The 288,358-nt window shown below is 42.6% G+C and overlaps 4 protein-coding genes and 4 long non-coding RNA genes across 21 annotated transcripts; 3 read left to right on the top strand and 5 right to left on the bottom strand.

The window, feature by feature from the left end:
- The first annotated feature begins 11,463 nt into the window (after positions 1 to 11,463).
- ADGRF1 (adhesion G protein-coupled receptor F1) lies at positions 11,464 to 54,695 on the top strand. 6 transcript variants are annotated; one of them, XM_045071182.1, is made up of 16 exons: positions 11,464 to 11,670; positions 20,566 to 20,623; positions 28,590 to 28,720; positions 30,026 to 30,083; positions 32,365 to 32,514; positions 33,726 to 33,899; positions 35,540 to 35,640; positions 36,498 to 36,556; positions 40,000 to 40,160; positions 41,308 to 41,471; positions 43,089 to 43,277; positions 44,969 to 46,342; positions 48,241 to 48,282; positions 49,315 to 49,374; positions 52,963 to 53,029; positions 54,475 to 54,695. In XM_045071182.1, the coding sequence occupies exons 3-16, from the start codon at positions 28,646 to 28,648 to the stop codon at positions 54,546 to 54,548; spliced, it is 2,748 nt and encodes a 915-aa protein (XP_044927117.1). In that variant the 5' UTR covers positions 11,464 to 11,670; positions 20,566 to 20,623; positions 28,590 to 28,645; the 3' UTR covers positions 54,549 to 54,695. The 6 variants fall into 6 exon arrangements, with proteins under 6 accessions (XP_044927117.1, XP_004739791.2, XP_012917025.2 ...); XM_004739734.3 differs by having other exon boundaries at positions 20,561 to 20,623; XM_013061563.2 differs by having other exon boundaries at positions 11,465 to 11,670; positions 28,564 to 28,720.
- A 10,252-nt stretch (positions 54,696 to 64,947) lies between these two features.
- Positions 64,948 to 71,495, bottom strand: LOC123389525. Its single transcript, XR_006604134.1, has 4 exons — positions 71,452 to 71,495; positions 71,007 to 71,132; positions 67,115 to 67,343; positions 64,948 to 65,322 (listed from the first exon to the last, which is right to left on the bottom strand). It is a non-coding gene; the product is annotated as an uncharacterized LOC123389525 (long non-coding RNA).
- A 30,293-nt stretch (positions 71,496 to 101,788) lies between these two features.
- ADGRF5 (adhesion G protein-coupled receptor F5) lies at positions 101,789 to 196,104 on the top strand. Of its 7 annotated transcripts, none has more exons than XM_013061609.2 (23): positions 129,658 to 130,040; positions 145,335 to 145,460; positions 152,014 to 152,068; positions 162,272 to 162,442; positions 164,425 to 164,601; positions 164,741 to 164,850; positions 166,122 to 166,180; positions 167,074 to 167,216; positions 170,421 to 170,642; positions 172,061 to 172,264; positions 175,653 to 175,823; positions 177,689 to 177,808; positions 177,962 to 178,171; positions 180,718 to 180,930; positions 182,737 to 182,892; positions 184,751 to 184,959; positions 187,211 to 187,390; positions 189,385 to 190,779; positions 192,016 to 192,057; positions 192,147 to 192,206; positions 192,850 to 192,934; positions 194,730 to 194,796; positions 195,446 to 196,104. In XM_013061609.2, the coding sequence occupies exons 2-22, from the start codon at positions 145,359 to 145,361 to the stop codon at positions 194,792 to 194,794; spliced, it is 4,149 nt and encodes a 1,382-aa protein (XP_012917063.1). In that variant the 5' UTR covers positions 129,658 to 130,040; positions 145,335 to 145,358; the 3' UTR covers positions 194,795 to 194,796; positions 195,446 to 196,104. The 7 variants fall into 7 exon arrangements, with proteins under 7 accessions (XP_012917054.1, XP_012917063.1, XP_012917048.1 ...); XM_013061594.2 differs by lacking the exon at positions 194,730 to 194,796 and adding an exon at positions 139,257 to 139,344; XM_013061600.2 differs by lacking the exons at positions 129,658 to 130,040; positions 194,730 to 194,796 and adding an exon at positions 101,789 to 102,010.
- Positions 180,465 to 186,413, bottom strand: LOC123389516. The gene is made up of 3 exons (XR_006604116.1): positions 185,859 to 186,413; positions 181,051 to 181,183; positions 180,465 to 180,972 (listed from the first exon to the last, which is right to left on the bottom strand). It is a non-coding gene; the product is annotated as an uncharacterized LOC123389516 (long non-coding RNA).
- A 4,655-nt stretch (positions 196,105 to 200,759) lies between the features above and the next one.
- LOC101671870 lies at positions 200,760 to 203,830 on the bottom strand. Its single transcript, XR_198530.3, has 2 exons — positions 203,665 to 203,830; positions 200,760 to 201,815 (listed from the first exon to the last, which is right to left on the bottom strand). It is a non-coding gene; the product is annotated as an uncharacterized LOC101671870 (long non-coding RNA).
- On the top strand, positions 203,147 to 209,718 carry LOC123389517. Its single transcript, XR_006604117.1, has 3 exons — positions 203,147 to 203,347; positions 205,042 to 205,191; positions 209,431 to 209,718. It is a non-coding gene; the product is annotated as an uncharacterized LOC123389517 (long non-coding RNA).
- A 1,776-nt stretch (positions 209,719 to 211,494) lies between these two features.
- MEP1A (meprin A subunit alpha) lies at positions 211,495 to 245,237 on the bottom strand. The gene is made up of 14 exons (XM_004739747.3): positions 245,153 to 245,237; positions 245,042 to 245,066; positions 244,905 to 244,955; positions 242,937 to 242,977; positions 242,350 to 242,425; positions 235,003 to 235,120; positions 231,087 to 231,262; positions 226,230 to 226,451; positions 224,896 to 225,045; positions 221,969 to 222,184; positions 217,249 to 217,722; positions 216,227 to 216,400; positions 215,424 to 215,724; positions 211,495 to 212,101 (listed from the first exon to the last, which is right to left on the bottom strand). The coding sequence occupies exons 1-14, from the start codon at positions 245,219 to 245,221 to the stop codon at positions 211,945 to 211,947; spliced, it is 2,250 nt and encodes a 749-aa protein (XP_004739804.1). The 5' UTR covers positions 245,222 to 245,237; the 3' UTR covers positions 211,495 to 211,944.
- A 24,918-nt stretch (positions 245,238 to 270,155) lies between these two features.
- ANKRD66 (ankyrin repeat domain 66) lies at positions 270,156 to 287,227 on the bottom strand. 3 transcript variants are annotated; one of them, XM_045071185.1, is made up of 5 exons: positions 287,045 to 287,227; positions 283,059 to 283,233; positions 280,995 to 281,168; positions 278,989 to 279,217; positions 270,156 to 274,595 (listed from the first exon to the last, which is right to left on the bottom strand). In XM_045071185.1, the coding sequence occupies exons 3-5, from the start codon at positions 281,155 to 281,157 to the stop codon at positions 274,394 to 274,396; spliced, it is 594 nt and encodes a 197-aa protein (XP_044927120.1). In that variant the 5' UTR covers positions 281,158 to 281,168; positions 283,059 to 283,233; positions 287,045 to 287,227; the 3' UTR covers positions 270,156 to 274,393. The 3 variants fall into 3 exon arrangements, with proteins under 3 accessions (XP_044927120.1, XP_004739805.1, XP_044927121.1); XM_004739748.3 differs by lacking the exon at positions 283,059 to 283,233 and having other exon boundaries at positions 287,045 to 287,209; XM_045071186.1 differs by lacking the exons at positions 283,059 to 283,233; positions 287,045 to 287,227 and adding an exon at positions 281,265 to 281,585.
- Positions 287,228 to 288,358: the final 1,131 nt, after the last annotated feature.

Here is a 288,358-nt window from a genome sequence, read left to right as displayed (position 1 = left end):
TGGTTTGTTTTTTTTTTTTTTTTTTTTTTTTTTTGCCACCCTGTCTTCTTTCCTCTCCCCAGCCACCCTTTCTCTATGAAAGAAATTTCTTTCTAAAGGTGTATCTTTTTTTTTTTTTCACCTGTTTCTCCCAGTAGCTCCTCTTTGCACTTTCATAGTAAACTGGCAATGGAACATTATTCTGAGTGAAATTATTTCTCAACATCACGTTAATTTTGTTTTGTATTTAAATGATACATGTGAGCATATGCATGTACTTCACAAGCCTTGGATGTAGTTCTCTTGTGTTCTTTAGTAAACTTGGAAAATTTCTTCATATTGATCTTGTATATTTGTTGGAATCATTCCTTACTATTTTATTTGAACAAATAGAAAATCAAGCAATATTCTTAATTATGGGAGCTTGGCATTCAAAAGACATTAATTATGGGGCGCCTGGGTGGTTCAGTGGGTTAAGCCACTGCTTTCTGCTCAGGTCATGATCTCAGGGTCCTGGGATCGAGTCCCACATCGGACTCTCTGCTCAGCGGGGAGCCTGCTTCCCTCCCTCCCTCTCTCTCTCTGCCTGCCTCTCTGCCTACTTGTGATCTCTCTCTGTCAAATAAATAAATAAAATCTTAAAAAAAGATATTAATTATGCTCAAGTTTAACTATACATTTAATATGATCTCAATAAATATATTAATAGATTTGGGGGGCACCTGGGTATCTCAGTCAGTTAAGTGTCTGCCTTTGGCTCAGGTCAGGATCTCAGGGTCCTGGAATAGAGCACTGCATCAGGCTCCCTGCTGAGAGGGGAGTCTGCATCTCCCTCTCCCTCTGTCCCTCCCCCTGCTCATGATCAATCTCTCTCAAATAAATAAATATGTAAAATCTTTAAAATAAATAGATTTTGAAGGAGGTAGTATCTGTTGAAGGGAGGGACTCACAAGCTGATTTTAAAGCCTAAATGGAAAATTATTCCAAAATTTCTATAAAAATTATTTAAAAATACAAAGAAAAAAATTGAAAAGGAAGAATGATAAGGGAGAACTATTATATTGGATACAAAAATGTATCATGAAGCTACAGGAAAGTTGAGCTTGCTCTTGAGTAAACACAGATGAATGAAAAGAACAACAAAGTCCATAAATAGACCCAAGACACATAAGAATTTCATATTTAATGAAACTGACATCTCAAGACAATGAGGAAAAGATGGATTTTTCAAACCAGCAGTATTGGAACAAGTAGCAAGATAACTGGGGAAAAAAAACAAAACAGTTATTAGCATGATTTAGCTGCTACTGGCCCTCTTAGACTACATAGCCCAAGAAAACAATGATGAGTTCTCAAGCAGGAGTAAAACGGAGAAAAAATAAGAACAAAAATTCCAGACAGAAGGTGCAACTAATTCCCACCTCTAACTAGTAAAATATACAACTGAGATAGACTTTTAGTGATTAGGACCAATTACAGCTAAACCTCCTGACAAGGAGCAAGTCACCATATGGCCATCAAACCTGGTTGCTTAAACAACTAATTAAGGTTTTAAGTAAATCCTTTCAGTTATAAAAATTGCTCAGGGAAAAGAGGAGACCAAAGGTGTGGCTGTCCCCATGGAGCCTGAGTCCCTCAAGGTATCTTTTGGAGAAGAATGGGGGGCATAACTATTGACACTAAGAGTTCTGTATCCAGTTCCCATGCATGTTGGGGGGGATGGGTTCCCCCACATGTCCAAGCAGTTTTTGGACACTAGCTGGGTGACCTACAATTTAACTCAATTCTGACATTGTCTATCTGGAGACAGCATCAGATTCTGTAGGTTAAGAGCTAGTCCCACAAGACTGTCCCCACACCCCTCACTTCAGATGCCAGTTGTATAACTCCAGGTTGTTATCTGTACTTATAAAAGACTGGCTATAAATCAGAGGTTCCCACCATGACCTTCTTGGGGTTGTGCAATTTGCTAGAGTGGCTCATAGAACTCAGAGAAACATTTTATTTACTAGATTACCAATTTATTATAAAAGGATATTACTCAGGAACTGCCAGCTGGAACTGATACATAAAGCGAGGTTTGGGAGAGAGCTGGAGCCCTCTCCTGGTGTGCCACTGTCCCCAAATCGCCACATGTTTGCCAACCTGGAAGCTCTCTGAAACCTGTCTTTTTGGATTTTTATGTAGGTTTCATTACACAGGCATGGTTGATAAAATCAATTGGCCACTGATTCAACCTCCTGCACCTTATCCCTTCCAAGGAGGGGTGGGGTAAAACCTTCTAATCTTTCAATCACTCAGTTAGTTCTCCTGGCACCCAGTGCTCCCATCCTTGGGTGCTAAAAAAAATTATCTCCTTAACATAAGACAGTTTTACTGCATTCATTACTTAGGAAATTCAAAGGGTTTTAGGAGCTCTGTGCCAGAAACAGGGACAATGTTTCTTATTAGTCACAGTATCAGAGGCACATAGAGCTAATTGGAATAAAACAGATTAAAAGCCAACTATGTTTTTAAGAGAGCTGTACTGTCAGGAGAGCCTCTGTTATACTAGAAGGGATTCTAGCTTCATTGCCTAAAGACACAAGCTTGGTTAGCACCTCATCTGCCATCCAACTTCACACAAATGTTTCACTGTATCCCATCAACCACCTCTGTTCTTTTCCAATAAGTTTCCTTGTTTCCCATTTGCCAGACCAGAAGTAAATGCTACAGACTTTCAGATTTCTCTTAAGAAAGACTCTGTCCCACTCTTGGTACCTTTTTCTGTATTAACTTAAGCTAATTTACACTGTACTAACAATTTCAGGATTTCAATTACTTAAAACAAAGAAAAAAGTTTATATTTTGGACACATAGCATATTTTAAGCAAATATTATCCACCACATCTACCGATGGACTTTAAAAAAAAAAAAAGATTTTATTTATTTATTTGAGAGAGAGAGAGAGATCACAAGGAGGCAGAGAGGCAGGCAGAGAGAGAGGAGGATGCAGGCTCCCCGCCGAGGAGAGAGCCAGCACAGGGCTTTATCCCAGGATTCTGAGACCAGGACCTGAGCAGAAGAGAGATGCTTAACCCACAAGCCATCCAGGCACTTTAATTCTTCCCTGGATATATTTGTATAGATATTGTATTTGTATAGATATTGTACTTGAAAAATATATTTGTATCACTTGGCACACCAGCAAGCATATTTGTAGGTTATATTTCTAGAAAGACAGGCATACGTTGGAGACTGACAGTTTAGTTCCTTCCCACCACAATAAGGTGAATAGAGCAATAAAGCAAGTCAAATGAAATGAAATGAAAATTTTGGTTTCCCAGTGCATGTAAATTTATGTTTACACCACAGTCTACTAAGCATGCAATAACATTATGTCTAAAAATACAAGGTACATTCCTTAATTAAAAGTACTTTATTGCTAAAAATTGCTAACCATCATCTGAGTTTTCAGCCAGTTGTAACTACTGATCACATATCACCATAACAAATACAATGGAAAAGTCTGAAATACTGTGAGAATTACCAAAATGTGACACAGAGACAAGAAATGAGCAAATGTTGCTGGAAAAATTGGCACTGATAGATTTCCTTGATTCCTTGATTCAGAGTTGCCCTAAACCTTCAACTTGTAAAACATGCATTATCTGTGGAGCACAACAAAGGGAAGTGCAATAGAAGGATGGATACCTGTAGAATGGCTTGGCCAAAGGTTACATGCATTTTAAAATTTGATACAGAATTACTAGATTATAGGGGCGCCTGGGTGGCTCAGTGGGTTAAAGCCTCTGCCTTCGGCTCAGGTCATGATCCCTGGGTCCTGGGATCGAGCCCCACGTGGGGTTCTCTGCTCAGCGGAAGCCTGCTTCCCTTCCTCTCTCTCTCTCTGTCTGCCTCTCTGCCTACTTGTGATCTCTGCCTGTCAAATAAATACATAAAATCTTAAAAAAAATACTAGATTATACACCCATTAGCTGTATAGGAGACTCTCTGTTTCCCCCCTAACTACAAAAATATTATCAATTCTTTTGATTTTTTCTCATCTGAGGGGTAAAAACTAACTTTTCCCCATTTTTATATATCTTAGAACTATTCATATCCTTTTTTGGTTTATTCCTGTTTGCCCATTTGATTCTCTGGTTGCGTTCTCTTTCTTACTGATTTATAAGAACTAATTACACACTCAAGAGTCATTTATGATATAAATCAAGGATATTTTTCCTATTACTTACTTATATTTGGATGCTGTTCACTGTATGTTTTGCCATGAAGAATTTTCCCCCCTTTTTAGGTAGTCAAATACCAACCTGTGTGTGATGTCCAAGTGATGGTCTTTCTTTACAAAAGGTCTTTTTCATAAATGAACATATTATTTAAAGTATACAGTGGAAACAACTTTTTTTCTTCTAGTATTTGTAGTTTCATATGTTGTTTTAAAATTTGTAATACAGTTAAAATTAATTTTGGGGTAAGGGAGGGATACATTCAATCTCTAACTGGTAATAATATTGAGGGTCTTTGTAGGTGATGATTTGGTGGTGGTGCAGCAAGGCATAGTGGAACCCAATTTTCCAATGAATATATTCTTGTAATTCTGACTTTTGCATCCCGTTTATATGAAATTTACTAAAATTTCACTGAAATAAGTAAATTCATTGTTGTTAGGAAAAAAGGAACAGGGAGGTAAAGAGCCCCTACTCCAGCTTCAAGAACTCCAGTCAAATATCACCCTAGAGGGATATGGAAACAATGTTGTCAGATCTTCTGATTTTTCAAAAGAAGCTGAAATCTGGATTTCCCTGTGAAATCCCTGATGTTTAAATGTTAGCAACCAATTCAGAGTTTTAAAAACACTGCATGGGCCAAGCAAAACACATGTGCAGGCCAGATGGGACGCACAGGGTGCCAGTTTGAGACCTGTGGTTTAGAGATTCTCACCCTTGGGGATACATTTAATTGCCTTTTCGATGGGCCACTACAATATAGAGTGGTCAGCTCTTATCACATGTATTTTAGCTGATTTTTGCTAGCCTAGTCTTTCTAGTAAGCTACAAGATCCTTGAAGGCACTATATACAGATTTTTGAGGTCCCCATGGCCTAGGAGCATCTTGTACCTAGTTGATATTTAACATGGGTTGTTTGTTGAATGAATAAATGGAGAAATGTTTGAACTCCACTGCACGCGGACTCCCTGCCAAGCATCTAAACAAAGTGACTCAGGGTCTCAGAGGTTACCTGATTCAGACCATTCCTTCTTTTTCCTCCCTTCTCACCTAAATTCACCCTCATGGCAACTAAACCTCTGTACCCTACAGGGATTTTGTAAACAGGTGGCCTTGTCCACGGATGCGAGTCTTGGCCACTAGGTGTCTCCCTTTGCCTAAAGCACGATCTGAAGCCCTGGGGTCAATTGGCGGTTTGCTAAACAGAAACACTTACGCAAAAAAGAATGTCTTAATCTTAGGCCACATCTTCAGATATTTGAACTCAGGAGGAAGTTGAGCACAGCCACAATGTCAAAGCAAAAATGCCCAGGCATAGGATCAGATTTATTTTGTTCTGGGAGAGCTTCTCACGCACAGGAATTCTCCCCTGGAGGACTGAGTGACAATCTGTTGGGTTTCAGCCTCTAATTCTGCAGACCCTACGCTGGTCTTCTGGAGCCCCCTTTGGATTTTTCTGCTGTTATCGGCCAACGGAGAAGTGCGTCTTACTGTTAAGGGTCTGGGGTTCTACAACTTGCATTGTAAAAGCAGGATTCTTCTCAACTGTGTCAGATCAAGCTTCACTGAGGCTGCCCTGATGCGCATGCGCATTTTCCCACCTCTCCTGGCTGCAGGGGCACGTGTTCCCTTGCCTGCAGCAGTGCCTTCCTTGCAGCCCCAGGAAGGTACCCCCAGCTTAGACAGGAGGAGGCTTGATACTGTGTAATTCTCATCTTAAAGACAGGTAGACGGAAGAAAAAAAAAAAAAGCAAAATTAATTGCTTTTATTGTCTATGGCTTTCTCGGTGTTAGCTCTGGCATTCAGATACCCTACGCTCTGAACTGATGAAAGGCAATATTGCAATTTTGCCTCGTGCTGCTAAATTTGCCAGGCCTTGGATTTTAGTGACACTGGAAGCTTCCTTGTTGGACGAAATGGAGAGGTGGAATCTCTAGGGCTTTGGTGGCTCTGCAATTTACTATGCAAGGTTCAGATAAGAATGGTTGTCTCATTGGCACCTAAAACATAATGTCACTTTTGCCTTTTCTTTGGTTATTTTGCATGGGTTGGATACTCCTGTTTGCATTTCTCATCTGTATTTGAGAAGTAGCAGAGTACAGAATTTAATATATCACAGACTTTGAAGGTGGGCTGGCTTGGTACCCTGGCCCATCATTTGCTTAGCCTCTCTTATACCTCCATTTTCTCACCTGTGAAATGCAGTGATCGTTGTAGTGCCTCACAGGTTGCTGGGAGTATAAAAGCACATGGACACTGATCAGAACAGTTCTTGGAACATAGTAAGTGCTTAGTAAATGAGAGCTGTTACTAGGGGCTTGATCATTGATCCCTTCTCTGGTTTTCTGTCCAGGCCAGAGTTCATGTCTATAGATTGTTACACTCGTCTCTGATACCAATGGGAAAAGTTTTCCTACAGTTTTGTGAATTTTCCCTCTGTTTATTTGAATGTACTTTATTTTAAGGCTAAGTAGCATTTACAATTATTATTAAATACCACCTCCCCCAAACAGTTTCTCATAAGTCCCTTCGACTAAGCTTTATCCTCAAATAGCTCAATAATTCCCTGTCCACCTCTTTTTATTTTAGTCCTAGTTCTGAGTGTTAAAAGACTATATCTTGCGGTGCCTGGGTGGCTCAGTCATTAACATCTGCCTTCAGCTCAGCTCATGATCCCAGAGTTCTGGGATTGATCCCCGTATTGGACTCCCTTCTCCACAGGGGACCTGCTTCTTTCTCTCCCACTTCTTCTGGTGTCTTCCTTCTCTGGCTGTGTCTCTCTCTGTCAAATAAATAAATAAAATCTTAAAAAAAAAAAACCTAAATCTATTATGATAAAATCTTATCATATTAGTTAAGAAAACTTTCTTGCTATAATTTACATTTTATATTCAATTCTTTTTATATTCAATTCTTCTTCTTTTTACGGTTCCTTTTAGGGTTTAAAAATATATATACCTGAAATATTTTCCTTTCCTTTCCTCTTTCTTTCTCTCTCTCTTTCTTTTTTTCTTTCTTTCTCTCTCTCTCTCTTTTTAGAGAAAGAGAGAGTAAGAATGAGTGGGGGAAGGAGCAGAGGGAGAGGGAGAGACACTCTTTTTTTTGTTTTATTGTTCTTAAAAGGGAGAGAGACTCTTAAGCAGGCTCCACACCCAGTGTGGAGCCCAATGCAGGGCTTGACTTCACAACACTGAGATCATGACATGAACCAAAATCAGGAGCTGGATGCTTAACAGACTGAGCTACCGGGCGCCCCATACCTGAAATATATTTTTTAAGATTTTATTTATTTATTTATTATTATTTTTTAAGATTTTATTTATTGATTTGAGAGGGAGCACCAGAGAGAGAGCAAGCGCAGGTGGAGGGAGGAGCAGAGGGAGATGGAGAAGCAGGCTCTCTGAGGAACAGGGAGCCCAATGCAGGGCTTAATTTCAGGGACCCTTGAGCTAAAGACAGACACTTAACCGACTGAGCCAATCAGGGGTCCCTAAATTTTTTTTTTTAATTTTTATCTATTTAATTACATATTTGAGACAGAGAGAGTGAATGTGAGCCGGAGCAGGAGGGGGGAAGAGCAGAGGAGAGGGACAAGCAGACTTGGCACTGAGCACAGAGCCTGATGTGGGGCTCCATCTCCTGATCTCCTGATCCCGAGATCCTGACCTGAGCCGAAATCAAGAATCGGATGCTCAACCAACTGAACCACCCAGGCACCCCTCAGATACTTCTTACTGCACTGAATAATTTCATAATATGGAATGAAACACCTGAAACAGCTCAGGGCCCGTCTCATCTTGAGTCACCATATCATTCAAGGTGACCAACTGTGTCTGCAGCCCCGGCTTAGACTGAGGCAGATAGAGGGATAGAGACTGCTGCTGGCTCCAGTCCCTTTGCATCCCTGGCTCCCCTTTGCTCCTGCTAAGGCCATGAAAAGACCCAATAGCCGTCCCCTTCGGTTAGGATAAGATAACAAGTCATAGCTCCTGCTGAGACAAGAGAAAAAGACCAGAAGCCTATCTGTTTGAATAAGAAAAGAAAAAGAAACGGTCCCCTGGGGTGATTTAGCACTCTCCTGAGACCCCTCCGCAGAGATTATACTGCCACAGGAAGGGGCCTTTTGGCCTTGGGAGACCCTGAAAACTTTCCATTACCATCCCCCATCACCCATAACGATAAAAACTCACTCCTAACCCTGTCGGGTGCTCAGCTTTTGGGAGGGGATCCCACTGAGCCCGCTGGTGATAATAAAGCTTAAGCTTTCCCTGCTTTCCTGGGTGCCCCTTGAGTTTCCTCGGTCACTTCAGATTTTCCGCAACAAGATCTCTGAGACCAAGGGCACAGAATGCCTAGCATCTCCGATGGATATACACTGTTGTCCAGAATCCTCTTCGGGTTCACCTGCTGACCTCATTCAGATAGCACCTCCACCCAGTGATAAGATGAGATGAAATTTAGGAAATGAGTTCTAATACTATGATTCTGTTTGCCAGTTCCTTTCTTCAGGGTCTCAGGTTTGTTGCTGTTTATTCCTGTAACTCTTCTCTTTTGCTGGGAAACCAAGCGGTCGGACTGTTCGGGAAACCAACAGAAACAAACAGATGACATGGCAGGTCTTAACATGCTCCTGCAGCCTCTGGTTTTCCTCCTTGTTCTCTTGGGCATCTACAGGATGCCAGGCCCTGCCTAATCAAGGAAGCTCTGTGGTCAGGATTACCAGGGAAGAGATGTAAAGTAGACCAGATGGACCAAAACACATTTATTTACCTGCTTTTGTATGCTCAGGTTAATACCTTTTTCCAGGTGAGCGTGTGTGAGATTTCTTAGCAGAATTATACCAGAGGAGCAAGCCTTCCTCAACTCTGCCGTCACGGAAGGTCAGCTCTTCTTGGGCACAGAACAATATGTCGCAATAATGCCACAGTGCTCAAAATCCATGTTGCTTTCTTTTGGTCTCTGTCTTCTGCAGGGAAGGGAGAGCCCCATAACCTGACCAGGAAGTATAGAGGAATTCAGCATCTCATATGTTAGTAGGTTATTAGGAGGAAACTAGAAGGGGATACGTGGCTTACTGGTGAGTCATCAGTAATTCAAAAGCACACCTTAAACATTGGGCATACACTATGATCTTCTTCCATTAAATATGGAATCAACAAGCAATTAAATATATTCATTTCTTTGGATTCAGCTCTTCCCCCCAAATCAATGTGCTCAAGAAATTATTAACGTCTATTGGTTGCCTAATTTTCTACTATCTGCTAAAACGTTTTTGATCTAATAAGACACTGTAGGGATCCCTTTGTTTCCTTGGGCCATAGACCAGCCCTTAGGAAGTTACTGGGCTTTAGAATACAATGAACTGGAGGTCAGTAACAGACCTTCTACTTGAGGTTCAAGGTTTCCCCACTTGAAACTCCACAGTGACTGGCCATTTTGTCTGCCTTACTCCTTCCCTTTATCCTTGTCCAGTTCCACAGTCACTTTCCTCCCTAAGTCATTGGTAGATTATTAGTCCCATTTTATAAACACACTGATACTAAGGTATCAGTCAGTGACTTCTGTGCTCCTACAGGCACTTAACGATTTTATATAGTTAATAGAAAAAGGCCAGCACTGAACTGAAAAGACAGCATCTAATCCTAGGACTTCAGACACTGGATCAACTGAGCGAAGTTCTTCCGGAAGCTCTCCATTCTCTGTGTTTGGTCTCCACATATAACTGGTGGATCAGGAAAGAGGCAAAATCCTACAGAAAGAGCACAGAGGAGAAAGGAATTAACTTGATTAACTTATGAGATCAGCTTTATTCTACCCAGGTTGGTGGGAGACAAAGGCTGTTGATGCCTTTGAACAGTTAGGGATGGTCATGTAGGCCTTGTTCTCCTGATAGCTTTTTCCTGGATTCCGACATGAGCATGAAAAACAGTGCTAAAAACCAAGTGGCTCAGCTGGAAACAAGAGGGTCACGTTGTGTTTGGGCCCTCTTAGCACAAAAGGTCTTCAACATGAAATTATGGGCTCCAATCTTATTTGGAGTATTGTTCACTCTATAAAAGATTTCTATTCCAGTTTAGTGCTCTGAAGATCATTTTCTCCTTCCTAAGAAGATGAATGTTTCCTCTTTTGTGATAAGAACAATATACCTGATTAGCTTCCCTTTCTCTTTGAATGCTAGGAAGCTCTGTCCCTGAAGGGAAGTTTCACATTTATAAAATAGTGTAGATACCTCATATTCGCATTATTTTTCTTAATTGATGCTCTACTTTTATAGACTTTTAAAAATAGTTTGTGTAGTTTATATAGAAATTTTGTAGTTTGTGTTTCCTTATTTCTATTCTTTTTTTTAAGGATTTTATTTATTTATTTGACAGAGAGAGAGAAGAAGAGAGAGAGAGAGAGAAAAGCAGGAGGAGGGACAGAGACAAAGGGAGAAGCAGGCTCCAGAATGAGCAGGGGGTAGGTGGGGGACTAGATCCCAGTACTCTGGAATCTTGACCTGAGCCTAAGGCGGACTCTTAAAGGACTGAGCCCCCCAAGTGCCCTCCCTATTTCTATTCTAATATAATTTTTTTTAGTGCACTGGCATTGTGAGCCATCCTAAGTCATTTGCAAAACAGGGAGTGGCTTAAGGCCACTTCAAGTCATTTGTAATACACACAGTGTTAGTTTTCATACCAGATGGGTACTTAGGTAGGAAAGAAACATTTATTGAAAAGTTGAATATACAGAAAGCATTCACCTTCAGCATCTACACTGCTACTCTGTTTCGACAGTCCCGGTTCCATGTTATCCCACCAGCGGGTCTGAGCTTCCTTTGTCTGGGAAAGAACCAAGTTGGGGTTCTTCAGCTTTGAGAGCAAAAGCCAGAAAAGGAATAATAATATGGACCTCTCCTTTCACTCCACTGGTATTGCCCACCTCCCCCAACTGGAATGATACATGAAGGTCACATTCCTTCTGCTTTATGCAGGTGACGGGGTGGGGGGGTTAGAGGGGTGGGGGGTGGTGTCCTGAGGCTGGACTCAAAAGCTTGACAGAGCAGCATTTTGCAGCAGACAGATTTAGGACAGAAGTGTTCCGCATTCCCCTAGAGCATTTTTCTCCCATTTTCCTTTTGTGGTTTCTGAAATCTGTTTGTGTCAGCGGCAAGAATCATTAGGTCTTGGGCTCAGAGCTCCTTCCTCTTACCGGCCTGGTATTGACTCCACGTGGGAGGGAGAGTCAGCAGAAAGGTATTTCTCTTTTCCTTCTGGAAGGGGGTGTGTCCTAGGTTTGTCTGCCTTCAAGGGCAGCCACAGGAACCAAGAGTGGCTTAGGTGTCAGTGGATCTGCAGGAGAGCCCAGGAGCAGCTGTTCAGATGTTAATTAGCGATGTCTTTCGGAACATCATTAAGAAGTGATTGAACCCCAAGTACAGTGGAGGAAGGGCTTCCAGAGGCTGTGAGGAGAGGAGTCACCAGGTAAGCCCGACAGCTGTGATTTGATGCCTTAGAATGTGTATGACTATCACCAGTATTATCTGTTACTTTGAGATACCCTTCCCCCCGCCCCCGCCCCAGGTAAAACTCTCATTTCAAGATCCCATTTCCGGAGGAAGGTTGAATAAAGGAATAGGGAAGGAGAAAGCAATGAGAAGAGAGACAAAAGAGTTCATCCTCGTGGTCACTGTATTAACTGAGGTGATTTGCTGGTTCTGACTACAGGTTTTCTGACTCAAAGCACACAGTTCTCTCTATGCCTTAGAACGGAGGACCTCCTGTTCCTCAGGTGTGTGAGGTAGATCTACTGGAATAAAGAAGGAGCCACCAAGGATACTTGTTAAAAACATCAATTTCACGACTGCTGCTGGTCAGTAATACATTAGCTTTAGCAAACTCTTAAAATAAAAATATGCTGGAGCAGATTCAGTTTATTTTTACTTTAGATGAATTCATAAAGCTTTGCTGAACCAGTATAAATTTGAGAAGTACTTTCCAACTTAGCTCCTACCTTGGACTCAGAAAAATCCCCAAATCGGCCCTTATAATCATTTCTCCTGTTCCTTCCCAGTAATAAATACAAAGTGATACCCTGTATTTTCTGACAGGCCTTGAAAATTGGCAGTTTTTCCTTTTCCTTTTCTTTCCTTTTCTTAAAGAAAAATCCATTTGTGTAAACCCAATATCCTAGATGTTGGGAAATTACTGAAGAAAGTACACAAAGAAGATCAAAGTGGAAGAGATGCGGAGAAATGATGCCTGTGGCTTTTCCACAATGATATCCACTAAATGAATTCTGATAATAACACAGATAGGTGGGAAATTACAGATAGAAAAGAAATAATAAAAATAGATAAACATATATTTTATAATTGATTCAAATATTAGCACAGCCTTTTATGTTCTTTCCCTGTAATAGAACCACTGCTAATTATCCAGTCATAACCAAAATTCAAAACAGTATTACAAAATGGCTACAGAAATAACACTTTATTCAACTATTAGCAAGTAGAATGGTAGAACGTAGAATGTAGAATGTAGAATGGTGGCAATAAGCATCGAGATTTAAAGTAAGATCTAAATTAAGATTTGAAATGTGTGTATGCATACTGATGCTTCTCTGGCTGTCTTGCAGACCCTTCTATTTTGTGCACAGCCACACATTGATGGGAATTATTCTCTAAAAAGGGAGTAAATTTAATTTCTTTCTCAAGTAGGGATAGGGTTACCATTATAGGATTTATCTCTTATTGTGCTGAAGGTAAGGGGGAACACCAGACTTGCACCCATACGCCCTCTGATGTCATAATTAAATGAATGCAACTGTTCTCCTAGAAAAAAATAAATGAGCGCATTCATTTAAACTAGGGTATAAGCAACTAATTTTAGTACTTTGGTTGGGAGTGAAAGCAAGCTGGAAGCAGCAAGAGGGTCCAGGTTATTGAAGGTGAAATGCCCAAATTCCGAGACCCCCCCCAAAGACGACCACCAGAGTCCAGAGTCAAAGCCAAACAGCAAGGGTCGTTTATTACAAGTTCGAACCCGGACCTCCACGCACTCGTTACCGGTGACGCTAAGAGGTCCCGAGATCGGGATCACAACACCTTTTATACATTATTTTTGGGGAGGCAGGGACTTAGCATACATCATAGTATCTTGTAACAAATCGCCACATACCGCGGGAAAATCATAAAGCAACTCTATAATATGACTGGCGCGCTACACAGCGGGAAAAGGCTGGGAACAGATTATTGGTTAGGTCAAAGGGCTGTCATTCTTCGAACTGCTTGGTTGGCGCTGCTAGGGTATGTGTCACCTCAGGATTGGTCGGGGTCTCCCTGTCAAGCCAGGGGGCGCCAGATGGTTATTATCTCTTGCACCCAGAGCCAGGTGGGGGGTCCGGGAGCAGTCATGCTGTCATTTCCAATTCTGGGTGGGGGTTTCTCTGGTACCAGATGGCTTGTTATCTCTCAGCCCAGAGCCGGGTGGGGGTCCGGGATTGGCCATTCTGTCAGGTTCAGTTCTGGGCAGGGGATGTGTGGTTACAGAGTGTCTATAGAAAGTCTGCTGGTATTTTTCCATCTCCTCATGGGTTAGCAAGCGAAGGTATAAAAGCAGAAATAGTGGTAATGGTCATGATTTTATTCCCTAAGCTTCTCAAAGGGTGTCACCAGTGGTAGGGGTGTGTCACGAGGGTGAAGAGCTCAGAAGATGGACAAGTGGCATCCTTGGGACAGTTTCGCTGAATTCTCAGTTTTGCTGAATGCCACTCCTTATGAAACCATGTTCCACCCAATCCAAACATGTATTTGCAGCTTTAACAATATTCTACCTTGTTCTCTTTCTAAAGTTCTTTGGCAGGAACTACCCATAGCTCCAGAAAAGGGGAAACCCTGTTCCCAAACATGGCAGAGTTTGAGTTGTGTGCGAGCAGGGAAGTGCTCACGGGATGTCCAGGTCTCCATGTTCAGTCTGAGACAAGCTAGAAACCTGATCTTAATAGTTGTGAAAATAATCTAGAAACTTGGGGGGATGGTGCAAAGGTCTATAGCATCATGGACTGACACATCATCTCTCACACGCCCCGCTGGTTCCAGCCTTGCTGAAATCTACAACCACAGTGTCCAAACCCATGGAAAAGGGAAGTTTTCCTCCCACACCCCTCCCCAGCAAGCCACAGAGAGTGTCAGAGGCTCCTGTCTGATAGCAAGTGGAAACCTGGAATTCTGCAATGTTGAGAATGAAAAGCCATGAGAATTAATAAGTGGGAAAGTGCCCTGGCATTTCCTGGAGTTGAAGTAAATTCCCCGTGCACAGTTGGTTGGGTAAATGGTATGTAAAGAGGAAAACAATGGTGAGGTATGCAGCCCTCAGACTGTGCACACTGGAATTAAATCTTGTTGATTGGGCTTCTCAGGCCCCCGTGAGGTCTCCAGATCCTCAGTTCTAATGTCCAGTTTTGATCTCTGTGGCCTACAAACCTTGGAAACTCTAGTTTTTTCATTTTGTTTTAAATAAAGCCCTTTAAAATGAAGACTTTAAAGTCCAAGATAATTTCCTTGTTTGCTTTTTTCATCCTAAGATAACATTTAAAAAAGCTGATTGTAGAAGTTCCTTGATTGTTTAGGGATAAGCAGGCATTACTATAAATTAGCGGAGTTAGGTAACTTGTCACAATGGAACAGATCCACACCTGCAAAATTTTGGGTAAAGAGACTTTGTATTAAGCAGATTATATTTTCCATGAAAACCCTGCATACTTGTGTTTGTAGTTTTGCTCAATTTTGCTTAAAGACTTCCCTGTGCTTAATGTCTTAGAAAATCAGGCTAATTGTTTCTCATAAGAAACTTAAGGATATAGTTCTTAATCATATAACATTGTATGATGTTGTTGACCAAGGTACTAATTAAGTAAATAGGAGAAAAAAAAGACACAGCAGTAGAATTTATACATATTGAAGTCAGAACTTTATTATACAATGAAGGTGGCCTTTAAAACTGATAAAGAATTATCAAGTTATCTTGTTAAAGAATGGTTTAGTCAAGAAACGTAGTTGGGATAATTGGTTGTTTATTTGGAGGAAAATCAAAGTAAACACTTATTTCATACCAAAACCTAAAGTAACTCCAGGAGGATTAAAAGTTTAAATGTATTTTAAAGTTAAAGAAGGTTTAAAAGAAAATATATGTATATTTTTACAGTCCTTTTATAAAAAAAATTTTTGAGCATGATCCCTAGTTTAAAATACATAATGGAAAGGAGTGACAGATGTGATTTCATGAGCTCTTGTGCAGAACACAGGAAGTTAAAAAATTTTTTAACAGAATTTATAATGGAAGTGACAAAGAGCTAATATCCATGTTATATAAAAGTTCCAAAGAAGCAGTTCTTAAGAAAAAGGAAACATTCCAATAGAAAAACTTAGAATAGTGACTTAAAAAGTCAAGCCAGAAAAAAACAAAAAGCAAAAACAACAAATGACTAATAAACATCTGAAAAAAAAATGGCATACTCTTTGAGATAATCAGAGACATGGAAATTAAAACAATTAGACAAAAAGTTTGTCTTTTTGTCGGCAAACATTAAAAAAGGTACTGGGGACAGTGTGATGACATTGGCATTTCTACGCCTCCCTGGAGTGTGTAGCTGGGTACAAATGGGAGGGCATTTGGCCATGCTGATCAAAATTTAAAAATGTGTGGACCTTTTGAAGCAGCACTTTACTCAAACCTGGAAAAAAATCCCAGGTTGCCCAGAATTAAGAACCCACAAGAAGAAGCTTAACAGGAGGAACATTTGAGGGCAGATTATAGGAGTCCAAATAACGAACCTGCCACCATAATGCGTGTGCTCTTTATCTGAACATAGTGTGGAGCCTGGAAAGCTTTGGAGTATGGACTGACATAATATTTGCAGGATAGATGGAATGCTAGGAAACTGGTTCTTTGTCTAGTAGAATAATTTAGGGAATATGATTGGGAAACTTAGTTTTATTCATTAGGAAGCTATGATGAAAATACTGTTAATAGGCTTAGGGAAACAAAGAAAGAGTGTCTTTTAGTATACTTGAAATAGTTGAGATTTATCGGTCTAAGCCTTGAATGAAAGTTGGATATCAGTTTTACTCTTGTTTAGAAAGGTACCCAAGAGGAGCCTGTAGCATCTTCAATCTGACAATTAACATAGAAGATGCCACAAACGCTATTCTCTGTTCTTTCCAATAGGCCTGATAAAGTGTGTTTTCATCCTTAGACACTGACGACACACATTTGCTAGGAGGATAGATTTGAAATGTATATTCTTCTTTTTCCTGAACAAAGAAGTTTTGTAAGGAACTCGGATGGACATTAGATGAACAATCAGGACCTTATTAAAAATCATATCCCAAACAACAAAAGGCACTGGCTCAGAGTCCAAGAGAAATATTAGATTCTTCGGGGAGAGAAATTTGAAGAAATAGTTGATAAATTCTTTTTATTTAGAATTTAAAGTCTACCCTTCTCATTTTCGGCAAGCGTGAAATGGAAATAATCCCCACTTTATTTACAAGATTGCCAAAATAACCAAAGGGATACATATACGAACATTTAGTGAATTACAAAGAATTTTTCTTGTTTCTTATTATGTAACCTAACCATCACCTCCCTCAAGAGCGATTCAAGTACTTTTTCAAGGGAACAATCTAAGAGGAAGTTCAAATTCCATGGGTTTTTACCTGTTCTAAGTAAGCAGAGTCATGTGGGGAAGATGGGAAAGAAACCTGACCTGGGGATTCCCGGTAGGCTGGGTCCCTACTGCTAAGCGGAAGGATTGGCTGGAAGAAACAACTGGCACGTTCTCTGGAATGCCATTAATCGTCCTTTAAGAGCTTGGTACTAATGTTGGCTCTACTGAACCATGAATGACAGGAGAATATCTTCAGTTATAAGGGGTTGGAAAAGAGCCAGCCCCTGAGGCTGGCAGTCAGGCTCTTACAAAGGGATTGAGCTGAACTTGGCTGTGGGAAATGAACTCTACCAGCACATGGGAAGAAGTGTTGGGTGATGAGCTAAGAACAATAGATCATCCTGTATCTTTGCTGAGATATAAAGTACAGAACCTTTGTTAGTGGGGAGCACACAGCCATGCCAGGCTGACAGCACCAGCAATAGGAGAAAGTTTTGTAACCAAAGTTCCCACGAGTGAGAAAGGACACACAGACTTGTAAAAAATATTTCTCAATTTGGGGATCGAAGGGGATCCGGTGAAGATGTAGGGTCACACAATGACTCTGAAGGGAGATCCATTCAAGGAAATACTGCAGGGTTTAAAATAGGGAACGGGGTGCCTGGGTGGCTTAGTGGGTTAAGCCTCTGCCTTCAGCTCAGGTCATGATATCGGAGTCTTGGGATCGAACCCCACATCGGGCACTCTGCTCCGCGGGGAGTCGCTTCCTCCTCTCTCTCTGCCTACTTGTGATCTCTCTCTCTCTCTTTATGAAATAAAATCTTTTAAAAATAAAATAAAATAGGGAACAAAGAGACCCCAGCCACCCAGCGGATGTCTTCAGAAGTGGGTCTGGAGAACAGCTTTTGGAGTTTCCCTTACTGGGTGGAGCTAGCGTGTGTGAACTGCCCGTGCTGTGAACGCCCCCACGTCTGGCATAGTGCCTGGGAAATTGGAGGCGCTCAATATCCAAATTAGAGTTTAGCAGATTGGTAAAATTAGAATTTAGCATCCTGGGGAAGGAATGACAAGCTAGGTCATTCCTTTTGTCTCATCCAGCCTTATGATTCTAAGATTTTTAAAAACCACACCTCTCTTCTCAACTCAAGGACTTTATTCTTAGTAGGTGCTCAGCGTATCTCAACAGATAGTGCAGAATTATAATAACCAGTTTGAGGAGGAAACAGGTATAAACCCCAGGAAAACATATTACCCTTTCCCAGCTTAGATGTAATGGCTGACAGACACTAAAGAAAAGAATAATTAAATAATTAATACCCAAAGAGAAACTGGGAAATGGGCATAGAATCTGAATGTGAGTAGATCTGAGCTCAGCTTATACTATTGCTTATTTTATAGAAGAGAAAACTGAGTTCCAACATTTTTTTTTTTCCCTTTAACTTTCATAAGTTCTGACCCATGGGAGACAAACCTGGGGCTAGGTTCTAATTCATCTAGCTCTTTTCTGTTACGTTGCTACAACAGAAGAACACTAAAAACATGCTAAAATATAAAACATGTGCTTTAAATTGTACTACACACTCATATTTATATAGATACTCACAGATTTTCGGTAACTAAATTGTAGTTCTTCCAAAAGAAGGGTGTCTAACTGAAGATTCACCAAACCTCCCAATATTTTTCCAGATGTGAATTGGTTGTCTTTTCTGTCCCCACCTACCTTTTCACCTGACTTCTACTAGATCTGTCCACTTAAAGGAGCATAAAGAAACTCTTCTCAAAGACAAAAGGCCCAAGGATTCCTCCACAAAGACAGAACCCAATGAAAGTGTTACCAAAACGTTATAAAATAAAACGTGAAATAAAACCAAGCTTTTATAGGTCCTCTGTTGGTAAAAACAATCGGTTCTATTTGAGTCATGATGTCCTTCAGATCCTAATTGGAGATCTGCTATTTCCATGACTGTGTACATGCAGACGCTCGCATGTGTGTGTGTTATGCCCCTGTAAGTCCAAGACAGAGAGGAGGGAGACAACTATATTGGGAATTCTATTTATAGAGGAAGAAACAGTCCCATAAATATTAGTGCCAGGAAAGCGGCCCAAGTGTGCAACAGGGTCTAAGATTAGAATGTTGCTGCAAATGCTGGGAAGTGTAGGTGTGAGCAGTTCCAACTCAGCACCACTGTTGATAAGGTGACAACTGTTGACATGAATAAATAATATTTGGAGCCCATAAATACGTAACTGGAAGAATGGAGAGACAATGGACAGCCTTCTCTAGAGGCGTAGTAGCAAATCCTAATGATTGTTCTCTGCAAACTGAAGGACAGGGATTATCAAGAATGAATTCACTTGAATGAATTCAAGGAAGTGAGGGGGGGGTTTTACTGTGGCCAAGCCTTCCCACTGCAGCTGGTGCCAACACAGCTGTGGGTCAGGCATCATCGGCCCCCAGCTGCCACAGGGCGAGTGATATAAACACAGGTACTCTGATGTCAACAACAACTCCTCGTCTGCGGCAGGGGCACACAGATTCTGAGAAGGTTTTTAATAATCAGGACACTTTCCGCTTGGAAGGAAGTGCTGAAATACCCTGAGGATTGCCTCTAGTAAAGTCAAAGTTAGGTAGAATTTAAGATTACCCTAGGCACACACACACACAGACACACACACACACACACACACACACACACATTTCTTGATATCCACACTGTCCAGGACTCTCTTTTGAGTCAGATAATTCAGTTACTATAACAATGTATTTTTATTACCTTGTAACTGGGGTCCATCTTTTCATTTATATCGTGTTGGCCATTGACCTGGAAGCACCTTTTATTTGGTGAGCTAATTTGATTCACAACTGAAGTCAAATTCTGCACAATTCAATAAGTAATTATAAATAATAGTGATGAATTTAAAATTTAGTACTGCTAGTATGAATCGCTAACCATAATTGAGGCTTACCACCTACGAGACATTGTTTTAGGTATTGTACATGCAATAATGCATTCAAATCTCTGAATTAATACCATTTCCTCCATAAGACAGATTAGTAAACTGAGGTATGGAAAGCCTGAGAAAATGTCAGGGGACGCCCACTTGATCAATGTCAAAGCTGGTACCTGAGCCCTGGGCAATCCAGTCACAGTGCTTGGGTCCCATTCGTCTTGAAACACTATTTTCCCACCTTTGACTAGTTGTCAAATAGAGGATGCCCGTTTACAAGTTAAATTTGAATTTCAGAAATACGACAGATAATTCTGAGCAATGAATATGGTCTCAAATATTGTGTGGCACATACTGAACACTAAAAAAAATTAGTCATTTACCTGAAATTGAGTCTTCCCACCTTACCCCAGAAGGAGGTGCATGTACCAAGGAAGCAAAGAAAACATTTTGATTAGTTTGAGCTTTGGTTCCAAACGCCACAGTAGAATCCAAATCACAGGCTTGGCCTTGGAGCTGAACTCCTGTTTTCTATCCCAGAACCAGTCTAGAGTAACGATTCTTAAACTTGCCTAGAGGTCAGCATCCCTCGGTTGCTTTAATTATGCACCTGGCTGGGCCTGGCCCGTCTAAGGTTTAGGGTGGAATGGGGGCACCTGTATTTTCTAATGAGCTTCCAAATATTTTCTTTTCTCTCCCTCCTCTTTCTTCCCCACACTCTCCCCACGCCCCCTTCCTCCTCCTCCTTTTTTATAGTCCAGCTATTCATGATTGGCCTAGAGAGCAGTGACCGGGAATCACTGGTCTGAAACCCTGACCGTAAGTAACAATTTGTCATTTCTAGCAAGTCCAAGGAGACCGCCCAGAATTCACCCTCCACATGGGAGGCAGAGGGGATAAACAAACCAAGAGTATGAGAGAGCGTTTCCTCAGTGCCCAGGCTGCCATCCAGGCCTCCTTGAGATGGGTTTACTGTCTCAAGCCTAGACAACATGAGGGAGAAAGAAGGTTTTTCAGAGAGAGAGGGACTGAGAGAAATGATTGAGAGAAAGAACCGTAAAAGGGCCAGGCCTCTCATTGGGAAGCCTCCCTTCTCCTCCTCGGCATGAGGAGAAGATAGGTCACACCCACATGCATGGGTGGGCTCCAGCACTAAAGACCATGGTCTAAACAGTGCTCAGTGTCAGGAACTTACATTAAAACGTTTTCCCTGAAGTAGAGAAAAAGTGAGAATGATATTTTTTAAATAATTAATTAAGCAATCATGCAAAGATTTTATTTATTTATTTATTTATTTATTTGACAGAGAAAGATCACAAGTAGGCAGAGCAGCAGGCAGAGAGAGGAAGGGAAGCAGGCTTCCCAATGAGCAGAGAACCTGATGCGGGACTGGATCCCAGGACCCTGAGATCATGACCTGAGTTGAAGGCAGAGCCTTAACCCGCTGAGCCACCCAGGCACCCCTAAATTTATTTATTTTTATTATCTATGTTAGTCACTGTATAGTACATCATTAATTTTTGATGTAGCGTTCCGTGATTCATTGGTTTGCATTTAACACCCAGTGCTCCTTACAATCTGTGCCCTCCTTAATACACATCACCAGGCTAATACATCCCCCCACTCCTCTTCCTCTAAAACCCTCAGATTGTTTCTCAGAGTCTGTAATCTCTCATGGTTCCTCTCCCCCTCTGATTACCTCCCCTTCATTTTTCCCTTCCTTCTCCTAATGTCTTCCGTGCTATTCCTTACATAAATAAGTGAAACCATATGATAATTGATTTTCTCTGCTTGACTTATTCCACTCAGGATAATCTCTCCAGTCCTATCAATGTTGATGTAAAAGCTGGGTATTCATCCTTTCTGATGGCTGAGTAATATTCCATTGTATATATGGACCATATGTTATCCATTCTTCTTATGGATAAGATGAATGGATAAGAAGGGAACACTCTTCAATTTCATAAAATCCATTCTCAAATTTCATAAAATTCATTTGCTGAAGGGCATCTTGGCTCCTACCACAGTTTTGCTATTATGGACATTGGTGCTATGAACACTGGGGTACATATGACCCTTTTCCTCACTACATCTGTACCTTTGTAGTAAATATCTAGTAGTACAACTGCTGGGTCATAGGGAAGTTCTATTTTTAATTTTTTGAGACACCTTCACACTGTTTTCTAAAGTGGCTGCACCAAGTTGCATTCCCACCAACAGTGCAAGAGGTTTCCCCTTTCTCCACATCCTCTCCAACATTTGTTGTTTCTTGCCTTGTCAATTTTTGCCATTCTAACTGGTGTATGGTGGTATCTCAATGTGGTTTTGATTTGAATTTCCCTGATGGCTAATGATGATGAACATTTTCTCATGTGTCTGTTAGCCATTTGTATGTCTTCTTTGGAGAAGTGTCTGCTCATGTCTTTTGCCCATTTTTTGACTTGATTATTTATTTTTGGGGTGTTGAGTTTGAGGAGTTTTTTATAGATCTTGAATATCAGCCCTTTGTCTATAGTGTCATTTGTAAATATCTTCTCCCATTCCGTGGGTTGCCTCTTTGTTTTGTTGACTATTTCCTTTGCTGTGCAGAAGCTTTTTAAGTTCATTTAAGTTCATTTTATTTAAGTTCATTTTAAATGAACTTTAAGTTCATTTTTGCTTTTGTTTCCCTTGCCTTTGGAGACATGTCTTGAAAGAAGTTGCTGTGGCCGATGTTGAAGAGGTTATTGACTATGTTCTCCTCTAGGTTTTTGATGGATTTGAGGTCTTTCATCCATTTTGAGTTTATATTTGTGTATGATCCAGTTTCATTCTTCTGAATATAGCTGTCCGATTTTCCCAGCACCATCTATTAAAGAGGTTGTCTTTTTTCCACTGGATATTTTTTCCTTCTTTGTCGAAGATTATCTGACCATAGAGTTGAGTGTCCATATCTGGGTTCACTATTCTATTCCATTGATCTATGTGTCTGTTTTTGTGCCCGTACCATGCTGTCTTGGTGATCGCAGCTTTTAATATAGCTTGAAATCAGGTAACATGATACCCCCAGCTTTGTTTTCTTTTTCAACATTTCCTTGGTGATTTGGGATCTTTTCTGGTTCCATACAAAATTTAGGATTGTTTGTTCCAAAACTTTGAAAAATGCTGATCGTATTTTGATTGGGATGGCATTGAAAGTATAGATTGCTCTGGGCAGCATAGGCATTTTAACAATGTTTATTCTTCCAGTCCAAGAGCATTGAAGGTTTTTCCATCTTTTTGTGTCTTCTTTGATTTCTTTCATGAGTGTTCTGTAGTTTCTAGAGTTTAGATCCTTTACCTCTTTGGTTAGGTTTATTTCAAGATCTTATGGCTTTTGGTGTTATTGTAAGTGAAATCGATTCTCTGATTTTTCTTTCTATAGTTACATTGTTAGTATATAAGAAAGCAACTGATTTCTGTGTATTGATTTTGTATCCTGCCACATTACTGAATTGCTGTATGAGTTCTAGTACTTTGGGGGTGGAGGCTTTTGGGTTTTCCACATTAAGGATCATGTCGTCTATGAAGAGAGAGAGTTTGACTTCTTTGCCAATTTGAATATATTTTATTTCTTTTTGTTGACTGATTGCTGTTGCTGAGACTTCTAGTACTATGTTGAACAATAGTGGTGAGGGTGGGCATCCTTGTCGTGTTCCTGATCTTAAGGGAAAGGCTCTCAGCTTTTCCCCATTGAGAATGATATTTGCTGTGGGCTTTTCATGTATGGATTTTATGAAATTGGAGAATGTTCCCTCTATCACTATACTCTGAAGAGTTTTAATCAGTAAAAGAGGCTGTATTTTGTCAATTGCTTTTTCTGCATCAATTGAGAGAACCATGCAGTTCTTGTCTCTTCTCTTACTTATGTGTTCTATCACATTGACTGATTTGCAAATGTTGAACCACCGTTGCATCCCCCAGGGATAAATCCTTACCTGGTTGTGGTGGATAATCCTTTTAGTGTACTATTGGATCCTATTAGCTAGGATCTTGTTGGGAATTTTGGCATCCATGATCATCAGGGATATCGAATGAATGAAATTCTCATTTTTGATGGGGTCTTTGCCTAGTTTGGGGATCAAGGTAATGCTAGTTTAATAATCTGGAAGTTTCTTTCTGCTTTGATTTTTTGAAACAGCTTGAGGAGAATAGGTATTATTTCTCTTTTGAATGTTTGGTAGAATTACCCAGGAAATCTATTAGGTCCTGGATTCTGTTTTTGAGAGGTTTTTGATCACTGTTTCTATCTCATTACTGGTTATTGGTCTATTCAGGTTGTCAATGTCTTCCTGTTTCAGTCTTGGTAGTTTATAGGTTTCCAGGAATGCATCCATTTCTTCTAGGTTGCTTAACTTACTGGCAATAGCTGTTGATAATAATTTCTGGTAATTTGTGTTAGTCATGATCTCTCCCTTTTCATTCATAATTTTATTAATTTGGGTCCTTTCTCTTTTCTTTTGGGTAAGTCTTACAATGGTTTATTGATCTTATTAATTCTTTCAAAGAAGCAGCTTCTAGTTTCATTGATGTGTTCTACTGTATGTCTGGTTTCTAATTCATTGATCGCTGCTCTAATTTTAATTATTTCCCTTCTTGTGCATGAGTTAGGCTTAATTTGTTGTTGATTCTCTAGTTCTTGAAGTTGTAAAAAATAGTTTGTGCATTTGGGATTTTTCTATTTTTTTGAATGAGGCTTGGATGACCATGTATTTCTCCCTTAGGACCGCCTTTGCCATATCCAATAGGTTTCGGACTGATGTGTTTTCATTCTCATTGATTTCCATGAATTGTTTAAGTTCTTCTTTGATTTCCTGGTTAACCCAAACATTCTTGAGCAGGATGGTCTTTAGCTTCCATGTGTTTGAATTTCTTCAAAACTTTTTCTTGTTTCAAAAAACAAAACAAAATAAAACAAAAACAAAACTCTTCTTGAATTCCAGTTTCAAAACATTGTGGTCTGAGGATATGTAGGGAATAATCTCATTATTTGGTATGGGTTGAGACCGATTTGTGAACTCGATATGGTCTATTGAGGAGAAAGTTCCATGTGTGTTCAAGAAAAATGAGTATTCTGTTGTTTTAGGGTGGAATGCTCTCTCTCTCTCTCTCTCTCTCTCTCTATATATATATATATATATATATGAGGTCCATCTGGTCCAATGTGTCATTCAAAGTTCTGTTTCTTTGTTGATTTTCTGCTTAGATGATCTATTGCTGAGAATAGAGTGTTAAGGTCTCCTACAATTAATGTATTATTATCAATGTGTTTCTTTATTTTGGTAATAGTTGGCATCTGTGGTTGGCTGCTCCCATGCTGGGGGCATAGATATTTACAATTGTTAGATCTAGTTCTTGGATATACCTTTAAGAATGATATAGTGTCCTTCTGTATCTCTAACTACAGTCTTTAGCTTAAAATCTAATTTATCTGATATGCAAATTGCTACCACAGCTTTCTTTTGAGGTCCGTTGACATGAAAGATAGTTCTCCATCCCTTCAATTTCAATCTGGGTGTAACTTTAGGTTCAAAATGAGTCTCTTGTAGACAGCATATGGATGGGTCCCATCTTTTTATCTGATCTGCAACCCTGTGACGTTTTATGGTAGCACTTAGGCTATTCATGTTGAGAGTGATTATTGAAACATATGATTTTATGGTCATCGTGTTGCCTGTGAGGTCGTTGTTTCTATAGATTGTCTCTGTAAATTTCTGTTCTATATCACTCTTGGGGTCTTTCTCCTTTTATAGAATCTCCCTTAATATTTCTTGTGGGGCTGACTTAGTGGTCATATATTCTTTAAGTTTTTGCCAGTCTTGGAAGCTCTTTATCTCTTCATCCATTCTAAATGACAGCCTTGTCAGACAAAGTATTCTTGGCTGCATGTTCTTTTCATTTAATACCCTGAATATGTCTAGCGAGTCCTTTCTGGCTTGCCGGGTCTCTGAATTTTTCCTGTGTTGAGGGTTCCTCTTCTTAGTCATTCTATTGAGGGGTGGTTGAGAGAATATATAGAGTCCAAGTTATTGACCACAAACCAAGCAAGATGTGCCTGTTTTAAAGGGACCTTAGGGTTGTTCTTCTTGTTCTTCTAGCTTGTCTTCTGGGGGAGGGGCCTGCCACACTATTACTCAGGCAATGCTATTTGGGCAGAGTTGACCTGCCCCCTTTTGGGGTGGGCAGTGAAAACTGGTTTGGGCTCAGTGAAAACTGCTTTGCGGGGGCTTTTGTTCTCGGTGACTTTCTTTGGTAGCTTTCTGACTCTCTTCCAAAAGTCAGAGCAGAAGTAACTGAGAGACCTCAGCCTGTTCTTCAGTAAGCACTGTAGGCCACACTGACTTCATTTTTGTCTATACTGCTAAAAAACCACAGTGTACTAGCTTGTGTGCCCTACAGCCACACTCCCAGCCTTCATTTCCAGGCTCAGGCACGTCTCTGCCCTTTGTGCTTCTAAAACTGCCAGCCACCCCCAGTTCACATGTGTGCCCCACAGATCTAGGTTTCATTCTGGGGGGCTGCCCCAAAGTCTGCAGGCAGTTCCCAGTGTGAGAGGATTTTGCCCTCTGGTGCAAGATCCCAGAGGATCCCTCCCCCTTCCATTTATCTTCTGATATCTGCCTGCAGAATCCTCCCTCAATAGAATTTCAGGGTAACAGTTATGCAGACAATGGCTATGTTGGAGAAAACCACTAGTGGAAAAATAGATTCTCTAAGGGCAGAAAAGAGAACTTATCTGGCAGAACTTAAAAATGCTATCAGTGAGATCCAATCTAATCTAGATACTCTAACAGCTAGGGTAAACGAAGCAGAAGAATGAATTAGTGATCTAGAAGTTACTGTACCCAAACCTCTGTCTCAGAACAGAGAGTGATGTTCACCTAAGGGGAGATGGGAAACATAAAAGTTGTATGTGTTTCATTGCTTGCTTTTCATGCTTCCCTAGAAAGCCCTGGAAAGGCTCTCTGCTGACATGTATGCCATTTCTGTGGTATTCTTTATCCTGTCTCTATCATCTTTTTTATTTTCTTGTAGATCAGAGAGCAAAGTGTGGGGTAGTACTTTCAGGCATGGCAGGGTTTTATGAGGGTTAAGGTATACCTGAGAAACAAGGGAAAGGCTGGAATGGAGGGTCCACCTTTGCATTTTCTGTGCTGCTAATCAAGGACACTTATTCTCGTGGTGGGTTAGTGAGTTTGGGAATTAGAGATTTTCATTTTTTCCCATGGAGATGTAAAAGAACATGGAGAGGCCATAAGGATGCATTCCTTCATTTCTGTCAGTGCTGTCCAGTACAACTTTTCAAAATGGTATTAAAATGCCACATAACACAAATGTACCATCTTAACCATTTTTAAGTGTGCAGTGTCAGTAGTGTGAAGTATATTCATGTTGGGCATGATATCTCTGGAACTTTTTCACCTGATAACATTAAATAACAAGTCCCTGTTTTCCCCTCCTCCAAGCCCTTGGCAACAGCCATTCTACTTTCTATTTCTATGAGCTTGACTTCTTTAGATACTTCATAGAAGTGGAATCATACAGGATTTGTCTTTTTCCGATTGGTTTCTTTTTTAAATCTAATGCCCTTGAGGTTTATCCATGTTGTATCATGTGACAGGATTTCCTTCTATTTTAAGGCTAAATACTATTCCGTGACTAATACAACTTTGGGCAATAATGGAAGTGTTTTGGAGTGCCTGGGTGGTTCAGTCAGTTGACGTCTTGATTTCAGCTCAAGTCATGATCTCAGGGTCGTGGGATCAATCCCTGTGTCCCGATCTCCACTCAGTGTGGAGTCTGCTTGAGATTCTCTCCTCTCCCTCTGCCCCTCCCTTTGCCCTCCCCCTGTGCATGTCTTTCTCTCTCTCTAAATAGTCTATAAATAATCAATCAATCTTTAAAAAAAATAAAAATAATAAAAATATAAAATATTTAAAAATTTAAAAATAAAAAATATCTTAAAAAATAGTGGAAGTGTTATGTGTCTACACTGCCTGACATTGGTGGCCACTAGCTACATGGCCACTAGCTATTGAGCCCTTGAAATGTGGACATTGTGACTGAGAAATTTCATTTCATTTTGTTGTAATTAAAATTAAAATTTAGATTGTCATATGTAACTGTAGGCTAGCATATTAGACAGAACAGTTCTAACTTACCATGATTTTAAATTTTTGTTGACACCAAATAACCTGGGTATATGCAGTTAATTTTGTGACCATAACTATGTGTTGAATTTTGTCCAAATTATTCTGATAGAAGCATAAACAAGGATAATTTGTTTATAATTACATCAACTATAAAGAAAGAAATTTGCTGGATTTGTTCATTATTATTTTTATGCTTAAGCACTCTGATTCTATCCTTATATTCATGGTTCTAAGGATCTTTGGTTATTTTAATGCTTGTTTTTCCTGAGATGAAAAGAAAACCTTGAAATATAAAAAGGCTGGATGTCAAATGCATTTGGTTGCAAAGTTAAGCAAGTCATGATTTTAAAATAGCCTGTGTTTAGTCAAATGTGATCTTCGAGAAGAGAGCTCTTGAGCAATTTTCTAGGCAGTTTGTAAAGATGGAAATTTACGACTTCTGCTACTGGAGTGGAAGTAATGGTCTCTCAGGCTACATACTTGAAGTAGAAAAATCATCAATCACTCAGGGCTTCTGATACACTCAGTTAGGCCCTACCACTGTACATTTTTAAGTTTTGGCTTGAATTACTTGTTTTTGTGCCTCAGCCTTGCATGGTACATCCGTTTTCTAGCCACAGACTGTGGCCCCAGTTGTTTATGCTGAGTCCAGGAGAAGGAGGGAGGCCAAATGAAGATGCAAGTCCACGTGCTCTGGTTCATCTCTTTCTTCATCCTCATTGAAGGCCAAGATGGCTTCCTGGGGGTGAGTTGGCATATGCCCTGTTTTCCCTCTCTACCACCTCTTCTTCTCCTCCTCTGTACTTTGAAAACCCATCAGGCTCTAGGCCACTGGAACTACATAATTTAATAGACTTGGCATCAGAAGCCTGGGTTCTTGTCTCAATGTGATCCACATTAGCTGCGTGTAACCTTAGATAAGAAGTTTCATCTCTCAGAATTTAGAGGACCTAACTACAAAATAAGGCACTCAGACTGAGCCATCTAGAGAACTCCACTAGCTCAGCACATTTCTTCCTATTGTTTATTTGACCAAGGAAAGACATAGAGATTGACATGGCCAATCCTTGGACTCTCTTTCCTAACTACACTCACATTATTGACACTTTTATCTAGGATCATGGTTTTAATGTTCTTTATACCTTGATGGCGCCCAAATTTACATCTGCATCTCAACCTTCTCCCCTGAACTCTACACCCATGTATCTACTATCTCTGTGGTATCTCTAATTGGGTGTCCAAATGGCCCCTTAACTGAAGATGTCCAAAATTAAATTCTTAATTTATTTTTCTCCACCAAACCTGCTTCTCCTTTCCCATCTCAGCAAGTGGTATCATTGTCCTTCTGGATGGTTGGGCAAAAAAAATGATTTTCATGTTTGACTCTTTCCATAATCCATATCTAAACCATTGGCTCTTGTTTCATTTTGCTTTGCTTTATCTTTAAAATACACCAATAATTCAAACATTTCTCACTCCCTCTATGGCTACCATCTTGATCCACACTTTCAGTATCTCTCACATGTGTTTTTCAATAACTCCTGAGATGCTCTCTCATTGCTTCTGTGCTTGTCTATTCTTAACATGGCTACAGGATTGAGCCTTCCAAAAAGTAAAGTAGAGCACTCTCACCTGTGTTCAGAACTTTCTGGTGGGTTCCTATCTCATTCAAATAAAAGCTAAACCATTGCCCTATAAAAAAATCTACACAGCCTACCTCCTTGGAGATACTCTCTGACCTCACTTCCTGCCTCTCTCCTCTTACCCACTTCACAGAGCTACTCTGACCTCCTCACTCAGTCTTCAAATGCCAGGCATATTCTTACACCAGGGCCATTGCTGTTGCCTCTTCCAGGAAAGTTCTTTTTCTAGGGCTCCTCAATTCCCCACCTCCTTGAGAATTGTGCTCAAAAATTGTCTCAGGGAGGCCTTTCCTAGCCACCTCCCCATCATCTCTACCTTGGATTTTAGATCCATAATTTCCATTCATCCAGGAGATCCAACAAGGCCTTAGGAAGCCCTGCCGTAATTACTCTTTTCTTTTAAACAGAGAAATGAAGGCATCAACACAAGAAGAGGACTCATTGTTGATAAGAAAAAGCATCCAGGTGAGCCTCCCTTAGAGAGTGTGGTACAGTAGACCCTAATGCCAAGGGACCAGGGTTTCAACCTTAGAGGTGTTTCTGACTGGTTGTATGATTTTTTTTTTTTAATTTTATTTATTTGACAGAGAGAGAGAGAGAGATCACAAGTAGGCAGAGAGGCAGACAGAGAGAGAAGGGGAAGCAGGCTCCATGCTGAGCAGAGAGCCTGATGCGGGGCTCAAGCCCAGGATTCTAAGATCACGACCTGAGCTGAAAGCAGAGGCTTAACCCACTAAGCCACCCGATCCCCTGGTCGTATGATCTTTAACACACTATGAAACACCTCAAATCTGGGAAATGAGACAATCCCTACTAGCAAAATATTTGTGAAGATTAAATAATACATAAAGGCATGGTATCCTGCTCCATACCTGGCAAGTAGCTATTCCATACCCTTCCTTTCCTTCCTTATCTCAATCCTAACCATGTAATTAGTGGATACAACCCTCAGTGTACTAATAGGTTGTGTTCCTAATTTAATTTGTTTTTCTGATGTTTCAATCACTGAATGTATTTCTTCATGGAAAGAATGATGCAGACAGATGGTTGTTAGATTCCTGGGTCAGTTCACAAAAGCCTTTCTCCAGGGCAGGGATCTGTCATACGACAGTGTGCAAATAGTGTCATTGAACTTACCACCACACAAGGCTGCAGTTCTCCAGAAAATGAAATTAAAAATTCAATTTGGAATGCCATGAAAACATTTTCTCTGACAGTAAAAATATAGTTGGCATTTAGTGAGCTCTTCCTAGGTGCCAGGCACTATTTTAAGTGCATTAGGTGGATTAAATCCTTACAATGACCCTCTGATTTAGGCACAATGGTCATCTTTATTTTACAGATGGTGAAATTAAGACACAGAGCTAAGGAATTGGAGGAATAATTCAATTCTGGACAGTCTGGCTCCAGGACCAGGGCCATGCACCTCTGACACTGACCATTTCCCCACTTCTTACCTGCTTGGGCAGTGGGAGCAAGAGTCCCGTTAGCTTTCTCTACTTGGTGTGGCTCCCAAGACCTGGGACAGGTTCCAGCCTGCAAGCAGAGGGGAGAGGAAAAGAGGGGCTGAGATTCCATGAAGTGAGATGGTAGAAGTTATGGCAGACAGAAAGCTCTTGTCCATGTTATGAGACATGTCAGACTCAACCAACTTCCTGCGGCCCTCTTGACTGCCTTCTAAAAAGTCTAGGAACTGATCCATTAATTTCCTTCTCTATAAATTTCCCTTCTGCCTGGCTCCCTGGATCCTTAAGAACAGGGATGGTCTCAGAGAAGCTCCCCATCTCATTTGTCCCTGCAGAAAGCTTGGATGTCTTGAGAAGTCTGAGACTTCTAAGAGATTTCACCAGTGGCAGTCAAAGGAGACCCAGGATAAAAGGATGTTCACCTTTTCCCCCTTTTTCTCTGAAGTCCTTACATTCCTAATCTGAAGTGCATAGATATGTTTGGGATGATCTGGAAATGCCATGAAATCTCACATTGTGTTTCATGCAAATGTGCCTAAATGAGTTCTGGGAGGGAGAATACTACTAGAATTCATGGTCTCCTGAGCCTAGAACACATAACAACAAAAAGTGCTGTTAGGGAAACAAAAGGTGCTGTTCAGGAGTGATAAGACTGAGAAGGGGGTGCATAAAGTCTCAAGTAAGGTTTGGTTTGGTTTTGCTTTTGCATTTCATGAAAGGTACTCAAAGTTGGCTAATTACTGAAACCTCTTTACAGTAGAAAAAAGTGGCTCTTTGGAGAGGAAATTGTGAGACTGGAGGTTTTTTGTTTTTGTTTTTGTTTTTTTGGTTTGTGTTTTTGTTTTGTTTTGTTTTGTTTTGTTTTTTAACATCCTTCAAGGAGGCTGGAGCTGGGAGAGCAAGAGGCAAGAGTGACTAGGATTTTCTCACCTCTTCTCCCTTGGGTCTTGATGCCTGAATCTTGACCTTGGATACATCCTGAGGAGCTATGTAAGGTCAGGAGGGTGATTGATGCCAGGATGGGTCAGGGAGAGTGGGAGCCCCTGGCCTGTCAAATTGGGAGAATAAACATAGATCAGACACATATGAGGCTATCTGCAAGTTTTCCTCCAGATGCTCATTTTTACTTAATGATTGGCAGAGCAGAAGTCAGTAACAAGCACCATGGCAAAGCCCATGACCCCCAGATGACATGTGATGAACACTTCCTGGTGGCTTCCTTGGCAATATTTCTCTTCCAGACTGAAAAAGGAGGCTCTTGACTATCTTCCTCTCTTTAGGCCCAGTCCAGGAGTATGAGCTGCTGCTTCAGGTGGCCTATAGAGATTCCAAGGAGAAGAGAGACATGAAGAATTTTCTGAAGCTTCTGAAGCCTCCATCATTATGGTTACAGAAACAAGTGAAGATTATTAGAGCAAAGGCCACTACATGTAAATCTCCCCTCTGGGGACTGGGAGTGGAAGGGGGAAGGTGGGTAGTAAGGATAGGTTAGGTTATGCTATGGAGACAGTCATCCCCAGAATATCTGTGACTTGAAAGAACACGTTTTATTTCTTCTTCACGCTCTATCTTTATTAAACTTTGGCAGTGGGGTTTTGTTGGTGTGGTCACTTGGGAATCCAGGCTAATGAATCACACGCTATCTCAAATATACCCAGTTGGAGTCAAGAAAGAATAGAACACGCACGGGTTTCACACTAGCAGTTGAATTCTCTAACTCAGAATTGACACACATTAATTCTGCTCACAACTTATTGACCCATGTTGGTTTCATGGCCCCACTCAACATCAGGGGGCCAGGATATGTAATCCTACTATGTGCCCAGAAAAGAGCAAGAAGTAATTGACAAACAGCACTAATAATTAGAACACTCGGTTTCAGAGACGTTGAAAGATTGTCTAAAGCAGTAGTTCTCAATGTGTGGTGCCCTGATTAACAGCAGTAGTATCAGGGACCTTAATGGAAATGCAAATCCTTAGCCCCATCCCAGACTTACTGAATTAGAAATTTTGGGATGAAACCCTCCAGGTGATTCCCACACATGACAAAGCTTGAGAATCATTCACTATATATCATAATGCATATTTTTGCAAAAATGTCTGATGGCTTTGTCCCAATTTTTTTTTTTTTTTTGTCCATTATAAAGGAAAGCCTTTGGATGGGTGTTTTAGGTCATTCAGTGGGAATGAGCATACAGATTTGACTGATGGAATTTTTCATCATCTCCTCAGTTTTGCCATCTTGCTTATGGGATCTACCTGAGAATGGTGGTAGGTGGGTAGGAGGAGCCTCCAATAAAATAGTGGAAAAATAATTTCTAGATCTCTCTTAAATAACTTTCAGGTTAGCACACCCTCTTCTGCTTCTCTTTCCCATTCCAAGAACTATCTACTGGTCATCCATCCTTCTTTTGGATGCTAGACCCAGCCACTTGATTTTATGTTTGGTATCAGGCTCAGAATCTATTAGGTTGGACATATCCTTACCTTAAACATACTGCCACCATAGTTTTATCCTTCTAGCTCTTGGTGAGACACACTTGGTTTAGATTCTAAGTCAAAGCCAAGGATGAGAACTCAGCGTGGGTCAGTTTATAAACAAGATCCTGTGAGACCAAGTTCCGTTTTTTTTTTGGTGCAGACTGTGGCAACCAGAATGGGGTTTTGCAGTGTGCCTGTGAGGATGGCTACACCTGGTTTCCACCCTCATGCCTTGATCCCCAGAAATGCTACCTTCACACAGCTGGAGGGCTCCAGAGCTGTCACTGTCATCTCAACAACCTCACCCACAGCATCAATTTCTGTGAAAGAACAAGTAAGGTTGGAAGGGTGCCAGGAGGAGAGCTCTGGTGTGGGGGAAGGAGGGGGGTGGTTCTCAGGCCCAACATGCCACAGGGAGGGAACTCTAGCTTCTCACCCACGTGTTAACTCTTTGTCTCCCTGAGCAGAGCTAGTGTTTGCAGGGTCACCAAAGGGCAATAACAATATACCTCACTAGGCTTAGCAGGACACAGCAAGAAGTTCACAAGTATAGAAAATTCAGAAATGCGAATTGACATTTGGGCATCAGTTCAACCTTCATCCAGCTCAGCTCTGCAATTCTATGATTTTATTGAGATGGAGGGGGATTCACAGAAATCTCAAGTAGGAGAAATGCTTGAATAAATACAATTTTTTCCCTGCCTTCTTTGCATTGCTTTTGCCAATATCGATTTCTAGAAAAGGAAAGTCTAGAGGTGTGAGAGCAGAGAGGAGCACATAATTATTATACTGAAATATATGTTCTAGATGGACAACAAGTATGTGTACTGAATGCATTACCAAAACAAAACAGAAGGTAAAGGTCTAGCTTAGGAAACCAGTGGAAGCTGAGGGAGCTAAGTCTCCTTCAGTTTATGTTCAGTGGATGAAAAAGTGAGCCAAATGACATGGGCTCCAGGGCTTGAAGGACTTTAGGAAGTTTCCTCGGGGACTACATCAGTTTTCTTGAAACTCTGAATTTTGGTAGAGCTGTGCAAAGAGAGGGAGAATGTGAAATAACTCAGATTTCCTGGGCATTCCTGGTTCCCCTTCCCAGGACCATGCCAGTTCATGAAGGCCACACATATTTATTAGATGCCATCTTTACACCCAGATCTGAGGCAAATTATGGGAGGACACAATGAAGCATTTCTCTCTCCCTGTCTGAATTAGCAGCCCAGTTGGCGAGGATAGGCTATAATACAAAAAAGAAGACAGTGTAATTTCTTCAATAAATTTGAATGAAAGTCTACCTTTTGAAAGGTCTGTGTCTGATGCACCTTGAAGAAATAAAAAGATGGATCAGACAAGGATCACACTGTCTCCCCAAAGTGGAGTGGGTTCTTATAAACATGAGAAATGCTCATAAACAGGTATGTTGGTACAAGGGGTTGTAAAGAGGATATGAAAAGAGTACTGTAGGAATTTAGAGGTGGGAAGGAATCTTTGCATTTGGGGAACAGGAGAAGTCTTGCAGAGGAGGTCCATTTGCCTAGATCCTGAATGCAGGATAAACAGGGTTTGTCTATATGAAAATGAGCTACAATCGGTCCCAGCACAGAAAAACACCAGCAATGGGAAAGCAAGGGGTATGTTGGAGTTAGCAAGTAGTGTTTACTGCTTTCAATGCCTAGATGGGTGCACATTTCAGTGTTAAGTAACTGCCTTTCTTAACCACATGTGGTTGACCACACATTTACCTACTTAAAAGGTTGCCTTGATCACCAGCACCTTCTCATTATATTCCAAATCCACAATTTAAAAGTCTAGTTTTGTGTACACTTCCTATACTATTTTAGGTGAACATTCATTACAAGAAGAAATTGAAATACTGCTGTTGAATAGACGGGCTTCAAATGTCCTGCTATAATTTTATGCTGTGATAAATTCAAGTAACTAATTTTTATATCTGTAAACCTTTTTTATTTCCCATAGAGGTTTGGGGCACTTTCAAAATTAATGAAAGATTTGCCAAAGACCTTTTGAATTCATCTTCTCCTTCATACTCCAAATATGCCACTGGAATTGAAATTCAAGTAAGCACTTTCTACTTTCTACATAGGAAATTGTTGGCTAAACATGAGTTCAGATGTTTTCAATTCAGCATGTTTATTTAATACATATTCTTAATTATTCACGTTCATTGAGTTATTACAGAGCAGTTAATCACATTGCCCACAACTTACGTATGTTGAACATTTTCTTTCTGGGAGAGTTTTAGCCGTTGACTTCTTTCCATTTCTCTTGTGTTCACTTTTGCTCATTTATGTGAGTCATATTCTAGCAAGACTTCTTGGTTATTTTCTGTTTTTTATTTGTCAAAAGGAAATTTTTCATGCTCTAGGCTCAATTGTCAGCATTTTGGATTTGTTCCATAAAGCAGCCTTGCTTGTTAGGGGCTAAACAGAGTTACTGAACAGAATTCTGGACTATGTAATGAAGTCACAGAAAAACTAAATCACTGTCTTTCTATCTATAATGCTGATTCAGGTGTCATTTTCACTAAAGATATACACAAATACTTTCTAGATATTCAGCTTAAATTCATATGGAAATGTAGGGCTTATGTTTTTGAAGGAGAAAACAGATTTTGGAAAAATTTATATTATCTGGCACCCAATCCCTTATTCTAAGCAATTGATTCTTCAATTCTAAGCAGTTGGTTAGCATCTTTATTAGTCAACTCAAAAATAAATGACATGTGTGTATGTATACAATTGTCAACTGTCATTTGAACTGTGTTTGTATAATATGCCTTTACCTCCTGTGGTAGCTCTTTCTTTTCTTCAGTAGTTCTGTTGGTTTATTTATTGTCTGCATCAATTTTTTTGCTAAAATATCTTCCTTGTATGGGGACAAAAATCAACATATTGCCCCTTTTTCTCTTTATAAGCTTAAAGAAACATTCAAAAGAATTCAAGATTTTGAGTCAGTTCATGTCACCCAATTTCGGTAAGTAACACAATGGCCTTAGAAGGACATCCCCAGAGGGGTGCCTGAGTGGCTTAGTCAGTTGAACACCTGCTTCTTGATTTCAGCTCAGGTCATGATCTCAGGGTCCTGAAATGGAGCCCTCTGTTGGGCTCCGAGCTCAGCAGGAAGTCTGCTTGAGATTCTCTCTCTCTCTCCTTCTGCCCTTCTTCTTGTGCACTCTCTCTCTCTCTCTTTCAAATAAACAAATAAATCTTAAAAAAGAGAATGGCATCTCCAGAATTGTGCAGCCATCTTACAGAATGCCAGTCCTATTCCCAAATCACCTTGACAAACAAAAAAACAGGGAAGAACAGGTCTTTCTAGTAGGATTCTTACTAAAATTGGACAAAGTCTGTGATGCTTCTCAAAATCAGAAGAGGAAACTTAAATACTGAATGGCATTCTCCAAAGTATAGATCAGAGGCTGGAACTGCAACCCCATAGTTGCAGAACTTGGGATGAAGCAGATCATGGTATGCATATATGGGAATGGACGAGGGCTGGAGGTAAGGGCTGTGGGTGCAGAGGGGTGGTTCTTCTCTGTCCACAAGCACAGCGGGGTATGATACAAAGATACAAAGTTGTATAATTGGGAGCCAAGAGGGAAGCCTGGGGGAAGCTATCATATTTTTGTATAGATACCATGTATGCACCATAGCTCAAAACCCAGTAGGCATTGTCTACAGCAAATAAAGAGATATTTAGTAAATTATCCTTTTGTTTATGCTTTCATTCCAAAAGTTATTTGGTTAGTTAGCCATGTGTGCATTGATACTATGAATAGTCTGCTTGATAGAGGAAGTGGCTTAGAGGTCAGAGAACTTGACTTCTTGTGTATATATATTTTTTCACGGTTAACTTATGGAACAGCTATAGGAAATTTTCAGCAGCATTGCTATAAATATACCGTCCTGGATATTAGCCTTCTCATGTTCTTATATAAAGGCCCATGTGTATAATTTTCTTTATATTTCAATGCTAGGAAAGACACTGCTGCTTTTTTCTTATACCAAGTTCTATTTAATGAATTATATTTTCCTTTCTGACCTTGCAGTCGCTGAATGCATAGACACACTTGAAACTCACAGTAATTTTTATTCAATATTCATATTTTTCTTTACATTGGCCCTGGCTTCCTACTTATATTTCTAACACATATTTCATTTCCTATATCTTATGAGCTGACTCCAATATTTGTAAATAAAATTATAAAGTAGGCATAAATCTATGAAATGCAATTATTTAGGTTTTACTCTTTATGTTTATGATTTAAAGTAAATCTTAATCTCTTAGTGTCTCAATTTGCTTCTCTGACCCAAATATCCAACTGCCTCCACCGGATTTTCTGGTAGGCATGTCAAACATAATGTGTCCAAAACAGAGGTCATCCCACTTTTCTCCTCAAACCTTTTTGTCCCCCCTCAAAACCATCAAGCTACTTCTCCCACTGCTTCATCCATCCCAGTTACAGGGACACCTAGTGTCACCCAGAGTGAGTGTTGCACACACTCAGACCTGGAGTCATCCTCTATCATCCTCTGTCATCATTTTTTATTGAGGTATAACTGACATACGGCATACGGCAATAGCTCAGGCCTTATGCATACAGTTTCATAAGCTTTGACAGATGTTTTTACTAGCCGCCTTTTAAGGATACAGAACATTTTCATCACCCGAAAAGTTCCCTTGTGTTCCTCTCCAGCCAATTCTATGCCCACCCCTACCTCCCACCAGAAATCACCACTGCTTTTATTCGTATCATCGTAGGTCAGTTTTGTCTACCTAGAACTTCACATAAATGGAATCGCCCAGTGTGTCGTTTTTGTGTATGTCTGGCTTCTTTCCCTTAGCATGTCTCTGAGCGTCATCCTTGTTTTTCGGAGTGTCAGGGGTTCTTTCCTTTTGCTATGGTTGTTTTTTAAGATTTATTTATTTTAGAGAGGGAGAAGGAGAGAGGGAGGGAGAGAGCGGGGGGCAGGGGGAGAAGGAGAGAGAGTCTTAAGCAGACTGCACAGTGAATGGGGAGCCCATCTTGGGACTCAATCTCATAATCCTTAGATCACGACCTGAGCTGAAACCAAGAGTCAACACTCAACCACCTGAACCACCCAGGTGCCCCTGGGGAGGGGGACAGGGGCTCCTTCCTTTTTATTGCCCAGTGCTATTCCTTTGTATGAATACACTGCAATTTGTTTTTCTATCCCTTACAGTCTTTTCTTGACTGGTTCCTTTCTCCATGCCCAGCATCCTTCACAATTCCTGTGGCTCAGTCTTCAAGTACAGCTTGACCACTTCTCCCCACGGGTACTGCCCCCAAATTCAAGTCACCATCACTTCTTTCCTGGTGGGTCCTCCTATTTCCCTGCTTGCCCCCTTCAGCCCATTATGCAGCAGCCAGAGTGACACTCTTAAGCAGTAAACATGAGCATGCCTCTGACTTTTCCTAAAGAAAGAAACCTTTTAATAAAAATAAAATTCAAACTCTAACGCCTTATCTGATCCACCTCCTGGCCACTTACCTAATATCATACCCTACCATTTCTCTCCTGCTCACTGAAACTTAGTTATGCTAAAATGAATTAATCAATTTTTGTCTTCTAACTAAAACTGATTTTATTGAATTCAATAAACTGAATTCAATTTATTCTCCCTAGGAAAATTCAAACCCACTCTGAAGCCTTTCTGCATTGAGAAACTCTGGTTCTTGACCTGGCAGCAGGTCTTCAAATTTGTTTAACTCACAGGCATTTTCCTGCCTCAGGACCTTCACACATGCTGGCAAACTACATTGATGTTCTTTGTAACTGTAGCCTTTTCTTCGCATTGTTTAGGCCTCAGCTTTCACCCTCTGACCAGCTTTATTTAAAGCGGGCCAACAAAAAAAAAAGTCACTCTGTAAAGGGGGCCTCATCCGGACACCTGGGTTTCTCAGTTGGTTACGCATCAGACTCTTGCTATTGGCTCAGGACATGAGCTCATGCATCTTGAGATGAAGTCCTGCCTCAGTTTTCCCAGTCATCTGGGAGTCTGCCAGAGATTCTCTCCCACTGCCCCCCTCCCACTCATGCATGTGCATGCTCTCCCTTTCTCTCTCTCTCTCTCTCTCTCAAATAAATAAATAAATAAATAAATCTTTTAAAAAGTGGGCCCCATCTCCACCTGCTATTCTATTCTTATCACCACATCTGTCTCGCGTAATACTTAACTAAACACATAGATATATTTTTTATATACAATTATATAATTACTTACATATGATAATTACTGGTTTCTTGCTTGCCTTGTCTTCTCTGCTAGAGTGTAAGCTCTATGAAGGCAAGGACAATACCAGTTTGATGTCCTCCCATGGCCCCAGTGACATGCATACACACGGCAGGCCCCGAGTGACCGACTGAATGAATCTCATTTTTTTTTTCACACAGTCATTCCAATGATGGAAGCATCATTGTCGGGTTTGAAGTTGTGGGTTCCAGCAGCACATCTGAGCTGCTGTCAGCCATTGAACAAGTGGCCAAGAAGGTGAAGGCAGGACTTTACAAGCTGTTCCTGCTTGAAGATGGCTCTTTCAGAGTATTTGGAAAAGGTAATTCTGAATTCCCATCCCCCGCTTAGGTTATAGGAGTCCTCTACTTAGTAGCTCATTTGTGTCTTCAGGAAGTAGACTGGAAATCTTTATGATACAGAATTGTTCTAAGACTGACTGAGACATAGGCAGCGATTTTCTCCCCACACCATGATGAAACTCCATTTCAGTCTCTGATTTCAGATCCTTGCTGACCAGCGATGTGTTCTCCAGCTCCCAGGGTAACACTGTGGAGCACTGAGCTCTCTGCAGGCCCTGATGGAACTCACTCAGCAATAGTCTACTGCAACACATGCTCCAAGAGCCCTGGGGCTGACATATTCCTAAATCATAATCCAAGGAACCAAAGAAAGAATGCATTTGTCTAGATCTTTAACACACACACACACACACACACACTCTCCACAGACACACACAGACACATGACACTCTACTACTTTTCTTCAGATTTTTCCCTTTCTTTTTTACATTCAATCTTAAGCCTTGTGCACCTGGATATGAGCCACTTTCAATAACATTTATTCAACAGTATTTACAAACTGTCTAGGCACTTAGGATGCAGTACTGGGAAAAACAAGCATACCTCAGAATCCTGGAGGATCTTCCCTGCACAGTTTCCTTCTCCTGGTCCCAATCACAGTCAGAATATACAACCGAGGGTCAGCTGTGGGCGTAACTAGTGGCTGGTCACAACGTGAAAAGCTTTAACAAAGGGCAAAAAGTTGGGTATGTCACTCTAAAATGGCAGCTGTCCAATTTGTTACCATATCATTACTGCTATGTTCCATAGCTTCTTGCAGATTTTCTGATTTTCTGACATTTCCTTACAGAATGAAGCTCTTTCCCAAGAGTGATCACACCCTGTCTTTTTTTCACCTGGTGCTTATTAGTTTATGGCTCACTAAAAGCAAGGCTGTTGCCACAGTTCAGACAACTGGAGGGCAAGGGGCCGGCCTTGGGGAGGGCATCAGAAAGGAGAAAGGGTGTTGAGAGGGATGAAGCTGAGCATCAAGGACCAATTTCTACTCCTGAATTTTGTATGGGTTTTGTCTCTGGAAACATGAATTCTACAGCACTGCCATATGCTTTGTACAAAGTGCCAGGATATTGACACATTTTTTCTTTTTGTTTCCATTTTTCCTCCCAGCCCAGTGTAACAGCATTGTCTTTGGATTTGGGTCCATGAATGATGAGTATATTCTTCCCTGTAGCAGTGGCTACACTGGGAACATTACAGCCAGGTGCCAGCCTTCTGGGTGGCGGATCCTCAGGGAGACGTGTGTGCATTCTCAGCTGGAGGAACTGAAGAAGGTAAAGCATCTGCGTCTTGTGTTCTTAGTTTCACCGTGGGCATCTCCCAGTGAGCATGGCTAGGTGGAGAATAATATATCAGTTTGTCTCATTGGTCAGTGCACAGAAGTCAAGGCTATTATCAGACCTGGTAATCATAGGCACTGTTGGAATGAGTAGCAGGGTCTAGGTAGAAGCCAAGAGAGACAGAAAAAGTCAGAGTTGATGGTTCCATTGGGGAGGGAGCTATAGAGGAATGAATCAGTGCCGAAGATGTCTATGATAGATGGTAAGACAGCAATTAAGCTGGTCTTAGAAGTCCAGAAAGCCTGGAAAACAAAGATCCAAGTAGAGATGTGAGTCAGCTCAGTACGAGTGAGGATGTACATATGTCAGAAATTTGGGCCGGGAGTGGCTCAGACAGAGGTGTACCAAATACAATGACAGAACTACAATGGATTTTAAGGGTCATCTGGCTTATCAACCTGTTTTTATAGATCAGGAAATGAAAGACTAAGAGGCTGATGGTCCCTCTGGTAACAGTAGTGTTGAACTAGAAACATGGTCACTTGATTTCCAGTCCAGAACTAGGAATTCCACATGACATTTTTCTTAGGAAGGTTCAAGTTCTTAAGGCAAGGCAGATATAAGGAAGGAAGGAAATGGTGAGGAATTCGAACTCAAGTCATGGAAAAGAGGGACTCTTGAGACTGTCTTGCAAATAGATGTCCATATTGAGCAGAACTCCTCTCCCAGCCAGGGACCCCACTATTGCAGATGAAACTCAGAATGGTATTTCCCAAGGGACTATAGAATGTTTACTGCTTCATTCTGAGGTTTTTCCTCTGTAAACTGGGTGGGGGAGATTGGACCAGATGGCTTCTGGAGTCTATCCTTGTTCTTGCTTTCTTTGTGACGGTTCTAGACATGGACCATAGCTGGGACTTGTCCAACCCAGGGTGTGAAGGCAGGCAAGTCCCAGCTCAAAGTAGAGAACACAACAGTGAGCTGAGAAGAGCAAAAAGAAATACAGATGAGGGTTGCCTGTTTGGCTCAGTTGGTTAAGTGTTCAACTCTTGATTTTTGTTCAGGTCATGATCTCAGGGGTGTGAGTCTGAGCTCCTGTCAGGCTCTGCACTGAGCCTGGACCCTGCTTTAGACCCTCTCTCTCTGCCCCTCTTTGTCCCACTCATGCTCACACTCATGCTCTCAAAAACAAACAAACAACCCCCCCAAAAAAACAAAAAACAAAAAACCAGATGGGATCTGGTTCTTGGGTTGACTTGTTTTGAATGGAAAAGACTGTCCCTTTTTTGGTGGCCTTCCAAGATAACTTAGTGTAGTGGAAACAGAGCGGAGCCTCAGAGAAGAAGCAAAACTCCAAGCCAATGACAAAGTGTAGTCAGATTTCCATGCATGTCCCTCTATCTTCTCATCCTACAAGGATTTCTCAGCATAGCATAGTTGATAAAACAGAATTTAGTACCAGGAGACACTAACTTTCCACTTCCTCGCTGGGTACTGTTTGGAAAGTCACTGAATCTCACTGAATATATATTTCTGTATAATTAGGATAATAATTTATATGAAAAGCAAACATCCCATTGTTCTCTAGAACTTAACCATTTTTATTCCTAGAATTTCAGTGTGATCACAGGCAATGCTACCGAGACAGCCGTGTCATCCTTGGTGCGAAATCTTTCTGTTGTGATTCAGCAAAACCCATCAACCACAGCCGGCAATCTGGCTTCAGTGGTGTCAATTCTGGACAACGTCTTGTCTCTGTCACTGGCGAGCCATTTCAAAGTGTCCAGTTCAACAATGGAGGTATGTTCTGTCTGCCTGTGTTTATAGGACTTGCTTTAGAGGCTCAGTCTTTCAGGAGGAATGACAAAAACCCGAGCTGAAATCTCACTAATGGAAAAGAGGCAAGGGGTCATAGGTCAATTGTTGTATGAGACTTATTGTGTCCTCCACAGTGTACCAAAAATTCTTGGGATTAGTTATGTGAGTTCAAAGCAAGAGGGGGCTACCTCTAGGCAGGCTTAGAGGAAGGTGTGAGAATCTGCACCATATGCACTGTGTGACACCATATGATACCATATGACAACATATGACACGTGTTCACTGTTTAATGTCTTTGCAGTTGTCTTTCTTGTGGCTAAGAGCTCTGACTTCAGTAGTGTGTATTTTAAGAATACCCTCTTTTTGACTGGGGTATTCATGATTTAGTCTGGTATTTAAAAATTAGCTTAAATTTTATGCAAATAAAACTTGCTTACTAAGAAATGCAAATAGACCAAAAAAAAAAAAAAAAGATATGTAATCTGGTCACCCTAGAATAGCTACTGCTTGCATTTTAGGTATCACCTCCAGTGCCTAGAAAATGAAAAGTAGTACATAGCAGGTACTCAATAAATACTGTTAAATGAATGTCCTTCCAAACATTTTGGATGTGTGCATTCTATATGTTAAAGTATATTATATTTTTGAAAAATTATATTATCGAATTGTATGGTTACATATCACACGATTATACTTTAGCTATATAAGGTGACATTATGTCAGAGATGACATTAAATATAAATAAGTTAAAACTCTGTGAACCAAAGAGAAGATGATCAAGTTTTTTTTTAAGCCTGACTTTGTGTTGTTTACAAGAGACCAACTAAAACAAAATGACACAGAGAGTCTAAAAATAAAATGAAGGGCACAAACAGAGCAGGCAAACAAACCAAAAGAAGACAGAGGTTAGAGGGCAGTAGAAGAAGCATGCTATGGGACTCAGGGCCAAAAGCTGCAGAGGGCTCATTTAGAATAAGACTCTGTCAGAGTGATGATGACTCTGAGGAAGAATGCCTGGGAACCAGAGCCATAAGCCAGAGACAGGGTCCTGCTGGGGAAAGTGGCAGCTTTCAAGGTCTTGTTTGGAAAAGGAATCTCTTCAGCTGAGACTGACCCTTAAAACCCACAACAGTTCGATGCTTCTCAGTCACTTGTCCAGTGTTTGAGGATTTTTGCTTTTGTATTCTCTTTTGCTTTATATTCTCTCCTATTAATTCATAAATTCAACTTGGATGTCCATGACATGAATTTAGAACTTCTGATGTTAGCAAAACAAACATAATGTTGGAAAGGAGTTCAATTTAATGTCTCACTCTCTGAGCCTCAGCTGGAGCAGTAAGGCAACCATGTTTGTCATCACTGTGGAAGGAAGTGAGCCTGATAGAGCACACACCACAGGATTCTTTCTCAGCCTTGCTAGAACCCCAGTGTGCATACAAATGTCCTGGGGAGATCACTCTGGAACTTATGTGATTCTGCTGACCCTAGTTTCTTAACCCAAAACTTTCACTGCACAGTGACTAAACTGATTTTCACTGATACATTTGCTATGGTCTTCAACTGGGCCAACTCTTTGGGCAATTGTGCTATCCTTAATACTAATGACTCTCCCCTCCTAGTCCTCTTGAGCTGCTTATTCAAAACACAAACTGATTTTCATCCTTGTATTTCAGGATGTCATCAGTATAGCTGACCACATCCTGAATTCATCATCAGTAACCAACTGGACGGTGTTACTACAGGAAGAACAGCATGCCAGCTCGCGGTTACTGAAGACACTGGAAAACATCAGCAGCCTTGTACCTCCAACAGCTCTGCCTCTGAATTTTTCTCGGGAATTCATTAACTGGAAAGGGAGTCCAGTGTCCCCAAGCCAACTCAAGATGGGTTACAACTATCAGACTGAAATGTTCCCTCCAAATGCCTCCATTCCCATAAGAGGCCGTGTGTTAATTGAGTCAGACCAATTCCAGCGATCCCTTCCAGAAACCATCATCAGCATGGCCTCGTTGACCCTGGGGACTATCCTATCTGTTACCAAAAATGGAAATGCTCAGGTCAATGGCCCCGTGATATCCACGATTATTCAAAACTATTCCATAAATGAGGTTTTCCTGATTTTTTCCAAGATAGAGTCGAATCTGAGCCAGCCTCATTGTGTGTTTTGGGATTTCGGTCTTTTGCAATGGAACAATGCAGGCTGTCACCTGGTGAACGAAACTCCAGACATGGTGATGTGCCGATGTACTCACCTGACCTCCTTCTCGGTACTGATGTCCCCCTTTGTCCCCTCTGCCATCATCCCTGTAGTTAAATGGATCACCTTTGTGGGACTAGGTATCTCCATCGGAAGTCTCACCTTATGCCTGATCATTGAAGCTCTGTTTTGGAAGCAGGTCAAGAAAAACCAGACCTCTTACACCCGTCATGTTTGCATGGTGAACATAGCCCTGTGCCTCCTGATTGCTGATGTTTGGTTCCTTGTCGCTGCCACTGGAGACTCCCCCGTAAACCTTTCCAGAGTCTGTGTAGCTGCTGTGTTCTTCATGCACTTTTTCTACCTCTCCTTGTTCTTTTGGATGCTCACACTTGGCATCCTGCTGGCCTATCGGATCCTCCTCGTATTCCATCACATGGCCATGCCTTCGATGATAGCCATCGGCTTCTGCCTGGGCTACGGGTGCCCTCTCATCATATGTGCCATCACGATTGCTGTCACGCAGCCAAGCAATGGCTACACAAGGAAAGACGTGTGTTGGCTTAACTGGTCCGATAGGAGCAAACCCCTCTTAGCCTTTGCTGTTCCTGCACTGACTATTGTGGCTGTGAACTTGGTGGTGGTGCTATTGGTTCTCAGGAAGCTCTGGAGGCCCACTGTTGGAGAAAGACCCGGTCAGGAGAACAAGGCCACTATTGTCCGCATGGGGAAGAGCCTTCTCATCCTGACCCCTCTGCTGGGGCTCACCTGGGGCTTTGGCATAGGAACAATAGTAGACAACCAGAATCTGGCTTGGCATGTTGTTTTTGCATTACTCAATGCATTCCAGGTGAGAACAATAAGAATAACTTCTTCTTCTTCTTCTTCTTCTTCTTCTTCTTTTTTAAGAATAACCTCTTACATCATCAGGTGACTAGGGGTAATTATAGAGAACTGAGGTTGGTAACACCACTCTGGATGCTAACTCATCTCCCATTGCCTGCAGCAGGTCTGTGAGCAACACTGCCAGGCAGCAGTGAATCCAAGAGAAATAAACAAATAACAGAATCTGTATTTTCCAGCAGGTATTACTGAAGCAGAGTATTAGACTTGTTCAGGAATCCATCCCAGGATTTTAGATGTTTGGGTTTATAAACCTAATGTTAACCCTTTTTGCTGCCAGCTCAGCCCTCTTTCTCCTGGGCAGACCTCTGCAAAAGCACACAAGGAAAGGAAAAGGACTCAAAACCACTTGTTGACTCTGAATGGTTCACAGGATGTCTCCAGAGCACAACAGAGCAGGAGCTGACAAACTGTAACCAGCGCTGTTTTTGTCAATAAAGTTTTTTTTTTCCTTTTTTTTTTTTTTTTTTTTTTTTTGACAGGCAGAGATCACAAGTAGGCAGAGACGCAGGCAGAGAGAGGAGGAAGCAGGCTCTCCGCAGAGCAGAGAGCCCGATGTGGGGCTCGATCCCAGGACCCTGGGATCATGACCTGGGCTGAAGGCAGAGGCTTTAACCCACTGAGCCACCCAGGCACCCCTGTCAATAAAGTTTTATTGGAGCACTGCCATGCCCATTTGTGTAGATATGGTCTGTGGCTGCTTTCTTTACCTTGGCAAAGTTGAACAGTTGCAACTGTACCTCCTGAGAAGCCTAAAACACGTCCTATCTGGCTCTTTGCAGAAGTTTGCCTACACCTGCTGAAGAGCATGGGTTTTACATTTCACAATCGAAGAGTGTTCAGAGAGTAGGCAGAAAAAGTAATCTTTTGGTTTCTGTGAGTCTGGAAGAGAGTCTTTGATCTTGGTTCAATGAATGTTTGCTCGTCACTTCTGCATGATGTCTCAAGGAAGGGGTGGTTAAAGGCTTGAGCTGTGGGGTTAAATAGGTCTGGGCTCAAATATGGCACATTGTCAACTGTGACCTCTGAGAAATATTTAATCTCTCTTTCAGTTCTCTCATCTGTTAGAGAGGGATAATATTATTACCTATATCATAAAATAATTTACATGACATAATTTAGCTCTCAGCACTGTGCCTGGCATGTAGGAAGTGCTAATCCATCTTCTAAAAGCAACTGGTTCTCCACCTACTTTTAGCACACCAGCGAACGTTTCATTGGTAAGCGCAAATGGCGAACCTTGAGAGCATATGCCTAATGGTGGCAGGTGTAGGGAGCTTTTGCCGAGAGCAGCTCCATGGTGAAATGCTGTAGGAATAGGCACCCACTGGGGGTGCTCTGACTGGGAGAAGGATCTCATAGTCCAAGAAAGCCTTGGCCAAGGGTTCCACAAGGACTGGACTTGATAGCAAGGGTGCAGATAGAATAACCCTCTGCTGAGGGTTGGACCTCAGTGCCTGCAGTTGTCACAGATTCACGTTCACTCCATCAATGTTGATTTAATGCCCACTCTAAAGGAAGACTAAGCTATAGAATATATTTGTTTGGTGTTTAGGATGACACAAAAGGGAAAAGAATGTTCCATATACACTTAAAACCTTATTCACTCATTTATTTGTTTGTACCTTCAAGAAAAACATTTTTTTTTTTTTGAGTGCTTTGTGTTATACCAGGCATGGTGGAATCAGCCAGTGTCCTTGCCTCTGATGAGTCCACAGACTAGGAGAGAGACCAGCAAGAAAATAATGTTGGGTGATAGAATAGAATTACACAGCCATGTTTTCTTCTTTGGCGGAGAAAAGACCACACAGGTGATTTCTTTCTTTCTTTTTTTTTTCTTTTAAGGGTTTTTTCATCTTATGTTTTGGAATGCTCTTGGACAGTAAGGTAGGTGTATTCATTTCTCTCTTCATCTCTTTATTCTAATGCACGCATTAGAATCCTTCAGTTCTAGGCTCTTATTCACATATAAGAGGTGAGACCATGAGTACTCTTGTCATCAAATTCTATAATTTTATAAAAGTCAGTGAAAACACTCACTGTTGATAAGAAAATATATAGAACTAATCACCACATATAGAATGTGCTGATAAGAAAACAATATAGAACCAATCACAACGTATAATGTGAACATTATAGAAAAAAAGGGAAATTGTTCTTACTTTTCATTTTGCTACTTTAATCTATGGTTTGGCAATCATCAAAGAGCAAAAAGTACATCCTGCTGGGGTGATTCTCTTTTCCTCCTTTATTAAATGTAGCATTTACATAGAATATGCTGAAGGATGTATCTACTTCTACATTCCTATGGTAAATATAAATAACTTTTAACATTAAATAAAATCCCTAAGGAAGGATGGCCAATGTAGGGAAAATTATGGAAAAAAAAGTCTACATAAACTTGTTTCATTATTTTTCCCAAGGGTCGAGGAACTCTATTGAGAGAGGCAAAGAGAGAAAGTAAGCTAAGCGACAGAGACTTTGTTTTTAATAAGAAGATAAGAAGATTTTATAATTAGCACAATTGTAGCACGTACACAAAATCCCTGTTTACAAAGAAGCAATTTGCTGTTCTTGGTTGGACTAAATAATTCTCTCAATAGCCCCATTCACATGGTTAGGAAACTCTTTACTTCAGAGATAAATTTTAATTTAGCAATTATTGCCAATTACTATTGTCTAGAATCTGAATTATTATGGTTTTTGGTATTGTTGTTCTTTGTTTAATCCTAGGTCTGTTTATAGGTAAAGCAAACAAATAAAAGAAATCTTTTCATCAGATAGCCATGCTGATGGTCTATTAAGGGCTTCCAGGAAATACCTCTATTAAGTAACAGTTCCAGTCTGCAATTTTGTTCTGCATTTGTCTAGTATGATTGTGTATGTGCCTCTTCTCAGTATTTCTTTGTTGCCTTCTAGCTGCGACAATTGCTGTTCAGCAAATTGTCTCCTTTAAGCTCTTGGAAGCAAGCATCCAAGGTAATTATCTCCTGCTGCCACAGGTCCAACGCATGAAGTTCCGGTTTCGCACTTTTCTCTGTATGCAGTCGCACGGCGAGCCCACTTTTGTGTCATCCCCCTGAGCCTCTGTCGCCATTTTATTTCTGCTTCCTGGCATGGTGCCCAGCACAGGGTCACTACTCATAACGTTGAATGAGTGAGAAAAAGAACAAGGGAATGAGTGAACGAGAAGCCACGGAAAAGTACAAAGATGCTCAGGCACTGAGGTCTGTGGGTGCTGTGGTGGGCAAACAACCTTTGGATGGTGTCATCTTCTTTAGTCAGACTTGCCTTTCAACATCTAGAGTCAGTGAGACCCTTTTCTCTGGCTGACTTTTGGGACCTCCTATAGATCATTTTGCCTTTGCAAAAGGAAAGTATGAAATCTTGGTCAACTTTTTTTTTTTTTTAAAGATTTTATTTATTTATTTGAGAGAGAGAGAATAAGAGAGAGTGAGCATGAGAGGGGGAAGGTCAGAGGGAGAAGCAGACCCCCTGCTGAGTAGGGGACCCTTTCACCCCCACCCCCCAGTGTGGGACTCAATCCTGGGACTCCAGGATCATGAACTGAGCTGAACGCAGTCGCTCAAGCAACTGAGCTACCCAGGTGCCTGGAATTCTGGTCGACTTCTAATCTGTGAGATGTTCTCTGAGTTTTCCCTCTTCAGCTGGCATGGCATAACTGACTCAATCCCTTGCAACTTGAGCACTTAAATCTACCAACTGAGACATTTGGATGGAGGCAGAGGATTCCTGGTTTGTTCTTTCTCATGAAAGTCCAGTCCATAGAAGGAGTGTAGAGTTAACAACAGACGCCCTTATGTTCAGATTTTGTATTTTTGAAGTTGGTTTAGATTTCTGCCCTTCGGCAAAACACTGAAGGCCTTTCAGAAGGAGCTCTAAGGCAAAGATTTCTGTGTCTGATAAAAAATCAGCTGACTTAAGTGCCTGAAGAGCTACGTGGGTGTTTAGAGATTTTTACAAGGGGCACTATAATCTTTTGAAATAGTAATTTTTAAAAATTGAGGAAATTAACCTTTGACCTTAAAAATTTTTCCAGGGTCTGCGTTTCCTCATATGGGCCTGTGCTGTGAATTAGGCAGCATGGACCCCCTCGCCAGTTGACTTGCCCTGTTATTTCTGACTCAGTCAATGATTGGCTGAGTGATCTTAGGGAAGTCACACGGTACTGTTCAGTTTGGGGTTTTTTCCCAACTGTGGACATTAACTGTTGGACTCGTTAATTCAAAGCAGAGGTTCTGACTTTCTGTAATTTTGAATTTATGTCTTGAAGAACTAAAATCTCTTGAACAGAGAATATGAAACTAATAAATCAGTCACTGTGCTTAAGAAAAGAAAGGAGCTACAGTCTATGTGTCTGCAGTATAGAAAAACCTGACCCTGATGGTGAGACAGGACACCCCCTGCCCTGCCAGGAAGTGAGCATTTTTCTCCTTTGAAAACCAAAGAAAGAAAAACACCCCAAAGTAAATTAAAATGAGAACAAAAGTAAGGATGCCCAGCAGTGTTTTTTCTCCGTTTCTAATGTCAAGTGTTAACACGTTCCTTTGCATCTTCTAGATTTGTACTCCCTTCCCCATGTCATTTTTAAATCAGATGATAAAAGTGGGACTTTGTTTTCAGGTTAGGTGGCTCATTTGGGTTAAAATAAATGCATATTTGGCAGGAGAGAAGATGGGTATTTGTAATTTTCTGAGGGAGTTTGAGTGTAAAACAGGAACCCAGATTATAGCAGTTGAGGAGAGAGAAGGCAAAGAAAAGATACCTCAGTAGGAATGTTCCTGTCAAGAGACTCGTGAGAGAAAAGAGAATGAGGGTGGAAACCAGACACAGACTCGGGACCAGCAGCGATGGTAGAGCTGAGTCACGAGGATGTGCAAAAGTCCATATGGTGGGAGGGATGAGCCAGCAAAGAGAGTCTTAGAGAGTCTGAAGACAACTGGGGGTGGGGGTGGCTGAAGGAAGAGGATTCCTGGAAAGGCAGATGAAGTGAGTAGACTGAAGATGGAGGGATCAGCCTCTTCCCCGGACACAGGAAGCTTCAGTCTGATGCAGATGGGGCAACATGGGCAGATTGGGTCACGGTGTGAGAGAATTCAGACCTGGACACCTTTTTTGTTTTGTTTTGTTTTTAAAGTAGAGGAGAAAAGGCTATGCACTAAGAGATGGGAAATGGATGGTAAAACAGGAGTCTTAAAAGCAGTGAAAATTTGAGTTGTTGGCTGAAAGGAATGAAAGAAGCCAATGATGTTCCCCGTAAGGACCATCCCTCAAGGCACCGTGACACTGTATGGACCCACAGTGTGGTTTCTCTCAAAATCCTCTCCCTGTTGGGGGCGCCAGACCCCTTCCTAGCCCTTCCATTGTCCCCGGCTAAGTTCTCTGTGACTCTTCTCTGAAAGATAGACACTGGTGACCCCTACAGATTCTCTCTCCAGAGAGAAGAGGTTTATTTGTTAATGGTTCCAATGACTTGGGTCCTGTTATTTGACCAACAGCTTAGCCCCATGTCTGAAGATGCTGCTTTTCCCCAGACTGTGTAGAGTCCCTGGGTGTCTTGTAATCTAAGATTGTTCTCTCCAAATGGGATGAGATTCAGTTTTAAATGCAATGATGATGACTATAGAATTTGTCTTTAGGACTACAGTATTATATATTTACTGAGTCCAAACTTACAGAAAATCAATTACTTTGCTTTAGAATTTTTAGACATTTCTCATTCCTGTCTCTGTGGTAATTCCCCCCACCACCCCAGGGCTCAATGTGGGATAGCCATTTATATATTTCAGTGAAAATTAGGAGTTATCATCAGGCTGCCCACTGCATATAATGAGAACTTATTTCTCCCATCTTGATTTAGCTTCCTTATGACATGGACTGTGGCAGGAAATGGAAGCTCATTCTTTCCAATATTCCTAGTGTCTAGCACATGGTGGAACTCAATAGGAGACATTAAATTAATGAATAAATCAATTATCGAATAGACAAAGACACAATTTTCTTAAACTTCCACCTTTCCCCAAAAGTATGATTTTTATTTAAATATTTTATTTCCATTAGAAAATTCAGTTTTCAAAATTTTGAACTCCGTTTAGCCTCTGCTCCAGTTACTAAAGGATTATTCACAAAGGGATTTGAATGCTAAGATGAGTGAAAATAAGGCAATTTATTTGAGACCATTTTTATAGAACTATTGTTTTTTCTCCATGGGTTCCTCTTCTAGAGATAAATGTGTAAACCAAATAAATTTAAGCATGGACGTACAAAAAGATAATGCCTTCCTTAAAACTATTTTCTAGTTTGTTGTTAAAAGTTGTGAGAATAAACAGGAACAAAAGATTCACTTAGAAATATGTTCTTAAGCATTTTAAATAGATTAAAGCCAGAGAAGGGGTAAGAAAGGAGTACTCTAATTTCTTGAAAAGAGAACAGGGCACCACATAAGTGAAGTAAAGAATCACTAATGACATTAAGATGTCAGGAAATGCAGAGCGTGACTCAAAGAATACTATTAATGTACAAATGACTTGTTTTTCTTTGATGCAGCAAGACTCATCAGATGTGTCTGCCAAACCCAAATTCCCAAAAACTTTCAACCCATTGCAGCACAAAGGTGAGTTAACAGTAAGCCAAAGGTTAACAAAAAATAGAAGAGTGTGAATATATCATAGGAGGAAAACTGAAGGGCTACCTTTAAATTTATTTTTATTTATTTTTTATTATTTGAGAGAGTGTGTGAGAGAGAGAACAATGGGGGGAGGTAGGGCAGAAGGAGAGGGAGAAGCAGACTCCTCGCTGAGCAGGGAGCCCAATATGGGGCTCAACCCCAGGACTCTGAGATCATAACCTGAGCTGAAGGCAGACACGTTAAGTGAGCCAACTGAGCCACCCAGGCACCCCTGAAGGGCTACTTTTAACAGCCTCATGGGAGAAGTGCAGGTGTATCTGCTGGTCACGTTTCTGGAGCTCATCGGGATGGTGCTCAGGGCTAACAGAACATGGTGGGGAAGTTGATGCTCATGGAGACCACTATTGTCCCTTTTAATTTCATCACTTCCATTCCGTCACTTAGACATTCTATAAATCGGTGACATTGATCGTCGAGGTCATGGGGTGCGGGAGTGTGGTCAAATACCAATTGTGTCACTGGAGAGTGACCCTTCTTGTGCCACCTGCTGAGCAGTAGGCATGGGCTATGTGTTTGTGCTCCATCAAATGTACTCTCCTGCCTAAAATGTCCCCAAGTTCACCAAGGGGAAGCCATCACCTGCTATGGGTGAGAAAGCACTGTCCCCTCCACCTGGGACATGCATTGCTTTTATACTCACATATTGGATATTGCTAAAGTCAATGATATTCAGCTCCTGGAAGACTGTTATGTATGTAAGCATTGCAGATTGTTGTCCTATGCCTGGAGGAGAAGAGTGGAGCATGGGGGTGAGGAAAAGTCACTGCATGACAAGTCAAGCTGAAGTCATCTTTTAGTGCCTGAGTTCCATTTCCTGTTAAATTATGTTAATATCTTTATTAAAGCAGGGAAATGGGCCATTCATTTTAGATTGTAAGCAAAATTATTTGACTTCCAAAATAAAGTTCAAGGTTCTGAACTTGAAACAGCACTTCCCTCCCCAAATGTTCAGCATGCTCACCCAGAAGACTTGGGTCCCATTATCACTGTCACCAACCAGTCTGAGTGCTTTTTACAAACATCTTAACCTTTTGGATGCATGTCCCTCATCAGTAAAATGAAAAACGAAGAGATCATGAAGTTTCCTTCTAGCAATAACATTTTATGATCTCACATCTACTTTATCTCATTTTCCACAGCATCTGAAAGATGTGATGCTTCTCTTCTCAAATGAGAGATGTCTGACAAATGCACGTCTCTTTGGCATTAATGAAATACTGCCTGTCAACCAATTGCCTTCTGTAGCTTTCCTTGCCATCTTCCTGGAACTGGCCAGACTTGCAAGGATTTGCACAGGCTTATTTTCATTTTGGTCTCATGCTTGATTCCGACGTAGAAACGTAACTCTTATCCTCTTTTTCCTCTCATAGGCATTTATGCACTTTCTCATGCTGGAGAATCCTCAAACGACATCATGCTAACTCAGTTTTTATCAACTGAATAAGGCTGCGAACCATAAACTCAAGAAAAATTTTTGGGTGCAACTTGACATTTAGAGCTAAATGTCAGTGAAAAAATTAGCTCAATCTTAAATGGAATTTTTTGGTTTAGGAGTCTGGAATAAAATAAGAAGCTTTCAGCAGCTTCATCACTGCTCTTTGTATCTTCAGTTAAATGGAACGATTTATTTCCATGTGGTTTGATTCAAAGGAATTGCATCATAAATGTAGAAAGTAGGTTTTATTGGAAATCACGTCAGTGGTACCAACTTTTCACTGCCTCAACCTATGATTTCCTTTCTTATAAAATAGCATTATTCAAGTGACCTTTCCAGTTATCTGAATTGGAGTAAGAAAACTTCACGAAATCACCTTGGATAAACTGATGGGCCATGTGCACTTTCTATCAAAGAGTCATTGGTGCAAATTTCCTAGAGAAAGGGCATTTACCTCCCCAATTTTTCAGTTGAATTATATGCTTATTTTTGCCTTTTAGGTATAGTTACTTAATTTTGAAATGTAATCAGAAATCAAATGAAAAATTCTATTTCAGACAGCCTTGTAGGAGTTAGTTGGGAAGTACAGTAATATTTCATAAGTAATACAACCTTTTTCAGTCTACAAGGTGCTTTCATCTGGTCCCCAGTCCAGTGAAGTGAAGTGTTCAGGCTGATCTAGAGCAGGGATGAGGAAACAGATGTTCAGACCAGCAGAGTGACATGTGAAGGCTGGGAAGCCAGTAAACGGGCCCTGGGACTTTTAAGACCTGGGGTCCCTAGTCCAGTTCTATAGCCCATAACAGTTTTTGGAAATCACTTGCAACACTAACAATTTATAAGGTCAGATATTAGATTCAATACTGCCATAATTCTCTCTGTGTAAGAGGAAAACTGAAGGAGATTTTGGTTGTCTATGGAGCTACCCTAATACATCCCGGTTTTCATTGTATTTTGGGATTCCTTGAATCTATAGCCAATGCCACTGTTGGTTGAAATATAATACAGCAGGCAGAGAGACACTATATGAAACAACATTTCCTTTCCACACTTTCACCCCTTGGGCTCACATGAGTTTCAACCCTGATTGCTGGACCAGAAGAAAGGAGCCTTTTAATTCAATCCTGTTTCCAGAAATCTTAGAAATCCTAGAAATCTGCACAGGTAGTGTTTCAAGTAAGTGTCCACTATTCTAAGTGCCTTGCCTATAGTAATTCATTTAATCTTTATAATAAGTTTGTGAATAGAGAACATGAGTGTCCCTGTTTGACAGCTGCAGAAAAAGAAGCCACGAATAGGTTAAAGACTGTGAGCAGGGCAGCATGGATGGTGCCAGCACAGTAGCAGTGGATGTTGAATTATAATGGGAAGCAGGTTGTATAAGTCAGACTAGAAGGAAATGGCATTGTTTATGTACTTGTAACTAGGATCCTACACTCTTTGGTCTGTAGAATCCTCTAGTGGTCTTGCATCATCTAGTTACTATTTTTTGTGTTGCCCTGATAGCCTGAACATTACAAGATGAAGTCATGTTCACTTTTAATGGCTCTCTACAGTAGTATATTAACTCAGACCACTGTAACAAAATACCACCAACTGGGTGGTTTAATCAACAGAAATTCTTTTTCTCACAGTTCTGGAGGTTAGGACATCCATGATCAAGCTGTCTTTAGGGTTATTTTCTGATGAGACCACTCTTCCTCATAGACTGCCACCTTCTTGGTGGGTCATCACATGGTCTCTGTCCTCATAGAGGACAGAGGTTTCTGGTGTCTCTTCTTCTTATAAGAGCACCAACCCTATCAGATGAGGACCCCACCCTGATCACCTCATTGAACCTTAAATGCCTCCTAAATCGCCTTATCTCCAAATACAGGCACATTGGAGATTAGGGCTTCAACTTATGAACTTTGCGGAAACACAGTTTGGTCCATAATATTATCTAGAGTTCTTATTTGTCTCTTTAATTGAAATTAGGATTTTTCAACACGTCCTCCTAGTCATTTCTTAAAGTCTCCAAGGGAATGATGAAGGACAACCTGACAGTTTCATCACACAGGGCTTCACAGGCTGTGTAGTGAAGAGGGTGCCCCTCTCCTGCCTGCACTATTAATGGTGCTACCGTAAGTGGTCTAGGCCATAATCTGCACGGTCATTTGTGATAAACCTGACTAGGCCCACCCAGCTTTGCCTCCCTTTCTTGTTCTGCCTTTCATACATTCACAGTTGCGGCTTACAGAATCTCTTTGGTGAAACCTCAGCCCCATATCTCTCTCTCTCATGGACATTCCAATGTCCCTCCCAAGAGTTCTGATCCTAGATGTCTCTAAGGCTCCTGATGCTCATGGTGTCAGAGTGACTCAGGGTAGCTTCCTCCCCATCTCTGCCTCAGTTTGCCTGGGTATATCCCCAGGCAGCAGTTCTGTCTTTCAGGCTAGAGAGGTCAGATGTGAGTACCAGCACTTAGTCAAGAGCAAACCCATAAAGGTCAAACTCCAGAGTGGACAGTCTCTCCCCACATTCTTTCACTCTTCTCCTCCTGACAAGAGACGAGATGTAGATGCATTTTCATGGTGCCCATTTGGAGTCACTGTTGGAGGACGGCAACAGAGTATGTGAATTTGTGCCAAACATTTGGTACTCAGGCCAGGCTCTTTATCAAAACATGTCCTACTCAGGGCAGTGCATCTTGAATTCAGTCCCATGGACACATTGAACATTCAGTAGGCATGTTCAAGTAGGGCAGAGAACAGATTTCTGAATGGGTCATTTTAAGAGTTATAAAGTCTGAAGTATCTGTTAGTCTCCCGACACGAGTAGCCTTCATCATATTCAAATGGAAAGGAAGGAGGGATTTCTAGTTAATGGTCGTGGATGAAATAGGCATACATACAGCAAGCGAAAATGTAAGGTTCCCCGTGGCACCAAGATGCAGCACACGTGAAATGCTAAAATGAGATAGGAAATGATGGGGGAACCAGTAGATGGTTTCATACTCTACAGAGATGAACAAATCAAAAGAAAAAAAAAATTTTGAGAATTTCCTCGGAGAAAGCTGCTCCACGAACCTTCTCGTCTACTCCAGAAGGTGAGAGAAGAAGAGATGCTTGTCCCTTGACAAACTTAATGAAAGATTTCTCTGCCCTCCCTTAGATCACATGGCTGACTGGGAGGAGAAAAGGAGGGTTCTGATGCTTGCCTGGAACCGGGGCCATAGCTCTTAGCAGTGGGATCCTGAATGGTCTCTGCATTGAAACCAGCCTCCGCGCCTAGGCTTTGGCAGGTGAAGCGTGTCTGTGTGCTTCCCCTACATGTGGTGCATGGTGAGACCAGCAAGTAAGAGAGACAATATGGGTTTGGCTTGAGTACTGTGTGACACAGGGCCACTCAAAGTGGTGGAGCAGCAAGAAGGTAGAGATGAAGCCAGATTAGGGGACAAGGAAGGAGTCCTAAGTGAGCACACAGAATACAGATGAATTTGCATGAGTTGAAGGAATTACATGTGAGAGAGGTCAGGGATCCGAAATTTCTGAAGAGCTCCCAAATGCACCTTATTATCCAGAGAAACCTGACACTGTGTGAAGGCAGCCCAGTCTTATAACAAGTCTTTCCTGAACTTGAGAGAAAGGAGGTCAGAAGCCTCAGTGCCCAAGATGGGCATAAGAAAATCTAAGCAAAAATGTCCATCAGCAAAGCTGTGCCAGTGCAAACAGTCAACCCAAAGCAGGACTCTGTTGGGGGAGAAGAGAAATTTAACACAACATTATTTGTATTTATTACTATTACATGAGATTGGACATGCTCATCACCAAACTGAGAGCATGTTAGCTATTGAAAGTGACCACAGTGCTGCGTTGGGCAGAACACGTTGGAGTGATAACTGGAACGTACCGGGTGGGAAGCAAAAGCTTTACCCACTCAATTAATTTTATAAGGATGATTTTTTTTAAAAAGTGTGTTTGATCACATCATATGTCGTGTTTCTCTAACCCATTGATTACACACAATATTCACCTCAGCTCCTTCCCCAAATGCTACTAAAAACAAAGAGTCCGAAAGAGTAAGACATTGCAATCGTTGCTATTGTGGAATTTAAAAATTGCTACAAGCTTACAAGCTTGAAACAACACATGTTTATTATCGCACAGGTTCAATGGACCAGGAGTCCAGGTGCAGCTAACTGGGTCCTCTGCTCAGGGTCTCACAGGACTGTAATCAGGGCTGCATTTTCAGCTGGAGGCTTGACTGGGAAACTCCAGCTCCATCAAGTGGTTGATATAATTCATTTGCTTGTAGTTGTGGGGATGAGAACCTTGAATTTTTGCTGACTGTTGCCCAGAGGACACCCTGAGACCCTAGAGGTCCTCTCTACTTCCCTGCCACATGGGATTCTCCTACATGGCTACTTATACCCTTATGCCTGCAAGAAGAGTCTCTTACTCCTGTCTGCTTTTAAAACAGAATATGGCATGAGGTAATCAAGGGAGTGACAGCACATACTTCTACCACATTCTATTGCTCAAAGTAAGTCACAGGTCCTGGCCACACTCAAGGAGTTGATAAGTGAAAATAGACCCAGGGTCTCTCAAGCGTTTGTGTCCCTCCAAATTCAAGTATTAATACCTAACCCCCCAGCTGATAGTAGTAAGAAGTGGGGCCTTTGGGAAGGATTTGGATCATGGTGGTGGAGACTTTGAAATGGGATTAGCACTCTTTTTAAAAAATATCTTATTTATTTGAGAGAGAGAGAGAAGGAGAGAGCACAAGCAGGAGGAGGGTTAGCAGACTTCCCACTGAGCAGGGAGCCTGACACAGGGCTTGATCCCAGGACCCTGGGATCATGATCTGAGCTGAAGGCAGACACTTAACCAACTGAGCCACCCAGGTGCCCTGGTACTAGTGCTCTTATGAAAGACTCCACAGAGATCCCTAGCCCCTTCCATCAAATGTGGACAAAACCCAAAGTTGGCAGTCTGCATCTCAGAAGAGGGCCTTTGCCAGACCTGACAATACTGGCATCCTGATCCTGGACTTAAAGCCTTCAGAACTATGGGGAATAAATATTGTTTATGAGGCACTCAATCTACGGTAATATCAGCCTGAACCAACTAAGACAACACCACTGTGAAATTTCAGGTCACAGAAGAGAAAAAGAAGACCCAAAGATTTTCATTGGGAAAAAAAAAAAAGGTTTTGTGTGAAAGATCAAAATCAGAATATTATCGAACTCTTCACAGTTCTATTGTGAGCTAAATAACAATGGAGAATGGTTTCAAAATATTGAGAAAAAATTATTGCAACCCAGAAGCAAGTAAGTGCAAGGAAGAAATAAGATCTCTTCAGACACAGAAATTCTCCCTAAATTCTCCTGCAATTCTTCCTTTCCCAAAAGCTGTTGGGAAATAGACTATACCAAATGTGGCAATAAATCCAGAAAGAAAAAGATTGGGACTGCAGAAATGAAAGATGTAAAGATGTGTTAGAAGAGAGAGCAGAGAGCCTCCAGGGTGGGGATAAAATGACTTGCTACCTGGACAACCACCTGGGGCAGATCCAGGTTGGATCTGCAGGAAGATCACTCAAGAAGATGAAAATAATAGGACACCTAATAGATCCAAGTGTTATTTAGAAGAGATTTACACACCTGGGGGGGTGTTGGGATTAATTTTTGATGAGAATACAGAAATCCAAACAAATGGGGAAAAAAGTGTTACATCTTACAGAATCAAAATGTGCAGAAAAAAAAATTAAACATATCATCTAGCTCAGCTATGAATAGAATATACAGAATACCAATCACGTAAAGTGATTTGTTTTAACCAACATAATAACAATATAAGTATTTGGGAATAGGATGTCTAGCTGGGAAGATGGCAGAAGAGATCTAAATCTTCTTTCTTTGTGTTTGGAAATCAATTAAACTGAGAAAACAAGATATAACACTATAATCATGAAACTTAGAAATATGGAAATAACTATCACAAGAATAAGATAAAATAATTAACAGATTTTCCCTGAGAAGCAGGAAATCACAGTTTTTTGAGTCCTGAAACCATATCCATGTAGCCATGGTTAAATATAAATAAATGTGGTGTTTGTGTGTGTGTGTGTCTAAATTGGAGAAGGCATGAGTTATCTTAACGTTGGAAGTCCCCTTGATTCATTTCCTTGATCTCAGAGGCCCCAGGGCTGTCCAAACTCATGCTGGCCAGCTGCTTCAGGTCTTTGAGATGCCTACAAGACCTCCAATTTGAGATGTCAAGGTGGCTGCTGGGTTCACTAGTCTATTGGGCTAAAGATAGTGCTTAAAGCTATAGGACCCAATGAAATCACCTAGTGAGTACAGGGCAGAAGTGAGGAAGTTCAAGAACTGAGCCCGGGCATCATCATCTAGACATAAAGAGAGGAGGAAAATCCAGGAAAGGCAAATGAGAAGGAGCAGCTTGTGAAGTAGAAAGGAAATCAGGAGAACGGGGCTTCCAATCAATTTGAGAGAGATTTCAAAGATGCAAGAGTCAAGGAAGATAAAGACCTCGACATGCTCATTCCAATCTTGTGTCAGGATATAAGAATATAACAGGCATGCAGAATAAGAAATCCCACTGTTGGAAGGTTTCACACTTAATATAGAATGGAATCGTGTTTAGACTTTGCCTGGTCGAATATTGGATTAGCTCTTCCAGATCTGTAACTAGAAATTTTGTAAAGATAAATTTTCTCCAAGTTGCTCTGTCTCTTTCAGAACAAATAAAGGGGCTGAGGAAGCACCTAGAAGGTCTCTCAGACTGATGCAGATTTTAGCAAGATTCCTAAATCTGTGTCCTTTCAAGCGATTCCGTAGTGGAAAGAGAGTTTGTCTTTTATTGAGAAGGTAGTGGGCTGTGCTGTACTTACCTTTCTCAAACTTCAGGGGGCGGACTCTGACCAAGAAATAATCCTGGACAAATTGCTCAAAGCTTCCATACACCAGACATGCACTCTGGAATCTAGGGGGAATAAAAGGTGTTTTAATCCAACTACTCTAATTAGGAACAATTTGCAGTGTTTCTGCTGTGTTTTGTGCAGTAAAAGAGATTAGGGAGCTAAGAACATAATAGCTCTGTTTCCTGGGTTTATGCCCAAGGGTGCTGGTGAGGAGTGAAGGCTGCCTGTTTCTAAGCCAAGCAAGAATTAGCCACGGTTGGCCCGAGACTCCCACCTGCTAGAAAGGCAGTATTTTATTTAAATTTAGCCACATCGACGGGATATCTTTGGGTGCTTTGGGCAAATTCAGAGTTAATTCAAGAACGTGGTACAAAATAGATTGAGAATGTTCTGGGGTTTTTGGATGCATCTCTTCCTTCAGGAGGAAGTCGCTTAGCATATCTTACAGTTTTGTCAGAGACTAGCGGCACACTCCGTGACTGAGCTATCATTCTTTACAGATTCCATTTTGTACCTAACGTCTTAGGGACAGATGGAACAAAACAACACGAACAAACATCAAACTGGCTGTATTTAGAGCAGGTATTTACTCAGCCCTCAGAGCTTCCTGGGGAAGGATCAGGCCACTTGCAGGGCACTCTTCCACCCTCACTTGAGCACCAGCGCTCATCTTAGCGCTCAGCGTGATATGAAGAAAGAATGGAAGAGGAAGCAGAAACTAATGAGCCTTCTGTATTCCAGTTTCTGCACTAGACTCAGCATAGATGACCTCCCTTGTTCCTCAAAACAACATAGCAAATTATACATCAATTTCCTCTCTTTAGAAGGAGGTCGGGGCTCAGGGTTTGGGTAACCTGCCTGTGGTGAGAACCAACATGGAGGGAGGAGAATCTGCTCCAAGGTGTCCTACTCTGCCTCACTTCCCTTAGTCAGAAAGTCTCCTGGCCTCCATCCACACAAGGAACAATGGTGCCTGATGTTTTACCAACAGAGATTTACCCCTTTGGGATCATTATTGGGCCCCCGAGGCTGTCTTTTAAAAGTGTACCATGGCTGGGATACCTGGGTGGTTCCCACGGTTAAGTGTCTGCTGTCGGCTCAGGCCATGATCCCAGGATCCTGGGATCAAGTCCCGCATCAGGCTCCCTGCTCAGCGGAAAGTCTGTTTCTCCCTCTCCCTCTGCTTCTCCCTCTGCTTGTGCTCTCTCTCTTTCTCTCAAATGAATAAACAAAACATCGAAAAAAGTTTAAAAAAAATAAATAAAAGAGTACCATGGTACCAAGATATCATGATGTTACTTTTCCAGACACTTTATTTCAGATTCAGTGAGGTTGGGGGGAAGGGCTGGGGCTTGAGAAATAACCCAAACCATAAGCGAAGAGTGCCCTGTTCATAGATGACAATGAGTTTCCCCAGAGTGGGGGGAAGGGCTGGGGCTTGAGAAATAACCCAAACCATAAGGGAAGAGTGCCCTGTTCATAGATGACAATGAGTTTCCCCAGAATGGGTCTGCATTTCACCTTGCTTGATCCCAACCAACCCAGCTAGTTACGTTTCCTTGATGGCGTCCTTGGGCGGATGTAGAGGGTTTTCTTTGGAAAGGAAACTTCCTGAGGCCAAGTCTTCAGTTGCCTAGGGCATTTCTCCCAGCTTCAGTTCCCTTTCAGTAAAACTACAGAGCTGCATTCATTAGATAAGCTCAGAGAATCCAGCCAGTCCTGCCTTTCTCTGATCCTGTGTCTCCTCTAGGTCACATGCTGAGAGAAGAGAAATTTATCACCAAAGAGTACCAGCCCGAGTGGGTTTGGCAGGACCTTATCTTGCTGGGTAGGAATCATAGATAAAGCATTGCCAATAGCTACATTTATGCCAACCAGATGGGAGGCAACACCCCTTTGGAATTCTGACCTGATGCTTGAAACCAGAGCAGAGGAGCGCCCCAGTGTGATGTGTTGCCAAGGGACATATTGGCTTTGTGGATAAGATTTCCTGGTTCTTAGATGTCAGCCATGTTCCCCAACTGGGCAGGAGCAAGGCAGCTGTGAATTCCATGACAATGTGCTGCTGGGCACTGCCAAGGACAACTCTTAGAGGCATGAGAGCTTTGCTGGCCCTGGCGATAATGTAGGTTTGTTTTCCTGAAGCTGCCTGGGTCCAGGAGCTAGTTCCACCTGTCCTCAGCCTCACCTGATGGTGGGGACCGTTATACGACCTCCCTCCCCATCGACTTTGAAAAGGAATAAAAACAAAGTCACATTTACAGAATCACTTGCAGAATTTACCTTGACAGTTGTTTACATGTGGAAGTCTGCCACAACATGAGGTGCCCAAGCCCTGCTCTCTCTCAGACCAGAGTGATGATTCTTCAAGTGTGTTCCCAAACAGCAGTACCAGCATGACCAGGAGCTTGTGAAAAAGGTTGTGTCCCAACCTTAGGACAGGCTACCTTATCTTCCTTTGTTTGTAAAATGGGAAAGATCCAGGGGTCACCGGAAGGCTCAGATCAAGTCTGTAAAGCAGCTTGTTTCGTGCCTATGTACTATAGGTGTTAAATTTTCTTTTTCCTTCCTTCCCCAAATTTTAAGAGGATGAAGGTCAGTGTGCCAGGGATTTAATCAAGCAAAATATTCATATTGGGACACTATCTGGATGGCTTAGAAAATACTTGTTTGGGGAGGGCACCTGGGTGCTCAGTCAGTTAAGTGTCTGCCTTCGGCTCGGGTCATGATCTCAGGATCCTGGGATTGAGCCCTGTGTCAGGCTCCTTGCTCAGCAGGCAGTTTGCTTCTCCCTCTCCCTCTGTCTGCTGCTCCCCCTGCTTGTGCTCTCTCTCTCTCGTCAGATAAATAAAGTCTTTAAAAAATAAATAAATAAATAAAAGGGAAAGGAAAGACCAGAGGAGGCCATGAAGGAGAGGACCCCATTATGTATATTTCTTTTTCTTATTCATTATCCTATAGAAAAATTTAATGACTCTTGATCTGTCAAAAGAAAAAAATCCCTAGGCAAAAGAAAGCTTTTAGAAAGAAGATTACTAAGGAGTTACAAACCAGAAGAAAGTTTGAATGATTTTATTTTGTTAATATAAAACAGACTTCAAAAGTGTATCAAAGGGCATTACTATAACTTCTAGTTAGGATTCCAAATGTGCAGTGCTCAGTTTCCTAAATTACAGGATCTTTCTAGCTCATCTCTCTCTCTGCCTTTTGTTTTCTACTTTAAGGAAGACCAACCAGCAGCCTCAGATATCTTTTTCTGGGCTCTCTTGTTTTCTACCCCTGCCCCCAACAGATACGCATTGTCCTTACCCTGGCATGGCAGGTGCTGGGAAGGGTTTTGTAGCCCAGTAATACACATTTTTTTTTAAAAGAGTTTATTTATTTATTTGACAGACAGAGATCACAAGTAGGCAGAGAGGCAGGCAGAGAGAGAGAGGAGGAAGCACGCTCCCCGCTGAGCAGAGAGCCCGATGTGGGGCTCGATCCCAGCACCCTGGGATCATGACCTGAGCCGAAGGCAGAGGCTTAACCCACTGAACCACCCAGGCGCCCCCCCCCTCGTAATACACATTTGAGTGAGTGTTGAAATAAACCAAACTTTACATTCCAAGTATAAGCATGAGAAGGACTGGAGGTGTGACAATGAGGTAGCAAGACTGACTCTTTGTTCTTCAGAAAGGAATTTTAACTTGTATTTATTTGCTCAGTTGAGGACATTGACTATGGCGGCCAGAAGGACAGACTCTGAACTCCACATTTGCACTCACTATCTTCTACTCAGCCACGTGTGCCTGGCAAACGATTCAGCTCCTGCAAGACCTCATTTTCCTCGATGGTAAAATTGAGGCGGTGATGGTACCTGCTCACAGGGAATTAAAAGAATTAAATAAAATAGTGCGTGTAGCACAATTCCTGGGACATAGTATGCGTTCCGTATATGTTAGCTCTTCTTACTTTTAGCTTTTATTTTATTATAAATATAAAAAGTATATAAGATAGAAAGTAAAAAATCCTTTCCTTATTATACTTTTGCACCCCCCCCAATACCCCATCCTTCCGAGAAATAATCATTGTTAAAAATTTGGGATGTATTTTTTAAAAACTATCTCCTTGCCCACAAAGGGGGGCCCCTGTATGTCTTCTCCCTTGTAAGCTTACATTTGATGTTTATTTCAAAAATTCACATAAAGGAAGTTTAGAAATTTTCTATGAGATTGAAATAAATAAGAAATACAGAGGGAATAGATCTTGTAGGTTTAGAACTTTAGAGCTATACCTGATTTTCAAAATAAAGACTGCCTTGTTTTACATGGCTACTTATATCCATAAAAGTGGTCTGGATGAATTTCGTTTTCTCAAAACCTTCCCGCCCCTCTCAAAGCTGCTGATTTTGTCATCATAGCAGATATTCAGAAGATTGGGATGCTGACCTTGAAGCTAACTCCAACAGAAGTGTTAACTCCCCACCGCCTCACACACACACAGAAACACACACCCTACCTCCTCCCATCTCCATGCCAGGCCCAGCAGGGCAATCAAGTCCCCATTCCAGGTATTAACTCTGGGACTCCCCCTCCAGGGCAGCTGGTAAACCAGTTCACAAGCAAAAATACATAGTGAACATAGATGTAGGCAATGAGCAGCTTTTCTTTTTTTTTTTTTTAATTTGATAGACAGAGATCACAAGTAGACAGAGAGGCAGGCAGAGAGAGAGAGAGGAGGAGAGAGCAGATAGCCTGATGCCTGGCTCAATCCCAGGACCCTGAGATCATGACCTGAGCCGAAGGCAGAGGCTTTAACCCACTGAGCCACCCAGGAGCCCCTGCAATGAGCAGCTTTGATCAAGACCTGACATCCTCCGCACCTTGGCAGGAGACAGCAACTTCGACCGCCAAGAGGTCAGACTTCATTACGGCATCCCAACATTTTCTTTGCAAATGCTTCTGGATGAACTAATGTACGGTATACGTGGCTCAGTTATCTTATGACATTTCCAGGAGGAGGAGGAGGATTAGTAACAGGGAGACCAGAATAAGGCATCAGACACACACACACACACACACACACACACACACACCATTCTAAGACCTAGCTGTGCCTCCTGGTTGGACATGTGCCTAGGTACAGGTATATTTTCCTTGTGCTACCAATGACTGAATGTTCATGGTGATCATCTCTACCTTGTCCAGAAAGAGTCCACTCAAGTCGACTTACTAAAGATCAGCACCACATAGACTCAGTAAGCGTTCTATTATAAATCTTCTGAGTCCCATTTACATGACTTTGCACAGAGAGTGCCACTTACTCCTCCTTATAATTATCCTCTCAGTTCTATAGATGAGGGAACAGAGACAGAGTTTACCTAAAAAGTAACAACAGAGAGTTTTAAACTCAGAAACTCTTGCTCCAATACCGTTTTTCTTTCTGCTCCCAAACTACTCAAGATCCGAGAATCGCTAAAACGCTGGTAAGAGATTACCAAAATGCCTTATGATAGTTATGATAGTCAGAAATATCATCATTTTAACCACTGAAACACTGACCACAGAATTCGTAGTTGGTGGTCTTCTGCTGGGTCTACCTACATCCTTCACGGGATGTGTACCCACGCCAGAGAGCACAGGATCCAATCTTTGCTTCCCCAACCTTACCTTCCACAGTCCGTGGACAGACGAGAATATCGAGAAGGCTGAATGTCCTCTGAGGAGCGTGAGGGCACACTCAAAGGCACCCAGGCTTCTAGGCTGAATATCCTGAATGGGAAGGTAATGTGGTTCTTCTTGCCCCAGGGGAGGAGTCAAAATGTGGGTCACCCAAGCCTCGGAAGTATTCCATGTTCATTCTCTGCCCTTTTCCCCAGATCCTGGGCACAGGGGCGACCTGCCAGCAAACAAAGGAAAAACAAACACATAAGTAAAAATCCTTCATTGGGTGTTGGAAAGCATGAAGGCATGAGCGGGAGAAAAAAATGCAAAAAGACAGAGAGGACAATGATTTATATTCTTACTGCTGCTGAGAGTATGTGGTGGAGAAATCACAAAGGGTTTCACATTCCTAGAAGAAAAACAAAACGCAGATATCGAAGGTTACTGTATGGAGGGCATGAGCGTTTCCTGAAAGGCTTGCGAGACCACACAAGAAGAAAGAGGTCTGTATTTGGGAGAATCTCTTTATTTCTATGTGTCAGAAGTTAAAGGTCTGGGTGAAAGAGGTGGAGAGCACGAGAAGATGAGGACAGCGTCATTTTCAGAAAACACAAATATCACAGTTACCCTTAGTTTTAGGATAAGGAATAAAACATGGTCTCCTTTTTATTCTCATCTTATGAATTGACACATCAACTCATTTCATGTTTTCTTAGGGCATTTCCTCCTCCTGAATATATCCTGTAAATCTTGGGACAGATCCTTTCTTTGCATTTACTTGCAGCTAAATTCGGGAATTTGACTAGACTTGAAGCCATTATACACGACAAACTCTACCACATATTCTCAATCCTCAGAGGGAACACGTGACACAGGAAAAATAAATAACCGGCTCGTTTGTAAAGGGCTGAACACTTTTGTGACCTTTATTAACACTGGTAGTCATGAGAACTTTGGAATGAGGAATCAAACTTCATTCTTCTGGGCCTGAGTGGGGAGTAGGTCAGCTTAGCAAAGGACATTTAGCTTCATGCACTTCTGAAGGGAAAAGAAAGAACACTCCTTGAGGTTTTTGTGGATTTTTTTTTTTTTTCACCTTTACTCTAATGGAGAAGTGGTCTGTATTTTCAGCAAACACAACTGAGACTAGTCCATTCAGGAAAACAAACATAACACTCACTCTGCAGGTTTCTAAACATGGTTCTGCTTGGAAGTACACAAACCTGAGACTCCCTTTGAGCCTTTCCAAGATTCATTCATTCACCTACTCCACAAAAATCTGCTGGGCTCATAGGATGGGTCAAGCACTGTGGTAGGTATTAGGGATCCAGTAGGGAGCAAGATGAACGAGGCAGGTGAGGTTCCCGTCCATATGACATCTATGTGTTGCTCACCCTTCCTGCATTTCCACAGTCTGTCAGCCCATCACAAGCCTACAGCTTTGCAGCTTGCCTGGTTAATTTCTTGCTGTCTCCTAACCTCTGCCATCTTGCAAGGTGTTATTTGTATGGATTTGGAACATATAGTCCCCATCGATAAACAATATAAACACTCACCATATAATTTCACCCACCTAAAAGCCCACCTACTCTCTTCCCACTGTAGCAAATCTCCCTGGTTCTTCAAGATGCTCATGGCACCCACATCCAGTGGGAAGACATTCCTTCTGCTCCTGCCTCTGTCAGTTCCCCTCTCCTCTGAAACCTTGTAACACTCAACTAGGCTCCAAGATGTTCCGGGGGTGGGTATTTACTGCATCCCTTTTCTACATTTGCTGTTCTTCGTCTCCTCTAATGTCGTTTCACACGCTAGATGACACTCCTTCACAGCAAGGACTGTGCTTTATTCTTTGATGGTAGCTAGCTCATTGTATCAGATTTGCATATGAATTCTATACACTTGAAATATACATTTCCATTTTCTCATTAAAATCTTTTAATAATTGAGTTATGTTCTGAATCATTTGCATATATATCCGTTTAACATAGTCTAAGTTCCTGTTATGTCCCAAATGATCTGGTGCTGTGGGGGCTAGGAAGGAAATTGACAACACAATGTATGCCCTTGAGAAGTCCTATTTTCCAAAATGAGTCAAGAAAGGCCAAGGAACGATTCAATTACTTTGAAATTAAAAATAATCCTGTGTCGTAATTCTTGATTCTGGTTATCAGAAGTTGCGCGCGTGTGTGTGTACGTGTGTGAGTGTGCCTTCATGAGTGGGTGTGGTGTGCATTACACTTAGTTGATAAGAGGAAAGGCTAGCTTTAGCCCTATTTTGGTCAAATTTTATATTATGCTAAAATTGTCTACCAGAAAACCAGGCCATTGGATAAAAGCTAAAAATGATTCAGTTGATCATTAGATGTTGGAAATGTAGACAAGAATCCACTAGAAGACAGCCATATATTTTCTCAACACTGACCAATTAACCTGTGAGCTGGATTTAAGTAATTAGTCATTCACAGATATTTCTTTCTTCGTGTAACTTGAAAAATGGGCACCACTCTGGTCAAAATGATTTTTCTTTCTCTATTGTTTATTTGTAAATCTGGTATAGGAAAAAAGTAGCTCTGTGTGTGGCAGAAAAAAATATGGTCAAGAAGATGAGGAAAGTGAGGTCCTTTCATTTAATGTGACTCTGTATCTACCTTAACACACCATGATCCAGAGCCCCTCACACCTCTCTGTTTTCCTTTTAAAACAGATGAAGGCTTCAAGCAGCTTTTTGGTTATTTTCCCATCATGATTCTCTCCACTGTTTGCCAAGCCCTCTGGACAAGCCAAAATGAAAAGCGTTTCCTTCTTGGTGGTTGGTTGGTATGTGGACCTGTGTTTGCGTAAACTTGTGTGTACACTGCCTGGCTTATACTAGGGATCTCAAAGCCCCTGGGCTTTGAATGGAGCAGAAAGGTGGAACTTGTTTTTGAACTTAGCAATAACAATGTTGACTTTTGGAGTGCTTGAGAAAACCCCCAACTCTGCATGGAAACGACTGACTTAGATACTATACACAGCAACTGTGACAGTCACTAGGAATGTTGCCACAGACAACTTTGAAGGGTCCTAGAACGAAATCATATTTGGTTCTATTTCCTCAAATAGGATATGCTGATTATTTCTATAGTCTTTTTTCTGAGGTTACGGTGTTTTCCACTTTGCATCTCTGTGTTATACTTGTATTTATTAAAGAATATTTATCATTTACTCCTTCAGTCAGTCATTTTGGTCAATGAAAAGAAACATGTATTTTCATTTTGTTCTATTTTGTCATTATTGTGTTTTGCTTGTTTTCTTCTAAAACAAATCTTAAAGCCAGAAATAAGGGTAAAGTACCATGAAATCACTGAGGATGAAATATGGAAACCCCGCCATCAATTAAGTATCTCCTGAAGATGTCTGTCCTGCCTTCCTCATGTCTTGGATAGCAATGTAATGTGCCTTTTGAACATGAGGATTGAAAGGAGATCTGTGGTCAAACTCCAAAGTAAATAGAAATCAGAATCGGATTCTGTGTCCATACGGTAACAGACGCTTGAGTCCCCATCCTACTATTACATCCTGGGATCCGGGTGTGGCCGGGAAGCTACAGGATAAGATCCATGGAAGAAGGACGGTTCTATCGTAAACGCCTTACCTCACACCGATTTTCTGAGTTTCTGGATTGGAACATGCTAGAGCAATTGGTTTTTTGTAGGGTGAGAAGACACCTTTGTCATTATGCAGTATCTTCTCCTTTATATGTTTCTTTCGGGGACCAGATTCCCAGCCCATTGGATGTAGGTTGTATCTATGGCTCACTCACCTGTAAGCCCCTGGTCCTAACAAATTCTATTAGATTTGTTCTGTGAATGAAGGAATGAAAGATTACATTTAATAGGCAGAGAAACCGAATTCTTACCAAGAAACTCTCTTCTCCGTTCGAGTGACTTTCCAAGGTAAATTTCCATCCTTTGACTTTAAACATTGACATGAGGCCGGGTCTGGGGATAAAGATAACAGGAAGGAAGGACACATCTCTGTTTCCCTGTAAGGAAATGCAAAACTTGAATGGGAGAATAAAAAATACGTTTCTTGGAAACTGAAGGTGACTGAAAAAAAAATCATTAATGCAGAAGAATATAAATATATCACAGTTGAGCTAAAAGACATCACACAGACACATGCACGCATACCCCCAATTTAGAAGACCTACATAAGACTATGCTCTGCAAATTTCCCCATGTCATAAGTTTCAAAACATAATTTTAATGAGCTGCATGCTCTCCCATCACGTTGTTGTGCTGGATTTAATCATTTAACCAACCCCTCATTTGCAGGGCTCTGGAGTAAAGAATTAATCTTACCCTAAAAGAGGTTTGGCCTTTACTTTGGCTACTGGGAAATATTCTTTTGGCTTCTGGAATGTCCTGCCTGATAAGGGTGTCTTTGTTTACCTTAGGGATTTGTGCCACACTGTGCAGTCTAACAGTGTGATTTATGACGGAGGTTTTAGGGCCATGTGGCCTCGGTTTTCCCTCCGGAGGGGCTGAACACAAAGTGGGACATGCCACACTGTCACACAGGTAATCAATCATGTATTCGTGCCTGAGCCCCAATAAAAACTCCAGACATCCAAGAATCAGTTGGCCTTCTCAAGTTGGCAATACTTTGTCATATTGTCACACGTTGTTGCCAGGGGATTTCACGCTGACCATGATTCTACTGGAAGGAGACAAACAGAAGCTCCCCATTTGGAATTTTCTGGAACTCTGCCCTAGGCATATCTTCCCTTGGCTGACTTTCACCTGTACTCTTTCATTATAATAAATCATTACCATAAGTATAACAGTTTTTGGTGAATTCTGTGAATCCTGGTTTTGAATTATCAAACTTGAAGTTGACTCTGCAGTTGGCATCAGAAACAAGGGTGATTTTGTGGTCTGTGCTCCCTAATTCCCCAGAAGCACAATTTTAAGTTCCTAATTCCCTTTAAGTTGTCCATGATTTTTAAATGAAAGATGGTTTTAAAAGAGCATTTCTTAGAATAAAGGAAAAATTACATTAGGTATGTGTCATTTTTAATATGTATTAGAGAAGTTAAAAAAGTACAGCTCTTAGAATTAGGAAAATAAAACAAATTGTTTCAACTTTTGTAATGTAAATAATATAGTAATACATAGTATGCACATATGTTTGTATCTTTCACCTTTTCCTTTCCTCAGATTCATAAAAGTAGAATTAATGAAATAAAATGCCTGGGCATCAAACTTAGAAAAGTGGAAGCATTTGAATGTGTAGCATGAGAAGGGGGAAAGAGAAAAGGCAAATGCATGGAGGCAGGGAGGCACAAGATTGTTTGAAAGTCAGTGAGGGAATGATCTCAGCTGCACAGATGAAAGCTTAAACAGGTGAGTATTTGAGGAAAAGGATTAAGAAGGTGACTCCATGATGACAGGCCTTCCAAGAGTCTAGCTGCCATGAAACCTCATTGCACAAAGGATTTGAGGGAGCTGAAAGTCCTATAAAAGGTGAAGCTTAAAAAAGTTGATTATTTCAGAACAACCAGAGGAGGTTGATAGCAAGCAGATTATATGTCATATGGGTAGAATCCAGACTCAGAGCCTAGCCTTTAAAGATTTTATTTATTTATTTGTTTATTTGAGAGAGAGAGAGAAAGAGAGAAAATGTAAGCGAGTGCAAGAGGGAGCAGAGGAAGAGGGAGACAAAGATAGAGAATCTGTCTTAGAATCTCAAGCAGACTCCTCACTGAGCACAGAGCCCAGCACGGAGTTTGAGCCCAGACCCTGACACCATGACCTGAGCCGAAATCAAGAGTTGGAGGTTCAACTGACTGAGTCACGCAGGCACCCCAGAGCCCTCTGAAGTATTTGATACTTAATATAAGGGTAACGACTAAGACCTCAAAAGTCTTATAGTCCTTAGGCACAATTTGAAATAATGCCAGTCTTTCTTCTGAAAATTAATTGTAAGAAAATCTAAGCTTTCCCATGAGAATGGATTAACATTTTTTTTGTTGTTGTTTATTTAGAGATGGAGAGAGAGTGACCAAGGGCATGGGGTGGTGGCAATGCAGAGGGAGAAAGAGAGAATTTTAAAACATTTATTTGTTTATTTATTTAGATGGAGAGGGAGAGAGATAATCTCAAACTGACTCCCCACTGAGCATGGAGATCAACACAGGACTTGATCTCACAACCCTGAGATCATGACCTGAGCCAAAAATCAAGGGTCAAATGCTTAACCAACTGAGCCACCCAGATGCCCTATACTAACACTTTTAATGAAAGCTTCTAACTAGTTCCCCAGCTCCCAGGATAGACTCTTGCACATAGCAGGTACTTGATAAATGTTATGTCAAGAAATTAACAGATGGACAGGTGGGTGGATGGGTAGATGGATGGATGGACATCATTATCCAAATTGTAAACCTCGGATCGGGGAGGATATACTTACTTTCCAAAAGTATGGTGTTCAAATATTGTGAGATTTCCAAAGATTCTTTTCCAAACAATTTGAGAAGATTGATGGAAATTACTAAATTTAAGAGAAAATGCTCAATGGGTCTAGAAAGTGATGGGAAAAGATGTGTAGCTTCCCTGTGATTTCACTCATTTCTAAGGTTCACTACCAATGTAGCCCAGAAAACAGTTCTCCTCTCTAGGTACTCCCATTAGGGCCAGCTTCACTGGTGTGTGAACTGTGAGTTGCACAGAGTCCTACATTTTGAAGGGCCCACAAATGGATTAATGTTCTGCTATCACTGTCTTAGAATTCTTTGAACCAGGAGTCCACATTTTCACTTTGCACTGGGCTATGCAAATGATGCACCAGGGCCTGGCTCCTATTGCCAGGTGATTTCCCAAAGAGGAACTGAAAAGCTGTCAACAGTGGCTAATTGCTTAAAAACACCTCAAAGTTGGTGTAACCACCTGAAGAAACAAATAGCATCTTAACAAAACAGTTTTCTTTACTCACACTAACACTTCAAAATTTACTAAAGAGGTTATTTTAATAGTGTTCTCCCTCTCTTATCTCTTCGTGTCTGAATGACTTTCACTCTGTGTTTCTCTAGTCTACCTTTTCAGATCATTAAGCCAGGCTTTTAAGCATGGTGCAGTGATTAGAGTTTCTGAGAAGTCCTTAAGGTCAAACCTATTATCAACATAGCATTAAAATATAATTTGCCTTTTTTACTCTCATTTTCTTGTATTCAATAATGAGACTTTCCAAAGACTGCATGACACGTGATATAAACCAAAGGTTGAATACAGAAATAAGTATGAGGATCCAGCTTTCTTCTGTTAAACATAAAGAGATTTGCAAAAATGTAAATCAATGCCACTCTTGTCACTCAATTTGTTCTTGCTTTGGAAAACATAATTATTTTTCATGAAAATGTTGTTTTTTGTTAACATGTGATGCATTGATTATTGCCATTTTAAATGATTTACCAAAAATGAAGAACAAAACTGGAGGTATCACAACCCTAGATTTCAAGATATACTACAAAACTGTAGTATTCAAAACAGTATGATACTGATACAAAAACAGACACATAGATCAATGGAACAGAATGAAGGCCCAGAAATAAACCCATGATTATATGGCTAACTAGTGTACAACAAAGGAGGCAAGAATATGCAATTGGAAAAAGACAGTCTCTTCAACAAGTGATGTTGGGAAAAACTGGACAGCTACATGCAAAAGAATGAAATTGGACCACTCTCTTTAAATCATACATAAAAGTAAACTTAAAATAGATTAAAGACCTAAATGTACTACTTGAAGCCATAAAAATCCCAGAAGAGAGCACAGACAGTAATTTCTCTAACATTGGATGTAGCAACATTTTTCTAGATAGACCTCCCCAGGCAAAGGAAACAAAAGCAAAAGTAAAACATTGGGACTGTATCAAAATAAAAATCTTCTGCACAGCAAATAAAATAATCAACAAAACGAGAAAACCATCTATTGAATGGGAGAAGATATTTGCAAATGACATACCCAATAAGGGATTAGTATCCAAAGTATATAAAGAACTTATATAACTTAATACCAAAAAATAATCCAATTTACAATCCAAAGTACAATAGGCAGAAGACATGAAGAGATATTTGTCCAAGGAAGACAAACAGATGACCAATAGACATATTAAAAGATGCTAACATCACCATTCATCAGGAAAATGCAAATAAAAACCATAGTGAGCTATCACCTGATACCTATCAAACAAGTATTGACAAGATAAGGAGAAAAGGGACCCTCATGCACACTAGAGAAGCTACTATGGAATACAGTTTGGAGCTGCCTCAAAAAATTAAAAATACAGTTACCATATGATCCAGTAATACTATTGCTGGGTATTTGCTTATTCAAAAAGGTACATGCATCCCTATGTTTATTGCAATACTGTTTACAATAGCCAAATTATGGAAACAGCCCAAGTGTTCACCCATGGATGAATGGGTAAAGAATATGTGGCATACACACGCGCACACACGTACACACACACGGGATTACATATAATGGAATATTACTCAGCCACAAAAGAGAATGAAATCTTACCATTTGCAACATGGATGTATCTAGAGAGTAAGATGTGAAGTGAAGTAAGTCAGTCAGAGAAAGACAAATACTGTATGATTTCACCCATACGTAGAATTTAACAAACTAAACAAATGAACAAAGAAAAAAGAAATAAGAAACAGATTTGTAAATGCAGAAAATAAACTTGTGGTTACCAGAGGGGAAATTGGTTGGGGGATGGGGGAACAGATGAAGGAGATTAAGAGGACATTTATCATAATGAGCCCTGAGTAATGTATAGAACTGTGGAATCAGTATATTGTACACCTGGAGCTAATACTGTGCATTAATGCTAAACATTAATTATAATACTGCACATTAATTATACTGGAATTTTTAAAAAATACAAAAATAAAATGAAAAAATAAAACAAGATGAATTATCAAATAATTTTTACATTTCTGATTTAATTCCCAATATGGTTAATATTGATAAACATTAAGAGTACAAGAACATCAGCACAAACAAAGGCTCTAATTTTTAACATCAGGAGTTCCCAAGACCAGTGAGAGTAGCACTAGCTTTGACAAAAGAAAATGTTTCCAGAAAAACTTGCTAGGAGAAAATGTATGTCATCACGATGCTTCATTTGGACTGATAGACTTTTTTTTTTTGCACTGTTAGCGTTATGGGGGGGGGGTGGAACTCATTCAATCGAGCTCTCTAGATGAGTGACTTATTAAATACTTCCTCACTTCATAGGCTAGAGAATAAAAATGTCATCAGCAGACTGTGCTTTTCCTGGAAGGTGGAAGCCTGAGAGCCAGGAAGAGACAGCCAGAACCACATTTGGAACCCAGGTCAAGTTTAAAGTGCTCCTACTTTGTGCTCCTAAGTAACCAGAGAGAAAATTCTCTTCTCACGAATTCGAGCCCCTTAACCCTAGACCTCTGTCTCAAGGGAAAGCTGTGTCTCCTCTTTTGTTTTCAGGCTCAGCTCTCTCTTGCTTTCTGAATATATTTCAAAGGGTTTGAGAAGTGACGGGTTTAAGGACTGCGTGAAGAATAGGACTGCTTTGTATAAGAAAGTGATACAGCCTTGAGTTTCCCAATTTGCATAAGAGCAACAGCATGTCCAAATGCTGGCTGCATCACTTACTGGGATGGGAGACTGACTTTGGGCAAATGTTCAATTTTTTAGAGCCTCACTGAAAATGCACATCCACACCCATCTTGAAAAGTGGTAATGAGCATTAAGTAAGAAAATATGGTATACATGAAGTGCTTATCAGTGTCTGTTTTGCAATATATTATAACCATTCTAATTGTAATCATTTATATTAAAAGAATATATAAAGCATTGTTCTTCATTTTATATCCAAAAACATGCTACTTCATGTTAAATAGACACGGTCTCTAAGTCTATTTAAAAGTGAGTAGCGGGGGCACCTGGATGGCTCAGTGGGTTAAACCTCTGCCTTCGGCTCAGGTCATGATCTCAGGGTCCTGGGATCGAGCCCCGCATCGGGCTTTCTGCTCAATGGGGAGCCTGCTTCCTTCTCTCTCTCTCTCTCTCTCTTTCTCTGCCTGCCTCTTCACCTACTTGAGATTGAAATAAATAATATCTTAAAAAAAAAAAAAGTAAGTAGGGGCACCTGGGTGGCTCAGTTGGTTAAGTGTCTGACTCTTGATTTTGGCTCAGGTCATGATCTCAGGGTTATAAGATCAAGCCCCGAGTCAGGCTCTGTGCTTAGTATGGAGTCTGCTTCAGATCCTCTCTCCCTCCCTCTTCCTCTCATTCACTCTCTCTAGTTCTCAAATAAATAAATAAAATCTTTTTAAAAAGTAAATGATAACTATAATGATAATTACAGTCAAAAGTATTGTATTGAGCACCTACTACGTGCTAGAAACGGATATAAGTACTTTTACATATATTAACTCATTTAATCTTCGCAACAATTCCACTGAGAGGTTTGCAGCACTTATCCCCATTTTATGTGTGAGGAAGCTGAGGCACAGAGCAGCTTAGAAACTTCCCCAATACCGCACGTGCTGTAAATGGTAAAGGTAGGCTCCCCTGATGGGCAGCCCTCTCCCTGCTGTATACACGATTCAGCCCAAGGTCTAGTTTTTCATTCTTCCTAGGGGAAAAAAAGAAAAACACCTTCCGAAGTCAGGACCTGTGCCTTACATGTCTCTTACCTCTTACAAAACTGAAGGCACTGTACACAATAACTGTTCTTGAATAATGGATTCTATTTTGATGTTATATTCAAATTTTAAATTGGGAGAAAAATCTGATTTTCAAAAAAATATGTTTATTAGCCTTAATAAGCAATTATCAAAACTAAACTTGGGAATCTTTAAGCTTCTCCCAACCCCGTACTTTGTCCATATATTTCTCACTCCTAACAACCTTGGTTTATTCCACCTCTGAATTTTGCTCACCATCGTGATGCACATTCCTCTCTTTAAACATTTTTTTTGTGAGTGTGGTCTCATTTCTTCCTAATTTTGTATTCTCTATACCTCTAGAACCAGATAATCAACAGCTCCCAAATAATAGCTGACATTTCTTCTGAAATAAAAGCATCAGAACCATCTTTCAGACAGAATAGAAACAGCCTTTATGTTTTCAGCAACGGACACCTACTTCTTTGAAAGCCTAGTTCTCTTTGAGTGTTTACCATCCTATCTTTTCAAACCTCCTTAGAAGAACTCAATTATTGGCCGTGTTGTCCTTCTTAAAGCAATGTTGTTTTTCCCAGTCTGTGAAAATCAGCCCTTACAGATTCAGTAACACTATCTTTCTCTTCAACAGCATGTTCCCAGGGGGCCTTGCTTCAAAGTGTCAGGATGAACCAGTTTCATCAGAAAGTGGCATGGCCTTCTCCTGAATTTCAAGGCACAGAAGCTGTAGTGCTGGGCTTAAGGTTGGTGCAAAGGCTCTTTTGTGACTTTTTATGGAACAACAGAGGATTCAATCCTCATAACAGGATTTTAGAACTTGAGTTTTTATTATATTTTCTTCCCCCTCTTTATATATAAAATTATTCATCCTATCCACAAAGCACCTGCTTGTCTGCCCCATCGATTCATCAGTTTTGAAGTGGGTAAGTGAGAGGGTTGATGTCAGTTGCCTTGGTCATTCTCAGCTGTCTTTAGGCTGGGAAAGAATAAAATATCTAAATTATCCCACCCATTAAAAAAAATTTTTTCTTCCAGTTAAAACCATCCCCAATTCATTGGAATTACAGTTTTTCCCTTCACCCTCTAATGAGTAGCCAAAGGGCTACTACCCTCAGCAAAATGCCTGGTGCTGGGGCATCTGGGTGGCTCAGTGGCTTAAAGCCTCTGCCTTCAGCTCAGGTCATGATCGCAGGGTCCTGGGATTGAGCCCCACATTGCATCTGGCTCTCTGCTCAGCAGGGAGCCTGCTTCCTCCTCTCTCTCTCGGCCTGCTTCTCTGCCTACTTGTGATCTTTGTCTGTCAAATAAATAAATAAAATCTTTAAAAAAATAATGCCTGGTGCTCATTCAGTCAGCATGTATGTGTGAATAGAGTAAAATTTAAATACAGTCAAAATTAACTTTGAAAAATACCTTCATGAGGCATACACAGCTATCTAAAAGCCCATATTGACAGACAGGTCAGACTGGGACAAACACAACACAGTGTCACAGTGAGTCCATCATGGCCTGTGATTTCTCAGGGTTAGAAATGATGGCTGTGTCCTACCTGGTATCGGGAACAGTAGTTGACTTTCATTCAAGGACTTTGTGATACGAGTAATGTATCTCTTAATCCTAAAAACACAGACAGTGTGGCAAGAGTCACACTCACTGTCAGAGGAACATGGGCACCGAGCAACAGAGGAAGTGACCAGCCTAAATCTTCCTTCTCCAGACCCTCTCCTTGCTTTTTGTGACAACTGGGACAAGAATATAAATAGACGCTCACAGAACATATGTCCCTACATTTTTTGAAGTTATAAATCAAGCAAATAAACTGTCAAATAAAATGTATTTCATCTTTCTTCTTTGACCAGATGACTTTCATCATAATGGCCTAGAGGGAGGGAGGGGCGCCTGGGTGGCTCTGTCGATAACTGTCCCACTCTTGACTCTTGATTTTGGCTCAGATCATGATCTCAGGGTCGTGAGATCAAACCCTGTGTTCGGCTCCACACCTGGTATGGAGTTTGCTTGGGATTCCCCCTCTTCCCCTCCTTCTGCCCCTCCTCCACCCTGCTCACAAACATACTGTCTGCCTCTCTCTCTCTCTCTCTAAAAAAAAAAAGAAAAGAAAGAAAAGAAAAAGTGGCTGCACGGACAGGTTCAAATTGAGAAATTTTCAGACTCCTTAAAGTTTTGTGCCAATGTGAGGCAGTGAAGAGAGAGGTCATCCTCCAACCACACCTCTCCTTATAGGGCCCAAGGGACAAACCTATCCAGAGCCCATGACCCATACTCTCTAGACTTCACCACAGCAATCCAGGACCCTGGAACTCCCTGCCAAACACCTCACCCTAGCTTTCTGGGCTTGTGTAGCCTTTGTTACCAGAATGCATTGTACAACTGGTGTGCAGTACCCCACAGGGTGACCAAGCGTGTGTGCTTAGAGTCTAGATGCGCTAACCTGGATAGTCATACCCTTTTGTGTGAGGTCCCTTGTGGAGCGGGAAGGGGACAGGAGCGTGCGGTGGAGGAGGACACTCCTGCTCAGATCTGGGGGTCCTGTGCCCTACTGACTTATTAGGAGGCCTCTGTCAATTGAGCGGGGTGGCAGTTAGAATCCCCTCAACTATTTAAGTTCTTCTTCTTTTTTTTTTTTTAATTCCTCTGTGGTTGGTGTGTATTTGAATCAACCTAACTTTGTTAGATGTACTACAGATCCCCATGAGATGGGGTTGAGGGGACAAAAGTGGTGCCAGTGGAATCTGAGGTGTAGGGAACTTCCCGCAGTCTGACTGGGACAGCTGAGGTATCTCCTTAGATCCAGACTCTACATGAATGGCTTCTACTGCCATAGCTTAGGGAGGAATCTGGGATTCTTTCCTGATCTCAAACACCAAACTGCATCTTCCTTTCGTATTCTCCTTCTCAGGAAATGTCTCCATCATTGGTCTCCTCAGTCCCTCTAACCACCTCGGGCCTGGTCTTCAGCACCTTCTACTTCCTCACCACACTCTCTCCCCACCAGTCTACTACCAAATCCTTCTTGCCACCCAAATTTTTCTCACATCCTGTCCCCCTCTCTTTAGTTCAAAGAAGGGCCCTGGAAAAAAAATGTACAAAGCCTGGCACCGTGTAAGCCCCAAGTGCTCCAAGTGAGCTCTGGGTCTTCCTGGCAGTCCCCAGTGTGGTCAAGGATTGAAGAACAGTTCAAGGTTGTAATGTTCTTGCTTTGTTCCATTGTTTCTTACAGGTGTGTTGTACTGTTATTTCTGTAAATATTTTGTATTGTGTGAGAACTGTGTGATAGGGTCCTGTGTAACTCACACAGATAACAACTGACTCTAGACAGTTAAGATTTTTCATTTTATATTTAACATTACAGGTCGTGCTGTCTCAGAGTTTCTTTCCTCAAACTAAGAATGTTACCTAAGTGAAAATAGCTTTCTTTTCCAAATTTTTACAAAGTCCCCAATGTATCTGTGAATCCTCTCTTTTAAAACTTACTTTTCTGAGACTGATCTGTATGCGGAAAATCAATTTTGTGTTGGTCACAGGTATATTTCCTGATGGCTTGGGTAAATATTTGCCTTCATGTTTCAGAGGGGTAGGAGCAAAGTGTTGAAATAAAGGTATCACTTGCCTTCGGTGTGAATTGCCCTAGTAAATCTCAAAATGTTTACTTTCTTGACGCAGGGACTTCTCAGTTTGGTCAGGTGAATCACATTTTATCAGGAGGTGTCTGTACTTTGGGGAGCAAATGAGAACTTTGGAGAAAATAGTCACATTGGTGGAACAAGGATGGTATTTAGGAGGAATGAATTAATTATCCTCCATTAACAACATGTCATATTTATGGCTTTGCAAGACAATTAGTTTTAGGGGAAAAGATCACTTCCACTTTTCCCAGGCTCGGGCTCTGTTCTTTCTTTTTCTCTTTCTAGAGGACAGAATGTCCCTCAACATGAAAACAAGCAGACCAGGTAGGCAAAATATCTTAGAATATTCTCATTTAAACAAACAGGAACAAACATCCTTAGGGAGGTTTTCTCTAGTTTGATGTTAGAGTTCCGGTTGAGATTTTTCAAACAGAAGTTTTGAAAACAAATATACCCCACAGTCTCTTACCCTTGAAAAGCCGTAGTCATTCCTTTTTCTGCAGGTGTTTTCATGCCCATGAAAAACTGAGATCTTTTCCTGAATCAGCAATTAGATTATTACCCTTGTGTGTGTTCTTTCGGATCCGTCTGCCTAAACTAGAGATGCTAGTAATCAGTAATAACAGGCATAACTGTGTACGTGAATATAGACATGGAACGGGAGTAGACGTGAAGCTTCTCTGTACATTCAAAATTCTGGATTCTAGTCCAGTTTCTGTCTTCAGGGAGTAATGTATCTTAAAACCAGTCATTCCAACTTTCTGAGGTCCAGGCTTCCCACCTGTACAACAAGAGAGGTGAACTAGGTTAAGTTCATCAAACATACTGCACACATGTTGTCCTTTCTCCTCCTATGTCCTTGGCAGATACTGCTAACCCATCACTGATCTCTTTACAAACCACGTAGCCTTGACTTTGTAATACATTCCTTCTCAACTAAATGCTATAGGCAACTGCTACCAACTGACAAATTGGGTAGACTTGGTATGCTGAAGATGTGATCCATTCATTACTTCAAGGCTAGATATTATCTAACAGCTTTTTCAATCCAAGATCCTATTTTCTTGTGTTAACAGAAGAAATCTTGGGAAAAATTTTAGTATAGTCTGTGGAAATTTTAGTGTATAATTTAAACTTAAACAACAGTATGCAGAGTGCAGGAAATTTAAAAAATGCTGGTTTAGTGGGTGGATGGATGGAATTCTCACTTTCCATTTACAAATCTACTTCACTCTTTCAAAATTAGCTTATTAATACCGGCTCGATTAACTTACAGATGCTCTGAGCATCATCTGTGTATGGAAATATTTTGGGATCTCTTTTTTTAAGTTTTTATTTTAAGTCCGGTTGGTAACATAATGTTGTATTCATTTCAAGTGTACAGTATAGTGATTCAGCACTTCCGTACATCATCCCTGGCCCATCGTGTCAAGCGCACGCCTTGATCCACACCGTCTATTTCACCCATCTGCCAACCCACCCCCAACTCTGGTAACCCTCTGTTTGTTCTCTGTAGTTAAGAGTCTGTTTTCTGGTCTCTCTCTCTTCTTTCTTCCTTTTCTCTCTCTTTTTGTTTCCTAAACTGCTCATGTGAATGAAATCAGTATTTGTCTTTCTCTGACTTATTTCACTTAGCATAATACTCTTTAGCTCTATGTCATTGCAAATGGCAAGATTGCATTCTTTTTTATGGCTGAATAATATTCTGTGTGTGTGTGTGTGTCCCCTTCCATATCTTGACTATTGTAAATAATTCTGCTATAAACATAGAGGTGAACATATCCCTTCAAATCAGTTTGTTTTTCTGTATTCTTTAGGTAAATACCCAGTAGTGTGATTGCTGGATTGTAGGGCTGCTTTATTTTTAACTTTTGGAGGATTCTCCGCATTGTTTTCTATAATGGCTGCACGAGTTTGCATCCCCGCCAACACCACCATGAGTGCTCCTTTTTCTCCATATGCATGGCAACACCTGTTGTTTCTTGTGTTGTTGATTTAAGCCATTCTGACAGATGTAAAATGATAATTCATTGTAGTTTTGATGATTCTAAGTGATTATGAACATTTTTTTAATGTGTCTGTTAGCCCAACGGATGTCTTCTTTAGAGAAATGTCTGTTCATGTCCTCTGTCCATTTTTAAAATGAATTATTTGCTTCTCTGGGTGTTAAGATTTGTAAGTTCTTTATATATTTTGGATCCTAACCCTTTATCTGATATACCATTTGCAAATACTGGGTCTCTTAAATGAGATAGAATTGTAAGGTTTATCTGTTATCTTGCCTTCATATTTGGAGGACTGAGGAACCCTATTAAGGGGTTCCAGTAATATTTCATCTCCACTTCTCTTCCCTTTTTTGTAATGCTGAAGGAAAGACAGCTCTAAGTCATTTCTGCTTACAACTTACAACTACACTAATACATTAGGCTAGAAAGTTTGTTCACAGGTCTGGAATTTGAAGGATAGTCATATAATGGGGAGCTGTAAAGAAAGATTGCCTTTAATTCCTTAGGAGAAGTTCTATTCGACCACAAATTTCTGGATATTCCAGACAAAGAAAATTTTTTTCATAAAAATTTAATCTGAATAAATATTAAAATGGGCTCCTTTAGAAGAGGAAACTTCTATAAATCTCTGTATAATTTAGCAAATATTTAGTATATATAGTATCATGTCAAGGACACAGGGGAGATAAAGAATAGGAAAACCAAGAATTTGACCACAAGAATTTATAGTTTAGTAAGGGGAATAAGAGAAGTAATGAGACAACAACAAAGCAAGACAAAATGTTCTTCCCAGAGGAGATTAGGGGATTCAAGAGGGAGTCATCCTCTGGTTGAAAGGATCAACTAAAGCTTCATGGAAGAAGAAACAACTGAATTTGATTTTAGAAAATGTATAGGATATCCACAAACGAAAATCAGGCTGAGATTTTGAAGAATGAGTGTGGTACCAGTGCATGGTTTGACTTGAACAGGAGAGAGTCTGGGAGAAGGGTACCCAATTTGGGAAATAATAATGGCCCAAACTGGGGAAGAGTTAGTAAAGACCAGGAAACAGGGGACAGATAGGAAGGAAAAGGACTGCCAGAACTTGGAAACTGACATCCATCATGAGGTGAAAGGGAGTTAGAGACAGCCCCATGTGTCCAGTCCAGGGACTGGAGGAATAGCCACACTGTCAGCAGAAGGGCTAACCTCAGAGGAGATTGGCTTCATTAACACATTCGGAGTAGGCTGAAATGTTAGCATTATAGGCAAAATAATTTTAAAGGAGGACATTTTGTCTCTGCAAAGAAATAGAGCTACCACTGCAAAAGCTTGTCACTTTTGCCTTAGTCCTTTTTGATAACTTAAGTGGTATGATACAGTGGCTTTTGTCTTCAAAACATATTTCTTTACAGATATACATATTGGAATGGATGCTAATGCTCTCAATGAGAGATGTCCTTTAAAATTTTAACTTATAGGGACCCATGGGTGGCTCAGTCAGTTAGGCCACTGCCTTCGGCTCAGGTCATGATCCCAGCGTCCTGGGATCAAGTCCCACATCAGGCTCCTTGCTTGGCAGGGAGCCTGCTTCTCTCCCCCCCCTGCCTGCTTATGCGCTCTCACTCTCTCTCTCTCTCTTTATGACAAGTAAAATCTTTAAAGAAAATTTTTTTTAATTTATAGGTATTTTTGCATGAAATTTTCTGGCTATTTTAAAAAAACCAATAAAACTGAAATATGCTTCTAGCTATTATCTAATTGGTTTTTATTTTTTTTAAAAGATTTTATGTATGTATGTATGTATGTATTTATTTGAGAGAGAACATACTGGGGGGGGCACAGAGGGAGGGGGAAAAGGGACAAAAGAGACAAAGGCTGGACTGAGCATTGAGTCCAGCATGGGACTCAATCTCAGGATCCTGAGATCATGACCTGAGCGGAAATCAAGAGTCAAATGCTTAACTGACTGAGCCACCCAGTTGCTCCTCTAATTGGTTTTTATAATAAAAGTTCAAAACGAGAGTGTTTTGATACCACTGGTACATGTTGTGCAATCCATTTTCAAGGTCATCTTTGGCCAATGAAGATATCTGTGACTGGAAATTCTTAAGCTCTCAAAAGAAAGAACATAAACAATGCAACCCCCCCCACCCCTGAAAGCAAATAGTAATCAGAACTAAAAAAAAATTTTAAAGGTTGAATAAATGGGAAAAAATTGCTAATATTTAATCACTGAAATAGACCATTAGGCAATAGGTGATATTATTAAAAGAATAATGGTGTATCCAGTATTCATCCAAGCATGATGATTGTTTTTGTGGCAATAATAGAATAATATTTACAGAAAACACTGGGAAACTTTTAGGTTAAGCAGGAATGATTTTGAAATTTGATGCTAAACTGGACAAACAGATAAAAACCCAGATTAAAAAATGATTAAACAAATGATCACTACCTAGAATGGAAAATTTGGGGGTTTTAATTAATTAATTTTTAAAAATTTTATCCCTTCTCAGCTATATATTAATGTATAATATATTATTTGTTTCAGGGGTACAGGTCTGTGAAATCAGTCTTACACAATTCGCAGCACTCACCATAGCACATACCCTCCCCAATGTCCATCACCCAGCCACCCCATCCCTCCTACCCCTACCCCCTTCAGCAACCCTCAGTTTGTTTCCTGAGATTAAGAGTCTTATGGATTGTCTCCCTCCCCAGTCCCATCTTGCTTCATTTTTCCTCCCTTTTCCCAAATCTACCCTCCTCGAATTCCTTATATCAGTGAGATCATATAATTTTCTTTCTCTAATTGACTTATTTCCCTTAACATAATACCCTCTAGTTCCATCCACCTCATTGAAAATGGCAAGATTTCATTTTTTAATGGCTGTATAGTACAATGTATTCCATTGTAGATATATACCACATCTTCTTTAACCATAGAATGAAAAATTTTAAAAGGGAATGCTAATCGAGAATAATAAAATAGGAAATATTAATACATAAAATTTTAAAGTATGCATACTTCAGGTCAACTAGATTATATAATGACAAGGGTCTTCTTGTATCCCTACATTTATCGTATAATTTATGAAAGACCACTGGATGAAAAAAGAAAGAAATCAAAATTTATAAGTGTTTTTACATCTTTTGTTGTAAGTGACAGTTCTGGCTTTTACAAAAAAGCTGAAAGAACCCATTTCAGTTTTAGGCATTGATTTAGAAGTTTGTTGAGGGGCGCCTAGGTGGCTCAGTGAGGTGAGCAGCCATCTTGATTTTGTCCCAGGTCATTAACTCAGAGTTGCGGGATAGAGTCCCACATCAGGCTCCATGCTGGGCCTGGAGCCTGCTTGGTATTCTCTCTCCCTCACTCCCTCTGCCCTTCCCCCTGCAAAAAAAAGTTTGTTGAGAATTATATTCAGGTAAAGAAAAACATATCATCAAGTATTCAGTGTAGTTTGAGTTTGTTACCAGAAGACAAAGCATTAACTTCTGGATAAAATTGGCATTCTATGGAACAACAAAAAAATCACATACACTATTGTCCATATCCATTGCCAAAAGATGGAAAATGGAAGAAACCAATGTCAAATTTGGCCATGCACCCGTCCTTAGACACATCATGGCAATGCTGACTGAACACTGTTGAACAGGAAGGTTTTATTTGGGAAAAATATCAGATGGCAAGATATCGGATGGTATATCAGATGGTAGGGAAGTGAAACAAGAAGATAACTTCAAATAAACTGCAAACATGGTCTTCAGCAAAAATACAGGTAATTTTGAATATGAACTGCACCCGTTATTTTATTATTTGGAATGAACTTTGTTGTCTCGGTATGAACATATGAAAGAGAAGATCAGAGTTGCACCATTTCACTTATAAGAGGGTCACAGATGTTTTTTAGAAGTTTTAAAGAAAAAATGTTTCTGGGAATCAAAAGAAACTGCACATGACCTGTACAGCAAAGTGACCTTCCAATAAAATATGTTAATTAAACAAGAAAACAAAAATGTGTACATGAATATAAACATTTATGCACAAATAATTCCAAAAGAAAGCCCTGTAAGGATGATTTTCTTGTCATTATCGATCAAGGTATGCTCCCTACCAAAGAGAGATTTGAACAAATGTAGCAACATGGGGATATTTTTAGTTTTCTTTACACTATGTCAGCTTTGAAACACTCGAAAGAAAATGAAATGTAAAAATATCATATGGATATAAATTCGGGTTTGTGAGATGGTTAAAATTGCAATATGTGATACAAAATTTATATGATAAAATTAAACTGTATTACAGTAGTTTCTGTGATAATGCTAATTTCTTCTACATGATTATATCATAATATTTGAAAAAGACATGTGAAGTTCATGGTCATTTCCCAATCTAAAAATTTCTTTAAGACATTTTGTTATAATTCTAGCATTACCTCCCACACAGAGCAAAAACATTATTCAATCCAATAGTAATCTAAGTGTTTCCCTGGAGGTATTTTGTAGATATGATTTATACCTATAATCTGTTGATCGTAAGTACAGGAGATTATTATTGATAACCTAGGTGGGTCTGATTTTATCCACTGAAAGTCCTTTAGAACAGAATTGGGGTTTCCTGAGGTAGAAGAAATTCTGCTTAGGGAAGGAAAAATTCTGCCTGGGGACTGCAGGGTCAGAGTTTGACCTCTTCTCTCTGACCACCTGCCCTACAGTTCTCAGACTTACCTAGCCAGTTTCCACAATTGCATAAACCAAATTTTGCAGTAAATTTTTTAATAAATGTCTCCATCTGCTTCTCTTTTGCTGTTGAGGTCCCGACAGATACAGTGAGCTTAATTTATGATTTTTAGATATTGAAACCTAGAGGATGTAGCACTCCATGTGTACTCTTGCTCAGCCCTGCAAGCACTTGGCCCTTTTCCTCAAAATGGCTTCTCCAAATTTGACCTGAAATAGCTCCTTTTCCTCTTTTTTAATCATCTCTTCACTCTTTTTGGTCTTTCTTGCCTGCCAGTTGGATTTTGACCATTGCATTGAAAATCTACATATTTTAAGCTCCTCTCTGACCTCCACCCCATCTAGCTTTCCCAGGACTGGGGTGAGCCCAGCAGCCAACGCTCCAGAGCTAAGGTTCCTCAGAGGTGAGTGATGAGTGGGCAGCAGATCATCTTGAAAGCTAATTCCATTGCTCACTTGTAAACTAGGTATGAACAGTTAGGCTCTTCTGTTTATTCATTACTTTTCAGCTTCTAATAATATTTTGCTTTCCTCTCTACCAATTCTTTTGCAAAGACACTTGAAGAATTGGTCCTTCTCCTTCTTTTGACATCAACAGCCTCAAGCTGGGGACCCTCAGACCACTTGCATTGGAACTGCGGGAGACAGGTAAAGGCTGTTAAAAGATCCAAGGTCAGTCTTCCCCAGGTGTGCAGGACTCAGTGGCTAGGGCTGCAGGCCTGTTCATTGTCTTGCCCACATGCTTTCTTAATTCAGGTGACTCTCTTGGAACTAGCCAGACCTGGAACTTGGCCAGACCTTTGACCACTCATCAACCTCTATCCTCCTCATCAGTTTTTGAATGCTTGTTGGGCCTACTCTCCAGACCTATGACCTCATGGATCCTATTTTTTTCTTTTTATCAAACTGCCAGTCTGTGCCTGCCCTCCTCAGTGCAGTGCCTCCAGCTCCCGAGTTTTGATTCTTCGTGGGCTCCCTGAGAGGTATGGTGAAGGGATTGAAGAAACAGGCAATTGCACTCCTGGGTCTTTACCCCCAAAGATATAGATGTAGTGAAAAGAAGGGCCATCTGTACCCCAATGTTCATAGCAGCAATGGCCACAGTCGCCAAATGTGGAAAGACCCAAGATGCCCTTCAACGGATGAATGGATAAAGAAGATGTGGTCTGTATACACTATGGAGAATTATGCCTCCATCAGAAAGGATGAAGACCCAACTTTTGTATCAGCATGGATGGGACTGGAGTAGATTATGCTGAGTGAAATAAGTCAAGCAGAGAGAGTCAATTATTGTATGGTTTCACTTACTTGTGAAACCTAAGGAATAACATGGAGGACATTAGAAGAAGGAAAGGAAAATTGAATTGGGGGAAATTGGAGGGGGAAATGAAGCATGAGAGTTTGTGGACTCTGAGAAACAAACTGAGGGTTTTGGAAGGGAGGGGGGTAGTGGGATGGGTGAGCCTGGTGGTGGGGGTTAAGGAGGATGGGTGTTGTATGTAAACAATGAATCTTGGAACTCTACATCAAAAACTAACGATGTATGGTGATAACATAACACAATTTTAAACAAAGAGTAGGTCAGATAAGCATAATCAGTAACATTAAAGAATTAATATCTCCTCCAAACCCACATATACCTAAGAAATCATCAGTACAATTCTTGATAACTTAAAGGAAATTTTGCTTGCCTTTCAGTCAGAATAATACATTTTTTAAAAAAATAGTTCTGTCATACTTTTTAAATAATAGAATTATCATTTCAACTACTAATGAATGTATTTGTTTATTTTTTTTTGAGCTATAGCAAATATAGCTATATAATATTTTTGGAAATTTCTATACACTTCAAATGAAAGATTACTAAAGATGAGTATTTATGAACATATTGATGTCACTACTGGATGTAGAGGACTGGAGGAAGTGGGATAGCTGAGAATTTTGTTCCTATCAGGATTTGATGCAGAGTCTCTAATAATGACAAGGGATCATAAGATATAAAATGTGGAGTCACCGCCCTTGAGTTTCTGCCACCTGTAATTAGGGTTGTTTTATTTTGTTCATTGTGACATCTAAAAGAAAATTTGTCATGATGGTAAAAATAAAAGTAGTGAAAAGAAATACTAGTAGCAAGGAAATGTAAAGCCAAACTTTCCAAGCAAAATTTAAAGTAACGAGAATTATCTCCTCAAACAGTTCATCTCCCCCTCCTTTATTTGTACCAGTTCGAGACGAACACCAGACTTCAATGTAAAAATCTGTTTTATCCCAAATTACTGATTTTCTGCACAATTTTATTATTAAATTATAATTATTCTTTTGTGCTTATTTTTCTTTGCAAAAGAACAATTACATAGGTAGTGTGGGTCATTTCAGGAAGCCACTGGTTCACATACCTAGTCATTCTTTCCTTAATGTATTTATTCGATATTTACTATGAGAGCCAAAAAATAAACTACATTTTTAAAGCACAGCTGAGTGACTGTGAGTAAGTTACATAACCTCTCTGAACTTTAGTTTCCTATCAGAGAAGGGAGTCTTCGTACCCACCTTTCAGAGTCGTTATTGGAATTAAGTGAAATATCATTCAACCTAGCATTACCTCTGGTACGTGATAAATATTCAACAAATGACAGCAATTATTTTTGTTGTTATTTTAGGAATTTTGTTTTTTCTTAAAAATACATTCTGCATATCCAAATAAATGACTGTGTTTGGAACAGAACACTTTTTTGACTTCTAAACTGTCTTACCCACATTTCTATCCTATTTTCATCACATAAGGGACAATGGGGAGGACAATTGAGATAAGAGCAAATAGTTATTCTTTCCAGATGACGTGAAAGTTGTATTCAGACTCTCAAGGAGGTTAAGGTTCTGAAGTTCAGGTGTTTCTAAACTTAAATAGTTAAGAAATGATTGCTTCAACTGTGAGCCCCTGGAGTCTTCGGTGCTGAGAACAAAACCTGACATGGAGACTGGAATCGGACTGTCCGGTCTTTGATGGTGTCCACAGATTTTTCTCCCTTAATGTAGCTGGGGATGATTAGGAACTAAGTCTGTTAAATGCATATTCTTTGTGATTCTTAGAGAGTAATAAAGAACACTTTTTTAAAAAATAATTTCCAGTTGATTTGAAGAACTAATAGTTGGGGAATTTATTGTTTCTGTGAAAAGAAATGACAGTTTATTGAGGCGGGGAGAATGGGAGCCATTCCCCTGGGAATGACCTGAATGTTAGCTTTAGGGCCATGTCAACAATGATAAACCAAAGGAAGTGGTTCAACCAATTGCTGCCCACACCCTGACACGAGGGTTCAGTCCAGGGGGACCTTGGTGGTGGCTTATTTTTCCTACATTTCTCATTCCAGGAAAAAAAGGGGGGTTACTGAGGAAGAATACCTCATGTCATTTTCTAAAATATTCAGTACTCAGAGAATACATTTTGTAATCTAGGCCAAGTAAAGAGGCAATGTATTCCGGAAATCACAAGGAACTTTCAAGACCTCACTGAACTCTGTGCCCTATTCTGTTTTCCAGCTTTGGGTCATCTGCAACCATGAAAAAGAGGCATCTATGTTTTTCTGATCTTCAATAGAAATCAATCCTTCCTTCTCTTTATCCATCTTCAAAGGACCTCTGTCCTTATGCCTTCTATCATTCTCTGTCTTATTTATTTCTTCAATAAGGATGTGACACAATGAAGGATACGAAGCTGGTAAGATACAGTCAAGATGCTTACAATATAGTATAAAAGAAGATAAGCCATGCATATACTAGGAAGATAAGCTAGGCACAGGTGAGGAGGAAAAGAAAGTGTTGCTATTTAAATCAATAAAAGTATTGTCACCTTCTAAGGGAGGGAGCAGCATAAAGATGAATGCTATTTTATTTTTTAAAAGATTTATTTATTTATTTGAAGAGGGAAGGGGCAGAGGGAGAGGAATTGGGCAAGGATCCCGTTGTGGGGCTCTATCTCAGGACCCTGAGATCACCATCTGACTCAAAATCAAGAGTCAGATGCTTAACTGATTGCACCATCGAGGCTCCCCAAGATGGACACTCTCTTAGAAGATATCTTCCTTAGGTGAGTTTGGAAGTGAAAGCTGAACCCCCCAGGCATTTGGATGAGTGGGTGCAAAACTAAGAAGAGAGATAAGCTGTTCTCCAACATGGAACGAGAAGAATGAGAAATTTTCACAGCAGTGAGAGGAGAGGACCCAGGGGAAGGAGAAGAGGGAGCTGCCAGGAGGCTCCGGAACAAAAGAAGAGTCTGAGCACATGATGTAGATAGAGGTTCAGGAGAACATAAGTTAGAGAAATTCCCTGTGGGGTGGTGGCAGAGGGACTTAAGGACCCTGCCTCCAGTCATCAATGTAAGTTGTTTTCTGGGCTTTGATGTACTCACCCTCTTCCTTTCCTTAGATCTTCAAAAAATCTGACCCAAAGTCTTATGTTGATGGGGTTTGGGGAAATTAAGGACATGGGGTTCAAAGGCAAGAACCAAGAGCAATGTCTTGGCAGCAAATCATTTGGTGTGGTTTCCAGCTCAGCCTCCAGCCAGGATGGCTCAGAAGAACTCAACTGTCCCTCCCACACGTCTTCCTTGAAGATCCCAAAGGAATAAGCTGGGCTTTGGTGGATTTCCCATGTGATCTGGGAAAGAAAGCCCAACCATTCTTTTGCTATCATTTGGAAAGAGCTGAAATCATCCCACAGAACTGTTTCTTGGGAGAATGAAATGGGTTAATCTGGCAATATGATAATATGTTCACTTAGCATATAGGAAACACTCAATGAGATTTTGGTATTATTATTTCTATTATTTGAACAGCTCCTTGATGAAATCATAAATGGATAATATATAAGACAAAGAAGAGCACTTACAATGACACAGACAATATGTGTTCCAGGATTTTGGTGGCGGGAAAGATTACTTCTGGCCTCACTTATCAGAGAAAGTTTTGTGAGGGGGCTAGACATAGTGATGGGTGTGTGGACTTGTTTGAGACTAAGAGATGGCTTCAGCTGGAAGCCTAGCTCTCTGCAGAAAGGAGAGACAAAGGGGTCTGGAGCCAACACTTATGAGAAAAGTAAAGTTACACTGGAAAGGCAGAATGTGTATAGACTGGGAGGGTCTGGAATGGCAGTCTACAGAGTAAAGCGCTTTGGAAGGCCGTGTGTGTATGTCGTGTGCCTACAGGTGTTATGGGAAGAATGGAGCATCAGAATCATTGCTTTAAGGGAATGAACCTGGGAGGAAGGAATCCAAGGAAGGAAAGACTGAGGAAAAATTTTCAGTAGCTCAGGCTGGAAAAGGTAAATACAAGCATGGAGAGATGGCAATGGACATGCAAAGAAAGAGGCATATGGGAAAGATGTGTCAATAAAGTAATAATCAGCAGGTTCTGGAAACTGACGGGTTCAGGGAAAGGATGGGAGCTAAGAAAAAGAAGGTAGAAGGAAAGCTAATTATCATACCCCGGATTTGAACCTAAAGATCTGGAAGATTGGTGGTGTGTATGGACAGAACACAGGGTGTGAAGTACTTGGGGGGGGAAGACCCTTACTTAAAGAGGAATGAGGAAAGGCCAGACCATGAGGGAGGGTATGGGAGGTCCGAGGATACAGCATTCAGGTGGTACAGAGGCAAGGGAAGAAGAGAGAGGAGTTTCAAGAAAGAATTGGTCAACATGTTAAAAGTTTCAAGATGAAAAAGATAAGACAATGAGAAAAGCCCTCATTAGCCTAAAGACATGGGTGACTTTCAAGAGGGTGCTTGAGAGAGAGAGAGATGGCTTGTAGAGCTTCACAGAGAGGAAGAAGAGGCTGGGTGATTATCTCTGAGTTTGGTCACAAGTTTGGGTGGAAAAGGAAGGGAAAAGAAAGGATGGTGATTCAAGAGTAGGCAGAGCTAAGGTAAGGTTTGTTACTAAAGTGTTTGTGGAATAAGAAATATGGATGCATTTTCAGGCACAAGGATTAAGGAATAAGTACAAAGCAAGAGACTGCACATGCTGGAAGAGGGTATTACACAGGACACACCTTAAGAGCACAAGTAGGCTGAGTCTTGCAAATCTTTGCCAAGCAGCTCCGAGGGTCCAGCTGTGTCCCATAGTCAGTCACAAAGAGAGCAGAGAACATGGATATGTCAGTCCGCCCATCCCAGTGCACGATGGAATGTCACAAAAGAAAAATATAATGGAAAGTTGGCAAAGAAAGCATTTAAATAGCTATCTATGGCCTCTCTCCCACCCTCTCCCTCTCCCTCCTCAAAAAAAAAAAAAAAAAGGAAAATAAAAATTTAGAAAGGGAGGCGCCTGGGGGGCTCAGTAGGTTAAACATCCAACTTTTGATTTAGAGTTAGCCTCAGGATGAAGATCTCAGAGTCCTGAGATCAAGCCCCGCACTGAGCTCTGCCCTGGGCAAGGAGGCTACTTAATTAAGATTCTGTCTCTCCTTCTCCCTGTGCCCATTCCCCTTGCTCTCTGTCTCTTAAATGAATGAATGAATAAATGAACGAACGAACGAATGAATGAATGAATAAATAAATAGTTATCTATGGCATCTAAGTTTGATAGGAAATTAAGAGTAATTTGAAACAGGTGGAGACTAAGGATGGTGGGGGGAGGGTGTAGAAGAACAGGGCAGACACCCAGTGGAGTGAGGAAGAGGAGGTAAAAGGGTGTGTCATCCTGTCCCCCCACCCCTCAACCCCCGGCCAAATTCAGACTTAGATTCATGTTTTGAAATCAGAGCGGTTCCAGATGTCAGCAACAGAGGGTGGCAGCTCTTACGGAAACACAGAATAGTTCCTAAGGAGCAGTGAATGTCATTGGCGTTGCCTTTGCAGGAGCTCCCAGGAAAGGAGAGGCCGGGGCCTTGAACGTGAGCATGCAGAGATCACAGGGACGGCTTGCAGAGTGGAGTGTGAGCCGAGTGCCGGCCTTCAGAGTGCAGTGGAGGAGCAGCAGTGACGGATGAGCATGGCAGGAGTGAAGGGATAACAGCGAGAGGGGAGGATTTGTGCCTGGGGGGCAGGCATGGTGACCAGGAGGACACCCAGAGAGAGAAGAAAGGGATCTTGAGAACGGAGGAGGCCTTTAACCCCAAGCCAGGGCTGTGGGGAAACCAGCCTCGGGGTGCAGATCCGCGAAGGCTCGTGTCATCGCCAGGGACTGTGATGTCATCGCAGTCGTCTCCTGGCCCACCAGGCGATTTCCCTCATTTTTAAAGAGACCTGATCTCTGTTTGTTTATTCACTTTTCCATCTGAGATGTTGAATGGCAAGGTTGGGAGTGAGTCTGAAACAAGGACCACCCCTTACCTCACAGGAAACTCCGAGGGTAGAGAAATTTAGGTCATTTCCACAAAGCCATAGTTGTCTCCATTATCCCTATAACTAGGAAAAAAAAAAAAAAATTCCTCCATGTATTCTCAACTCACATCGGTTTGTTGCTAAAATTCCCCCAACCAAACCAACCAAACCAAATAGGATTTGTAATCACGTGCTGAATGCTTCAGTTTAACTTTTTAAAACAAGGTCTGCTTTATATCATCCAAATAAAATAATTTTTTTTTTCAGACTTCCTAAGATACATACATTTTTGAAGCCAGTTGTTAAGGGGAAGTTTTTAGGTAAATTCATTGAGGCTCCACGCTTTCGCTCAAATGGAAGAGCATGCGCAGTAGAGGATGCTGACCTGTCAGTCAACACGCAGAACCCTGGAATACACCACCCTTGAACCGACCCCGGAGAAGACAAGGTTTCATTTCACTTGGAAGAAGTGAGCAAATCTGACCTTGATCCAGGTATAGCAATGCAAGTTTTGGGGGAAAAAAATAGATTTTATTTATTTATTAATTAGAGAGTGAGAGAGAGAGAGAGAGAGAGAGAGAGAGCGAGCACAAGCAGGGGGGGCGGGGCAGACCTGAGCAGAAGGCAGAGGCTTAAGGACTGAGCCCACCCAAGAAGTCCAGGCAATGTCATTTCATTAAAGACTAAGGATAATCATGATTTCCCCTAGAGTTCTTTCACTAATAACTTTTTTCCCCAATCTCAGTTCCAGGTGGAGGATGTGAAAAGAACATGTTTAATCTATGACTCAAATGTCACTTTTTGAAAATTATTATTTTAGTGACTTTGTTTTCTTCTCTTTTTAAAAGACAAACTATGGAGAAAAATGATCCTCTGTATTACATGCCATATAGAATCAAAGTACTGATATTTTGCCATTTTTTTATACTGAAGATAAAATAACATGAGAAATCTTGTTTATTCTCTTCTTAGTCCTAGTCCATACCTTCCTTTTCGTGGGCTACATTGTGTATTCTTTCATTATTTATCATTTGTACATATGTTTCTGCAACTGCCTTTTCTCCCCACTTTTAAAAATATTTATTCATCCATGTTGATACACATAGATCTAGGGCATTATTTCTATAATAATACTGATTTTTAAAATCCATTTCCCTGACTGATTACATATATCTCTTTCTTTGGATTCTAACTCTTAATAATAAAGAGCATAATGGATATGCTCATGTTTTCTGCTTGTATATACAGGCAAGGCTTTTTCTAGAATGCATATAGTGAGCAGAATTTTGAACCCTCCTGGATACTGCCAAATTGCTCTCCAAAGTGATTTACCAAGTAACACCCAGCATCGTGAGAGTTCTTAATTCTCCACAAAACACTCTAGAGTGTATGAGAATTCCTAGTTTCCCTGAACACTTGGACTTGACATTTTTCTTACGATAGTAGTCTTACTTAAGGTGAGCTTTTTTCCCCCACAGAACAATCCTACTATGTTTCTTGTATATGCTCCCTCTTTTTATTTTTTAAGAATTTTTTTATTTATTTGTCAGAGAGAGAGAGGGAGAGAGAGAGAGCACAGGCAGACAGAATGGCAGGCAGAGACAGAGGGAGAAGCAGGCTCCCTGCCGAGCAAGAAGCCCAATGTGGGACTCGATCCCAGGACCCTGGGATCATGACCCGGGCCAAAGGCAGCTGCTTAACCAACTGAGCCACCCATATGCTCCCTCTTTGACAGGTTTGGTATAATGGAATACACCAATCCATTGGTGTTATCTCTGTGAAATACAGGAGGTCACAGAACTCCTTACTAGTCGCCTCTTAGCACCCCATCTTCAATGACGAATGTGATGTTGGTAGTTGGCAAAGCGAGAAACACCTAATGGAACAAGACTAGCCTCACCTCTGAAGTAGTTGGAGCCAAAGCTGTCAGGACTGATTCCCCCTTACAAAGACACTTAGAACTCCTGTAGAAAGAGCTGCATATTTGCAACAAGTGATCTCTGAGCATCTAACAGATCACATTTGTTCTGTTACTTGCCATGACTGTTAATACTTCTCATGATTCCTCCCAAATCAAGCATCATTCTTCTCAGAAAAACATCCATACTTCCACACTGGACTTTTAGGACTGTTATTTTTTCCCCTTCAAACAATGGAACTAATAACTTTCATTTAGGAAGTAAAAACCCAAAAAGCCTTTATGTTTCTGTGCTTATCGGGCATCAAGAAATTTAGGCAGCAGACTGAACTGACCAGATCATCCCTTAAAGATAAATTATTTTATGCCTTTGATATTACAAATCTATATGGCAATTTACAGCAGTTAAGAAGTATAACAAATATTAAAATTAAAGAGAAACCAGATCACACAAATATATTGATACTTTCTGGTCTCTTCCTGGCCAAGTGCCACTGACCCCTTTGTTGAAGGATTTGCTATAGCTGATTGATAGTGAGATACTTCTGGATGGTTGTCTGTGCAGCTAGAATTTCTGAAAATTCTGGGTTGTTTTTTTTTTTTAAGATTTTGTTTATTTATTTGAGAGAGAGAGAGAGAGAACATGCATGGGGAGGAGAAGGAGACTCCCCCCTGAGCAGGGAGTCTCACTCGGGTCCCAATCTCAGGACCCTGGGATCATGACCTGAGCTGAAGGCAGACGTTTAACTGCCTGAGCAACTGAGGCGCCCCCTGAAAATACTGTTTTAAAGAACTATCAAATATCTGAAATATATGCCTTTTGCTTATGAAGGTCTTCTCACCTCCAAAGTACTAGTTTCCAAGAGTCCAGACTTGTGAACCTGTGTCCAGCTATGGCTTCATACATTTCCCACTTGGGGCTTTTCCTATACTCCTGCCCTCGCTGAGATGCTGTACTCTCCTAATTGTTCTGCTGAAGCAGTTCTGTTATTTACTTTGACGGTCAACATGCTTCATTTATTCCCTGTTTATATTTTACATTGCAGGGAATATATACAACTAAGCAAAAATATTGAGGAAAACAGAATTCTGCCACTGCAAATGCTCAATACAACTTACTGTATTCACTGATTGTAACCTGATTCCTGTTAAAAGATCATTTTCCAAAAGGTGAACTCATCACTCGCATACAATATAAAATGAACCTGAGGCAAAGATTTTTTTTAACTCATTAATTGATGAAGGGATGGTAAGATGTTAAAAGTGGATCAAAGAAAAATGTCAAAAGTAGCTATATTTACAACATAGGCCATCAGGAATGCTAAAGTGAATTTTCTAATAAATACAAAAACAATATCCTATGGAGTGCTAAAATGTGATACTTGGGATAATCATTTCTACGGGGTGGAAATCAATGGTCTTTATTAGAGAAAATTAATTTTCATTTCTCTGACCGAGAATCATTTGCATTACTATGTATCTGTATCTTTCAGAAGTATAAAGTAGCTGCGCAACTATAATGAAAGGTATAGACTCTTACGGATTCAGTTCCTCCCAGAGGATCTGGTAGATGGCACTTGACATTCTGTGACAGTCATCTTTTCCCACTTTAAATGAAGTCTCTATTTCCTTGACATTTCTTTTTTTCCCCCCAAATATTTTATTTATTTGTGTATTTGAGAAAGCATATGCACAGGGGGAGGGGCAGGGGAAAGGGACAGAGGGAGGGAGAGAGTCCCAAGCTGACTCCCTGCTGAGCATGGAGCCTGGCTCAGGGCTGGATCCCAGAACCCTGAGATCATGACCTGAGCCTAAACCAGGAACTGGATGCTTACCTGACTAAGCCCCCCAGGTGCCCTGATAATTCTGTTTTTAATGGAAGTAACACTCATCAGTTAGAAACAAAATTGAGGGTCTGTCTGTGAAGAAAATTCAAATTATTTGTCTGATAAATGTTTCCTTTCTTATAGATATATGTATATATTAAATTTCAATTAATTGCCCCAAACTAGATATTCAAGATCCAGCATCTTTAGGTTATTTTTATAGACATTTGATTATGGATCTGTTACCATAGTTTGCACTTTAATCAGAAGAGATCAACAGGGGCTTCTCAGACAAATGCAGCCCTTGGACATGCATGAAATGACTTGTTGGTTCAGAGGAATCACGAGAATGCACACTTGGCCATTCTAGTAGTAGCATTCTCGTACAAGTGTTCAAAACCATGACTAAAAATGTCTCCAAATCCAAACAACCCTCAGAACTTGATTTGTGTCATAATAGCAACCCTGTGGCATGTCCCTTGTCCCCCTTATGCCTTTTGATTTTTAGAAAACACAGTTTGATCCATGAGGGAGCTGAGAAAGTCACGGGCATTGGGAAGGTAGCGTGGAGCCCGCCTTGGGTGCTCTGCTTCTGGGTGAACTGCCAGCCCACCCTGTTATCTTTCCCGCTGTCCTCCTCCCACATCCGTTTTCCAGCCTCTGATGGATCTGTTGTCACCTCACCCGTACTTACTTGCCTCCCGTTCTTGCTCCCACGTTCCCCTCCTGTCCCCTCCCTCCTCTCCCTTTCCCGCATCATCTTCTCTCCCTCTCTCTCCTCACCTCCAGCATCTTCCCATTTTCCTTCACCCCAACTAACTTTGATCTTCCCGGCTGGCGGGTCTAAAGCTTCATTTTTTGGAATAGAAGTCATTTCCTCCCCACAGTACAGCCCAGTGAGAACGGGGAGGGACATCGCATGACAAATGGGCATCTTAATGAAGACTGAGCAAGAGCACTGTGATATCCCCTGTGGTACTGCTCCATTCTGCTGGGGTTTCAACTATAAAACCCTGATGATGATCTTCTTTTTTCCCCTGAGTCCTCTGTTTCTCCCTTTGCCTAAAGGGAGCCAGCTCTCTCCTGCTAACACTATACTTGCACAAAGCCCACCCTCCTGGGCCCTGGGTCCAGGATGAAACAGACACAGTCCGTGACTTCGCAGAGTTTACAGCTTAGCTTTGGGCCAGTGACAGTGGATGGATCTTCATCAGTTTGAGAGAAGCATGGTTTGCTGAGGAAGAAAAGTAAGGGGGACCTGGGAATCAGAAAAAAAATGTTACCGGAAGGATGAGAGATTTGAAAGACTGGGGGTCGGAGGGAGGGCGTTCTTCATAGAATGATTCCCAGCAGTGGGGAAAGGTGGGGGAGGAGGGAAAGAGAAGGGGGCAAGGGTGGAGGTGGGCTTTGAGGTGAGGCAGCGCCAGGTGCTGAAGGGGCTGGAAGCCTTGCAGAAGGACTTGGCCTTGGATGCTAGGCCACAGAGGGATTTTAAGCATTTTAAGCATGGACTTAAAATCCAATGCAATCGCGAGGATTGCATTTGAGAGAAATTATTCTGACTGCAGAGAGGAGAACAGATTGGAGGTGAGCCAAATTCTGCAAGAACACCCCTGGTGTGATGTTTGTGGTCTGGTCGTGCCTGCTCACACCCCCCACGCAGCATTTTCTACCCCTCCCCCACACCAGCCTTTAGTGCACTGCGTTTGAGGGCTGACTGTCACTTCTCCGAGCAAAATGTCGATGGTCCCAGACTCTTGGTCAACTGGACCACACACCCATAGTTCTAGCCTTCCTAGAGCCTCCTGGATGTGCAAGATGTGGAGTTGCATAGAGGCCATATCAAAAGGGTCCTCGGACTGGATTTCATGGTCTGCTGTCACCAACCTGAAATCCTTAGTTTGTGGGCGAGTGGCCTTGCATTTTTATTTTTTTGCACTGAGCCCCACAAATTATGCAGAGGGTTCTGCTCCCAGCAATCTGTGGATGGCAGCCTTCGGATCATTCTTTAAACCCTAAGGCCAAATGGCCAGAGAACTCCACCAGTTGTCCCAAGATGAGGCACAGAAGGTCACCAGAGTCTTTCCTTCTGATGGCAAACAGACTCTTCAGGCCTGCTCTGACCTTCCTCCCTTCGGTGGCTCTGTAACACAACATCTGGACTGTGGCCAGAAAATGCTTCAGCCCAGTGGGCGAGGACGAGGGCATTCTTGACTTTTGCGGAGTTAAACACTTGGAGAAATTTCAGGAAGAAAGCACTTGGTGAAAGGTAAAAGCTAGCTGGCCGGTCAGCCCCCTGCCTGCTGCTCCGCTCATTTGGATTTTCATGGGTCTTAGCGTGTTTATTCTTGTCTTTCCAGTGGCCAAAGGATAAGTTTAAATTTCTTATTTCCTCTAGGGAGCCCGGAAAAAGGCAACAGGCACCAAATACAGGAAATCATGTGGAGAGGATCTCTTATTTATTATGGTTCCCTTATTACTTCCCCTCCCCCAGCCTCCGCCCCCACCTCCAGCCACACTGTGTCTTCCAGCTTTTTCCTGCTGCAGAGAACAGAAGGCAGTTCACCTCTGCTCCCTGAGGTCTGTGTGAGCCCTGAGGCTCTGAAGTCTGGTCTTGGAAATCCCACCCTCCTGTGTCTGTGTGACTGAATGGGAGGCCCTTGAGTTTCACCTCACCTAAGAGGTTCTTGGGAAGATCTCCAGGACTGGGTCAAATTTTAGGAGGCTGCAAATCACAGAAGAGAAAGGTAGGTCCCTGAATTATTTTGTTCTGTCTCGCTGTGGATCGAGCTGCTCTGAAGTAGATGTGTGTGTCCATATGGCTTCTCCAGTTGGGTGTGGGGTTTCAACATGTGTGTCTTGTTGAGATTTACTGATACCTGGACTGTGAGAAAAAGTTGTGAGCAGGGAGGTGACATTTGGGTTTTTTGAATTTGAAGGTCTTTGGATAAAGAAGACTAACTAGCATGGTACGTGAAACATGAAGGTGATTCTTATTTTCTTCAGAGGGCAAATCTCATTAGAAGTTGCATGTTTTGGGTCTCTGCATAAGGGGAAAAAGCTTACCACCTGCCTTTTCTTTTCAAAACAGACCCCTACCATGATTTTTTTTAAAAATTTCTTTCTAAGACGAGCTTCTTTTTTTGTTTTTATTTTTTATTTGATTCTGATTTTTTTTTTTTTTTGGAGTTAAAAATGTACCAGAGTTCACAAAGGATTTCTCACAGGAATAGAAATAGGTGTTTGTTTGTTTGTTTGTTTTAAGATTTTATTTGTTTATTTTAGAGAGAGAGAGCATGAGAGAGGGAGAGAGAGATGGATCATCAATGGGGAGAGGGATAGAGGGAGAAGCAGACTCCCTGCTGAGCAAGGAGCAGGACGTGGGACTCGATCCCAGGACTCTGGGATCATGACCTGAGCCGAAGGCAGACGCTTAACCAACTGAGCCACCCAGGCACCTGAAACAGGTGTTTCTAATTTAGAGTACCTGTAAGTTATAAGTAAATGAACAAGCATTCTGTTCAGGATCTGGTGGACTTCCATGTTAATTTTCCATGTTTGAAAATATGAAACCATTGCTCTCTCTGCTGTTTCCTGAAATCAGAAGTGTGTAGTGACAATGTCTATCAACTGGTGGCTGGAAGGCTGATTTTATTTATCCTGCTGTGATAACTGGTTGCCAGGATGGTGCTCACCCCTTGGCTGGTGGCTTTCATTGGTCACTATTGAGAGTCAAGATGATGTGTCAACCCAGACCTAGAGAGGGGTCAAGCTTTATTCAAATAATAGGACATATTTCTCTGGATTATTTTTTTGCCTTTCCTGTTTCTGTTGTTTCATTTTTGTCTTCACAACTGTGCCTTCTTCTGGAAGAAATATCTTCTGGTGGCGTCACAGAATATTAGCCAGTTTATAGTCATTTTTTGAATACTGGCTATTCTTCCCAAGCTTATTCAGTTCAGATGCTTGTGATTTCTTGCCACTTACGAATTCTACCTTAGCACAGTCTCCCTCCATTCCATCCTCCATCCTACTACAGGGTTCTTGGGAAAATGCAATTCTGATAATGTCATTCTCCTCAGTGAAATATTTCCTCTTCACCCCATTGCTTACATCCTTGCTACTTAAAGGGTAGACCGTTCTGAGAACAGCTGTATCACCCATCATTTGGAGCTTGTTAGGGATGCAAATTCTCCACTCCCCAGATTTAATGAATCTGTATTTTAACCAGGCCCCTGGGAGATTCATATGGACATTAAAGCTTCAAAAATTCCAACTTAAGAAAAGCAGACAAGACCTTCTAAGTTTGTTCGTTTTCATCCCATCCAGCCTTACCTCTCACCACCTGTCTTTCCTGCCATACTGAACACCTTCTCTTTCCCCAGGATGTGAGAGCTTAATGCCTACCTACACCTTTGTGTGCTGTTCTCCCTGTCCAGGAGGTCACCATTCATCTTCATCTGCAGCCTGCTAGGTCCCCCTCCATCCCCTCACCCAGTCTGCCTCAGACCAAGTGTCTCTCCAGTCCATGCTTTATAGCACTTGGTGAAATGCTTCTGTCATAGCCCATAGCATGCTCTTTTATGACTGCTATGCTTATTTTCATCTGTGAGAGTTATGGGCTTTTATTTTTGAATCTAGAACTCTTGAAGCAATCAATGTCAAGTGTTTACTGAATTCATGAAGAAATGAATGAATAACCGAATGGACATATTGACTGAAGAACCCAAATTAATTACCAGACTGAGATCTATAGTTTGAAGTTTTCCAAGGAGATTGCCAATCCCCATAATATTTTCCCATGCTGCCTTTTATGACACTTTGTTGGATTTTCTTCACCAAGTATTTTGAGTACCCACTGTGTGCCATACCTTTCAGAATCTATTTTTTCTAGAGAGAAAGAGAACACGTGTGAGTGGAGGTGGAGGGGGCAGAGGGAGAGGGAGAGAGAAAATCTTAAGCAGACTCCATACTCAGTTTGGAGCCCAACATGGGCCTTGATCTTATGACCCTGAGATCATGACCTGAGCCAAAATCAAGAGTTGGATGCTTAACCAACTGGACCACCAGGCGTCCCCAGAATCTTTTCTCTATGCCTCTATGGACAGCCTCTGCCATTAGGTGTTTCTCAACCAGTGCCCCTGTTGTCCACCACTCTACGTCAGAGACTTACTCATTTTTCAGCATCTGTGTACCAAGCACATGACACCTACTGGACACTGTGCTGTGCGCTTGGGGTATGATGGCAAATGACACAGATGTGACTACTGTCTCCATGCAGCTCCCCTTGCAGAGAGCACATTCTTGATCATCCTCTACCCCACTTCTCCCTAAAAGACGTTAAAGAAAGCTGAAGTCTGATCTCTAATCCATATTGGAACATCCAGGGAAAGGCATTAGGCTCTGGAAGGCAGCAGGATTTAGGAAAAAGAAAGCTGGGTTGGGTTTTGGGGCCCTGATTCAGTCCTGTACCTGGAACTCACTTGCCATGTGAATTAGGGTGGGGCCATACCCATTCTCTGAACTTTGATTTTTCTCGAGTGGTGAGCAAGATACAGAGTCATAAGAAGAGAAGCTCTTGCCTTTAAGGGCACATGGAGAAGATGATGTCCAGGGAGTCTCTGTGCTCACCTTCTCTCTTGCTGCATGTTGATTGAAAGCCAACGCTCTGTAGTACTCTGAGTCAAGTGGGCAAAGAATAGATCTTAAAGGAGTCGTGGCGTTGTTCTGCTGTGTGCTCAGCCAGCAAGCACAGTGTGGCAGTGTTTCCTAAGGAGCAGTGCCCTGCAGCTTGAAGAAACCCACTTGACATTAGCTGTTGGGTACAGAGCAACTAAGGAAGGAGACAATGTCATTCTCAGGCAATCTCTGTCTTTGGAAAGCAGCCAGAAGGGAAGGATATAACTTTACCAAGTAGTCCAGTATGAATCTAAGAGTTTCAAGACATCTAGCCAGTCCCTGACCCTCACTGTGGCAGAGCTACAAAGATTTCTTTTTTCTTTTTCCACCTAAAGATCTGTGTCTTAAGCAGATGTCACCTAGAACTCAAAGTTGGGCAGGACATAGTATACGTTGTCCCCATGCTTGGTGCTCCCATGGGGCACATGGTCACCCTGTCTTTGTTATCCAGACACAACCAGCAGCTTAGTCTATGGCAAACTGCTTGGGCAATCCAGATAATGACTCTTTCAGTCTTCAAGCCCACTTGTGTTGCTCCCTGATTTTTCTGGAGCTTCCAAAGGAAATGTCCCTAGATCTCCTGGATTCCTTCTTGCCACCTGTTACTCATGCATCTCTTTGCCTCCACCTTCCTGCACACCCGCCTTGTCTTTTTTCACCTTTCAGCAGCCAAAGTGTCTTCTGCTGGTCATTTCCTAGCCATTCAAGTTAACATTAATCTCTATAAGTAAGCACAAGTTGTAGCCACAAAAGGATGGTCAGCCTGCATAAGAGGTTTCTAATGGCCTCCCACCAATCTCACAATGTACCAGAGATCAACCTTGACCATACCTGGTCAACACTTCTTTTTAAAATCAGAGGCAGACCTGGTTTTGAATCCCCCTTCTGTCACTTCCTTTCATAAGTAACTACATCTTGCCAAGTTTTAGTTTCATTTTTGGAAAAGCGGATAATCTTTTGCACACAAGGTCGTAGAGATCAATCAGTTTCAGTACCTAATGTGTTGCCTCAAGGCACACATCAGATCTTAAAAGAGGAGGCTGGTGAACATGATAAAAATGAGGAAATTGTCATTTGCAGACTCTTTGAAGGAATGAGGTGATATTCAAAGTAAAAAGTTGGTCTCGTAGCAAGTGGAGGTTGTCTTCAAATATTTAAAGATTGCTCCATGTGGGAAAAGAAGTCAACAGAAGATTGATGAGTGAAAATTATAGGGTAACAGGTTTTAGTTCAACGTGTGGAAGTATTTACCCACCGTCAAGACTGTCTAAAACCGGGTGAGCTGCCTTGCGGCATGGTGAACGCCCTGTCCCAGGCAGTGTGCCAGCACCCTGTTAGCCCGTGGCCGGGGTGTTCCCGAAGGGATGCCCGCACTGGGTGGGGTCCGGGTGATGACCTCTAGGTCCTTCCCGCTCAAAGCTACCAGGACTCTTGTGATGTCAGGTTCCCAACACAAACCACCAAAGGAGGGTTACCAAAAAAAAAAAAAGCGTCAGGCTGTAGAGTGATCATAGCTGCATTTTTACTAGCTCACCCAACGTATCTGAAATGATCATTTCTAAATAGGGTCTTTGCCACAACAATAGAGCTACAATGGACTTCCAGGAAAAGCAAAAAAGAAATGAGAACAATGGAGTGGGAAAAGTTCACCCCAAACCACTCTTCTTGGGTTACTCTTTAACTAGATTGTGGGTTCCTCCTTGTGCTGCAAACACATTCTTATTTGATGGAAAATTGTCATATTTTGGTACATTTTCTACCAAACTAGTTTCAGGCAAGCAACAGCAAACTCATAGCTTTGTCTCTGATCTCTGCCATATCCAAGAAACAGAAGCACTACTCTATGGAGATGTATTCTTAGCTGTTCAGAAATCTAATTTTTATATCTTCTTTTTTTTTTAAGATTTTATTTATTTATTTGACAGAGAGAGAGATAGAGAGCAAGAGAGGGAACAAAAGACAGGAGAGTGGGAAGGGGAGAAGCAGGCTTCCTGCTGAGCAAGGACCCTAACACTGGGCTTGATCCCAGGACCCCGGGATCATGACCCGAGCTGAAGGTAGACGCTTAACCAACTGAGCTACACAGGTGCCCCCAGAAACCTTATTTTTTTTTTTTTTTATTTTCAGCATAACAGTATTCATTATTTTTGCACTACACCCAGTGCTCCATGCAATCCGTGCCCTCTATAATACCCACCACCTGGTACCCCGACCTCCCACCCCCCGCCCCTTCAAAACCCTCAGATTGTTTTTCAGAAACCTTATTTTTGAAAGTGCTAAATAAATGGTGCTACTTTCCTCTAAATGGTAGGGACCATAAGCAGGATACATGACTCTTGTTGGGGAGAAGAGAACCAGGCTGTCTGCCTGCTCTAAGTTGAGGTCTTTGGTCATTGTTCCCACCCACCTTTCTTTTCTGCTGAATGAGCCACATTGATCACAGCCTCTCTGCCAGTTAAGGACTGGAGACTTAGAGTCGGGAGACGTTAGCTCAGGTGGGTCCCAGGTGCGTCCTGTATTGCTGAGCTACCCCAGTCTTCTTTGCTAGTACTTTAGCTTCATGGACTCCAAAGAACTGGCTGACCAAGTGTTTTTGAAACCTCACATTTTCTGCAGTAGGTTGGGGAACAAGTCAGTATGCCAGGCTCTTTTCAATCTTGTTTTAGGATCCCAGAGCAAAAGAGCAGTTGTCCTCGCCACAGAAATGGGTATCAGCAAATGCTCCGTTCTGTGAAAGCCAATCGAAACCGTGGTATATTTTATTCTCCAGGTTTACCTAGGCTTGCTCTCTTAAAAACAAAGTTAAAAAAAATCCCTTTGAAATATAAAGAACTGTGCATGGCAAAACCATAGACATCCATGCAGACCAGTGTGTTTATTTTTAGATGAACATCAGCCTGGCCAGCACAGCAAAGCAACTGTCTAATGTCCAAACTATGGCCCTGGGAATTTCCTCTAACAAGGCTGTGTTTCCGTGCATTGTTACAGTACAAAGGGCAGGAGGCCTGAGTGGAAGGCTCATGGTAACCCCGCCCAGCGAGAGATCTGGAACCTGTCATTCCCTCAATCTACATGGTCCTTAGTGCCGGGGTCAACATGAAGGTCGCCTGCCAGCTCTGGGCAGATGCAAATGAGTAGACATGTATGATTATTTCATCTAAAAATATCCCAGAGACCCGTGAGTCCATTTCAAAAATAAAGGCTCAGCTTTCTATCAACAGCCAAGGATCTAATCCTTACCCGGGCCATGAAGTGGATTCTGGTCTAGCCCAGAAACAGGGATGTCATTCAAAGGTTCTGCATTTGACTGCAATTAATAAAGGGGTTGTCAAGCATATTGTAGTACAAAAGCATCTGTGCCGCATACTACAGCCACACACACACACACACACACACACACACACACACACACACGGAGAGCAGGTATCAGATAGTTATCTGAATCACCCTGATCTTTACTGCTCTCTTAGGCCAGTTTCTGTTCCTTAATTTATCTATCTGTGAAATGGGTGCAACAAACCTCATGTCCTATTAGTTTTGGGGAGAAATAAGGTACAGTATTACAAATCAACTGACTCAAACTAGACTTCTGCTAAAAGTTTTACATTTGGGGCCTAATATGCTTGGTGCACCTTACAAGAAATTACTGTCAGAATTTTGACCATCAAGGCTATGGGGGGGATTTGGTTGTTGCTGTTTTGAGGGTTGCTTTTTTGTTTTTGTTTGTTTGATCTTCTATTATTGTTATTGTTATTATTGTTATTATTATTTGCCACTATAAAGAAAGAAACCTAATCTGTGACTTCATTGGCAGACTTTGCTAGTCGAGTTGTCATGGCATTGCCAAGCTGTCCCTGCTGCTGGGGAAGGTCACTGCATTAGACTCAAGGTCACAACACTCAGGGTTTTATCTGGGGGTCACTGCGGAAGATGAAGGGGTAGGTCTCAGGTCAGCGTGTAGCGGCCCCTGCCCACTCTCTGCAGGGTCTTCGACCTGCATTCCAGCAGCCTGTGTGGGGATGGGGCCCTGGTACCATCAAAGGCCAGAGGGGCAAGGGGACCGCACTTACACAGGGCAGCCCTGAGCTGGGATTGTAGGACTCTGTTAGTAGGTGGATGTCCAAACCCCTTCAGGTCTGCAGATGCAGGAAAAGGTGTTGTAGCCCTTTGAAGAAAATGCAAGAATGTTGTTAAAAACGCCTTTATGGATTGTTTTGTTTGCAAGTGTTTATTATCAGACACCCCTCAGGGGTTCACAGGGCAGGTTGCAAATGTCCGAAGTGGGGCCTGGGAATTTCCTTCTACAAAGGCCCTGCTTCCTCTCTTTGTTAATCCTCAGAGAACAAGTGGAAGCATTACTAGAGATCCTGACTTAACCCCTTCTCCTGTCCACCGCGCCTGGGTCCCCACTTCACGGAACAATCAAACCTCCATCCTGTTGAGGAGCAGAGAGATCTCAGGGTGCATGGGTGTGCACTTGTAGGGGTGTGTGTGTGTGTGTCTTGGTGAGAAATAGATAATAAAGCACAAAGCATAGCATTTTAAAAGCTTTCATTCAGTATCATAACATGCGCCCAATCATGGTTTAGACCAGGGAAAATTTCTACATTCTTTACCATATATGCTTCTCTATGAAAAAGGCTGATCTAGTTCTAGTTTCCTGTCTCTGGAGCCACGACCCTTCTGGAATGACAGTTGCTGTTCTCTTTTTGGGATCCACTTACTGCCTAACGTGGAACACCACGAATTGAAGATCTTCCAATCAACCCAGTGGTTTTATGCTAAGACCTAAATTCTACTGGGCACCAAGGAGAAGTAGACATTCTGCCTGCAAGAAATGTCAAAAATATGTAAATTTTACAGATATATACAGATCTGGCAAAGAAGCCAGATAACTGTAGAGTCTAAGTTTGGGGCGATCGGAAGAGATACATGAACTCTCACCCAGCTGAGATTCTAAATATCCCCAGAGACATTTTCAGTGTTTCCTTTGCTCACAAATCTCCAAACACCAGCATGAGTGAGTGCATGAGTACACATAGACACACATACGTGCATTCATGCGCACCCACACACACACAAACACACACACAAACACACACACACACACGCGCGCACATATCAGTCCCAGGAAATAACTTTGCCTTCCCAGAGGAAATAACTCCCTTGCTTTCTCACACCAACTCCATGAAAGGATCAGCTTCAACACCCACCTCTTCCTCCTCCTTTCCTGTCTCCAGAGATGACCTTTCCCAAATCCAGAGCTCTGCTCCCCTCCCCTTCCCATCCCCCCCCACCCCCAATGGCCTCACTACTCTCCTCTCTGATTGGTTCTTTCCCATTATCCTCGAATTCTACACAGGTCCTTCTCATTTCAAAACGATAGGAACAGCAAATCTTCCACAATCCCATATTGCTCCTCCATCTTCTTTTTCTTTTGCCAAATATATATATATATATATATATATATTTTTTTTTTAAGTGTTTTGCCGGTTTCCAGTCCCTAGTTCTTGATTCTGAAATTTTAGTTCTGCAGCTCTTCTTTTGATTTTTTAAAAAAAAAATGTTTTCTTTATTTATCTGACAGAGATCACAAGTAGGCAGAGAGGCAGGCAGAGAGAGGAGGAGGAAGCAGGCTCCCTGCAAAGCAGAAAGCCCGATGTGGGGCTCGATCCCAGGACCCTGGGATCATGACCTGAGCTGAAGGCAGAGGCTTAACCCACTGAGCCACCCAGGTGCCCCTGCCAAATATATTTTTGAAGAATTTTGGTCGTGTCCACCTTCATGTCATCACCAAGCACTCAGCCTGCAAAACCACAGGGTTCTGCTCCCCCACCTGCGCTCCCCGGTACATGCTGGAGAATGCGCTTGCCCAGACTCTCTCTAACCTCCATGTCCCTGAACCCGTCGCAGTTCCTTGCCCATGACACCTGTTGTTGATTACGGCCTCCCCCAGTCTGGTCCCTGCTTGCTGGGACCCCACAGTCTCCCTCCTCCTTCTCTTGCTGAGCCTTCCCCGTTTTCTTTGTAGGTCCTTCCCTCCTGCTGTGCCCTCCCCTTCCTGATGGCTGTGATCTGGACCACCTTCTCCACCTGTACCACCTCCCTGCCACACTCTGTTCCTCTGTCTAAAGTCCTCTTTTCTCCTTTCTCTGTCAACTAAACATGGGTCCTCCAGACCCCATTTTAAATGTTCACACAGCGACTTGATTTGGGGCCCCCCCATCCATGTGCAGAACTCTCCTCTCTTCCAGCTGTTCGCACAGCACTTCCCCAAGCCTCTGCTAGAGGCCTTGTGTATTTGCATTCGCAGCAATTGTTCTCCTGCATGTTCTCCCAGGAGGCAGGGATGCCATCTTATTCATCTTTTTATTCCTGGCCCCTGGCATGGTACCTGGCACAGCAGGTTTTCAATCAATGTTTGATAGAAAATTGGGAAAGAAGTATCCTTTCACAGACATTTTGGTATAAGCTTATCCCTGAGTTTGAATAACACCTGTACTGTTATGCAATGGCTGTATTAAGAAGCCTTGATATTTTAAAAAGATTTATTTGTTTATTTATTTATTTGACAGAGAGATCACAAGTGGGCAGAGCAGCAGGCAGAGAGAGAGAGAGAGAGAGAGTGAGAGTGGGAGAAGCAGGCTCCCTGCTGAGCAGAGAGGCCAATGCAGGGCTCATCTCAGGACCCCAAGATCATAACCTGAGCTGAAAGCAGAGGCTTAACCCACTGAGCCACCCAGGTGCCCCCAAGAAGCTTTGATTTTAATATAATTTTTTAGAAGATTTATTTGAGAGAGCGAGAGAGGGGGGGGGCAAGGGAAAGGAAGAGAGATAATCTCCAGCAGGCTCCCCTTTGAGCATGGAGTCCAATGAGGGGCTCAATCCCAGGACCCCGAGATCATGACCTGAGCTGAAATCAAGAGTCGACGTCCAACCGACTGAGCCACCCAGGTACCCCTCTTTTAATGTAATTTTTCAAACTAAGCTATGCACATTTAAGATACTAACAATACTTCACTTTTTCTCAAAACTGAAATCACAATTCTTAACACTTCTTATCTGAGGTTTCAAACCCTGTTTAAATGACAACTTGGACTTCATGTTGAATTTAAATTTCCCCTTGGGGAGAGTTTCTGATTGTGTCATGAATGACAATGTATTTTCATGCACCTGAAGTGGGGTGGCCATGTCAGAGCAGGACCAAGAGTTTGCCAAGGTCACTGCTGCTTCGCTGGGAAGCGTGTGTTGTGTAAACTGCACCTGCAGAAGCCAGAGATGGATTTGCACAGTTGTCTGCAGGAGGACTGGGGAGGCCCCAGGAGAATGAGGCTGAGCCCAGTCCGTGCAGAATCCAGCCGACCTGCAGTCTTCTGGCAGCTTGCAGGGCAGGTCAGCGCTTCAAGGACAGAGCCTGAGGTGGCCCAGCTCTGCAACCTCCCTGGGGCCAGGAGGAGAGAATAGGTGAACAGTTCTCTATTTTCAAGAATCTCAACCCTTTAAAAATCTCTGTATTGGGTTTTTGTGATAATGGGTGTAAAATATTAGCACGAGAGAACTAGCCATCACCCGCAGACAAACGGAATGGAGCACGGATCACAGTGCAGATTGCCGGGCCCTGCCCAGACCTATTCCCACCTGTGTGGGTAGGCAGGTGGGAACGGGGGCTGGGAAGGCGGCAGTCTGCAGAGTACGGGCTTTTCAAACAGCACATGAGATGAGGCTTCTAAGGCCTGATGCACACTGAGCTGTGCATAAGTCACAATATTTAGAAAGTATCTGCCAGCTTGTGTTGAGAAAAGCGCTGACTCTGATGGCATAGGGGGCCCTCCCTGCATTCCTCTTGTAGGTTAATAGTTTTGCCATCTGGGCTCATCTTTGCAGGGACCCTCTTCCTATCAAAGTTGCAACCCTTCTCTGAGCCGCAAGTTTGGAGGAGAATCCTACACGGCTTTGTACCATTGCTCATACTATCACATGTTTAACTTTTGGTGTGTTTATGTCGTGGCAGCTTGTTCAGGGCACAATGGAGTGCAGGGACAGGAGCCGCATTTGGGGTTCAGATTCTGCCTCAAATTCTTCCATTTGTTTGCCCTCAAATCTGTATAGGGTTTTTTTTTTAAAGATTTTATTCACTTACTTGACAGAGAAAGAGATCAGAAGTAGGCAGAGAGGCAGGCAAAGAGAGAGGGGGAAGCAGGCTCCCCGATGAGCAGAGCCCCCAATGTGGGGCTTGATCCCAGGACCCTGTGATTATGACCTGAACCAAAGGCAGAGTCTTAACCCACTGAGCCACCCAGGCGCCCCTAAATCTGTATAGTTTTTAAACGAGGCTTGGCAAATTGATGGACTGTTCTAAGCCTCCCTCTCTCAGATGGGAATAGCTAAGGAGTTCATAGAGTGTTGTGAAAATTAAATGACATTGTGCATGACCCATTTCTTTAAAGTGCTCAGCCCAGCCCCTGTGGTGGAGTTGGTTCTCCCCCAGAGGCAGCGATTAATAATAAAAACAAAAGTATCATCGATGGACTCTGGCAACTGAGGAACAGAGAGAATACATAATTTACCCGAATTTACATAGCTAGTAAGTGGTAGAACTCGGACTTGAACCCAGGTACTCTGGTGCCAGATCCCACGCTCTTGACCTCTTAGAGCACCTCCGATTGTGCGCTCACCATTCGTAAGCACTGGCCTACTCTGTGCCCAATGCTATGCTAGGTGCCAGGCATTCCACAATAGACAGATGGGGTCCTGCCTTGGGGCTGAGAGTGAGGAAAACAGGGATCACACATAGACCATGCCAGCACAGTTCAGTAAGGGCTCTGACAGAGGGCTGTGAGGGGCAGAGGTGTACACACAACTAGAGGGAGTCAGAGACAGCCTCTTGCACAGAATGACCTTGACTCGGACCTTGAAGGACAATGGGAGTTAGACAAGTGAACATGGAGGAAGGAGGCAGTTCTGGACAGAGGCTGGAGAACACAGTGGTTGCAGGGCACTGAGGGGCTTCAAGGGGAGAGAAGAAGATGAGGACAAAGTGGCAGAGGGAGGTAAAGCTGGATAGGTAGGCAGAAGCCCTACGGTTAAGGGTTTTAGCTGAAGGTAATTTGTCATTTGGAGAAAAGGAAAGACTCTCCATGAACTAAGCCAGCAGCTCCCCATCTGTCAATGTTTCTCTAAACAAACACGGAACTTTTGATTCAACAGGCCTCGGCCTGGGGACCAGGCAACAGTATTTTCCTCCAAAAAAAAAAAAAAAAATCATGTTCTATCTTAGTGCTTATTAAACTTTTGTGTACCTCAGAGTCACCTCGGAGAGCTTGTTTTAACGCTGATCACTGGGCCTACTCCCCAGGATTTTTGGAACCTGGAGGTCAGGGTAGTCTCAAGAATTGGCATTTCTAACAAATTCCCGAGTGGTGTTTGTGCTACTGGTTTGTGGTCCTGTAGAGCACAATCTCCAATCATATAGTCAAGAACTTAGGTTTAATTACTTATTTGTGTGATTTTTTTTTTAAATTAAATTCAATTTAGTTAACATATAGTGTTTCATTAGTTTCGGGGTAGAGTTTAATGATTCATTAGTTGCATATAACACACAGTGTTCATTACATCATGTACCCACCCTAATGTCCATCACCCAGTCCCCCCATCCCCCACCCCCACCCCTCCAGCAACCCTCAGTTCCTTCTTTATAATTAAGAGTCTTTTAATGGTTTGCCTTCCTCTGTTTTCATCTTATTTTATTTTTTCTTCCCTTCCTCTACGTTCATCTGTTTTGTGTGATTCTTTTCTTTTTTAAAGGAAAGGTTTTGTGTCGTTCAAAGATTTTATTCATTTATTTGTCAGAGAGAGAGAGCACAAGCAGGGGAGGAGGGAGAAGCAGGCTTTCCACTAAACAAGGAGCCCAAAGCAGGACTTGATTCCAGGACCTTGGGATTGAGATCTGAGCTGAAGGAAGATGCTTAACCAACTGAGCCAGCCAGGCATCTCTGTTTTGTGTGATTCTTCAGCTGTATTAAAATTTGAAAATTCCTGCAAGGAAGAATGACTAAATCTTTTACCTTCTTTTCTCTAATGTTTCTCTAACTTTTGAATATTTCTGTAGTTGAAGAAAATTTAATCCAAATATTCCTGAAATTCTGGTTGATTTTGATCGGTAAGTGCTCAAAATATGGTGACTTGTAGGTTTCATTGGAATTTCAAAAAATCAACCTTTGAAACTTCTGTTTGCAAAGCAGGAAGTCGCTTGTGGCCCAGAGCAAACACTTCAGGTGAAGGGTTTGCCCGTTTGGAGGCCTTTAGAGTCTCAGCTTTTGAGCGTGTTTCTCTGCCTTTTAAAACAGTGTGATTCTGGGGCGCCTGGGTGACTCAGTGGGTTAAAGCCTCTGCCTTCGGCTCGGATCATGATCCCAGGATCCTGGGATCAAGCCCTGCATGGGGTTCTCTGCTCAGCAGGGAGCCTGCTTCCCTTTCTCTCTCTCTACCTGCCTCTCTGCCTGCTTGTGATCTCTGTCAAATAAAAAAAACAAAAAACAAACAAACAAACAAACAAACAAAAAAAAACAGTGTGATTCTGAGTCTTTACAGAATGGGCTGTGGATGTGGAAATAGGCAATTGGTGTCTTTGAGTGTGACCAGCTGGCTAAGAGCAACATATATCCCGATGGTTGTTATTTCCTCCTTGATAGATAAAGCAGGAAGAGGCTGGGAAACGCAAAGTCACCCCAGACAAGGGATCCTTGAAAGGATGGATGGAGAAGAAAGGATCTTGGAAGCTTCATGTTTTTCTTCGCTTACCAAACCAAACCGAAAAACTTACCTTTTTAAATGTCATAGTCACAAACTAAATTTTCCACACCAAAGATTTGGAAGAAAAAGATAGATGTGAAAAATAGTAAGTGGCCTTAACCAGGCCTTAACCATGATTAACACGAGTGATGGATCCAAGTGAGAGTCCAGGAGCAGAAACAAATACAAGTCACAAAAAAACAAGTTTCTGTGAGGGTTTGATGACCTATCCAGTAGCTTAAATTCCTCTATCTGTAGTATTAAAATGCAAACACCATTCTGGATATCTGGGAACATCTGGACATCCTCATCCATCCAAAGCAGATTCAATTCCATTAACAGTCTCTGTTGCAGATAGAAGAAATGGGCTAAATGTGTATTTCAGGATTTTTTTCGATCCTACCCAATTTTGCTCCTGAGTTTATCAATGAAATACATTAACTCTGCCTTCTGTATCCTCCCAACAAAATTCAACATTTAATGAAAGTCACCTTTGAGTTTTGAAACGATGAGTTCGAAGGGAACTTACTAAAAATAATTGAAATTAACAGCAATTGTATAAAAAGGAAATAAGCAGAAATGACTTTCATTGAGCCCAAGAAGCAATGAATTTGTACTGATGTGCTCTTTCTCCTCATTTATTTAATTTCTACATAGGGATTTTAGTTGATGTCCCCCAGATTTATCAGTGTGGTTGTCTACTCAGTTGCTCTGAGCTCCCCCAAGCCCTTGGGGGAGCCAGTGCCCTCCCATTTCCTGACGTCCCCACCATACCTTTGTGCTACCTCGGTCCCAACCCCCGCCTGCACTCAACCCAGACAGGTGGACCTTGGCCAGTCAACATGCATGAAAGCAAGACTTCCACCCTTACAGGTAGAAAAGCTCACACACATACACATACATGCATACCTTATTGCCCTTACTCTGCTTTATGTTGCTCCACAGCATTTTTGCACATCTGATATATAACTTATGTTTACTGTCTATATTACTGGCAGAAAAGAAATGGCGGTGTCAAAGGCTAACTGGAAAACCATAGTCCGTTAAGTCAACAGAGCACGAGCGGGTATCATGAAGCCCTCGGTTGCCCCCCACAGGGCACAGAGAGACAAGGAGGTTGATGCTGGGGTGTCAGAGAAGCCCGGCAAACCCTGTGGCTGAGGTAGAAGGAGTTCCCCAGAATTAAGCAGAGGGTGGAGGACCGTAGCCTGGCAAGAAAAGTAGGGAACAAATACCCGGCTCCCCTTTCTTTCCATCCTGCGTCTCCTGCTGGGATCTCTCCCCTTCCTGTTCTTCTCATTGCCCTCCAAGATGACAAGGCACTGCAGGATGTAGGGTTGGCCTCCTGGGCACAAGAGCAGGGGAGAGAAAGATAGAGGGGGAAACCTGGAAGTTTGTCAGCACTCTTGGCCAACAAGATCATAAGCTCCTATAGGACGCCTGTTTTATTTATGGCTTATCTCCAGCGGGTGAGTCTGGAACATTGGTTTTCATCAGTATTTGCTGAATGAATGAATGAATGAATGAATGATGCATGGGTTTAGAAGAAGCAGCATGCGCAAGGAGGATCTGAGTAACACGGAGTGTGTGAGGCAAATCCACACACCATCGCTATTACCATATTTAAATCCATCCTTGCTCATAGTGCTTTCATGGGAAGGGATATTTTGAAGGGCAGGCAAACCTGGAAGAAAAGAACGAGAGGATACCTGGCATCTGATTGTACGCATATTATACTAAGAAGTTATTCAAAAGTTCACTTTATACATTTCTAAAATCTTGTTCGTCGCGCAGCTAGGTTTGACAAACGAGGGATGGTCCCCTGTGCTGTCCATCCAGCAGCACAACAACCATGATCTGAAGGTGATGCTCTGGGATCCACAGACGCTGCTGTCCTGAATGGGGTTCAGCCCCGGCCAACCCCACCCTAGGCAGGACACGGGGCCTCAGACATGGGGCAGTTCTGTGTTCCATCCTCTCCAAATCAACTCTAAGACAGAGTTTTGTTCTCCCCCCTCTTTTTTAAAATATAAATTCAATTAGCCAACTTACAGTACATCATTAGTTTCAGATGTAGTGTTCAATAATTTACCAGTTGTGTAAATATCCAGTGCTTATTACGTCACTAAATACCATCACTCAGTTACACCATCCCTCCAACCCCCCTTTATTTGATTCCTATGGTTAAGAATCTCTTATGGTTTCTCTCTCTCTCTGATTTCTTCCCATTCAGTTTTTCCTCCCTTCCCCTATGATCCTCTGCGCTGTTCCTTAATATCCCACGTATGAGTGAAAGCATGTGCTAATTGTCTTTTTCTGCTTGGCTTATTTGGCTCAGCATAATAGCTTCCAGTTCCATCCATGTCAATGTAAATGGCTGAGTAATATTCCATTGTGTATATGAACCACATGAGATGGAGTTTCTAGTCTGTAACATGGGACAACAATTGCTCCTCCCTCACAGAGTTTTGAGACTTGCTCAGGGCTTGACCCTCACTGCCTGACAGGGTATAAACAGTAGTAACCAGAAGGATCATTTCTTGTGCAAGATGCAGTCTTTAATCTCAGAAGTGGAAACTGGAAGGCAGTGCAGAGGCTCGGCTTTCTGTGCTGGAGCCATTCCTGCATGTTCTTGATTAGAGAGGGGGTCAGGAGGTAAGAGGACGGCTGGCCCTAGAGGATGGCTTCACCCCTGGCCCCTAGCAGGACTTCCTGCTTCCTTCCTTCAAGTCAAGTGAAGTTGAAGCTGGTTTCCCTTCTGACCCCTGGTCAGAGTAGCACACCGCCCTTTATTTTCAGGTGGTCTGGGGAGGGGGGATGCTCAGAACTGTGCTGAGAAAGAGGAGTGTGTGGCTCTTCCTTCCTCTGGCCGGAGAGCAGCCTCCAAATGGAGCTGAAGTGAGAAGCAGGTGAGGACCTCGGGGAAGGGGAAAGGCGAGGTCAGCTTCCCCTGGAGGAGATGGGAAATGCCTTAGTGAGTCTTGGAATTCATATGGGCTTCCTTCTCCGGCTCTCCCCCACTTTTCTTAGCCAGTGGCTTCCTCCACCTCCTTTGGGGTCTGTACCCCTAAAAGCACTGCTCCAGGTTAAAGAGATGAGGCTTGTGAATAAAGAGAGAAGGAGCGACCCTCAGACTCCCAAGTTCTCCCAGGGTTCTGTGAGGACCTTGCAAGAGACCCCCTGAAATTGGGGGCCCCCGAGGGTGGCATGTGGGGAGAGGATCCCCTAGTTGCTGGCAATAAGGTGGTGTGAAATCTGTAAATAATTTAAAATCGATAATAAAACCAACTAAAAGACTTTTAAAATATTATCACTGCATGGTAGCAATTCCAAACGCTGTCAGTGACAAAATACTCTTCCTAGAAAATCTTTTGTTGGTCTAACTTCTAGACAAGGGCTGCCATCACTGGTGAATTTCAGCAATATAAACTCCTGATAATCAGACTTCTATTCCTTATTTTTAAATAAAGATTGTATCCTACACAGAAGTGAACCTGCTAAGGGCACTTGGGTGGCTCAGTGGATTTAATCCAATCACTTGGATTAAAGCCTCTGCCTTTAGCTTGGGTCATGATCCCAGAGTCCTGGGATCGAGCCCTGCACAGGGCGCTCTGCTCAGCGGGGAGCCTGCTTCCCCACCCCCCTGCCTGCTTGTGATCTCTATTTTCCTCTCTGTCAAATAAATAAAATCCTTAAAGAAAGATAAGTTAGAATAAGCTTTTTTAAAAAATAAAAAATAAATAAACAAGGTTAGCATGGTGGTTGTATAGACCAAGAAGCGGAACAGAAGCTGATTCAACTCTGTTATTTTTTGGAACCACCTGAAGTTTTTATTTGCATTTAAAATTTTAAACAGTGAAGGGCTTGCCTGGGTGGCTCAGTCAGTTAAGCATCCAACTCTTCAGCTCAGGGCATGATCTCAGGGTCCTGGGACTGAGTCCCACGTTGGGCTCTGAGCTCAGTGAGCAGTCTACTTGGGATTAGCTCCCTTTCCCTACTTAGGTGTGCGTGCTCACTCTCTCTCTCTCTCTCTCTCTCTCTCGTAATAATATCTTTAAAATTTTTTAAAAATAAATAAAAAAAAAGATTAAAACCATGAAGTAGAATACAACCCACAAATTACACTCTTTTTCATTTGGCAGGTACAAAACTTACCTCCCCCTTACATGTTTTATTGAATTTTAATGTTTTAGAGTGAAATGTTTTCTTTTTTAGCCATTCTAAATCTGAATAATTTCATCAAGAAAATAAGGATTATTACTGAAAATAATGTTCTCATGTACAAGAGGGAGGAGTTAGTAAGAGATCTGGTAGAGATGTCAACTATGCTAGATACCTCCATGGTCCAGAATTCCCAGCACTGACTGCCACTTTCTTCATTCTGCTTTAGCAAAGCAGAGAAGTGGCGGGATGGAGGTGGGGGAGAGAGAGATAGGAATCCACTTCTCTCTTTTCTTGGTTCCTGGAAATTTTCATTTTAAACATAGGTCTCTGCTCAAATATTGTTCCTGTTAGTGCACATAAATAATCCCTGGTATCCTGGGCAGGTACCTGATGTAGAAGGTGACTCTAGAACTTGTGAAGGGACAATATAGGAGCACTTCTAACTGACTAGCAAGTGATCCGTGGGCCAGAGGTCATTCATAAGAGTGCCCATATTTAGCAGGAGCTCAGCAGGTTCAAATAAACAGCCCCAGACAGAAGAGCACCTGAAGTGTGTACACGTATTGTCCCGTAAAGCACAAAGCCAGATCTTGATGGCCCGGATGAAAATGGAAAGTTGAATAGCGTTAGAGGAATTCAGGAAAAGACTAAAAATAATACGTGGTTTTTCCCTCTGTTAATGTTCCAGGTCAAATGAGGCAAATTTAAGGGGTGTGGGCCTGGAATAATCATGTAATTGTTGATATGTAGCTGTGTTCTGTGTGCTATGTATCAGGACTAAAAATAATTTAGTGGTCCCTAGAGGCAGACTTTAATTTGTAGAAGGCAATGTAGTTAGGAGAGGTTTTGAACTTGGAAACTTGGACCCCTCGTTGTCTGGAATGGGCCATTGGAGTTGTGGGGGGATGGGCAACTTCCACCACACAGGGTGACTGTGTGCCCGACAGTAGTCCATTTCAAAAAGCAGTAGCAACCACCATGAGCACCTTTCCCCTAATCTCTTACCCATCTCTTCCTGAAAAACTCAAAAAGTACAGGCTAGACCCCAGGGCACCCTGCCTTTGGGTTCACCCAACTCAACTACCAGGCCTACTAGAAGCTTGGACAGACTCTGAGTTTGCCATAGTGGTGTGGGAAATGGGAACAGATTGGTGAGTAAACAGGGTGCCAAAGTGGTGCCGTATCCACAGCTTAGATTTGAGGAGACAGGAAGTTGATAAATCTATGCATAAGCCACTCAAAGTAAACAACTAAGGCTTTTCCCCAACACTAAAACAAACAAGTTTTTTGAACATGAGCCATTTTCCTGAGTAATACGCACTATCTGGGAATTATGAGCCCTTAACATTTTCTTTAAAAGTAATTTACTACAGGGGCGTGTGGGTGGCTTAGTTGGTTAGGCATCTGACTCTTGATTTCAGCTCAGATCATGAGCTCAGGGTCCTGGGATCGAGCCCCACGTCGGGCTCTCTGCTCAGCACTGCGTCTATTTGTCTCCCTCCCCCTCAGCTCCTCCCCTCGGTTAGGCTCTCTCTCTTTCAAATAAATAAAGAAAATCTAAAAAAAAAAAAAAAAAAAAGTAATTCACTACAGGTCATTTAAAATGTGGTGTCCTCGGTCTAACCAGACATTGCTAAGCGTGGAGTATTTGGGTTCCCCAAAGCTCAGTCATGAGTTCTGTTGTTTTCTCAGCATTCCACATCTCTGTGCTTTTCAAAGGCACATTCTTCCTTTCCCCAGGGAGTTGAACTTAAGAAGTTTTGATTAATTTTCGTTTGTGCTTCATTTTCCATTCTCACCACTGCTACCCCCAATTTTATGCTTCTCCTCAGCGGGGCTGAATTTCAGAGGCTTTGTTGTTCTTCATAGACATAGGCGTCAGCCAGTCTTTCTGATTTCTTTCTCAAGCAAACACTGTCATTGTGCCTAGCATATTATGTATTCTTGAAAGGACATTTAAAAAGAATGCATTATTCTTTTGTAGATTTGGGAGAAGTGTTAGTCCAGGGACATAACTGTTGGGTGTGATGTAGAGCCAGGAGTGGTGACTCTGGGTGAGAGGTGAGATGTACACTTGTGTGGGGGGTGAGTGGTACCACAAAGTGGCCTTCTGTGGCTGACCAGAGCTGGTATTGTCCTATTAGTGCTACCTCCATATTGCAGGTCTTGGCAATTTTACTGAGCACCAGTTATGTGCCAGGGATTTCCAGCTCTACTTCAGAAATTACTTCCACTCTTAGGCCAAGATGGTAGAGTTCCTTCCCGTCCATGTAGGGGGACTTCTGTAACCCTATTAACAAGCAGGACATCATGCAGGGAGGGCATTATTGTGCACAGTATTAGCAAAACCATGCTGGGACTTTGCTTTTGGAAGTACTAGATTCCCCTGACGGTGTGTATCTAGACCATCATGTTGCCATTGACAGTACTTTTGGTTCATCTACATTCCAACATGTTAGAAAGAATTGCTTAACTTTCTCCCATGAAAGAGCATAGGTATTGGAAAAATTGGTCTACTTTATGATTTAGGGCATCATTTCAAGCACTAATTAAGTTGTGAACCGAGCATGATAAAGAAAAGTCTACAAATTTAACTCAAGTATAATATCGTCTCTTTCTCTACTCAGAAATCACCACTAATGCCCTACATATACGATGCACTTGTTCCAATTTAGAAGTAGGAGGAGAAGGATCTGCACAGTATCCAGTGGGGGTGAGGTGAGGACACGCCCCAGGACAAGTTGGTGAAAATTCTGCCTGGGAAGATAGAAGGTCTAAATTCCAGTTCTGGCTCTGACACTGATGGGTGTTGTGACCTTGGTCACCTCCCAGTGTTCCTCTGCCACTAGATAGTTGGGATGAATGATCAGTGGGCCCCCGCAGTATAACATTCTTTGATTCTTACTTTTCTCCTAGCACGTGTGACTCCTTCACTCATATTTCTCTAGTGGTTTTGGCACCATGGCTGTTCACCAGTCAACTTCAGAAGAAGTGTGGCCCTGAAAACAGTAGAGAGCGATGGCAACTGGATGGGAGTTGCCCTTACAGGGACAGGGTTTTGCAAATCCAAACTCGGGGCTGTCACATATTTGCAGAGGACACTCTCTGCTACCTGAGGTACCTGATATCTGCTGATGCAGATCAGAGACACAAGAAAGGAGCAGAGGTTAGAACAGGAGTGACTGCCCAGTGTGCATAGACAGAAGAAGATGTGCACTGTAGAAGAAATGCAGCTTCCTTCTACATAGATTTCTGCCAAGACCAAGATAGGAAGGGATACACATGTCCTCAAATAGCCTGCTCTTCACCATGATGCCTACAGAAGTGGTGGGCAGAGCAAGGAGGGCTGAAGGAGGAGGAATCCATGATGAATTTAGTCAATCGATGACTGACCTCCTGTCCATCACAGCTGGATGTGTGGGTGACGTATGTCATAGTGGGGGCATCAGCAAGCACTTCCTGTTATATGAATAGCATGTCACCTGTGTGAACTGAGGGCGAACCTGAAGGCTGGGGATGACTCCCAGGCCATTGATGTCAACCCTCCCCAAGGAAAAGTCAATAAAGGTCAAAAGAGAGCTGTTGATGACACCTCTATGGAGCCTGGTCCTGAATCTGCCTCCATTTCCCCATGTGCTGTCCTTCCTTCTGGGAAAATGTAGGAGAGGTAATGCTGGATGTGGAGTCCAAAACAGGGTTCCATATGGGGTGTGCTTTGGATTTCTGAGAGAAGCCAGAGCCATCTCTGGGAGCCTAAAAAGGAAGGTACAATGAGGCTGTCAACTGTATCTAATTGGTTCAAAAGATGGAAGTTTGGAATCTTCCATAGCAATGTAATAGCACTCTCTGGAAATTATGTGCACAGAGAAGGTGTAATAACTCTGTTTATCTGTCTGTTGGTGGAATGGGCTCAGGAACAGTAAAGTGCAAATTAAACCTGAGAGGCTCTAGCTGAGTGCAAATATGACCAACTCCAATTATCAGAGACTCTGCCAAGATATACACACAAAAGATAAGAATAAGACCATTTGTATACTATAAAACTGCCCAATTATTTGTTGGTTCCTTCCTTGCATAAGGACAGGTCAGTGCCGGAGGGGAATTTTCCTGGCCTTGATATAGAAACACCAAAAGAGAGCTGACCCTGGGCTGCAGGGGGTCAAAAGGGTTACCCACATCTGGTTGTAGATTAAAAAAAAAAAATAGGGCTTATCCTGCCAAGAGGTGGAGGTGGGAGGGTTTTGTAAATTGAACCGTTGCGCACTTTTGTATATAATTCTGCTGTGTATGTGCTAACGCTGTAACATACACGACTTTGTATGTTACACTTTCAAATACTGTTGTTTAGTGAACAAACTAGGCGTCTCTGCCCTCCAGGAGCTTTCATGCTAGTGAAGTAGATGGAAGGTGGAAACAGACAATAAACAAAACAAATAAGTACATTATAGGATATGTGAGGTCATATGCAATATGGGAAAAAAATAGGGAAGGAGGATTGGGAAATATGAAATAGGGCATTTAACAAAGCCCTCAGTAAGAAAGCATTGTTTGGACAACGGTGAGAATGAGGTGAAGGAGGAAGGCGCAAGGATATCTGGGCAAAGAACATTCCAAGTAGAGAGCACAGCAAGTGCAAAGACTCTGAGCTGGAACTGTGCTCGCAAGGAGGCCAGCATGGCTGGAGGGTTGTGAGTGAGGGGACAGAACTAGGGGAGGAATCAAGGGAAGAAACGGTGGGAGGAGCAGAGGCACGGGGTTGGAGGCAGATGTTACAGGCCACTGAAGGGCCTTGGACTTGGACTGTGTGAGGTGAGTATAGGTTAACCTCACACAGTGTACCTTTTATGAAGACCATTCTAACTCTGGTCTTGCACAGAGACCAATTAGAAGCCATAATAATAATGCAGCCAAGGGATAATGATGGCTTGATGAGAATGATGTTAATGGAAGGGGTAAGAAATGCCCAGTCATGCACATATTTGGAAGGTAGAGATGATGGGATTTGATGACAGGGAGAGCTCAAGGATGACCCTCAGAGCTGTGGTCTGGGCAACCTGGAAGGATGGCCATGCCCTTTACTAAGATGGGAGAGATGGTTAGAAGAGCTAGTTTGGGAGGGCAGATCAGGACCTTAGTTTTGGTCACATTCAATTTGAGATCTTACTGAATATCCAAGCAGGCAGATACCAAGTAGGCAGTTGGATATGGGTCAGAAATTCAGGAGAGAGGTCCATGATAGAGACATACATTTGGAAGTTACCAACACAAAGTTTGAAACCATGTTGGAACTCACCTGGTAAATTAGTATCAACAAAGTAGAGTTGCAAAGACTGAGCCAATTAGGACACTGGGATATTGGGACACACCAATGTTAAGAGAGGGAACCAGCAATGGATGAGATGGAGCACTTTCATTTTCTTTTTGCTTTTATTGATCACCTACTATATGTCAGCAAGATACTAGTTGCTAAGCATACAATAAATAAGACTAGTTCCTGCCCTCAAGGTGCTTACAGTCAATGCATTAAAATAATCATTTGGATGCGTGTGGTAACTGCAAAAAAAAAAGACATGGACCTGGAATTATGGGTCCAGGGAGAAGGAACGCTTGTCCCAGACTGGGAGGGATAGGAGGGTCCTTGGAAGAAATAACACCTATAGCTTAAAAGGAGACTACAAGTTACCAAGGTGAGCAAGAGGGAAGGGCTGGGTAGTGAAGCAGTCTGGAACATGCTGGAAATACATGTTAATTTGGTGCCAACATTTCTGCCTGAGAAAACAGCTCTGTGTGGAATGAGGGGATATGCTCAAGTCCTAAGAGACAGGTCGTGCCTACAAACACATATAACATGACTGGTGCATTAGTTCGTCTGAAGGCATCACCACAGTCTGGTCGAAGAAGCTTGGGTTTGACGTGCCACTGACTCCAACATCTTAGAATTCAGGAGAAGGGCCTCTGACACAGCCATTGGAAGCCTCAGCCATGACAGGGCAAAGTCTCCCCATCAGCAGCTAATTCTGGGTTGCAGCCGAGACCATATGGTGGTTCCATTTTTTATTTGTCTTTGTTTTCATTGTAAAGTGAGTGGGACCAGCACAGAGTGTTCCTAGCAACAAGCGGGACTGTGGGTGAGAGAGGAATTGCTCTTCAGGGAAGCGAAGGGACAGCCACCTTGACAACGCCCGGTTCCATGTCCGAGAGCCAGCTGTGCCCACAGCCCACCCACAACTCAACCCAAGCAGGAAATCTCAGAGCAGTGAGTCCTGGAGCTCACTCTGACCGGGGGTATTTCTTCAGGCAAGACCTTGGTATTTACAAAAAGAAGAACAAAAAGACCTGGATATCAAGCTCCCTGACATTGTTACTCTTTTTTTAAGTACCAAGGTCTGAGAACTTCTCTTTCTCCTCCAGTGCCTTCTAACTGGCTATGGGGCATTTAGTTCTATCCTACAATTTCTTTTCCAAAGAGATCTTCCCCCAAAATTCTTTTAGTGTTCTTTACTACCACATTAATGTCCAGTGACCTCCTGGTTTTTCTTCATTCCTCCCCCACACAGCCGGTGTGATTTATCTACATTTATCCTAATCCACGCAAGTTATCCCCAAAGGAACCAATCTCATGCCAAAGATAAGACATATTTCACAGGCATCTTCAAAGGGCCAATCTCTGCTGAAGTAGAGGCAAACCTGGCAGAAAGCAAATCCATACAGGCAGCCGTATTATAACCGCAAAAATTTCCTTTCCATGGAGGTAAAAATAACCAACACCTACACACGCTCCCTGTGTGCCAGGCACTGTTACAAGCATTTTAATCTTCACAGGGACCCTGAGGTAAGTACTATTCTTACTCTAATTTTACCAATGAGGAAACTGAGGCATAGAAAGATTAAGTAACATGTTGAAGTTCCCCGGAGCTACTGGTGGGCAGATCCAGGGTCCATACTCTCAACCCCCGGCTCCTTAAGGTTTTCAAGACTTGGGGGATTTTCCACTATTTATATTTAATATTGTAGATTTTTAAAAAGGATTTTATTTATTTATTTGACAGAGAGAAAGAAAGAGATCACAAGTAGGCAGAGAGGCAGGCAGAGAGAGAGGAGGAAGCAGGCTCCCCGATGAGCAGACAGCCCGATGCAGGGCTTGATCCCAGGACCCTGAGATCATGACCTGAGCCTAAGGCAGAGGCTTACCCACTGAGCCACCCAGGAGCCCCTAATATTGTAGATTTTTTTTTTTTTAAGATTTTACTTATTTTTTTGAGAAAGAGAATGAGAGAGAGAGCATGAGAAGGGAGAGGTCAGAAGCAGACTCCCTGCCGAGCAAGGAGCCCGTTGTAGTACTCAGTCCCAGGACTCCAGGATCATAACCTGAGCTGAAGGCAGTCGCTTAACCAACTGAGCCACCCAGATGCCCCAATATTGTATATTTTTAATGTAAAAAAGAATCTGGGGTATCTTTGTCCATTTCCTATAGAAAAATAAGTTAATATCTCCAATATCTAGCATGGGAAATTATTTTGGAGTATTTCAGAATGCGATTTAAGCCATCTGGCTCTGTGTGTATGTGTTTTAATGCTCTTCCTCGTATTTTTGGCGGGGGGGGGGGCAAGAGTAGTATTTTATATAGACTCAAAAGATTTATTCTTCATTGTGCTTCACCACGTTACTATTTTTAGCTTTTAGCTACAGACAACAGAAACCCCCACTGGAACTGGATTACATAATAAGGACTTTTACTGTGCCCTGAAAGGTAAATCCGGAGGTAGTGAGCTACCACAGTCGGCCTCACGTCCAAGCACAGGCCGCTGCCCGGCAAGGAGAAGGAGATGAGCGTGTTTTAGACCAATCATGATGCCCCCAGACCCTAGGGAGCAGGCTGCCTTCCGTGGGTTCCCCAGCCAGACTTTGGGCGGGCAGCAAGGAGGAAGTGGGGAGTCAGCGGGGTGGGCAAATACCACATCTCCCGGTGACAATATGGTGGGATTTCTCTGCCTTCAGTGCCCATGGGTCTTGGTCACACCGCTGTGAAGAAAGAAGAGGCAGACCAGACGAAGAGTGGTGGGCAGCAAAGCAGAGTTCATTGAGTAAGAGCACAAGCTCCTGGAGAGGAAGGGGGGCCCCAGAGGGCTGCCCCTGGAGTTTCTAAGTTTACAGGTTTTTATGAGCTCTTTTGCAGAACTGTCTTAAGCAATCAGAGTGTGCTGAGTCGTGCCAGTCAGGGCTTTGGCCACGTATCTGTTTAACTGTTAGGTTCCTGTCTACATGCTGATGGTCTTTTTTGCTGACAGCTGGTGGCTTAGGTCTTCACTGCCCCAGGCCCGTGATATTGACCAATGCCTTGTGGTTAACTGTCTTATTTTAGGCCATTTTGCAGAAGTCATTTCTGCAAAGGCTGCAAAGCAAAATGCTAGTGCGCTCCTGTCTGAGCGGCAAACGGGTTGTCAGTGCTGTTTGATCTTAGCTGTCCTGGCTCTGTATTTTCTTGCTGGGGACCCTGGCCCTGACTGCCTAACCGTCCAACCACGTCCTAACCAGGACATGGAATGAACTAGAGAGTGTAGTTGAGAATCAGCCCCAGAAGTTCGAATGACATTGTGAAGGGTCATCCTCTTTTTTCTCTCTCTCAAGCCTGAGTACCACTGGCAGTTGTCAACATGCCTAAGGGTGAGAGCTTTGACCGAATGGAAAGGTGGGCTAAAAGGAGAGAGAGGTGGTATGAAGCAGGACAAGAGTATGAGCTTGTAGGATTAGAGCCCAGGTCCCCAGAGAGTCCCAAAGAGTTCTTGAGCTCCTCCTCTCTGCCAGGATAACCACTGGAACCTGTAAACTCAGCAGGACGGGTATCCACTCTCCACTCTCACACAAAATAAACCAAGTCTCAGGGAAGCGTTGTAATGTGTAAAAGGCCTCATAAATAGAAACCTGTGGGGCTACAGTTTGAATCCCCGTAGTCTGACCCTGGAGTCCTTGCTCTGACGTTTCAGGGGTTTCTCTAAACACAGTCTGGGGACTGCCTGCATCAGACCCACCTGAACCCCTTACTTGCAAGGCAGATTCGTCAACTTCCCCGTGGGGCCAGGGTCCGGAGTAGGAAACTGACCGTTGCCCACACTAACATGTAAGAATGAGTGAACGATACTCTGTTCCTTCTCATCTGTGTTCTGACCTGGGGCAATCACCGTTTTTCCTTGTATCCAAGTTTCCTGACATGCAAAATGAGGATGGGTAGGTCGCCTCCAGCTAAAAATCTCTGATTACAATTCATCTTTAAACCCATCAATCTGATTGCAGTCTGCCAACTGGCCCTTTTCCATGTTTCTTCTTACCTTGAAATATTAGTGTTGTTATTAAGATGATGTTTTAAGCATCACAGTATTTGAAGCATAAATATCCATAGAGTTTTCCCAGAAATCTGAGAGAACCAGCCATCCCCTTCATGTGGCAGATTTGAAGGGCAGCTCTCTCTAAAGCCCAGGGCTAGGACTAATGACAGTTCTAGGTCTTCTCATACTCTGCTGCGTATTTTTTTTTTTTTTTTTAATTTTCTGACTTCTTGACACTGCCAGAGACAAGGACTCATCACTGTTTTCCTCCCACTCTGAAAACATAATCCAATTTAGTGAACATCTCAGAAGGTCTAAACAAGGCATCCTATACCACCCCCTTAGCCCTAACCCATTTGGGGTTTACTTTGGTTTCATTTTCCTCATTTTTTTCTTTGGTAAAAGGAAAGCAAGGACCAGGGGCATTGGCCAAACAAGTCTGGCCACTCAGTGGAGAGGTTTCCAGATAAGAAGGATCTGAAGGACTTCCCATGGGCGTAAGGGAAATCGCACACGCCATCCGGGGAAGAGGACCAGGAAATCACTTCTTGTTTTTCAAACAGCAGCGAGCCTCTCACGGATGGCGCTGTGAGGCTCGGAGGACCACAGCAGGGGAGGCGTGGGACAGCGGTGAGGCTGAGCTCGGCACGGAGCTGCCAGTCCTGCCTGAGCCCTCACAATGAATCCTGCTCGGCTTTGCCTTCAACGGGTATAGGTTTTCTTGGAGACCGTGGGGCAGATGGCCTCATAGGGGAAATCTGGATGGTTTTAGGCGTCTGATCAGAGCAGAAGACAGCCTGGGGACTGCGGTGGCGGACAGGTAACATGTCTTCTGCTGTGGTTCACCTCCCTCTGTAGCAAGACCTCAGGGGCACCTCAGTCACTTCCACACTTCTTTTAAGACGTCGCCCAGTTCTGATCCTCTTTGCCTGATTTCCTTCTGTGTGGCTGTGACATGGATGTTGCCTGCGTAAAGCATATAAAGCATATTTGGTCAAGAGTGTTTGCAGGCTGTTGGCCAAGTTGATGAGACTGTGTTTAGGAAGACTAGGTATCATGTAACCAACTGGCATCTTTTAAGGGTTTCCGCTATAATAAAGAGCTTTCTTTGTCTTCCCTTTTCTTTCTTACTTTCTTTCCTTCTTTTCTTTTCTTTTCTTTTCCTCTTTCTTTCCTTTTTTTGTTTTTATTTTTTTGTTCAATGAATTTTCCCATCCCCGAGCCAGAAAATACCATAAAGACAAGAGCATTCATGAACGCTGCCCTGAGTGTGTCCATGGCCAGGCAGCCATGTTGTGGTTGTGTGCTGACAAAGCAAGAGGCTACACCGTGAACTCTGTCAGCTCCCAGGCATTCACCGGGACAAGGGGTGATCTCCGAAGTGTTCAGCAGTCCCTTCTCACCCATGACGGAGGGGAAGAGTTTACGGTCAGTGCTAGGAAGGAAGATAAGAAAAGTGCTGGCTTTGGGAGATGGGCAGACTTGTCTTGAGCGTTCTAGAAGGAGGAGAGTCTCTCTGAAGTGTGGCTTGCTTAAACCATGTTTTCTTATGCTTTGTAGAAAGCCAGCCCATGCCACTTTACTGGCACTCAGTTTTTCCTTTCATGAAGGGCTCGGGTTTTTGGTCTTTCATGTTCGGATGGTACCAGTAGCACATGAATATATTCCTGCTGTAACAATGTCTCATGCTCTCTAGTACCCACTCTTGGTGCTCCTGGGTGGCTCAGTGGATTAAAGCCTCTGCCTTCGGCTTTACGCTTCTTCTCCCCACAAATACCCCATCAATAGTGTGTCGTGCATCTTCCCAGTTATTTCTGTCTTCTCAGCTCTCAGGACAAGCCAGGGCACAGAGTACAATAAATTCCCACTGTCAGATTCATTTACCTCTCTTTAACAGCACCGTCTCTCACTCAAAGATCAAATGACAAAGGGAGGGTGCAAACAGCACTTTCAGCACTTAGACGAGTCTGAAAGAGTTGTACTCATTTTTATCATTATTACTTTTGTGTTGATTTTGGCCTCATCAAGTAATATTAATAATAGTTCCCCATGGATTAAACTCTAGATTTTCCAACTGGAGGTTTGGTCCTCTCTTGAAGGCCATCAAAGGCAGCCTTGTTTTGGAAATGAAAGATGAAAAAGAAAGGAAAGGAAGGGAAAGGGAGGGGAAGAGAGGAGAGGAAAGAAAAGGAGAGGAAAGTGAGTTAGGTAGATGGATGAACGGATAGCTAGGTAGCTAACTAGGAGCGACTGAGATTAAGTGGTTCATCCAGGGAAGACAGGATAGGATGGGAGAGATTTCCCTTTTTATATAACTGATGATAACTTTTTTTTCAAAAAATTTTTTTAATTTACTTATTTGACAGACAGAGATCACAAGTAGGCAGAGAGGCAGGCAGAGAGAGAGAGAGAGGAGAAAGCAGGCTTCCCGCCAAACAGAGAGCCCGATGCGGGACTCGATCCCAGAACCCTGAGACCATGACCCGAGCTGAAGGCAGAGGCTTTAACCCACTGAGCCACCCAGGAGCCCCAATAACTTTTTTTTTTTAAACAGATAAGTTCACTTTCTACCTCTTCTAGCCTTCTGTACAAAAGGGACCTTTCATTTTTTTCCCCCATACAATGTTATGAGACAAGTGAAGAATTAAAAATCACTATGAACAAGTTGGTATGGGTCATGGAGAGAGAAGGTTTGGAAAGAAGTTACATATAGGCACTGTCAAATTTAAGAGTAGTTACAAAATACTTTCAGTTGTTTTTTGGTAATTTCTTGGCCTTCTCAAGGTTTCTGTAACCCAAAAAAGATGGCCTCTTGGCCCTGCTGAATTTGGACATTCTGTAGTGCTTCTTAAGCCTCCTGTTAAATTTGTCTGCCGGAACTTCTCTCCCAGGCCTGGCTAATCCAATTAACGTCTTCACTGTATGCCAGGGCACCAGCCCCGGCAGAGACCAGCTCCTTCTTTCACTCCACCACAGGGGAAGCAGATGTCCGATCTCATTTTATGGAACACAAAAATAAAAGGTTCAGAAACCAAGTGGTTTGCCCAGCATCACACAATGGATCTTTTGGGGGCACCAAGATAAGGAAAAAACCCAGGTCTCTGGCTTTCCCACCCCATTGTTGGGTAGTAATGTAAGGATAGGAAGCATGTTTAATAGAGAATTAACTGATCGGCTGGATCCTGTCAGCTCTGGAGCAACATGGATTCCCAGGTTTGCTGGAATTCTGTAGATAATTCTGTAGATAAATCTATTGCCTGGACCAGATCTTTGTGGATTCCAACACTTGCTGTCCATTAGTATCACCCCAGAAATTAACAAGAAAAGAAAAATGCCTAGGCACATCCCTGGAACAACGAAATCAGAATCTCTGGGCATTGTATATATTTTTTAATCTCTGAAGTAATTCTCTCATATAGCTAGATGTAAGAGATAAAGGGGCTAATTGGAGAAACAGAAGCCACCCTTCTTCGTGTGCCCGAGAAGCTGGGCCCAGGAGTGCCTGCGCTGTGAGCACGTGTGCAACGTGTATTAGGATTCTGGCTGCTGCTGCCTACGGCAGAAGCAGACCCATCTCACACTCACACATGAGAATTCAGAGTTTTCCAGCTCGCCGACAAGGGCGATGCCACACCCCTGACTTCACTGCAAATAGACTGGTCCTTGCGGATTTTTCAAAACCCAGATTAAATGTTCTAGGTAAACAGGATGTGCTCGTCTAGTGCCAAATGATTATGGGGCCATCCACTTTATTCCATGTGACTTTAACACGAGTGTCCCAATCTCCAGAAAGAGAAGAAAGACTGAAATACTAATTATCCTTTGTGTAGATCAGTCCAGAAACTGGCGGATCAGCCACTTTCTGGACTGATCTACACATGGATAGACAATAAATCAGGGTTGTTTTTAAACCATAAAACGTGCCCCTAGAACCTTCTCTCCTCCCCACCAACATCTCTCAATATAGTTCAAGCTAGTGTGGGTCCTTGCTGTCATGTTTGTGTCCCGTGTAGAGAGCGCTGGGAAGGGCTCTCCCAGCTTAGGTCCATGTCCCCGGGGCCTGTGAGTTTTGGCACATAGTAGATGCCTCAGGAAGGCTTGTCAACCAAAATACCTGCGTGGACTGTAGGTACACTTTGAATTCACAAGTTATTTACCCCCTTGGCGTTTCAACTCACATTGCATGATTCTGGTCCTGAAGGTTCGATAACTGACATCTTGCCAATTTCCTAAAAGTCATCGCCTAAGTGAAAACTTAAGAGGCAGAGTTTGGAGGAAACATTTGTGCTGGATAGACTGGCTAAGTGCTAGGGAATTACGAGGCAGAGAATCCTTTCCTTTAGTTAACGTACACGTTTTTGTTTTGTTTTGTTTTTTGGTTGTTGTTTGTTTGTTTTTTAAGATTTTATTTATTTAAGAGAGAGAGAGAGAGAGAGCATGAACTAGGGGGAAAGGCCGAGGTTCAGACTCGCCTGGTAAGCAGAGAGCCCGATGTAGGGCTCCATCCCAGGACCCTGGGATCATGATCCGAGCCAAAGGCAGATGCTTAACCTACTGAGCCACCCAGGTGCCCCAGTTAGCTCACACTCATAGCAGGAGGCAACACACAGGCATTGGGAATTTTAATAATAACTGGTAATATTTGCTGAGCATTTACTATGTGCCATGCTGCTCAGTGCTTTACAAAGACTGTTAACTCAGTTAGTTAGTTGTTCAATAACCTATACAGCAGGGGCTATTATAGTAGCAATCTTATTGATGAAGGGACACACGGTTGTAAGTTGCCCGAGACACGCAAAAGCAGCAACTAGTGTGGTCGAGACTGCAGCTCAGACAGTCTGACCTGAGTCATGCCTAATGACGATGTTATGCTATGACACTCACAAGAGCACTGCAGAAGGACATGCACAGCAGAGACTTGCAGGGCGGTTGGGAGAAAGTCGCGTCTCTGGAGGAGACGAGCAGAGCGGCAGTGTGCTCTAAAGATCAAGAGTTCAGACTTTGGCAACAGAATTACCTATTTTACTGTGTGACCTGGGGTGTGTTATTTAATTTACTCATGCCTCAGTTCCTTCACCTGTAAAGTGGGGACCACGGTAGTTTTACCAATATAGAATTTGAGGATTAAATGAGCCAAGTGCTCGCAGAGTGCTTAGTCTAATGCCTGGCATGTAGCAAGAACTTGATAAATGACAGCAACTGTCGCTGTTACTAAGGAAATAGCATGATCTGGAAGGAGTAAAGCTCAGAAAGGAGGAATGGGACATTTCAGTGGCCAAGGATGGTTTGAGAAGCAATCTATTCGACCAACATTTATGGTTAACATTTATGACGCCTTTTGCAAGAAAAGGCACAATGAAAGCTTGTGAGTGGTCTATCTACTCTGTATCCAAGTGTGGTGGAAGAAAAATGTGGCAGAGCTGGGTTCACATTGGGGTTATGGTGATCATGCTCGCCAGGTAAAGGAGCTCAAATATTCCTCGGTCACTTGAGAAAGTTTGAAGAATTTGAATGCGGTAGACAGCAATCTATGGAAAATAGCGTTCCATGCAAATGCATCTGCTGATGGTGTGTTGGGTTATTGAGCAGGTGGAGGCAGAAGTGAGGAAGCCCATCCAGATGGCTGCAATCAGCCAGGTGTGGGATGATCACGTCCAAACCAGGGTGGTGACCAGGGTGTAGCAGGCAGCAGCAGAGGCCAGGACAGGACTCAGAGGCTGGTTGAGTCGCTGCTTCCTCTCCTGCTCACTACCTGTGGCGTGGTGCATCCGGGAACCTGGAGAGTGAGTGAGTCCAGCCATTGACAGATCTGGGAAGAGATAGGTTAGGAGGTAGCAGTGGGAGAGAAAAATGACATTCAGTCTCGGGTGAGCTGAATTTTGACCGAGGTGTGTGATATGTAGCAAAGAGATCAGGGTGGAAATAAAGCTTTGGGAATTCTCATGTAACTTGATAACTAAGACTACAGAAATGGGCAAGCTCCCTAAGAGAGAGGGTGTCAAGGGAGGTGAACCAAGGACCTAGGACAGGTTTTGATGGACTAATGGTGGAGCAGTTGCAGATGGTGAGGAGGAGGGAAGGGAGGACAGAGGAGAGAAGGGAGCAAAAGCTGGAGTGATAAGAGACTGGGGTGGGGTGGGGGGAGGTGCTGCAAAGGAAGAGGCGCTAAGTGACTTCAGAAACCAAGAACCCAAGGAGGACAGGGACTCGTGAAGAATGGCATTGATGATTAGAGAAATCTTGGAATGTTCATGATTTCTCAGGGTACTGTATTTTTGGGGAAAAAATAATAGTTTTTTCATCTTGAATCATATGCATACTTTATTCTTGAAGTCTGACAGAATCCCTAGAGGGGGAAATGAAAATTTCAGAGAAATGAAATCATTGGCCAAGGACAGCAATGCCTTGTTTCAGGAGACAGAGGGAGTAAGGGCTCCTGAAAGCAGGAGACACAGAGAGCTAAGGTGGTCCTGCCAATTCTTAAGATGTTGGAATATTTTAAGTTATGTTGTAAATGGCTGCCTTGAGCCCCTGGAATGCCCAGTGTGGTTCCTGCTCACATCCACCTCAGCCACCCAGCCCTCAGACCCTCCCACAGACCTCCCCACTCTCCAGAATGATGGCCTCCAAGCCTCTGCTCCTGCAGAGTGACCAGAGACTGCTCCAGTTGGTCCATTATTATTATGAGTATTACTCCAGTATTCTTTTGCATCAACTTGCTGAAGAGTAGAACCACAGAACTGGAAGGTTTGCACCCATACCCAAGCCCTCTGATGCTCTATCCAGCGCAACAGTCAACCACAGGGCTACCCTCCCTCGCCCCTGGAATGCACCCCTGGCATTGTTTTCCCGGGGCTTAGGGAAACCCCTCCACATGGCAAATGAGAGTAGCAAGATAGATGAGATAAGAGCCGAGTTAGGAACTTCGTGTTTTCATCAAGATGGCAATCTCTTGCTTAAAGGTTAAAACCCTCCAGGGATTTACAACAAGGGAAGAAGTATAAAAGGTTATCAACGCGGCACACATGTGCAGTGTGTTTTGGAAAACTTGACCCCATTGTGTACAAACAAATGTTCCTCTGTAATCTGAGAGTCCTGAGCCACCCAACACAATGCTGCTGCAGGACCTTAGTTCAAGGCAAGGGAAAATTAAATAGAAAAAAAGGTTTCAAGGCAGTCCTTTAATTGGCATTGTGATTCGTGTTCGTGTTAAATAAATATTTAGCTTCTCGTTCTGCATGTGCCAGGGATGAATCATCTAATTAAATAATGTCAGCAAAGATAGGTCTTATCGCCTCTGCAGTTGAAAATACAGATCTGCGAGGGCAGCTCTTAAAGTTATACTTGAGGATTTTTAATCTGTATTTCTGCAGTTCGGGACAGAGGTTACTGATGGTACCCTGTGCCTCATGGGATAAACCAAGAGCAATAATCCCAGAAAAACTCGCGACTCCTCTGAAATTTGGTATTACCATTTTGCACGTACCGTCAAAAGGAATCTGCTTTGAATTATCCTCCAGTTGTAGAATGATGTATGTTTATATGTAATTTCAGTCTCTCGCCTACTATTTGATCAGAAGTACATGTTTAAAACAATAGCTATATAACCATGTAGTCTGTACCCCAGAACGGGCAAAGCAGGGAAGAGGGAAACACACCAGGGGCTTCTTTCCAAGGGGATAGTAGCTTGTCTCGTTAGCCAGTCACAGGCCATGTGTTAGTAGGAGGCATGACTCCCCTTGGTAGAGTCCTCGCGTGCAATGCAATCAGCTCCTTTCTTAAAAAGAAAGTCACAACTATAACGGGAGAGCCAAGCTGGTTACATATGGGAAAAATCTCCACTCTCTCTTCCACCTTGCAACCAAATTTCTTAAGGTCTACACACTCACTGACTCTATGCCTTCATCTCCCACTCACTGTACAACTGCCCTCATTGTGGTTTCCTCCCCACTCACTCCAAGGAGAGGCCCCTTGCTGAGAAGACATCGTGTGTCCAAATCCAATAGGCAATCATATCCCCTTTGGATGCTCCTTTCAGCACCAATGGATGTAATTGACCACACTCTGCTACTTAAAACCTGACTCTCCCTGGTTCCAGACCCTCTTCTAGTCCTGGTTCCTTCCTGCCTCCTGGTCTCTCATTCCCAAACATCTTGGCTCAATCACTTTCTTTGACAAGACCTATGTTTGTTGGAATTCTGTGGGCCTCAGTTCTAGGCTGTCATTTCTACTTTCTCTATGGTCTTCCTAATCAATCTTACTACTCTTGTGGCCGCAATTATCCTGCCTTCCCTGGGTTCTGCTCACCTCAGAAGCCCTCCCATAACCATCCTCTCCTTCCTTTTGGTTTTCCAGACACTCTGGCCCATTCACAGCTCCTTGAATGTGCCATGCATTTTTCTACCTCAGGCCCTTTGCACAAGATCTTCCTTCTGCCTGGAACCCTCTTCCTCCTCTCCCTCTGACCTCTCTTTTGTTTTCAGCTAATTCCAACTCACAATTCAGATTTCAACCCCCTTAAATACTTTCTCCAGGATGCTGACCACAGATCCCCAGAACTAGGTCAAGACCCTGTGTTAACAAGCTTTATTAGACATTTGAGCACGGTGGTTAAAAGGGGCTCTGCAGTAACATTTCTCTGGTTCACGTTCTGGCTCTGCCACTTACTAGCTGTGTGATTTGGGGCAAAATACTTAACCATTCTGTTGCACAGTTCATTTCATATCATACTGTTCATTAGCTACCATACTACGCCCCTTGCACTGGAATTGCTGTGAGAATAAAAAGATTTAATATAGTCAATGCTTAGCTTGGTGCCTGGCACATAATAGGTTCTCAGCAATGGACTAGTGTTCTGATTGCTCTCCTTGGTCACACTTTCACGATCATAGTGAAACAATGAATTGTGTCACTGCTTCCACAATGATGCTTATCTCTTCCATTAGACTCTTAGCTCCACAGAGACAAGGAACAGTCCCTTGTTTTCTATTGCTTCCTCTGCACCTAGCAGAGGGCCTGCACTTAACAGGGCTTAATCAATGTTTGTGCAGTGAATGAATACAGAAAAGGATACACGAGTAAGGGAATAAATAGAATTGCTCCATGATATACTTAGAACAATAAATAGAATACAAGGAGGAAGGTTAGGGCCTAGATTAAGAGCAGGTGTTAGGAGGAAGTAGAGACTATTTATAGCTGAAGAGTTCAAGGAACCTTCAGCCAGGAGGATAGAAGTTGAATATGCAGTGATTTTCCTGAGTTTTAGAGGCAGAGAAAGTTGGAAATTACCAAACCAAGTAAATGGCAGGATTATTTTGGTTTTGCCAAACACTGAAAAGTAGTTTGACAATAAGACCTGCCCCTCCCCACTGCCAGGATTAATTCTCAAAGATCCATTTTTGCATTTCCACTTATGTAAGGACACTGGAAATCCCTTACACTCTTTTCAATTATGAAAAATCAGCCCCCTTCAGTGGTGAAAATCTGATCGATGCTTATTAACTATGCCTGCTCTGGAATATAAAATCCAGGTCCTGGAAGGTCTTGAGCATCAATGAAAGCAATTGCTTCTGGGGAGCTGAACAGGGAACATGCGAGAAGAGCACTTTTGGGAGATTAATCCTGTATCCATGTAGACGATGGAGGGAAAGAACGGAAGCCGTTGCAGTGGTGCAGGTGAGGGGCAGTGAAGACCTGAACTGTATCGTAAGTCAGCGGTGGGTGGGATAAATCCAAGAGAGAGTTATGTTTAGGCTCAGATGTCTAAGTGAGGTTACCTTGCTTTTGCAATAAACATGAGAGATTTTACACTCTTTGAAAAGTAATGGGACCTCAGAGGCCAACTCCCATTCCACGGTACAGTCAACTCTCTTGTCTTTGCTGATAACACAGTTGAGACCCTGAAAGATGAAGGGACCTGCCCCAGATCACACAACTGGTTAGTGGCAGAGCGAGGCTAGAACTTGTAGTTCCAGTTGCCTGATCCATTGTCCATTCAGAGAAAGTTTTCCATTTATTCCTCTTGATATCCCACCAGGAAGGCCTTGCAACCCAAAGGGTGACCTGTGAGATGGACTGCTTAGCTTATAATTTTGTCACTACTGTGTGTCAACTGTGTGGCCTTGGTGAGTTACTCTTCCTTCTAACTTTTCATTTCTACCCCTGAAAAGTGGAGAGGATTGAGTGGTACCACAGAATCATTGAGAGGGTTACGTGACGTGATCCTTGGAGGGAGCTCAGCATCCCTGGATAGAGCAAGCACCTCATAAATTACAAGGATTGACTTACGTACTTCTCAGCATCATCTTTGATGACAATTACTGTCCATAATTGTATTAGAAATGGCTTGTCCGACTCTAGGACACTATTATTGTCTAGAATTTTAAGAATGCTCAGCTGACCTCCTGAGTCCTGACTTTGAGGCTGAGAGCCTTTGCAAGGCCTTAGCTTCCTCGTCTGAAAAACTAAGGGGTGTGGGAGGCTGGGGGCAGTGCTGAAAAGAGAGATGAACTCTAATTTGTCTCCCATTTTGGACAGCGTGTGTTTATGCTCTGTTCAGATAAACCAATAGTTCAGTTTTCAGTTTTCATAAAAACATACTCCGTATAAGCGCTCAATAAATGTTGAGCAGCAGACCAGAGGTCACACTCACCCTTTCTAAATAAAAAAATAGGGGTGTATCATGTTTATTGAATTCTAATTAGATTTCCAGAGCTGCCGTAACAAAGTCCCACAGACTAGACGGTATGAACAACAGAAATTTATTTCCTCACAGACCTGGAGCTTAAATTCAGAGACGAACAGGTCAGCAGGGGTGACCTCCTCAGAGGCCTCCCTCCTGGGCTGGTAGATCGTCCTCACCCTCAGAGATCTTCCCACGCACCTTCCTCTGTATCTGCGTGCTAGTCTCCTCTACTTACAAGGTCAATGGTCATATGAGATGAGGGCCCACTGTAATGATCCCATTTTAACTTGATTACCTTTTTTAAGACCCTATCTTCAAATCAGGTCACATTCTGAGGTACTGGGGGTTAGACTTCAGCATACCAATTTTGGAGGGACACAGCTCAGCCCACAACAAATTACAATGAGGACCAGGCCCTTTTGTCCTTCACGGATATGATCCCCAATGTCCACATCGATGCTGCAGTGTGAATGCTTAGATCCTTGTCATTCCTCCCAGAAGACAGGGGCTTTGTGGGGCCAAGTGTCTCACCCCTCATTGAGGCTGGAGCTCGAATCAGAACACCAGCCTGTTTCGCTTTGAAGTTGGTCCTCTTTCCACTCCAGTCTCCTACGGGAAGGAGGGAATCACCCAAGCCCTGATGCCACCAAATTCTCTTTCCAGATCACAGCAGAAATAACTCTGCCTTCTTTGGGGCCAGTCATTGTTTGGGAGAACAATGCCCTCCTGGGGACCATGGCTGGGCCTACGTCACCATGGTTGGGCAGGCCGCTCAAGGGAACTCCCAGGAGGCGCACAGGGGACTGCTAAACCTCACCCTTTGGGCTTTTTTTGTTCCTCTGCTGATGCTGTTGTCTTACGCTTGAGGTTCTCTTTCCTTTCTTCATTACACATGAAAGCATCACCCATCCTTCAGAGTCTGGCCATGGACCCTAGACATTCCCAAACTCACCCCACTTTCCCCCAGTCCTCAGCTCTAGCCATGCTTATCACTTGCATACTGTGGCTCACTGGGGAGACAACTTGGGAACGGATCTGGCTCTGTTCCTTACTAGCTGCGTGTCCTAGGCGAATTCCACTGGGCCCTCGTTTTCTCATCTATGAATTAGGATAAAAATACCTATATCACGGGATCATTGTGAGAGGCAGGCGAAGCAAGTTAACCCATTGACTGCACTGATCACTGTGCCTGGTATACAGCGCATACTCAGTACATAGTGGTTTTTATGTTGTTGTTTTTCAGGCTATGTTTGGCTCCTTCCCGATGAGACTGAGAGCTTCTTGGGGGCAAGGACCATGACTCCTTTCAGTTTGTGATGCAGAGCACAATTGGGGGCTGGAGAAAACACTCTGTATTTGTCAGTGCCTAAGTGTGCAACATATTTGATACTAAATGAGACATAAAATACAATCTCACTATTGGATTGTATTAGAAACTATTGAGTAAGGAGCACCTGGGGGGCTCAGTCTCTTAAAGCGTTTTGATTTTGGTTCAGGCCATGGATCAGGTCATGATCTCAGGGTCCTGAGACTGAGCCCCACGTGGGGCTTTGTGCAGAGTGTGGAGCCTCTGCAGGGGAATGCATTCTAGACTGCTGCATTAGATTGCTGAGGATACAGATCTGCAGACCTCAGACCTCTCTGTGCACCAGAAACAGCTTGGCTGGATACAGAATTTTGGCTCCCATCCCCCAGATGTTTTAGCTCAATGGGTCCAGGGTGATTTTAAAATAACAACCAAGCAAATGGAAAAAGAAAAACACGAAACTCCCCAGGTGATGGTTCTGGAGTACAGCCAGGGCCAAGAACCACTGGAGGAGATGAGGCACAAATACCCCAGGGAACTTTTTCACCCAGGCAATGCTAAGGGAAGAAATGCATGCCAGGCTGAAGTGGGGAGCAGAGCCCTGGGCTGGAGGCAGGAGGAGGCACCTGCTCAGAGATTGAGCCAATGTGGATTCACATTCTTGCCTCTCCTTCCTGCTACCCAGGAGGAGCCAGGAGACTATCCAGGCTAAAGTTCCCAGGCGAGAGGGGCTAAGGATATCAGAGGGCATGAAAAGGCAGAGCTGTGTAGAGCTTAGGAAATAAGTCATTTCCAGAATGAGTCCCACTATTGCCCTACTTACATGGAGCTGGAAGTCACAACTTGATGATGACATTGGGGCACCAGACCTCCAGACGTGGCCATTGTGTGAACATGCTTCTAACCTTGCAAAGGCACGTGAGCTCATTTGCTCCTCTTCACCACTCAGCACCCCCACCCCTGTTTCCTTGCCAATAAAGTCTGGGAAGGTCAGTGCTGATGAAGGGTTTCCAGGAGAGCAGTTGATTTGGAGCACTGGTGGGTGGTACCTAAGATCTGGGAGAACCGTTCCCTGGGCTGTTTCAGGTCATTTTCACAATGGCGGTTCCTGATGTGTAATCACTCCGCAAGAGAATGTCTTCAAGGAAGACGAACCCCCACCCTACAAATGTGGTGCTGCTGGGAATCCTGAGGACTTATTCCTGGCATATGACGTCAGGACACTTGATTTCCCTCTCCTTGTCTTCTAACTTCGCAGACAGAAAAATAGGGCCAGAGAAGATGGGAAGTTGCTCATCACCCCGGAGTTTGTACTGAGCATGAGATCATAGTTCCCAGCTTTTTCTAATAAGCATAAGAAGCATATGCTTCTAAGAAGCATAAGCTGGCTCATTCATGTTGGTAAGTTTTAGTAGAGACTATCCAGGATTTACAATTTAAAAAGAGAAGGAAATTGAGAACAACGTCAGATCATTTTCTTACTTCTTTGCCTGTTTGTCTCTGCGTTTCTCGTTTCTTGGAGGTTGTCTGCCATTTAATCCAGGAATATAGCATGAATAGGAACTTCGAGAGGATTTACAATTAAAGGGACCCTACTGAAGATATATTGTCTTCAATATATCTATTCTACTAGATATATTAGGATCTACTCCCTGCTTTTAATTGGGTGAACTGGGATCTTTTTTTTTTTTTTTCACCATTAGCCAAGTTAAACTGTCCATTGGCTCCTCATGGTTGAGGACAGCTGTGAGCTGAGGGTTAATGAAAGATTGTTGATATAGGTAAGGGAAGTTTGTCTTCAGATATCTCCCAAAACCTAGGAACCCTAAAAGCTGAGCTGATCTTCAGCTGATATCACTGTTCTGATTGGGCAGGCCAGTGGTATGACCAAACAAACTGTTTGTCAAGTATTTTTAATATTATCTTTCCATCAACATGGTGACATCCTTCTACAAGTAGAGAACTCCCCCCTCACCATTACTGTGGAAGCAAACCCTATTCTTCTCCTGCATCCAGAGAACATTCCCTTCCCCATAGTGGGATCTCTATTGACTTGTGCTACATTTCTATTGACTTGTGAATTTGTTGTCACTAAATAGGTCAACAGAGAGACGAGTGTTAATTTCATCAAAAACTGTCCCTAGGGAAGCTGCGGGAACATGGGGACAGTGGGCAGTATTGGCCAGTAGCCTATACAAAAGGACTAGATGTGGCCATCTGGGGACGGTATAATTCCTGCTAATTCTGACCCCAAGGCCACCACTGGGAAACGGTGGAGAGGATATACAGTTCATCTAACACCTGGGTCCCTCCCTGACTATCAGAGGTCAAGGGAGGCTCCTTAACCCTTCAGTTACTGTTTCTCATTCCCTCAATTAACTGCCTCTGTCTGGAAGCAGCTAGTTTAGCGCACTAAGGTGGGGCCTGAAAAGGTTCAATTGCCTCCTAAGTATCCAGTTCATCCCAGGAACAGTTGTTATCACCAGGCTGGGTCCGCTCAATACCCACAAAAGCCTGTTCCCTTCTAACAAAGACCCAGATGCATCTGGTTGAGATTCATCTATTCTCGTAACCTAAATTGCAAAGCATTTTCCAAAAGCGATTGAGTTGCAGAATTTTAAAAATGTATTTTGATTGCCAGATCTGCAGACTGGGTCAGTTTTCCAGGGCCTTATGCTTCCCTCTTTTCCACTGGGGAAGAGGAAAAGGAGGCAGCCAGCAGCCGGTGATTGAAACGCAATTCTCCCTGGCCTGTAAGTCTCGGCTCCCATCTGTGCGTTATCCTGGCCACGGCCCCCGGCACTTGCTGCAATGCCTGGGCTAAGGCCTGCCCTTCCTGATGGCTGCCCTCTGGACTCTACCAATGACCAGCGTGAAACCACTGCAGCTTTGCACCCCTGTGGCCCTTCACGGTCTTTAATCATTTGAGCCTCAGGAAAGTCTGTGAGAAAATAGGAGGTAGAACTGTCCCCATTTTGTAGATGAGGAATATTGGGCTCGGTGAAGATAAGTGACTTACCCAAGGATATGTAGTTCATGGTGGTCTTAGATCTTAATCTGTATCTTCTGTCTCTTGATTTCCTGCTCTTTTCACAAAAGAACATGGCTGTTAAAAAAAAAAAAAAAAAAAAAAAAACTCAACAAGGAAAGAAATCTATACGAAGTAGATTGTCTGAGTCCCCAGACCCGCGAGGGTTGGAATGATGCAAACTGATACTCGACTTTTTTTTTTTTTTTTTAAGATTTTATTTATTTATTTGACAGAGAGAGACACAGCAAAGAGAGGGAACACAAGCAGGGGGTGTGGGAGAGGGACCCTGGGATCGTGACCTGAGCTAAAGGCAGATGCTTAACAACTGAGCCACCCAGGAGCCCCCGATACTCAACTTTTTAAATGCAGTAATGATCAATCTAGTCACCAAAAAATGTCATCTTAATCACCAGCATTATACAGAAGTAGCTATCAAAAATCAGTGTATAAGATGGGACCCGTGATATGAATATTCTATGTTGTGTACCATATTATTATAAAGGACTATAAAACACAACTTATATTTTTATGATGGAGTCTAGGATTTTTCATACTAATGAGTCGTAGTCCATTAATATGCATCATGAGGTCAATTTTGATGGGTTCCTATCAGAATTTGAAGGAAAAATAGGGTAAGATAAGATAGGCTCGAATTGAAAATATCAGAGTGTGAGGCATGTAGCAAAGGTAAGTATTGTACTCTGAGTTCTTTTGTCCAGTTACTGTGTGTAGTGGATCACGACGTTTGAAGTATTTCTTGCTCAGTAGTCTTTCTCTTCTTCCTGCTCTGCCCCTTCCCATCTTTCTCCTTTCTCTTTTATTCCCTCTCTCCTTCTCTATGCACATAGGAAAAGTACCCAAACACTGATACCTTTGTCCTCGGTACACAGCCATCCACAATCCCCATCCTTCCCGACCCGACCATTTCCTCAGCCCCGGGTCTGGAGCAGAGGATGTTTTCTCCAGTTGATACCGTCATGTTCCTTCCAGTCTCCTCTTTTCGTCTTGTGACCTTCGAAACGGGGTTTGCTTGTTCTCCCTCTGTTTGATAAACAAATTCTTCTATCTCTAAACTCTCATATTTACATTTCAGGCAAAGCAACTCAATCCTAAAGAAATGAAATCCCCAAGGAGAACCACATTGTGCTTCATGATTGTTGTGATTTATTTTTCCCAAGCTACGCTGAACTTGAATTTAGAGTCTATTGTTCATCCCTTGGTGAGTACACCCATGTCTGCTCTATTTTTCCTTGTCACATTTTTCTGATTTCCTGGGAATGTCACAGATGGAAATTGCTTTAAAAAAAAAAAACAAAACTTTTTTTAGGGCTTTTGAGGAAATGTTGCAAATGTGGGGGAGGGAGTGAACATAAATGGATGTCAGTGTGTCTACTGGGCGACCACTTAGCACACTCTGATATCAGTGGTGCTCAAGGGAACGTCCCCCATCCTCCCTCCTCAACTAAATGCCGCCTTTAAGCCTGAAAGTCCATTCTGAAACTGATGACAATGACTCTAAGACATTAGAGTCATTTAAACTTGAGCATCACACTAGAACACATTTCAGAAGGGGTTTGTGTGTGTGTGTGTGTGTGTGTGTGAGAGAGAGAGAGAGTGTGTGTGTGTGTCACAATCACAAAATGATAAAGATGATGGGGCCATGGATGTCATTTAACTTTTTGCTGAGAGATTATCCAGGTGGTTTTGTTTGGGCTATGGGAAGTCCATGGGAGATTAGCTTAATGAAAGAGGGTGATAAATACACCTTTACTCCTTATAGGAATTATTACTTACTCCTTTCTGAGGCCATCTCAGGTCCCAGAGACAGGTCATGTTATGAAATTTTGAGAAACCGGTGGAATTCTGTGTCTCCGCTTTTTCACCTGTAGAGTGATGATAATAGTACTGATTTCCTGCTTGCTAGAGAATTAGATCTGTTAATATTTGTGAGACGCCTTAGAACAGGGCCTGGCACATAAGTTTTTTGCTTTTTTTATTTATTTGTCCCACGTAATGGCATCTTTTGCCACTGGTTGTTAGATAAGATATCTCAGTCTGTCACTATTGTTAGAGCCTCACTGGTACTTTTTGGCATTATAGAATGTCACTATTTGCTTTGCTTTATACTTTTTAATTTTAATTCTTTGTCATATATTCCAATGACCAAGTCTGGTTTTTTTTATTTTTGTTTTTTGGGTTTTTTTTTTTTTTTTTTGGTAAGGTATTTCTCTCTCTCTCTATTTATTTAGAAAGAGCATAAGCAGAGGAGGAATAGAGGGAGAGGGAGAGAGAGCCTCAAGCAGACTCTGCCCTCAGTCCCTACTCAGAGCTCAATATCATGACCCTGACCGACATCATGACCTGAGCCAAAACCAAGAGTCCGACGCTCAATGGACTGAGCCACTCACACACCCCCAATCCTGTTTTTATATTTATGTTTGCCTGATCTTTGTTCTTTGTTTAGCCTTTACCATAGCACTTTGTGTTAATGGTTCTCTTATAACCACATGTGCTTGAAGTTTTTTTTCTTCTAAACCCAACCCGAGTAAATCTGACTTTGATTAGGGGAACACGAATTTATTCACATTTCATGCCATGCCATATATAAGATGCTTGATCTTACTTTCAAGATTTTCTTTTTTAACTTTCTATACATCCTTCCTCTTTCCTGCTTTCGTGTCTTTCATTTGACCTCGGTTTTCTTCATCTTTTTCATTATTTCTCTCATGACTTGGGAGCTAGATACGGTGTCTCTCTCCCCCCAGACTCCTATGTGGGCTTCCCCTTGTGTGACTGGATGCGGCAGCTGGCTCAGATAAATAGGAGAGAAACCCTTACATGTCCTGTGAACCCACAGGGTCAGTGTAGAGCTCGCGTTACTCAGGTCTGTGAGGAGAAAGCCCAAGCATGAGGTGATCTCAGCAGTGGGGTCAGCTGTACCTCTGTTTCAGACTTTCCTAGCATTCATGGCTGCAGCTGTGCCCTACCGCTCTGCCAGGTTGGTCCTCACTGCGGTGGCTCTAACAAAGCCCTTCTATCTGCCCAGGGGGCAGAGGCTGGTCAGGGGATAAGCCAGTGACCCCCAAAACTACTGGTGGAGTTCAGACTCCATCTTCTGGGAAACTCCCACTGCCACTCCAGAGGGCCCCACTTTCCCTCTTTAGATCTGCCTTTGAGATATAATATCTTCGTACAACCCAAAGGCCAAAGACCCCCTCATTGGAGAGATGAACTCCAACCTCCCTCATCAGCTTATCGTCCCCTAAGCTGCCACTCAGTTCCCAAGGCTGACCTTCTACCATTTTAAATGCAACATGTAGTAATGAGCTTTTAAAAACATGTCTGTGGTAAACGTGTACACAATTTACCATCCTAACTGCATTTAAGTGAATAGTTCAGTAGTCTTAAATAGATCCACATTCCCATGCAACCTATCTGCAGAACTTTTTCACCCTGCAAAACTGAAAATCAGAGTGTCTGGGTGGCTCAATCAGATGAACCTTTGCCTTCAGCTCAGGTCATGAGCTCAGGGTCCTGGGATTAAGCCCCACATTGGGCTCCCTGCTCAGCGGGGAACCTGCTTCTCCCTCTCCTCCTTGCTTGTGCTCTCTCTTGCTGTCTCTCTCTCTCAAATAATAAAGAAAATATATTTTTTAAAAAAACCCTGAAAATCACTACCTATTAAACAACTTCCCATTTCCCTTTTCCCCCAGCTCCTGGCAACTGCTATCGCACTTCCTCCCTATGACTTCGAGTACTTGAAGTCCCTTGTGTGAGTGGAATCATACAGTATTTGCCCTTACGTGACTAACTGATTTTACTTCGCAGAATGTCCTAAAAATTTACCTCTGTGGTAATAGGCCTGAGAATTTCCTTCCTTTCTTAAGTCTGAATAATGACCCATTGTATGTATATCCCACATTTTGTTTACCCATTATCCATTCATGGACACTTGGGTTGCTTTCTAGGCTATCCTGAATGATGCGGGGCTCTGGGTTTGTGCGCGCAAATATGGGGTGACGGGCTTTGAAAGTGCGATAATGTAGTTTCTCCGACTTCGGTGTGTGCATTAACCCATTTGCACACCCTATTAAGATGCAGAATTCAACTCAGGAAGTCTGCGGTGGGACCTGGATGTGGCCTTTCTGACAGGTTGCCCTTGATCCTGCTCGCATGATGGCCCTTTGAGCAGCTGTGGGCCTTCAACCTCAATATTACAGGAGTTTGAAGCCTGGCTCTGTCAGCTTTGGAAATTTCTTCATCCAGTTTCTTCATCTTCCTGAACCTGCCTCCTCTGCACACAGTGAGAGTAAATAGTATCTCTTCACTGGTTTGTCATGAGGATTAGATATTCTCATACACAAACGTACGACTGGGCACAGTGACTGGCGCAGAACAAGAACTTCAGACTTGGGGGTCACTTCTCCTATGCTAGTACTAATCAACCCATGTTAGTACGCCTCTGTGAGGAGACATCCTGCCGAGAGCTTGGCTGAGACAAATATCTAACCAGAGGCAAAGATGTTATATGGGGGATTCCAAGAAAAAGAGGAGCGAGTGACAGGGCCTTGGTGAAGAGGACTGAGATCTGGCCACCTCCGGAGACCTTGTTTGTCATCCTGTTCCCTGGGATAATGTTTTCTACCCATAAAATGCCACCTCTTCATTCCTGACAGATTGTCCACGCCCACTTCAGGCTCCTCTCTCTCCCTCACACACAATTATTTGAAAGTTATCATGTCCAAAAGGTGGGGCATTTCCTGGAATTGGTGACCTTGTGTCTTCCAGCTGAGACTTGGCCATAAGGAAATCCCCTTTGCACAGAGGTGGCCATTGTCCTCAGCTACTCATCCGGGTACCTCCATGTGGACAAGCAGAGGGAGGCCCCCTGGATGTTCTGTTTTCTTGTCTGAAGTAAATACTTCATCTGGCAAGATCTATGCTCCCTGGAAAGTTCTTCTCAGCACCCGATGTTTAAGAAAAAAGACAAGTGCCAGAGTCACAGATGCCCCCGAACTGGGGTCACATGAGGACTTAGGAGGGCAAGGATGGCCCCTGGAGAGCCTCAAGCTGGCTGGACACACGCCACTGCCAGAAACTGTCCAAGCCTCTGGTATGCCTCATAACAGAGCCTTCCATAGCATAAGACACTGAGCCTTAGAGAAAGTGAATGACTTCTCCAGCTACGAAGGAGAGGAGGCTCTGGGATTCCAGAGCGGGTGGGACTGTCGCATTTGCCTTTGTTGAAATCCAGGCCCCATGACCGGGCAGCCCCTCTCTTTGTACCTTCTCATATCTGGGAGGGCCAAGGGTATGCACCATCATCACCACCACTAGGGGTCTCCTCAGACACTTGATCACTTTTAGTTTTTTCCTCCATTTTCCCCAAAGACTGCAGGGCTTAAAGTAAGCAAGTAGGTTATTCTCACAAGAAGTTGTGCCTCCTCACTGGACAATAGAGGCCATAGGTGACGAAGCTGCAGGAGCCCACTTTGCGGAGACGTCCCTTGATGCTTCCAGTTAATCACCATCAGGATGCGGAGAAGAAAGAGCAAAAAAGTAACATTTCTCAAAAGATGGCCTCATGTTTAAAAGGCGGCTTTTGTCACCATACCCCAGCCCTGCTCAACTGGATTGGGGAGTGGAAGGAAGGGATCGTCATGGTTGCAGATTGAAATGCTGTGTACCAGGGAAAGGACTGCACCTTGATCTTTTTAACCTCAATTCTTTAGTCCCCCAGAGATTGGAGAAGATGAAATCAAGACGTTGGCAAGGTTCCCAAAGGTGACCGCCAGTGGTCACCTTCTCCTGGGCTGAGTCCCTCAAATCACAGCCCATGAAGAGTGCACTGAGAGGTCTTCCTGGTGGCTCCCCCCTCCTTGTGCCCAGGCCCCAGGGAGGATGGACACAGGAATGCAGCGGAAAATCCTTTCCTTCTGCCTGGGAGCAGAGCCAAAGCAGGCTCCAGGGGAAGCTGGACAGGAACCAGCCCTATGCATTGATTTTGCTCCCTCTTGGTTCCTGTGCATTTAAATATGGCTAAAAAAAAAAACAAACAAAAACCCATTACAAACGAGATAGCAACTGGGCTTTGTAAATTCCAATCGTCTTGCATCATTCCTCTCTTTGTTGCTCCAAGGACATTTGTGAACTGTCGGGTATGTGGCCCCTCTACAGATCATGGATGTTAATACTGTCATTGAAAAGCAGGAGGGAATAGGAGGAGGCAACAGAGAAAGGATAAGGTTCTGAGACAGACCCACAGTTTCTTGGGGTGTCTCCTGATAGATCACTCATTGCCTGTATGGACAAATGTAGACTCTGGAGCCAGACTAGGTGAGTTTGAGTCCTGGTTCTGCCCTTAAAGTCTGTGTGTGCTTATTGACTCATTTGACCTCTGCCACTGTGCTTTCTCATCTGTGTATGTGGATAATAATAGTATCAGTGTCTTAGATTGTCGTGAGGATTAAATAGCTCAGCACACATCAACTTAACAGTGCCTGGCGCAGGGGTGTTGAATACATCTCAAAAATTATTATTTTGGGGGCCCTTGGGTGGCTCAGTCAGTTAAGCATCTACCTTTGGCTCGGGTCATGATACCCTGGTATCAAGCCCCAAGTCAGGCTTCCTGCTCAGTGGGGAGTCTGCTTCTCCCTCTCCCTCTGCCGTTCCCGCTGTTTGTGCTCTCTCTCTCTCAAATAAATAAATAAAATCTTTTTAAAAAAGAATTATTTATTATTACTATTATTTATCATGATAATTATTATTATCATTGTCATTATGATGAGAGACAACTAGGAACTAATGGTAGACATCACAGATGCTAGAACGAGCTCTGCCCTGGGGGGTGTTCATAGGTATGTGGAGTTTGTGGTAAAGGACACACCCCAAAGGGTAGGGGCTATCTGGCTCTTCCATTGAGCCTTGAAGGGAGTTTGTATTAGGAAGCACATCCTAGCAGGGATAAACTAGGAAGGCATGGTTGGGTCAAGGTGTGGTTACCTGCTGCAGAATTGGCACAGATCCCAATAGCAAAGCCAGTCAAAGTCAGTTCTTTGACTTTGACAAAGAATCTGCATGACACCAGGAGAAGAGCTTTCTAGAGACAAAGTCAATGGCAGTGTGCGTGAAGGGGTCCATGTGAATGGTGCCCCCAGAAGAGTGTGACATGGTCCCAGAATAGCACTTCGGACGTCTTCCTAATTTCTCAGTGCTTTACATTTGTTAATCATTTGATCCTTATGACAACCTCGTGAGGTAGACTGTTCCTCTCGCTATATTATAGATGAGTGCTGAAGCACAGAGAGGTTAAATAACTTGCCCACTGTCACACAGCCATTTTATGGCACAGCTAGGATTTGAACTCAATGTCTGCAGAGTCCTTGCTCTTAACGATTCTATTATATGATACAATTCAACATGACTAGAGGCTAACTATGTGTCACATGGCAGTTCATTTAATTCTCATAAGCGTCCTATGAGTGCACTAATTTTATTATTCTATTTTGCTGAAAAGAAAACTGAGGCTCAGAAAGAAGTTCCTTGAGGTCTCAGATATGGTGATTTGGGGTTCGTCTCCTGCGTCTGGAGAACGGTCTCTAAAATGAATGCCAGCTCACATTACAGAACACCTGCCATTCACAGGACACAAGCTTCTTCCTGGGATCCTCAGCCCTCCGCTCAGCTCTGACATTTCAGGCCATGTGAGCAGAAAGTCATGAAGAAAAGATACCTCTGACATTAACTGATGGTTTCCTAAAATGTTCTTTCAGATTCTCCATGAACATGAACCAGCAGGGAAGGACTCACTAAGGCAGAAACGAGCAGGTATGTAACCTCTTTGCTTGGCAGTTTCTTCTAGTAAGTCTGACCAAATGACATTTTACTGTGACTTTCCCAACCCTGTCATCCACATAATTCAGTCTGCAAGTGCATCATGGTTCAATTTCTAGAAGTAATTAGAAGGAACTCCATTCCCTACTCGACCCTAATGACATTCAGTGGACCTCAGCAACACATTATAAGCCCCTCATTTCCTTCCTCACTGCTCTCCTGAAATCCTGAAGAGTCTGTTTCCAATGGCTCTCTCCTCAGCTCCCAACTTCCTCATGGTAACCTTTCAAAGCTCCAATCTGATTCCACTATTTTCCTGCACAAAATCTTCGATGAGCTCCCAGTTGCCTTGGAGAGAAAATCCAGTCACCTGTTAGCCTTGCCAGACATCACGTGACCTTCCCACTTGTTCTCCTTCTGTTTCCTTTCACATGGTCACTGCCCCACCCGCCACCTACTTTGTTGTCTGGGGGACTCCAAGCCGAGTCTCTATTCACACGGTCTCCTGCCACGTAAGGCTTTCCACTGATGCTCCAGACAGGGAGGGGCTGTTTCTCTGGGTTCCCACTGCCCTTGTTACATTCCCAGAGCACAAGATCTGTCCCAGGGCATTGTAATTATTTTACTTCCTGTGTGTCATTCCCAGGAGACAGGCATTCTCTTGAGCCCTCTTCATCACTGTAACCTGGCATTGAGCCCAGTTTCTCAGTAACTGAGTTAACAAATGAAGAGAGTGTGTGTCCTTGTCACAGCTGCTCCTTTGTGAGTTGAGGACACGTTCCTATCGCTAAAAGTCCGCTGTCTTAATGTCGGTACTAACTCTGGAGAAGGTAGAACTTCTTAACTTTAGGATTAGGACTGATTCAAGTCCAGGTGTGCTGTGGCTTGGTCTGTTCAGTCTTGTGGTCCACAAGAGTCCAGAAGCTGCCAAAGAGAGTGGGCTTACCCTGAGGCTGGGATAAAGGTGTCTCTTAGAGCCTTCCAGAACAGCAGCCAGCTCCAACTTTGCTCCATTGCTTGAAATGACAATTTAATTATATTTTGTTGAGGTCTCAAAATGTTCACTGGAAGGTCACACCTTCATTTTTTCTTCTTTTGCCTTTCTTTCTTTCTGCTTTAGCTCTGTGTTATATCCACACACCTTTGCTCTCCCACTCCCCTCCTTCCCTAAAGCGATCTGAAGCACACTTTCCCTGCTTTAAACAAGCAACAGGACATGGACTCCAGTCCCTGAGTCCCCCTTGCAGTCTGTGACATCAACAGAGCTGGAGATGTCCCCATTCGGTATTCTGAAAGACTTTTCTTTTAAGATCAGACTGTTTGTGGATGAGTTCTAGCCCCAGGCTTCTACCAGGCTCTTACGGGCCTCAGCTTCCTCGGGGATAGTTGGTGACTATTGAGTTGTAAAAGGAATGTCTTCCTGTCCTTCCTGGCCCGGCTATTTATGACTGTGGTGACATCGTGAGAGGTTAGCCTTTGGGGGAGGAAACCACTTCTACGTCTAAGGATTTTGACATACCAAAATTTTCCAGATGTGCTTTCATTAAAAACAATCATCATGATGATAAATTACCATAAAAACCTGTTTTCTATTTATTGGACATGATCCTCTGTGCTCTTTGGCCTCTGGAGTCATTATAGAAGTGTTAATGGCTCAAGGCATTGTCTGCAGGAGATGAGTTGGCTTTGGTACTTTTACAAAATCTCCAAAGAAATGGCCATGGAAAGACCCAGGCGTTAGACCACACAGAGCTGGGGTGGGAGTTGAAAGAGAGAGCACAGCTGTCCCGGAAAACCATGAAAGAAACCAGCAGAAGGATTACAGTTAGCAGATGCCTCACGGAGGTGTCTGTGTTCTACTTGTTGTATTAGCTCAGTGAGACGAGAGGATTGAGCTCTGATTTTCAGGGTGATAACCCCTTTCACATATAAACTCATCCTCCCCTTCTGGGACTTAAGGCCAGAAAGGGACAAACAAAGATTCCAAGAGAAAGAGGATCCTCAAAAGGATTGTCCTTTTGAGGCACTGGATCAGATCCTTAGGATTTGGGATCAAATCATCCTGAGAAGTAGGATCAACCCTCCCATTTATGCTCAGAGCCCTTTAGACTGCTTTCTAAGTTACTCTGGTTAGCTGTGTAACTTCAGGGTCCCTTGATACACACACATGGGTATATATGTGTATTACGTATATGTCATATATATATACATATTACACACAGACATATGTATGCATACAAATATATATGAGTGATTATTTTACAGGGTTGTTGATATTGGATAGTATTATGTACTTACTATTTAAATCTTACTAGTGTTATCTAGGGGTTTGCTTGATTTGGGGATTTTTTAAAAATATAAACACAGGGGCTCCTGGGTGGCTCAGATGGTTGGGTTACTGCATTCTGCTCAGGTCATGGTCCCGGGATCCTGGGATCGAGTCCTGCATCAGGCTCCCTGCTCAGTGGGGAGCCTGCTTCTCCCTCTCTCTGTCTCTCATGAATAAGTGAATAAAATCTTTAAAAAAATAATAAGATAAAAGAAAATTTTTTTAAAAACTAGAAACAGATTTATTTATAAATATAGTATTGAATCTGAAGGAGCCTGAAATATCCCAGGTACAGAGAAAGTCCCATATAACCACTGAAGGCAGGAGGAGGAATGCCGGGAGATACAAGTTAGTGTTTTTGGAAAAGTATTTCAGAACTCGGTTGGGGAAGAGAAGTCTGCACAAAAACCCGGAGGCCAGAGGCCAGAAGAAGGGTGGACCGGCCAGTTAGAGCAGAGAGGCCTCAGGGGAGCAGAGGGAAATAAGAATGGGATGGAAGACCATCCCTGGCCCTGGCCCCTCGAGGGAAACAGGAAAGGAGAAAGGGGAACGCTTGTGAAGGATATTATGACAAGTGGATCAAAAGGACTTGGAGACAGCTTTGACATGGGGTAATGGGTAGCAGTGATCCATGTGACATTCCGGGAGCGCACAGACCTGAACATCTGGGGGATGTGGAGACCTGAGGTAGAATCCGGTGTTGGAATGGAGATCTCATCTTGGAGGTTTGTCAGTCAGCTCCCAGTTGAGTCTTACCGGTATTCTTCCTAGGGGAGCAAGAGCAGAAGTTTCTTCTTGGTTAGCAGTAACACAAGTGTGTTATCTAGGTGCCTTTGTGACGTTCTCCATGCCAGGTTTCCAAGCTTTGTTGGGAATGTTCTTGGGTCCTGGGCAGAAAAGCTCTCATGGGTTCTTCTTTGGCTTCAAAAGGAATGGCTGACAGCAGACCCATTTTCGAGAAAGGGAGGAAGAGATGTCCTATCCTCATGCTGGAGGTTCTTCATGCTCATACCTGCCTAGTGAGAGAATTGGGTGGTTGGCTGCCGAGGTGGGAATCGCGATCTTTCTGCAGACCTGGCAGCCCCAGCCTGTGCTGGCCCTTCTTCATCTGGGTCCATGAAATGCTGTGCATTTTCCAGTTAAGGAACACATTTGGGGGATTTGTGGCCTTCATCTTCCTTAGGATAGCATGTGGTATTTTGTACACTTAACCCAGAGAAGGATGACAAGGCTAAGAAGCCGCCACCCTCGGTGGTTTGAGGGTTGACCCTCCATGTGCTGGGAATCCTTCTTTCTTTTAATTTCTGAATAGTGTGGTATGTCTGCTTACCCATCTCAAAGGTGAGACCCGACTAGAATAGCATTAGCTCTTCTTGTCCTACCAGCAGACATCTGCGTGCCATATGGCCATCACATTTATTATAATTTATATTCTTATTTCTACCTGCTGTTTCAGACTGATTACTCTATGCCATACAACTGGCTAGGGGTCTCCATTCCAACTTCTTAGCATCAACTCTGCAAAGAATATATGACCCCTGTTTGACACATGGCAAAGAGTGGCTCACAGAGGTTTAATGGCCCAGGAAAGAAGACACTTGACCCCATCTCACTCTGACTCCAAAGTCCATGCTTGCAAGGCAGACTTAAGAGTTTTCAACATGGGTTTCTGGCTCTTGCCTGCGAGATTCGAGGCCATGATTATGAGAGCAGCTTTGTAGGGGAAGGAGGAAGGAGCACTGTCTTCATCTTCGTAGGAAAAGAATTTTACACAGGACTGACTTTGATGACTCGGGTATATGACAAACTGGGAGAATTGATTACTTTCTCCATTACAGCCCGATGGTCTATGACACACTGTGCCGCCTATGCTCTCCTCCGTCGACACCTGCCAGCGAGCCCAGCCTGGGGGTTCTGGTAGTTTTCCCGTGCATGAACAAACCTTTCTAAAGCCTAAAGGGAGGACATGATCCTCGGACTCTCTCCTGACAACGGTACAATAGGATACAGGTGTTCCTGCCAAATTGCTCCCTACTAGAACATACTAAGAAACAAGCAGAAGAACAGGCACCTTTTAATATTTACCCACTATGAGACTAAGGGTGAGAACAACAGGGCCAGATCTTCAGTGATAAAGAGGCATTGTCTCTTTGGGTCAACAGAAAAAAATCACATCAATCTCATTTCTCTTGTGTGAAGTCAGCAGCCTTCATTCTTTTGCAGGTGGGAGATTAATTTACACATAGACTTAGGCTCCAACTTCTGAGAAGCTGTAATTCCCATTAGAGTGGCCAGGCAAAAATACGATTGTTTGCTTAAACAGCTGTGATTAAGACCCAGAACTACTTGTCACAGTTTGGGGCCAACTTTCCAGAAATGTGTCTTTAAGATAAGTGCTGTGTGGCGGGCAGCGGTTTCTGGGAAAGGAGAGGGGAAATCCTGGCTGGTCTGTGTCTCGGGGCCTGCCAATAGGCTCTGTTTGTGACACCGATGACACCTGGAATGTGCTACCTTCACTTGGGGCACCGGTGGGTCAGAAAAGTTCAGGCAAACAGCATCAGACCACAAGAGCCTGAGAAAAAGCAAACATGTTAAACTCTCTGGAATCAGATGCTCCAGGAGGAGGAGCACAGAAGGACCTCTGAAGGACAGGTTCACCCAGAGGTGGGAAAACCATCCTCTGTTCTTCACGAGTCCCTTAGTAGCCTGGAGCAGCACCCAGAACATCACTCTCCCCAGCTCTGAAGTCCTCAGATTTGGGAGACACCAGGCCAGCAGGATGTGGCATTTTTTTAATCCCAAACTATGGGCCTACCTTGGGGGCTGTGAGCAGAGTGTGCCTCCGGGCCCATCCCCAGGGAGGTCACACTGACACCTGAGCAGCTGAGCTACTTTCCTTGAAGTCAGACACCGGCCATGTGACCTTACAGGGGCAAGAGGCCCGGTGGCAGCTCCATGTGTCTTGCCCGTGGGGCTGTGACACTGGAGACCACCTGGATCGGGAAGGACAGCTTGCTGCTCCTCAGATGAGCTGTGGAAATCACTGTCCCCGGGGTTTTTGTGCTTACTTGCGCTTCCTGGGGACATAGTCCCCCCAAAACCCCAAGGCACCTTGTTTCATCTGCATCTTTGGCCAGCATTTACTGCTCTAGAAAAGTCTTATCTAACCTTTTTTTTTTTTTTTTTAAGATTTTATTTATTTATTTATTTATTTATTTAACAGAGAGAGAGAGAGAGAATGAGAGAACACAAGCAGGGGAAGGGAGAAGCAGGCTTCCCTTCGAGCAGGGGGCCCTGGGCGGGGCTGGATCCCAGCACCCTGGGATCAGGACCTGATCAGTAGGCAGGTGCTTAATGACTGAGCCACCCGGGTGTCCCTTGTCTAAGCATTCTACAAAAAAAACCCACTCTACCCTCATTGTGCCTGCCGCTCTGTTTTCTTACCCTGCTTTATTGTCTCCATGCCCTTCAGAACTGCCCGACACTGAAGTTTCAACTTACTTTTACCTCCTTTCAACCTTACTTTTACGTGAGAATGGAAGATCCATGGAAGGAGAGATTCTCCTCTTTTATTTACCCCATGCACCCAGGATCTAGCACAGTGCCTGGGAAGCAGGCACTCAATAAACAGTAAAGTTACTATGACTCAATATATCAATAAATTAAGGCACAAGTGCATAAACCTAGCAAGACTTCATGTCAAAATTCATGAGTGCCAATGGCAATGAGTCACTGCCTTCTTCCTCAGTGTGGATTTCTAAGACATTGGTGATGCTGAAACAAAAAGAACAAAATTTTAGGTAATTCTTCCATTTATTATGAATAGTTTTGCCTTTGAATATGCTGTTAATTTAAAATTCACTTTGAGAATTGTGCACTAGTTCTAAAGATACGTTTAATAATAATGCCTTACTTTTTTTTTCTGTTTATAGTACAGAGGTTTATAAGGGGTTTACAAAGCGATCACTTTCATTATCTTCTTCCATTGGAACTGTGGCAGGGAATGGTTAAAACAAAATGGACTTTAGAGTCAGAAAGATGTGGTTTCAAATCCCAGTTTTTAAGGTTTGTTATTCATGGAGCTTCATGAATAACATTAAACCTCAGATTTACCATCTGCAAAATGGGTACACATGCACTCTCCTCATGACCCCAGAACCTACTGGGCAGTGAATACATGGCAACTGCTGTTATGATTATTACTTTTATTATGAGTACTTTTGATCCATCTGGTATGACGGAAGAAAGAGGTGAACACATATGCTTGGAGACCATGTTGTTTATCCCCATAGAAGCAGCAGCAGGAGGCATCTAGGGGGAAAAAAAAGGCAAAGCAAAAGTAAAAACAAACCGAACAGACAATAAAACACACACACACACACACACACACACACACACACCAGAAACAAGTTTAGGTGCTAATATTGACTCTCCAGGACTACCTTACCTTCTTGGTTTCTTCATTTGGATTAAAATATTAAATCCCAACCTTGTCTGATCACCAGAATCACCAGTGGGAATTGGGGGGAAAAATTACAGATTTCTGGGCCTCATCCATTAAGATATTTACTTTGGCTTGGGGTGCCTGGGTGGCTCAGTGGGTTAAAGCCTCTGCCTTCAGCTCGGGTCATGATCCCAGGGTCCTGGGATCGAGCCCCACATCGGGCTCTCTGCTCAGCAGGGAGCCTTCTTACCCCTCCCCTCTCTCTCTGCCTGCCTCTCTGCCTACTTGTGATCTCTGTCAGTCAAAAATAAATAAAATCTTTAAAAAAAAAAAAAAAGATTTTACTTTGGCTCACCTGGCTTGAGGTTCCAAAGTATGTATGTGTGTTGCACTCCCTAGGTGTGCATAATCGTCAGTCAAGTGTGCTGATGACTGAAATAGATGACTTCCAAGAGCAGGCTTGTAGTCTTCTGAGTTACTATGGTGGCATAGAGTCTGTTTTGAAGAACTGACTATTTCATGCTGAAGACTGTTCCTTCTCTAGTGGAGATCCCCATCCTTGCCTGTCTCTAGCGGGCAGTGTCGCTTAGGTGGAAGGTTCCTCTGAAACTCCTACAGAAGTTGAAGAACATAAAAGGTAGCCAAGAGGAAGAGGTTCTTGGAGGCTGCTTCTTTAATTAGAATTGCACAAATCCCCTAGAAGAGAATTTGCTCAAGTCACAGGAACTGTCCTCTTAGTATGTTAAGTTTTGGCTAAGCTCCTTGTAAGGTCTCACCGGAAAGACTGCCTTGGTTTCCGTGGGGAGTGAGGATATGGGTGAATCACCATGGGTTTTCCAGGCACAGGTTTGTTCTGCGATTACGTCTGAAAAGAATGCCAAGAGGTGGGCTCGTGGATGAGCATAGGAATGGCGCTCCGGCCGGGGCTGACGCCATGCTGGGGTCAGACCCTGGGACGCAACCACACAGGTGGTGAAGTGGGGGATGTGGGATTGTTATTGACTTCACTCTTCCAGAAAGCCCTACCGTCTAGGATATCCTGTTTACATTCCGGGGACGAGATAGACTGCCTAGGGCAAAGAGACTCTTGGAGCCGAATCTGCTGCAGGGTGTAAACATTACTGCCTTACTTTTCAGGAAAAAGAATGTGCTCCAAGGCAGACCTTGTAAATATGCCACCACCCCTCCTCACACGTATTCCCAGCAGGCAACATACCATGTCTAGAGTTAAGATCACATGAATTAAGATTAACGGTTCTTCCATAAGCTTGTTTTCATCACAGAACCATTGAATCAGAAAGAAAACAGGAAATTTGAGACATGGCCATGGTATCATGACAGACTGTGCTTCTGCACTGGGTTTTAAAAGTCACTTTGTTCTACTTATAATTACATTCTTGTGAGCAGGAAATATACCTTAAGATATATTCTTTATTCTGAAAAAGTTAGCAAAGACTTTTTTATCTTTTGTATATTTTTGTATTTTTTTAAATTTAATTTTATTTTTTCAGTGTTCCAGAATTCATTGTTTATGCACCATATCCAGTGCTCCATGCAATACGTGCCCTCCATAATACCCACTACTAGGCTCACCCATCCCTCCCATGCCCCTCCCCTCCAAAACCCTCAGTTTGTTTCTCAGAGTCCACAGTCTCTCGTGCTTTTTCACAGTTTGAATTAATTACAGCAAGTTGAATGATGCATGTCAAAATGAAATAATTCTCAGAAAGATTGATGAATAAAACCAACCTCTAAGACATAGTTTAACCCTATAAGTAAACAGATATAAGAGCTTTCCACAACAAAAATGTATTCATTGGCATTTCCCATAACAAACTTACTCTATTTTAGTGCTTCTCATCAATATTTCTAGGGAAATTTTAAATAAATCTGGCAATATTGTGGGAAAATTCTTTGCCCTTTTAGAAAACAGACCTAGAATTTTAATTTATGGCAAAATATACATCACACTTCCAGATTTGACTTAAATTTTGAAGTAATAGTTTTGCAAGTATTCACTAAACATTTCCTTATTTTGGCTGACAAGAGAGAATAAGCCGCAACTTTTCTTCTTAATTCATCTGTGTAAAAAAATTCTCCTAAACTTTGAAGGTTCATCATGAACTATGAAACTAGCCCTTGGCTTCTGCTCCTGTTATGTATTTCAGCCAAGAATGAGCCAAAGATTCTGGCAGGGACAGAGAGGTGAGTGTGTGGCTCTCTCAAGAGGGTCATAATTTTAACAAGAACTGCTTGGGCACACATTTATTACGTGGTGAGCTCCATGCCAGATGGAGTAAAGCCAGGAGAACTGAGAGAAATAGTTCCTGCCCTTGCGAAGCTTACCATTAGTGAATCAGACATGTTGTAATACAGGAAACTATGAAAGAACATTCTTGTATGTATATTGTCTGGCTTGCCTGGGGTGGGTATGTGTTGGACATCAAATGTGTCTAGGACACCAGTCAATCAACCTGGAGACAATTTGGAAAGGCAATGAAGAGCAGGAGATATCTTTTATTTTACATTCTGACTTGTGAATTTTGCTTTCATTGAGTGCCTATCCTGTTCTGGACACCACAGAGATACACAATAAGAAGTAAGAGCTCAGGCTGTGTGCATAGGCAAAGAGCAAAGGGAATTAACTGGATGACTTTTCCCAGAGGTCTTCAAGCCATGCATAGTCCAGGTCTCAAAATGCATATATGTCAATTGAATGGTGTAGAAAACATGCTGACTCATTCTTCTGAGTCAGGATCATGGCTTTATTGTCTAAACTGTTGCCTAGGTTCCCCTGCTAGATCTCCCTCCTATTCTGGCCATTTCCTTGACCTTGGACACCAAGGAGGGTGAGAGATTGGAGAGGAAGGACAAGTTCTGAACTTAGCCTGTAAATCTCTCAAATGGCCAGAGACCACTACACTGAGACCAGACAAATCAGTTGTAAATAGTAAAATCATGGGGCACCTGAGTGGCGCAGTGGGATAAGCATCTGACTCTTGGTCTCAGCTCAGCTCCTGAGATCAGGGTGGTGAGATTGAGCCCTGAATCAGCTCTGCACTCAGCTCAGAGTCTGCTTAAGACTCTCTCTCTCCCTTTCTCTTTGCCACCTTCCCCCACCTCCACTTTCTCTCTCTCTCAAATAAATAAATCTTAATAAATAAAAAAGTACATAAATATAAAATCATAGAGAGGAAACACCACGAAGGGGATATTTGATGGTGTAAATTGACAAACTTCTTTTCCTCTAGGAAGGTTCATTCTCAGCCAGCCTCCTGTTCCCTCATCAATTAGAAATCTCTCAAGGCTGACATGTCCAGCATCCACATAGTCCCATTACTGCCTTTAAATGTTGACCTGTCCACCATGCTCCCTCTTGGCCACCCATGCTGAGTTCTCACAGCTTCCTCTGCTTTCCTTTCAGTCGCCTCAAGCAGCCCAACAGCTGAAGAGTACACCGTTGATGTGGAGATCAGTTTTGAAAATGCCTCCTTCCTGGAGTCAATCAAAGCTTCCTTGTACAGCCTCAGTTTCCCAATTCAAGGGAACAGCACTGACCAAGCCACCACCATTTTAAGCATTGAGGTGACAACAGGTGAGTCAAAGACCTGTTGCTTCAGGACAGAGGGTCGGACATACCAGGAGGAAGGCTGTCTGCACTCCTTACTATTAGAGCAGATTGTACTTCGTAGGCAAGTGAGATGACCCAAAAAGGCCTGAGGTATGATTTATGACTCCACAGACTTCCAGAATGAAGCCCCTACTGGCAAACCCTGCAGCCAGTTTCCTTATTTCAAATGGTGGCCAAATGTTTGCTTGGTGGTTTGTGTATCACTTGTCACAAAATATGTCCCAAGATACTGCCAGGTCCTTCATGACAAACTGCTGGTCCCCATTCCTCTGGGTAATCAATGGGTATAGCAAGGACCGGTTCATGTATTAGTAAGTGGCAAGTTCCTTTCATTCTGGCATCATAGGTCAGGAAATAGGAACCAGGCACACTCCTGGGTTGGAAGCAAGACATAACACAGAAACCCCCAGGCTATGGGATTGGACATTCTGATCACTGCCTCCCTTTTGAGGTGACGCTCGGTGTCCTACCTCTCAGGCACCATCACCTGGGAAGCTATGATAGGGGACTCCCCTTTGTCCTAAACAAGGTTACTGTCTTGTAAGCACTAACAGATGTTGGATTTTATGATTCTTAAATGGAGGCAAGCATAAAATTCTTATTTTTCAAATTTCTTTTGGAATTCTTATATTTCAAATTGTCCATCAATATCATCTATGCATTCCAATTTTTTATTCTTAATATATGCTAGCGGAACCTTAGGGATTGCTTCATAGCTCCCTTTGGGTGCCCCTTCCCACCAGTGTTGAAGCTCAGAACTGTACCAGTGTTCACAGATTCCTTGGAGTTTGGGTGTCCCTCCTATTTCAGGAACAATGATCTGATGGCTCTCCTTTGGGTAGTCACTCTGTGCCTTTTTCTAGGAGCTGATTCTTAGAATAGACAATTCCCAGTGATACGGCTTTGATTGAATTTTAGAAATAAATTCAAAGTACTCTGTTTTCAGAGCATTTGCCAATGTCCCCACTTGGGTTAGAAACCATAGTGCATGGAGCACAGGGTGTGGTGCATAAACAATGAATTTTGGAACACTGAAAAAAATTAAATTAAATTAAATTAAAAAAAAGAAAAAGATAAAAAGAAACCGTTTTGGTTGTTCACATTGGATTAGAAACATAAAAGGCACAATTGCATTTGTACTTGGTATTCGTTATCTGTTGCCACTTAACACATTAGCTCAAAACTTAGCATCTTAAAGCACCAAACATGTATTGTATCCCATAGTTTCCAAGAGCCAGATTTGGGAGGAGCTTGCCTGGATGGCTCTGGCTCAGGTCTTATGAGGTTGTAGTCAAGCTGTCAGCCAGAAGGGTAGTCCTCTGAAGGCTCAACCAGGGCTGGAAAATCCACTTTGAAGCCCACTCCTGTGGTTGTTGGCAGGACCCAGCTCCTCTCTAGCTGTTGGCTGGAGGCTTTTGTTCCTCACCATGTCAGCCTCTCCATGACATGTCCTCAAGCAGTGGCAGCTGACTACCCCCATAGCAAACAATGAAAGAAAGAGGAGAGAGGGAGAGAGAGAGATCACAGAGGAAAGTCACAGTACCTTTTATATCCTAATCTCAGAGACGATATATCATTACTCGCACAGACCAAGCCTAATACACTATGAAAGGGAGTCACAAGAGGGTGTCAGTACTCAGAAACAGGGGTGGAAAGGAACAATGCTGGAAACTGGCTCCCATACGCTTCATATCCAAGAATCTGTTCATCATGGTGTCATTGTAGGCATCCACTGAGATAGTCAAAGCCATCACCCTGGAGGTGGCCATGCCTGACGGCATAGTGATGTATAATGGGAATCACGTGAATCTCATGTAATACTATTGAACTTCCCAGAGGGCCATATGCAGTCAAGTTAGGATTTTCTACAAGTATAAATACTTACAGTCTATAAATGTAAAGGTGGTGACCACCTTCTCTCTCCTCGCTGTTCTACGTAATGCTAGTCTGCAGACCTACTGGAAATGAAATCTGGTGCTCCTGTGAGACAGGCTACAGGTGGCCCCGGGAACGCTGTCTCCAGAACCTCACTTGTCAAGAGCGTGACAGCATCCCTGCAGGGCATCAGTGCAGTTGCCTTAAAGGACTACCTCCCAAGGGACCTTTTTGCCAGCTCCAGGGAGGTAAGTAACTGTTCATTAAATGTTTCTTTGTTGAGTGGCTATTTGATAGAAATTCAGGCAAATGTTTCTCTGTCCTGTGTGTATTCATTTGTTAACATGATATTTTAAAATATTGTCCTGGTTTTTTTTTTTTTTTCAGCAGATGTTACCCTGAGAATGTCGGTCAGACTCAATGTGGGCTTTCAAGAAGACCTCAAGAATACTTCCTCTGCTCTCTATAGGTCCTACAAGACTGACTTGGAAACAGCGGTAGGTTTTGGCCCTGGGAACCTCTTAAGCAATAAGTTCTTCAGGCTGAACTGAATCTGTTGCATTTACAGTGATAATTTGCTTAAAGCTGTCAGAATTTATGGATGTGGGGATCAGAATTATTCCTCCAAGTGTGGGATGATGAATTAAGAAGTGCTCAAGTCAAATAATGTTCATGATGCTTTGATATCATCTTGACCTAGGTGGAATTTTTCCCAGGGTAGGATTGATTCAGAGGTGATCTGGTGGCATCAGCTCACCAGATCCTAAGCAGAGGTCCTAGTACCTGGTCTAGAAGTGCCTGATGGTGCGTTTCTGCTTGTCTTCACACACCGCCTAGATGAAGCCCCTAGCATCTTTCAGGCAGATCAACCTAAGGCTGGCACCGGGGGTTTCAAAACATTCTATTTTAGAGGTACCAAGGCATTGTCCCTTATGACAGATTTAAATTTATTCATATAAAAATAACGAGTATTCCCTGAGTGCTAACTGTGTGCCAAACACTATTCTAAATCCTTTACATTGGATTAATTCATCTGAACCTAAATGCTTTGCTTGAATTAACTCATTTGGAGTAGAGCTTCCCAGTTTGAGTTCTACAAATTATTATAGGTGGGGTGAGATAATGACTTCCCTTAGTCCTCTGGGCAGCCAAGCCCCTGCGTCAGGCCAGGAGCGCCTCTGCTTACCCTTCTATATCACAGAAATTATTTTCATTTTCCATGGGCGCCATGCTGAAATGCTGGAGAACTCCTGGACATCTGATTTGCATATCTGGCATGTAATATTTCTGCACAGCATGGAAAGCTTCCATACACACACACACACACACTGCACACTCAATTACATGCATTGGAGGGAAGAGAGAGTGGCATATTTATCTTTGATCCCACCAACCCATGTACCTGGCACAGTGCTTGGCACTCACCATGCTTTGTGTGTAACATCTACCTGCAGAGGAGACTTGAATGGAGATGAATCTCCTGTGGGTTGGCATTCAGAGAAACCTCCCCATTTTCTTTGCTAGGCATTTCCCGGAGTAAAAATTTTGCCCATGTAACTGGCGCTTGGTTCTTGGAGAACCCAGCCTGACAAAGGCAGATAGGAATTACTTCTTCAAAGATCTGCCTGTCCCAGCACTATTAAAATAGACGGGAGAAAGGTTTACCCGGGGTGATAAAGAATATGTGCTTTTTACTTGGCTTTAAATCCTTTGGCTTATCTCTTGCTGGACCTTGATATGATGACACTTGTCTCACTTTGTTTTCCAGTTTTGGAAAGGTTACAGCATTTTACCAGGCTTCAAATTGGTGACTGTGACAGGATTCAGGTAAGAAGCTATAATCAGGTCATTTCTAGTGGCAGAGACCAACACATTAGCAAAGGAGAAAAAGCCCATTGGGGGGCCGTCATGTGGGCACACAACAAGAGTACTTTGGTAGAGAGGAATACAGTGTCGAGTGGCTGTGGCTTAAAGAGGGAGGCAATGCTGAGAACAAAAACTTGCTCCCTAGAGATGTACCTACTTAGATGGAAAGGGAGCAAAAACCTTGTGTTTATTCTGTGCATGCAAGAGTTTTGCAGACAGATACAGGATAAGTTTGCTGTCTGGCGAGTTCCAAGATACAACAATGAAATAATGTCACCCATGATGCCTTTATTCAAGAAAAGCCATCCGCCAGCCACAAGCACACAGTTGCACACAGCTGTGTGAATCTTTCCTCCTGGAGTTGGGCACCATGGCAGCCCTGAGCGGGTTAGCAGGGGGTTTCAGAGAGTTCGTTGCCAATTTTAAAAATAAAGAACGCTCACAAAAGCATTCAGGAATTTGGCTTCACTTGACATTCAGCATATCTGGTATCTGACATTCAGCGGAGGGAGGGTCAATAATGCTACCCCTGGGAGCAGCATGGCCATGTGACGGGTCTCTGAGTTGTACCTGCCCCCTGCCATGACCAGCTCCTGTGATTCACTCCACTTGTTCCTATCTGGCTGTTTCATTCAGTCATGTCACCTGTCTGCAGACATATGAGAAGCCAGAGTGTGTGCCTCAGGCTTCCGACTAAAGTTTAATGACAGGTTGATTTGAGTGAACCTTTGAAGACTGAAGTACCCAGGCTGTTCCTGCCATTTTGTTTCTCCCACGCAATGCAAATCAACCATAAGCATCTAGACTCTTCCAGGTCAGTTACCGCCTTACTGAACCAAGTGGTCTCCATCCAGGCCCGGAAGTGTGGTTGTGACATATGAGGTCCAGACGACGACACCATCCCCCGACTTAATGCGTAAAGCAAATGAGCAAGTAATGCAGAACCTTAATCAGACCTACAAAATGGACTATGGCTCCTTTCAAGCAGTTACTAGCAGTAAGTAGGACATCTCCACATTTCCCTATACATGGATTTTATTTAGATATAGTAAGGGTGTTTATAGTATGCTTAAAACTAGGTTTATGTGCCCACCCCTTCTCCCATCTGAGGTGCCGGTGCAGAGCCTCCCAACCAGGCCAATGTCACTGCAGTTGGAAGGGAGGATTGCAGGGGAGAGAGATTTGACCAAAGAGTCACAGAGCCATCTGGGTTTATGGATTTTTTAATAAAAAATTAGAAGACCCCAAACATCCCAAAACTGACATTACTTTGGGGGTTGGGATATTCATGAAATGCATTGATATTGAACAATAGATACTGTTATTTTGGAGCAGGAGTTCTTGAAGCTGGGCCCACAGACCCAACCACATCAGCACTGCCTGGGAACTTGTTAGAAATACAGGGCACCCCAGACTAACCAGGGTGATCGGCATTTCAACAAGCCCTTCAGGTGATTCTGATGCATAGGGAAGTTTGAGAACCCTGGCTCGGGATCATGTAGAGCAGGGATAAAATCCTGGAGTGTTAGATGCTCTTCCCTATTTACAAATGGGTACAGAGCTGTGTTCTGTTGTGTGATTAGGTGGGTGGACCTATTATGCCTTGGGAAATAGAGAGGAGAGCCAGCTGGGCAGAGAATTGGAGGGTAAGAATTTGCTGGCGAAAGTCCTAACTAACTCCGGTCCCTGGTTCCGGGCTCAAGGTGATTCCCTTTTTGGAGGGACACTGTCTCCCAGTGGGGAGTGCTCTGAAAGGACTGTTGCAGGCACACCTGGGAGAAAGGCACCCCTTCTCAGGGGTTAGGATATCCTCACAATAGGTTTATAAGTTTTGTCTTTACATTTTCTGATATTGTTGAATGTCAGATCATTTTTAAAAACAAAATACCAAATGATAACGACACATATATAATGGTAAGAAGGTGTTACAACGTAAACAAGAAAAAAAGCAAAATAAAAGTTCAGAATACATAAGACAGCAACAACACAGGTGGAAACTGGAAAATTAAAGGAAGTGGCCTAAAAGTATGGGCTCCCATGGAAGGCATCCAGCAATGCCACCCCCTTGTGGCCCCTAACACCACCCCCAACAAACCCATGTTTTACCTCCCCAAATTCCTTAAGTTTGTGGTTCTGAGGGCATAGGTGAACATCAGGCTCTGGCCTAGGTAATCCTCGGTTATGATTACTCCCCCCAAATTTCCTTTGTGTTGAGGATAATCAACCATTTAAAGGAGTTGGTAACCAGCAGTGTTACCGATCAGTGGCTGACTGTTGGTCAGAAACATGGTGCTGATAGTATGGTTCCCCAAAGCGCTTTGGAGATTGTGGCTTATTCTTCCAAAGAGCCATAAAGTCATTGTGAATGGCACTCAGCACCACTTCTGGAGAGTGTCTGCAACCATCTCTGCCCTCCTTGGGAGAGCAGAAATAACTCTGTGATATGCACAGTTTCCGAACGATAAACAGGAACGTAGGTCACGTGCATTTCCACGGGAAAGCTCCCCCATCGACCTGCTCTCTATAGCGTCGGTGCTATTTACCTAGAGTATACATATCCAAAAGGTCAAGAGACCGGATTTTGTTTTGTTTAATTATAATTATATTGGGGGGGGCAGAGAAGAGGAAGAGAATAAGAAAGAAAAAAAGCTGCATGCATGATTTGGTATCAGAAAGTTATTTCAAATCTTTATGAAATACCAAGGGCACAGAATGTTCAGAATATCTCCATTTATTTGGTCGTATATTTATCCTCAGAATAATTAATGTTGGATGAATTAGCAGGGGCTCTTAACCAGAATGCCCTTTCTTTAATCACTGCCCACAAATTCATGGTCAATTCCGTATAACCCTTTGATACCAGTGGTCTTACTAAGCCTTATTGTTAGCCACAGTGATGTTGAAAAGAGACACATTGTTACTGTATCTTTTCTCTGTTTAGCCTGGCGTGTTACACAAATTGTGTACTTGTATATCCCGTGAGATGGGTACTGTTTTCTCCACTTTACAGGGGAGGAACTAGAAGCAGAGGGAGGGTGAATAATGTGCCCAAGAACACAGAGAAACTAACATAAGTCTGTATGACTTCTGAGTCTGGTGGCTACATTAACTACTCCCAGGAGGCCTTGTTTCTTAACTGTTGGGTGTGATATTTTAAAATCTTCTATTCAGGAGTCTTAAAAATGTGATAAATATTTAGATCCCTTGATACTTTGACTAGAACATCCTAGCTCCCAAAATTAATTTTATGGTATTGTGCTCCCGTGATCACAGTATGGAGAGGGACTGGGCAGAGTATAAAGCCCTCTTAGAGCTTCCTTATCCAGCACCTCTGATCTTTTCAACACATGGAATTCCTGCAAGTTGTAGAATGAGAAACACAGCTTAAAGGGGGAAAAAGCACATGTTGTGTAAACAAAGGACAACAATAAACACACACCCACACCCACAGAAATAGCAAATGTCTGTGAAATGACTTGATGCTATGGTTCTCCAGATTTGTATTATGAAAACAATAATTGCTGCCATTGCCCCAAATCACCTCCACCATAGCTCTTACAGCTCCTGTTTTCCAGACAATTGAGCTGAGGCTCAGAGAGGCTGAGTAAATTGCCTAGGGCCACACAGCTAGATGTGGCACAGAACCAGGATTCAAATCTGGACCTGTGTGTCTATAAAGTTCTCCTTCTTAAGGGACCATGGGTATGAAATCTCTTTAAAAATTCTAAATTCTCAAGAGACTTTATTACAAGAAATTATTTTTCCCCATTTATACTTCATCAAAGCCATACAACAGAGCTTTCAGAAGTATAAGATACCGGTTATTAGCAAGAGGCAGTTGATAATATTGAGTCAGTAGCAAAGAAACTTGAGGTTTAAATGAGCTGGTGTGGCTTTTTTATAAGCAACTGAGCATTTTCTACCAGACTATGCAAAATATTAAGAATAGCTTTGGAATCCCCATCACCACTGATGAGGCCAATTAAGTATGCACAGACTCCAAACTTGAAACCCTGTTCCCAGTATCTGGCAGGTGGCAACTCTTTGGGCTTCAAAGACCAGCTGTTAGGGGATGGAATGAGGAAGACATGTTGCTTCCTTCTAGAAGCACCATAACCTCACGTAGTGGTGGTGTCCGGTGGGCAGTCTCAATTCCATTCATTTGCTTTGGGGTCTTAATACCTTTTCTTTGGGTTCCCAGATGAAACGAAGTTCACCGTCATACCAGAAATCATTTTTGAAGGAGACACAGTAAATTTGGTGTGTGAAAACGAAGTTTTGTCCTCTAACGTGTCCTGGCACCATGTTGAAAGGCGCTTTGACATCCAGAACAGCAGCAGATTCTTGGTTTACACCACCGTGCTCAACAACATGACCTCCATATCTCGCCTCACGATTTACAACATCACTCAGGGCGATGCAGGTGGGTTTCTGTCTAAGAACTGGTGCAGAGAAAGGAGTAAAGGGCTTGTAAAGAAGCAAGCCATGGAATATATGTGAATGTGTGTGTACATAATTTTATTATATATATATCTAAAATAAATAAAAATATAAATAAATAATATATAAATAAAATTTATAAAATTTTTTATTAAAATTAATAAAATTAATAAAATTATTTAAATATATATAAGTAAAAGAAAATAAATGAAATATATATAAAATAAATAAAATATAAATAAATAAATAAAAATAAATATTATACATGTGTGTATATGTGTGTGTATATAGATACACACACAGTGTTTTCCTCTTTTTGAAAAGAAGTCACCAGTCTCAATTTTTCAAAATTAAAAATGAATCCCATGGTATATAAGTAAGAACTACATCCTTGGAGACAAAACCAGATTTCTATATTTACCAAGGCTTATGAGTTGGAAACAGAGACAAAAATATGACTTTTGTTTTTAATCTTCAAAAAATTTTCAACAGGTTTGTTGGGATATAATCGACATATAATGAGCTGTACATATTTAAAGGGTACAGTGTAATATGTTTTGACATATGTGTACACCTGTAAAACTATGCCCCGCCTCAGGAGAGTGAACGTAACCGTTACCCTCTGCCTAGTTTTCTTGGATTCCGTTGTAATCTCTCCCATCTCCCACTCTCCTTCCCCAACACACCCAGAAACAGAAGTTTTAAACCTGACACTCCAGAATTTAATAACCCCATTGTAACCCAGATACCAGCAGGGGAATCTCCTTTTCCCTGGCAGAGAAGTTGGGTTGCAAACCACGGGCCCTATTACATCTTTGTGGATTCTGATTTTGCCACAGAGTGAAATAGAACACCAAAATCATCCACAACCTTCTAATTCTCTGAGGTTTTCCAATTTTTCCTTTCTACCGCTTCCATCCTCACAGCTTTTATCTCATCAACAAAGACTGAGATTTCTGCTCCTTCCTTAGAACATCTCTCTACTCATTAACCCGTAGCATCAGAAATTATCTGCATTGAACTTCGACACTTCCTGAATGTTTCTTTAGAGTTGTCTAGAGCTTGGATGATTTTGAAAACGATGCTTCAGGAAGTACTGTCACCACACATGAGATGAGACTATTGTTCTTCTAAGGAATTCCACATATGTAATAATAAAAAAACACGATTGTAAGGGGAGCTGGGCGGCACAGTCGTTTGAGCTGGTTGACTCTCATTTATGGCTCCGGTCGTGATCTCAGGGTCTTGAGATGGAGCCCTGTGTCAGACTCTGCCCTCAGTGAGGAGTCTGCTGGGAATTGTTTCCCTCTCCCTCTGCCCCCTCACCCCGCTCGCTTGCACACTCTCTCTCTCAAATAAAAAAACAAATCTTAAAAAAATACATGTGTGTATTCTGTGCAGGTGAATATATTTGCAAGCTGACATTGGATATCTTTGAATATGAGTCCAGAAAAAAAATAGATGTCACGCCCATCCGAATTGTGGCAACTGAAGAAATGAAGGTGACATGCGACAACAATCCTGTATCCTTGAACTGCTGCAGTGAGATTAATGTAAATTGGAGCGCGATAGAATGGAAACAGGAGGGGAAAATAAACATTCCAGGTGAGAATGTTAGATGCCCTTTCACATATACGTTTTTGCCTCTTGGCCAAGTAAAAGTGGGAGATGGACTGGGTGGGAGAGGAAATGTTAGGTGACTGTTTTTTCCCAAACTTCAGACTATTAAAATGGAACTAGGCTTGATGCCAGCTCCAGCTTAGCCATTCTAGAACAACATTCCAAAAATATATGCATACAGAGGTCATGCTTGGGTTGTGGACAAGATCTTGGCTGAGAAGACCTGATGACTTGCGTCCACAGTAACTCCCGCCTGTAGAAGAGCTGGCCCCCCATCTTCCCTCCCTCTTCATCTTCAGCAAAGAGCTAAGGATGAGGTCATTGACTTTGCTTTGGAGTCTGGTTCTGAACTTCTTTTTTCTGTGTGTCTTCTCCTGGTCTCTATCCTTCTCACGTCTCTGCCTCTGTCCCACATCTTTCTGTATTACCTAACTCTGTATCTTTGTGTTTTGGTTTTTTTTTTTTCCCCATTTTTCTGTATAGACCCATTTGTCTCTCAATTGTTCCATGTCAATTTCTGATCCTACGTGGCTCCTTTCAGATCTGAGATATTACCGGAAGTTCTCCACCCTCCCGTTTATACTCATGAATGATAATAATAATATATTAAAAGAGCAACTCTGACCCTGTTTTGTGTAACAGCTTATGATTAATCAATATTTTAAAAATATGTTATCACTTTTGATCATATTCAACCCTGATCGCAAGTTTGAAGCTGGTATTTTTTTGCCTCCAATTTGCAGATAAGGAAATTGAGGGTGACACAGACTTATCCAAGGTTGTCAGAAAGGAAAAGAAAGACTCACCTCAGGTCTGATTTCCCAAGACGAGTGTTTGCCTTGGCAAAAGTATGTTAGCCATGCCTGAAGAGCCAGGGCTGGGGCAGGCTGATCTGGAAGAGTTTGCTCTGGAGCAGGAGACTTTTTTGTCTGGAGACTTCACATAACAAGACCCAATCCTTCCCTTAAGAAATGACAGCTTTATGTGTTCATCTTTACACAAAAAATCATTTAAGTAAAACGTGGCTTTACTGGTAAAATTCATCAGTGCTATAAAGTTTAACAGTACAGACTCTTTGCCAGCAGACTATATTAATTTATAAAAAAATAAAATAATGATTAATTTACATGCAAGTCATCCTGAGCCCATCTATTTACAAAGCACATTTCACCTGCTGCTTCTGTATTTTACTTTAAATCCCCCATGAAGGGGAAAAGCATCTGGTTACTGTTGAAAATGTTGACACAGGAGATGTTTAGTCACTTCCTTGATTTTTCAGGAAGAGGAGGTTGTAGGCACCCTGGAGGAGCGGCCAGATGGGAGAAAAATCTTGCAAAGTTCCCTCGGTACTAACTTCATACAGCCCCGAGAGGTGAAAGCCTCGCCCTCTGGCAGAGGAACCAGGAAGTCTCCACTACAAACGGTCAGGGACCTCTCCGTGGTCACCACTGTTTCAGACATTCCTAATGCCCAGTGTGGGAGACAGAACAATGGATTTCCTGCCATGGGGCTGGCCACCTGGGGACTCGCACTGTCCATTCTCTGATGAACTTAACCTTTGCCCTCGGCACCTGGCCTTCTTCCTCCCCTCGTAGCCTCCACTCTGAAGTGCATGCTCTCTCTCTCTCTCTCTCTCTCTCTCTGTGTGTGTGTCTCCAAATTCCACGAGCTCTTTAGCACCCATTCTTCCAGGTCAATGGGAGACAATCTAGCAGAATAACTCACTCCAAAGCACGAGGAACTGAATGACCTACCTCATTTCAAAAACAGGTGCATTTCATTTTCAAAATACAAGGGATAAGACAGAAGGAAGGTAATCAGCAGTGGCAGAATTTCTAACATGAAAAGGGTGGTCTTTTTTGAATGAGGGGGTGCTTCCTGGAGTTTTTCAACTCATTGGGCAGCAACTAATAATATAAATAGTAATAGTATCAGTAATAGTAATAGTGGACGTGGTAATAGTTACTGTTATTGGCGCAGCATCTCGCCTGTCTAGTGTAGTACTAGCTAGCTTCACCTGCACAGAAATGGATGGACAAACTGGGGGAAATTAACAGCAGCAGAGTTTGTAGTCTTGCTGCAGCTGTTATGTGGTATGATGATAAAAACTAACGGAGCCTTAGCTCTCTCCTTGCACACAAGTTAGAGCAGTTCCAAAAGAGTTCATTAACTTTTCGTGGCCCTGCCTACCATACTCCAGTGGCTGTTGATTAGCAGAGTATTCATAAAACAACTGAATATTTACAGGAGGGTGTGACCTTGACTCTGGCCTTGGGGGACATGAGAGGGAAGAGCTTAGAACTCCACTGTCCCCTTACTTGCATCTTTTCTTCTGGATTGCCCCACTGAAATATTTAAGCCCATGTTACCATGTGTGCCTGCAGTCCATCTCAGATGGATCTGGTTTGGTTTGGTTTGGGGCTTTTTTGCAGCCAGACAAGACATCAGTCAGTTATAAAGAAGGGAGACTGGCTGTTTTTCTTTCCTGAGTAGAAATCAGTCTGTGGCTTTGGAGTCCCTTGATGAAGTGGCCCTAGAGGCAGGCTGGCTTCAGGGTCTGAGGTGAGCCCAAGTAGAGAAACGGTAGGAAGTGGTCCCTAGCACCCTGGGAGGCGGTGTTCTCCTTCCTGGCTGCATGTGAGGGTCTCCCCAGGGGGTTATTAGACAGACCAGCTGTCAAGGCTCTACCCCAGAGCAGCCAACATCAGGATCTCTGGGTTTGGGTTCCAGGTGATGTGGTTTGTAGTGGCATCCATGAGCCAACCACCAAGAAAGAATAATTGAGTCATTTTTGGTGCTCCGAGATGGTTTTACTAAAGTGGGGACAGGACTCCTGGGCAGGAATCACCACACTGGAGTTATGAGGAGGACTTAAGTATATTTTTGGAGTTAGGGGAAATAAAGCCCAAGGAAGTTTCCAAATTGGATTTTCATATGTTGAAAAAGACTCTCTCTCTCTCTTAATTTTTAATTTTTCCTACCCCAGCGACCATCACTAATGGTCTGTGTGAGGGGCAGGCCCCGACTGGATGCTGTTCTAAGTGTCTCTGTATCTTAACTCATTTGACCTGACTACGCAATCCGAGGCGGTAGCTATGATTTTTAGTCCCCATTTTCCACCTGGAGAAACTGAAGCACAGAGCAGTTGGGTGACTTTTTCAACCATAGCCTGCTAGTAAGTGGGAATTTGGGATCTGCAGCCAGACTGCCCAGTCCCAAGTCTGCAGACCTAACCACCGCACAGTCCTCCCTCTCTAAAGAGAAGAAATTGGATTTAAATAATAATTCCTTTTCCCGGATTGGGCCTCTTTGCTCCTACATGGAAGAGTCAGCCAACTGTGTGACAGTGAAGGAACTGCTTCTGTCTCTGCAGGCAACCCAGAAACTGACCTAGAGTCCGGCTGCAGCCGATACACCTTCAGGGCAGATGGGACTCAGTGTCCCAGCGGGTCCGCTGGAACGACAGTCATCTATGAGTGCGAGTTCGTCAGCATCCATGGAGCCAAAGGCAGTAAGAACATAGAAGTGACATTCACCTCCGTGGGTAAGGACTCTTTGCCTCTAGCCAAGGGCTGTCAACCCCCTGGGAATATCTCTGAGCTAGCTGGAGTGTGGTTGGGGTAAATCACAAGCAGGAGACAGAGGGGGGGTGTCCCTCTCTCCCATCTGAATTTAGATAAGGTCTTTAGAAGACAGAAAGATGGGGGGAGCCCAGGCCTGCCGGGGAGGAAAGGTCTGCCCGGCACTGAGAAGGCAGGCAGGGACCGGAAAGGACATTTTCACACTCGGGTTAGTTCTGTTTAAGTCATTGAGTTCATGACGAAGGTGGTGCCCCAGATTTTCCCTTTTCCTTCCGTGAGCCCATTCTCCTTTCCTTGGAGGCCGGTAGTAGTAGCCAGGCTCAGGGCCCACCGCCAGCAGGCGAAGACACGCTCTGTCCTCTCTCCCCTCCCACTCTACCTATTCCAGCCAGAACCTTGCCGGAAGCTTTAATAATTTGAGACTTTATGATCATTTTACAGTTATCCTGAGTGTGTGTTAGTCTTTGACTAAAGGCTTTCAACTGAGCTGGTCCTTTTTTAAAAAAGTATCATTTCTTCTCCTCATGTAATAAAACATCCTAACTTCACCCCTGTTTGCAAAAATGGGGCAGTCACACTTGTTTTTCTCCCCATTTTGCAAAAACTGAACCACTTCGATCAATCACCAGACCACTTTGAACAATTTGGAGGAAGGACTAACACCAACACGACTGATGGTCCTCGTTCCCCCTTGCTACCCTCGTGACTTGGGGTTTTTTACAAAGATCAAGATGGCACTTATCTGAAAACATGATGGCCATAGAAGAGCTCGTGGGTCTTCTAAGCAATTTCATTTCAGTTTTCTGTAGTGAGAGCGGGTGGACGCTTCAAGTTTCAACTCAGAGTTGTATTGATTAGGTGGGATTTGGGTTGTCACAGAAACCTACTGAGATTTCACTGAAAACCACTGGTCTGGTGGTTTGGACGTTTTCTGAGAATCAAGAGAACCAGATTCATGGTTCCATGAGCCTCTCCCTTTTCACTCCCAGAAGCTGCCGAGCCGTCAAAAGGCAGCTCCACACCAGATCCCGACAGCCAGTGAGGCCCATGGGAGGGACACCGCAATCCATGCTTGTGTGATTGGGGACTCTATCTGCACGTTGGGATCCCCGCTTCTAAAGGGCACTGTGGGCAGGCCTGATTTCTTTTTATTGTGATGAAGGGCAAGATTTTACACTAGTGGGGAAAGCTGGCCGGCATCAGTGGCTTCCAGGTGTGAAACCATTCACCTCTAGGAGATAAAAGTGAATGGCATTTTGAAATGTCAGTGACATGCTCAAAGAGGGGTGGAAAGATAGAAGCAGAGGCCCCCAAAAGTAGACTGTCCATATAAGCCTTTACCTTTGTAAGGGTCTTGTTAACATTTTTGAGGAATAATTCCTCATGAATTTATGAGGACATTCTCATAAGGAGGAGTAAGTGTAGAGAGACTTAGAGTTAAGGTGTCTCTCCCTCCCAGTTTGCCTGAGATGGTCCTGGTTTAATTATTGGGGCAGTACATTCTAGGATGCCTGTACCTCAAATGTTGTTCCAGAAATCACTCTTTGGCTTAGTAAGTGTTGGATGTGTACTATAGCCAGTGGTAAGCCCTGGGGGATGCAAAGACATAGAAAAGAGAGCCCTGCTCTTAAGGGGTTCACACTTTTATGAAGAAGAGATACAGAAAGAGAAATTAAAATACAACACGGTGTTATTTAAAACATGTTTTAAAAGGGTAGAGAATGGTGTTGTTACAAGAACAGAGCCATTGGGCATGGAAAAGGTTGAGGGGAGCTTGGATTATGTCAACAGCCCTAAGTTTGCAACCTTTTGCCCTGCCGATCATCAGGAGATAATTCCAGCCACAACAGGGAAGTGCACCAGCTCCCAAGGCAGGAGATGGAAATGAGTACAGTTGAGAGCACCACCGGGAACAGCCTAGAAACAAAGAAAGCCCAGGAGCCGCAAGGTACCCATCCCGCAATGACACCAGTGGAGTCAGGACGGCCCATGCTCTCTGCCTCTGTCTTAAATTTCACTCGTGTGTCGATGTCACCAGAAAGACTAAATCTTGTGCTTGTTGTTGGTTTTTCTTTTGTCCGTTCTGTGTGCGTTCTTTCAGCCAACCTAACAATAACCCCGGACCCAATTTCTGTTTCTGAGGGACAAAACTTTTCCATAAAGTGCATCAGCGATGTGAGTAACTATGATGAGGTATACTGGAACACTTCTGCTGGGATTAAAATATACCAAAAGTTTTATACCGCCAGGAGGTCTGCTGCTGGAGCAGAGTCGGTGCTGACCGTGGAGACGGCAACCCGGGAGTGGAACGGTGGGTGCGAGACTCCAGACCCTTTCTGTTGCCATGCTGCCCGGGGCCCTTGGGAACACCCTGAAAGTGGGACCAGACCTGGAGGGGCTGTCCTGAGATGTGCCTGCACCCCTGCACTCCATGCAAGAGCTCTGCAGGGGAAGATGTCCCAAATCTCCATTGTATAGATGTGGAAACAGAGGCTCAGAGAGAATAACACACGCACCTGGGCTCCTCCTTCTCACGGTACAGAGTCAGGACTGGAACTGGGATCTCCAATTCAGGAGCCTGCACTGCTGCCATGAAATTAAGAGGATTGTTTTGCTGCTTATGTTTAAAGATGTATTTGTTTATTTTAGGGAGAAAGGGAGTACAGGCGGGAGGGGCAGGGAAAAGAAGAGAGAATCCCAAGAAGATTCCCTGCTGAGTGCAGAGCCCCATGCCGGGTTCAATGTCACAACCTGAGCCGAAACAGAGTCAGATGCTTAACTGACTGAGGCGCCCAGGTGCCCCAAGAGGATTGTTTTTAACAGTGGTTTTACCAGAATTTTAGGAGTTTTTCACCCAATCGTGATTAAAAAAAAAAAAAAAAAATCTAGGTCGATTTATATGCCTGGTTCCAAAGAAAGGAATATTTGCATTTTGTATTTATCCCTACATGTTACTCATGTTGGAAAGAAATGCAGAGACTTGGAGGGTGGAAAATGATTTGCTATAATTGCTGCAATAAAAGTTGACATGTATTGAACCCTTCGTTATGTGATAGGCACCGTGCTAAGTGTTTGAGTGGATTATTTCATTTACAACATAAACTTAGAGGATGCCTGTGTGGCTCTGTTGATTAAGCATCTGCCTTTGGCTCAGGCTCAGGTCATTCTCCCAGGATCCTGGGATCTAGTCCCACATTGGCGGTCCTTGCTTAGTGGAGAACCCTGCTTCTCCCTCTGTCTGCCACCGCCCCCCCGACTTCTGCTCTCTCTCCCTCTCTGAAAATAAATAAATAAAAATAAATTTTTAAAAACCCAGTAAACCTAGAGGACAGTGTTATTAGTATCCTCATTTTACAGATGAAGAAACTGAGGCCCAGTGAGGCTAAGTAAAATATCTGAGGTTATACATCTGGAAAATGGCAGAGCCAGGGTGAAATGGAGATTGTCTGGCCAACCCTGGACCACTTCCCTCTGAATGCTTTCATTAGTTATAAGTTTAATCAGTCCAGGTCCTACAAATCCCAGGTCTTTATTTGCTTGTGTAAGGCCTAGGTATCATTGTAGAAATAACTGGTCACTGTGGCCGGCCTTAGTAGAATATAGTCAGGAGGCAGAGTAGTGTTCCCCTGTGCTGAGCTTAACCTAAACTGTCCAGTTGCTCTTCCCCCTGAGGAGTCATAACTGAGGAGGAGACATGGCTTTTCCAGGAACGTAAACTATTTGACTGTCCCATACTTGGGTAGTCAAAATCCCGTTCTCATCTAAATTAACTATACCTTCATTTCATATTGGATTTATCTTTCCCTCCCTCCCAGCAGAAACAGAAGGGGGTTTGTTCTCTGTCCTTGTTCTCCCTGTTTTCCTTCTGGCTATGTCATGGCTCTAGTTCCTCCAGAGTTGGGGCAAGGAGAAGGAATGCTAAGAAAGTAAAAGGGTCTTACTCAACTGTAGGTGCTTGTTACCATCTTCCTGCCCTGTCCCCATGATGGCTGTTCAGGTCATGCCTCATCTTGCGACGGACCCTGGTATAAAGACCATTGGGATAGGGTCCTCTCTAGAAGCTCAACCCCAGGACCATGCTCAGCCCCATCTACCTCACCAAGCACAGGCTGCACAGCCTACTTTTGCTGTAGCCTTCCCTCAGTCCTCCAGAAAGACCTCTCATCCTTAGACTTTCCTAGATGGGAGTCAGACATCTAACTCTAGGGTCCACAGGGGAAGCTCCCTCAAGAATTTCAGCCTAACCCCTTCCACACACTTTGATGGTGTCGTGGTGCTGGCATGCCTACTCACTCACAGAGGGGGCAAGGGACACCATGCCACCACGGAGCTCTAGCTCACTGACAACTGTCTTTGAAGAACTCCTCAGCCCTGCACACACCCAAATTCCCATGTTTCTCCCTGAGTTAAGGAAAGAGACTTGGAGTAAGTAATGGGAGCTTGGTTTGAATTCCAAGGGCATCTGGCTCGCTCAGTTGGTAGAGCATGCAACAATTGATCTCGGAGTCCCAAGTTCGAGCTCCACATAGGATGTAGAGATTACTTGAATAAATAAATCTTTTTAAAAAAGAAAAAGAAAAAGAAATGCAATTCCACACCTAATAGGCTGTATAACTTTAGATAAGCCACTTCATTTTATTTAAAAGGAAATGACTATTTAGGCAATGGGTTAGTCCTTCGAATACATCGAGAATCCAGGAGGAGAGTTGATCAAACATTTTCTCATCCAGTGTTTTAGGAAGGTGTGACGTGCTCTTGCCCATGCTTGACAGGAAAAACTACATCTTAACCTTCCCAGCCAATGCATTTTTGGAGCAGTGATCACATTCCATCTCATTTTTGCTTCCTTCCACACAGGAACCTATCACTGCATATTTAGATACAAGAAATCGTACAGTGTCGCGACGAAAGATGTGATGGTTCACCCACTGCCTCTAGAGCCGGACATCATGGTGGACCCTCTGGAGGCTACGGTTCCATGCAAAGGTTCCCGTCACTTCAGGTGCTGCATTGAGGAGGACGAAGACTACAAAGTAACTTTCCAAGTGGACTCCTTATTCTTTCTTGCAGGTAAGACACGCATTGCTGCATTGTGAGATCTCAAAATTTCCTCTGAAAATAGAGGTAAAGAGACATAAGGATTGCCTCAGAGACGGAATGTAACAGAGGGTACCTCATGAGCTTTATTACCTTCTGTTGTGCTGTGTGGCCCATGGCTTGTTGGTTTGGGGCAGGAGTATATCCAGTACTCTGGTGGTCCCTCTCTCCATGCTATGCATCAGTGTGTTATAAAAGCACCACAGAAATCCTTTCAGATGCACAGCTGAGGATCCAAGAAAGTGAAATAACCAAGGGCCAAAAACATAGAGAAAAAGAAAAATAGAAATGCTTTAGCTTCTGGTGGGGCTTCTCTGAGACTATCAGTCAGTATGAGAAACCCAGAAACCTGGGGTTGTGTGTCCTAAAGATTTTATTTATTTATTTGAAAGAGAGAGAGAGAGCACACAAGCAGGGGTGTGTCAGAGGGAGAGGGAGAAGCAGACTCCCAGTTGAGCAGGGAGTGTGACATGGGGCTCAATCCCAGGACCCTGAGATCATGACCTGAGCAAAAGTCATATGTTTAACCGACTGAGCCACTCAGGTGCCCCAGAACCTTGGGTTTGAAGGCTCTGAAGGGCATGGAAGAAAGGCTTTGCTCCCTATGCAATGACTAAGGGGGCCTGTGTCACAAGCACAATCTCAAGACTCTCAAAGGGTGGCATGTTCACTCAGAAGAGGATAAGCAAAAAAACAAAATTTGTCCGCCAGAGTCAAGAGCTTGGCCTCCTTTCCAGGTGGGCACCAGTTTCCCCTGAGAATTACAACCATCCTGCTCTCAAGCTGCAGAGTAATTAATGTAAAGTGGTCCATGGGTAGCACCCAATGGTACCTGGTGTGCGCGCACGCGCACACACACACACACACACACACAAATCAAATCCTCTAAGGTAGAAGGTACCCTCAACCCAGAGACATCAGGGTTCCTACAGATTAGGGTGAACCTAGTATGAGCTTGCAACCCCAAATCTCACAACAGAGACACGTTCATGAAGGATTTGCAAGCTCATTCATTCTTTGAACAACTATTCATGGTGACATGCTCGATGCAAAACACCACAGGAAGCAATGAAAAGGGGATGTGAGAGTTGGGGCACATGTGTTACTAACTAGCTGGAAGGGTTCTTGTCCTAAAGGACAATCCATATAACATTAAATTTCCAAAATGAACACTGCAGATCAAAAGAACCCCAATGTTCAGAAAAGCAGGACCCAGTAGAGACAAGGACTTAGAGAAGGTGTGTGATAGGAGGCTATAGACTCCCTCTGGGTACTGGAGTACTGAAGCATTTCACCATCCCGTGTTTAACATGCATGTATTTGGTGCTCTCTAGGGGCCAAATACTAAGCTAGGCACTGGGAGATGCAGTGATAAATAAGACCAGGTACCTTCTCTCCAAGACTTTATCAATCTAAAGGAGGAGACAGACCCATAAAGAAGGGACACTAAACCAACGTGGAAAGGCAGGACAGGAGAAGTACACAGGACATGACAGGATGTGGAAGAGAGGGATGCTGAGAGGCATTCTGATTGTCCAAACTGTACAGGCACAGATTTGGAATCATGAGTGGTGGAGGTAGGGGTTAGGGGAGCACCATGTAGGGGTGGGCTGACTGACTTACTTGTAGACTGGGGGCATTTTAAAAACCATATCAGAAATGAATGTGGCACATGCCTTGGAAAAGTTTAGACACATTATCCATATTGGATCATTTCAACAAAATGTGTGCTTTGGAGTCTCATCTTGTGACTTAGTTCTTCCAATAATTCTATCTCAGAAAAAGAAGTTAATGGAAAGCAAGTGTGTTACAAACACAGTTTCTCAGCAAGCTCAGTTTCCTGGTGTCCAAAGAAGCTGGACATTTTTTGTCACTTTACCAATGCTGCTAACAATTCAGTCCGGAGCTCAGCTATGAAGATTAACCTGGTTCCAGGTAAGAGCATTTGAAATTTTTTAAAAATGTGGTAGTCATGAGCAGGGATTCATTTATTCATTTGCTCCCTCATTCATCCATTCAATAAATGGATATTGTGCACCTGCATGTGGCAAGCCTTGGGCTAAGGGTGGAGGGTCTGGAAGAAACAACCACAACCACAGCAACAACTAAGCCATGGGGACTAACCTCAGGTGTAGGGGAAAGATGTGTGTGATGACATCTAATGTGGTAAGGGCTGAATTAGAGATCATGCGGGAGACCAAGGAGGCTGCCAGGTTTCATTCTACTGGTGAGAGTCAGGAGGAAGTGATCAAGAAGGCCTTGTGTATGAAGCTCGATTTCAGCAGTGTCTGGGAGGCAAAGCACTGGACTGGGCGGTGCCTAGTGTCTTTGCGGGACTGAGACCCCTTTGAGGTTTCAGCAAAGGAAGGGTGTCACCACTAGACAGGGCTACATGAAAATATCAATCTAAATAATAGGCAACCATCTTTCCCATCCTTTGTCATCACCAAGCCTATATCCCCCCCAACCCCGCATAATATTTTCAAGGTAGAAGGTCATGGTTTATGGCTATTTCTGTAATAGCCTATGACCAAGAACTCTCCTCAGGAGCAGCAAAGAGGCAAGTGAATAAAGCATGGTCCAGGGCTTCCACTAGAAACAGTCCTCTTCCCCAGAAATCTTGTCTGTACCAGGACCTCTGATATCCAAAGAATTCATGACTCTATCACCAGCGATGTTTGGTTTACTGAGTGATCTGTGGTAATTCTCATGAATTGGTAACTGAGCTCTGGACACCAAAGTGGGAAGCAATTTAGAGTTCCCTATCTCCCTGAGTCACTGTTCCCTGACCCTACCAAGCACACCTCTTCCAGGGGCAGCCAAGACCCCTTCTTCACCACCCCCCGTGCTGCCATCTTCCCCCCGGCACAGACATGTTTTATTCGTTTATGTTTGTTCTTCTCTTCCCTCATACTAGGTCTGATTCCTCTTCCTTTTCCCAGTAGAAATTGCTTACATATTTCAAGATTTTATACAATGACTGAGAGCTCAGTTGATGTTAAATTTATAAGTTGGTGAGAAAGGATCTTATCATCAGAGAATCAAAGTCCCTTGGAGATCAGAGATTCTGCAACAAATGTCATTTTCTCATTCCAATCTGGTCTTGAGTTGACATGAAATAGATTAAAACTCTAAGGGCAGCCAGAAGGAACAAATGTTTACAAATATTACTTAGAATATTCAGGTCATGGGTACCTGGAATTCCCACTATTAATTATATATGTGAATTAAGGCAGTGCTTCTCAACCTTGGCTGCATGCTAGAATCACAGGGGAAAGTTAGAAAATAGCCAATGCTTAAATCTCAGCCCCAAGGGGTTCTTATCTATTTGGGCTGAGTGAACCAGGACATTGGTATTTTCCTAGCTCCCCAGGTGATTCGAATATGCCAGAGTTGAGAATCCCTTGGATTAAGGCATATTGTCCCTGAGATTCCTGGAAACCTGATTATCTCTTATCAGAATGAGCACACATTAAGCTCTCATGATTTTTGCATGGCTTAGATTTAACAGACAGCAGAGAGAAGATTCCCAGGGATCGGAGGCAGGGACGAGGCATACAGGAAATAAATTGTTAAAAAAGCAAATGCATGTGAAAGATTTGTGTCAGAAGCACTAAAAGGGGCTTTGGAAGATCAGGAGCAAAATAAAGAAAGTGGGTCACTCTGAAAAGGTTGCAGAAAACTGAAGAGAAAAATGAATTCAAACAGCAACATTCTAGCTAGGCCTGACCTTCTTTTGACTATCCTTTTTCCTCCTTTCAAATGGTCCTTTTTATTTCCGTTTCCAATGCAGGAGAGAAGATCATGTGCCGAGATCCCACAATAGGTGTTGGGGAACCAGGGAAAGTCATCCAGAAACTATGCCAGTTCTCAGATGTACCCAGCAGCCCTGCGGGTCCCACTGGCGGGACAGTGACTTACAAATGTGTAGGCTCCCACTGGGAGGTGAAGAAAAATGACTGCATCTCTGCCCCAATACATAGTCTGCTCCAGCTGGCCAAGGTGATCTTTACACCTCTTTGACTTTGAGCTCTTGGTGGGGAGATTCGTCTAGCTTATCATATTTCTTAGCAAATGGGCCTTGGCCTGGTTGGTGTTGCTCCCAAAGCTACTTTTATTTATTTATTTAAAAAGAAGAGGCAATCCTAGAAATGCTTTACGTTTTTCTTAAGTACAAATATGGAGACCACAAAATATGTATTCTGCTCTGGGACCAGCTGCATACCTTCACCTTAACTTCTCAGTGCCTTGTTTTTATTACCTCTAAAGTGCAGGTGGAGTTATCTTCTCTTACCACCCTCCTTTGAGTAATCTTGATTACCAAGCAAGTAGCTCTCATCTTTTCAGAAGGAGGAGATACATTAAAAAAATAAGGTTCATCGGTGTAAAAAAAAAAAAATATATATATATATATATATATGTATGTATATATATATATACATACATATATATATATATATATATATATATATATATATATATATATATATATATATATATATGCATATGCTTGGGCTTTCTGCTTTTATAGGTCTGAGATTTCTTCCACCCTTAGAGGTAACCTTTAGTTATGAAAGATGGAACTAACCTGCCTCTCTTACCTAGAAGAGAGGTTCCTGCCACGTGGTAGGGGGAGGTTTCTCCTTTCATCAGAATAAATAAATGGTACCCCATACTGAAGTTGTCAAGAGTAGAGACCTCTAAAATGCCTTGAGTCACACGAAACAAATACTGACGAGGCCACTAGTGGAGTTCTACTGAATGACATTGTTAGACAAACCGTTCCAAACACTCTCACTGTTGGAAGAAGAATTAAGGAAAAGGAGTGGTACTGATTTGTGTCTCATCTAATTATCTTCTGCTCTCCTCTTGTCTTGTACTAAATTCACTAAAATACTTACTAGGTGTGAAGCATTATTGCAGGTGCTCTCAGGGTAAGGCCACCAAACCAGAATTCAGTTTCTGATTTGCTAGAGGATGTAATCCTGTTGGGTAGTTCAATACACATTAATTTTGCTTAGGATAATCAGGAAGCTCTGCTTGAAGAACTTGGCCTCTGAGTTGGACCTTGATGAGGATGCACCAGTGATATGAATTTCCCTAATTGAGAAAGATAGGAATATTTAATTTGAATTCAGTGTTGGGCCCTGGTCCCAATTCTAGATACTTAGATACATTTTCAGTGGAAAGGTTGGCCCGTTAGCCTCTCAGATCTATCCATTCAACTTATATTTATTGGATACCTACTATGTGCCAATTTATGACTTATACTATATCAGGCATTATAGCATATCAGACAGAATATAACATGTTTCAAATTGCTAAGGAGCTTATAATTTAATTGGAGAGATATTGAAAGTCAAACACAAGATGACATTGGTAGAAATGTCACAAATGGGGGCATCTGGGTGGTGTAGTCCATTAAGCATCTAACTCTTGGTTTCGGTTCAGACATTGATCTCAGGGTCGTGAGATTGAGCCCCACATTGGGCTCCATGCTGAGCACGGAGTCTGCTTGAGATTCTCTCTCCTTCTGCCCCTTCCGCTCATGCTCTCTCTCTCTAAGATAAATAAATAAAGCTTTTTTAAAAATAACAAATACTTAGGAAGTCAGAGGAGGAAACTCCCCTGGGTTGGAATACTCATCAAAGCTCTTTATGGATGAGGTCGAATTGGAGTTCATCCTTTAATTGTAAATAAGGGCTCTGGAAGTAATTGGGTAAGTAATTAGGAAACAGAAGTGGGGGTGACCGTATAATTTACCATCCAAACCAGGACACATTTTTAAAATAAAAGAAAGTGCTAGTAATAATTACACTGGGTCAGCAGATATAAAACAGAACTGTCCCAGGAAAATTGGGATGGAGGGTCACCCCCCTAATGGTCAGCAAAGTAAATGATGAGAAAAAGCAGAATAGCAAATGTGTTTCTGTACAGACCATCAAGGGATAATTTTACTCAATTTTAATCTAACTCTCTAGGAATCAGATCCCCTTTCCTTTTTCTTTACCTAGTAGTCATTGGGTTGACATGTGTTTTACTCTTCCCCTTCTGTGTGTGAGGTCTTATTTTATTCTGACTAGCACACAGATTAGGAGATCAGTTATTTTATAGGGTATATTTATAGGAATGGAGAAAAAAAGAAATCATTAATATAAGATATTTTCATCATGGGTAGATCAGTAGGATTTGTTGACAGGACTGACTGGCAAGGTTTTTGAGTGTCTGTTTGTGTTGGCTTTTGTTTTACTAGGCTTTGATCAAGAGTCCCTGTCAGGATACGAAACTCCCAACATACCTGAAGGATCTTTCTGTCAGCACAGGCAAAGTGAAACATGAAGCCAGCTCATTTCCTGGGAGCCTGGGAGCCATCATTAACATCCTCGATCTGCTCTCAACAGTTCCAACCCAAGTGAACTCAGAAATGATGACGGTGAGTTGGTTGAGACCTTATAGGAGTTTTGGGTCCCCTCTTCACCCCTTGGGACTTCTGGTCAAGAAACGTATCTTGTCGCCATTACAGCTCCTTCTTTGTCTTCTCCAGAACAATACTCTGGATTTTAGGGTCACAGAGTATGCTTTGTGTTTTGTCAGCTATGGTTTTTAGGGTGGAGGGGGTTGTTTCTAGTATTCATTTGGAGATCAAAAGATTTCTTTAGTGAATCTCCATCTCAGTTTCCTCATTAAAATAGAATGGATACTTATCTGCTTTCTAAGAAAACCAGGAGGGAAAGGTTTTCAGAATATGTACAATGGAATGGTTGGAATGGATGGAATTCTCAGTGGTCTAGAACTAAACATGAACTTGAGGCAATCAGGGTTCTGAGAGGAGTCACCCAGAAATCAAATGAAGAGTTCAAATGATGAGACTTTAACGAAAGGATACTTTCAGAGGTCAATCTGGGGATTAAAAAAAAAAAAAGAAACCAGTACTACCCTGAGGCCTAACGGGGAAAGAAGAGGAAAGAGTGCACCTAAAGTGGAGGAGGAGGGATCACTAGTGGGAGCAACAGAACTATCACCAAAGATGTGCAGAAGACAGTATGTGTGTGGAGGGGAGAAGGGGTGACTACGGTGGGTCGTAGGAAAGTATATTTCAACTTCTTCCTTCTCCTATCTTCCCATCTCCTGCCAGTGCTTCCCAGTGGCCAAACACAGCCAGAAGTACCTGGCAAGAGCTTGGGGAGCAAGGGTCCAAAGAGTTGATGTGGACCTCCTATGGCAAGGGTAAAGGAGTGCCACCCACTGGGTGGCTTACCATGACAGGAACTTATTCTGTCATAGTTCTCAAAGCTAAAAGTCTGAAATCAAGGTGTCTGCCAGGCCACGTTCTTCCCAAGACTCCAGGAAAGACTTTCTCTGTCTCTTCCAGTTCTGTGTAGCTCCAGCACTCTTTGGCTTGTAGCTGCCTCAGTCCATCCTCTCTGTCTTCATGGGACCTCCTCGTCTCCATTTATCTTCTCCTCTTCTGTCCCTCATAAGAATTCTTGACATTGGAATTAGAGCCCACCTAGGTAATCTGGGATGATTTCCTCTCAAGATCCTTAATTTAATCACATCTACAAAGACCCTTTCCCCAAATAAGGTCACATCCACAGGGTCTGGGTATTAGGACATGTTCTTTTGGGCACCAACATCCAACACACTACAAGGCTCATAGTTTCAGATTGAACAGAACAAGGCAAAGGGGGGGCAAAGAAATTATATTGAGAGATTGAGAGAAAGCCCAAATGGAAAATGACAAGCCCAAGTTTATGGGAGAAAAGATAAAAATTATTTAGCAAAAAAAAAAGGGGGGGGTGGGAATGATGCCTTTGCCAGCAGTTTGGCATTCAGCTTTGGAGAGGGTCTTTTGAAACAACTTCACCCTTATTGAGAAAATATCACGCTCTACAGGCTTGAGATTTAAGATAATATAAAACAGTGAATACATATCCCTACCAGTCTGCTGAATTGGCCTTAGTGGGTAATGGGGGGTGCTACTTGGCAAATGATTAAAGAGGTCTCCCAGCCTTGGGGATGTATCCTCTGCTAATTCCCTGCCATAAGAAGGAGGGACACATGGGCTCCTGGGTGGCTCAGTGGGTTAAAGCCTCTGCCTTCAGCTCAGGTCATGATTTCAGGGTCCTGGGATTGAGCCAGGCATCAGGCTCTCTGCTCAGCGGGGAGCCTGCTTCTCTTCCTCTCTCTCTACCTGCCTCTCTGCCTACTTATAACCTCTGTCTGTCAAAGAAATAAATAAAATCTTAAAAAAAAAAAAAAAAAAGAAAGAGGGACACAGAGCCCCATTGCCTGTGATGCCTCATTTTTCTCTTATCTTTTCCTCTCACCTGTTATCACACAACAAGCTTCCAGGGAGATGTTATTTTTTCTCTTTTGTGATTGAAAGAATTTGGTTGGTTTGACCCCATGTCATGTCAATTACAGAACATTCTCTCTACGGTTAACACCATCCTCAGCAAGCCCATGTTGAGTACCTGGAAGGTGTCCCAACATCAACCGACCAACCAGAGCTCACAGCTTCTGGATTCAGTAGAAAGATTTTCCCGAGCATTATGGTCTGAAGATAGCACTTTTTTGTCCATCAACCAAACGAATGTGCAGATGAGGAGCATAATAATAAAACCTGGCCATCCAAAACCCTACAAACAGAGCTTTGTTTTCTCAGACTCAGACCTCTGGGGCAACGTGGCCATCGAAAAGTGTGAGCTAGGAAGCCTGCCGTGGGGTTCGTCTATTGTCACTGTGGCTTTCCCAACTCTCAAAACCATCCTCACCCAGGACAGCCAAGGAAAGAATGTTGCAAACAGCTTAGTGATGACAACCACAGTTAGCCACAATATAACCATGCCATTCCAGATTTCAATGACTTTTAAGAACATCAACCCTTCAGGTGGGGAACCACAATGTGTCTTCTGGAATTTCAGCCTCGCCAACCACACAGGGGGGTGGGATAGTAGTGGGTGTGAAGTGAGACGAGTTGATGGGGACAGTGTTTCCTGCATCTGTGACCACCTGACGTCATTCTCCATCCTCATGTCCCCCGACTCTCCATACCCTGGTTCCCTCCTGGAAATACTACTGGATATCATCTCCTACATTGGGTTGTGCTTTTCCATCTTGAGCTTAGCAGCATGTCTAGTGGTGGAAGCCGTGGTGTGGAAATCAGTGACCAAGAATCGGACATCCTATATGCGCCACATCTGCATCGTGAACATTGCTGCCTCCCTTCTGGTGGCCGACATCTGGTTCATTGTGGCCGCTGCCATCCACGATCATTTTTATCCTCTCAACAACACAGCCTGTGTGGCCGCCACCTTCTTCATCCACTTCTTCTACCTCAGTGTCTTTTTCTGGATGCTGACTCTAGGCCTCATGCTCTTCTACCGTCTGGTTTTCATCCTGCATGACACAAGCAAGTCCATTCAGAAGACTATTGCATTTTCTCTTGGCTATGGCTGCCCTCTTGTCATCTCAGTCATCACGGTGGGGGCTACCCAGCCCCAAGAAGTCTACACCAGGAAGAATGCCTGCTGGCTCAACTGGGAGGATACCAAGGCCCTGCTGGCCTTCGTCATCCCAGCGCTGATCATCGTGGTAGTGAACATGACCATCACAGTTGTGGTCATCTCCAAAATCCTGAGACCTTCCATTGGAGACAAGCCAAGCAAGCAGGAGAAGAGTAGCCTGTTTCAGATCAGCAAGAGCATCGGGGTCCTCACACCACTCTTGGGGCTCACCTGGGGTTTTGGTCTTGCCACTGTGTTCCAAGGAAGCAATGCTGTGTTCCATATTATATTTACGCTCCTCAATGCCTTTCAGGTAAGTTCTGCAGGGCAGGACTCTCAGGAAGTATCTGAACTGGTGGGACAAATTAATGATAGAAACACAAACAGGGGTAGGAATGGGGAAGGATTTTAGTCCAGAGGAGGCCCTAGCCCTAACGAGGGGAATTACAAGAACCCAGTGAGATAGAAGGGACCCATTCCTCTGCTCCCATGGAACCTTATACCTCTTATCACCTGCATTATAATTTAGCCGTACGCATGACTTACTTTGAAAAGCCCTAATAATACAAGTAGGAGGAAAGTCCCTTCCCTACACAGGATTTTTCTATTTACCCAACATTATCACGATGCCACTTATTATCTCCTAAATGAAAATGCCACTATTAAACCAAGTCATTTCTCCACTTAATTTCCACAAGCATTAAATGAGCACTATCTTTGTGAAGTCAGGGGTAGCATCTGTCTTCCTTATCACTTTATCCCTAATATTACCTAGTGGTGCAGTGTAGGTGCTCGATAACCATCTGGCAAATAAAATGAATGTCATGTGCCACATAGTATGTTCTCTAGAAACATTTGCTGAAGAATGAGAGAACGAATGCCCCACGTAAGGTAGACATTCTGCTCTATTATGCTAAAATGAAAAAGACACACCTTTTGCTCTCTTGCAGTACATAACAAACTGTATACAAGCCACATTGTTAGAAGAGCTTTAGCAAAGGTACAGGCAGCAAGGAAGGAATGCTTAACTGTGATTCAACCACCAGGTGGGGGGTAAGCGTGGGCTCCCATGAGCATGGGAAACAGACATGGTCCCAGATGCTCTTGCCAAAGCCGCACAAGACCTAACCTCTGCTCCTAGGTCTGGCTTCAAACTCTAAGGCTCATGTCTAATGAAGTGTACAGCATGGCCTGACTAGAAGGGACCGGTTATTTTACCTGAGGCCCCAGGTCCGCATCACAATGACGTGAACACTACTGCAAATGGAAGAGGTGTTTTCAGCTGCCCAAACAGCAAGCCCTCCAGTCCACAAGGAGGCAGGGATAAGGAAATAGAATAATATCCTTCTCACACGATAACATTTAAGGTCCCCTGATGTGGACCTACTACATCCCTTTTAACATTACTATCCGCTGGATTCATTCCATAAATACAGCTGTGGAAAGAGGTAGTAGAGATTCAATGCCACGCTAACAATACTTCCTATTTTGCTGGACAATAGGCTAAGATTAAAATATCCTTCTTCCCAATTCTTTTTTTTTTTTTCAGGGATTATTCATTTTACTCTTTGGATGCCTCTGGGATCAGAAGGTAAGAACTATAACCGGTTCATGCTTCTAGAAACGTCAAAGTACTTGTGGCATATTGAACTCACGATGGCTTCTTTTAAACAATGGTAGGTTCAGGAAAGCTTGTTAAAGAAGTTTTCACAGTCAAGATGGTCTTCACAGCACTCAAAGGTCAGTCTTTCCTTTTAGAGACTTTTGAAAACCTCTCTCTCCACACCCAGGTTTAGCATAGATTATTACGCTGTTTTTGCTTTGGACTTGATTCTGCCTATTCAAGTCAGCCACAGAACTACCATTAGGATACTTCCTGTCCCACATCTTTTAGTAGGAATCGGATAGCACAGATAATACCAACTGGAGGTTGAAAATCAAAATTCACTGAGAAATAAGAAATCTTCTGGGGAAATTTAAGGCACCAGAGAACACAACGTAAAGAACAACGATGAGTATATTTTCCGTAATTCGTCTTGGAAAGTAACCATTGCGCTCAAACGTATTTGACTGTCGTCACATGTCAGAGGATACCAAACCCTATCAAACAGCAAAACATGCATTTGAAAGTTATTTTCCTAAATCTGATGAGAGTCCAGTATTTCCAAGTGGCTTTTCTGCTTGATTTGTTTGAAGTAGTGTATGTGTTGCCGAAGCGAGCACGATTTGTTTGAAGTAGAAATTCAACTTTCATCCAGGCTTTTTCATGGGAATGAGAGATGCAGACAATGACCACTAGTGGGAAGCAAATGAAACATCCAGGAGATAAAGCAGAGCTTTGGTTTAACATTTGCTTTGTAACTGTCTTTCTTCTCTTTTTTAGTCAACATCCCTAGGTTCATCAACACCAGTATTTTCTATGAGTTCTCCCATATCAAGAAGATTTAACAATTTGTTTGGTAAAACAGGTATGTAGTGACCTCTAGGTCTCTCCCTAGAGCACTTACTTACTCTGGGTTGACTCAAACAAATTTGCCCTGATTGGGGAATCTCACACCCCACCCCTACCTTCCTACTCCCCACTTTATGACAATCACCAACAATAGCCTCATTTGGGCGCAGAGGTTAAATACAGGAACTTGCTTACATTTTCCCAAACCACCAGGAGGCTGATACAGAGGGCAGCTAATAATAACTTAAGGATAACTTCAGTGGGCAGCTAATAATATAACTTGAGGATAAAATTTGGAGAATCTTGACAAGCCTGTGGAGAGCTGTCTGTCAAAACTCCATCAACTACAAAAATGAGAACTGTAAATTGCTGGCCTTGTCAAACATGGAGTTCTTTGCTATTCATGCCTTTTTTTTTTTTAAAGATTTTATTTATTTATTTTTGCAAGAGACAGAGAAAAAGAAAGAGAGTGTACAAGAAGAGGGGAAGGCGGGGCAGGAAGAGGTGGTGCAGAGGGAGAAGCAGGCTTCCCGCTGAGCAGGGAGCCAGATGCAGGACCCTGGGATCATGACCCAAGCCAAAGGCAGACGCTTAACCGACTGAGCCACCCAGGCACCCTCTTTGCTATTCCTGTTAAATAGAAATAGGAAGGTCATGTTTATGGACTCGGGTGTAGCAAAAAATAGATTTAAAAAGGTCTACTATAGGATCCCAGGCTGTGGGCTCCTTTCCCCTTTTTTGTTTTCCTTTCCTTTTTCTTTTTTTCTTTCTTTCTTTCTTTCTTTCTTTCTTTCTTTCTTTCTTTCTTTCTTTCTTCTTTTTTGGAGTGTGCTTGTTGTACACATTGATGTTTACAAAACTGTGCATAAATGCAGGAGGAATCACCCAAGTTGTAGTCACTCCTATTCTATTAGGAACATGCACAGCTCAATCCCTACCTTGGCCGTATAAAATCAATAATGTTAATGACTTTGGGCAATGGGTCTCAGCTATGCTGGGAAATTGAAACTTCTGTCCACCATTCCCCCACCTCCAGGAAACTAAGTACCAGAATTGCTTCCAGCTTCTTGGAAATCAACTGGTCTCATAAAGGCAGGACCCAGAAATGTGTCTATATTCCAGACTAAGGCTTTTCCTGTAAAATCAAATTTGGGGGCGCCCGGCTGGCTCAGTGGGTTAATAAGCCTCTGCCTTTAGCTCAGGTCATGATTTTAGGGTCCTGGGATTGAGCCCTGCATCAGGGTCTCTGCTCAGCGGGGAGCCTGCTTCCCCCTCTCTCTCTGCCTGCCTCTCCGCCTACTTGTGATCCTTCTCTCTCTGCCAAATAAATGAATAAAATCTTAAAAAAAAATCAAATTCAGAAAATGCCTATCAATTGCTAGAACTCCAGAGGACTTGGTGTTTGGGGCTTCGGTTTGATACATTACTCATGAGAGTGGAGAGGCTTTCCTTTTGATGTTGAACATCAGTGATTAGGCCTGCTGTGAAATGATCCGACCTTCAAGGGTAGAGGACCATCATGGCACTTGGCCGACACTGTCACTGGAACATGCCGACCATTTACATCCAAGTGGAAACCCTACAGAATGAGTTTACTGAATCAGAATTATGCAATCTGAGGCCCCCAAAAATGTGTTCTTTTTTTTCTGAATCGGTCTGATCAAAGTTGGAGTTCAGGCTGTGTTCCTGAAGTCCCAGGGCCTGAGATTCCCAGTCTCTGTCATTGCGTCTTCTCCAGGGTCATTCATGCAGCTCCGTGTTGGCCTGCTTGAGGATCCCATAATCACTGTAACTTTGGTTTATGTTGTCAGCAGCCCCAAGGGGCCCCCCAGGCAGTGATGGAAACCTTGTTAGCAGTGGCAGCTCACCAATCTGATGGTAGGGTGGGCACCGTGTCCCTTCCTCACCCAGCACCCCAACCCCACTTGGCCATGCTCAGTCCCTGCCTCCTGCTGATGCCAGCCCATGTGTGATTGCTCCATGGCTGCCCCCACCACCCCGCTGCACTTTTGTTAGCAGCCCCTGACCTCCACTTCTTTCCTGGTCCTGCTTTTTCTTCTCCTTTAATTTGCTACTTTCTTTCCTTTTCTGCCTTTCCTCCCCTCCCCTTCCCCTTACCTTCCAGCTCAGCCCTTGGACCCCTCCCAGGAGCTTCCCCAAGTCATGCCCACCCAAGGGGACCAGGGAGCTTCCCTCACTTGATGTTCCCAGGCCCGTGCATGTGGTGGCATGTGGAGGGCTGCCCATGTTCACATTCTCCCTGTCCTGTAGAAACCTGGCTGCTGGTTTGATCGGAAGTAGTTAGTGCTTGTCTTGTCGGCTGCCACGCATGCTTGAGAACGACGGCTGTTTGTTCTCTGGCCCTTCTGGGTCCTGGGAAGGGGGTGGACATGGGTTTGTTTCCAGGTATGGCAGAGCCTACCTGGCTCTCGAGCGAGAGCTCCCCTCGGGCCACATCGGGAAAGGCGCATGCCACCGTGATCATGAAGTCTTGCACTTAAGCCTGAGCTGCTGCTCTGTTTTTCAGGAACATACAATGTTTCCACCCCAGAGACAAGCAGCTCATCCCTGGAAAACACATCCAGTGCTTACTCCTTGCTCAACTAAGAACAGGAAAATCGACCCATGTGTGACTTCTTTAAAGGACAGTGGATATGCTCAGGAAAAAAAAAGAAAAATCTTTTCAAAGCCATGGGTAAAATGTTTCCTCCCCAGGCTTTCTGGAGCAGATGCTGAAGAGACTCTCCCATTAGGGAAAAGAAGCTTTCTTTCCTAAAGACAGACTAAATGTAATTGTTACATTTATTTGCTGCCCCACCTCCACCACTTGTGTGATACTAAATGTGTACAGTATTTAAGTGAGACTCAAAAACCCTGAGGCCCAACTTTCCTGTATTGTAAAATAGAATTTCAAAGAGACATTTTTCCTTGTCATACGTTGGGCACAAAAATAAGCTTTGATTCAAATAATAAGCATAAGGCTAGTACCTAGGAAATACTTCCGTGAACTCTCAGAAGGAAGGAAGGAAAGAAGGACACAGGAAAAAAGAAAAAATAGAGAAAAAGAATAAGAACCACATTTTTTAAAATTTCCATGTTAACATAATAATTCTGATACTGCAACATGGGGAATACAAAAATGGCTCAAAAACAGAAACTGAAATAAATCATGGAGAAAGTTTGGTATTTTCTTGATATTTTCTTAGCTACATGAGAAAAAAAAAATTTTAAAGGCAGTGGGAAGAGATTGGGAGGAAATTGTAACATCAGCACGCTTGCAAGTGGATAATAATATTGACAAGAAATGCATGGAAGAAGATGTAATTCTCCTGATGTTAAACGCACACAGACATATGCTGGTGCATGTGAAGGTTGGAGCTCAGGACAGGGAGCAAGCAAAGGAAATGGGATAGCCACGCTTCACCAGATCCAAGCAGATCCAACTGCTAGTTACATTTTCTACCATTTATCAGAAAAGCCTTACCTTTTGGTTTGTTCCACTTTCTAAAGGCAAAAAATACATATATTTTTATATCCATCACTTGCCAAATGTGACATATGGTGATCTAAATGTGATATATTGCACTGGAAACAGATCGCAACTGTTGTATATTGCATTTAACAGCTTTAACCAGGTACTTCTCTGTGCATCATAGGATAGATTTTCATAATCTTATGGCATTGTTTATCATTGTTGTTGCTACTGTGGATTTAGAGACCCTTGGTGTGTGGTCTAGCCCCCCATGTATTAGCTCTTTCAGTCCTTAAGTTCCAAGACCAACATACGGTAAGAGTTATTGTCTAATTTGTGTTCATTCCAACCACTTGGAAATCCTCTGAAATGAAATGTTACAGTTGGCTACTCTAGGCTCCCAATGACACTGACCTTGATGAGTAGATGGTGGAGCTTTCCCTGAGGATTTGGCTGTCTGTGAATTACGTGCAAGTGTGTGTGTGTTGCTGGTGGTGTGTACATTTCATAAAAATACAAATATTTATTAAAATTGTACCCATATTAAAGTTAAGCATGTGCTGTAGCCACGCAACCATACATTCCAAATTGAAGTCTGATCCTAGAGACACAGTGAAATGGAATAAAAATATGGGGCTACTCGGGGAATGTGGGTCGTGTGGTCTTCGTAAGAACTGAGAACCAGCAGGGATCCAGCCATCAGGAAGGTGGACAGAAGAGGCTGGGATGTAGCAACCTTTTTTTCATTGAGTTTTGAAGGAGTTTTCTTGTAACATTTTAATTCTTTAACATTTCTTCTTTTTATTTCTTATTTTAAATTCTACTTCTGCCTCTCTTTTCCTCACGGAGAGAAGCAGGTGGGGCAGATAGAAGTCTTAATAGTGTTTCAAGTAAATGAGCTGCTCGTTTCAACACATTCACCAATGATGTAGACATCTACTCCCACGTTTGCCTGGAAATTGTCACAAAGGAAATGATGAAGCTATAAAATTCTCCAGGGATGGTCAGCTTGGGGCAGGAAATCAGTACTGAGCTGACAGAGCCGGAGGCTAGGTTGGAGGATCAATGGGATGAGAATTAGAGGTTTGAGAGAATGGCTTTGACCAATATGGTTCCTGGAGTGATCTCAAGGATAACGGAGGCAAGGTTATGTAGTACAGTGTGTGAGCCTGGCCATCATGACACGATAGGCCAAAGAAAGCGGAGCCTTCAGGAGGAGCTCCAAGATGACAATGGGACAAGAAGCACTGACCTTCCAGCCATGACAGTAGGATCCTTTGGGAATCATTGTGTTGTGAAGGAACCTCTAATGGCAGGAACCTTCCCAGAATTCATAGGATGTGGGTTTGGCCCTTTGCCCACGTCCATTTACCGAGGCACGTTTCCTTACCCCCAGCACACGTGCGTGCACAAACACACACATATGTGCATGTGGTTTCTAGCTTTCAAGCCACCACACCAGATCGAAATTCCAGAAAACCCATGAAAACAAAAACTTAGAGATGTACTTGCTTAATTGCAAGATATTTAACCACTGCTGTTGGCCAAGAATATCCTAAAAGAAACAATAGAATTCAATATTGTGAAAAGAGAGCCATCCGTGAGTCTGTGAGGTCCGTGAAAGCAGGAGCCCTGCCTGGTCCTGTGTTCACAAGTTCTCCATCAACAATGACTGCAAGGATTTTAGCAGCAGATTTCTGAGGAAGAGGAGGAAGGAATGTCAGCTCTGATGGGGGTACAAAGTGAGATATATGGTCTGCCCTGCTTGCAAAGTGCTCAGGGCTTCCCCATGTGCCTGACCTGTCAGTGGCCAAAACTTAACTTGCATTAAAGGGCCTTCTATTAAGTCAGTTTCTTGCAAAGGGGTCTGTGCTAATGCTTCAGAGGATGTGAGGTGAGAGCGTTCACAAAGGAGCAACTAATCTGAGCTATAGAAATATTCTCTGGGAATACTGTTAAGTCCAGTGTGACACTCATGTCTTGAAGGAGTCGTGTCTGCCATCCTCCTCCCCTTTTCTTATAGATGGAAAAGGAGATAAATAAGACCCATGGGGTTTTCAGAATATAAGTTGCTAAGGCCAGAAATTAAGAAACACTGGAAAATTCTAGTCTCTTGTCATTTGGGTAGAGAACTTCAGAAAGATCAGTGTAAGGAAGGTAAAAAAAAAAAATAATAATAAGTGACATGGAGATGAGAAAGAGCATAGTGACTGTCAGTGTAGACCCAGGGGAGGGAGTTATTCTGAGGTGAGAGAAGAAAGTCACAACCATTGGAGAAGACGAAACAAGCACGGTCCCAGAAATCCCATGTAGAGGGAAAGCATTTGATCTGTGGCACATGAAGGTGATGTCAGACAGAAATTGTGCACCCCAAAGAGAGCCATGACCCAAGCCAATGGAAGTCTGTTTCCCTGAGTGCCCAAAATAAAGGAGGGGCTTACAATGGATGTTCTCTTTCTTATGTTTTTTTTTTTTATTTTAATGTCTACGAAAATAGTGTCTCATCATTTGACAGATGTTAGCTTTGGAATGAGAGGCTATAGATTTCTAAAAGTGTGACTTGAGATATGAAATCATGTCATCATAGTACGCCAGCGTACAGCTATGTGTCCTATCCATGCTTATAACAATAAAATATCTAGTGAGATCTCATGAAGCTTTCTTTATATAAATTGTCTGCTCTGTAACTAGGCCGGTGCTGCTGTTTCAGGCTTCCCTACCAGAAATCCAACCAGCATTTAACTGCATTCTTTAAACAGTGAATGGCTGCTTCCATTCTCCAGGCATAGTGGGGGGATGGGGGAGGGCAGGGGAACCAGAAGCTTCCAGCTGAGCTCACTTGGTTGACAGCGCCAATATCTTTCCTCCCGCCATCCACACTCCCGTGCACCATGTGAAGCCTGGAAGGTTACAGGGGGTTGAAAGGAGGGACCTTGAAGCAACACTTTCAGGACCTAACTGTCCGGGAAACAAATAAACAGATATGTGTTCTAACATTTGTGTATGGCTTGGTTGGAATTTTCATGGACGGCTGAAAACAGAGCCCTGTGAGCTCTGCTAGCCACAGACTCTTTCTGCAACGTGGGTCCATATTTCCTGTTTTCATATTCTATTGCTGCGTAACACGTTTCCACAAAACGTAGAGGCATAAAACAGCACCCATTTATGATTGCATGGTTTCTGGGGGATCAGAAGTCTGTGCATGGCTTCACTGGGTCCTCTGCTCGGGGTCTGGCAAGGTGGAACTCAGGCTGGCAGTTGTGGATTCATCTGAAAGCTGAGATCCCCATCCGAGCTCATTGGTTGTTGGGCAAAAGTCCATTCTTTGGAAGTAGAGGACAGAGGTGCTCAGCAGCTAGAGGCCATCCCCTGCCATCCCCTGCCATGTGGCCTTCTTTGCTTTTTTAGATTCAGCAGCAGAAACCCTGTGCTGCTTTGAATCTCTGACTTCTTCAGTTTCTTATCCTAAACTTTCTTTTAAAGGACTCACCTGATTGGGTCAGGCCCACCCAGGGTAATCACCCTGGATGATTCAGGTGATTCAGGGGCCTTGATTACATCAGCAGATTCCTTCACCTTTGCCATATAATATATTCTAGTCCTGGGAGTGACATGGCTGCAGGTCCTGTCAACAGTGAATCGGAGAGGACTAGACAGGATATTTCAACAGATTGTTTAAACAAACAACTTTAAGGACACAATGCTGCTCTGCAGATTCTGTCTGAGATGTTCGCTGTGACTCTGTGACCTGTAAACATTTCTTTATTCACAGCACTCATCACACGGAGAAGGGGCTCTCTGGCTGTACCACGAATAAACCCCGTGTGATGCAAATACTGTAGCCTTGAGTCTGTCTACTGACTATGCAAATGGGAAAGAAGTCACCTTTCCAAGGGGACAGCATCCAGCTCTGTGGGGATTCGGGGAAGGGGTACTGTTTGGAGAAACCTAATTTGTTCAGCTGAAAAGAGGCCCCCCAACGCCAGGGCTGAAGACCTTGCCCAGCCAGTGGACCTTGCCGAGTGGTGTGTATCTGGACTGCAGGGGTAGTCAGTCCAGGAGCTGATGTTCCCTGGATGCTCAGGCCAACGGGTCAGAGACCGAAGGAGACAGGTGCCAGCCGGTCCTCTACACATTGTACCTCTGACCACCCCCTCCTTAAAAATAAAGTCAAAATGCTGGCTTCCCATGAAATGCTGCCACCGGCAGCCCACAGGTCATGCCCGGTGCTGGGAAGGCTCCTCCCTAACAGACCCACACACCCTTCCTATGCTCACCTGGGTTGCAGTCCAGTCTTTGTCTGGACTAGTCTGCTCTTTTGCGCTGTTTTTGTTTTTGTTTTTTTCTTTGTAAGATAACATATACATCATTCAGAAGGAAGAGGTTTATTTTTGTATTTTGAAGACTTCCCCCTACCCAGGCCTCATGAAGTTTATACTTTCTTCATATAAACAGGAAGAAAAGCATGCTTCCCATGAATACTTTCTGTAACATGAATGCAGCTTTCTTTGAACTATTCAGTGACTCCGTAGAAGCTGCATGGTCTAGAGGAACAAAAACGTGGGTCACAAGCTTTTAAATTTTGAGTTAGCCACATTAAAAAAAAGTAAATTGGTAAAACCAATTGCAATAATAATTCTATGTAACCAAGTATATCCAAAATATTATTATTTCCAGATGTAACTAATGTAAGCTTGCTAAAGAAACATTGTACACTCCTTCCTTTTTTTTTTTTTTTTGTACTAAGGGTTGGAATTCCAGTGTGTAGTTTACACTGACCAGACATCTCCATTGTCCAGCCACATTTCAAATCTTCAGTAGCCACCGGTATCTAAAGGCTACTGCATTGTACAACAGAGCTTTAAAGGGAGTGGCAGGCAGAGGGAGAAGCCGACTCCCCACTGAGCAAGGAGCCTGATGCGGGACTCGATCCCTAGATCCTGGGATCGTGCCCTGAGCGGAATTCCGGCAGACTATTAACTGACTGAGGCACCCAGGTGCTGCCCATCAGAGCTTTAATGTAACCATCAGAGGGAAATGCCTTCTGCCATTCTGCCTTCTGTGTACTGACAACAGCGTTGGAGAATGAATTTAAAACAAGGCCTATACCACTCCATCCTAGCTGGTCTGTGCAGAGACCCTACACATACTGGGGGGTGGGGAGAGGGAGTTGTGGGTAGAAATCCATAAGGCCCCAAATACCTCTCTTCCATATGACCCCCGCCAGCACCGTTCCCCCCCAGCTGGCCTGAAAGCCACACTATTCAAAACTCTCCTCTGAGATTTCTGACAAGCATGGGGCATGAAATCACAGTCCCACATCTTCTTGAGGAAGGAGGAAGTGTCTGGAATCACCGTTAGCCTTCTTTCTTGGAGAATGACCTTACAGTCTCATCAGAGCAGTATGGCAGAAAGAACATGGCTCCTGGAACAGAAAGACACGTTTCCTCACTCACCTGAGCCTTTCCCTACACACTCTGGTCTTTGCTCACCTAAAGAACAGGGATCATTCAAATTCCTACTCAAGGCAGTTGTCAGGCTCAAAAAGCACAGTTTACATCAATGGGTTTCTCATACTGTCACATATTATGCAAACAAAAAGACTATTTCCAATCTCTCTTTGAAAGGCAGATAGAGGCTAACCACAGATAGCCCTGTGGGGCATTAATCTCTGGTGACTCCAGTGAGATTCCAGGGGTCTTGTAAAGCCCTGGGCATCGAGGTGGTCATCAGGAGGACCCTGGATCAGGAAGGGGAGGACACAGTTCATCAGGCATCTATGAGGAAATGAAGCAGTCCTAAACAACTTACTGACCCTGCAGATGTCCTTCAAGACAATCTTGTAACAATATGATTTCTTTTACCAGGCCCCAAGCACATCTGCAGACAGGCCTCCACATAGACCCTCTGTGCTTCCTGCAACAGTCCAACCCTCAGAATCTGGGTCACAGGTCACCACTCAGCCCCTCACACACACAGCCCAGATGGGGCACAAGGGATCCCTGCTGTCGCATGAGTATAGGAAGACCAAGACCAGTCCCAGAACCCCAGGGGTCTTCAGAAGCCCTCGAGGGCAGGGACGCCCCTGCAGGTCAACTTCCGGCTGCAAAGCCTTCCAGGCCCTTTGAGCTCCAGCCTGGAGACCAGATGGTCCTGGAGGACGACAGTTTGGGGAAGCAGGAAAATTTCGCAAGTGTGATTAGAGCATTCCCAAGGGAGCCCTGCTCCGAGGAAGGCTCTCCTGGCATCACATGGGTCTGTGTGGCAGAGTTCCAGGTGTCTCTTTCTTCCAAGTGGCACCTAGACACAGCTCTGCCCCTGCGGACACTCAGGGGAAAGTACCCCTCATGACAGCAGGTGCCAAGCCAGTGGGCTTTGAGAGAGTGGACCCAGCCCCCTGGGCCAGGCCTATCATGTACCCACCCCCTCTCTCCATTCCCTTCAGTCATTCTGCAAGGGTGCAGCAGCCAGAAAGCTCCTGATTCGTTCCCATTTACCAACCTCAGGGCTTAGGGCTCCATCCACTACCCCTCCACCCCACCCCACACACACCATCTTATGTACTGATAGATGGATACTGAAGTTTATCCTCTAGCACATTCCTAAAGAGGGAACCGCTTTTCCTAAATTTTCTGGGCTCAGTGACTATGAGCTCACAGTACAAGAAGGGAGGGGAGGCGGACGATCACTGATCACTGAGACGTGTCCTGTGCCAGATCCCTGTTCTTTCTCTGCAAATACCATTTTCCTGGGGGGGGGGGGGCACGACTCAGCTGAAGTCGCCTTGCTGCTTTCTAGACACCCCTTCCTAAACTATTCCCTTTAAACTTTGAGGGGAGGAGTCACAAGGTCCCCCGCGTGCCCTCTGCACACACGGGCCGTGGGTCTGGGAGACGTGCAACCCTTCACACCGCGCGGTTTTCCCTCTTTCATGCAGAGCCAAGTCCCAAGGAGGAGGTATGCGGGCGACTGTTAGAAACGAAACAGTAGCAACCCAGGAGCCCGGGGCGGGTGGGGGGGGGGGGGAAGGCTTCTCAGCATGAAAATCAACAGGAACTGATTGGGCAAGTCGTGGGAGGGCGGCTGTTGCAGCCCACTTCCTTCGCAGGGCTGCGCGATCCAAGAGCGACTGTGGGCCCTGCCTCCTGGGAAGCGATGGTAATCGGTCCCATCTTGTGTCCTCCATCCCGCCGGCCAGCCTCGCCCGCCCCCGGGCGCGGTGGAAGGAGGTGTTCGATTTGGAATCCCCGGGGAAGAATCGCACATCCACTCACTGTTTTTCTGGAACAGCGCGCTGTTCCCAGGCCCCGAGGAGCTCTCTCGCAGCTGTCCCAAGTCAAAGCGGAACCGACAGGAATCTCCAGCGGGGCCCCTGAGTGACCGGGGGCAGCCCGCGCCGGGCTTTCCTCGCCCGCTCCCCGGGCTTCTCCTGAGGCTCGATCGCCACCTTGTGGTCATCGGGGGGAGCGCCGCCTCCGGGTCCCACCTTCAAAGAGGCAGGAGCTGATAGGCCGCTGTTGTGCCTGGAGGGCGACGTGTGGGGAAGTAATTTGGTGCGAAGGTGGGATGGAGGCCTGCTAGATGACAGACACCAGGAATGCAAGGATCACCCTCACTCCCTACCTCCTGACACGTTTTAGGCTATGGTCCTTGCAGGAGATGAGGAAGCCAGAAAGCTTTGAGGAGATAAAGGGAGAGCGGACATGGCAGTCACAGAGTTCAAGTGTGCCTGATGGATTTGCAGACAGGTGTACCTTTCTGAGAGAAACTTGCCAGGATAGCTCCCTCCTTCTGTTTCTTTCCTCCCTACTGACCGAATCTTATTTATGGAACCAAAGGCAAAGTTAAAGGCAGCCCCATGCCATCACCTGGTTTCCCCATTCCAGAAGGGAGGTAGTTTGAGGAAACAAAACGGGTGCCTTCCATGTGTCCCAGGGCCTTAAACACTTTCCCCATCAATGCACCTTCAAAAGGATGAACTAGGATGAACCCCTGCCCTATTCTAATTCATCCATAGGGAACTATTCCTGCGAAGCTGGGTTTTCGTTTTTAGTTCACGCTGGACCCGCAGCTGCCCCAGGGCTGTCTGATACACCAGCCCATCCTGAGGCCACCTGGGAAGTTTCTAGTTGAGGCTCTGGACACACACTCAAGAAGACCTGCTGGCTTTGCCAGCCAAAGTGTGATCCAGAGAGACTCAGAAGAAGTAAACAGTACCCACAGCCAAGAAGACTGATCCTTGGAGCAGAGGGACGTGCTGACCTGCCTTATGTCATGGCCACACAGCTTCTGAACATCCAAGAATATCCTATGCTTTGGGATACTGCTCCCCCCAACCCACCAAAAAAAAAAAATATCTCTCTCCCCTTCTCCCTTATATTGGACATCCATCTAATAGGAAACCAAATCTCAAGGGGAGATGAGGTTTACCATGCAAAAACTTCTGGGAGAGAGGTGCACAGCAAAGGAAATAAAATTCACCCTCCAGTGAAAACGGCTGATCGCTATGTCACTAGGCCAACCTTTATTGAGCTGTTTACCATGTATCTGACGCCTGTCCTAAACTTCTTCATGCATATAATCTCCTTTAAGATTACATCTTAAGATTATGTCAACCCAGGCTTGAGGAGATGCTCTTTTTTATTTTGCAGGTGAATAAACCAAGCACAGAGAAGCTAACAACTTGCCCAGGGTCGTGTAGCTCAGGAATGGTCGAGCCAGGTGCCGAGTGCAGACAGTCTGACCTGGAACATGGGCACGTCCCCACCTCACTCTGTCCCCCTTCATGCAGCCTGATGCAGGTATCCTCTGATGGCTCGGGGGAGGGGGCAGTTCTGGGTACCCAGATTGAGAGAGGGAGAACACAGCCATGGGAAGGGTAGAGAAAGTAAACTGTCTCCACCCTTAGTGTCACTTTATGATGGCACATAGGGGCAACCCAGAACACAGTGGCCGGTCCTCTGGGCCCTCTTGGGGGTTGGCCCTCTTCCCTCTTCAGTCTCTGATGGAGCATGAAAGGACTCCCACCGTGTTGCTTGAGTGAAAGTAGATCTCACATTAGCCGCCTACTTGACCCCCAAATGGGGCAGCCTGATGGCACCTGCCATTTTTATCCTTCATCTTCATTCAAATGAATTTTCACGAGGTTCCCATCGCCCTTGGATGTACTTTTCCTCTTGCTGGGAGTCTACTGAGCATTCTCACAGTGTTGGATGTCACTAAAACATACACGAGAAAACTAGGAGTTCTCTGAAACGACGCATGTGTCTAACGTGGTGTTTAAGCACAACTGAGGCATTGAGGCATTCGTCCTACGCCGCTTGGCTACGTGGTAATGGCCATGGTGAGTGCAGACAGTCGAGCAGCTGATCTACTAAGAGAGTTATCTGGGCGTTTTGCTTCCTTCTGCACGGGCCAGAGCATGGTGCGGTCTCCGGCACTGACTGACAGCCATCTGAGGGAGTAGAGAGGGGGTGAGCCCACTTTTCTATTTTCCTTTAACTCTCCTGACCAGACAGAAATCTTGAAATGTTACTGATGATTTCCACTGAGCTGTCGAGTCATGCTTGGGTCAAACTGACATAAATCTGTCTAGGCCTGAGGGAATCTGTGTCCCACATGAGGCCATGTCTCAGTCCATGCTAGGGCTACAGGACCAGCTCTGGGCCAAATTGTGAAAGGTGGAGAGAAGTGGGCCTGGTCTACACTATCTTTCTGACCTTTAGGTCTATCTCGTACATACAGCAATATGCACATACGTGCGCCTGCGCACACACAGACACACACACAGACACACACGCGTACTCATACCCAGGAACCAGGTTAAGCTGCCTCGTTCATGTCAAATCTCTTCTGTCGTTTCTTTTTTTATTTTTATTTTTATTTAAAACCAATTAATAGAGAGCGTGTTATTAATTTCAGAGGCAGATTTCAGCGACTCATCAGTTGTGTATAACACCGAGTGCTCCTGCCATCATGTGCCCTCCTAAATGCTTGTCCCCCAGGAACCCATCCTCCCACCTCCTTCCCCTCCAGCAACCCTCAGCTTATTTCCTGTGATTAAGACTCTCTTGGGACAGCTGGGTGACTCAGTCCCTTACACAACTGCCTTCTGCTCAGGTCATGATCCCCAGGTCCTGGGATTGAGCGCCGCGTCAGGCTCCCTGCTCAGTGGGAAGCCTGCTTCTCCCTCTCCCTCTGATGCTCCACCTGCTTGTGCTCTCTCTCGTTCGCTCTCTCTCTCTCTGACAAAGAAATAAAAACCTTTTAAAAATAAATAAATAATAAAAAATAATAATAACAAAAAAAGAGTCTCTTATGGTTTGCCTCCCTCTCTGATTTCATCTTTTATTTTTCCTTCCCTTCCCCGTGTTCATCTGTTTTGTTTCTTAAATTCCACATATGAATGAAATCATATAATATCTGTCTTTCTCTGATTGACTTATTTTGCTTAGCATAATACCCTCTATTTCCATCCGCATTGTCATAAATGGTAAGATTTCATTCTTTTTGATGGCTGAGTAGTACTCCATTGTATGTATATAACACATCTTCTTTTTTTTTTTTAAGATTTTATTTATTTGACAGATAGAGATCACAAGTAGGCAGAGAGGCAGGCAGAGAGAGAGGGGGAAGCAGGCTCCCTGCTGAGCAGAAAGCCCAATGCGGGGCTCGATCCCAGGACCCTAGGATCATGACCTGAGCCGAAGGCAGAGGCTTTAACCCACTGAGCCCCCAGGCGCCCTAACACATCTTCTTTATCCATTCATCCATCAAAGGACATCTGGGCTCTTTCCATAGTTTGGCTATTGTGGACACTGCTGCTGTAAACATTGGGATGCATGTGTCTCTTTGAATCACTATGTTTGTATCCTTTGGATTAATACCTAGTAGTGCAATTGCTGGGTGGTAGGGTAGCTCTATTTTTAACATCTTGTGGAATCTCCATACTGTATTCCAGAGTGGCTGTACCAGCTTGCATTCCCACCAACAGTGTAAATGGGTTCCCGTTTCTCCACATCTTTGCCAGCAATTGTCATTTCCTGTCTTGTTAATGTTAGCCATTCTGACAGGTGTGAGGTGCTATCTCGTTGTGGTTTTGCTTTGTATTTCCCTGTCTTCTGTCATTGCTTCTGCATCAGTACTTATCAGAGATTGCTACCACCCCATCTCAGCATCTCCCATCCCCCGCCCATTAGGGTTTGTGATGGTTTGCGAACAGTACTCATAGCTAAACACAGCACCTGTCTTTGAGAACTAATTTTGCTTGAAGATTTTGGTAAAAAATATTATGTTTATATAAATAACATGGGAAAGCCATTTTAGCCATATTTATAAATATGTGGAAATGTGAGTAGATGGCCAATTAGACGTCAAATGATATTTGTAATAAAGAAAACCAAGCAAAAAAGATCTTCCCATCACATTCGATGTCCCACCCCCCAAACCACTCACTGGTCTTAGTAAACCTCCCTGGTAGCCAAAAGGGGATAATAGAGTCTCCTTCTAAATGGACCTTGGAGCTGACTGAAGCACTCAGTCTCTCTAGAATATGCTCACTTTATTCAAATATCTGAGTAGAACTTCTGGATCCCCAAGTCTGCCTCAAGCCATGAGATGAATGACGTAATGCATCAGGAAGAAGGACCAGGAGAAGAGAAGGTGTTCGACTGGCTGTAATTTGCTTGCAGAGATGCATCAGTATCATACTACACTCCATACGGTATCCAGGTCCACCGTAATGCAGAGCTGGAGGAGGTTAGATTCTTGTCGAAGGATTCGGCAACGTTCCCACAGTCCTTAGTACTGAGGCACCCTAAATAAAAGTCTTTGCAGCAGAAATATCCAAAATAAAAACTTTTCAACATTACTATCCTGGGAAATCCTGGGTTGGCTCAGTTGGCTGAGCGACTGCCTTCGGCTCAGGTCATGTTCATGGAGTCCTGGGATCGAGTCCTGCTTCGGGCTCCCTGCTCTGCAGGGTGTCTGCTTCTCCGTCTGAGCCTTCTCCTCTCATGCTCTCATTCTCTCTCATTCTCTCTCTCTCAAATACATTAATAAGATCTTAAATAGTATATATTGCTATCCCACACCACAGCAGAGGGTTTTCCTTAGTTTAAAGGATGCTAGAAACCATCTTCGCATTAATAACCTGGGATTCTCAAACAGCTCTAGGTACAGCATGCCAGCAGGCCCAGTGAACTAACTTTGCCATGGAATCTTGGATTACAGCTCAATTTGGTTCTCACCTCCCTCACTTGCTAGAACATTCCATCAGCCGATCCAGTTGGGCAGGTGATTCTCAATCAGGATGACTTCACTTCCCCCGCCCAGGGACATTTGGCAACATCTAGAGACGTTTTTCGTTTTTGTAATCAGGGAGGTGGCACTGCTGACATTTCGTGGGCAGAGGCCAGGATGCTGCTAACATCCTACAGGGTACAGCACAGTGATCATGAAAAAGAATATCTCGTTCAAAATGTCAGTAATGCCCAGGATGAGAGACCCTGGGGTAGCCGATTGTCTCTTCCTGGCTGCCAGATTCTTCGGTTGCACATGACTAGAGTGAACATTTAATCCAAGATGTTTGTTGGAAAGCGAAATCACGGAGCAGAGAGTGTCTTACATTTACAAAATAGGGTTGGTGACTTTTATGGGGCTTGATAGATAATAAATATGTTCAATGTTCACTGTGGCCTTTGGGGTAGGGGTAGGGGTCCTACCCACTTCTACTATCACAGGCTCCAGATAGTACCAAAGAACTTGACATTAAAGAATGGCCAGATTGGCTCAGGCCAGTTCACAGAAGGAAACAAGACAGAGAAGGAAAAGGATGGGGTGAGGGGAAACGTGAGATATTTTTCAGACTTTCAAACTACTCTGACTCCTTCCCACTATGTTGACCCACTATGTTGACCAAGGAACCAAGCACCCAGATGCAGAGAAAATTTCTTCCTTTTTCACATCACTCATCTAAATCTCAAATACCACAATGCCTAGAGATGATGTAATGGGTATTTCTCTGTCTCTCTCCCAACAAGAACGCCTACTTTTCCATCACCACCCCAACACCTCAAAAGAGAAAAGTATCTGCTAATTCTCCTGGAATGACTGAGAACTTTGGGCTCGAAGAAAAGTTGAGTGCAGTGCCCCATCTATGATGTGATGGGTTCTTAATCAGTCAATCAACAGAAATGCCCATTAGTCATCAACAGAGTTGCACGTGAGTAGTGGGTGTGTTGCTGGATCTGAGAACCTGCAGAGAAATAACAAAATATTTGGCCCTCAGTCTGGTACTTCCTTATCATTGTTTTGACTTGCTGTTTTAATTTAGAGTACTAGATCAAAATCCTAGATTACCCTTGATATTTGAGCTTCTGCTGCTTCCAGAGAGAACTCATGTGTACAAGCAGTGTTGTCTTTGGCTTGGAAGGGGGCTTCTGCCTTTGAACTAGACCACATCTAAGTCAGGCATAGCCCAGAGCACATTTCTTTCTAGTAAAACTAAGGAAAACAACAATAGTATTTACAGCCCGGAGCCTGGAGTTCCCTTCCACAGTGAGACAGTGTGAGATTGTGGAGGCCACAACTTTCTCCAGGCCTAGCTGGGAAGGCGGTGTGGGCTTACAGACTGTGAGGCCCATGGAGAAAAAGCAGTCTATTTTCAATTTGGTCTTGGAAGACAGAAGTCTAGCCTGGGGCCTGGATAGTGTCTCGTATAGTCTGAAAATTGAACAGTAACATTTGCATGCTCAAAAATATGTTCTTACCCACTACCCCATTTTATTACTCTGCAACTCCGGACGTGTTAAAGTGGGGTGGGGGGAGGTGGCTAACTATTACTTCCATTTGACAGATTAGAGAACCATGACCAAGAGCTGATGTGATTTTACAAAAATTGCTCAGTTGGTTGGATGTGCCTTTCTGGCCTACTTGACTTCCAAACTCATTTTCCATTGGAGCAGGTGGTGCCCTCAACCAGCCCTCCAGGGGATACCGGTGACCTCAGGCTGGAGAGTTGGGCCCTGAGGGGTGCTGGTTGCACCTATTACAAACTCTCCTCACAACGGAGTCTTCTTAACCCATCATGTTATTTCCAGAATGGCCATCAAGTGTGTACTTGGGAAGCTGGTACCCTTAAGCCTGGGGCTACTCAGGCTCCTTGAAACATTTTCTTTTATTTATTTATTTTTTAAGATTTTATTTATTTATTTGACACAGACAGAGATCACAAGTAGGCAGAGAGGCAGGCAGAGGGGGAGGGGGAAGCAGGCTCCCTGCTGAGCAGAGAGCTCGATGCGGGGCTTGATCCCAGGACCCTGAGATCATGACCTGAGCGGAAGGCAGAGGCTTAACCCACTGAGCCACCCAGGCGCCCTGAAACCTTTTCTTTTATTAAACATCCAGAGCCATCTCTCTGTGGAGCTTGTACTGACCAGATTTCCTTTGACTTGATCTATCTTAGAAACTTCTTGCCTCAAATAGTTTTATCTCCTTAGGAACTGTGGAAAGAAAGTGTGCTAAAGCTACTTCTTTGAAACTTTCTTCTACTAGCTCCTGTCAGTTTGCTAATATAATAATTTTCTACATGAATAGTATGTAAAATATGTTTTAGACTTAAAAAGATCTGAGGAAGAGCTTTGGAGAGCTCTCCCTCTACACACACACACACACACACACACACACACAATGCTGGAACACAGATGGTACCGACTAAATATTTATTGAATTTATAAATATTTGAAGACCTATTTTTAGAATCAGAGGAGAAGGAGATCAAATGTCTGAAAGTGCAGCTATAAGTAGGAATCTTTCCACTAACACATAAGCCCTTAAAGAATACTATCATGGGGGCGCCTGGTTGGCTCAGTGGGTTAAGCCTCTGTTTTCTGCCCAGGTCATGATACCAGGATCCTGGGATCAAGCCCCGCATCGGACTCTCTGCTCGGCGGGGAACCTGCTTCCTCCTCTCTCTCTGCCTGCCTCTCTGCTTACTTGTGATCTCTGTCTGTCAAATAAATAAATAAAATCTTAAAAAAAAAAAAAAGAAGAAGAATACTATCATGTCTGACGCAAAAGTATTTGATTTTAATATAAACAACATGCATTTTTCATCACATTTATTTTATTTACAGTGGAAAGGAGAGTTTCTATAACTTAGTTCTTCATTCATTATCAGTTCATTCATTCACATTTTTTTGAGTTCTCATGATGGGCCCGCCAGGCACATGTCCGGGCATTAGAGCAAACATGGTAAATTCAGGCCCGCCCACATGGAGTTTACAGTCGTTGGGAAAGACGGTCGATTAAACAAGGGATTGACAATAAAGTGTAATGAGGACTGTCCCAGGCCACATGAGCTACATTTGGAGCACAGAGCAGGGCAACAGAACCATGTGAGGATGGGCGGGCAGTGGGGTGGGCAGAATAAACAGAATGATCACCCAGGAGGCTGGAGGCCACGGTCCTTGGAGGCCTATTCAAAGCAGAGTTGTCGAAAACCGCCCCAGTCCGCACTCAGGCCCAGAAAGGAATGGCTGAGGTCAGCAGGAAGGTCACTGCCTTGCCCTTTGGGAAAGCATGGAGATGATGGCGAAGGTCAGGAAGATCACACCGGCCGTGCCCCCGATCAGCAGGCCCAGGATGCTGCCGTGCACTTGCATGGCCTGGCAGCGCTCCCCCGTGTAGAAGAAGGCATGACTGGAGACACACCTGGGGGAACAGGACACAAGAGGAGTGTGGGACACACCTGAGCCTCGAGCGCTCTGTAGCAGCCAGCACCGACTGCCACAGTGGCAGGGGACATGGAGTCCGTGGCCCCATATGCCTGGCCCCATTCCAAAGGCTTTGTATGAGTCAATTCAATATTGCAACAGCCCGAGGAGGGGGTGCTTATTACCCTTCTCATATCCTCATTTTGCAGAGAGGTTAAATCACATGCTCAAGGTCACAGGGTTACACTTGACGTCTAATCCCTGGAAGCCTGTCTCCAGACCAGGTGCCCTGGCCTGAGTGCAAGGCTCAGGAGGAAGGTTTGGAGCATTTAAAGAGTGTGTGGCCCCCACTGCTTCAGACTGTAAGTTACAAGGGAAATTCTCCGGAGAAGAGTCTGACCCTGAGCATCATTTGGAGCTTGAGAACTTCCAGACGGTATCAATTAAAATGTTGCCATAAGGTGAGGATCCTGCCGTCCATCTCCAAGGCCACCCCGACATCTGTGAGCTCCTGAGCACACTGTCTCCTGCCCTGGTTGGTACACAGACGCACAGAGGCCACACCTTGGGTTTGCTTGTTTGTGTTTTAATGTCATCTGGTCTCCACGACAACTAATAAGATCAACTAATATCAGACCCAAGGCATGGAGGGTGATGTTTCCTCACTTCTGGGGCAATGGCACCCTTTGCTTCAAACAACATTCTCATCACAAAGTCTAGCCACTGAGCCAAATGTGACAGAAGTAAAAAAGTTACTCCTTTTACTCATTCTGGCACTATTTTACCTCCCTCATCACTAGCCTAGACATCAGCTTCTTAAAAGTCAGTGTGTAATAGGGGCTCCTGGGTGGCTTGATCAGTTAAACATCTGTGTTCCACTCAGGTCATGATCCCAGGGTCCTCAGATCAATTCCTGCATTGGGCTCCCTGTACAGTGGGGGGTCTGCTTCTCCCTATCCCTCTGCTGCCCCCATCCCAGCTGTGCATGTGCTCTCTCTTGCTCTCTCTCTCTCTTTTTTCCTGTCAAATGAAATAAAATGAAATAAAATGAAATAAAATCTTTTTTAAAAAAATCAGCGCATAATAACAAGTTTGTTCAATTTTTCTCTGGCCTAGTCCCCTCCAAAACACAGTTTAATGATATTCTCGAGGATTCCCTTAGAGGAGCTTATCCCGCACGCTGCAGGTTTGTGGAAAAGGCATGATCTGGCTGAGTAGAGGGTGATACACAAGTAGGAACCACGGCCTTCCTTACTCTGAGGGTAAAGCCAGCTGGGACACATATGGAAATCTAGTTTCCAAGGCCCCATCAGCTGAGAGGCACAGACCCACCGCTGTGGAACCCTCAAGAAACAACGAGGGCATTCTCCGATAAAAGAAACAAGCACTGTTTAGAAAAGTGGTTTATTCCTGGGACATGGAAAACAAAAGATAAGCCTAGAGTATTCTGTGATGCCAGAAAGTAAGACTGTTCACAAAACAGGGAGTGGGTGCTGAGACAGCACAGGAGCCAATCTAGAAGAGCCGCCAAAGGTCAAGGCCGGGAAGTCATGAGCAGCAAAGGCAAGACTGGCATTACGGAACTATGGCCCGGGGAAGAAAGTAAACATTTATGCACCCTTTGTGATATAAAGAATGAGTTGCATGAATCAATGATTCGGGAGGAGCGGACCCTTATTCTTTCCAGCAGAACTTCACTTACTGAACACAGAGGGAGTGGGGGAGATGGAAAATCACCACTGGACTATTTCAGGGCGATCATGGCAATAGGTCCGCCAATGGACGATGACATTAGCAGGTGAAAATTCTAGAAAAAGCAGGATGCCTGCATGGTCTCTGAATGTCTCTCCCAAGACATGTCTTAACAGCAGAGTGGGGAATGGATACCCCATTGCCCGGGAATCAAGGTCACAATCACCAGTCGTAACTTCTTGGACATCACATGCCCCTCATATGGCCCACCGAGAAGGGGTGTACCTCATCTTTGCTCTTCTTGCCAAAAATGTATGATCTCAATATAATCATGAGAAAACATTAGACACACCCAAATGGAGGAGCAATTTACAAAATAACTGAGCAGGACTCTTCAAAAGTGTCAAGGTAGTGAGAGAGGGGGGAAGACTGAGGGGTTGTCCCAGCGTGAAGGAGGTTAAGGAGACGTGAAACCGAATAAAAGAAGGGTCCCTGAATTAGATCCCAGAACAAAAAAAGGACATTGGCAAAAAGAGTGGAGAGATCTGAATGAGGTCTGTGGTTTAGTAAATGCTATTGCTAATTGCATTCAGTTGCATTATTGCTCATTTCTCGGCTTTGCTAATTTTGCCAAGGTTGTGTCAGATGTGAACATTTGTGAATGGGAAGGTCCGCAGTGTTTTGGCAAATGTACCTGTAAATCTAAAATCATTTCAACATGAAGCCTAAAAAAGAAGAAACAAAGTGGAGATCGAAAAGGACACCGAAGAAACCTAGGTCTTGTGAGCCAAGAAGCCAGTCGCTACCTCTGCCATTATTTTGCCACATGAAACTGATGCTTTCAATATGTATATCCTTTTATGAAATATTTTATGCAAACAACAAACATTATGAAAAGAAATATTAAACCTAGCAAACTGTGCAGACAGACACGGATGCAAGTCTCAGCTCTGGTATTTGCCATCTGGGAAATGTTAGTCTTATTATTTAGCCTCTCTAAGCTTCAACTTCTTTATGTGCCAAATGGGGAGAACAAGGGTCCTTATGTCACAAGGTGGTCGTGAGGAATAACTTCGATCATGCATGTGTACTGTTCAGGGAAGCACATGACCTATATAGCAAGCTGTCAAAAACTATCAGATATTCATATTACTATTATTGAAAACATAACTATAATCATAGTACAACAGAGCAAATAGATGATAGAAATAATAATTAATCATAATTAACAAAAACACTGGCAGTCAGTAAAGATTTAAGCTTGGTCTTCATTTCCACTGAGGCAGGTCATGCTGTTCCTGGGCTAAAAGCTCTGGAACATTTGTGACCGCTGCAGGGGAGTTCAAAATCCCAACAACATTCAAGATGTTGTTGACCACATTCTAGAGGTGGGCAAGGGATGAAAGCCAAGAGTTGGGAGATTTAGGACCCCTCTGCCCTGGCAGGACCCGGGCTATGCTCTGACAGCACAAGCCCACTGATTCAGAGCACAGCTTTGTGGGGTCAAAGTGACCCTCTGATGTAGTCATTGCCCTAACCTGAGAACAGTGTCTTTTCCCAGGTGAGGCAAATGTTTGGCTCACCTCTGCTGATCCACTCACTACCTCCCCACCGGCCACAGAGCCTACCTGCAGCTCGCCATCCCCTTCACGTTCACACAGATGCCTTCATTTTGGCAAGGGTTTGGGTCACATGGATCTCTGAAGTACTGTGGCCAGTTGTGGTCTTCCAGAGGGCCTGTGTTCTCCACTGATCGCTTCTGTCGGCCTGGCTGTCCCTGGTCCAGGCTGCTGGGAAGTGCATTCTCTAATAAGACCTTTCCTGAATATTCTTCTGAGATCTGCTGCTCCTGATCCTGGAGAACAAGGCCTTGGGGAGACAGCCTTGTGCCTTGAGCTGGAACCTCAGTCTGGTTAAGGTAGGTTATATCTTGAGGAAATAGAGGGCGGTGAGGAAGAAAGGCAATTAACATCTGATCAGATTAATTTTCACTTCTGGAGAAATTTCCCTCCCTCGTGGAAGCCACCTTCAGTGACATGGAAAGGTGGCTGGAATCCAGCTGATTCTCATGCTAGCTATTTTTATTTTCAAAGTAATCCATTCACATTTTTATTTGTTATAACTTGGAAAAGGAAGCACAAAGCTAGCACAGCTAGAGTGATCAAAACTAAATTGAAGTCAGCAAGCTATCATATTTGATAAATTATCAAAAAGATGACACCAAAGTTTTAGCTTCTCCCAAGAACAGTTAAAGATGTGAATCCTTGAGCAATAGCTCTCCTAAAGGCCATCTTTTTTTTTTTTTTAACCTGGTCCTCAAAAAAAAAAAAAAAAATTTCCCCACCCTCCATGAGATGCTCAAAAATCGGTGCAAAATCAGTAAAAGTCCCAAAACATAGGATTAGTTATTCAGGAAGATCTGCAAAAGTACCTTCAAAGTCCACAAAAAGTATAAGGTCATCATTTTTGAGGAAACTCTTCCTTTTTAGCATTTGGTGGGAGATGACATTACTCCAGCCCCAGTCGATGCTTCTAAAACAACCACAGTCGTTATCGTAGTTTCCCACAATGGATGGCCTGTCCCAGATGACGGAGCCATTTATTGCTGCAAAGTTATAAGTAACATAACATCACATTATCTCTTTACACTTCATTCTCCAACTGCCCTTTAATGAGTAGATAAGTTTTGTTAGAAAAAAAATATGTTGGAAAAATATCAGATTATTTATATTTTCCAGGAAAATTAAAACTCAGAAGGGGAAGCAGGAAGGGCAAAGAACCAGAGCTCTGAAGGGTCAAATTGTCTATTACCAAGTTACTTCCTCAGTGAAGACAAAGGGACAATGAGTGCTCTTCCTTTTAAGGCTTAAGACTTTTCATGTGAAAAATTTAAAAATCTGCCCATTTCTTTTTTTAATTTTTTAAAATTATTTTTATTAATATGTAATGTATTCTTTGCTCCAGGAGTATGGGTCTGTGAATCATCAGGTTTACACATTTCACAGCACACACCATAGCACATACCCTCCTGCTCATTTCTTTTTGATATGAGTTTATCCCATTAACATACTGATGATCACTGGTATTTTAGGAGTCAGTGCATTAGTTTTGCATGGAGGCTAGCAAATTCTGAGCAATTGCTAAGAGACAAGCAGTATCTATCTTCTCATGTAGACTGCATTCGAGGAAGCAGGAACTGCCTGGTTGGCTTATATTTTAGGTACTGGCACTGAGTTTGGCAGAGTGAAAGCCCTTAACAAATGCTTGATAAGTGAATTTGGAAAAGAGAAGGGAGATAAGATAACGTTGAAAATGTGACTTAACATTCCAGCATGACTATGGTGCTGATGTACCCAAAAAGGAAATGCAAGAGGAATGTTCATCTCTTGTATCCACATGGGAATCACATCCACTGGCCCTTTCCAGTGGAGCAGCAGATTTTAGAGCACCTACCTGAAGATGTATGGGACCTGGAGGTAGTGAACACCATGCTCGAGGACATTCTATTTCTAGCATCAGGTTCCTGGTCGAGGATGGTCATTACCGCCTGTCTGTTTTCCACTGGCCACTCCAGGATAGCATCATTCTCCCCACTGTACAGGTGAAAAGTAAGTCCTAGGTAGCCAGGGCTACTGGAGTTGAGTCTGCCATTGGGGTATAAGGTCAACCCAAAACCATATCCCTCTGAGTTGTAGAATCGAGGGCTCCGGAGCATCTGCCCTGGAACCGTGTTCTGAAGGACCTGGGAGATATTCCGTATGGTCCAAACGCCTGCAGGACATGGGGTTTCCGTCAGAGTGATATCATCCAGGTAAATTCCCCCATTCGAGTTCTTGGGGTCGCCTTTTGTGCCCTGGAATAGATAGCGAAACTTCTTTTCTTCTCTGAGCGTCACATGGGCAATTTTCCAATTTTGGTCCAAATCTCCTGAGGACAGAGGAGAAGGTTGGTGACAACTGTGTTCAACATTTAAGTGTGGCCTATAAGCCTGCTAGCACGCCAAATGCTTTAAAGATTTTATTTATTTATTTGTGTGAGAGAGAAAGAGAGTGAGAGAGAGAGCTGGGGCGGAGGCAGCAAAGGGAGAGGGACAAGCACACTCTGCACTGAGTAAGACCATGAGATCATAACCTAAACTGAAATCAAGAGTCAGACACCTAACTGACTGAGCCACCCAGACGCCCTGCATGCCAACTGCTTTATATGAAGCATCTAATTTAATCCTCACAATATCCCTATGAGACAGGTACAACATGTTATAAACTGGTTGAGAAACTTTTCCCTATGGTTTATTTTAATATTCAGATTTAAATCTTTTTTTAAGATTTTATTTATTTATTTGACAGACAGCGAGAGCAGCAGGAACACAAGCAGGAGAAGCGGGAGAGGGAAAGCAGGCTTCCCACTGAGCAGGGAGCCCAATGTGGGGCTCGATCCTGGGACCCTGGGATCATGAATTGAGCCAAAGGCAAACGCCCAAGGACTGAGCCATCCAGGCACCCCTCATATTCAAATCTTAATCAGAATTTGTTTTCCGTTATCATTCAATTCCAGAGGTTCAGTGTTTCCCCCTGGGCTTCATAGTATAAATGCACCCCATCCCCTAATGTTTGCACTGAATACCCAAGTAATAGGCTGAACCATAAAAATAGCCATTTTGTAAGCTCAAAGTCAAATAATGGTGATTTCATATGGTCCAACCCATGACTTGATGCCAGAGAAATATATGGTATGTTCTGGAGTGAATATTCACATACAGGACAAATTGGATCTCCCCTCCGCAAGACCAACTCACCCACTAACATCCAAGTTTTTCTCTTTATATTATCTGAAATCCCACCAAGTAGGGGATCCATACTTTAAAAAATAATAATAATAATACAAAAAAAGTTGCCACTATCCAGATAGTCACATTCTAGTGAAAATTAGGTCTACTGGTTTTTTGTTTTTTGTTTTTTCCTGAGACTGAGCTGGAAGTGAGAATTTTGAATAAAGACCCAAGGTAAGAAGTTGAGAAGGCTGTTCTCGAACATGGGTTCCTGTTGCTCAGCATAAGAAACCAGAAAAGAGCTTGAAGGTCTAGGCAGAGGAAACCTCCAGGCCACAGCAACTCAGAATTGATTAAGGATTTGCCCCTATTCTGGCAGTCAGACAGTGTGCCTTAGCCCTGGACTCGGAAAGGAAAAGAAAAATGCTAGATCCCAAGTGGGGATCCTGTTGGCTAAAATGAATTTCAACAGATGAATTTAAACAGATGAGTGTTACAGAAGTTTAGTCTGAAATGCAATTGGCCAGAGGGCTTCGGAAGTATTTTTCCTCCTTCTGTATGTTATAACCAGAAATCTACGTACAGAGCTCTGCTCTCACCAGACTGAAGAATGCCTTTAACTCCCTTTGTTGTCAGTCACTCTCTCTAAGGATGACTTCAAGGGACAGGTCTAACATTCTGTTTTCTGGAGTGGAGCTGGTTATGGCCTGTGTGATTAGGTTACCTGCACACAGAGGAGAGGGCTTGGTAGGGCACATTGACCACATCTATAACCTATAAACAGATGTAAGTACCATCTCCTGGGGACAGGACTGTAGTCACATGGAGGATGCAGGGATCTGAGAAGTAATGGGTGTAGGATGTCTGGAATAAGGACAGACATACAAGATTTTTACAATTTACTCAACAGGGTTAAACCATCTTCATATGGATTGTTACCTTGAGATTGAAATGTGGGAACATGGTACTAGAAGGAAGACCCAAGGGCCCATTACCATGTAGGCAGAGACTCAACTGTAAAGTCTTTAAGAATGCTTCCTTTCCATGCTTCCACGGAGCTGCTGAATCAGGCAGATGATAAGTAATACTAAGATTATTTGGGACACAAATCTCATCCTTGTTTGTTCCAATTTGTCACCTATAAGGGTATCCTAGCTTCAGTAAAAACAGAAGTGTGTGCGTTCATACACGTATCTGTATGCAAACATTTTGCATTTAAGATCGCACATAAACATCGATACGTGTATATACATGGAGAGAGGTAGACACATTTTTATGTAAGTATTTCGGTTAAAAAATATGACTTGCTAAAGTGGAGAGCTATTCAAAACAAGCCATAAATACTCTTAATGATAGAGAACAAACTGAGGGTTGCTAGAGGCAGGTGGGCGGCAGAGGACCTAGAAGGATGATGAACGTTAAGGACAGCACTTGTGATGAGCACTGGGTGTTCATGTAAGTGATGTAAGTGATGTAAGTGATGAATCCCTGAATTCTACTCCAGAAACCAACATTGCACTGCATGGTAACTAACGAAATTTAAATTTAAAGAAATAAAACAAATAAAAACCTGGAAAAAATATAAATAAAGAAATAGAGTCTCCATATATTTAAAATTTTAAAAAGTTGTAACTATCTTAAGTTGAATACCACACAAACATTAAATGATATTCAACTAATATTTTAGAAAAGCTTCATTTACAAGTCAGGATCAGAATGAGCTACTTTAGAAATCCACTCCCGTGGCGCTCTTAGGAAACTCTGAACAGAGACACACTTTGAAGTCAATGGAACTCAAAGCAGAGCAGTGTCAGGAAGTAAGTGAAGTGTGAGAAGGTTGTTTGGTTGATTCTGTGCTTACGAAGCTGACATTGCCAGCTTTATATAGAAGTGAGCCATAATAGATCCCATCGGGATTACTGAGATTTTAATTCATTGTCTCATTTAAAAAGTACAATCTTTGGGGCGCCTGGGTGGCTCAGTGGGTTAAGCCGCTGCCTTCGGCTCAGGTCATGATCTCAGGGTCCTGGGATCGAGTCCCGCATCGGGCTCTCTGCTCAGCAGGGAGCCTGCTTCCTCCTCTCTCTCTGCCTGCCTCTCTGCCTACTTGTGACCGCTCTCTGTCAAATAAATAAATAAAATCTTTAAAAAAATAAAAATAAAAATTAGAAAAAAAAAAAAAGTACAATCTTTGGTAACATAGCAAATTCCCAACTCTTGAAGAGCACCTAGCTGTCATCCCTCCATTTGATAGAGATGCTCTGTACATTTCAGCCAGAAAAGAGAACCCTCTTTCAGGCTTCAAGAGCAGCAGCTTCTTCTGGAAGTACTCAAATGATACTTCGTCTGTAGGGACTCCTTTTATTTTATTTTATTTTATTTTATTTTTTAAATATTTATTTATATATTTGACAGACAGAGATTACAAATAGGCAGAGAGGCAGGCAGAGAGAGGAGGAAGCAGGCTCCCCGCTGAGCAGAGAGCCCGCTGCGGGGCTCCATCGCAAGACCCTGGGATGATGACCTGAGCCGAAGGCAAAGGCTCAACCCACTGAACCACTCAGTCACCCCTGTCGGGACTCATTTTAATGGAGAACTTCTTCATTGAATGGAGATGAATGTGTGTCTCTTCTGGTTGCAATGAACCCCACCACCACAAAAGAATGTAAAAATGAATCTCTATAACCCTGGATCTTGATTTACACCCAGATTAACCTCAAATCCAACGATCTCCCTTAGTATTTTAAGGTTTTCAAGCTGACCCTCTTGTAGAGATACATAAAATTATCCTTAGGAGTATAGAAACAATATAATTAAGTTAATATTTACACACATCCTGTTTCCCTCCAACTTCACAAGTAGGCTTCACATTAGTCCAGTGTATTAAATAACCGTACTCGATGTTGGCTAATTGAACGTAATAAAATATAATAAATAACTAAATACATGAAACAGGTGAAGAAACACTTTTGTCAACTACCAAACCATTCTCTCTAGCAGCACCATCTCCCCTGCTTCCCTTTTATTTCCAGCTCTTCCAGAATCACCCATTTTCTCTTCCCTGGCTGTCTGCAGAGCTGTAGTGGAAATCCGATTTCTGTGTTCTGATTGGCCTCTGTCAAAAGTATATTTCAGCCTCGCCCGAATTTCCAATGTGGTTTCTGATTTCTGAGGGCTTAAAATATTCTTGGAGGGCTTAGAACATACCAGTTATTGTAGTGGGCCCTTCGGTAAGGAAGAGGGGGCTGGAAGAAAAGGAGGAAAAAGGGGGAGAGGAGGAGGAAGAGGAGAAGAAGGCACGAAGAGAGGGGAGGAAGGGAGCAAAGGCAGGGGAAGGGAAGGAGAAGACAGAGCAGGAGTCCAGACTGAAGCCGAACCAGCCCCTGCGTGAATGTCTCCAGGCACCTCGGAAGGTCTGCAGCTTCACCAGCTTGCGAACATTGCCTGTGCTGTCATCCCTCTTCACCCAGACGACGAGTCGATCTGAAGGGCTTCCCGTCATTTTATAGAAAAACTGCAGGCACTGCTGCTTCCTCTTTGGGTAAAGAATCCGGGACTCGAGGAGGGCTGCCTCTTCCGCCATCCCCGAGCTGGTGCTGAAGTGCATGAAGTAGCCAGCGCCTGTTGGGAGGAGCAGCCCAGTGAGCCATCTCCGGTGGCCCCCACCCCAGGGCACCCTGGGCCCCTGTAAAGTGAATCAGTGAGCAACAGCCATTACCCAGGCAACAGAGCCAGAACCCTTCTGAAGAAAACTAAAAGAAATGAAAAGAAAGTGGTGTGTTTTCTTTCTGCCTCCATGGACAGACTCCCTGGTGAAAGCCCCAGCTCCCCATTGCCTTTGTCCCCAAGCTCATGAAATGTTCTCCTCTGACTTAACGAGATATGGACTTCAAGCAAAGCTTGATGGAGTTTAGCGTCTTTGAGCTGAATGCTTATTTTCCTTATCTGTTTTCTTGTTTAGAGATCCATGCCAAGGAAAAGAGCCGATTTCCTAGCTGTAGAAAGACAATGGGATTCCAATGTTTAGGGACTGGAATTGAAATATTTGCAATGATAAGGGTTCTGTCTCTCCTGTTTCTAGCCTTAACTGGATGCATTATCGGTGGCAAAGTCATCTTTACCATGAGGTAAGAAGGGCATTCAAGGCTTATTACGGGACTAGTTGAGGACTTGTCCTGAACATAAAGAAAGCTTTGAAAGAACACTGAAAAGAAGGGTGAGAAGTGTCTGGGTTTATAACCAACCTGAGGTCTGCTCAACCCCTATATCTTAGAGCTCTCTTCCTGAAAAATGGCAGGCAGCTAAAGGAATACATCATTTGGAAAATCAGCACATCACAGGGAAGCACAAAGAATGATTCTTGCGTATAAAGAAGTCCTTTAAATTGTACTCCAGAATTCAGCTTCTTACCAAAGTATCCACTCAAAATATCTCATAAAGTAAAAACAAAGTGAGCACCTAAGACAGTTTTAGATACTTTGGCCCTGTGGCTCTCCACTTCATCTTGCCTCATATGTGGGGCATTGTACCTTCCATGATGGCAACAAGCATCACTGTTTGAATGGGCTCTCTCCAAATCTTTAAAAATATCTAATGGCTTTAATATTATATTAGGAAAAATTATACTTTCTTGCATGTCATTCTCGATACTTGAGCTTACTAGCCTGAGCTCTCGGCACTGTGAATTACTGAGTGCTTCGGTTAAATAAAACCAGTGCCTGGGTTAGCTCACATGGCTAAGAAGGTCTCCAGATGGTCCTTTCTGAGGAATTCCACCCGGGTGTACTGAAGGATAGGAAATGAGAGCCTAATAACCCAGGTTTGGGTGCTGGGAGACCTGAATTCTTGCCCACCCTGGGCCACTAATTCAAAGGTGTCCATGCATCTCTCATGGTTTCAAATGGGAGGTGGCTTCTATCCCAAGGACCCTTCATGCTCTTTGAGTCTCTACATCTACTGCAATACCACCAGTGCCCAAGTTCACCTGGTAAAACTTTTCTAGATATTTCTCCCGGGGTGTAGTCCCTTCCTTTCCTATTAAGGTGCTGGAACACTGTTCTAACACGTTTCCCTCATAGGACGGTCACTCTTCTGTTCAGCTGGAAATTGTATAGTAGCCTAGCAAAAGTCCGCAGGAGAGATTGGATGAGATACTATGATGGAAATTTAGAGGGAACTTCAGACTGAGATCACCCTTTGGACACTGGAGATTATGTGTTTGATAATATGATGGGTGGCATAGACTTTCACCCATTGCCATGACCGGAGGAAGAGAAGCCATTGTTTGTGACCTCTTACCCCAGTGGCCTGGCTTCTGGGTGACCAGCTGGGTCCCTTCTGTGAAGGAAATCCAATTGACTCACATGGGCAGAGACTGAGGGACTTTGTAACAGCCTAATCTTTAAAAACTGATAATGATCTATAGGGCCAAGATTATATCTGAGACGGGCACAACATGAAAGGATGTTAAATAGAAATAAAAAAAAATAAATGGAACCTCTAGACAGAAAGGGAAGATGGGAAAAAATGGAGAGGGAAGTTGCTGGTCTGCAGCTGGAGGTTTTCTATACGTTAGCTTCTTCTATCTTTGCTGGTAAGTATCAATATCCTGGACCAGTTAGAGAGATTTACAAAAGCGAAGACTTAAAAAAGGACACGGACAAAAACAACTACCCATGGTTAGAATTAGCAAGGGGTGGAGCCAGGTTTCGAATCCAGGTCCATCTGATTTTGTGGACTTTTCACTACACAAACCACTCATAAGAACTATCTGAAGTCAGGCCATCCAATAGGGGGTACCCAACAGATGTGGCCACTGAGCCCTTGAATGGTGGCCAGTCCAAACTGACATGTACTATAATACCGAGTATAAAAAATGTGGAGTAGCTCATTAATAACTTTACTATTAATTACATGTCAAAATGCTAATATTTTGAATATACTGGGTTAAATAAAATGTATGGTTAAAAAGAATTTCTCTTGTTTCTTTTTTATGTGGCTCCTAGAAATTTCACATTGCGTATGTGGCTTGCCTTATAGCTGTATTGTAGGGTACTGCTCTAGAGATGTTACCTTTATTTACAAAACCATGTCTTATCAACCATATGTCTATACTAGTTTTATTATCACTTAAAGGCATCTTTCTTTTGCATGCCCAGAAACTACATACTTTTTACTGAGTTGATAATTAAGGTATGAGAAATGTTCTTTGTGCTTGCCTGGATTTCCAAGTTTGATAACTAACATTACATTTGAGGCAAAACCTGCCTGTTGTCATTCCCTAATTGAACCAGATGAACCACTCAGTGTGCTTAATTTCCGCCTTCACTCACCTCTGCATTGTCCCACCAAGGTGTGATCCACTTGTCCAGACTGAGTGCCATCCTCATGGACCCAGTCAGCATCATCTCTGGTACCCTGAATCATCCCACAGATGTTTGCTTTCTCAAAAGCACAATGGTCCAAAAGTGTGTGAGTTGTAGCTGCAAATGATATTTTTGTCCCTCGGTTAAAAATTTAAGTCATATTATTTCACAGACCTAATGTTTTAAGCTAAAAAGACCTCATTGTTTAGACACAGCACATTTTCTTGACTTTTCCTTAATGCAAATCCTGCTGTCACCCGTTACTCTTCTGTTCAGTTGGAAATTGTATAGTAGCCTAGCAAAAGTCCGCAGGAGAAATTGGATGAGATACTATGATGGAAATTTAGAGGGAACTTCAGACTGAGAGCACCCTTTGGACACTGGAGATTTTGTGTTTGAAAATATGATGGGTGGCATAGACTTTCACCCATTGCCATGACCGGAGGAAGAGCAGCCATTGTTTGTTACGTCTTAGAACATCCAACATAGCTGCAGCCCTACCCACCTCCCAGAGTCAAAGGATAAAAAGGCCTGTCATTGTGCTTTGCTGTAAATGTCAACCAAGACCTCCTTTAGGTCAAGAAGAAGGAACCTGGTAGATCTTTGTATTTAGTACATCTTCTGTCCATGCATACTGAACAGAATTTAAAAATGTGTCCCGGAGGGGGTGACTGGGTGGCTCAGTGGGTTAAAGCCTCTGTCTTCAGTTCAGGTCATAATCCCAGGGTCCTGGGATCAAGCCCCTCCCCTGCTAATGGGACTCTCTGCTCTGCAGGGAGCCTGCTTCCTCTTCTCTCTCTGCCTGCCTCTCTGCCTACTTGTGATCTCTGTCTGTCAAATAAATAAATAAAATCTTAAAAAAAAAAATTCTCTGAAGACTAAAGGGTCATTTTAGAAAACAACCCATCTCTGAGCACTAGAAGACTCTAGAACAACTAACTTGGGTAAGAACTTTTCAGGATAAAAGATACTTTCAAGACCATCCCCTATCCTGAGCTTTATACAAGGATACGCCCTTCAAAAGGACACTGAAGAAGCTGGACAATTACAGACCCTTACATCATCAGTCCAATACTTTTACTTTGTAAAATACGACCACATAATTTTCATAACCCTCCTGTAACAAGGCAGGTGTTACAATTTTTTTCTACTCCAGAGATAAACTAAGGTTATGTGGTTTGTCCATTTTCCTTAACTAGAACAGGAAGGAACAGCGAAGGGAAATGTAGGGGAAACTGAAGGGCTGGGCGGAAACTCTGTTGAGGTCTGTTTACCTACTTCTCAGACCCAGCGGTACTCACTGCAATTGTACATTCGGTTCAGCCTCTCTAAATCAGTGGCACTGAAATCCAGACGCTGCCCAATGATGCTGTTGAACTCAGGGATCTTGGCCGTGATGGTAGGAGCACTGTCGTTCTTGTTAAATGAGAAAGGCTCATAGTGCATCAAAGATTCATAGTCATAGGGCGTATTGAGGTCTGTGATGAAGGTGTCATCGTAGGTGTTAAAGTTGTGCTCAAAACCTAACAGAGAGAGAAGCCATTCAATTACTTTGTTTCTTCTGTCCTTCCCTCTTTAACTAGATTTTAAGCAGAGACCCAGTGACTCAAAAAAAGAAAGAAAATAAGAGAAAATGAATGAATAGTTGATTTAAATATATATACATATTTAACATGTTTTATAATTAGCATGAGGTACATGAAATTAACACACATTAATAGTAACAAATAATATGATGATACTAAATTCTATAATAGTATATACACTTATTAAAAATTAAAACTATATTAAAATAAAAAGACATGTTATAATTAATGGATACATTTTACATACAAATTATTAAATATATGTATATACATATATTTTTAAATTTTTATTTATTTTTTAAATTTCTTTTCAGTGTTCCAGAATTCATTGTTTATGCACCACACCCAGTGCTCCATGCAATACGTGCCCTACACAATACCCACTACCAGGCTCATCCAACCTCCCACCCACCGCAAATAGATGTATATGTTTAAATCAAAGATTTATTTTACAAATAAACAAATAAATGAATAAATGTGTGTGTATGTATATGTATAAGGCTTTACGGAAGAGAGGATAAAATGTCAAAGTGATGGTATGTATTCCCAACAGGAGGAAAAGGAATTTCTGAATTCAGGAAAATACTCAGGATTGATACATCTTGCTAACAGGCAAGTACCTCATCCACCAAGAGCTACCTGGCCAGCTCTTCCATGGGTTAGAAAAAGGAAATCCAAGGGGCAGAGGGAAAGGGAAACAGCTGTCAAGAAAGGGGTATCTTGGCAATCAAGGTTCACACACTTTTTCAGAAATAGCCTCTTACAGAGAAAAATAAAATAGGAAGAATAAAACCGACTTTCCTTTCAAAATAGAAAAGGAAAATACTTTTAGGGGATCGGCCCAAGGTAATATATGCTGCCATGTGCAATGCTGAAATGAGAAACCGGTCAGATATTCTTTTAATCCATGAGCCATCAGGACTTTACTGTTTCAGTTGCAATAATGGGAAGTTCACAGATTTTTAATTTCCTTCTTAGGGAGTGACAGGAAATCTTAGTGAGATGTTTCGACTCCCCCATCATGACTTCCCATCTTCAGGGTCTTCTTTTCTAGCTTCCCATCCAGCTGTTTGTAATAATTAAAGGGAAGAACATGTAACCACCATGGAAAGACATCAACGCAGGTGCATTTAGGACTGAAGATGAGCCACACAATGTGGACCAGCAAGTGCTAGAGAGGGAGTCTCTAAATACTTTTGGTAAAGCCAAAGAACCCTGTTGATCAACACTTGAGCTGTAAAATGAGAATACCAGTGCTTCATCCTCCTAAATCATGGGATTTCATGGAGACTGCCCTTGGAAGGGATCAAAGCATATTCAAAGTTGGCACAGGACTGTAATAAATAAATGACCCAAACGGGGAAGGGAGAAGCATTTGGTCCTAGGTTGTCCTACCCTAAGAGATACAACCATAAAGAATATCTGAGCAGCGTGAGGACCGGGGCTTGGTCTGGGCTCTGCTTGTGACTCCTGGTGAGATCTTAAAACAGCACATTCGAATTCACTAGATAGTTTTTCCTTAACTTTCACTAAAGTCATCAGGTTAGGGGCACCTGGGTGGCTCAGTGGGTTAAGCCACTGCCTTCAGCTCAGGTCATGATCTCAAGGTCCTGGGATCAAGTCCTACATTGGGACTCAGCAGGGAGCCTGCTTCCCTCTCTCTTTCTCTCTGCCTGCCTCTCTGCCTACTTGTGATCTGTCTCTGTCAAATAAATAAATAAAATCTTTAAAAAATAATAAAAAAATAAACTGATCGTTCCATTTTTAAAAAAATAAATAAAATCATCAGGTTAGAATGGATCCTTTTATTCTTTATTATGCAAGGATTCTTATCTGAAAGCTTTACCAAATACATGTTTTGAATAATTTGTTAAGATGTTAGGCAACACCTTTTTGCTGTGCCTACTGTCTACATACTGGGAGCTGTGCTCAGTGGTGGTGGCCCCTGGCAGCAACAGGACAGGCGAGGTCCTGTTTTCAGGGAACTAGAAGCTGAGAGCCTTGAAGAGGAAGTGACATTATAAACCGGAGGCCAGTCGGCAAATCCTTTGTATAAAGGAAAATATTTTTGACTTTGCAAGTCATGTGGTCTCTGTCACGCTACTCAACTCCTGTCACTGTAGCACAAAAGCAGCCATGGAAGTATGTAAATACATGGGCATGGCTGTGTTCCCATGAAACTTTATTTACAAAAAAGCAAGAGAATATGAACCACGGGCTGTAGTTTGCGTACTCTTGCTGGACCCTAGAAATTGAAGTCTTTCCTTGGTTGAAGAGAACAGATCGAAAAAACACAATTCTGGCTTAAGAGATGGAGATATAGTTGGGGAGAGAACTATGTTGCCAACACTGTATCCTCTTCAGTTGAAGGGTAATATTGTCATCAACAGAAGACAAGAGGCAGTGAATGTTTTAAGTTACCCTGAGCAATAATACTGCCTGTGCTTACCATCTTAATAATCTGACATCTCATTGGAGAACAGTTCTCCAGGGATAGCAGGAAATTTAGATATATGGAATTATACCTGATGAAAATATAGGTAAGAGATAAGCAATATATGTTGAGTAACTCATGCTCAACCAAGAACTGAGCAAGTCTGAAAATTACCTGGGCAAATGTGCTGGTTCCCTCTGAGAAAGGGAAACTCATTTGGCTGAAAATCATTCTAAAAGCACTAATCATTGTGTTCTTCAAAGCTTAAAAGTGTGAATGTTCTCTACATCGTGACTTAATCTCAGCAGAACCAAGTTTTTGTACAGGAGGGTAAGAAATCCAAGCCTCTAGGCAAATAGAGACAAAATCTAATAGTGCCCTGAGTCTTACAAGGGGATATTAGATCCTATCACCAATGACCCCACTCTCCTTCTCCACCTGCACAGACACAGTTATAACACAATTACATCCAGGAGACAGCTACATTATATTTGATATATTGTTTCAAGTAAGAAGAATATTACTTGATCTCTAGCTGAGTGTCCCGGGGTGGGACGGGTGAAAGTGTGTGCGGGGGTGGAGGTTCAATCAGATTGTATTAGGTTGTATTAGGTTTTTACAAAGGATACGGCTTTCCTCCTTTCCCCACCACTTCACATTCATAGACATATCAGAACATGAGGGACCTGGATCAAGAAACCCCTGAGGTGATTTTGACCCACCATACTTCAAAATGAGCTATTCTGGCAGAAGTCCTTTGGGGATTTGTATTTAATTTTAATGTACGACAAGATCTTACGAGTCCCTAAAAGTAAAACTATTATAGACGCGTTGTTATATATGAACCCATATATGAAACTGGAATCTTAATAAAACAGATAATCACTCGCCTCATGAAAGTCACATATGGTAATAGTTAAGACATTTTAATACATCAAGGTTTTATTAATCTATTGCTACCAAAAAGAATGTTTTTCTATTTCCTCAACCAATTCCTAATTAAAATCTAGGTGTTTTCAGAAATACAGTATTGATTTTTTTTTTCCTAGCACATTGGGAAACTGTTCAATAAAATTGTTTTACTCTCCCTTCCCCACAAAAATATTAAATAAAATCTTTAGAAAGGAGGGAGATGGGGGTGCCTGGGTGACTCGGTTGGTTTAAAGTCTGCCTTGGGCTCAGGTCATGATCTCAGGGTCCTGGGATCAGCCCCAAGGCATTGGGCTCCCTACAAATCCGGGAGTCTGTTTCTCCCTCTGTGCCTCCCCCACTCATGTGCTCTCCCTCTCTCTCTCTCTCTCAAATAAATAAGTAAAATCTTTCAAAAAGAAATGTTTTAGTATATTCAAAAGCTATCTACTTATTTGTCTCAAACAACTAGGAAAGGTGGTGTCCAAGGAAGTCCAAAGAAGCTAAAGAACATAGAAATTGTTAGAATAACACCCCTGCATAACAGTAAGTAAAACAAGACTGTGCTATCCTTTGCATGATACGGCTGGAGACAGAAGGATAGAGGTACTTACAGAAGAGGACGGAAGAAGACTGGAGGAAGAAAGGCAGGCAAATTTTGATTAACTAGAACTCAGACTACCAGTCAGAATGAACACAATCAGGGTGACAATTTCAGATAAAAGAATTCATTTTTCTTGTCTTTTTATTTTGTTTTTAAACACCTGTCATTGATTTGGCAAAGCACCGAAAAGATTCTTGAGTATATATTAGGGTGATCATATGTTCAGCTAAACTCCATGCAGACTCCTAGGCCTACATGTGATCTCACATCCAGAAAAATGACTATGACATCCTCAGGGGATGTCAGGTGACTATGACAGGGAAATAGCATTTTAGGTAGATTTTCAACAAAAACACTGAAACAAAGCAAAGGCTTCTGATCAACTTCCAATTAACATTGAGTTAGCCAATATATACCATTCCCTAAGGCCCTTATCTGGGGTCAGTTATGATCAGATGAGCACAGGTCCCAGGGAATGCCAACAAATCATACCCTTTTCCTATTCTGTGTTCCCAGCTGAGGCTTCTATCCACACACAGATGCTTTCCATACATCCCAGGGTCGGTCCCAGCAAGTGATAAATGTAACAGCAAATCCCATCCAAGTTCCTTGGGTTTCTACCCACCTGGAAGAATTTCATCCCACCAGATGTTTACATAGTCATCTCGGTCAGTTCTTGACTGCTCATGGTAAAATCCCAAAGCATGGAGGATCTCGTGCTCAATGATGGCCTTATAGTCACATCCCTGGCCAATGGAAAGGTTCTGTCCCACGTGATGATCACCAACCTCAGACCAGCACCTTCAAAGAAGAGAAGAGGGAAAAATTTTCTCCTCATGAACTCTCAAGTGGCTGTAATTCACAGGGTTCCAGAGCACAAATTTGAAGGAAGTTAGGTTTGATTAGAAAAAGAAATTATCAATAGCATTCTCATAAGCTAACAGTTCAAAATAAGGGACTGGTTAAATGAACAACATTTCCTAAAGGGAATAATAAGTAGAATTTAAAAGTGGTGGTCCATGGGTCCATGGGTGGCTCAATGGGTTAAAGCCTCTGTCTTCAGCTCAGGTCATGATCTCAGGGTCCTGGGATCAAGTCCCGCATCGGGCTCTCTGCTCAGCAAGAAGCCTGCTTCCTCCTCTCTCTCTGCCTGCCTCTCTGCCTACTTGTGATCTCTCTGTCAAATAAATAAATAAAATCTTAAAAAAAAAAAAAAGTGGTGGTCCATTATAGAAGTAATAATATACTCCAAGGCAAATCAATCCTAATACTGCACCAAGTAGAAAGATGTAAAAATTGGCATTCCTTCTCACCTTCACAAGCCCAAAGGGCGTTCTACAGAATAACATATTGTTTTGTACCACAATATTAAGTTGTCTCTGGGTGGTGGCTATGGTTGATTTAAATTTTCTTCTTTATACTGAAATGAATTTCCAAATTTCCTAAAGTGAACACGTGTAAGGTTTATGTTCATGAAAAAGAACCTCATTAAAGAAGCAAGTCCATTTCTTTGGCCGATGCACAGCATTCTGAAAGCACAGAGCTGGCCACCTATCATTTCTGAAAGGCTCGGGCGGGCCAGAAGGACCCATCACTTCCCGCAAAAAGACAGTAGACTCAGGAGCTCCTGGCAGATTCTCCACCTTCCTCATAGTGCAGCCTCTTGTCCCCTTTATTTCCCAACTATTTTTTGTCTTTTTTCATGAATCCAACTTTCCTCCTCTGTTAAGCAAATCTGAAGCTTCCCACGAATTGATTCCTCATCTGCTTTAAGTTGTGGAAGAGGAACTGTTCTCGAACCAGTGCTCAACAGAATCAGAGATTGGCCCATACTTTTAAATGTGACCGATGGATTCCAAGTTCTTTGGAATTGTCTTACCTGTCTTTTCTTACCTGTCACACTGTCTTACCTGCGTTTTCCCGGAGATTACTAATATCATATGCCTTTAAATGCTAATGGATCTGACTTTTACTCAAAGGCATATCTTAATTATCTTCTAACAACATTTTGAGGGATAATTTACATACCATGAAATTCAGCAATTTTAAGAATACAATCAATGATCTTTTGAAACTTCACTGAGCTAAGCAAACATCACAGCCAACAATTTGCCTCTCTGACAGCGGCATTTCATTACCAAATCGGTCGACTCTGAGATAGCCAAAGTCCAGAGGAAGCATTTACTATTTATCTTTTTTTAAAAAGCATCCCTTTTAAAGGGATGGAACGTGTAAGGAAACGTGTAAGTTGCAAAAACGCCACAACTCTGCAGCTCTCAGTCTTTTCCCTGGACTTTCTAAAAGAGCCCCGTTAACTTACCACTTCCAGCGACCTTAGCCCTGAAGAGTTTGGGGCCAGTTTAGGGCAGTTTATTGCCCCAGACCATCTTCCTCCCTTTCCCTTCTCCTAACTTACATGTAACAGAGACACCTACTGGCCATGGGCAGTCAGAATCTCCCAGACTCAGGGTTTCCAGCCAACGTCCCTCAAAGCTGACCTACCCATTCATCAAGTACTTGGGGATTAAGTTACAAACTAAAAAGAAGCCCTGAGAATTTTACTAGGAAAAAGAGAACTTTTAGAGAGTTATCTCATTAGCTTTGTTTAGTTTTTAAGAGAAAAAGAAAAGAAAAGAAAAGAAAAAGTGGTAGCTAAAAATGGAAACAAAAATGTTAAGAAAATGAAGGGGTTTTTTTCCTGAAATCTTAAATAAATAATTAAAGGCTTTGGTACTTTCTAGAAGCACAAAGGTTGCCAAGGAACAAGATGAAACGGTCCAAAACAGAGAAACTCTAAAATCAGTGCACTTGGCAAGGCCCAAGGTATAGTTTACATGATTTTCCTTCACATAAAAAGAAACTGTGCAAATACTATTGGTTATCTTCACTTATGTAAGCCACAAGAACCTCAGCACATGACTGGAAATACATTCACTATCTTACTGCCAAAGTGGTTCTCCTGGCAACATTCCCAAACTCGGCGAATAAAGTTACCCCTCGCCCATCACTGAATCAAAAATCAGAGACTTCTTTAATTCCTCTTTCTTCTTAACTCCTCATGTAGACAGGCAGACAGCTTTTGAGAAGTCTCCCTGTTTTCATAGTTCTGAAATCCATTCACTCCTCTTCATTTCAACTGCCTCTTCTTTCGTGTGGGTCCCCTTTTCTTTCTGTCCTGGACAACTGAGACATTCTTTCATTGGTCTCCTGCCACCACTCGTGCCCATACAGCAATTCTGTTTCCACTGTTGCTAGAGTAATCTTTCTAAAATGGAAAACTGAACATATAAGGAGTCATGCCCTAAATGGTGGATTCCCTCACACGTGGTTTGTCTTTTCCCAGACTCCTGTTTATCATCCTGGTTCGGTGGCTCACCCCTCTGCCCCTTACACACTCAGAACCGAATGAGTTCTCCAAGTAAGCCAGATTCGTGTTTAGGTTTGTTTTTCCCTTCTGTGGCTCTCTTCCTTTTTTTCTTCCTTCTTCTTCCTTCCCCTTTCTCTCTTCTCCCGCTCTCTTCCCATCCCCCATTCCCCCATCCCCCTTCCCTTTCCTCTGCCTCCCTGTCCTCCGACAGCCCATGCACTCCCTTCAGTGTGTGGAACTATTTACTCACTGTTGCTCCACCACTCCCAGGTGCCTACTCTAAACCTTGTGAGGTGTAAGACCGTCTCTTGCTTCTTTGTATCCAGAGATGGGCACACTTCCTGGCACTTAGTAGCTGTACAAAAATTTCATTTGTAATAAGAGTCGGAGCCAAGAAAGCAATTACTCAAGTAAGTAAAGGTACTTGACCTTTATCTAAGTGATCATCACAACTTAACTTTTGTTACTACTATTTTTGGCATTTTTTTTTCTTAAGAGGCTAAATCATGCGCTAAGTTCCTTCCTCCTCTGTGTCATCCATCCGCGATTAACAAAAATGCTAACAGAACTAGACAACCAAATCCAGGCAACTTCTAGAGGCAGTGTGGGGAACTGCAGCAGGAAGAAATGTCCCCAGGTGGGCCTTAAAGACACACACATTTGCAGTCACAGCTGGTGGTCACTTGGCTTCCCAACCTCATCTAGCCCAGGTTCCTTGACATAAATATCACTTAAAAAAAAAAAAAAAAAGAACTTCTTTCTTGATATACCCTTTATTTCTCCTGGGAATAAATAACTACGCACTACATCTAGAGCTTTTCAAAGAGGTCCAGCCAACAATGCACCGTAATTTAAACGAGTACCATAAAAAAGGCTGTATAATTTATACTTTAATACACCTGACTTAGAAGAAAAAGTACTATAATTTAAAACATGATCTAAACCCAGGAAAAAAATTGAAATGAATCTTCCTAGGCCCAGAGGTATCGAAAAAAAAAACAAAACAAACCCCTCATTTTCCATCTAGATCATTAAAAACATTACAGACTTTAAAAACTCTTTTCTTTAAAAAGAAGCTTTTAGCTTCTTTCCAGTTTCTTCTTTTGAAAGGCATGTATCACTTTTATAAACAAAAAGAGGTATAACTACACACTTCATAAAATTTCATCCTTACCCTTCAAACTTCTGAAATATGATGTATGAGCTTTCTCCTTCATAGGGCTTGAAATCCACACAGGACTTGAGGCGGAACATTTCAAAGGCATAAAGAATGGCTCCTTTAGCATTCAGCCCTGCAGAAATCAGTAAAAATATCAACGAGCATTACTTAGATCTTAGATAATATACATAACATAGTTGGAGAAAATCTTGCCGGCACATGAAATCCACAGAGGTCCATGATGTATTTTTTGGTAGTAAGCAGATTCCTTGGAAACTAAAACTATAAAACTAATCACTTACATAAACATTATTTATGACCTTTAAATACACAATGTTAATATACTAACAAAGTAAAAATATACTCGTGTGTGTAGCTGAACAAAATTATGAACTCACTTCCTCATTTCCTCTCTTCCCCTTCCCAACTCACGGGGAGATCCTGAGGGCACTGCCCCAGCAGAGTTAAGCCACAGAGCAGAAGACAGAAGGGACTGCAAGCCATTTCTCACTCCTGAGTGAATAAAGCATCCAGAGAGAAGCAGTGAGAATGGTGTGTACACCAGTCTAAAAAGATACACCCTCCTGTGGGTGGAAGAGAGCAGAGATTAGAGAGGTGTACGGGGTCTGAAGGCACATGGAGCACAGATGGTATGTCACCCTGTTTCCCTGTGAGACCCCTGGGGAGATGGCAAGACTACACAGGTAGCCCTGAAAACAACCTTGGAAAAGATTTTTATGACTCAGTCTTGGATCCAAAGCAGCAAAAGCCTAACGAATCTGAAGTAGCTAGAACGGTAGATGCTTACCAGTAACCTGTAAGTTAGGACCAGTGACCAAATATCAAATGTCTTTCTTTCCCATAACATGCATGTGCTGTGGCATTGCACAAGACAAGCATGGGGTGGGGAGGAAAGATAATCCAGAGGAACAGAGATTACGTTTCACTTAGTATGTGGTTTTGGTATTTTTTTTTCCCCCTCCCATCAACTCACTGAAGGTGGAGCTCTAAGTTAAAATTTAAGCTCAGTTATATAAAGTTAAATTGTATTTGTTGTATGTTTGATTTTGTGCACTCTCTCAAAGAGTTTATAATTCTTGGCAGTTTACCAAGTACTTACTTTATGTTTTCCTGGCCCTTATTTCATTTAATAAACCATGAAATTGGAGATTCCATAGTTCAGATGTCATAGAATTATACTAAGGTCATTAAATAAATCAGTGGAATGATCAGTAAATGACTTGTGGACACAACATGGGTAACAATAAGAGTATGCATTAGGCCTACTGAAAGACTTTTATGAAATTTTACCTATTCTTTGTGGCATCTAAAATATAAATATTTATACCAAGACAGATTAATTGTCACAAAAGTTTAAGAAAAAAGACCAGAAACAATGTAACTGGGGCAAAATATTTGCAAAATACAAATCTGACAAAAGACTTGTGTCTAGAATATATAAAGAACTACAACTCAAAGGAAAATAGACAAATAAATTTTTTAAATGGTCAAACTGTTTAAACAGATATTTCACAAAGGAAGACATACAAATGACCAATAAGCAAACAAAAAAAAAAGTGAAACAACAATAAGTAAACTAAAACAACCATTAAATACCACTACATGTCCACCAACATGGCTAAAATTGAAAAGATTAACAACAACGAATATTGGCAAAGATGTGTAGTAAATGAACTTTCATTCATCATTCATGGAAGTTTGTAAAATGGTACAAGCACTTTGAAAGAGATCCAACACTAAACCTACCTCTATATTATAACCCAGTAATTTCACTTTAAATGTTTACACCAGAGACATAAAAACATATATTCAAAACGGGGATGTACAGGAATGTTCATAGTAGCTTTAGTCAAATAACTCAAGCACAGAATCAACCCAAGTGGCTATCAATAGGGGATCAGTTGAACATGCTGTGATATTCTGTATTCAAGCAATGGAATACCACTCAATAATAAGAAGGAACAAATTACTGATGTCCACAACACTGGTGAATCTCGAAAACATTTTACTGAATAATCAAAAAAGGAATAAAAAATGATTCTATTTGTATGAAATTCTAGAACAGGCAAGACTCACCTATGATTAAAACAATGAAAAAGTTATTTCTGGAAGGGTGAGAGTACTATGAAAGTAGGTGGGAGAAATTTCTGGGATAATAAAAGGGCTCCATATCTTAATAGGAGTTGTATGAATATATTTACATTGTATAAGTGTAATGTATAAATTATAAGGTGTCTAAATATTTTAAAACTCATTGAACTGTATACTTAAGACTCCATGCATTTTACTGTATGTATATTTTACATTAAGAAGAACCATAAACAAACATTAAACTTTAGTTAAAGATACATATGCTGCAGTGTTTGTGGTAAGGCACACTGGTCCATGAAATTTACTTTGAAATGTGTCAGGAACAGAATGTATTGATAGAAGGATACAAGGATGGACAGGATGTTTCCATAAGATAGAGCAAATGTAGCGGAATGATGTTTGTATAATGTAGGCTGATGAGTACACGAGTGTTCACGGCACAGTTGTTTTATATATTTAAATTTTTTCATAATAAAATGGGGAAAAGAAAAGTACAATAATTACAAACTTTAAAGAAGGGGAAAATACCTGTTAAATTCTATTTCCAGTCGGGGGAAAAATTGCCCTTCGAAATGAAGGCAATAAAGAAGTTATTTTGGAGAAAGAAGAGAATTTGTCACCAACAGTTTTAATCTATAAGAAATGCTAAAGGAAGGGGAAGCTGGGTGGCTCAGTCAGTTAAGCATCCAACTCTTAATCTAGCTCAGGGTTTGATCTCGGGGTTGTAAATTCAAGCTCCATGTTGGTCTCTGTGCTGGTTATGTAGCCTACTTAAAAAGAAAAAATATATATTGCTAAATGAAGTTCTTTAGGCTACAGAGAAATGACACCACATAGAAACTTAAATCTCTAGGAAGAGTGAACAACACCAGAAATTCCAAGTATAAAAGTAAATATAAAGACTACTTTTCTTCATTAATTACATTAAGTGACAACTGATTAAAGCAAAAAAATGATAACACTATTATGAGGTTTATAAAATATATAGTTGAAAAGTATAAGCCAACAATAGTACAAAAGAAAGGGGTATAAATGGAATTATAGTGGTGTAAAATGCTTACATTTTATGCAAAATGGCATAATATTAAGTCTAAGTACACTGTCACATGTTAAGGTTACAAATTATAATCCCTGCAGCAAAACCTTTCAAAATGATACAAAGGGATTGAGCTAAAAAGCCTCTACAAGAACCAAATGAAATATTAAATTGTTGGATCTAACCAAAAGAAGCCAGAAATAAGAAGAATAAAAGAAAAATAGAAGGCAAATAATAAGTGATAGTTCTAAATCAAACTTTATCAATTATTACATTAAATATAAATAAGGGAAGAGAGGAAAAAGTAAAACAGGACGAAACCAGAGAGGGAGACAAACCGTAAGAAACTCATAATCTTAGGAAACAAACTGAGGGTTGCTGGAGTGGAGGAGGGGGGGGGGATGGGCGTAACTGGGTGATGGACATTGGGAAGGGTATGTGCTGTAATACGCACTGGCTATGATATAAGACTGATGAATCACAGACCTGTACCCCTGAAACAAATAGTACATTATATGTTAATTAATTGAATTCATATTAAAAAATAAATGGGAAAAATTAAAACTTAAAAAAACAGAAAAAAAAGTAAATAGACCAAATGTTTCCATTGAAATTCAGAAGTTGATACACTGGATAAAAATGTGGGACCCAGGGGTGCCTGAGTGGCTCAGTGGGTTAAAGCCTCTGCCTTTGGTTCAGGTCATGATCCAGGGTCCTGGGATCGAGCCCTGCATCGGGCTCTCTGCTCAGCGGTGAGCCTGCTTCCTCCTCTCTCTGTGCCTGCCTCTCTGCCTACTTGTGATCTCTGTCTGTCAAATAAATAAATAAATAATCTTAAAAAAAAAATGTGGGACCCAGATATATACTGCCTAAAAAAGAGACATCTTAAATATAAAGACAACGATAGGTTAGGAATAAAAAACTAAAAAAGATACACAGTGAAAACAGTAAGTTAAAAAAAAAAAAACTGGTGTAGCTATATTTAAATTAGACAAAGTAGACTTCAAAATAAAGAGGATTACCAGACATAAAGAGAAATTTCCTTAAACAATAGGTCAATTTAGCAAGATGATAGACTAATGTACTTGTCCAAAAGAGCAGTTTCATGAAAATGCTAAAATAATAAATAAACACACAATTATAGTTATTAACAACTCTCTCTCAGTAGCAGATAAAACTATCCAAAACTCCTTGTAGATAAAAATATTTGAACAACACAATCACCTTGACCTATTTGACTTGGATAAAATAATACACCCACACCAGCCAAATATAAGTTCTTTTCCAGCACACATGGATCAGTCACAAAGATAAGCCATAAAATATGTCTCAGTAAATTTCAAAAGACCAAAATCTTATAGAATATGTTCTCTGACCTCAACAAAATTAAACTAGAAATCAATAATACAATATCTAGAAGCGCTATAGACACTTGTAAATTTAAAAAACATACTTCTAATTGACCCATGAATTTCAAAAAAAATGCAACAGGTATTAGAACATATCTAAACTTTAGTGAAGATACAACCATATCAAAATTTGTGAAGAACAGTTAAAGCAGAACTTTAAATAAAATTTACAGCTTTAGATGCCATATTATAACATATTTTATTAGAAAAATGAAAGTTTAAAATCAGTGATATAAATTTCCACCTTTAATCCAAAAAAGAAGAGCAAAATAAACTGGAATTAAGTAGAAGAAAGGAAATAATAAAGACAAACAAAAAGCAACCAAATAGAAAGCAGAGAAGAAAGGGAAAATTAGCAAGTCAAAAGTTACTTCTTTGAAAAGATTAATAAATACACTGCCTAAAAAACAAAAACAAAACAACAAACAAAAAAAAGGAAAGTCACAGACTGAGAGAAATTATTCAAGATATCTATCTACCTATCTCTGACAAAAGACTTCATCCACAGTATATGAAGTTCTTCTACAAATAATGAAAAGACAAACAATACAATAAAAAAAGCATAATAAGAGTTGAACAGACATTCCGTAAAAGAACATACACAAATGACCAACAGCACATGAAAATGTGGGAAATACCATTAGTCACATTAGGGAAATGCAAATTAAAATCACAGTGAAATTCCATTTTGTAATCACCAGAATGTCTACAGTTAAAAAAGATTAATTCCACCTATGCTATTGAAAATGTGGAGCAAATGGGACATAGCTACATTGCTTGTGAGAGTGAAAAATGGTATAGCCACTTTGGAAAACTGTTTGGCATTTTTTACTAAGGTTAAACATATACTTGCTGTATAATCAAGTAATTCTATTTCTAGACATTTGCTCAAGACAAATAATAATTATATATATATATATATATATATATATATATGTAACTTAGCACAACCCAATATCCATCAACTGAAAAATAGATGAACAATTGCCCTATTACTGAGTAGTAAAAAAAAAAATAAAAAAATTAACTACTGATCTACAATGATATGGAAAAACATAAAAAACATGTTACACAAAAGAATCCAGATACAAAAGAGTGAACACTGAAGGATTCTATTTACCTATAAATGACATAACACTAATTGATAGGGAGAAAAATTAGAATGGTAGTGTCTTGGAGAGGAGGGTAGGGATTGGCTGGAAACAAGCACATGGAAATTTCTGGAGTGACAGGAGATTGGGTCACATACGTATGTGCATTTATCAAAAGCCATTGACTTTTACACTGAGTTGTGTATTTTACTCTGAGTAAGTTTAATTTTAATTTAAAAATTGTATACAAATATGAAACTCTGCTATGTCTGCTTTCTACAGTGGTATAGACTTGGGCATCTGCCCTTATTTTAACACTAAAGGTGATTCTCACGTGGTGCTGAGAACCACCGCTGTGTCCTCACTGTTGTTACCGTATTTCAGGCCACCTGTCTTCCATCTTTCTCCCTTCCTCAGTCACCAGCTACAGCTAAAGACACCTGCTACTCAAGCTGGGCCCAGCCGACTGAAAGCATCAGCATCACCTGGGGGATTGTCCAGAATCCCAGACCCCAACCCTGATCTACTCCACAGTTTCAGAAGATCCTCAGGGGAGCCTTATGCACACAAAAGTCTGAGAGGCACAGACCTAACGCCTCACAGAGGCCTGGTGAAGCCTCAACCAAATATTAGGTGAAGGCACATGTCTGGCATATACTGGTGTGCCTGTGTCTTGATGGAAGGGGGACTGATGTAGGTGTGACAGGCAGGGAGAAAAATTGTCGTGGGGGAAGTACCCTCGCGAAAGTTGAGCTTTCTTAAATCACCTTCCAGTGAATATGGGTGTCTGTGAATTTGCAGAAGTGTGGGCAATCCTGGGGAATGGGAATAAAACCTCAAATTTCCAAAAGATTCACTGAGAACAACAGCATTTGCATATATCTAGCTGTCCTCCAGAAAAGGGACCGGCGCTACTAACAGTGATGGAAAATACTGACACATGAGCTGTGTCTCCTGAGGGCGCAGCCTCGCAGTGCCTTGAGATCGAGCGGGCTTGTCCCAGCTTCCCCTCTCCTCTGATCCTCCTGCCTCCATGTGAGTTGGGCTTCGAGGGCATTGCCTCATCTGGCTGCCCAGCTGTCAGTCACCAGCTTGGGGTCAGTCAGTGTCTACACGTGGCTTTGAATAGTCATTTATTTCTCCCGAGTACTATTCCCAACAATGAGTGAACTATGACTAAACCAGTCCTTCATCTTGAGAGAGAAAAGAATTGAAATTATTAATACTGAGGAACAAGGGCTCCTAGCATGGGAAATATAGACTTTTCTAGCTCTCAAAAGTGTGGAATGTTTGTCTCCTAACGAAAGGGGATGAAATCAGGATGCTGAAAATCTACGTAGATTCACCCAAACGAACTATTACTTAAAGCATAAATTTGTTGTGGTTGTGAAGCTAAATTATATTTCATTGCATTTTTGTTCTTTGGGGGCGCTTTTGGTTATATTCAAACATTAATGTGTTCTGTACTTTTAAACTTATTATTTGATACTCTGTAACTTTTAAAATTACTATCCGATGCGCTGTATCTCAGACTCTTTAAGTAGCACTGGGTCAATATAAGGTCATGCCTTTCATCCCATGGGATAAAGAATTATCAGGGCTTGGAAACCCCCATATGCATTGGTGTTACTCCCCGTCTGAAACCTATGAACTAGAGGAGTGCAGGGATAGAAGAGCAAAACCCAAAAATCCTAATTAAAACAATTAATATTACCCAGATTGTCAGCCAGAATGTAAGGAATGGGGAACTTCCACCTGGTGCTAGGGTCTCTCAGGCCATTTCTGGAGTTCTGTGGAAAAAGACAAAGATGACTGGGAAGGTGAGTCCTCTAGGCCCCCTGGCTTCTGTCTTCGCTAAACTTTCACACCACAAACAACCTATCATACAATTCAAACAATAGCATTTGTATTCTGATTGTACAACAATACAAGTTCATCACAGACAATTTGGAAACTTCAAAGAAATCATTAAGAATAAAACTTCAAAGATCCGCAATCTCCAAAAACTGAGATTGCAACTTTAAACATATTGGTGCATTTCCTTCTCTCATTCTTCACTTGCTAGGAAAATTGGGTGAACAAGTAATGTGATAATTATAGATTCTTTGTACTGTTTGCTAATTTTCCATCTGTTTTTGTCATCATCAACCAAAGTGGAAGCCCTTGTGGGCACAGATGATAGATTAGGTTCTTTCATGTCCTCCACGGTGTCTAGCCCAGGGCTGGACACAGCGGAGCCTCCCAGTCATAAAAAACAGCCAGTCCTGAGGAATATTAATTGTGTCCTTGAGAGATACTCACCTGCAGGAAGATGTCTCCTTGAAAGAGGTCCAAGCCCGCAGCTAGACACAGATTGAAAAAAAGAAAGAAAGAAAGAAAGAAAGATTTGAACGAGTATTACTAAATGCATTTCTCATAATAAAATTAATATTTTCCATTTCCAAACTTTGCATTGTTAATCTTTGGCCAACATCTTTTCCAAACAATGCTAAATTCCCTCTGAGTAAATGTAAATAGCCCATCAATATCATGTATTTTCACATCCTCTGTCTTCATTTTGGAACAAGAAAACTCATCCAAGAATCTTAAAAGTAAGAAGTGAGTTAGGAAGGATCTTTTTGATCATTGACTCCAAACCTCTTGTACTTTAGGGGGCGCAAGGGAGTCTTGAGACAAGAAGTAATGCACGGGGTCATCAGCCGGTGAGTGGGCTTGAGAACTCCTGACCTCCTATCCAGTGCCTTTCTGCTCTCGTTCCATCCTTCTTCGTGACTCTAGGTAAATGGGTTGGTTTTGCTCTGTCTCGTGAAAAAACATTGGTACCCTCTAAAAGCCAAGTTCAAAGTTCGAGATAATGCCCTTGCAATAAAGACCAGGCAAATATGGATGGATCCACTCAAACTGTATCTCCAGATACCTGCTATCAGGATCTTAGCATGATAAACTTCCTCCCTTATGCTATTCCTTGATTCTGGGCCTCGTAGTGTTTTGCAAATAGAAGTCTTAAAAGGAAAAATCTTTAAAAGAATCTTTAAAAGAATGTCTCTTTTTATGACATCCCTCATGTTTGACAAACAGCCTTCCCTGTAAATCACAAAATACTTCAAACAAGGTCAGGGGATTGTACTTAATTCTGAGAACAGCACCTGATTTACAGCAGGGGAATCTAGCTAAAGAATTATCACCACGGGGGCACCTGGGTAGCTCAGTGGGTTAAACCTCTGCCTTTTGGCTCAGGTCATGATCTCAGGGTCCTGGGATCGAGCCCCGCATTGGGCTCTCTGCTTGGCGGGGAGCCTGCTTCCTCCTTTCTCTCTGCCTGCCTCTCTGCCTACTTGTGATCTCTCTTTGTCAAATAAATAAATAAAATCTTTAAAAGAAAAAAAAAAAAAAAGAATTATCACCACGGCCTCACATGGCCAAGTTGATGGCTCGTTCATGGTAAATGACATCATTGGGGTTTTAGGTATTAGGAGAAGTCATGGTTTCCCTTGCTAATGACTAACTACGGTATCACGATCCCTTTCCCCATGCCCTTATTTCTTAAGCTCCATAAACCTCACCTATGTACTTGAAAATGGAACAATTAAACAAAAACAAATAGCACTGATACCCTGCCCCATGGACATTAGGGCCCAGGTTTTGAATTGCCTTTTCAGTAGGAGTAATATACACATGTATACATACTTACATATGCATGTGTATATGTAGCAAGTGATATAATCACCCACTTTTGTTTTTTCAAAATAGAAACAGGAAAATCAACATTTTTTTTTTCTGAGTAGTCTTTTTTTTTTTTTTAATTTATTTGACACACAGAGAGAGACAAATCACAAGCAGGCAGAGAGGCAGGCAGAGGCAGGCAGAGAGGCAAGCAGAAAGAGGGGGAAGCAGGCTCCCTGATAAGCAGAGAGCCCAGTGCAGGGCTCGATCCCAGGACGCTGAGATCATGACCTGAACCGAGGCAGAGGCTTAACCCACTGAGCCATGCAGGTGCCCCGAAAATCAACATTTTTATAAACAAAAATCATGTGATGCATTTCTAGATCCATGGAACACTCACTAGTTCCTCTAGAAAATTTGGTCTAACCATCATTCTCTTTCCACATTTCCATTTTTCAGAAACTGCAAAATTCTAATGAAGTACCAATAGATATTTCTCCCTTAAAGTTACCCAATACTCTATCATGAAGGTAAGAGCTTTACAGCAATTGTAGCACAAGATTTAAAAGTATTTCAAAGCATTAGTAAGGCAAAAATTGAACCCACCTAAGTTGATTTCTGAAATACCCTTCTGTTCATGAAACTCTTCATCATGTTCTGTTAAAAGTAGGAAGCAAATTGTTATTAATCTTGATGAACGAAAGAAAGTTCAGAAAACTCTATGCATTTCAGTTGATTCTTACCATTTCCTTTAGAGAGATGATTAATCTGGAAGAAAATGAACATATAGAAAATATGTAACATATACTTGAATTAATATTTCTAAATATCCAGAAAAGCAGAACTCTACTTACTGATACAGCTGCTATGTGGGCAACAAACAAGATGAAAGAGAGAACACAAGTGAATTTCATCCAAACCATTGTTGCGAATGAACAGACTCACCAAAGACAAAGACACCTTGTGATAAATGCTTTTTGGACCTTGCCCTGGCAGTCATCTTAGAAACTTTGACCCTCCCATATGTACTGTGGCATTACAAAAAGTAACCAAAGAAAATGTCATTGACCCTTTTAAGGACAGATATCAAGTTTAACATAAAATCTCAAGCTCCCCAGACTGGGAAAGTTTTGAAAAGGCTAATGCTGAGATGAGCATATAAAATCAATGACGTTTCTGTACACCAGCAATAACATTCCTTGACAGCATCAAAAACTGCTCGTATAACAGATAAAACATACATTTCACAATAGAAATAAAAATAATCTATAAAATAACCATAAAGTATTTAAGTCCAATAAAGAATGAATAAACACTTTATGGGAATATTTTAAGGGGATTATCAAAGGACATAAAAAAGAAAAAATGTCAGTTCAAATGCAAATGAAGTGCTACCTCAAACTCACATTGGCATAAATGAAGAAGGCTGGCCATACCAAGTGTCAACAAGAATGGGGGGAAACAGGAAATCTTACATACTGCTGGTAGACCAGCCATCTGATGCTATCCTGTAAATTGAAATGTGTGTAGTTTAAGAGTTAAAAAGTTAACTTCCAAATATATACCCTAAAGAAATACACACATATGTATATAAAGTACTATATAACATATTCATCGTGGTATTTTTTTGTAATAGTAAAGAACTAGAAAAATGTATTCATAGTGGAAGAAAAGAATGGGGTATACTCAGTCATGCACAGATAAATGTTCAACAATCAGTTCTCAGAGGGAACAAGACCTTATATGTAGTGTTTGCTGATTTCCAGGGTATAAAGGCCTCCACTGTGGTGGTCAATTTCAAGCTACCAATGTCGTGTTACTGAATGCAGGCTGGAAAGAGGTGTGCACAATGGGCCCTACCTGCCCAGCATGATACTGTGTGTACTTATACACCCTCCTACTCTTGCATACAAGAGGTATGGTAGTCTGCAGTCAGTATAAGGGCAATCTTCAAGGTCCAGGCCCTGCCTACCTCCACCTCAGACCTACTGTGTGGCAGATGGGCCAGTCCTGTGGTCAGAAGAGCACTTTCTGTCAGAAAAGCATTTCCCAAGGCAGAACATGCGGCTTCCTGTGCTATAAAATAGGAGGCATGACAGCAAGAGGCTCACCTCGAATGGGCTGAGGAGATCTGCGATGGCTTCCTTTCCACTATTGCCACAAACCGTGAGGTTGTAAGAGGGTGTAGAGAGACATCTCCCACGATCTCCAACCATGGGAAGCCACCAGAGTTCATCAAAAGAATCTGAACTTGCCCAACAGCTAACCGGGCTTATGTCAGCAAATACAATCTTAATGATTAAAAAATGGTTGGGGATGGACCTGATGAACATCACCTTCATGAGAATAATGGCTCTAGGTATATGGGAGGAACACCCAGGAGACTTTTAGTTAAATGTAATTGAAAGAATGGATATCCAGGAAGCAGGGGTTTAGGACTTTGCTGTTTTGTTTTCTAAAGAAAAGGGCAACACTCTTGCCTTGGTACCTTTCTGCTTAATCTCAGACTTTAGTTCTTCAAACAGGCAGTCGAGGGGCTGTTGAATTCTCTTCACCTTTCCCTGCCCTCTGATACGCTTTTATCTTTCCTTTCCTTCTCAAACTTACCTAAATGATATACTATAGCAAAAGCTTTGGAGTCAGATGGACAGGAGTTTAAATCCCACTTCTGCTGCTCACCAGAAGGGCGGTTTTGAGCACCTGCTTTCCTCATGTAAATTGGGTAGTGGTGCCTATTTAATGGGATTAGTATAAGGATTCAGTGAGATAACCTATGGAAAACACAGGTGCAAGAAACAGAGGAAGGTTTGGGCAACTATAGCTCTTTCTGTCCATGCACGCTGTCTTCTGGTAAAAGGCAAGAAGAACACCATGCTCAGCACACTTCTTACTCAGCCAAACGTCCACTAATGGGATCATAGGTCTTCAACAAACATAACCTGCCCCAGGTGATTTTCATTTATGATCTTGACTCTGGGTGTTAATTAGTTACCAGTGATTTGCAATCCTAGGCACTTTATGTCCCAGGGTGTCCAATGAGCAAGGCTGGAGTCTTAAGTCCTGGGTTTGAAGAGTTTATGGCTTTGCAGTTCAAAGATAGATTAGGGACTCCATGGGGCAAGGGCCAGGTTTTATTTTCTGTACCTGCCCCAGGGTCAAGCACACGGTGGGCACTTACTAATCATGCTGGATGAAATACAGTAAAATATCATTTTCTTTGAAGCTATTGGATGTGGTGGTTTGCTCTGATCTCAGTGAGGATATTTTAGAAACTGACCAGTTGAGGAAGTGATATGAAGATTGGAAGAGAGAAGCCATTGGTAGGTGGAAAAGGAACGCCCTCTCTTGTTGTCAGGTAGGCTCCAGCCTCATAAAAGCTGAGGCCAGGACCCCCTTGAGACTGGCCAAGTCCTATCCCTCCAGGCTCTTCTCAGGGATGTCCTCTGCCCTCTGCTTCATCCACCTGCTGCTTTCTGCTTCACTCACAGGGCTCGCCCTGAACAGACTATCAGACTATCAGTTAACCTCTGACACAACCGCCTTTGCTGTTCCTTTGGGTGATCAACATTTAAGAGGGGCTCAAAGGCGTTTAGAGCAAGAGTTGGTAAGCTTTTTCTGAAGGGGATCAAAGACTAAATATTTTAAACTTTGTAGGTCATGTGGTCCTTGTGGCAACCATTTAACGCTACTGTTGCAGCAGGAGAGCAGCCATAGATGATAACATAAAGGAATGGGCATGGCTGCGTTCCAATAAAACTTTACTTACAAAAACAGATCAAGGGCCAACAGGTAAATCACCCATGATTCCTGGGTTTTAGAGGACAGACATCCTAGGCAGTGGAGAATGGAATAATAATTATAACAGACATAGGAGCAGCAGCAACGGATGTGTACATAGTTTTTCCTGTGGGCTGGACACTATTGGGAGGATTTAAAGCGTATTATACATTTAGTCCTCACAACAATTCTATGAAGCAAGCACTACTATTATGCCTGTTTTAAAGGTTAAAAAACTGACACAGAATGATTGAGAAACCTCCCCAAAGCCACACAGCTCCTGGCAATGTTTCTAGAATACCACCTGAGAGGCAGCTTTCTGCCTACAGCTGGCTGGAGGAGCCCAGGGGCGAGGCCTTCGCCACCAAGCTTCAACATGCAGGCCCCATGTTCCATATCATCCATCTCCGCCATTTACTAAAAAGACTCAGCCCAGTGGGAAACAGTTCTCAAGCTATAGGGTCTTTCAAACTCCCCAGGAAAGTATGTTAAATCACAGAATACTGGGCCTGGAATTTGCAAATTCCAATTCAGGTCAGGGCTGAGACCTAGGAATCTGCATATTCAATAAACACTCTCATGATTCCCATCCAGACCATCTCTGGAATTTCCTGTGATAAACAGGGCTCTAGCAAGTCGATGTTAACCAGATGCTTCCACTCTGATTGCGCTTAGCAGTTAGCTTACCTCCAATTTCTGTTTTATAGGAAAACCAAAAGATCATAGCAGCCCTCAATTCCTAGTGGGGATATGAAAGATATTAAGAATTAGAAAGATCTTCAGTGCAAAAATCCACTACAAAACATCTCTAGAAACATCCTCTCTGGGAGGTAGCTTGAAAACTCACTTTTTGACAAGCATGAAGATGAACCCTATGTGGGAAATGGAGACCCACTCACCTTTGCAGGCAATCCATTTTGCACCGCACCAATTCCAGCGGCCTATCCTGGAGAGCCAAGCAGAGACTTCCTATGGTCCTGGGCACCGAGATCCCTGATGAGCTCCTCTCCATGCCCAGGTGGGCATTCAGTGGATTTGGCTTCAGCTTTTCCTCCTTTATGGGACCTAAAGAGCACATGGTCACCCATATTTCATGCTTTAGGGAAGAATCAGACAGGGGGCTTACTTCATTGTTTGCCAATTCTTTTCCCACTTACTGAGCCCTCGTAGAGTACTTGCCATCAAAACAGACTCCGTGGAGAGCTACAGGATTGCCTCCTGATTTTAGAAAAAGTCTATAACCTCTGCTAATTACAAGGGTCATCACTGCCCAAGTTTGATGATGGCATCTGGGAGAAAGACCAAACACATGGGAACTTTGAGTAAAGGGAGCCACAGTTGGGAATGGGCTTTCCTTTGAAAGGAAATGCTATTCTAAAGACAAAGAGGTCCAACTGTTTTCTACTGTCAAATGCTAAAACCAAAACAATTGAGCAATAAGTTTGACATCTTTTATTCAAAGGAAAACGGCCCACAGATTGGGGGAGCACTGTGTCTCATAAGCAGTGGAATGCTATTCCCAATGGATTTGGGAACAGGAACAAGTTTTACAAAGCCTTAGAAGCGGCAACACAGAAACAGGGCATGATCAGCTGGGGTGGCATATCTGGCCTTATTTAGAAAGATCAAGGCACAAGGAAATAAGTGTAGAGCCCAGAGTTGGCTTGGGCTTTGGGGATTGGCTAACTGGCCACACTGCATTTCTGGTCAAGTGAGACACTTATGGATCACAGAAGCTGGGTCTACTGATGTGGCAACCTGGACGAGAGTGGCGCCATTTAGCCTTGGAAATTTATTTCAACATTATTGGCCCCGAAGTTAAGGTACAAAGAAGTCAAGTTTAAATTGCAAAAGGGACATTTAATTACTAGCTATGAAGACCTTCCTGGTCATCTGAGGATTTTTGGACTCTAAAGCATTTTAAGGAGGGAGTCAGTGTTAGTCCTGGAGAATGATGCTAAAGCTACAGGTGGGGTGAGGCAAGCACTGATATATGAAATTCTTCAGAAAGACATGGTGTTGGAGAAAGGATGCGTGGGCTTTGTTTTGGGTATTTTTCTTTGTTCTGGGAGAAGTCATTCAGTTTTGAGATCATTTAAAACTGATGGGAAGGAACACGTGTAACTTGATCCAGAGAACAAGAAAGCTAACCCTCTTAGAAAACAAATGGGAATTATAATCCCACTTCCCCTTGAAAACCACAAAATTATTTTGGGGACAGCAGATTCTTTCATGCAAGTGGCCAGCAGGCTCTGGTCAGGGCCAGCTGTATTGTCTGACACCTTAAAAAGAGTCTGAGTCAGCACAGGGGGAAGGTAATAGGAGGGCCTGTGTTGGGCGTTATTGGAAACTCTAAGGGTCATTAGTCAAAGTAGACTAGCTAAGAAGTCTTCTTGAATTAACAGCAGGTCTGCTCACAGTCACATGCTAAATCAAATTTATAGAACATAAATTCATCTTCTAGTCACCAATGGTGAGAACAGGAAGACTACTGTGGCAACCACTTTGCAAAGCACACATGAGGACAGCTCTGCACAAATGCGCAAGCAGGGAAGCCAGTCACTGACGGCCTGTGAATGGATGGGCTAAGTGACTCTACATAACAGGAAAGGAAGAACACTAGAAAGCCCTTGGATTTTTCAGTTGAATTTCTGGAAAGAGCAGTTTGCTAACTGACCATAAAGTTTCCTACCTTGAATGCCTTTTCTTCTTAGGTAAATAATAGCAATTATTATGATAGTAACCAGATGACCTGGTAGGCACTCATCCATCCCATGGCAGGCCCTGTATAAGATGCTTTATGTAAGCCATTTCATTAAATCCTTATAACAAACCCATAAAGTAAAAATTATTGTTCTCATTTATAAGACTGAACTCAGAAAGGTTGTATATGGTACCCAAAACCTGAAAAATATCAAAATGAGTTTAATGTGGTTCTTTTTCTGGGGCGGTCTCCCTTCCCAGTTGATTAGGTGGATTTCCATACTGTGTTCATTCATTCATTTGTTCATCCAGACGTTTTTCCACAAATTTTTTACTGAGCATGTCTTCTGTGCCAGGCATTGTGTTACGCCCTAGGAAAACAGCCATGAACAAGACAGGCACTCTCCTTGCCCCATGGAGCTTAGACAGAGGTGAACATCATGGGGGAGGGAGGTCAAACATCCCTCAATATGTTAGGAGATCCCAAAGTAAAGATGAATCAAAGGTAAACAGATGAACAGATAGTGACATATTCATAGATCACAATAGACTTCTACTAGAATAAATTAGAATGCACAATAAAGTAAAATACTGTCACCATGGACTACTACTAAGCAGTAAAAAACAGTTGGACTACTGACACACACAATAACTTGGAGAAATCTCAAAAGTGCTATGCTAAGCTCTCGAATGCTATATGATTCCCATATGCTGTATGATTCCACTTACATCAAATGCCAGAAAAGGCACAACTCTAGTAATAGTGTCCAGTTCAGCAGTTGCCAGGGAGCAAAGCATGGGAGTAGAAGGAGACTGGCTACCAAGGAAAAAGAGAAACTTGTGTGGTACTGAAAATATTCTGTGTCCTGTGTTGGTGGTTATGTAACTGTATGAATTGTCAAAAATCAAGGGATTATATGCTCAAAATTCATAGATGTTATTGTATATAAATTATATCTCTGTACAACAGACTTAAAAAATCAGGAACTCTGGGATCTACATCCCACCACTTCCACGAATGTACAAGACAACATTGGACAAAATACTCAATCTATATTTTGGTTCATTCTTTTATAATATGGGGCTAGTGAGATTTGTTCTGCCTCTTTTTTTTTTTTGTACTGTGTCAAGAGAATTTTAAATATGGAGAAATGTTTTCCCATGTATCAAATGCTTTGTAAACATATACTTTAACTGTTACTGTTTCTACATTGAGGACCCTGCTGTCTCATATCAGAGGCCTAGGATGAATTTGATTTCATAGGTCTTGTAACAGCTTGGATCTTGATCTTCTTGTGAGAAGGACAGCTTCTGAGGCTCAGATGGGGTTTCGCGGTCCTAGGACCACATGTTTTAGAGAAGACCCAACCATCTGCTTCAGATTTGGACTGTTACATGGCTGAGCAAATGGAAACAACATGTTCCAAAGCTTTTTCCCAATCACCACACATACCTACATGATTACTAAGTCCATGTCCCCTTCTCTGGCTGGATGAGAGACAAATGCTGAGGGTAGACCCATGGATCCTGCTCACAAAACCAAATAAGCAATTGATGTCTGGCTGTATGTTTAGAAAAGCTCTTGATTCTTATCAAGGGATGTATCTCTTTACTGCCTGATATTTTCCTGAAGAAACAGAAATGTTCTATTCTTAATTCTGAAAGCAATACTCAATGCTACTCATTTTTATTTTATTTTATTTATTTTATTTTTCGGATTAGACTGATTTCATAATTCCACACATTAAGAAGGAACATGAGTAGCACATAAATCCAGCTTAATATACTAACCATCCAGGTGGATCTTGACCCAGTTATCAAAATGCACTTGGGTCCATGGCGGATGCCGAGGAGAAAACCATGAAGAATAGTGCACATATTTGTCCTCAAGGCCCTTAAGTTTAGCTTTTCATGAGAGATCAGCCTTTTCATTTATAGGGTCAGGAAAAAAATATATATTTATATTGTAATAACATGCTTATTATGGAGTATTTAATATTTAAAATTTTAAAATACATTAAAGAGAGGAGAAAAATCACCGCAAATCCCACTTTCAACATATAGTCATTTACCTTTCATTTTTAAAACTTCCATATGTATATTTCACAATAATATAAATTTTTATTTGCTTAAATTTTGGCCATTAGGTCTTTTCAATACAGTGAGTTATAATGTCATCTATTTTTCCTAAATTATCCTTCTTAAGAATGTTTATCAGCACCCAATCTTCCTTCAACTGGCTCCCATCAATGCCCTGCCCCACCAAAAAAAAACTAAGGGTCCTCAGATGCCTCAGCTTTCCAGAAATAATGTTCATTCGGTTTTCGTTTAAACTTAATTGATAGTTAGAAAACTAATTAATAGTTTATTTTATAAACTTAGTAGATATTCAATATAAAAAAACTCAAAAACACTATAGGAAAATGTTAACTTTAATCCCACCACCCAAAATAATCATTGTTAGCATCTTGGTATCTGTCAAGACTTTTCTCCATGCTTTTTTTTTTCCATACAAATGCTAGATAGCGTGGCTTATAAATGTTTCCCCGTGCCAGCAGATATTTTTTAACAACATGCTTTTCAGGGGCTACATATAATTCCGCTGAATGGATATACTGGATTTAACTTACCAGGTCTGTGTTGTGGATAAAGAGTTTATTTTCAGCTGATTTTGCTTATCACAGTCAATGCTACAGTAAATACCTTTGCATTTGCAATTGTATGTACTTTAGGTTATTGCCTTAGAACAAATTCCAGTAAGTGGAATTGTGAATCAAATGTATTAAGCTGTTTTGTTTTTTTAAAAGAATGTAATTTTAAAATGATCTCTAGGGACGCCAGGGTGGCTCAGTGGGTTAAGCAGCTGCCTTCGGCTCAGGTCATGATCCCAGCGTCCTGGGATCAAGTCCCACATCGGGCTCCTTGCTCAGCAGGGAGCCTGCTTCTCCCTCTGCCTCTGCCTGCCATTCTGTCTGCCTGCACTCGCTCTCTCTCCCCCTCTCTCTGATAAATAAATTAAATCTTTAAAAAAAAAAATGATCTCTAATTTCCCCACCCTGTGGGAGCATGTCCCAAAGGTAAAGGTGGTTTGAACTCCTTTAGCCAAAACCCTAAGAATGCAGAATTAACTTTAAGAGGGACACAGGATAAGACTTTTTAAGGCAGCACAGGAAGATTCTGAACTCATCTTCTCCTGTAGACAAGATGAATCTACAACTACATATGGATCAATTCTCTCTGAAAAAGACTTGAAAACCAGCAGATCAGCTCCTCACAACAAACAGTAAAAGGGCTACGTCCAAATGGGTAAGAGTGACAGAGACTCTCATCTAAAACCCCACCCAACATGTGGCAACCCACAGTCAGGAGGGGTCTCACAAATTCAGAGCTTCTCCCTGAGAATTAAGGGGTTCATGCCCCACATCAGACCCCCCGACCCTTGGGACCTTCAGTGGAGGGATGAGCCCCCTCTCCCAAAATGTCTGACTTTGAAGACCAAGGGGGGCTCATGATCAGGAGATACATTTCTGAAGATGTTTGTGCACAGACTCCCTCACCCTGGGTCCCAGTGCAAAAGCAGCCCTTTGACAGGCACCCAGACTATATGTGAAAGAGATTTGTTTACTATCTTAAAGCATCTTCCAGAGGAGCAGAAGCCTGCTGATACTCTCTCCAGGGATGGGGCACTGGCAAGAATCATTTTTGTGCTGTCCCTCTACTTTAATAGTGCTGGTGGGCGAGCCCCAGCCCTGCATGCTCCCACAACCTTGCTAGAGGTGGTGGGCATGCACAGCCCACACAGGGGATGTTTCTTGATTGCCTGGCTCTGGGGATCGAGAGGCTTGTGTTCCTGGGCCCCAAGGGACTGTAACTATAATTAGAGAGAGAGTGTTTGTCAGGTTAATACCCTCCAGGGCACTACATAAGCAGCAGACTAAAAACATACCTCCTTTTCTATGAGAAAGGCCTCTATACTTGTCTTAGAGCTTCAGCCCAAGAAATCGAATTCAGGATTTCCAGATATCTAGAGATTATGGAGGAGCTGTCAGGGAATATAGGCTGGGACATGCCATGTTTGTGTTCTCCCTTGGCCTTGCCACAGCTCCTGGCATCTCCTAGAAAGGAGCTTTTCCCCCTGGGGGATGTACCCAGATCTCTGGTCTGGAGGCCAGCAGGGGTTACTACTACAGTCCCACAGGACTGTATGTATTTGCCTACTTCAAAAGCTTCTGCTAAGGTCTGGCTTCCAATCAACCTGAAACTAGGTACTGACTGAGATACACCTTGCCCTCTCCTTGGAAAAATTAGGTCTTGGCACATCCTCCGCAACTGGGACCTATCAAGAATAGATCAAGCTGTTTAGACAATCCAAAGGTTTGTCTAAGAGCTAGGGCAAAGTTGAAAGATAAGTCTCATCTCCTCTATAAGGCCACTCCTTGAAGAATGAGAGACATAGCTGTTTTGCTTAATAAATAAGGATAAACACAGAGAGAGTAACAAAACGAGGAAACAGAAGAATATGTTCCAAGTGAAAGAATTAGATGAAACCTCAGGAAAAAGCCATAATGCAACAGAGATTAGCAATTTATCTGATAAAGATTTTAAAGCAACAGTCATAAAAACGTTTACTGCACTTGAGAGAAAAATGAAATATGGTGAAAACTTCAATTGAGATAGAAAATATAAGAAAATAGCAAGCAGAAGAAGCAGAACTGAAGAATAAAATAATCAAACCAAAAACTATGCTAGAAATGTGTAAGAGCAGATGGACGAAGCAGAGAAAGGATACGTTACCTAGAATGCAAGGCAGTGGAACTCACCCAAACAGAGCAGCAGAATGAAAAAAAAGAATTCAAAACAGTGAAGAGGGCTTAGAGTCCTATAGGAAAATGTCAAGCAGAAAAACATTTGCATTATAGGGTTCCTGGAAGGAGAAGAGAGAGAGAAAGGGATAGAAAGCTTATATGAAGAAATAATTCCTGAAAACTTCCCTCACTTGGGGAAGGAAACAGACATCCAGATCCAGGAATACCAGACAGTTCTAAATAAGATGAACCCGAAACAATTCACATCAGGACACATTACAATTAAAATGTTAAAAATTAAACAGAGAATCTTAAAAGCAGCAAGAGATAAAAGCTTGTTACACACAAAGCAGTCCCCATAAGACTGTCAGCAGAATTTTCAACAGAGTCTTTGCAGGGCAGAGGGAATGGTAGGATGTACTCAAAGTGCTGAAAGGGAAAAACTGCCAACTGAGAATACTGTACTTGGAAAGATTATTATTTGGAATTGAAGAAAAGATAGAGCTTTCCAGATAAGCAAAAACTAAAGGAGTTTATTACCATTAAACTGGCCTTACAAGAAATGTTAAAGGGACTTCTTTAAGTTGAAAAGGAGAGACATAATTAGTACTAAGAAAACATATGAAAGTATCAATTTCACTGGCGAAGGTAAATATACAGAAAAAGTAGTGGATTAATCACTTATAAAGCTAGAATGAAGTTAAAAGACAAAGGTAGTAAAACTAACTTTATAATAATCAGTGAAAGGATACAAAAAAATAAAGATGTAAAATGCGACATCAAAAACATCAAGTGAGGGACGCCTGGGTGGCTCAGTTGGTTAAGCAGCTGCCTTCAGCTCAGGTCATGATCCCAGCGTCCTGGGATCGAGTCCCACATGGGGCTCCTTGCTCGGCAGGGAGTCTGCTTCTCCCTCTGCCTCTGTCTGTCATTCTGTCTGCCTGTGTTCGCTCTCTCTCCCTCTCTCTCTCTCTGACAAATAAATAAAAAAAATTTTTAAAAAAATCAAGCGAGGGATTAAAAATGTGGAGTTTTAGAATGCATTTAAACTTAAATCACTATCAACTTAAAATAGCCCACCATATACATAGGATGCAAGCCTCGTGATAACTATAAAACAAAAACCTATGGAGGATACACAAAAGATAAGAAGAAAGAAATCTGAGCCTAACACTAAAGAAATCATCAAATCACAAGAGAACAAGAGAAGAACAGAACAGAGAGAAACTGCAAAACAAGCAGAAAACAAAGAACAAAATGGCAATAAGTACATACCTATCAATAATTATTTTCCATGTAAATGCACTAAATTCTCTGATCAAAAGACAGAGAATGACTGAATGGATGAATTAGCGGACAAAAGTTCAAGATCCATGTATATGCTGCCTATAAGAGATGCACTTGAGCTGAAGGACACACACCAACTAAAAGTGAAGGGATGGAAAAAAGATGTTCTGCACAAATGGAAATGAAAAGAAAGCTACGGAAACTATACTTATATCAAAAAAAATAGACTTTAAAACATAGACTGTAAAAAAGACATAGAAGGGCATTATACAATGATAAAGGGGTCCATGTAACAAGGGATATATTTGTAAGTGCTTATGCACCTATCATAGAAGTACCTAAACATATAAAGCAAATATTAACAGATGTAAAGGGGAAGAAAGTGACAACAATACAGTAATCATAGAGGACCTTACTACTCCACATATATCAATGGATAGATCATCTAGGGAATCAATAAGGGAACATTGGCCATAAATGATACATTAGAATAGATTATTCCATCCCAAAGCAGCAGAATACAGATTATTCCATCCCAAAGCAGCAGAATACACATTCTTCTCAAGTGCATGTGTAAGGTTCTCCAGAATAGCTCATGTTAGGCCTCAGTACAAGTCTCAATAAATTTAAAAAGACTGAAATCATATGGAGCATCTTTTCCAACCACAGTGATATGAAATAAGAAATCAACGACTAGAGAAAATGGGGGAAAAAAATCACAAATATGTGATTAAACAGCATGCTACTGAGAAATCAACAGGTTAATGAAGAAATCAGAGGTGAAATAAAAAAAAAATACCTTAAGACAAGTGAAAATGGAAATATATATATATATGTATATATATATATATATATAATTATATTGAACACCTGAAACTAATATGACACTGTATATTAACTAACTGGAATTAAAATAAAAACCTTTAGAACAAAGTTTACAACACCCAAATATGGTTCAATGCAGTCAATATTATTTAATATCGTCAAATTACAGCAAATACTATTAGAGCCATTCTTTCCTATGCCAAAGTTTAAATGATGAACTAAATAAGAGACTTTCAGTTGAACACCCCAATTAAAACTACACATGAAAAATGTTTAGTGCCATATATGAGCTGATTATCATGTGATGTTAAACAATTGAAAAATGATTCTCAATTGTATGTGTTATGAAAATTCTATGGAATCCTGGGGTGCCTGGGTGGCTCAGTTAGGTAAGCAACTCACTCTTGATTTTGTCTGAGGTCATGATCCTGGGACTGTGAGATCAAGGCCCATGTCCCCCAGCTTAAGATTCTCTCTCTTCTTCCCCTGCATTCTTTCTCTCTAAAAAAAAAAGGAAGAAAAGAAAATCCTATGGAGTTCTGAGTCACAAGTTTTCATTTGTTAAGCTGCCAAAAATTCCACTATTAGCACACATAGGTTGCTAAAGCAGTCCATCATGCTGCATAGGGATACTGCTAAAAAACTACCAAGGCTTAAAAACTCTGAAAATGTTCAGCAATTATTATCACAGGCTTGGGTTGTAAAGCAAGCACAAAAGACTATTCAGAATCTGGTTTTAAGTAAGGAAGCATTGTTTTGAACTACTCTTACAGATCCCTTTGGAAAAAAATGACTAGAAAGCAACTTTTTAAAAAAAGAAAGAAAATGTAAATACAACCAAAATCTTGGGATACAGCAAAAGCAGTTTTAAGAGGGAAGTTCACAGTGATAAAGGCCTACCTATAGCAATAAAATCTTAAATCAACAATCAAATTTACACCCAAAGAAAAGAACAGAGCCCAAAGTTAGTAGCTCTTGTTTTGGTTTTTTTTTTAAAGGAAAGAAAAAGGGGAAAACAAAATAATTGCACAATGGTTTTGTGGCTTGCAAAAGGTAACACAAAGTGAGGAATATTAGGACAAATAACATGAACAAAGCAAGGTCCATTCTTCCATTCTCTGTTAGATGCTATGATACAAGTAATAGTACATTCAGCAGGAGTGGCAAAATGTGTTTCTTGTAGTAAATCCTTCAAATGAGCTAAGAGGTTGAAACACAGCTATGACAGATCTCTTAAGGAGCAAAAGAAGTCAGCTTGTGTTATCAGTGTGTCACAACCAGAACAGAGCCAGTTTTCAATATCATTACTTCACTTGATCTTCACTCAAGCCCTTGGATCTATGCTATGGACTGAACGTGCGTGTCCACCACCACGGCCCTTAACGTCAAAGCCCCTAGCCCTAGCCCTAGTGTGGCTGTGTTTGGAGATGGAGCCTCCAAAGAAGTAATTAAGGTCAGGCTAAATCCCAAGGGTGGGGCCCTGATCTTTAGAAGAGACACCAGGGAGGCACTCGTTCTTTCTCTGAATGCAAGAATCGAGGTGGGGTCACATGCAGAGAGAGCAAGAAATTAACCATGCACAGTCTAGGAAGAGCACTCTCACCAGAAACCAAATTTGCCAGCACCTTGATCTTGGCCTTCCCAGCCTCCAGAATGGTGAGCAAACAAATTTCTGTAATTTAAGCTCCCCAGTCTGGGTGTTTGGTTATAACAGCCCCAAAAGGCTAATAGAACATGGGTGTCATCACTATCACCTTATGTTATTGATGAGAAAATTTTGACCAAGAAAGGTGAAAAATTTGTACAAGGCTATGTAGTAAGCCATAACCAGCTCTCAAATTCAGTTCTGTCTGATGCCACAGTCCATGTTCTATCTGCTTTAACCGCTTCGCTCTACGAGGGGAAATGGTGATGATTTCAGAGTGATTTGAGACACTGTATTCAGCCCTTCTAAGCCCCAAGATATTCCTTCATCAGGTTTCTCAGTTCCTGAATATCTACTATTAAGCAATCTTTGTCTAGTGGACCAAAGTCTTCTCCCTCTTTTTGGAGCCTCCTATAATATTCTGGAATCCCTAGAAAGCAAACATTGTAAGAAAGGAATCAGACACGTAGCCCCTCTCCAAAGTTATAGCCCACCTGAAATGTTCAGAATACTGCCTCTAAGTATGGAAAAGAAGACCAACTGGGCTTAACCAGCTGCTCCCTAAGGCCGTGATGTTACAAACGTCAAACATGGAGGCGTGACCCAATCAATGATCACAATTAAAACTAAACATAATCCTAATGGAATTTAGAGCTATTGAATTCTATTACAATTTCATCTTGAAACTAGGGTATAAAGAAATTTCGTTGAGGAAAAATAAGAGAAGAACAAATTCTCCATCGTACCCGTGACTTTTTAAAAAAATCTCATCAACACTTGCAAGCCCGGCACAGACTTTCTCTAATCCCTTTGTTATCAGTTACATATCCACAAGGACACACACGCTCACAAAGGATTTTGTGCGGCTTAATCCTACAGAAACATGTAGACGACCCAGCCATGAACTTTCTTGGCTACCATTTCAAGCCACCATCCACTTAAGTCTGCTCTTGCTCTTTTGTTTCCTACCATCCACCCAATGGCCCCAAACCGGAAACTTAGGCACCATCCCTGCCTTTCCCCGCCCCCAGCAATTAATCTCAGTCAGTCTGTGGATTCACCCTCATAACCAGCTCTCAAAACTATCAGCTTCACACCCATCCCAAGACACCCCTGCCCCGGCATCCCACTTCAGGGGGGATGGAAGTCCCTTCCACGACTGCTTCACCCCCTAACCTGCTTCCCCACAAATTCACTCTATGTGGGGCAGGAAACCTCAAGCCTGTTTAAAGAATGCAGAACAGTTGAATATTAATAAATGTTTTTATATTTGCCCTACTATCGATGTGTGTTTCTCTTGACACGCATCTATGTGGTTGATCAGTGTAAGAATGCTGTTTTCATGAGAGGTCTTCAATTCTTGTCAGCACCTCATGGTGTAACGTTTTATGGTGTGAGGACAAGTCACTTAAATTCTTTGAGCTTTGGTTTCCTTTTCTGAAAAAAACGATGTTATACCTCAACATCTAAGGTTATACCAACATTCTAAGGTTCTATGACAACCACCCACTTTCAAGGTTTTATTTATTTTTTTGTGATTCAGTGTGCACTCTGGTGAGGGACGCTCATTGTGTTTAGAACTTCATGACTGAGATCTTTCTTTGCTGTTCTATAGGCCACAAGGGGGCACCCACTTTCTACCAAGTTGAACATCAGCGCTTTGACTTCGCAGAAATCATCTCTTAAATTTCTGGGAAATTCCAGTGAGCACAGAATTATGAATAATTTAAACTTTGCCTATTAACTCACTGAGATATTTCAAAACATAATTGTTAGTACAGATGGATTTCAGTTTTAAGTGTCTCCACAAATGGGTTGAGTGTGTGATTTTACCCATGATGTTGGAGTTCTGAAGTATATGAAATTTGTATGAAATTGGACTTGAGGTTTTATTAAAAAATATAGAGAATCCCCATTCTTTAGCCAAGTTCCTACTTAATGGCTGTGTTTCCCACTTAATTCTTCTTGATCTACCTCAGAGGGTTTTATGGAGATTAATTTAGAGTATATGGAAATGATTACCTGAATGTATTCTTAGAAGACAGCATCTTATTTCTTATGTTACATGGTGGCTTTACCAAAATAAGGACTCAGAGTCAAACACTTTCATTATAAAAATTATTCTGGGCACAATTCTTCACAGAACAACAAAATATTTTGGAGAGCAAGTAAGCAGTTTTGGGGGGAGAGTCTTCCAACCATTGAGAGAAGTGGACTCAAGGTGCATGTTTACGGGCCCTAGGTTTGGTGGTAGAAGTGTGGTGATGATGAAAGGGTGGTATGATGGTTAGGGTAAGGGAGGAGAAGGGGGGAAAGTGGGGAGATCAACTGGAAGGGGTCAGAAGAGGGCAAACAAACTAGTCAAAGGGACCTTGTCAGGCCGGCAAACAAGGTCAGCACTTCCAACACCAGAGAACAGCTGCCAAGCAAAGGTGACTCAAAAAGAACTCAGAAAGTCCCATCAGAGACACAGTAGCCACCAGAAGGATGGTCAGGGCATCCTTGTGAAAGATGATGTCCCCAGGAATCCTTATATAGGAGGTAGTATAATTAGCTGAAAAACGTAGGTGTTTTCAATTTGGGTTTAAGTGATCTTGAGAACACTGATTAACATTCCCTAGCCTCAGTTTCTTTAACTGAAAGAGGAGAACAAATAATACCTACCTCTCAGGTTGTTGTAAGAATTTAATAAATTAATGCATAGAAATCCAAAAACACCATCATTATCATGGTCCTCCTCTCTTCCCCTTCATCAGCATTTGTATCTTTATCTAATTATCCCCATGGATCATTTCCCTTCATTTCCTCTGATGAGGAAAGTTCTTAAGAGGATGTCCTGTGGGCCTTCCCACACATGAAGGCTAAACTGAACAAAACTCTAATAAAAATTTAACATACCCCTTCCCTGTGACCAAGCAATTCCATTCTAGAGTATTTACCAAGGAGAAATGAAAATATGTGTCAATAAAAAGTCATGTACTCAGCATTCACTGCAGTTTTTTCTTTTTTATTGTAGTAAAAATATTTAACATCAGATCTATGCTTTTAGCAAAATTTTAAGTGTAAAAAAGAAAGTATAGGTAACCACAGGCACAATGCTGTCCGGGAGATCTCTAGAACTTACTCATCATGTGTAACTGCAACTCTTTTCCCATTGAATAGCAATTTCCGCCCCCTCCCCAGCCCCTGGCAGCCACCATGCTATGCTCTGTTTCTATGACTTTGCCTAGTTTAAATACCTCACATGAGTGGTGGAATTATGCAGTATTTGTCCTTCTGTGATGGCTTATTTTATGTAGCATAGTGTCCTCCAGATTCAGCCGTGTTGTCCCATATCGCATGATCTCCTACCTTTGTAAGGCTTAATAATATTCCCTTATGTGTATACACCACATCTTCTTTATCCATTCATCTGTCAGTGGACATTCAGGTTCCTTCTGTATCTTGGCTGTTGTGAATTATAATGAGCTCAAACTGGAAGCCACTCAAATGGCCACCAAGTGGTGAATTAATAAGTGAATTATGCTATATTCATCCAGGGAACAAGCTGCCAACGGAATCGATGACATGGAGAAATCTCAAATACATCACGCTGAATGGAAGAAGCGGTCCATGAAATAAGACAACCTAGTGATTTCTGTATATTAATTGAATACGCCAAACTACTTAATGGTGACAGATACCAGAACAGGTTTGCAGGGACAGGGACACAGACAGACTGGAAACAGACGGAGAAACAGATGGGGGACGGTGGTGGGGAGGAACAGACGGGGAAACTTTTTTGGGGAATGGGAATGTTCTAATACTGGTTTTGGTGTAGATTTCACAGGTACACATTAAACTGTTCACTAAGCTTTGTGCATTGGCCCTGTATAAATTATACCTCAATGACATTTGAGTGTTTTGGAAAAACAAGACAAAACCAAGCAAACAAATCTATGATATGAGCCAAAAAGCTCTCACAACGCAGAGCTGAGCGGCCAAGATAGAGTGAAGGCTTGCACGGGCAGGGCTAGCTCTCCTGGTGAACAGACCGAAGCATATAGTGATGAATAAAGCAAGAGCAACTTTCCAGAAGAGTGAGCACATCTATAGCCATTCAGAAAAGGAATCAGCTGACAGAGGCCACCCCAGCAAAAGGATTCCCTCTGTGAAAAGTGGATTGTCATTAAGCATAGTCGAGGTTTGTGCAAAGGGTTGATGGGGCAGCCATCCCAAATGCATGCCGAGCATTTGTCAGTTTTCCATTAATGTGTCTATGAATGTGTCTATTCACTCTCCCAGCGGGTCCTCTGCTCTCCCTCCAAATATGGTCGCAATCCAGCGGCTTCTCACGGACTTCACTACAGCCTACATCAGCATCATCTCTAGCCTGATTATGGCAATAAACTCAAGTGGCTCGTGTCCTGACTTCCACCCTCACCCCTCTGCAAACTATTCTCTGCACAATAGCCAAGAGATGCGCTTAGAACTCCTCAATAGTTTTCCATGACCCTTAAAATGAAATGCCCAATTTTCACTGGGGCCCACAAGGTTCACAGGAACCTGCTGCTGACCACCTCTGCAGACTCAGCCCCTCCCCTAAGGCACCCCCCACTGGCTCCCTGCTCCTGCTGTAGCAGCTTCTCACCCTAGCTCAGATATTCTGCACTGGCCCTAGATACTTCTTATTCCCTCCACCTGGAAGGACACGCCCTCAGAGCATCTTGTTTTTACTTCATTTAAGTCACTGTTCAATTGGCCTCTCCTTGGAGATACCTTCCCTGACTCCCCTTTATAAAATGGCACCCCTACCTACCCCTTTTCCTATTACCCCGTACGATGGTTAATTTTATGTGTCAGTTGGACTGGACCATGACGTGCCCAGGTATTTGGTAAAACATAATTCTGGATTTTTCTGTGAGGGTATTATTTTTATTTTTACATTTGTAAGTTGATATTTTTATTTTTAAAAAATTTTTTTAATAAACATATAATGTATTTTTATCCCCAGGGGTACAGGTCTATGAATTGCCAGGTTTACACACTTCACAGCACTCACCATAGCACATACCCTCCCCAATGTTCATAACCACACCCCCCCTCCCTCTGAGCAACCCTCAGTTTGTTTTGTGAGATTAAGAGTTGTGAGAATATGAGATTAACATTTAAATTGATAGACTGAGTAAACAGATTGCCTGCTATAATGTGGGTGGGCCTCATCCAATCAGTTGAAGGTCTGAATAGAAGAAAAGGCTGACTCTCCCCCAAGTAAGAGAAAATTTTCCTGCCTGATAGAATTTTAACTGAGATATCCACGTTTCCTGGTACCACGATAGCCTGTCACCTTTTGGACTTGAACTGGAACATTGGCTCTTTGGATTTGCCAGCTTTTGTAATTGTGTATGACAATTCCTTATTACTTCTCTCCCTGCAACCCCAGTAACTGTTACCCAACTGTATGTCTTCTTTGGAAAAAGTCCAGAGCTTTTAACCACATGGCAATGCTGCCTCCCAGTGGCATCTCTTGCTTGGATAATTCTTGCCCTGCTTCCATTCATTTGCCAGGTCACAGCCAACCCTATCTAAAGCTCCTCAGAGGTCTTTCACTGACTTCAGAACACCAGCCAAGTGTCACACCATGGCCAGTTGTGACCTGGCTTTACGGCCCCTCCAAGGCCACCCTCATGGTTATCATGTCTCCTGGCCTTCCTTGCTCTTTCACACACATTGTTTTTCAGCCTTGTCAAACCTGCTTTGGTCCTTCAGCCTCAACTCCTAACCTCCACCGCTGGCCTGCAGAGTTCTCTCCCAACTCTCCTGCTTACCTCTAGCCTACCCTTCCATTTTTCATTCATATGCCGCTTTCTCCAAGAGGCCTCCCAGAACTTCTCCAGGCTACTTTATGAGCTCCGGATAAGCTTTCCCAGAGAGCACCTGTCCTCCCCTTTCACAGACCATCACCTTCCCTGGTTTTAGTTGTTTAACTTCCTGCCTTCCTAGCTGGACAGGAACTAGTCTGTTTCATTCACTTTAGGACAAGCAACTAGCATGTATGATATATATTGTTAAGTGGTCGATTGAATTTATGAGTAATAGAGATACAATGATCTGCCCTTAAGAGCCCTTCCACCCATTTCTACGCAATTTCTAGAAAAAAAGATATCTACAGAGAAAGAAAACAGATTGGTGCTTGCCAGGGACTGGGAGTGGGAATGAGGAGTGCCTGCCTAAAGGGCAGGCAGAATCTCTTTGGTGTGATGGAAATGATTTAAAATTGGATTGGGGTGATAATTGCGCAACTCTAAGTTAACTAAAAAGTGCTGAATGGTACACTTGAAATGAGAGCCATGGGTATGGAGTGGTAATTTATACTTCCATAATTTGTTTTTCAAGGAATGCATCTAGTGTCTACTGGCTCAGTGCCAGCCAGATCGAATTTTCCTGATGTCAGGAAAGACACCCCAAAATCTTGTGTAGCTTAACATTTTCCTAAAAGCAGTAATATTCAGACTTCACATTTCAGGATTTCCTATGCCACTCTGACTTCTCCATGGAACGTATTTTGCTACTTTAAGTTCTTCAGGGTCTGCCATCGTCGAGTTTCATGGCAACTGAGAAGGAAGCCCAGAATCATAGAGCCATGAGATTTCCCATACTGAACAATAAAAAAGAAATCTTTGAAGAGGAATTTTCTCAAAGACTAGCACGATGTGTGCATGTGTTAGATAAGGCCAGAAAAATGTCCCGGTGTGAACAGACCAGAGATGGGAAAATGATTCAGACCGTAGAAGCTGTTTTCTCCAATTTCTGAACCCTTGGTATAAAGTTGCTAAACAGTCATGTGGTTGCAAGGGTACAGAAGTTCCCTGATTTCCCTTCTGCAAATGGAACAAGAATTTGGAGTTCTCTAGCCCAACATGGGGAAGCCTATGTGGGAACAGGCAAGCTTAGGACCCCAGTCATATTCCAGGAGGAGCTGCTTCTTTGCTCTGGTCTGGCCAAGAGATGGGACAAGGAATGACTTGCTGGGGTGGGGGGTGGGGCGGGGCTTGGCTGCTGCTATCCCTGTGAAGGTGTGACATGCCATGACACCAGGCCACAGTGCCCAGACTGAACAACCATGCTGCTTTTCAGCCCCAACGTCCCCGGATGGCACAAAGCAGGCTGCCCCCAAAGTCTCTTCATCCTGTGGAATCTGGGACTGCCTAAGGATTGAGGCAGATCAGCTAAGCCAAATGGGGAGGGAACACCACCCCTACCCTCCAGCTTTGGGTTGTCTCCTACTGGGGGGAACACCACCCCCACCCTCCAGGCTTGGGTTGTCTCTTACAGGGCATTTGCTCTTTCGCATAGGAATTTTTGATGACACCTGATTGCCATGGAGTTGGTTCATGTCATTTTATAAGATGGAAGAAACAAATCTCAGGAGAAAGAGTGATTCGAGAGACAGATTCCTGGGCTGGAGCACAGAAGATCTGAATTCAGATTCTGGTTCTATGATTAATCAGCTTGTGAATTGGGGGAAATCAGTTTTCCCTTCTGAGCATCTGCTTGTGCATCTGTTAAATGAATTTTTCAGGGTTTGTTTTTTTTTTTTTACTCTGATAATAAGAATAATAATAAGAATAGTACTAATTCTGATTTCCTAATCATTTGCCTAATCAGAGATGCCAGGTACATTTGCATGCAGTCATCAGAAACAGGCATAATTTTCACTATTTGTAGACAATGAAAAGGACGATGAGGCAAGCTAGCCGAATTGCCCAAGTTCAAAGTGCTTAGAGACAGAATTACTTGGGCTTGCCCAAACATGTCTTCTCTATACCAGGTCCTGAGTCCCAACTACAGAACAGAATGTTGAGGCCACTTTCCCTCATTTCCTGGGCTCAGGGACACCACCGTCTTTTCCAAAGGCTCTAGAAAAGCCTCTAGATTTTCACCCCCAACCCTGTATTTAGAAAACTTTTAAGCACATGAAAAAATTGAAAGAATTTTACAGTAAACACTCTTCTACTCGTTTCCTATGAGCTCGCACGGCTTCCTTTGCTGCACATTAAGACACCTAGCCCTCTCTCCCTCTCTTCCTCCATGGATCGATCTTACTTTCTATGGAATCCTTTGGTTTTGATTAATTTTGAGAAAGCCTTCTCCCATCAAATTTTCTCACTCTTTTCTCCCTGGTCCCATACCATTCAGTCATTTCAGGAGCCAGCGTGGCAGGCAGGATCCTGCCCTATGAATGGACAATCGGGCTCAGGAAGGGAAGCCGCCAGCTCAGCGTTGCTTCACTGGGAAGCACTGGTCCAGCTCTCTCAGGCTAAAGCCTAGGCTTTTAGCCTTACGTTCTCATGTCCTCTTACATGGTACTTTTGCAAACATAGGTGTTATGCCTTCCCTTCAACCAATCTTTGTTAATTTCCACTGGGGATGTTTTTTCCGAAGGAAATTAACATCTTTTATAGCCAAATGAAACAGGATCAACAACAACAAAAAACACCTCAGGGCTTATTTACTCTGCTATGACCAGAACATTTTTTTTTAAGATTTTATTTATTTGTCTCAGAGAGAGAGAGCTCCTGCACATGCGAGCAGGGGCAGGAACAGAGGCAGAGGGAGAAACAATCTCCCCACTGAGCAGGAAATCTGACATGGGACTCAATCCTAGGTCCCTGGGATGGTGACCTGAGCCAAAGGCAGACGCTCAACTGACTGAGCCACCCAGGCACCCCTGTGATGACCAGAACTTTAAATACGGTTAACTTAAAAGAGAACATCTAAATGATGTGACCCTTCTTCCCTAAAGTTTAATATTTACAGTTTGATTTTGTGCATGTGTTTACACGTGTGTGTGGAGGGGGGGGGTACGTGTGTGTATTCCATAATATCTACTGCTTTTACAGATCTGTGCCTCTGAACTCAGTTTACAACCTTGACTGCATTTTATTTATTTCTTTGTTTTGTTTTCGTATTCTTGAAATAGGGCAAGAAGTTCCATCAGGTGCATATGTGTGAGTATGGACGCTCGTGTGATATGGGATGGATCCCTGGCTCAGTACCTCTCAAGACCCAGGCTTATAACCCTTAACCCATCAACTTGGCTCGAACAAGTAAACAAATTCCCTTTACCAATCTGACTGAGCAGAAGGGTGTTGTTCACCAGAAATACCTGAGATGACCCAAGATTCAGTCACTCTTTCTATTTTAGGCTAGTCTTCCCCTTTGCTTTCATTTAAATACGGGTGTGTCTGCAGTTATGGGAACCATCATAAATCAAATCAGGAAGACTTACCATCGAAGTGCGGAAATGTTTTGTGCCATGAGCCCCTATGGCCATCTGGTGAAGCACTGGACCTCTTCTAGAAAAAGTATTTTTAAATGAAGAAAATAAAATGCAGAAGGTAATAAAGGAAACTAATTTTATTTAAATGCATTTATCAAAATTTAGAATAGTAGTTTATGATATAATATATATATTATTGTATTAAATGGCTAGACATAGGGATAATTCCAAAAGTTACCATAATTTCCAACTAATCACAAGTGTTAATGTTATTTTAAGATACCTGAAATGTCATTGAGATATTTTGTAATTTGAAATTCCATGATTTATAAGATAATGTTAATATTGAGTGAAAATATATGAGATGTCTGTGCAGGAAAGTCATAGAAACTGCTAATATTTGAATTTTGTCACCCAAACTCACAGTTGAAAGAAATGCTAAGTATCAGTTAGTATTAGTAAAAGTAAAGATGGCTTTTTCCTCTCCCAGCAAAGTTTACACACATCTGAAATTCTATGCAGTCACAGGAATGCTTAGTTTGGAAAGGACATTAGCAATTCTGTCTCAGGAGTTCTAAACCTAGATTCACAATAATTTAGTGACTATTGAAGAACTAGAAGTTTCTGGGACCTAACCATGACTTACTGAATTAGAGTCTCTAAAGCAAAATCCATGTATTTTTTATAAATTCCAAAGATGATTCTGATGCACAGCCAGTTAAGGAATTCATTGAACTCTTAGTATTTCCAAAGAATTTCTCTAAGAATTTCTGAGGTATATTCCCTTCCTGCCCTACCACCCCCCCCCCCACGTTCATGGACCTCCTGGTATTTTGCAAGGCTTTATCTCAGTGTATGAGTTAAGTAAACATTAATTCCTTCCTCCCACAAAAAAAAAGCAAGGCATAATTTACATACAGCAATGTTTATACGTTTTAGGGTATCCTATAATCACACAACTAGAACTATCAAAACATGAAACAGTTGCATCACCCTAAAAACTGACCTATGCCTCTTCAAAGACAGTCTTCTCTTCTATCTCCAGTCCCTGGCAATCACTTTGTTTTTTGTTCTACCTGTGTCTTCTCTGAATTGTCCCATAAATTATTTAAACAGGCCTTTGAGGGCACCTAGGTGGCTCCGAGGGTTAAGCCTCTGCCTTCAGCTCAGGTCATGATCTCAGGGATCTGGGATTGAGCCCACATTGCATGGAACTCTCTGCTCAGTGGGGAGCCTGCTTCCCCCCCCCCCCGCCCCGCCTGCCTTTCTACCTACTTGTGATCTCTCTTTCTCTGTCAAATAAATAAATAAATAAAATCTTAAAAAAAAAAAAAAAAAACGGGCCTTTGAGTCTGGCCTTCTTCCATTTAGCATAACGGATTTGGGACTCGTGCATGTCGTTGTGTGCATCAGTCTGTTCCCTTTTATTACTAATACACATTTCATGGTACTGATGGACCGAGTTTGTTTACCCACGCACCCCTGAAGGACATTTAGATCATTCCCATAATTTCTGGCAATTTGGAATAGAACAGCTACAGATAACACAGAGATTTTATATGAACATAAGTTTTATTCTACTTGGGTGCATACCTAGGAGTGCAGTTGCTGGTGTATATTTAACTATATAAGAAATTGACAAAATATTTTCCCAAGTGGCTGTAGCATTTTGCATCACATACACGTGTGCATGCACGCACATGCACACACATACTCAACAAACATGTTCATAACAAACTAAGAAGGAAGACACGTGACAATCCCAGTCCTTGTCTCAATAACCGATCTCGGGCTCACAGCTGGTATTGGTTACTACCTACTTACACTACCCATTCTGCATTTCCTTTGCCTTCAGCAAGCATCTCAGCAGGTCATGGTTCTGATAACACAGAGAATAGAAGAGAGTAAGCATGGCTAAGGGGTTATTTAAAATGGAGAATATTGAGGGATGCCTGGGTGGCTCAGTCAGTTGAATGTCAGACTCTTGGTTTCAGCTCAGTTCATGATCTCAGGGTAGTGGAATCAAGCCACATGTGGGTCTCTGTGCTTGGCGGGGAGTCTGCTTGACATTCTCTCTCTCCCTCTGCCCGTCCCCCTGAAATAAATAAATAAATCTTAAAAAAAAAAAAAAACGTAAAGTGGGGGATGTTGAAGAAGTGTGTGTCTTCTGTCTCAAAATCTCAGAATTGTTGAGAACTCAGCTAAAATTCAGTTTACATGTGAGGAATCTAGGGCCGATGAACAACCTGACCATGATCCCACAGTCCAAAGGTTTGGGACTCGTTCTAATCCAGGCAGGCTTTCAGGGCTAGAAGACCGTTAGCCTGGTAGCCTAGCACGAATCATGTCACCTCTCAGAACTGCAGTTTGTGACGTCACTGGAGGATAGAAAGACCTGCCTCCCAGGTGAGTCGCGAAGATTACATGTAAAACATGCTTATCACAGAATCCGCATTGCAACAATTCCTTCACAGTGTTCTCTTCCTGTTGATCTCATTTACTATACATAATCTCTTTCTCTTCCCAATGCCTCCATGAGACAAACAATGAAAGGAGGACTTAGCAAGGACAGCGGGAGGCCAGTGGGTATGACCCCAGTAAAGGATCCTGAGAACACTTAACAGCTTGGTGCAGGGTTGTCCCGCCAATGGAAGACAGATTACGATCCACACCATGAAACTAGACACAGCATATTTATGGACTGGACGATGGAGAGGCTCATGGGACCCATACAGGATATTATGTCTGGCCCCCTTCAGGATTCTTAGGAGAAAACTGAGCCTACTCCTATAGTAACAACATAACCATCACCTGGACCTTTTACAGAGGGCCAAGGGCAATGTTAGTCCACACATCTCATCTCATCCCCACTGTAATCCCAGGAAGGAAGGATCATTTTGCCTATTTCATGGAGGAGGATATAAACCCAAGCCCCCTTGACTCATAAGCCCATGATCATAAAATACAGTACTTATTAGAAAAGACTGCTGGGAGAAATCAATTCAATATGCTGTAAGCAAAAGAGGAAATACTATTATGAAAGTAGTATTTCACAGATTTCCTGAGTATAGAACCAGAACTGGAAACTAGAAAGCTGTGCATGTGCGTGCGTGTCCCCACCTCCCCCCACCCCTCCCTCCCAGACCTGCCATCTTTTACCTCAGTCTTCTCTCTCTGTGGAGCACCTTCGGACACTTCCTCAGCCCCGTGTAGAATGAGCCACTCCGTGCTTCTGAGGTTATATGCTACTGGCCTATCCTCTCATGATTCCTTTTCAAGTTACCAAGAGAAGAATCCTTAACATTTTTTCCTTTTTTAATAAAACTTTTTAATTATCCAGGTGGGGATGTGAAATTTGAGGGAGGCCTCAGAAATTCCCGAGTCCAGCCTACTCCTGTGGGTAGTCTTGTGTATCTCCAAAGTGTGGTCACCCATCTCCATTTGGACACCTCCAGAGCAGCCAGTTTCGCTCCTGCTTCTATTAATTCTCCTCCAAGGAGCCTACCAAGGCTGAGGGGCCAGGCCTGGGGGGCAGGCTCAGTTCCTCCCTTCTCAGCTCCTGGCCCACAAGCTCTGGTCATCAATGTTCCTCCAAAATGGGTGCTTGACCACACCAAGCAAAACTGCCATCCCCCATGTCCGATCTTTGGGCGAGATTTCCCTGCTGTTTTTTCAGCCCAGTGCATAGTAGCTGGCACTTAGGCAGACCTATTGTTCCAGAGGAAGACCCCCTGTGAGTAGCTCAGGAACCAGAAGCAGTGATGAGGGCAGAGGTGGGAATGGAGAGAGACCCTTCTGCTCCTGAGGCTACACAGGGAGGTAGGGAGCCCAGGAGGTCCCCGGCAAGAGGAGAAGTGCAGAACCCAATCCCGCTCCCACTTCTCCACCCCCAGCTCGGCTAAGTCATAGGCTCTGTCTATGCCTTTCTGAGGATGTCGCTAGGGCTGAGGGTGGAGGGGAGATTGTGGAGAGAGGACTCATGGACGTGACTGAGTGCTCTGAGATGGAGGGGGCTTAGTGAGGAGAATGAGGGCCAGTGAGGGAGGGGCTCATTGGTGGGGGTAGACCCCTGCGAAGATGGGGTCTCAGGATGAAGGGGGAAACAACAGGCCTTTCTTCAACTTGGGGGTGCTCTGTGTTGCAGCCTGGGTCTTTTTCCACCCCACCCCCACCCCTTCTCCAACTGCAAGCCTCTGCATGAGCTGCGACTCGCAGGAGGGGAAGTGTGAACTCGGAGAGAGGATGGACTCTGCACAGCTGTCAAGGGCAGTGTGGGGCAGGTCAGGACAGAGGCAGAGACCCCCCCCCCGTACCCAGAGCCTAGTCTCAGATGCCAGAACCAGCTGGCTCCCAGGAGAAGAATCTGAGTGGTCCAGCTTGAGTCAGGTGTCTTCCAAAGTTCGTACCCCGGTTGAGGACCAACAGGAGCACAGCAAGCAGGAACCACCTCTGGGACTTGCTAAGCATAGAGAAAGGGGATTGATGCTCAGGATGGATACAAACACTAGAAAAGGTATCCTCCGTAGCTGTACGACTTTTCTACCTGAGGTTCAAGCATTTATTCATTTCAGAGAATCCAAACCAAGCATGGCCTGTATTAACATAAGCATTAATTGAGGAAAGTGTAATGAGGATGTGAGGTGCCCAAAGACATTGATTTAGGTAGAAAAACTATTAATTGGAGTCTATCAGGCCAGCTGTCTGGTGGAGGCTCTAAATATTTTCTGGTTTCTACTGCAGGACTATCTGATAGCCCAAACAACCACCTCCCCAAATGGAACAGAACAGAACAAAACAAAACAAAAATAAGGCAAGCCAGCCACGTAATTTTAAACACTCTAGCAGCCACGTATTTTAAAAAGTGGAGAGAAAGAGAGCAAAATTCCTGCCAGTGACATATTTTATCCAAAATATGATCATTTCAACCCATAATCAATAATATTGTTAATGAACCACTTTACCTTTTTTGTTCTAAGTATTCAAAATCTGATACGTACTTCACATGGAGAGCACATCTCAGGTTGGATGTGACATTTTAACTGGAAATAACCTGATCTGTACTGAGATTTCCTAACACGCACACCAGACAGTAAAGACGGAATCACACATCCTAGTTCTCGTGCTACCCCTCGCTTGTTACGTGGGAGGGAACGAATCCTCGCCCGTGCTCCCAGTTCTCGCTCACCAAGCTGGCCTATCGCCCGGATCTCTACTCCTATGGGGAAGTGGTCATTGGTAGAAATGACCGCTCTGGGATTGCGGCCCTCCACCCCACGCAGGAAAGCCATAGTTGGAAGCTGGGAGCTACCTTTGTTCACCTCTTTGCTTCGTTTATGGGGCAACAAATCATATTTGTCCCCGATTAACTGTACTGAGTAGGTAGGAAATTTCTGAGATTTTATTACTACTTTTTTGTTTGTTTTTCATCTCAACAATCAAGTTCCCTTAGGGTGAGTGCTTTCATTGCCTCCTGAAATTCTATAACAACACAGCGGGGCCAGAGGATGCTGACAGTACAAATGACTGGTGACCACGTACAAGCAGCAAATGCTTGGCTATTCCTGGCAATTCCTGGGGACAGTGCGCCTCAGCAGGGAGGCAGCTGCTCCAGCAGAGAACACCCAGCAAGGCTTCAGATCCAATGGCAGGTGCTGAGCTACCAAAAGAAGTCATCTGGGTAACGGTCTCTAAGTAACATCACATAATGATGGTACAGATCTCACAACTCCTGTCCAGGGACAGTCCCCCGCAGCCAACCTGCGTGCTAGAGCCGCCGAGGATGCTGTCCTTCTCACGCCCGTCTCTCCTTCATATGGCCAGGCCTGGTGGGGGCTCGAATTGTTTTATTCATTTTCTTATCAGTGTTTCGATTTGAGGAAGGGAGAGACAGCTCCAGCTCCCTTTTCTTAGCATCCCAGTCTTCGTCCTGCTGGTCCAGAGGCAGCCCCTTCTGCCTGGCGGTGCGCCGGTGGTCCTGGCACTCGGGCTCAGCCCTGGAGAGGGGGAAAGCAGTGGCCCTCAGCTCCCAGCTGGCCAGGAGAGCCTGTCTCCTCTGCAGCATGGGCCCCACTTCCCACCCTCTGCACACAGGCTGGCCACGTCAGCAGTCCAGGAGAGAAGGAAGGAGGCTGAGTTCCAACATCTCCCAGTGCACCTATAGGATGCCTCAGACACTAAGGACATGGCTGTGACATGAAGGAAAGTGGCAAGCCCCTGAGTGGGACATTCATAGAATCAAGGACAGGCACTTAGCCTGAGGAAGGGGCTGCTAATTCTAAAGCATTCACATGTATGGAACCTCCAGAATCTTAGCAGGAGGCGGCTTTCCTTCTTTTCTCTTCCCATGATTATAAAACCATGTCTGTTTGTCGTGTAAGATTTTAAAGTATGGAAACATATATAAAAGAAATGAAAAGGACTTGTAATCACGTGTGTATGGTATGTGTAGATGGATTTGAGGAAAGAATACTGAGAGATGATCTATATGGACAGATGATAGATATGGAACAATAGAATAGATAATAGGGAAATAGGTGAATCAATCATCATATACACATGGACAAGGGGAAACATATGAAAGTATGGTCTGAAGTAGAGTGCAAAAAGCACAGTTCAATGAGAAGAGAGCAAACCCGTTTGCCCCTCAGTCCGCATCCCCTCAACAGCTAGAAGTGACCGCTCTTTATTGAGACCACCCTGTTCTTTCCACCTTTGCCACTTTCTATCCTATATTCATGCTATTTCTGTAAACAAGTATCTCATCTCTCAGGAACTTAATGTCCAGCTCTGTCTCTGATTCAACTCTAAATCCTTTTTAACATCTGGTTCAAAGCCATCTGCATGGTAGGGCTCAAAAATATTGGTTGAGGGGCACCTGGGTGGCTCAGTGGGTTAGGACCTCTGCCTTCGGCTCAGGTCGTGATCCCAGGGTCCTGGGATGGAGCCCCGCATCAGGCTCTCTGCTTGGCGGGGAGCCTGCTTCCTCCTTTCTCTCTGCTTGTCTCTCTGCCTACTTGTGATCTCTCTGTCAAAAAAATAAAATAAAATCTTTAAAAAATATATATTGGTTGAAAGAGAGATTTACTTGGAAAATGGTCAAATACTATCTAGTCTTCTTCTGAAGTTCTCTTATATCCTTTCTCTTCATCACCCTCGCCCAGGAGCCCTCCTGCTTGCAACAAGAGGCATTAGGAAATTCCTCCTGGTCCCTGTCCCCCCACTACCTCTGCACGTCCTCACACATCCACACACCCTATTTCCAACTTGAGGCCTTCACTCCAAATCAAGAATCTTTCTCCCTCCTTCATTAGTCAGATCTTAGCTGTCTTTCAAGGTCCAGATTAATTTCCCCTTAATCAGGATCGTTTCTCTCTGAACCCCGTAAACTGTCGAAAAAGAAGTTCCTCTTGGAAGATGACGATCACTAGAAATGACTTACGCGTGATGTGGCTGACCTTTGTTGTTTTTGTCTGCTCAGCTCTGCCTGCCCACTTTTCCTCATACTGACAACCCCCACTCTTTGGAGAACCACTCCTCCTCCGCTTCAGTTGTGCTGAGATCACGTGTCACCCTCATCCACCCACTAATCACCAGGGAGGGGTTGGGATTTTTGCAGAAAGAGTCAGCCGAGGACAACCAAGGACAGGATCCTGAGGAATTTCAGCCTCTTTCAGGCATGCGAAAATAGGAGCTCAAGAAAATCATGAGAAGAAATGATGAGACAGGGGAAGGAGAAATAGGAGAGAACAGCACCAGAGAAGAGAAAGAGTTATTCAAAGAGACATGCCAAAAGAGAAGAGTAACCAGATATCAAAATAAGTGCAGGGAAGATGGGAGTTGGGAAGAGGCCATTGATTTAGCAACAGAGATCTCCCTGGATGAGCGCTGATTCAGTACGACACGGAAAAGAAATGCAAAGGTGGGTGAGGAAGACACCCACATAGATTGACATTTAATCACATAGATTGACATTTAAGTAGCACAGAAATGCAGGAAGAGATCCAGCCCCATGTAGGCCCCCATGCTCAGCGTGCAGCCTCCTTAAGACTCTCTTTCCCCCTCCCTCTGCACCTTCCCCTCCCCTCTCAAATAAAGAAATAAATCTTAAAAAAAAAAAAATGCAGGAAGAAGAAAGAAACAGCAGACAGTAGAAGGACCTCTAAATATTTGTGTGTTTGTTCAATAAGATCTATTTGAACATGTTCAAAGGCCACAGAGGACTAAGGGGGAGGAATAGAAAAAAACCTAAAAATATAGGAGAATAAAAGATGCAACAAAGAATACAGGAACGATGACGTTGTAGGAGATAGAAAGGTCTGGGTCAGGGTCCATAGGGAGGGACAACATGTAGGAAGGGGTTTAAATGTATAAACCCTTGACTTCAATACTCTCTATGCAGTAGAAAGCCTACTTTCTGAGGGACAGGCTGGGGAGATGGGGAAGTGAACTGTCAGCAAAGGAGCAGGACAGGGAGACAGATCATCTAACTGTTCCGAGAGCTCAGCTGAAGATAGAAATCTCAGAACTTCAGAAATTATTTGTGGGCTTTGCTTTCCCAGACCAAGCACAGGCACGGAGAAGACGGAGACTGAGACAAGGCTGGGAATTCTGGGCCACATGGTACAGGAGGATGAAGGGTTGAAAATTTAAGAATCCTGGAAAGAGAGGGGAAGAGGTAGTGTATCATGGTGTCCAATTGGCAGAAAGATGGAAAATCGTGAAACCTTCAGGCTGGGATCAATTGGGAGGGAAAGAAGGTGAATGAGAAGAGGTCTGCAAGTGAATACCTGTGTGATGATCCAGGAACGGGCAAAATGAAGAAAGAGAGCTATGGTTGCAGAGTGATATGTTAGAGTTTTTAGAAGTTCAGAAAACAATGTTGTAGGTGCTGAGGTCCATAATGGATAGAGGTCACTGAATGTAGAAGATGGTGCCGGGTTGGGGAGAAGAGTCTTCAAGTTAGGACTCAAGGTTCTCCTTCTTTTACCCCCAAAATCAACTTGATTATGATCTGGAATATGTTTTTAAAGATTTTATTTGTTTATTTGAGAAACAGAGCACAAGCAGGGGGAGCAGCTGGCAGAGCGAGAGGGAGAAGCAGGCTTCCCGCTGAGTAGGGAGCCCGACATGGGGCTTGATCCAGGACCCCAGGATCATGACCAGAGCCAAAGGCAGGCTCTTAACCAACTGAGCCACCCAGGCACTCCTGATTTTGAAAATTTTTAATACAGACATCACTGTTAAGAGAAGGTCTCTTGGGTTACTCCTACAGATATCTAATCTCATCATAAGCAACTCTTTTGATAGTTTAACTTTCAGAAAATAACTTCATTTGTGAATTCTTACAAAGGCATTATACAGTTATTTCCCCCTTCCCACCCTGAGCTGCCCTAATGATAGATTTGCTATGGATCTTATTTTGGTTTTCAAGCAACGCTGCCCTCATTCAATTACTTTACTGCCTCTTATATGAATTACTTATTAACTCAACCAGATTATAAATGCCCCAATTCCATCCCTCCCAATGCTGTACCTGTCAAGTACATAATTGATATTTAATTCTATTTGAATGCAGTGGGTAAGAGAAAAAATTAACAACTGCTAGAAAATTCATGATCTTTGGTGACTGTGTGAGTAGAAGATTCGTAGATGAATAGAAGTTTTCAAAGGTAGAAGGGCCCTTACCACTCAGAGCCTAATTCACCAGCTTCATTTTTGATATGAGAAACCTGAGGCTCAGCAAGGTGACTTAAAAACACCCAAGGTCACACAGCTAATTGGAATACCTTTCAAGAATCGGAAGGGGCTCCATGAATCTTGTACCATGACCCATTTCAAGCTTGTGTCCCACCTCTCTTATCTGAGATAATTTTTGTATAAGCTAAAACAATAACTTTAAGTTATATATTGTTAAAATTATTGTAAATATGTGTCATGATAATTGTAATCTTAGCATCATATAAAAATAGTAGATTTCACATCATCTAAAACAATATAGTTTCCACCCAAACCAGTCATTTCAGGGAAAAAAAATAAAAACAACTCAGGGCACCTGGGTGGCTCAGTGGGTTGGGCCTTTGGCTCAGGTCATGATCTCAGGGTTCTGGGATGGAGTCCCACATTGGGCTCTCTGCTCGGCAGGGAGCCTGCTTCCTCCTCTCTCTCTGCCTGCCTCTCTGCTTACTTGTGATCTCTCTCTGTCAAATAAGTAAAAAAAAAAAAAAAAAAAAAAAAAAAAAAAAATCTTTAAAAAAACAACTCAAATGACAGTGGGCTGAATTTGCTTTTTTCATTTTCATGGACCACAGACCACTGAGTTGGCAAAGACCTTGACTCCGGGCTCCTGCTTCTCTGTCATTTCTCTAAGAGGAAATAAATGAAACTTACTTCTCCAGAAAGGCCACACAGGCGGTCTGCCCGTAGATCTGTGCAATCCTCTTTGGCGTGTCTCCAAAGAAGTCGGGGGCATCGATGGGAGCATGCAGTCCATGGAGAACTTTGAGCACGTTCACATGGCCTGACTCAGCTGCAAAATGAGCTGCGGTCCAGCCCACATCGGTTACCAGGCAGGGCCTGGCTCCATATTCTAGAAGGACCTGAATCACCTCCATGTGCCCTTAGATGTAGCAAGAAGAAAGAGGAGGAGGTTGAGATTAAAATGTCTCTGCCCCAGTGAGGCCAGAGATGGCCTAGATAGGGTAAAAGAAGGAATGACATTTGCTCTGGGCCCTTCCAGCCTCCTAGCATCATCCCCTCCTCTTTCTCCCTCTCTTACTGGGGACTCAGTGCTCCACCCTCAACTCATGAACCTTGCTCCTTCCAGAGTCCTGGGCTCTGCAAAGATTCCCTCTACTCCCTCCAGGGCACTCCCTTTCCCCATCCATTCCCACAGGCCCTTCCTAGGAATCTTGCTTCCCTGAATCACCCTACGCAAGCCCATGTGGGCACTGGTAAGGCTCACTCCACTTTGGGCAGTTTCAGGGGTGATTCAAAAGCAAGTATTTTGCAGCAATATGGACGGAACTTGAGGGTGTTAGGCTAAAGGAAGTAAGCCAGATAGAGAAAGAGAAATATTATATGGTCTCACTTATATGTGGAATCTAAAAAAACAAAGGGACACCAAGATCATAGGTACAGTGAACTAAGAGGTGGGGGAGGGGGAGGGGTTGAAGAAATGGGCACAGGGGTCAAAGGGTACAAACATCAGTTATAAAATAAGTCAGTCCTGGGGATATAATGTACAGCAGGGTGACTATAGTTAGTAATACTGTCTTGCATATTTGATAGCTGCTAAGAGATCTTAAAAGTTATCACAAGAAAGTTTTTGTAAAAAAAAAAAAACTACAACTTTTTTTGTAACTACATGTGGTGATGGATTTTAACTTCACTTAAAGTGAAGTTGTGGTGTCATTTCATAATATCTAGAAAAATTTAATTATGTTGTATACCTGAAACTGATATGTTGCATATCAATTATACCTCAATAAAAAATATTTTAAGTCCCACTTACTTTATAGCTAGCGCAGATTAAAAACACACAGTTTGGGGTCCAACAGGTGTGGACTCATATCTCCCAGTAAGTACCACTTGCTAAGTGTGGAATCCCAGACAAGAAACAGAGGTCTGAGGCTCAGGTTTCCTCAGTTGTAAGTAAAAAGTGTTATGACTCACCTCCCCAAGTTCTTTTGAAGTCCAAGTGAAACCACAGCCAAAGGCTACACACCGTGATGCCCAGCACACAGCAAATGTTCACTAAAAGCTTCTTTAGTATAACTACCTTCACTTTGTGCTCAAATTTCTACAAAATTCTCCCAACTGATTTCTCTGAAGCCAGTCTTGCTACCTGCCAATCTATTCTTCATACAGAAATCAAAACAGGTTTTTTAAAAGCAAAGTTGACTATAACACAGTCTTCCTGAATGTTCTTTGATGGTGTTTTATTGCTGAAGGCCTTGACAAGCCCAATGGCTGAGCTTTTGCACACTACCCTCCTCCAGTTTTGTAACTGAGCCATGTGAGGCATGGGGGTACAGTAATGAACAAGACAGAGTCCTTGTCCTACCTTCCCTGTTGGAGGTCAAGAGGGCAGAGCACTAATATTAGTTGAGAGCAAACTATGAGCTGGTGCGCACCCATTATCTTACTGAATGAATCATCACCCTAAGACTTCCAGGTAATCACTGCTCCCATTATGTAGGTGAATAAATTAAAGCCTAGAGATATTAAATAAGTTGCTTAAGTTGCTACAACCAGTAAGTGGTGGGGCCAGGGTTGATATGCTCCATTTAGCTCTCAAGTGATGCTCTTTCCTCTACCTACACAGACTACTGACTGGTAACTCCATGAATGGTGGACCCAAAGGGATGGACTCTACCTAGGCATTGCCTACTCACCTTTGATTGCCGCCCAGTGAAGGGGGGTTCGGTCATTCCAGTCCACATCCTTGTAGTTTGGGTCACAGAGACCTTTTTTCAAAATCTTTCTCACTAAATTGTAGTCCCCTGCAGCCACAGCCTGGTGGAGCTTTGTCATGTCCGACATTTTGGTCAATTCCATGACAAAAACAACTGTGGGAAAAACATACCGCTTAGGAAATTCTCAACAATTCTTTATTCCCAGTAAGTGATTGCATAGGAATCCTTATCATTTACTTCCTTTCTTACCTCACAAATTTGCATGTGTGTGTGTTCTACTGAGGGTGCAATTGGATTTCAGCCACGGTGGTTAGTATATGCCAGTCCCCTGTGAAGAACTGTCAATGGCTCCCCTCTGCCTACAGGAATACAGGATGAGCTCAAGGGCTGGGATTTTCTATTTGGCCTCAAAACACTTTTCAGTGCTATTCCCTACTTCTATTCCAAAGTGCTAGTAGTATGATTCTGAATCAGTTGTGTAATTCTGTGTGTTACCTTTTTCATCTATAGCATGGGTATAATTTGCCAGAGTTGTTGTCAAGATCCAAGGACAATCCATGTGAAAAATTTACTGACTGGACACAGAGCAGGTACTCCACAGAAATTTAATACTATTGGCACACCAATTCAGATGGACAAGATGTAAACATGCAAATAAAATGCTTACAAATTTTTTACATTGAGACATAAACCAACAATTCTCAAACTATAGTCTACAGAGGCTTAGGAATCCTGACTCGTTCAGAACAACCATGAGGTCAAAACTGTTTTCATTATAATTTTAAAATGTCATTGGCCTTGTTCACTGTGCTGACATTAGTCCTGATAGTTCAAAAGCAGCAATGTAGAAAGCAGCTGGTACCTTAGCACAAAGCAAGGCAGTGGCAGTGACAACGAACTAGATTAGACATTCACCAGCAGAGAGTCAAAAAAAAAAAAGGTAGCTAGTTTCAATAAAGACACTAAAGTAGTGAGAGTTATATTTTGAATAAATATTAACCCTTGATTACATGACTTAATAAAAATGATTTTAAAATATTGTATAATGAAATGTGTCAACATATGTAAAGTCTGCATAACTCCGTGAACAAATGATAAGCATATGATGTTACAAAAATCATGCCTGGGTAAAGAGACCCATTCAAGATAGGACAATGGATTTAAGTGAGAAGTATGGAAAGTACACTGAGATTGTTTCAGATTCCAACTTAACTTGTAAAGCGCTACCCCCGTCCAGCTTTGGTGTAGTATCCAAGACAAATATCCACAGTAATCTGGAAAGGTTATAAGATACTTTACCCTTTTCCAATTTTATATATGTGTGGAACCAGATTTTCTTTCTATATTTCTTTTTTTTTTTTAAGATTTTATTTATTTATTTATTTGACAGAGAGAGAGAGAGAAAACACAAGCAGGGGAAGCCAAAGGCAGGACAGGGAAAAGCAGGCTCCCTGCTGAGCAGAGAGCCTACATGCAGCTCCATCCAGGACCCTGGGATTATAACTTGAGCCAAAGGCAGATGCTTAACCGACTGCGCCACCCAGGCGCCCCTTCTTTCTGTATTTCAATGAAAACAACAAATTGAATGCAGAAGATCTAAGAATCCAGCTGTCTCCTATTGAGCCACATAGTAAAGAAATTCGACTACAGACACGCATACTTACATACATACATAATAACAATGCTGTTCTCACTTCTTTTGCTTTAGAAAATATATTGTTTTTCATAAAAATATCATTCATGTTACTGTATATTATGCTTATTATGATTTTTAAAGTGATGTAGTAAACATTTAAATTTTTTCTCAGTTTTTAATTTCTAATAAATTAAATATTGATAACTGTAATCCATATAAACATAAGCTCTCTGGGGTTCTCAGTAGTTTTTAAGAGTGTAAAGGAATCCTAAAACCAAACGTTTGAGAATTACTGACATAAACATAAGATAAAATATAGATAAAAAATATAGATAAAAATTTAAAAAAAAAAAAACATAAAATAAGGGGCTCAGGCAGAAGAAAAGAATGAGGAGAGAGCCACTTACGGGGGGGCCAGGAGGAATGTCTCTCTGACCCCAGCAAGTTGAGATCTCAAGAAGAGTTTGGAGTCAGCCAGACATATCGTGGCCCAGCAGCAGCACCACCCAGGAATTGACTAGAAATTCGAATTCTTGAACCTCATATCAGACCTATTGATGTCATTGAAACGTGAGGACATCCCTAGAGTGAGACAGAAGTATATAACACAGTTAACATGCTATCTCTGAGGTGTTCTGATGGCGGTGCCTGGGGAGAGAGGGAAAGGACCATTCCCCAGGACTAGGAAGTAAAAGGCACCTTTTTTCTGAAAGTGACCTAAGGTGGGTCCGGAAGGGGTGAGTAAGAGTCATCTTAGGCCCTGGCAGTGGGGGAAGATCCAACTCAGGCACAGCGTATCTACGGGGGAGGCAAAGGACAAGCAGCTGCAACTTTGATGTACAGACCAAGGATAAATAAATGTTTCCTGTAACGGGCGGGGTACAAAATTTTTTAGCCAAAATCGGGCCAAGAGGCAAACATCAAGACTATTACGTAACACTACATAACTATTATGAGATAAGAGAAAAATTCCAGCCAGGGGTGGGCCATCCTGGGAGAAGAAGGGGTGTGGGTGGTGGGTGAGCATGCTTTGTGCTCAGTAGCCCTCAGCTGGAGATGTTCTCAGGGGGCAGAGCAACCAGCTCAAGGGGGAGGGGTCTGGCGGGTAGGGGGGTCTGGCGGGTAGGGTGGTCATTCTCCTTCCACCTCAGTGGCTCCCAGATCCCAGCATGCTGTCTCTCCTTTCCGAGAGCCCAACCATTTCAAGCTAAAAGCTCGGGGGAGGCAAGGTGACTTGATTGAACTAACTCTACTGATCAGTGACCAGAAACTGCCAACAGCATAGTTCCCAAAATGTAGGTGGTAACCAGCAGGGCCCTGGGCAGAGGCTAGGCACAGCTGTGGGCTCAGCACACAAGTGCTAGGTGCAGACGAGGGAGCAGTTGGCTCTCCAAAGCTCACAGAGAAGGCCCACAGAAGGCCACATCATAGGAGGTGACCATGAGCCACACCTGGCCTTTAGACCATAGTTTACCAACCTCTGGTCCATATATAGTATCTGGGATATTGGTAAAATGCAGATTCTGGTCTAAGATGAGGCCTGAGATGATCGTTTATGACAAGTCCCCACCACAACTCCCAGTTTATAGACCACACGGAAGAGCCATATCTCTCGGGCTCTAAGGCAGTGGGGAGACTTGAGGTAAGGGAGAGGCAGTAAGGATGTAGCTGCTGTTCTTCTCTGAAGAACTACATGAGAATTACTGGTGGGTTTAAAAAAAAAAAAAAAAATGGAGGCCTGGGCCTCAGCTGAAGTGCTTCAAAATCTTTAACTGTATCAGACAAGAGCATGCTTTTTTGCATGAAGCAAGCACGCAGTCCATGCTAGGTAACAGAAGATGACATGGGGTGCACTTGGTCTTTTTGGCTGATTTGTCTTGGTAGAAAACTCTTATACTGGAGCACTGGATAAATGTTACATAGTAAGCAGAAGAACTAGCAGATTTCTAACCTGCAGCTCTCACAAAAAGCCAAACCGTTTCTAGAGTCAGTGTCTTGAAGCCCCTGCTTGCCTTTCACACAAACCTTTGAACCGGTTTAAAATCGGCCCATTTGTTTCACACTTGAGTTCATACCAAACCAATCCTAAAAACCCATAAGGAAATAAATGCAAGGGACTCAGAACAGGCAAAACAATTTTGCAAAACAATAAGCAATGAATCTTGGAGCACTGAAAAAAGTAAAATAAAGTTTAAAAAAAAAAGAACAAAGTAGGAGGACTCAGACTTCCTGATTTCTAAACGGACTTCAGAGCTATAGTAATCAGCATGTGATAGGAATGAAGTACATTCATTGTACTTGTGGTACTTACATGTAGCATTAAGATACATATGTGAGAGAAATGGGATAGACTTGAGAGTCCAGAAATAAATGCTTACGTTTATGGTCCATTGGTTTTCAGTGAAGGTGCCAGAAAAAGTCAATGAGGAAAAATTATCTTTCCAAATGGTACTGACGCCATTGGATATTCACATGCACAAGAATGAAGTCAATCCTTTACCTCAGGCCATATACAAAACTTAACTTAAAATGGATTACAGACCTACGGGTGCCTGGGTGGCTCAATTGAATGATCATCCCACTCTTGGGTTTCAGCTCAGGTCCTGATCTCAGGGTCCTGGGATCGAACCCTGCGTCAGGCTCTGTGTTCGGTGTTGAGTCCACTTGTCCCTCTCCCTCTGCTCCTTCCCTATCTGTTCTCTCTCTCTGTGTGTCTTAAATAAATAAGTACATACATACATAAAATTTTTTAAAAATTGGATTCCATTTTTAAAAACGGATTACAGACCTAAACATAAGACCTTAAACAAAATTCTTAGAAGAAAACACAGGAGTAAAGCATCACATTGCATTAGGCACTGGTCCATAGTTACGACAACAAAAACATATGCCACAAAAGAAAAAATAAACAAATAAGCTGAATTTCACCAAAATTAAGAACTTTATTTTTCTGTAAAAAATACCTTTGAAAAAGTATGAAGGCAACTACAGGATGGGAGAAAATACTTGCAAATTATGTATCTGATAAAAGACTTGTATTCAGAATACATACAGAACTCTTACAATTCAACAATAAAACAATAGCTCAATTAAAAGTGGTCAAGGAATATAAACAGAAGTTTCTCCAAAATAATATGCTCACAGAAATACGTCCCAAATAATAAGCACGTGAAAAGATGCACAACCTCATTAGTCATGAAGGAAATGCAAATCAAAACCACACTGACACACGGCTCACACCCTCCGAGATAGCTGTAATCAAAAAGACAGACAATATGAGGGATGGTCAGGATGCAGAGAAGTTGAAACCCTCATACACATGGTAGGAATATAAAATGGAGAAACCGCTCTGGCAGTCCTTCAAAAAGTTAAATGTAGAGGGGCGCCTGGGTGGCTCAGTGGGTAAAAGCCTCTGCCTTTGGCTCAGGGTCTGGGGATTGAGTCCCACATAGGGCTTTCTGCTCAGTGGGGAGCCTGCTACCCTCTCTCTCTCTGCTTGCCTCTCTGCCTACTTGTAATCTCTGTCTGTCCAATAAATAAATAAATAAAATCTTAAAAAAAAAAAGTTAGACGTAGAGTTATCATATGACCTGTAACTCCACACTTAGGTATATACCTAAAAGAAATGAAAATAAAGGTTCACACAAAAACGTGCATATAAATGTTTACAAGTTACATAATTCATCGTAGCCAAAAAGTGGAAACAACCTAAACGTCCATTAGTGGATGCATGCATGGATAAAGTGTGGGAACTCACACATATGCTATTATCTGACACTAAAACACCAACAAAGTATTGACACCTGCTGCAATATAGCAGAACCTTGGAAACATGCAAAATAAAAGAAGCAAGGCACAAGAGACCACATATAGCGTAGTTACATTTATGTGAAATGTCCAGAACAGGCAAATCCATAGATACAGAGAGTAGAGTATTGGTGGCCTAGAACTAGAATGCGGTGGGGATAGGAAGCGACTCCTATTGAGTATTGGATTTCTTTGTCTAAAATTAGACAGTGAAGAGTGATGCTTTCATAACTTGGAATGTATTAAAATCCACTAATTGTGTATTATAACTAAATGAATTTTATCGTTTGTGGATTATATGTCAATAAAGCTGTTTAAAAAATAAATAACAGTATTAGAGATTTCCTTAAAAAAATTATTTGTAAAAAAACACCCAATTGACTAACCTACAACTGACTACTGAAATTTAGCAAATTTTCCTTCACCTAAATCTTTGTATATTTCATTAAGTATATGGGAACGTCTGTCTTTCTGGTACAGGTGTCTAAATGTAAAAAACTAGTCAGTAGATAGAAGTGCTAATAAACATGAATGATCTGCAATAAGTAGTAAACATCTGAAGGCAGGATAATATAAAAATACTTACTATCTTGTTTGAAATCTGAAGTGCTCAGCAGGGGCAGGTGTCTTAAGGGTCAGAACTCTGTTGTGTTCTCGCCATGGAAACTGGCCCCTCCTTCCTCATTAAAGCTTGCCAATCACCGTCAGCTTCCGGAGAAGGGGTGCCCGCTGGTGGAGGGGGTGCTGCCGCTCTGACTCCACCCAATCTGGCCAGCATGCCCAGTCTGCTTTTCTGGTCCTTGACACCTTCTCTCCATATAGCATTTGATCAAAATGCATAAAAATTGGGTTGGGCTGGGTGGGGGGTGGGATTGCCAGTCCACAGGGGACTGTGAGGGAGATAAGCTGCTTGGTAACCACGATGGGGTGGTGGAGACAATCGGGCCCCTCACTTTTAGACCCCGGGGTGAGATCTTGGGAAGTCCCTTAACTTTGCTGAAACTCTTATTTCTCACTAATAAAATGAGGTTTTAACACTTTTCTTATAACGCAATGGAAGATGAGTAACTCAAATAATTTATACAGCGCCTGGAACAGGGTAGAGGAAGAAAGGAAGGGAGGGAGAAAATCTTCAGGTCCTTTCTCCTTGTCTCTTCTTTTTGATTCCTTATTCTAGCATCACGTATCTTTATATGATGCTGGTCTAAGAGGACTTCTTCCTGCCTTCCTCTTGCCTCCCTCCTATCCTTCCTTCCTTCTCTTCCTTCTTCCCCTCCTCCCCCTCCTCCTCCCCCTCCCCCTCCTCCTCCCCCCCCCCCCCCCTCCTCCTCTTCCTCCCTCTTTCTTTTTTCTTTCCCCTTCCCTTTCTCTGGTACCTTTCACCCCACATGTATTTATTGAATGCCTTGTATCTGCCAGACACTGTGTTGGCCTCTGGAGAACAAGGCACTGGTGTTCCTTTCTTCTTTGAGAAGAGAGTCCAAAGTAAAAGACAGAATATTGAAAAGCATTCAGTATCCCATTAGCAGGGATACAATTCTTGTTATTATACAAATAATTAATATTTTTGTAAGATGAGGATTTATCTTGGTCTTACTTTTATAAAGCTTTGTGTGCCATTTGTATCGACATTTTAATTTTTTCAGATTGTGACTGAATGAATAACTTCCATCTGGGGTTAATGTCAAAAATCTACCCTCAAAGGTCTCTTGCTCATATTGTGAGGGGTGGCAGAGACTGCTGGGCAATACCTGTGGCCCAGCTATTGGTTTTTGTTCACCCCGGCTCAGACACTGAAACTAACATTTCTGACTGAGGTGACCTCCATGGAGTATCTTGTCCATAGAAACCATTTTTAGGGGTGTCTGGGTGGCTCAGTGGGTTAAAGCCTCTGCCTTTG

This window comes from Mustela putorius, unplaced genomic scaffold (genome assembly GCF_011764305.1).
Source record: "Mustela putorius furo isolate JIRA1106 unplaced genomic scaffold, ASM1176430v1.1 tig00003983_pilon_pilon_pilon, whole genome shotgun sequence".
In the NCBI taxonomy this organism is placed as follows: Eukaryota; Metazoa; Chordata; class Mammalia; order Carnivora; family Mustelidae; genus Mustela; species Mustela putorius.
The sequence above is the reverse complement of the archived record's forward strand: the minus strand, read 5'-3'. Positions and strand labels throughout refer to the sequence as shown.

What these genes read in the sequence shown, in the direction of transcription:
- ADGRF1 (XM_013061571.2), top strand. Translation starts at nt 28,646, where the DNA reads ATGAAGATGCAAGTCCACGTGCTCTGGTTCATCTCTTTCTTCATCCTC. An exon ending in GTTCATGTCACCCAATTTCG is followed by an intron (nt 36,557 to 39,999) that starts GTAAGTAACACA and finishes TTTTTCACACAG; the next exon opens with TCATTCCAATGATGGAAGCA. An exon ending in TGTCCAGTTCAACAATGGAG is followed by an intron (nt 43,278 to 44,968) that starts GTATGTTCTGTC and finishes CTTGTATTTCAG; the next exon opens with GATGTCATCAGTATAGCTGA.
- ADGRF5 (XM_013061600.2), top strand. Translation starts at nt 145,359, where the DNA reads ATGAAATCCCCAAGGAGAACCACATTGTGCTTCATGATTGTTGTGATT. An exon ending in AGTCTATTGTTCATCCCTTG is followed by an intron (nt 145,461 to 152,013) that starts GTGAGTACACCC and finishes ATGTTCTTTCAG; the next exon opens with ATTCTCCATGAACATGAACC. An exon ending in AGACTGACTTGGAAACAGCG is followed by an intron (nt 164,851 to 166,121) that starts GTAGGTTTTGGC and finishes TTTGTTTTCCAG; the next exon opens with TTTTGGAAAGGTTACAGCAT.
- MEP1A (XM_004739747.3), bottom strand. Translation starts at nt 245,221, where the DNA reads ATGGTTTGGATGAAATTCACTTGTGTTCTCTCTTTCATCTTGTTTGTT. An exon ending in TATTTCAGAAATCAACTTAG is followed by an intron (nt 242,978 to 244,904) that starts GTGGGTTCAATT and finishes ATCTGTGTCTAG; the next exon opens with CTGCGGGCTTGGACCTCTTT. An exon ending in CTTGGTGGGACAATGCAGAG is followed by an intron (nt 222,185 to 224,895) that starts GTGAGTGAAGGC and finishes TCCTCCCAACAG; the next exon opens with GCGCTGGCTACTTCATGCAC.
- ANKRD66 (XM_045071185.1), bottom strand. Translation starts at nt 281,157, where the DNA reads ATGGAATTGACCAAAATGTCGGACATGACAAAGCTCCACCAGGCTGTG. An exon ending in TCACTGGGCGGCAATCAAAG is followed by an intron (nt 279,218 to 280,994) that starts GTGAGTAGGCAA and finishes GCTACATCTAAG; the next exon opens with GGCACATGGAGGTGATTCAG. An exon ending in TGTGTGGCCTTTCTGGAGAA is followed by an intron (nt 274,596 to 278,988) that starts GTAAGTTTCATT and finishes CCCCCTCTCCAG; the next exon opens with GGCTGAGCCCGAGTGCCAGG.